The sequence below is a fragment of the Moschus berezovskii genome, chromosome 5 (genome assembly GCF_049115385.1).
Source record: "Moschus berezovskii isolate FMDL1 chromosome 5, NW_MosBer_1.0, whole genome shotgun sequence".
Classification (NCBI taxonomy): domain Eukaryota; kingdom Metazoa; phylum Chordata; class Mammalia; order Artiodactyla; family Moschidae; genus Moschus; species Moschus berezovskii.
In genome coordinates, this window is record NC_142464.1 from 68,423,694 (window position 1) to 68,712,051 (window position 288,358).

The 288,358-nt window shown below is 41.7% G+C and overlaps 1 protein-coding gene and 1 long non-coding RNA gene across 8 annotated transcripts; one reads left to right on the forward strand and one right to left on the reverse strand.

Annotated features, from left to right (window-relative positions):
* Positions 1-41,375: 41,375 nt before the first annotated feature.
* Positions 41,376-218,612, reverse strand: RBM47 (RNA binding motif protein 47). Of its 6 annotated transcripts, XM_055434457.2 has the most exons (8): positions 218,474-218,612; positions 218,165-218,321; positions 147,295-147,379; positions 77,937-78,060; positions 53,397-54,556; positions 52,326-52,532; positions 48,841-49,040; positions 41,376-44,187 (listed from the first exon to the last, which is right to left on the reverse strand). In XM_055434457.2, exons 5-8 carry the CDS (start codon positions 54,523-54,525, stop codon positions 43,948-43,950), a joined length of 1,776 nt encoding a protein of 591 aa, XP_055290432.2. In that variant the 5' UTR covers positions 54,526-54,556; positions 77,937-78,060; positions 147,295-147,379; positions 218,165-218,321; positions 218,474-218,612; the 3' UTR covers positions 41,376-43,947. The 6 variants fall into 6 exon arrangements, with proteins under 6 accessions (XP_055290432.2, XP_088692424.1, XP_055290438.2 ...); XM_088836298.1 differs by lacking the exon at positions 218,474-218,612 and having other exon boundaries at positions 218,165-218,426; XM_055434463.2 differs by lacking the exons at positions 218,165-218,321; positions 218,474-218,612 and adding an exon at positions 217,034-217,623 and having other exon boundaries at positions 52,326-52,529.
* Positions 54,863-79,376, forward strand: LOC129561750 (uncharacterized). Of its 2 annotated transcripts, XR_016037444.1 has the most exons (4): positions 54,863-55,211; positions 59,483-59,648; positions 60,446-60,557; positions 79,124-79,376. It is a non-coding gene; the product is annotated as an uncharacterized LOC129561750 (long non-coding RNA). The 2 variants fall into 2 exon arrangements; XR_008687053.2 differs by lacking the exon at positions 59,483-59,648.
* Positions 218,613-288,358: the final 69,746 nt, after the last annotated feature.

A 288,358-nucleotide genomic window follows, 5' to 3' on the forward strand; every position in this document is an offset into this window, starting at 1 on the left:
TGACCACGGGAAAAACCATTGCCTTGACTAGACGGACCTTTGTTGGCAAAGTAATGTCTCTGCTTTTTAATATACTTTCAAGATTGGTCAAAACTTTCCTTCCAAGGAGTAAGTGTCTTTTAATTTCATGGCTGCAATCAGCAACTGCAGTGATTTTGGAGCCCAAAAAATAAATAACTGTAGTAGCAATTAAATTCAGTTGCAAGGGCCTAAATGTAGGCCAGAGGAGTCCCTGTAATCCAGCAAACCTACCTATAGATAGAGATTTGTCTTGTTCTGCACCAGTCACGTTGAATTCTTAATGGTTGATACTGGGAAAAGTTATTTAAGCCTATCCGAGCCTTCATATGTAATTTAGCTGTAGAACTACGGGTAGCAATTAAGATTCTCACATCAGAAAGCTGGACCAATGTTCAGAGACTAGCTGCTAGGCAGAGAGCTGGCCGACATCCAGGTGTTCTTTGTCCCGAGGAGTGAACTCCAGGCATTCCATTCCCTGCACCTGCTGTAGGTTCAAAGCTACGGAACTCAAGATTCTCTGTTTCTTCAGGGAGACCAGTCTTACCATTGATTCAATGCTTACTAGAGAATTAGGCAGTACCTTACACTGGTTTTAAAAATGCTCTGCAAATGGAACGAGTAGTATAAAATTGTTTGCAATGAGAAATAAAAAGATGAAGAATAGGTCTCCTTACTTGTATCAGGGAGCAAAATCTTTCCCAGAAGCCCCGGCTTCTTTGTATTACATCTCATTGGCCAGAACTTGGTTACATGCATACCCCTAGGCCAATCACTGACAGAGCTTAGACCATATCTTTGCATAACTGGTTTTAAAACAATCAGATTTTTCCCCCTGGGCTGGGCAGAGGTGGAGGGGGGTGTTGGTCCACTTTCCTTCACCACATTGTTGCACTCCCAATACTGAACAACAGCAGGGTTCTGTTGCCAAGGAAGATTTTGGTTGGTACTCAACAGTGTGGACCATAACAACCTTGGGGAAAAAACAGAAAATAGGGCATCAATTAATCCAGGTACCTGCATACCATTCTTTATGTAATAAGGACAAATTAAAATTTGTCCCTATCTTGTCAACACAGACAGCAGTCTTGAATGAGAAACATAAACTCTTATCTGGGTCCTTGCATGTTGCAAGTGGCCCAACTAAACACGCTATCAACTCGGAGACCAGTCAATAGAAATACAAAGTTGGCTCCTAGAGCCAGTTAAAATTCTGAAACGTAAACCCTTTCCTAATTTTTCTCAAAATTTACCTGGCTTGATAAATTGAAAAAAAAAAAACTTTAAAAATGAAGGAAATATTATACCAACATGAAAATCAGAAAAGAAAAAGGAACTGAACATAAACATTGAATAAGACTTCAAAACTACATTCATTAAGTCATCCTTAACGACTGTGAATGGCCAAATACTACCAAGTTATCAGTGACAGAGGGCTTTCTGATGGCTAAGTGGTAAAGAATCTGCCTGCAATGCAGGAGACGTAGGAGACGCGGGTTCAATCTCTGGTTTGGGAAGATTCCCTGGAGAAGGGAATGGGCAACCCACTACAGTATTCTTGCCTGGAGGATTCCATGGACAGGAGAGCCTGGTAGGCGACAGTCCATGGGGTCACAGAGTAGGACATGACTGAAGGACTGAGCAGCATGAGTGACAGAAATAATATAAAATGAAAGACACTGCCACAGAGGTTAAAATGTTAGGTGCTATTCAATGCAGGGGATTCATTTTCTTCTTTAACATAAAGATACATGTGCCAGATATGTATAATTCTATTAATAGAAAATCTGTTTCACCCGTCTCCACTAAAATGAATGACAAATATTTACTGAACATTGCTTTGAAGAGGTGCTCAATTTTTACCCTGTCTAGAGCACCCAGTGAGGCAGTGGGTATAAAAGGGCTTTGGCATTCAGCAAGCTGGTCTTGAACACAGGTTGCTTACTTCCGCTTCTGTGAACTTGAGCAGGTCCTTAATCTTGCCATGTGTGTGTACTAAGTTGCTTCAGTCGTGTCTGACTCTGTGCGACCCTATGGACTGTTGCCCACCAGGCTCCTTTGTCCATGGGATTCTCCAGGCAAGGATACTGGAGTGGGTTGCCATTTCCTTCTTCAGGGGATCTTCCCAAACCAGGGATCTCTTATGTCTCCTGTATTGGCCGACAGGTTCTTTACCACTAGCGCCACCTGGGAAGCCTTAATTCTTGTTGACTCTCAAATCCTGAGTTGTAAAATGGGAACAACCGCTCTCAGTATTGCTGTTTTTGTCAAGTGTCTGATAAAGTCTGGCAGATACAGTCATTTTTAACTTCTTATTAGAGACAGAGAGTTCAATATGTGGTCCCTAGACCAGCAGCATAGCATATTTAGGAATGTGCTAGAAATGTAAATTCTGAGGTTCCGTCTAAGAGCTACTGAATCAGAAATTCTGAAGTGGGCCCAGCAATCTGTTTAAACAGGCTCTCCTGGAATTCCGATGTGCACTCATGTTTGAGAAGCACTAGTGAAGGAAGGGCAATGACCCATACTGCTTGTTTGATTTCTTACTGTGTGATCTTGAGCAAGTTACCCAGTTTCCCTCCACCTCAGTTTCCACATCTGCAAAATGAGGACAATGGTTATATCTGTCACATAATGCTGCTGTGAAGATTGAATGAGTTAATACATATGAAGTGCTTAAATAGCTCACAGGGTTAAACAGGTGACAGCTGGTAAAATTAATTACTAATAGTCCTATTATAGTTCTTGTCCTGTTACGAATATTCTCGGGCCAAAAGTCATTTGAGATGAGGTGATGGGCCCACTGTGATGGTGTTTTAGTATCCCTAAACCTTCATCCTGTTGTGGAACTTCTGCTCTACTCCCATCCACAGTGGTTTGAGGCAGCGGTCCCCAATCTTTTTGGCAGCAGGGACCAGTTTCAGGGACAATGATTATTCCATGGGCGGGGTTGGGGTGGTGTTCAGGTGAGCAATGGGGAACAATGGGGAACAGCAGATGAATCTTCACTCGCTCACTGGCTGCTTACCTCCTGCTAGGCAGCCCGGTTCCTAATAAGCCACAGACTGATACCTGGTTGGTCAACCCTGGGAGGGAACTTGGGAATGATAGGAGTATACAGAAAATGTGTCTTTTCCAAGAAATCAGTAAGTCTTACCCTATTTAGACATTGAGAGAACAGATTGAATCATGTTTGAACTGTTAATTGCTGTGATCACGCGGGTTCAGTCAAGTTGAACTGGTTCTTCTGAGTTCAGTCATTTTATTTTTTAATAATTTTATTTCTTTATTTTATTTTTCACTGTGCTGGGTCTTTGTTGCTGTGTGAGATTTTCTCTAGTTGCGGTGAGTGGGGGCTACTCTCTAGTTGCAGTGCATGGGCTTCTCATTTCAGTGGCTTCTCTTGTTTTGGAGCATGGGCTCTAGGGCATTCCGGCTTCAATAGTTGCAGCTCCCAGGCTCTAGAGCACAGGCTCAATAGTTGCGGCACATGGCTTTTAGTTGTTCTGTGGCATGTGGGATCTTCCCAGACCAGGGATCCAACACGTGTCTCCTGCATCGGCAGGCAGATTCTTTACCACTAAGCCACCAGGGAGGCCCCTGGTCTTTTTAAATTTACGAAGCAATTCATTATTGTACATCAATTAATTACACCTCAATGAAGTTATTAAAATATTCTGAGAAAAAAAAGAAGTAGTTCATAGAAGAACAAATGCTGTATGACTCCACTTAAATGAATACCTCTAGGTATTTTGGGGAGAACAGCATTTTGCCAAACACTGGCTATAAAATCTCCTTTCTGGTGATAAACCAAAGAAAAATTTTCTTTGCCTTGTTTGGTTTGAAGACTGTCATTGGAGCCTAATTACTTTAGATATTTACAGGCTAATAACTCCACTTTCAGGTCTCAAGTTTAGAAGGTTGATATATAAACCCCAAACAAGTGAATTGCCTCCTTTCAAGATCTAGAAGATTTGAAATAGGGCTCTTCCTGAGAACTGGGCTGGGTTGAAATGATTTCTAGGCCAAACATTTTTTTATGTCCATCATGATCTCTGCCCTGAACTTCACACCCATAGATACAGCTACCTTTTGGATGTCTAACAGGGATTTCACAATTAACATGTTCAAATGCCAAACAGAGATTCTGATATCACCCCCCCATCCCCCACCCCTCACTACAAACCTTAGTCTTTCCCCCCCATCAGTAACCAGGAACTGTTTCCCTGGTTGTTCAAGTTAAAATCCTTGAAGTTATCCTGACTCCTGTCTTTTTTCTCCTACTCAGGATTCAACCCATCCAGTCAGCTCTAGCTATCCTCAAAATGATCAGAATGCAATCCCTTTAAACTACCTCCACTACTGTTACCTGGGGACTTCCCAGGTGGCTCAGTAGTAAAGAATTTGCTTGCTGATGCAGGAGATGTGGGTTAGATCCCCGGGTCAGGAAGATCCCCTGGAGTAAGAAATGGCAATCAACTCCAGTATTCTTGCCTGGAAAATTCCATGGACAGAGGAGCCTGGCGGGCTTACAGTCCATGGGGCTGCCAAGAGTCAGACATGACTGAGCAACTGAGCATGTACGCACACATGTCCTACTATTACCTGGCCCCAGCCACTATTATCTCTTTTCTGGATTGTTGTGATAACCTTTAACCGGTCTTCTGGTTTCTGTGCTTGAATCTATTCTCAGTCCAACAATGAGAACAATGCTGTTAAAATGTAAATCAGTTGCTGGGGGCTGAATTGTGCCTCCCCAAATTTATATGTTGAAGATCTAACTCCTAGTACCTTAGAATATAACTACACTTGGAGATAGAGTCTTAAAAGAAATGATTTCACTGAAAACAATGCATCCAGGTGGTCCCTCATCCAATCTGACTGGTGTCCTTATGAGAAGAAGGAGCTTGCACACAGAGAGAGACACCCCTGCGATGGACATGCACAGAGGAAAGGCCAGGTGAGGACACAGCAAGCCTAAGGAAAAGGCTTCAGAAGAAACCTAGCCTTCCCACACCTTGATCTTGGACTACCAGCCTCCAGAAAATAACGTGAGACAATACATTTCTGTCGTGTAAGCCACTCTGTCTCTGGTGTTTTGTTATGGCAGCTGCAGCAGACTGACACATCAGTTTATACTCTCCTCTCTTCAGACCCTCCCGTGGCTTCCCACTGCATTACAAGTTAGAGCTGAAGTTCTTGCAAAGATCTACAGGGGCTTTAGCATCCAGTCTTCACGTCCTTTCTCTTACGTTATTACTCTTCCTCTCTCCTCGTTCATTCTGTTCTAGCCACTCAGCCTTTCTACTGATCCTTCAAAACAGCAGTCGCATTTTGGCCTCAGGGCCTTTTTGCTTTCTGGCATCTCTACTGAGAAACCCATGCCCCAGATACCTGCATGACTCACTTGTTCATCTCATTGAGTTTCTTACTCGTCCCTGGCCACCCTGTCAAAAGGAGCACTTGTTCTTCCCCATCTTTAAGGCCCTCCCCTCTCTGGATTTCCTTTTCTTTTTAGTACTTATCACTATCTATCATACATTTTATGTGATTTTTATTCGCCTCCCACACTAGCATGAAATCTCCTAGAGGGTGGGTTTTATGTTTACCTCGTTCACTGCTGAAGCTCCAGGGCCTGAACAGTGTCTTATATGTATTACATACTCAATATTTATTTTTTGAATGAATAAATTATTTATTAGTGTGATATAATTGACATATAACAGGATATTAGTTTCAGGCATGCAATATAATGATTTGATATTTATATATATTGCAAAATGATCATCACGATAAATCTAATTAACCTCTGTCATCTCATGTGCTATAATTTTTTTCATGTGATAAGAACATTTAAGATCTACTTTCTTAGCAACTTTTAAATATACAATAAATATGAATAAATTATTTGACAACCAAAGAATCTTTTTTAAAATATAAATTTATTTAGTTATCAGTGAGGCAGAATATTTCTTTCAAAAGTTTTTTAAGTCATTTACATTTACTTTGTCTGGTCCACTCATGTTCTCTGGCCATTTAAAAAATTATGGTCCAAAGACAATGTTTTCTCTATATTGATTTTTTTTCAATCTAAATTTTTTACTCTGTATTGGAGTATAGCTGATTAACAATGTTGGAACAGCCCAAGGGGCTTAGGCATACATATACATTTATCCATTCTCCCACAAACCCTCCCCCCATCTAAGCTGGCATATAAATATTGTGTTTTCTCCCCAAAACATTACTAACTGGTGTAAGTTATACATTAAAGAGACTAAGTTTTTTGTCTGCCATATTTTATAACATATATACTTTGATTTGTAGCTAGCCTTTTTACAATTATTTAAACAAGATAATTTATAGTTAAATCTATTGTGAGTTCTTCCTCTGAGGCAAGTTTAAAGTGGCAGGTTTTTATAATTCTGTCAGTTTCTCAGAAAAATCTCTATTTCCAGACTCATTCATCTGAAATTCACTCACCTTGGGCAGGTGACATTAAGCTGTTTTCCTTCAAGGAGTGACTGTAAAGAAGTTTTATAGTATTGACTACAAATGGTTTTGCCCTCATGACAGTGTAATTGTCAGCCAACGGTCATTCGATTATAGCATTTTTTAAAGGTGTATTTAGGGCCCAGTCTCACCAGACAGGCCTTGGGTATATGGCTGGTGGTCTCTTTGAGCACCTACGTGCAAGGTCATTTCATTTTTTTAGCTTCCTCTTACCCATCTTCAAATACCAGTCACTGCAATAAGTAGCCTTCCCTTCTCTGATCCCAAAGGGCTTTGTGGCCTCTGACAAAAAGATGAGGAAATGGAGGTACAAAAATGCTTAAGTAACATGCTACAATTTAAATACTTCCTAAGAAGGTGATAGTCAAAACGTTTAATAATCAGCATGGTGCTGATTGTTTTTGTTTAGTTGCTAAGTCACGTTGGACTCTTTGCAACCCCACTGACTATAGCCCGCCAGGCTCCTCTGTCTGTGGGATTTCCCAGGCAAGAATACTGGAGTGGGTTGCCATGACTTCCTCCAGGGGATCTTCCCGGCCCAGTAATCGAACCCGCCTCCCCTTCGTTAGAGGCAGATTCTTTACTGTGGAAGCCCCATGGTGCTGATGGTGGTGGTTTAGTCACTAAATCGTGTACGACTCTTGCTACCCCATGGGGTGTAGCCCGCCAAGCTCCTCTGTCCATGGGATTTTCCAGGCAAGAATACTGGAATGGATTGCCATTTCCTTCTCCAGGGTACTTCCTGACCCAGGAATCGAACCTGGGTCTCCTGCATTGCAGGCAGATTCTTTACCGACTGAGCTATGAGGGAAGCCCTATGGTGCAGATCCGTTCCGTTCCGTTCCGTCGCTCAGTCGTGTCCGACTCTTTGCGACCCGGTGGACTGTAGCCTACCAGGCTTCTCCATCCATGGGATTTTCCAGGCAAGAATACTGGAGTGGGTTACCATTTCCTTCTCCAGGGGATCTTCCCGACCCAGGGATCGAACCCGGGTCTCCCGCATTGGAGGCAGACGCTTTAACCTCTGAGCCACCAGGGAAGCCCATGGTGCAGATAGCAAGCATAAAATAGACTAGCAGAAGTTGACCAATCAGAATAGATAGGGCATGACTTCTAGCCAATCAGAACAGAGGTCACTGTAAACAACCAGGATGCCCCGCCCTCACCACCAGGAAAAGGCTCTTTTTCAGTAGGGCCAGGACTTGGGCTCCACAGTCTCTACTCTTGATCACACGCCACTATACTGGCTCAGCCCCAGACTTTCCAGCAGTGAAATCTGATTGCGGGTTTCAAGCCCTCCTGTTCTTTAGTAATCTCCTTCTGTTCCTCCTAAGCCTTCAGCAGAGAAGGAAATGGCAACCCACTCCAGTGTTCTTGCCTGGAGAATCCCAGGGACAGGGGAGCCTGGTGGGCTGCCGTCTATGGGGTCACACAGAGTCGGACACGACTGAAGTGACTTAGCAGCAGCAGCAGCAGCAATCTGTATCCAAGTCTGGGTATAGCAATGTCATGAAGGGAGAGGACAGAGTGAAGCTATGTGTACACTAGAACAGATATGTGTACACGAGTGTTGGGGTGTTTGGGGTGAACCGCCGCCTGAAGAAAAGTTATGTGAAGCGGGGGGACAATCCATGAAATATCCTGGAGCAGCTGTCCACAGTGAGGAGTAACAGCATTCTCCTTTCCCTGGGATCTTGAGAAATTTTTGGAAGGAAAATACATTTTCTGCAAATATAGAAGATGTGATTTCAAAATACGATGACGCTGACTGTTATTAAAGGAACTAGTGGGTGGAAACATCGGGAATGCTTGGCATGGACATGAGGAGAACCCAGGGAAAGGTTTAAGAACACATCATCTTTGGAGTCGGATAGAACTCTAGGCATGGCACTGACATTTACAGGTGAAGTGACCTAAATCAAACCTCCTTTCCTAAAGCCCCTGAATCATGTGTGTGTGTGTGTGTGTGTGTGTGTGTGTGTGTTAGTTGCTCAGTCGTGTCTTACTCTTTGCAGCAGAACTGTAGCCCTCCAGGCTCCTCTGTCTGTGGGATGTCCGAGGCAAGAATACTGGAGTGGGTTGCCAAGGGGATCTTCCCATCCAGGGATCTAACCCACCTGGGAGGCCACTCCTTAGTGTATAGAGTAGGTGTAATAACAGTGCCTAACCCCCAGGGCAGCTGTGAGGGTCAAAAGGATATGTGTTTCCAGTTGTTAAGCACGGTGACTGGAATGTTCAGGCAATGCCAGGCATCACAGCAGAAAGCAGTGACATTATCGCCTTCATCATTACCACACTCTGAAGTATTTTAAGTCCTTAAACACATACACATATCCACAGAAGAAAAACCCAAGGTAGGAATGCTTGCATATTTCCACCTAATCCCCAAATGTCAGAGGAAGAGAAAACAATGTGGCAAATCAGGAATGCAAGAGGCCACATTTGAGAGCTGTTGAGAAAGTTGCCATGGGCAGGGTAGTGGGCTCCGAGCTCAGGAGATTCCTAAGGAGTTCATGCAAGGAAATTACTTAAAAAAAAAAAAAAAAAGAAAAGAAAAGGAGACAGCTTAATTTGGCTTTAGGCAAGAAGAGAAGCCTTTGGTACAAGGGTTTGGCCACAATCCGACAAGAGAGGAAGTGGTTAATGGTGGTTATAGAAGACAAGGCAGGTAGTGAGAAGCACTTTTTTTTTTTTTTTTAACTTAAGAGGGCATCTCAATCTGTCAGACTTTATCCCTTGCCTTTTCATTGCCCCTCTGGGAATATTAAGGTGGTCAGAAAGTAATGCTAGTTAATTCTGTATTTTTACACAATGTTTTGATTCAAATATTTTCAAGGTGATTTTGGTTGGCACTGATGAGGTGAGGGCAGGTCAAGTAAGGCGAAGTGAGTTGAGGAAAGTGAGGCCAGGTGAAACCAAGTGAGGTATGTATTCTCCTACTGTGTGGGGGAGAGCGGAAATTAGCATGACCTCTCTGTAAAGCAGTGAGGCAGCGTATCTCAAAATGCCTTAAAATGGTCATTCATTTGAGCGAAAACTTTGGAGTAGTATTCTACAGAAATGATCAGAAATTTTGCCAAAGAAGGGCATTGTGTTGTTTACATGACTAGCAAAAAGCTAATACGACAAAAAATATAAAGAAACATAAAAATCTGAGCAGTTGGTTATATCTGGGTATTTTGATTATGAAAAATTATTGTTTCAGTTTACTTTTAAGATTGTCCTAAATTTTTCCAATACGTTGCTTATAAGAAAAATAAACTCATTAAACAAAAATCTACTTCCTCCTTTCAGTTCCTTCTCTGACTCCCTCCCTCTGCAAACTCAGGACCTGGTTATTCTGGTAATATCAGGCACAGAATGATACATTGTGGGTTCTGTCCTTGATCCTCTCTTCTTTTGTTGATTTTGCTGTGGACTGGGATTGTATAGCCTTCCTCCAATGTGGATGGACCCCTGCCGGATATGTTCTTAGTGTCACTGATCCACAAAAACTCTGCCACATTGCTTCTCATCAAAGCCAAACTGGGCAGGGCAACTTGCCAGTGGCATGCTCAGGTTTCATTCAGCGTATGCTGCTTAGAGTTCATCTTGTTTCAGAGGAACTGGGAAGGGCTAGGGAAGAGGGAAGGGGAGAGAATAGTTTTCCTATTCATTAATATTTCTCTTTAGGAGATTAAAAGTCATACCTGATGTCCTCGGCTGGGTATATCTTGGCTGTTGATAACCTGCTTTTTCAGTCTCCTAGATCAAGAAGAGCCTGGTAGGCTGCAGTCCGTGGGGTCGCTAAGGGTCGGACACAACTGAGCAACTTCACTTTCCACTTTCACACATTGGAGAAGGAAATGGCAACCCACTCCAGTGTTCTTGCCTGGAGAATCCCAGGGACGGGGGAGCCTGGTGGGCTGCTGTCTATGGGGTCACACAGAGTCGGACACGACTGAAGTGACTTAGCAGCAGCAGCAGCAGCAGATCAAGAAGAAGACAGCATAGTTGAGCTGACAGTTTGCAGAGGAGAGGCTCTTTCACTAATTCATTCATCTATTGGCAACTATTTGTTGAATTCCCCTTCTGGGTCAAGCATTGTTCTAGGTTCTAAGAATATAGCTGTGAACAAACCAGGAAAAAAATCTCTGCCTTGATGGAGCTTCTGTTCTAGTTGGGGTGAGAATCAGTGACAGTCAACAGTGAAATGAAGAAAAATTCAGCAGAGTAACAGAGGTAGAGCAGGATGGCGTATGTGTGTTTATGTGTGTGTGTTTCTCACCTATGTTCAGTGGCCAGCTGCTGAATAGCAAACCTGGCATCAAATTATATTTCTTCAGGGTTGGAGCTTTATGAGGAAAGAGATGGCGGGGGAGGGCAAAGGGAGCTGAAGATGTATGTATGGGAACGATGACAGTTTTCTACTGTAGAATATGATCTGGGAAAGTCGGAAGGTCAGAACAGGAGGTAAAGAGATAGGACTACTGTAGATCCTGGTGGGATCAAAGAAATGTTGGAGTGAGAGTCAAGAGAGAGTAAACTGGCAAAAATAAAAGTGGGCAGTAGTTGAGATGCTTAACATTAACACTGTAAGTAGATTGTTAGACAGGGTCTAAGGTAGGACCATGGCAGTGGTAGAGGTAGGATGAAGGACAAAATTATTGAAGGAGAGGAGGAAACATTGAAAATGAACAGAGGCCTGAATCTGGAGTCAGAAATCTTGAGTGAGTCACAGCTTAGTTACTGACTAACTGACTAGGTGTAATCTTAAAAAAGTTGTTCTACCATTCTCAGCCTTCATTTCCCTGCCTGTAAAATTCCACTTCAGTGAGCAATGGGAAGTTTTAAATGGTATTAATACATGTGACAGTATTTCAAAACCAGGAAAATGCTCTCTGTATGTTAGGGATTGTATCTACTTGCCGAACGATGCAAGATAACTTTACCATAGTTAATGAACCAAAACAAGAATCAATAGAACTCCAGACTTTCCGTTTCTGGGACACTGAATAATCTGAGTGACTACCAAAGGAAAATAATAAATCAGTCAAATGGATGACTCCTTGGGACTGTCCTGTTGACAGTCTTTCCAGTTCTTTTTCTATGATGAATAGTTCTAGATGTATGGTGTCTAATGGCTTGAAATCTTTTTGCAGGTGAGAAGCATGGCTTTGAGGGCAGGGAGTAGGCACAAGAGCTAGGAGGAGAAAGGTGGTTAAGTAATTCCACCTTTCAGTCAAAGAATAATCGCAATAAGCTGCTTTGTTCAGTTGTTTTAAAGGAATTTGATTTACCCTCCAATACAACCATTAGGATGGGCTTCCCTGGTGGCTCAGTGGTAAAGAATCTGCCTGTCATGCAGGAGCCACAGGAGACAAAGGTTTGATCCCTGGGCCAGGAAGATCCCCTGAAGGAGAGCATAGCTAACCCACTCCAGTATTCTTGCCTCAGAATCCCATGGACAGAGGAGCCTGGCAGGCTACGGTCCATAGGGTCACAAAGAGTCACAAATGAAGTGATGTAGCACACACGCACAAACATTGGGACAACAAAGATGGAAAAGACACAAACGCTGGAAGAAGGAAGTGCTTGTTTTGGAAGGCATTGCTGAGAAAAGCCATTTAGCACATCTGCTAAAGAAGGCCCTGTGATAGAGGGATGCAGAATCATCAGTATTTTAATATTTGTAAACACCATGTTCTTTCATTTTCTTTACTTCGTTTGACTTGTTGCTGTTGTTCAGTCACTAAGTTGTGTCCGACTCTTTGTAATCCCATGAACTGCAGCATGGTAAGGCTTCCCTGTCCTTTACTATCTCCCAGAATCTGCTCAAACTCATGTTCATTGATTCAGTAATGCCATCCAACTATCTCATCCTCAATTGCCCCCTTCTCCTCTTGCCCTCAATCTTTCCCAGTGTCAAAGTCTTTTCCAGTTAGTTGGCTCTTCACATCAGGTGGCCAAAGTATTGGAGCTTCAGCTTCAGCATCAGTCCTTCCAGTGAATAATCAGGGTTGATTTCCTTTAGGAATGACTGGTTTGATTTCCTTGCTGTCCAAGGACTTTGATTTAACCCCAGCTCTAATAAAGCAAACCTTGCTTGTGCCCTCTACTCCCCATTTTAAGAGTAGGTGCCTGGGACTTCCCTAGTGGCCTGGTGGTTAAGAGTCTGCCTTGCAATGGACTCAGATTCCAGAGGAACCCAAGGACCATCTGAGCCAATTCCTTAAAGTAGCCCTCCTCTAAAGAATCATTGCCAGTTCAGTTTCCCAGATCCTAGGAGAATATGAAAGACTTCCCAGGGGGCACTAGTGGTAAAGAATCTGCCTGCCAAGCAGGAGATGCAAGAGATGTGGGTTAGATCCTGGGTTTGGGAAGATCCCCTGGAGAAGTAAATGGCAACTCACTCCAGTATTCTTGCCTGGAAAATCCCATGGACAGAGGAGCCTGGTGGGCTACAGTCCGTGGGGTCACAAAAGAGTCAGGCATGACCTAGCAACTAAATAACAGCAACAAAGGAAGATAAGAAGAAATAGAATCTGAGCAGTGGGAAGAAAGCACAGGAGACTTAGCACAAGAAGCTAAGTTAATTTACATACTGAAGAGCTAGCAGAGAGAGGAAAGGTGGAAGGAGGAAGAAAAAATATAGGCTGAGTACTGGGGAAAATTTGGATTTGGGAAATTTACTAAGGCTTATGAATTGGACTTCTGTTGATATTCTTTGAGAGATATGAATAAAGATTGAATTTTAGTTTTTATTAATTTTGAGTACAGCAATATGCTTCCTTATCTGTGACTCTATGCAGAGACTTGGTCACACGGGCATATGGCTTTTATTAGGGTTATGTTGTTGTTTTTGTTTATTCGCAAAGTCATGTTTGACTCTTTGCAACCCCATGGACTGCAGCAGGCCAGGCTCCTCTGTCCTTCACTGTCTCCCAGAGCTTGCTCAAATTCATGCCCGTTGAGTCAGTGGTGCTATCTAACCATCTCATAGCATCAAGTAAGTAAAATAAAATGCTTAGCATGCTACCTGCCCACCCCACCAAGTTAGGTTTATACTTGATTGCTTTTTATGTTAGGGAAACTTGACGATTTCTTTCACACTTCTGTTTCTGATATCCAAATACTAGTGTCAGTACTGTAGACACTTTAAAATCTATCTAGGAAGTTTCAGGCAATGCTGGAAAATTCTTACATACTTGTTTTCATCCATCTAAAGAAGAATTCATTTCCTACAAATCCCCTCTTATTTGGCTCTGGAAAAGTCCTTCCTTCTGACTAAATTGATTTTTTGTTTCATTTTTAAAAAGATAGAATAAGTATTCAACTTATTGTTTAAGAACTTATTGTTCAAGTATAAACAACACCAGCTTTAATCTCTCTTTGTGTATGCATGTTGTTGTTGTTTAGGCCCTAAGTCGTGTCTGACTCTTTGTGAGCCCACGGACTAGTCTGCCAGGCTCCTCTGTCCATGAGATTTCCCAGGCAAGAAGACTGGAGTGGGTTGCCATCTCCTCCTCCAGGGGATCTTCTTGACCCAGGGATTGAACCCGAGTTTCCTGCTTGGCAGGTAGATTCTTTACAGTGAGCTACCTGGGAAACCCCGTGTATGTATGTGTCTATGTATAGTCTCAAAAAAACAAACAAACAAAAAAAACAACCACTAGCAAGGTACATCAGATATTAATGGAAATTATCTATAAGGGGAAAATTATCTGTAAGGCAAAGAAGGGATGGGAATAAGAGACAAGGATGGAAGTGAGTATTATAAAAATAAAATTTAAAAGAAGAGCACTAGATCTAAAGTCAGAGAGACTTGAGTTCAAATTCCAATCCTGCAACTAACCACTTTGAGAGTACCTTGGACTGCCAGGAGATCCAACGAGTCCATCCTAAAGGAGATCAGTCCTGGGTGTTCATTGGAAAGACTGATGCTGAAGCTGAAACTCCAATACTTTGGCAACCTCATGCGACGAGCTGACTCACTGGAAAAGACTCTGATGCTGGGAAAGGTTGGGGGCAGGAGGAGAAGGGGACGACACAGAATGAGATGGTTGGATGGCATCATTGACTCAATGGACATGGGTTTGGGTGGACTCCGGGAGTTGGTGATGGACAGGGAGGCCTGGTGTGCTGCGGTTCATGGGGTAGCAGAGTCGGACATGACTGAGTGATTGAACTGAACTGAACTGAACTAACTACTGATTTACCTTCAAAAATTATTTAATCTCTCTTGGCTTCAGTCCCATTAATAAAATGCAAGGGGTTGGTGGGAATATAAAGTAAGATAACAGCAATGGAATACTTAGTCCAGTGCCTTGTAAATAATAAATGATTGGTAAATGTTAGCTATAGTTAATAACGTCTTGGCTCAGCATGAAAGATCTAGGATTATGTGAATCTTGTAAGATTTTTAAGCTTTGTAACTATCCCTTTATTTGTTTTCGTCCCCCTGTTTGTTTGTCCTACGTTCTTAGGAGGAAAATCCTTAAGAGAACAGGTTTATATTTGTCTTTGAGGACAGCAGGAATGAGATGTTCTTACTCTGTAGCCATTTTGGTGTGGGATGAAAGAGTGACAAGAACTCTAAGGGACAGAGAGAGTGAAAGCAGCTTTAGAGAGGAAATAGAAACAGGTTAAGATTTCGGGGCTTATTGCAAAGAAAGAAGAGGGAGTCCGGAGTCTGGACTTTTATCTTATTTTAAAATTTTCTCCCTTCTTCCTGTTTTAGCATGGAAAGCTAGGAGAGAGCATGGCTATGGATCTTTCTCAGCGTGGCTTAAAAATTCTAGGGGTTGTTTTCTTTGTTCCCATCAGGAAATAGCTCTTGACTCCCTCTGTCCGGCAGTCAATGCTTCATTGTTTATGAAGCTGAGGAAGTCCTTGATGCAGATTGTATAATCCAGTCCAGACCTTTAGCATCTAATGCCTCTTTTAAAAAGAAACCAAAGCTTCTTTTCTTCCTGACATTTCAAGGTCCAGCTGAACCCAACAGCTTCCAAGAATTCTGCCCCTTGGCTACCTGTGTGATACTGGGCAAGTTTTTAAGCCTCCAGCCTGAACATGGGTCTGTCCCCAGTGGAGATGAGCTGTGGGAGGACCATTCAGCCAGATCTCTCTCCCAGCACCAGATTAGTGGTTTTAGCAAGTGTAACAGATGATTTTGTGAATGTGTTTCCACTGTGTGTGTTCCCCCGTGAACTTTTCAGATCCTATTCTCACATCTTTTCCCTTTGTAAGATTCACAACTGATCTGAGTCAAAGCCTTTTAAAACTCCATGGCTCCTCCTGCTGCAGGTGAGGCATGGGCCTGTAACAGCCAGGTATCTGTGGTTGGAGGCTTGCCGACAATGATGGAAAATGAGTTAATGAAAAGTTGCTCACAGAGTTTGTAAGAAGGTAGGAGAAACAGGCTTGGAAACCAAGGAGGCTAGGCAGCAGACACAGTGTGGCCAGAATGCCACCACCCTTACCAACCATGGCCACCATCCTTGGGCATCAATCTTAACATAAGCCTGCCTCCACCACCACCATGGATCCAATACCATTGTTCCTATGACTGCACAATTCAGAGTCCTTCGGAGAAGGCAATGGCAAGCCACTCCAGTACTCTTGCCTGGAAAATCCCATGGATGGAGGAGCCTTGGTAGGCTGCAGTCCGTGGGGTCGCTAAGGGTCGGACACGACTGAGCGACTTCACTTTCACTTTTCACTTTCACACATTGGAGAAGGAAATGGCAACCCACTCCAGTGTTCTTGCCTGGAGAATCCCAGGGACAGGGGAGCCTAGTGGGCTTCCGTCTATGGGGTCACACAGAGTTGGACACGACTGAAGTGACTTAGCAGTAGGAGCAGCAGGTGGTGGTATCCTAGACAAGAAGTGCAAGATTTTCCATCTTTTCATGTCTGTATTATGCGTATGTTGGCTAATCCTCAGAAGATACAGCGCAGCTACACTGGGTTTGTGTCCTCTGGTTAACTCTTGAGATGCTAGTGCCAGAAGAAGGCTCTGGCTTATAAGAGGGGAGGGAATTCCTCAAAATTTGGAAGGAGGATTTAGATGCTGAAGAGCAAGGGGGAAAAAAAGAATGTCCACTCATGTGCCAGAATCTTTAGTGTTATAAAGTGAGGGTTTTTTGTTTTTCAACCAACCCCTTTGCTCTGCCCTCCTCCACCTTCTGTCCTGTTGAGCTAGAGCCTGGCCAAGTCCTGTTATGCTTCAGTACCTGAGCAGGTGGATTTGCTCCCTTTCAGCACCTGGATTCCTGCCATCCATTGCTCAACTCCAACCGCTTGTTATTTTAACATTGGGCCTCCATCCCCAGGGCTTTCTTCTGGCTCAAGTCTCGGAGTCAAGTTTCCTTTCATGAGGCTGCACATTGCCATCTGATCATAGATCTTGGGACTTGGATTGTAATGACCTTTTCCTTCCTTCTTGACTCTTCCCTCTGAGGGTCTTCGCTCTAATCCCTGGATGAGGCAAGAGTGCTAGATTGAAGAGAGGCTCATATTGGCTAACCGTGGACTTGGACAAGTAATCTGACTTGATGAGCCTCAGTGTCCTTTTCTGGAAAACCCAGGGAGTGGTGACTGTGAAGATTTCTCGAGCAGCTGAATCACAGCGATAGCGGTTCTAACTTCAGTGTTTTAGTTTTCTCAACTCCACTTCCTGGCTTGCTGCCTTTCCTGGTTCTCCTGCTCTTAATTCTGGTCTGCATTCTTTCTATCCCCTTTGTTCAGTTTAACACACCAGTTATGGAGTCACAGTAGAAAGGGGAATTTTCCATTCTTCACTCAAGCCAGAGTCCTCCCACTCGGTACCGTGTATACATTGCCCCACATCACTCAGCCTGAGGACTCGGACTTCCGGGATCACGAGAGAACCGTAGAGGGGCTGGGCTCTCAGCACGTGACCCTCACCCTGCAGCATGGGGTTAAATATCCTCATTTTCTCAGTAAACACCCAGAGGATCCTGCGTACATTATGTTCCTTTTAGACAATATGGACTGCAATCGGATCTCTGCTCCTTGGTTTTACCCAGAAGGAGGAAAAAGGGCCATACAAAGAGATCTTTTGTTTATTTTATATACTAGAGGATTCTCTTGCAGGTTTTTCCACTCTTCTGTCCCTTTATTATTTCTTTCCAGGTTTCATAAAAAATAATGTCTGTCATAAAAACAGCCACCATGTGCCGACAACTTGCTTGGTAACAAACCTAGTTCTAGATGCTGGATCTACATTACCCCACGTAACCCTCTCAGTGAATGCAGGTATTTGGCACCGATACCCTCCTTCTACACTTGAGGAAACTGAGGCTTCGAGAAGCCATATGACCTTTTCCTCAGGACCCTCTCTACCAGAGAGTCACCAAACAGCCCCTCGAGTGGGCTTGGTTTGCTCTCCCCAAGGTCCTCTCAGCTTCCCCACCTCCAGGGGTGGAGGAATCTCTGCTGTCTTTCTGACTCTCTTCTTCCCAGAAGACTCCATGTCTCCTGAAGTTTGCCCAGCTTCAGCTGCCTTGCTGGGAAGGATGCCACAAACTCTGTGGGGCCAAAGACTTCTCAGTCCTACCGCGTTTCTGTTTTCACAGAGGCTGCCGTGCTGGGGGTGGGCCCTGGCCACAAGTATACATTCAGTTCAGTTCAGTTCAGTTCAGTCGCTCAGTCGTGTCCAACTCTCCGCGACGCCATGAATCACAGCACGCCAGGCCTCCCTGTCCATCACCAACTCCCGGAGTTCACTCAAACTCATGTCCACAGAGTCGGTGATGCCATCCAGCCATCTCATTCTCAGTCGTCCCCTTCTGCTCCCGCCCCAAACCTTTCCCAGCATCAGGGTCTTTTCCAGTGAGTCAACTCGTCGCATGAGGTGACCAAAGTATTGCAGTTTCAGCTTTAGCATCAGTCCTTCCAATGAACACCCAGGATCGATGCAAAGATGGGCTCAATAAAGGACAGAAATGGTAGGGACCTAATAGAAGCAGAAGATATTAAGAAGAGGTGGCAAGAATACACAGAAGAACTGTACAAAAAAGATCTTCACGACCAAGATAGTCACGATAACGTGATCACTGACCTAGAGCCAGACATCTTGGAATGTGAAGTCAAGTGGGCCTTAGAAAGCATCACTACGAACAAAGCTAGTGGTGGTGATGGAATTCCAGTTGAGCTATTTCAAATCTTGAAAGATGATGCTGTGAAAGTGCTGCACTCAATATGCCAGCAAATTTGGAAAACTCAGCAGTGGCCACAGGACTGGAAAAGGTCAGTCTTCATTCCAATCCCAAAGAAAGGCAATGACAAAGAATGCTTAAACTACCGCACAATTGCACTCATCTCACACACTAGTAAAGTCATGCTCAAAATTCTCCAAGCCAGGCTTCAGCAATATGTGAACCGTGAACTTCCAGATGTTCAAGCAGGTTTTAGAAAAGGCAGAGGCACCAGAGATCAAATAGCCAACATCCGCTGGATCATGGAGAAAGCAAGAGAGTTCCAGAAAAACATCTATTTCTGCTTCATTGACTATACCAAAGCCTTTGACTGTGTGGATCACAATAAACTGTGGAAAATTCTGAAAGAGATGGGAATACCAGACCACCTGACCTGCCTCTTGACAAGTATACATTAGACTCCAGGAAACATGGCTCCGACATCATCTCTGGGCCTTTTGGGGGTTAGAGCAGGAGTGGGATCTAGAAGTTTTTTTGCAGAGGTCATTTAGTTCATCTCTTCATCTTTACCACGCTGACCAGTTTTTAGTCCAGTTCTCAAGTTTGGTGATAGGCTCAGCTTCTCTCAAACTGTTCAAAATAGTTTCCATTTTGATTGAAACCAAACTGCCTTGTTCTACCCTATCAAGAGCAGCAATAATTAGTTATGACCTTCAAAATATTAATTTCTTCCCCTCTCTTTCTTCCTTTCCTTAAAAAATATTAAACAAGTGCTTTGGGGAGTTGCTTTTGCCTGTTAAGAAATACACGAACTATTGTTATTGGAGTTATAAGAAATCGTTTTATCCAGAGAAGTGATTAAAATGGTTCCTGAAGAAATTCAAAGGGAAAGAAAGTTAATTCTTAGTTTCTAACATAAAAAATGGGATTTCACAGCAAGACAATAACTTGAATGCTGGGTCTGGGATGAGGGAAAGGATATTTCTAAATAATTTAAACTCCCATGTGGTCTAGAGCATAGAGTTTCTCCCATAGGGCAGAGAAGATAACTCTGTTTTTGATTTAGGTTTAGCCAGGAGTCTGTAGGTTGTATCTGGGTTAGAGCCAGGAAATTATAAAGCAGAGGAAATAAATGTGTTGCCTCTTCTCATCTGGGGCATTGTGGGAAGAAGAGGCCATGAAGAGAAGCTAAGTTAGGAGGGAAAGTGGTAAGATACATGTTCTGATGAAAGGCATATTGGATAAGCTGAGAAGAGACCTCTGGTAGCAGACTCTGCTCTGGGCCAGCCGCAGGGTGGGCAGTCCAGTGTGGTATGAAAAGCAGGTTGTGTGTCAGGCAGAGAGAGAGGAGGAGCTCCACAGTCCCAAGTCTCCCTCCATTCTCACTGGAGGGCCAGCGAGCCTGCCCTGATGCCCACTGCACCCGCATGGCAGAGGGAGCCTAGGGCAGAGCTCTGAAGGGCCCACAGCTTAAGAAGGAGCTTAGATGAAGCAAGGTTCCAGGGGACATGTGGGTGGCAGGGTGGGGCTGGGGGAGTAGACCAAGAGCTATGCCAGTTGCAGACATCAGTAATGGGGCCAAACACCTACTAAGGACCTGCGTAAATTCAAGGTGCCTTCTTCCCAGCGTCATTGCCAGAACCCAAAATGGACCAATTGAATACACATTCAATTGACTAAGGTTTAAGTTGGTTTGGGCATTCAGTTGTCTTTCTCCTCTTTACCTAGCAAGTAGCAACAAATAATATGAGAATACAAATAAAACACTTTCTTTGCACATCCAAGTTGTATGGTGAAGATATTTAAGTCTTGGTTCAGTTCAGTTCAGTTCAGTCGCTCAGTCATTTCCAACTCTTTGTGACCCCATGAACTGCAGCATGCCAGGCTTCCCTGTCCATCACCAACTCCCGGAGCCTACTCAAACTCATGTCTGTTGCATCCGTGATGCCATCCAACCATCTCATCCTCTGTCATCCCCTTCTCTTGCCTTTAATCTTTCCCAGCAACAGGGTCTCTTCCAATGAGTTGGTTCTTTGCATCAGGTGGCCAAAGTATTGGAGTTTCAGCTTCAGCATCAGTCCTTCCAATGAATATTCAGAACTGATTTCCTTTAGAATGGACTGGTTGGATCTCTTTGCAGTCCAAGGGACTCTCAAGAGTCTTCTCCAACACCACAGTTCAAAAGCATCAATTCTTCGGTGCTCAGCTTTCTTTATAGTCTAACTCTCATATCCATACGTGACTACTGGAAAAACCATAGCTTTGACTAGACAGACCTTTGTTGGTAAAGTAATGTCTCTGCTTTTTTAATATGCTGTCTAGGTTGGTCATAGCTTTTCTTCCAAGGAGCAAGCGTCTTTTAATTTCATGGCTGCAGTCACCATCTGCAGTGATTGTATTTAAGTCTATTATCCAATATTTTAGTGGAAGAAAATCAGCTTTTTCTATTTCATGCCAGTGATTTCATTTTTTAATACTTTCTTGGTCCGGATGGCTAACCTCTGGAAAGTTCCTGAGTGTTTATATCCTCTGAAAGTATAGAGTATGTTCTTCTTTTCCTCCTCATCAACATCAGTGACAACAGAAAGTAGGGAAGTTTACTGTTATGAGCTGAAATGTGTCCCCACAAATACATATGTTGAGGTCCTAGCCCCTAGTTCGTTAGACTGTGACTGCATTTGGAAAGAGGGCCCTAAAGAGGTAAATAAGTTAATGTGAGGCATTAGGGAGGACTCTAAGCTGATCTGACTGGTGTCCTTACACGAAGGCAAAATTATGGCACACTAAGAAACACCAGGGATGTACATATAGAGCAGAAAGACCATGTGAGAAGGCAGCCGTCTGCAAGCCAAGGAGAGAGCCCTCAGCAGAATCCTGCCAACACAGTGATCATCAACTTCCAGCCTCCAGAACTGTGAGAAAGAAATTCTGTTGGTTTAGCCACTCAGTCGGTGGTCTTTTGTTATGGCAGCCCTAACAAATGAATATACTTACCTTTCTTTGTTTTTGCCTGGATGACAGAATTGTGCAAGTCAGTGTCCCATGGTTTAAGAGAGCCCAACCTGGAGTCCATTACTGGCACATTTTTACAGTTGCAGAGTTCTGAGGATATTGCTAAGTATATTCCCATTCTTTCGCATAAAAGTGCAGCCACGGCATGATGGATCAGTGATGGTATTAACTGAAAACATACGATCTGAGGTTCCTTGCAGCTCTCACCCTTCTGAGTGCAGGCAGGAGAGAGTGACAGAGGCACACGAGGATGGCAGTTGGGTGCTATCCTTACCCATTTGAGACATTTTTCTGTGACAGATGCTTCTTTTATACTGATGGGGAGGCATGGAATTAGTAGCACAAAACAAGAGACAGTATAAAAAACTGAAATGTAATCTTGAAAGTTGATCACAGTGCAAGATGTGTAGGGAAAAACTTCAGGAAGTTTGTCATTTAGCAGAAATCTTCCAGCTGGGAGGGGAGACAGAAACCCATTGACTTGTCATCCGAAGGCCTGGGGTCTTGTGAGTATTCTTAATGAGCAATGCTTCCAACCAGCTGGAAACCAGCTCCTTAACCAACATCTGGAAATCACTCATGAAAATCAGGGGGCCCCTCATAGAAATGAGGCTCTGAGAAAGAGGCTACAAATGAGGCTCTGAGAAAGCCATTTGTAGAAAATGCACACTGTACATAGTGATAGGCTTCTTTTTCTCTTTTCTACTTTTTGTTATGGAAATGGGGTTGACCCAAGATATTCTGGGAATAAGTCAACCTGAAGCCCTCAGCATCCTGCCCTAGGTATCCAGGGCTGAGGGAAAGAAGTCTTGCCCTCTACTGTGTCCAAGGTACTCAATTCTTGTCACACACTGAGTCTGAGCTAAGGACATTAGGATGACTTGAAATACTAGGCAGGACTAAGTGCATTAATAGGGTGCCACCTGCCTTCAATCTATCTTTCAATTCCCTCCAGTCCAGAGATATAAACTTTGACTTCATCTACCCAACTCTCTCTGATAATCATTCACAGGGTCTTATTCAAAACGAAAAGCCTTTCTCCCATTCAACTGGAGTCCAGAGGGGAATTTTTTTCTGAAAGTGGAGAACTGTCTTTCCCACTCAGCCACCATTTATTTTGTGGGTAGAATACCAGGAGATGGTCCTGAGAAAATGCTAACGTGTCTGTTTTGACTTTGGCCCAAGAGCATGTTTATTTCCTTCTCTAAGCTGGGAAAGATTGAAGGCAGGAGGAGAAGGGGACAATAGAGGACGAGATGGTTGGATGGCATCACTGATTCAATGGACTTGAGTTTGAGCAAATTCCGGGAGATGGTGAAGGACAGGGAAGCCTGGTGTGCTCTAGGCATGGGGTCACAAACAGTCAGACATGACTGAGTTACTGAACAAAAACAACCAGGCAGCATTTCAAGGACAATTGTTTTCAACACACCTGGGTCCTGCTGCCTAGCACCTTGCACCCTCTTCTGATCCTGTGGTTAGAGAAACACCCCAGTTTTCTCTTTGTCCCAGAGCCTTGGAACTCCTTTCGAGGGGATGGATGAACAAGACTTCTGGGCTGTCAAAGGTCTTTGCTATCTGAGTATTGCAACAGCAAATGGTCTGATCTCTTCCTTTGGATAAGCAGGGCCAGAGTTGAGGAAAAGAATCTTGTTCGTCAGGGAATAACAAAATGCTAGAACCAGAGATGCCTCCCAGGTCATCTGGGCCACAAGACACAAATAAAAAAACTAAGACCCAGGAAGAGGAAATAACCTTGCCAAGGTCACATGGGAAGTAGTAACAACACCAGCTGCTCCCACTTATTGAGCATCCACTACATTAGCATTTTACTCATATTAGATTTCCCTGAAACAACTTTCCAAGGTAGGTACTATTATCTCTGATTTACAGAAAGGATATAGAAGCCAAGAGAAGCCAAGTGCCTTGCCTGGGGACTCCCAGTTGAGCACAAAGCCAGGTTCCCAGTACATACTTGGCCTCTGTTCTCTGAAGTAAGACCCTGTTTTGGTGCAATTATCAGAATGCTGGATTTTCCATACCTAATATGTGCTGGAGAAGACTCTCGAGAGTCCCTTGGACTGTGAGGAGGTCCAACCAGTCCATTCTAAAGGAGATCAATCCTGGGTGTTCATTGGAAGGACTAAAGCTGAAACTCCAATACTTTGGCCACCTCATGCAACGAGTTGACTCACTGGAAAAGACTCTGATGCTGGGAGGGATTGGGGGCGGGAGGAGAAGGGGACAACAGAAAATGAGATGGCTGGATGGCATCACCGATTCAATGGACATGAGTTTGAGTGAACTCCGGGAGTTGGTGATGGACAGGGAGGCCTGGTGTGCTTTGATTCATGGGGTCGCAAAGAGTCGGACATGACTGAGCGACTGAACTGAACTGAACTGAACTGAATATGTGATGGACAGGTTGCTACTGTGGTTTAATAAGTGACCACTATATACCAGGTGCAAAAAAAAAAAAAAAAACTGGCCTTCCCAGGGTGAAAGGATTATACCTCTCAGTTCATCTTTCCTCAGGCCTCTCCAAAGAGGCTGTGAAATGTTGACAAATGAGATCAAGTGCCAGCCACTGTGCATTTACTTCCTGATGAAGTATATCCCTGGCATTTGCTGCTGAGCACACAGAAAAGCAAAGAGGAGGTTAGCTTTCTCATGAGGTGGTGTGAAATCAAAGTCTCCGTGCAGGTCTGGGAGATGGGGCAGAACTGGTTTGTGCCTCTTCTTGACCCTTCCCTCTCACCACTGAGAGGTGTCTTTCCTTCCTTCATGTCCCAACAGCCCCCTGCAAAGTCCTCCTCCAGGCCAGGAGCTTTGCCCCACAACAACATACCTGTCCCAGGTGACATCTCTCTGGGATCCTGCTTTCTGCCTGCCCTAGGCTGGCTGATCCCTGATCCCTGTGCTCAGGGCAAAGCCTCCTTCCTTTTAGGCAACACATCTGAAATTTAAACGGTAGAACAATTAAGTTTCTGAGCAGTCTGTCAGGAATATATTTGGGGAGCCAGGAAGGCTTTGTAGGGGGGACATATGATCACAATCTGATTTCCCAATTTCTAGGGTTGCCATGAGCCTGATACTCTGGTTCCCTCCTCCCAAACTCCGGGGGGCAAGATTTCCAAGGCTCTGCCCATGCCAAGTACATAGTAAGTGACACTTATTTGTATTTGTGTCCTCACACAAATGCTATACCTAGTTTGTGTGTGTGTGTGTGTGTGTATGTGTATGCTTAGTCTCTCAGTCGTGTCCAACTGTTTGCGACCACATGGACTACAGCTTTTCAGGCCTGCCTGTCCATCACCATCATCCCATTTTACTGGTGAAGAAACTGAGATTTAGTGACTTACCAAATTCTTATAAGGAGGAAGTCTGAGAGAGGTCTGCGTGACCTCATAGCATGCTCTTGTGTCTGTGCAAGGGCACAGGTCTGTCAGCTCAAAGTGCACCTGTAGCTCAGGTTAAAGTGACTTGTACTAGCCCATGAGAGCTGATCATTTGACTTTCAGGAATTTTTGTGAGCCAACTGTTAAACACAGCCATTATTAAGACAAGAGATGCTATAACTTACAAGAAAATAAATTATAGCAAAAACAAAGGTAATAAACAATCAAAACTGACCACTATTATCTATGCTGTTATTCAAGCCTGTTTTATCTGTACGGTGGAAAGGCTAAATAATGCTGGACTATTGCACTCTCTTCCTAAGTGGGTGTTTGGTGATAGCACCTTGATATCTTGAAATTAACCATGGTGGGATTATTCATACCATGGAAACTGGCAAAGGCTCAGGCTTTTTCTTTCTGGAGAGTGAGTTGTTAAACATTTACTAGCAAGCCAACGCTCTAGCTCATTACCTCCTCATCACAGACAACAAACCTTTATATCCTGGGGCTAAAAGAACACATAAATCTAATTTAGTATTCTCCAGACTTATTTTATACTGGGCAAAACTATTTTGTCAAATACCATGCAGAAACCCAGGAACTGAAATAAGGAAAAGCAAAGCTCAACTAGTTGTTATTTCAAGACTTTAAGCTTTGTGGTGGACTTTTACATATGACATAGCAATAAATGATGAAAGATCTTTGTCAAGCCTTTTCTCCAGCTTGAGAAAGAAGCTTCTCTGGTCTAAGAAGTCATTCCTATGAAGCCAGACCCCTACACGAATGACTGTTCTCCTATCTGCCCCCTAATCATTGATATTCACCGAAGAACCGTTCTTGATCCCTCCTTTGTCAGTGTGTATACTTTACCTGATCTTATTCTGTGTCCTCGGCGACCAAATTCATATGTATCAAGTGTTGGTTTCTGAAAGATCCCAATAAATAGAACTTTTTCTCCATGTTCTAAATGAACTAAGAAATTAAACAAGGAGTTAAAACAGATGCTAAAAATAAGGAACAAGGATATATCGTATTCCACAGGAAATTATAGCCATTATCTTGTAGTAACTTTTAATGGAATATAAACTGTAAAAATATCAAGTCATTATGCTGTACACTTGAAGCTAATAACTATGCTTCAATAAAAAAGACACTGAAAACATACAAAAAATCAATTATATTTCAACACATTAACAATAAAAAAGGAAATAAACCATTCTATTTACAATAGCATCAGAAAGAATGAACCACTTATAAATAAATTTAATCAAGATTTGTATACTGACAACAATGAAACATTGTTGATATATATTAAAGAAGACTTAAGTAAATGGAAGCACACTCTGTGTTCATGAATCGGGAGCCTTAATCTTGTTAATTTGCAATACTCTGCAAAGCGATCTATCCAAAGCAATTGTCCTTGCAAAAAAAAAGTATCTTTTTTTGGGGTGGAGGGCAAAAGTGAAAAAGCTGACCTGAATATTCATATGGAATTCAAGGGATCCCAAGTAGCCAAAACATTCTTGAAAAAGTAGTACAAAGCCAGAGGATTCACTCTTTGCAATTTCAAAACTTACTACAAGACTAAGGTAATTAAGACTGATGCTGACATAAGAGTAGACATAGATCAATGAAATAGAACTGAGAGTTTAGAAACAAACCCATACCTCAGTAGTGAATTGATTTTTGACAAGGGTGCCAAGACAATTCAATAGGGACGTAATAGTTTTTCCAATAAGTTGTAGTGGGACAACAAAATACAACGAATGAAGTTGGACCCCTACCTCCCACAGCAGGCATGAATTAACATGGATCAAAGATGTAACAACCAAACTAGAAAACAGGGAAACAATAGGGTGAAATCTTCATGACTTTAGATTTGGCAATGAATTCTTACATATGACACCAAAAGCACAAGCACAAAAGAAAAACACAAAAATTTGCCTTCATCAAAGTCAAAACCTTTTGTCACCAAAGGACACTATCAAGAATATGAAAAGGATGGGAGCTCCCTGGTGATCTAGTGGTTGGGATTTGGTGCTTTCACTGCCAAGGCCTGGGTTCACCCTCAGGTCAGGAAACTGAGATCCTGCAAGCCACGTGGTGTGGCCCCCAATTTTTTTGGATTATATAAAAATAGAATATGAAAAAGTAACCCATATAATGGGAGTAAATATTTTCAAATCATGTATCTGATATGGGTTTGGTATCCAGAATATATAAAGAACTTTTATAACTCAAAACCCAAAAGGCAACTCAATTAAAAATGGGTAAAAGACTTGAATAGATGTTTCTCCAAATAACATATACATGTAAGTGGTCAATAAGCACGCAAAAACATTATTAACATCGTTAGTCATCAGGGAGGGGCTTCCCAGGTGGCGGCCAGTGGTAAAGAACCCATCTGCCAATGCAGGAGATATGAGACGCAGGTTTGATTCCTGGGTCGGGAATTTCCCTGGAGGAGGGCATGGCGACCCGCTCCAGTATTCTTGCCTGGAGAATCAATCCCATGGACAGAGAGATCTGGTGGGCTACGGTCCATAGGTCTGCAGAGTCAGACACAACTGAAGCTACTTAGCAAGCACCCAGCAGTCACTGCGTGAGTGAGTGAGTGAGTGAAGGCGCTCAGTTGTGTCCGACCCTTTGCGACCCCGTGCACTGTGGCCCACCAGGCTCCTCCGTCCATGGGATTCTCCAGGCAAGCAGACTGGAGTAGCTTGCCATTGCCTTCTCCAGGGGATCTTCCCGACCCAGGGCTCAAACCTGGGTCTCCCGCATTGGAGGCAGACGCTTTCACCTCTGAGCCACCCCTGCCTTGGCAAGCACACAGCAGTCACTAGGAAAATGCAAATCAAAACCACAACATACATGCCTTCACACCCACTAGGATGGCTATAATTTAAAAAAAGAGAGAGAGAGAAAAGGGTAAAAAAGGAAAAAAATCCCTGTGTTGGCAATAATATGGAGAAATTAGACGTCACATACAGTGCTGGTGGGAATGTAAAATGTGTCATTGCGGTGCAAAACAGTTTAGCAGTTCCTTAAAAGTTAAACATAGAATAATGGAATTATCATATGACCTAGCAATTCCCCTCCTAGGTAGGTGCATACTCCAAAGAAATAAAAATAAGTGTTCAAACAAAAACTTGTACATGAATTATTCGTAATACCCAAAATACTAGAAACAACACAAGTGTTCATCAGATGCTGAACAGATAAATAAATGTGGTATGTCCAAACAATGGCATATAAAAGAAATGAAGTACTGATACACGCAATGGCGTGGGTGAATTTTGGAAATAGGCGAAAGAGAAAAAATGCCAGTCATAAACAGGCACATATTATTTGATTCTATTTATAGGAAATGAGCAGAATAGGCAATTTTGTAGAGACTGAAGGCAGATCAGAGATTGCCAGGGACTGGAGTGAGCGGGTATGGAGAGGGACTTCTTACTGGGTAAGGGTTCTTTTGCAGGGGGCGGGGGCAGTGATGAAAATGCTCTGGAATTATATAGTGATGACAGTTATCCAACATTGTGAAGGTAATAAAAGCCACTGATTGTCTACTTTAACATGTATATTATCATATGTGAAACGAAACACCAGTCCAGGTTCGACGCATGATAGAGGATGCTCAGGGCTGGTGCACGGGGATGACCCAGAGGGAGGATAGGGGGAGGAGGGAGGTAGGAGGGAGGTTCAAGAAGGGGAACACATGTACACCCAGGGTGGATTCGTGTCAATGTATGGCAAAACCAACCAATATAATATTGTAAAGTAATTAGCCTCCAAGAAAAATAAATAAATAAAAGAATTGGTGAATATTATGTTACTTTTGCCATCTGTTTTTAAAATGAGATGAAAATGTCATGTTTATTACTGGTGGAGGAGACTGGAGGACATTGGGGATCTTAGCTTAGCATAAAAGCGAAATGGGCCTACTAACTGAGCCCCCAAATTCAGCAGGTTTACCCTATCTGGTAAGCAATCCTCCCAGGCAACAATGGATCTGGGTGGATTTCGGAAAGGAAAGAACAGAGGGGAGCTTGTCTACTGTTAGGCTCCCTTTCAAGAGGAAGAGGAAACTGCACAGCCACTAAAGCCCAATCATTCCCAAAGTTATCAATCAGATGTGAAACTACTGCTCCAGAAGCGAAAAGAAAACAGAGGCAGAGAGAGGCCAGGTGTTCTGTTCACTGAACTCACTAGCCAGGAAGGGAAGCATCAGGAGAAGTGATGACACTTTCTCATTAGTAATACACATTCAGATGTAGAAAATAAATAGGGTTTCTTTGTTTTACATAATAGTTTGTAGTTTGTTTTCTTGGGGAGCCAGAATAACAGTGATACTTAGTCTTACAAATGAACTTATCTATGAAACAAATAGACTCTCAGACATAGAGAACAGACTTGTGGTTGCCAAGGGGAAGGGGAGGAAGGGCTGGATTGGGAATTTGGGATTAGCAGATGTAAACTATTATATATAACACAAGGAACTATATTCAATATCCTGTGATAAACCATAATGGAAAAGAATATGAAAAATAACATAATTGTAACTGCATCACTTTGCTGTACAGCAGAAATTAAACACAATACTGTAAATCAAATACAGTGAAATCAACTTTTAAAAAATACTTGGTCTAGCAGTTAAAGGCATCTTGGGCTCTTTTGGTTTCCAATAATCTTTTTGCGATTAAAAGTCTCTTCTAAGTAAATATTCAGTTAATTTAAAGTTCATCTCCCTGCCTGAACTCTTTTTCCCCTCTTGCTCTTTTTCCTTCAAAATGACTGGTATGTTTCAGTTCAGTTCAGTTCAGTCACTCAGTCGTGACTGACTCTTTGCAACCCATGAATCACAGCACGCCAGGCCTCCCTGTCCATCACCGGCTCCTGGAGTTCACTCAAACTCATGTCCATCGAATCGGTGATGCCATCCAGCCATCTCATTCTCTGTTGTCCCCTTCTCCTCCCACCCCCAATCCCTCCCAGGATCAGGGTCTTTTCCAGTGAGTCAACTCTTTGCATGAGGTGGCCAAAGTATTGGAGTTTCAGCTTCAGCACCAGTCCTTCCAATGCACCCAGGATCGATCTCCTTTAGAATGGACTGGTTGGATCTCCTTGCAGTCCAAGGGACTCTCAAGAGTCTTCTCTAGCACCACAGTTCAAAAGCATCCATTCTTCGGCGATCAGCTTTCTTCACAGTCCAACTCTCACATCCATACATGACCATGGGAAAAACCATAGCCTTGACTAGACGGACCTTTGTTGGCAAAGTAATGTCTCTGCTTTTTAATATGCTCTCTAGGTTGGTCATAACTTTCCTTCCAAGGAGTAAGCGTCTTTTAATTTCATGGCTGCAATCAGCATCCGCAGTGATTTTGGAGCCCCAAAAAATAAAGTCTGACACTGTTTGCACTGTTTCCCCATTTATTTCCCATGAAGTGATGGGACCAGATGCCATGATATTTGTTTTCTGAATGTTGAGCTTCAAGCCAACCTTTTCACTCTCCTCTTTCACTTTTATCAAGAGGCTTTTGAGTTCCTCTTCACTTTCTGCCATAAGGGTGGTGTCATCTGCATATCTGAGGTTATTGATATTTCTCCCAGCAATCTTGATTCCAGCTTGTGCTTCCTCCAGCCCAGCGTTCCTCATGACGTACTTTGCATATAAGTTAAATAAGCAGGGTGACGATGTACTCCTTTTCCTATTTGGAACCAGTCTGTTGTTCCATGTCCAGTTCTAACTGTTGCTTCCTGACCTACATACAGGTTTCTCAAGAGGCAGGTCAGGTGGTCTGGTATTCCCATCTCTTTCAGAATTTTCCACAGTTTATTGTGATCCACACAGTCAAAGGCTTTGGCATAGTCAATGAAGCAGAAATAGATGTTTTTCTGGAATTCTCTTGCTTTCTCCATAAGAGCTCATATAATGTTACAGCAAGAGGTAGGAAGTTCTGGATCTTCATGCTGGCCAATGTGTGCTTTCTGATGCAGTGAGGTGATTTAATCTGATCTCTGAGTGTTTGGTCCTGGTGCCAATCAATAAAGGGCCTGGTTTTCTTGGCCATGCACAGGGAATTGAGCTCTATCTAGCTCATGAGAGTATTTGATGGTGCTGGACCTGCAGACCCTTGGAGTTGCAGTCACATCCTCTGCCAAAGCCCTGCCTCAGCAATGTTTTCTGTGGGTAACCCCGGTTTCATTTCCTTCTCTGCTGGGCAAGTGGAACATGCCGGCAGTGGGGTGGTGGGAAGATGTGGGAACACATCCCAATAAGACAATGGAGAACCCAGAACTAGTAGCACTAAGGCAGGGATGTCCATCCAGTCCCTGCCTTTGACACGTCATTCTGCCTCTCCCTGCCATGTGGGATGTGATAGGGAAACAGCACTGGCTGCAGTGTTCTGTGACTCCCTCTGAACAAGTCTGGGGTCCCACTTGATTTTGCAGTACCTCTTCTTGCTCCTCTGTACAAAAATATTTTTAAAATAATTGCCTAGCTTGTTTTTAACTCTGGAGTGGGACATTTGCCACTGACCTCCTGTCCTTTCTCCTAAACCTAAGCTTCCTTTTTTTTCCTTTCCAGTTGATATGACACAGAATCCACCAAATAGAATGGATGCTGATCAGAGTGAACATTAGCTGTTACCCAGGTGCTGTCAGCTGAGCAATCTTGACAATGCTCAATGGTCTGACTTGATGGAATTGGACCTTTGAAAAGGGAGCTGCCACAGTTCAGAAATTTTGCTCATCTTTTGATACAGCCTTTCAAAACTATTGTCTCACTATGAACAGAAAAGAAACTGAGAGTCAAAGTTGAGCAATGACTTGGACACCTGCCTGGCATCCTACTCTCCCCTCCCTGAAGCATTGAATCACATTGATCCCATCAAGAGTCCCAAAATGCCTGATTAAAGGTAAATGAAAAAGACATCCATTCAAGATTTCTGAATTTAGTATTGTTATAAAGTATTATACTTTATAAACTCATAGTTTTAGCCCATTTTCATACATCCAGATACCTTCCGAACTTTGTCTGGGTTCTCTACAGGCATCTCAAGCTTGGTATGTCCCAGGTTACTAGGGGGAGCATTCTGAAAAGTGGAAGCAAAGCCTTCAGTGGTTGATCTTTCTCCCACCCTTGGCTTACCCAGCTCTATTCAGGATAAAGTGTTTAAATTAGTTCATTAGGCTATTGTGGCATGTTTTCTATTTATTCTTTTTTAAAAATTTTTATTGGAGTATAGTTGATTTACAATATTGTGTTAGTTTGATGTGTATAGCAAAGTGAATCAGTTATACATATACATATATACATGTATACATATGCATCCCCTCTTTTTCAGAGGGGATATATCCCATTCTATTCTCATGTAAGCCATTATAGAGTATGGAGTAAGTAGAGCCTTCCCCTGTGCTATACAGTATGTTCTTATTAATTTGTGCCATGTTTTTATAAAACTTTAGATTTCAAGGACTTTATTTCTAGTTCCATTTGAATGGATATTTTTAACATTTGAGTGAAAAGGCTATTCTGTAAGAGATGCACAGAAATGTCTGTTTAAACCTAAGAGGCAGGACTTATGTTGAGCCAACTAAGCCATTGTACAGCCTCCCACAGAACCAAAGAGCTCTTATCCTATTGTTCACAGCGGAGTCAAAACTCTCATGAGTTCTATTTAGGGCCCAGATGGGCCAGTGACTTCATCAGCAGTTGAATCTACAAGGTAATACTTAAGCTCTCATTTCTGGAGTCAGACCAACAAGGATCCAAATGCTGGCTCTTCTACCTACACAGCTGTGAGACCTCAGGCAGTCATGTAAACTCTCTGACCTTCAGTTACTTCATTTGTAAAATGGGAGGTAAAATAACTGCCTCACAGAGTTGTAAGGATTTAATGAGACACTGCATTTAAAGTCTTTAGTGCAGGGTAAATACTTGCACCACATTATTTAGAGTATTGATATGATCTTGGGCAAGTCATTTATCCTCTTTAAGCCTCAATTTCTTCCTTGAAAAAATGGAGATAATGCTCATCATTGTGCTTTTAGGTTCTACCACAAAGTCTGGCACAGTAGATGCTCAAAACATTTCTTAATAAAAAAATGGATGAATGAAGGGGAGGAGAGAAAGAAGAATGTCATCTGTAACTATCTTACAGATTCTCATGAGGCTTAGGTGACACGTGGGTGAAGAAAGTCTTCTGTGGACAGTGAATGCTATTCAAAAATAAGCTAAAATTATGAGCAGTGGTTTAGGGTAAAGGAAGTTCCTTGACTAGAGTGACTTTCTGGAATTTTATTCAGTTCCTCTCATATCTGAGACACTGCTGTTAGCCTTGTTCAATGGATTCTCCAGGAGTCTAATTATTTGGTCCCTGCTGTTGTTCAGTCACTAAGTCATGTCCCACTCTTTGCGATCCCGTGAACTGCAGCACGCCAGGCTTCCCTGTCCTTTACTGTCTTCCAGAGTTTGCTCAAACTCATGTCCATGAGTCAGTGATGCCATCCAACCACCTCATCCTCTGTCACCCTCTTTTCCTCCTGCCCTCAATCTTTCCCAGAAACAGGATCTTTTCCAATGAGTCAGCTCTTTGCATCAGGTGACCAAAGTATTGGAGCTTCAGCTTCAGCATCAGTCCTTCCAATGTATATTCAGGGTTGATTTCCTTTTGGATTAACTGCTTTGATCTCCTTGCTGTCCAAGGGACTCTCAGGAGTCTTCCTCAGCACCACAGTTCTTTGGTGCTCTACCCTCTTTGATTCAACTCTCATATCCATACATGATTACTGGAAAATTCATAGCTTTGACTATTCAGATCTTTGTTGGCAAAGTGATGTCTTTGCTTTTTAATATGCTGTCTAGGTTTGTCATAGATTTTCTTCCAAGGAGCAAGCATCTTTTAATTTTGTGGCTGCAGTCACTGTCTGGAGTGATTGGAGTCTAAGAATATAAAATCTGCCACTTCTACTTTTTCCCCATCTACTTGCCGTGAAGTGATGGGACTGAATGCCATCATCTTAGTTTTTTGAATGTTGAGTTTTATGCCAGTTTTTTCAATCTCCTCTTTTACCCTCATCAGGAGGTTCTTTAGTTCCTCATTTTCTGCCATTAGAGTGGTATCATCTGTACATCTGAGGTTGTTGACATTTCTCTTGGCAATCTTGATTTCAGTTTGTGATTCATTCATACAGTACTTATATGTACTCTGCATATAAGCTAAATAAAGAGGGTGACAATATATAGCCTTGTCTTACTCCTTTCCCAATTTTGAATCAGTCCGTTCTTCCATGTAAGGGTCTAACTGTTCCTTCTTGACCCACATGTAGGTTTCTCAGGAGACAGGTAAGATGGTTTGGTATTTCCATCCTTTTAAGAATTTTCCATATTTTGTGACCCACACAGTCAAAGGCTTTTGAGTAGTCAATGAAGAAGAAGTAGACAATTTCTGGAATTCCCTTGCTTTCTCTTGATCCAACAAATGTTGACAGTTTGACCTCTGGTTCCTCTGCCTTTTCTAAACCCAGCTTGTATATTTGGAAGTTCTCAGGTCACATACTGCTGAAGTCTAGCTTGAAGGATTTTAAGCATTATCTTACTAGCATGTGACATGTGTGCAGTTGTCCAGTAGTTGAACATTCTTTGGCACCTTTGACCCCTAACAACTCAGAATTCCTAGCCAAAGCTCCCTAGATTGGGCTGCCTTCGTGGTGACAGGCCTGCTACCATGTCATGAGCAGGCGGAGGACCTCTTGACCCTTGAAATTAATATCTTTATTTAACTGGGTAAGGCCTTACATTCCAAAATTAGAACTTTGTTCTTAAGTTTATTGAACAAGGGATCTGTCCTTGGTGAAAATGCATTACTCAGCCCAGTGTGAATTAGTTCATTACTTCCCTTACTGAGAGGGACGTTTGATAATGGGAATGTCCACGGGCAAGAGATTTGGAAGCCACCAGGGGAAAATGGACTTGGGAAGGTAATCCTTCAGGGCCTGGAAACTCCAGGTTTTGTACTCCATGTTCTGCCATATGGGCTGATTTTTTCATCTTTTTTCCAATGACTTTCATGGTCAAGTGACTCTGTGAGGAGAACAGTATAACTTCTAGAAGAAACAAATGACTTTAGGTCCTCACAAAATGAGTGAATTATAATTATACTTCCCCACCCTATCCCCAGGTCAGAGTTAGACAATCTATATTCAAATTCCAACTCTTTTAGTTACCAGCTATGTGGCTTCCCTGGTGGCTCAGAGGTTAAAGCGTATGCCTGCAATGCGGGGGACCTGGGTTCAATCCCTGGGTTGGGAAGATCCCCTGGAGAAGGAAATGGCAGCCCACTCCAGTATTCTTGCCTGGAGAATCCCATGGACGGAGGAGCGAGTTGGACACGACTGAGCTTTTCATGTGGTCTTTCAGGGTTGGGCTTTCCAGGTTGCTTAGTGGTAAAGAATTTACCTGCCATGCAGGAGCTGCTGGAGATGTGGGTTCAGTCCCTGGGTCGGGAAGATGCCCTGGAGTAGGAAATGGCAACCCACTCCAGTATTATTTCCAGGATAAACCCATGGACAGAGGAGCCTGGTGTGCTACAGTCCATGGGGTCACAAAGAGTTGGACACAACTGAACAACTGAGCACTCATACATGCAATCTTGGTGAAGTTATCGAACCTCTCTTTGCCTCCTTGGTATTTATCTGTAAAATGGGGGTAATACTAGTAGCTATCTCAAGTATGGAAAAATAACCCATGCAAAACTAATCTATACTGTGAGAAGTCAAAGGAGTGACTTCTTTATGAGGAGGGAGTGTGACTGGAAAGGGCCATAGGGAAGCTTCTGGCATGCTGGTGATATTTTTCATCTGGATGCTGGTTACATGGATGTGCTCAGTTTGTGAGAATTCATCATGCTGTATATGCTATTTGCATAATTCTGCATCTGTATTATTTTTAATAAAAAGTTTTTTAAAATCCATGTTAACTACTTGACATATCATAAGTTACTATCAGCCATTACTGTGATCTCCTGCTCAGTGATCACTGTCTAAGCTTTAACATTATTCCCAAACACAAGGAAGGGCTTCCCCAGTGGCTGAGCAGTAAAGAAAGTGAAAGTGTTAGTCACTCAGTTGTGTCTGACTGTGACCTCATGGACTGTAGTCGCCAGCTCCTCTGTCCATGGGATTCTTCAGGCAAGAATACTGGAGTGGGTCACCATTTCCTTCTCCAGGGGATCTTACAGACCCTGGGTTTGAACCTGAGTCTCCTGCATTGCAGGCAGTTTCTTTACCATCTGAGCGACTAGGGAAGTCCCCAGTGGTAAAGAATCTGTCCTCAATGCAGGGGACACAGGTAATGAGGGTTCGATCCCTGGGTCTGGAAGATCCCCTGTAGTAGGAAATGGAAACCCACTCCAGTATTCTTGCCTGGAGAATCCCATGGACAGCAGAGCCTGGAAGGCTACAGTCCACATGGTCACAAAGAGTTGGACTCAACTGAAGTGACTGAGCAGGCATGCACACAAACACGAGGAAAATGACAAACAAGAAAAACAAGTACAGAGGGCAGGTCTTGACTGGGCACTCAATGGTTTAATTAGATATTTGTACTTAGGGGTTGGGAAATTATGCAAAATAGGTTATTTTTGCTATTGTCTCATGCTCAGAATGCTTCCTTCTATAGATGTTAGAGCACATTTAGAAATAGTTACATTTCCAGAATTTCTCCTCTTATGAGAGCATCTTATTTGGAAAGAGGAGAGAAGGTACCTTTTGGGAAGCTGAGTTTGCATATCATTTTGTATGATTGAGAAAATATCAAATGGACATATTTGAATTGGGGTGGGGGTGAAGCTGGTGAAGCTGATAGAAATACTGTTCTCTGGTGCCACCAGTTCTTCGAATACAAATTCTAAAAAAGGAGAGGAAGAGTCCCAGCAGAGGGAACTGGCAAGGCCCAATGCTGTCATGACACCATGAGCTCAAAATGTCTTGACCCAGCGCCCCCAGCAAGGTCATCTCAGAAACAGCTGGGCTTCAGCAACTTGTCTTAGCTGCCTCAGAATGACTAAGGCCTAATTAAGCCTCATGGTTGGTTAATCATTAATGAAGATTTTTGACAAACAAAGTAGAACAAGCCAAGAAAGAAGGGTGGCTAAAAATTAGCTCAGAAAAGGTCATATTTCTTGCAAATGAAAGGTTTGGAGGTGTTTTGATTGTGAGTATAGTTGTGTGGAATGGAGTCACAAGGATATATAACCCTGCTGAGGAAGCCAGTGTGTCTTCAGGAGATTTTACTCAGGACTTTCCTCCATGTTCACATTGATTTGCAGGACTATGGGCCTCCATCACCTTTCCCAAGAAGGCTGCATTCCTGTAGGGCTTCCCCAGAGTGGGAGGTTTAGCCAATCCTTGCAGCTGCTATGTGACTCCAGACAGGAAGGATGGAAGGTCCCAGAGGGTGGAACCTGCCTTTAAAGAAAGAAGGGGTGAGGACTCTCAGAGCCTCGGCTGGCCCTACAAACTCCCATGGAAAAAATCAGCATTGGTGGGCATTACCTGGTGCCAGGAAGGCCGGAGAGGCAGTTAGCCACCAGGAGGTGCGCTCAGATGCATCATGCTATTGATTGCTAGACAATCCCTCAGCCCTTCAGTTTAGATAAAGGCAGTTGCCACCATTTTCTAAAAGAAACTCAAAGTCCTAAATTGGAATGATTTAGGATTCTTCCTACTTCCTCATTATCCGGGCCAAGTCTCTTCCTTTCAGAGTTAACACGGGCCTATCAACCATGTTCAGTGTTGGTGGGGACAAAGGTTGTCCCCACACCTTCTCCTCTTTTTTGAGGCTGCCACACTGAACGTCTTTCTTTTCTTCTGGGCCTGGGCATTTCCTGTTTCCTCTTCTTCCTGCTCATCTGCCCTCCCTCTTCCCCCCTCAACTCATCCTGTTGTTCTTTGCTTAGATGCCACTTCCTCTCCAAAGTCTTCTTAACCTCTTGCCCAGGCCGGGGTGGGTGCCCCTTCCCATTTCGTAGCCTTTTCATCACTTGTCTTATCATGCCTGGGAGCTTCTGGAGGGCAGAGGGGGCTTGATTTTGTTGATCATCGCTTCTCCAATGCATCATCCAGTTCTGGTAGACAGCTGGCACTCAGCGAGTGCTTACTGAATAAATAAGTGAACAAAAGCACAGAAAGGCATAAAATGGAAAGGCTTAATGCAGTCAAGACAGTGGAATGCATTCACACGACAGTTTATAAAAAGGAAGAGAAAGGAAATAACTTTCTTGTCTATGATGTACCCAGCTTATTTCAAAATTTACTTATCCAGGCTTTTTAAAGATTCATTAACTTATCTGATTTTCACAGTAACCTCATGAGGTTATCATCTCTTTTACCAACTAAGAAACTGGTGCTCAGAGAGACAAGGTGTCTTTTCCAAGGTCACACAGCTGGTGAATAGCAAAGCTGGGGGTTCACCCCCTAGGCATCCAGACTGCAAGCCCAGCCTGTTTCACCAGGCCACAGTGCTTGCCAAGGGTTTGGGCAATCACTGAGGAACGCTGGGCACCTAGAGAGGGAAGACTAATGAGGGAAAGAGAAGGAAGGCCATGTCTAACCCGATAGCTTAGAACTTGGAACTGAAGCAAAACATGTCTCCTGAGTTTCATTCTGTGTTTATGCCTAATCATGCCCTTGACCTTGAATGGTCAGAGAGGAGGAGTGTGTCAAGGAAGTAGCAGGACAAGGATGAGTACATCTGTGTTATCTTACTACTAATTTATTTTTTAAAGCTGAAGATGCTTTTTTTTCTCTTTAGGGTCGTTGTGTCAAATGTGAGTTTTTTTCAAAACAGCCATGCTGAAATGTCACATTTCATGTTTTTATTTTTAAAACTCAACTCTCCCCAGAACACTTTATAATAAAGATAACATGTAATATACTATATACATATCTTTAAAATAGTCAAGTACCCAAATGCCCTTAAAACAGGGTCTGGTAAGCCAGTAAGGTCAATTATAGTTGACAAAATACACTCAGCATGGGGCATGCCATGTCACAGCACCCAGTAAAACGTTGGGACTGTTCATTCACAGGATTATCCTTCATTAGGAAAGAAAAATTAGAACTTTTGTGTTCTAGCTGTTTTTACTTCCACCTAAATAAGTCTATCTTGACAGATATTTTTGGAATTTAAAAATTGGGGATCTAGTCTAGTGAAGAATCAGAAGGGTACATTTGACTTCCTACAGTAGTCTTTTAGTCCCGTCCACAATCCTTGATACAGCACCGAATTCCTTCCATCTGCCAGACAATCTTCGCAGCTCACCTAGTGCTATGCCTTCCGAGCTGAACGTAGGCATTTCGGCCATTCTACTTTCAGTTCCTATCCCCAGGGAAAGAGGCTGCATGTGAAAACATGGTAAAAGCCAACAGAAACTGCTTTTGGAGAAAAGCTTTTCTTTTTGTAGGCTGTGAAGCAGGCTGTTGGTACTACTAAATCTATTTCCAGGGTCACTGAGCTGAGACTTGGAGTCTGAATTTCTGCCCTGGTTCGTACCAGCTGTGGGACCCTGGCCAGTCACATATCTGTTCTGCCTACTTCACTAAGTGCTTGTGAAGTCCCGAGGTAATGGAAACCAAACAGCCTTAGAGCCTAGTGAATCACACAATCATAGCATTTATCCCCACCCGACACACTGTTTACCTGCTTACTGGGTCTGTGTTCTGCCACTTTAATGTAAGCTTTATGTGTACAGAGTTTTGTTGGTTTTGTTCATGTTATACTCACCACAGCACCTAGAACAAAGTGGGGCATTTAATAGAGGTGTAAGAAATGTTCTATAAGATTAATTCTTTTGTTTTCTGACAAGAGCAATCAAACTCTGATTCTGCAACTTAAAGGGCACCTGTGCTCATCTCTTAGAACTAGATGGTATCGGCAAATCTCATTGATTTCTCACTTTGGGAAGTTCCCTGGTCTTTCCTGTCTGTGAAAAAGACTTTATCCTTTTAAGAGGAAGCAGGAAGTTAGAATTCCAAGAACTGTGGGTTGGGAAGGCCCATAACCCAGGCTGCTGCTGCTGCTGCTACTGCTAAGTCGCTTCAGTCGTGTCCGACTCTGTGCGACCCCATAGACGGCAGGCCACTAGGCTCCCCCGTCCCTTGGATTCTCCAGGCAAGAACACTGGAGTGGGTTGCCATTTCCTTCTCCAGTGTATGCAAGGGAAAAGTGAAAGGGAAGTCGCTCAGCTGTGTCCGACTCTTAGTGACCCCACAGACTGCAGCCTACCAGGCTCCTCCGTCCATGGGATTTTCCAGGAAAGAGTACTGGAGTGGGGTGCCATTGCCTTCTCCATAACCCAGGCTGCTGCTGCTAAGTCACTTCAGTCGTGTCCGACTCTGTGTGACCCCACAGACGGAAGCCCACCAGGCTCCCCCGTCCCTGGGATTCTCCAGGCAAGAACACTGGAGTGGGTTGCCATTTCCTTCTCCAATGTGTGAAAAGTGAAAGTGAAGTCGCTCAGTCAAGTCCGACCCTTAGCGACCCCACGGACTGCAGCCTACCAGGCTCCTCTGTCCATGGGATTTTCTAGGCAAGAGTACTGGAGTGGCTTGCCATTGCCTTCTCCGATAACCCAGGCTACTCAAGACTAACTAGGTAAAATTCTTAATCAATGGCAAAGCTGCATGGGGTAGTTTTTGGAGGTAATTCCACTGACAAGGTACCACTTTCCCTTGAATTCTTAATTGGCTTTGCTGATGGATCCCACCTGAAGCTAGTGATGATCTATTGAGAAAAAGATTAGTCTTGCTAATCTTGCTGCGTGCTGTAAAAAAAGGTGAAACGGAAGACTTTGGTTTCCAATGCGGTGACTGACATACAGGTCACACCAGTACTTTCATGAGACCGTCGAACAACTCAATGTCACATCAACTGAGTCCATGTAGATATCTAAGTGTAAAGCTCTTGGGATCATAAACAAACTCCAGCACTGAGAACAGTGACAGGCTTTGCCACATCCTACTCTAATCCAGACGCTAACTAGTAGTTGAGTGCTCAACTTTCTACCAACCGGATCCAAGGCTGAGAACACTGATAATTCACAATTTTTACCATGTACCTCATCTTCATTAATAATTCCACATCAAAGATATGATTTTCTCCAGCCAGAAACAGTCAATTCCTTCTATGCTATAAGGGTTTTTTTCTAATTTTGTTAGGGTAAAAAAAAAAGTGTATGAAGAAAACACAATTTAAAATAAGGTATTGAAATTGCTTTAAAGAAAGTTTTATTTACTGCATACATCCTAAGAATGTATTGTAAATGAAGCAAGATCTAAATAAACTTAAAAGCTTTTCAAATACAAAGCAACTAAAGATAACAACTAAACTGCCAGCATGTTTGAAAACAAAGAACTCGAAAGCTTTTTTTTTTAAAACATTTTTATAGTTTGTTCTTAACCCTAAAAAAAAGTTCACATTTCAAGTTACAAACTTACCTCAGTAGTGTACATATGTGAAATGGTTTTGAAACAACAGGAACAGGCAGACCATAGGTAGGTAGGAGGCTCACTGATACTTAACTGGCTATGTCACCAACATTTATTTTTAAGGTAGTTTGGTAGTTGCCATGTTAAGACACCATTTTTTTCCTTTTTTTTTTTTTTCTTTTTTGCAAATAATTTACAGGCACATGTAAAATACAGTAAGATCCCTGGGTCAGTCTCATCCAGTGAACCTCTGTGCTAATTAACCCTTCACTGGAAGGAGAGTAAGAGAGCACTTCTTTCATACAAAGTCAAGGGATGGGGACTGAACGCAAACTGAATTTTGTTGGACTACTCATTACAACGGATTTGAGTTTGGATGCAGCTCGCTGGGTACATCATCAGAAACATTGCACAATTACTTTCTGTCATTTAACAATGATGGAAAGGAAGGCTAGGAATGTTTAAAGGCCTTTGCAGGCACTCAATAATCTTATAGAATAGTTAAATAAATATTGCTTATATATAAAAAATTCATCCCACCCTAAGATGAGGGAAAAGAGAGCATCTGGGAATCTCTTAATTTAAAATGTAAAACAGAACTAAAACATCTGCTAAGGGCATGATCCTATTATTAATCCACAATAAGAATTCGGCCATCAGCAAAATTCAGTGAGTGGAAACATTTGATGGAGTCTCTAACATGACGTAAAAACACAACTATGTCCTTGCCATCTATTGCACACCTCACTTCCTTGTTAGAACCTTAAAAAAAAATCCCAAGTTGATGTATTTCATAAAGTAGATGACAATTTTAACATTTTACTGTATTTTACATTCACTCTGCTAAACAAAAGCCTTTAACAGGCACAAAACACTGCAACAATACATTTACTTCCTAATAAAACAGAACTGTTTAATAACATTGAAATAAAATGGTTTCCTTTTGCATTCAACTATATACCATGAATTTCTGCAACATAAAACAACTAAAAATGAGCACTAGGAGATATTTACAAACCATCTTTTACTCCTACAGGTCTCTCCTCCTCCTCCTGGCTGTGCACGCCCCAATTCAGTTCACTTGCCATATGCATAGCAACAATGGAGGGAGGCCCTGTTCAATAAACATATTTCCAACACCCCTGACGACCACAGACATTGTGCATGAAACATGATAAGGCAACTAGAAGCATAACCGTCTGCTAACAAGAGCCTTTGGGGTCTTGTCTATAATAATATTCTCTGTCTCTACAAACTTAGACTTCAAAACAAATATATAATAAAAGCATTAAGAAAGGAGTGAAGGTTTCATACTGGACAATTAAATAGCTATGCAAAGATGCCTTATGCAAACTATTAAAATCTTGTGCTTACACATACTCTGCTATTGAAAATAGCTCCCCAACCAAACCACAACCCCCCCAAAACAAAAACCCATACAAAACAAAAAACCCTAACAAAAAGAAGTATAAAAGCCATCAATGTTCTCTGTCAGAGTAATTAATTTGTCCTTGACTTGCCAAATACGAAGGTGGGTCTGGGGAAGGTGGGGGTGGGGGTTGGGGGAGGGTGAGTAGGGGGGAAGGGTGAGTGTAGGGTAGCGGCGGGGTGGGGGAGGGGACATATCTGAGAGCAAAGGCACATGGACAATGAGTAGGGGCCCAGGACGATGGCAGCCGGTGACAGCGCCTTCCAGTGTTTGGACTCAGAAGTGTGACAAGTCTTTTCAATATTGGCTTAAGGAGAGGTCGAGCGTTTAAAGAACAGAACCATCATGAATAACACATGGTTAACACCCGTCAACCCTTAATTCCAGCAGAAATAGAGGTTTCACTCATTTTATAATTGCACTTTCCAGTATAACTTTTAAAATAATGTTTTCTGTAGTATTTTTAAAGCACTATTGTTTGTATCTTTAAATATTGAATATATTTTTCAAAATAGTTCCCTAGCTGCTCAAGTGTGCTTTTTTAATATATACTTGATATATTATTGAAGGTACTACAAAATAGAAATCTCTGGAGTGCAGAAGTTAAGAAAATAACCTTCATAACTGAAAATATATCCTTAAAAATACAAAAACAAAAACCTCTATACAAAGGTACTACCGCGTACAAATTTTTAAGAGATGGTGTTTAAGGCACAAACCATTGCAAGTCTCTTAGAAATGTATGAACACAGGTCTGCTAAATTGAAAACAGTCTTAAAAAACTAGTGAAAACTTCATGTAATATAAAATATTCCAGTATGGTATTTGATAACATTCTTCGCGTTCAGGTTTTGTGTGTGCTAACCCAACACGCTCTTTCTTCATAAATAGTAAAGTGTTCCTTCAGTGGTGGCGGCGGCGGGTCTCAGTAGGTCTGGTACACGTCGTGGATGGGCACCTGGATAGCAGCGGCGGGGAAGGCCTGAGGTATGTAGCCTGCGTATCCGCCGTACACGGCAGCGGCGGCCGCTGCATTCTTCTGTAGTGTGGCGATCGTGGCTGTGGCTGGAGCAGCAAATGGCACGTAACTGGCTCCGTAGATCCCGGCAGTGGGAATTCTCTGAACATTTGGAGCCACCGTGTACACTGGAGTTATTGGGCGACCCTGAGGGGAGAGAGAGCAAATTATTGATCACCTGTAGGTATCTAACCAGATAGGCGGAGGACACCACCCTAATGGCAGAAAGCAAAGAGGAACTGAAGAGCTTCTTGATGAAGGTGAAAGAGGAGGGTAAAAAACTGGCTTAAAACTCAACATTCAGAAAACTGAGATCATGGCATCCGGTCCCATCACTTCACGGCAAGTAGATGGAGAAACAGTGCAAACAGTAACAGACTTTATTTTCTTGAGCTCCAAAATTACTGCAGATGGTGACTGAAGCCAAGAAGTTAAAAGATGCTTGCTCCTTGGAAGAAAAGCTATCACAAACCTAAACAGCATATTAAAAAGCAGAGACATCACTTTGCCAACAAAAGTCTGTATAGTCGCAGCTTTGGTTTTTCCAGTAGTCATGTACGGATGTGAGAGCTGGACTATAAAGAAGGCTGAGCATTGAAGAATTGATGCTTTCAAACTGTGGTGCTGGAGAAAACTCTTTAGAGTCCCTTGGATAACGAGGAGATCAAACCAGCCAATCCTGAAGGAAATCAGCCTTGAATATTCACTGGAAGGACTGATGCTGAAGTGGAAGCTCCAATACTTATGGCCACCTGATGCGAAGAGCCAACTCACTGGAAAAGACCCTGATGCTGGGAATGATTGAGGGCAGGAGGAGAAGGGGGCGACAGAGGATGAGATAGTTGAATGGCATCACTGACTCAATGGATATGAGTTTTAGCAAATTCAGGGAGATGGTAAAGGATAGGGAAGCTTGGTGTGCTGCAGCCCATGGGGTTGCAAAGAGTTAGACATTACTGAGCGACTGAACAACAACAACCTATCCATTCATTCAACAACCCCATTCATTCATTCAACTCACAGGGGTGAGGGAATGACAGAGAAACAAAAGTTTCCATTCTCAGAGCAGTCAGACAGACAAGCAATAATCATAAGGGACTGAGACAGAAGCCATTGAAGTGGAGCTGCATCCTCAAGGCACATTCACATTCAACTGGTGACCAGGACAGAACTGGAATGTTCAGGGAAAGTTCAAATACTCTGGAATCTTCTGCCGACCATTCTACTCAATCAGCCTATGTACCAGAGCGAGCTAGAGATGGGAGTTGAGGTCTACCCTTTACTCAGATCTCAATGTAATTATGAATAAATATTTTTCCTAGAATACAAGCCAGCTGCCTCAACTCATACCTAACTGAAGGAAAATGAATGGAGAGGAGCACAGTCTCTGACTTTATGGGACAAAGTACACAGCTCTCCCAAGGGCCAGTGTCTTAAGCTGTGGCCTAAAAAGATTGTGATCATACAGGATCTTCAACAAATGTGCTCGCTTCAGCCATTGCTCACCTAAGATATGACACCACTAAATATACAGTTGCTGTGGAAGCTTAGAGAAGAAGCCAACTAACTTGAGGGGCAAGAGAAAGCGTCTCTGAAGTGGAAAAATTTGAGCTGGGTTTTGAAGGATAAGTGGGGCTTCCCTGGTCACTCAGATGGTAAACAATCTGCCTGCAATGCCAGAGACCTGGGTTGGATCCCTGGGTCAGTTAGATCCCTTGGAGAACAGAATGGCTACCCAATCCAGTGTTCTTGCCTGGAGAATTCTGTGGACAGAGGAGCCTGGTGGGCTACAGTCCATGGGGTCACAAAGAGTCGGACACGGCTGAGCAGCTAACATTTTCACTTTCACTTGGATAAGGTGGGATTTCCACATGAGGAGGAAGTGGGGAAAGAGGCGCTATCTGAAGCTGCCTTACTGTAGATGCCACGCTGGCTCTGAAAATCCAGGATGCTTCCTTCCCTCCGCTTGAGAGTGAAACATACTACATTTTCAGAACAAGTAGACAAGGCAGATTGTGGTTCAGTATCTTCCAAAGTGTTTGCTATGGAGTTCATTCTGTGGTCTGCTTTAGGGAAAAGGAGATTTTTGGTAAAATAAAACATACATTTATTTAACAAAACATCTTGTGTACCTTATGTTTCATAGAATGCCCTGTGGTACAAATAGTTCAGGATATGTAAAAGGGAGAATTAGATTTTAAAAAATTATTTCTTCCTGGGCTTTATAAAGGAATTACTTATCATTCCTTTACAAAAATCGACAAATCAGAGTCACAAAATTATGTTCAAAGGAACTTCAGAATTGAAGAGTCATTTTTTTCCAACTGTAATCCAAATAATAATAGTAACAGAGATTACCGTCTGCTAGGCACTATTCTAAGGGCCTTATTTAAGTGACACTATCGAAACATCATCACAACCACCAATGAAGCTGGTGGTTTATATGTGGATTATATGGAGAAGCTTAGATGTTTTATATGACTTGCACAAGGTGACACAGCTTTTAAGCAACGGAATGTGTGAGTCTGGCACCTGTGCATTTAGCCTTGCATTATCCTGCCTGCTACAATGCAGCCACAATGAATGTTAGTAACACTTTATAAGCAAGGAGAGAAACTGTGGAACTGGGAAGACTGTGGTTCATAGCAGGACACAAGCTATCTTCTCCAAATCTGTGGATATCTCTTCAGTGACAAAAATGCACAAAGAAAAGGATCACCAGGAAGGTGACATCTGAGAGAAACCACTCAATATACAACAGTGCAGCCCAACACCTGAGCTCAGGGGAGTGTGATGAGGTTGAGTTGAGTGTGGGGAGTTGGGGAGGAGGAAGGAAAAAGGCCTCAATTTCCCCTCCTCTCAAAAAAGGAATGGTTCTTGCTCTACTTATACCACTGACTTGTTGTGAAGGTTGAGACACTTTGAGAAATAAACGTGAAGAAAGGACTGTCTACATATGCAAGTTTTTTTTTTTAACTGCCTGAGAAGGCTATATGAAATTTTGGATTTAAATGGCTACAAAGGAACATCTCTGAGCTCCCGCAAAACAGAGGAGGAAGATCGAAGGTATTCCCCAGGAAGGTCGCTGGGAACCGATATGTGGTTTCACTTTGAAAAGTGTTCTTTTTACCAGTCCGTGGAGCTTAAAATGCTCTTTCCTCTGCTGCAGTTTGGCAGAGAACACAGAGGAGGCGGAGGAGGCGGAGGACGGAACGTATCAGAGAACCCAGGTCAAAGAACTCAAGGCAGGACAGACAGTACTCAGCTTTGAGGGAGAGCAATGGGGCCACACACTCAAAGAAGCCATTCCCACGTTACAGAGGCAGTAGCTCCAGGCATTCGGCAGAACATACTGGAGAAGGGAACAATTGCCACAGGAATCTACTGATGATGACGGCACACTGAACAAATCCCAAACCACAAGACCCCGACGGCAGCATCCAGTGCAGACTGATGTAAGACAGAAACAGCCTGCAATCCAGAATGTGATCGTGAAGCCTGAAATTTGGGCCCAACCACAACTGTGACCACACAGCAAAGACCAAAGTTCACACATTTCCTAGTAAAGAGGAATTAGAATTAGCAGAATTCTACTAGGTAATGCTTGTAGGTTACTGTATGTATTTATAGTCAGGACACACTAATAACTACTTTGTGAGTCATTTCCAAACCAAGACTACTGCTGGGGTTCACAAGCCTAGCTGTTTCAGCATTACTGAGGAGGTGGGACAAAACATGGATTCTAGAACCCCAGCCCAGTTCTCCTGAACTGGAATCTTCTGGGGTTTGAATCTAAGAATCTCTGTTTTATAAACATGTCTCCTCGGTAATTCTTATCCAGTTAGATTCAAGACATCCTTGGCCTGAGTTTTAATGCTTATGGATTGATGAGGTGTTTGATATTCACTGTTTCACAAATATAGCTTCGACAAGATTATTTTTCTATCCAGGAAAATGATATATCGTATAGGTATTCCCTGTGTGCTACATATTGCAGAAGCAAAGAAATATATATAAGAGGTGGCTCTTGGTCTGGAAATACTTTAACTGGGGAGACAGAACATAGAACTTGACTGGTATCCAATACTGAGAAGTACAGGACAGATGGTTTCCAAGGTGAGGTAGATGGAAAAGGTTCTAGAGAAAAAACCAGAGAGAGGAGAATACTGTGCGTAAAGGTGGGGAAGGAGGATAGAACGGTACAACTGGATTGGGAGAAGAAATGGGAATAGTTGGATATGGTTGGGAGAGATGATTAAAGGCAGATTTTGTAAAGTTTCATAAATCTTTATAGACATTTCTGTCTCTATACAGGCACTCACATATATATATGCATACATATATACCTATGGATATACTCAGAGAGAGAGATGGAGGGGAGGAGGAGGGGCAGAACTTTGAAAAACCTTTACTGAACTATAATCTGGAATGCAAGAACTACAATCTGGCATGAACTATCCCCTGGGACTCCGTGTGTCACCTCTGTAACAATAAGCACATGAGTTAAAAATTATCCTATATCATGAAAAAAAAAACCAGGATGTATAATGACACTGTGAGAAATTACATATGTCATTTTTTCATATTGCTTCATATCTTTAATACAGTGGCAATTTTAGGATAGTACAATTATTATCTAACATTTTCCTGTCCTGTCATGATTTATCTTACAAAAATATTTCTATCACTCAGACCCATAGTTCCAGCAGAAAGCCAGGCATAGTGATGGTGCTCCTGTGGAGTATTAAGTGAATCTGTGATACATGAGACCTCACACAAACACCGCAGCAAGAAGCCTACCTGGAAAGGCGGCGGCGTGGACACGGCAGGGATGACGGCAGCGGCGGCCGCGGCGGCCGCAGCAGCGCTGGCTGGGTCGGGCTGCACAGCGATGGGGCTGATCATGTGCTCCATTGTGTGGATTTTACCATCTTCAATCATTTTAGGGGCCGGAGCTGCCTGAAACATGGAATATTGGGTGCCGATGGCAGGGATGGCCACTGCAAGAGAAGGAAAAGGGAAGCACAGGTCAGTCACTTCCAGTCACAGAGGGAAGGGCCATCACTTCCTCAATATTTTTAAAAACAAGTTTAGCAGCCAGGGGATCTGCCTGCACATGAATGCTCTCTCACTACAGGCGCTATCCAAGAGGAAGAGAGGGGAGGTGGAGGTACCCTATATCCTGCTGGGCTTTCAAAAGGAACCATGTGGGCAATGGGTGGGATCTCCCAACGGATCCTCAGGGTAGGCGAGCCTACAGCTAAGTTTCTGGGCCAACATTTTCTACTGCTGCTAACAGAATTTAGAACACAATAGCATTTAGACTTGTATTCTTGAGGTCCTACAGAGCAAGAAAGGGCCTTGCAATTTTGAGAAAACAGGTTCAGAATAAGAAGTGAGAGCAGAGGCTTGAGGCCCAAGAGTGTGAGAAGAGCCTGCCAGTTCCTTATCGCCTATCTTACTCAGTACCAGCCCCACTGCCCTTTTTCACTTTCACCACGTTTTAAAGAGCAGGTGCTATCGAGAGTTTCATTCTGAGAACTCAGAGGTCAGTGTATATCCTCCCCGATCTGCCAATGCAAAGACATGATTCTGTGAATAAAGTTTAAAGGACTCATTTCAACCAGAGGATCAGACAGATCACAGTTTTCGAATGGCAGTGTATGATGCTGCTGCTGCTAAGTTGCTTCAGTCATATCTGGCTCTTTGCGACCCTATGGACTGTACAGCCTGCCAGGCTCCTCTGTCCATGGCATTCTCCAGGCAAGAATACTGGAGTGGGTTGCAATGCCCTTCTCCAATGTATGATGCTGCTGCTGCTGCTGCTGCTAAGTCACTTCAGTCGTGTCCGACTCTGTGTGACCCCATAGACGGCAGCCCACCAGGCTCCCCCGTCCCCTGGGATTCTCCAGGCAAGAACACTGGAGTGGGTTGCCATTTCCTTCTCCAATGTGTGAAAGTGAAAAGTGAAAGTGAAGTCGCTCAGTCATGTCTGACTCGTAGCTACCCCATGGACTGCAGCCTACCAGGATCCTCCATCCATGGGATTTTCTAGGCAAGAGTACTGGAGTGGCTTGCCATTGCCTTCTCCGCCAATGTATGAAAAGGAGAGGTAAAAAGACCAAAAAAAAAAAAAAAATTAACCCTGATTTGGGGGAGTTTGTGTGAGTGTGTGTTGTATGTTTTGAGGAATGTGAGAATATTGAAATGCATACAACAAAGTATACTTTCACTTGTTTTTATTCTCCAACTGTAGGTAATTTCTTTGAATAAAAGTCAATTTGATGTAAGGTAAAGAGAAATGCTTGCATGCTGTGTGCTCAGTCACTTCATTCGTGTCTAACTCTTTGTGACTCTATGGACTGTAACCCACCTAGCTTCTTTGTCCATGAGATGCTCCAGGCAAGAATACTAGAGTCGGTTGCCCTCCTCCAGGGGATCTTCCTGACTCAGGGATCAAATCCATGTCTCCTGCTTTGCAGGTAGATTCTTTACCAATGAGCCACTGGGGAAGCCCAAAGAGAAATGACTGTAGGCTAAACAATGGTACAGTCATTCAATAAAATATGTCTAAAATCTAAACCAGATCTTTTACCTGCCTTTCCATCTATATGATCTTGTGCCTAGGTATTTCACTATTGCCTGCTGTTCCTCCTAAAATGCAGAGTTCTAGTTTTCTGAATGAATCAGAAATAGAGGTCAAGGGGACAGGACCCAAAAAGGGCTGTAAGTTTGAGCTACATCTGAGTTGTACTAAGCAACTCTGGATTGTTCTGGCTACCAGCCACAGGAATTTCCACCCCATGCCTCAGAACACAATTAAATGCTTAAAGATCTTTGAGTTCTTTTCTCTGGGCTTCCCTGGTGGCTCAGCTGGTAAAGAATTTGCCTGCAATGCAGGAAACCTGGGTTGGGAAGATTCCCTGGAGAAGGGAAAGGTTACCCACTCCAGTATTCTGGCCTGGAGAATTCCATGGACAGTCCATGGGTTTGCAAAGAGTTGGACATGACTAAGCGACTTTTCTTTTCTCTAGTTAAATCTTAAACTACTGCCAACAGGAATACCTTTCCCAACAAGTTAAAGTGACTCCTGTATCCAGGCTCTGCTTTATGGAATTAGAGAGAAACAGGGTCAGTTTTATATTGCTTGACGCATCAATGACATTTGCAAGGAAATCCAGTCTAAGGAGTCACTTAACTGCAGAAGTGGCAGAATTTTTTTCACAGGCATTAAAAAAAAAAAAAAAAATCACTGGATTACTTCAAAAGGAAGCTCTACTGAGAAAATGCCTTGCAAGCCCCTATGTGGCCAATGCCAACCTACACCCCTTATACACAGCTCCCTTGAAACTGTTTCAGCCAGGGGAAGGATACAGTCCTCAGCCAACACAAAGTCAGAGGAGCTGAGCTTCGAAGTGAGGATTCTCTCAAAGAGCTCTTCAATCTACCCTCCGTGAGACTGGAAGGTCTGGAGGAGTATCATGATGGAATTTCCCATGTGTTTGGGTGCTCGTGTGGTGTGTGCACATAGGGAGTTTGTGCCGTGCTCACACTGTGCAGTTAAATAAAGCTCCTTGCAGCTTAGGATCAGAAAGAAGACCTGTCTCAGATGACTGATGAGCATTAACAACGTTGGAAAACTGGTTTGTGGGGCCTGGAGGGTGGAAGCAAAGTTCAAGGTCCTTGGCTTCAATTACTTGAGTGCCCCTACCCTCAATCTACTGATCCAGCAAGAGGCGGAAATGACAGCTGGGAATTAGCTGCAGAAAGTTTCTCTGCTGCCTTACTCCCAGGTGTTCTGGTTGGTTAAGACCACGACAAGGGACAGCAGCTTTATCTGCTCCTGAAGGGGAATTTCCCAACAACTCTCAGAACTGGCAGAGTTGCACCTTCTGGCTTCTGATGACTGGGGTCAAGATAGGCTTCAGTAAGGAATAGAAAGCTTTTAGCTGGTAGAAGATACAGAAGAGCCTCATATTTTTCTACCCCTGCACCCCTCGTCCCAACCTCCCTAACTGAGAATCTGCCTAATAGAGAAAAAGTCTAACAACTGGTGACAGCCATTTGGGAAACCCGCTATAAGAAAGTTTGACTTGAACATGGTCAAAATTAGACCATCCCCCAAGTTCTAGATAAGAAGGCCCAGGAGACCACAATCCTTGCCTAATCTCCGCCTGCCTTTGAGAAGAGGAACCCATGTGCAGATGAAAGTGCCGAGTCACCTCAAAGAGAGAGAGTTGGGATTCAGGCTGAATAAATGCATTCTCACTCTGGTTTATACTGACCTGTACCAGGCTTAATGGCAACTGGATTGACGGCAGAGATTTCCAAATTCGGTACAAGTTCATATCCTTTTTCTTGCTGTTTTCCTTTTCCTTCATGATATCGGCTATATATACCACGGCCAGCAGAATATCCCCCAAGGTAGGAACCCCTGGGGCCCGGGGCTCTGTTGCCAGCTGCACCTCGACCCCGGCCTCTTATGCTGCCTGCTTGTAATAACAACACAAAAAATGATGAGCTACCAGCAGCGACAGTACAGGAGGTGGATCTTAACCCAAGGTTCCTGGCACTTTGGTATCTGTCCCGGCTCTAAGCTGCAGGTGGCTACACTTCTGCTCTTCAGTGAGCTCGGAAGATGCTTCAGACTTTCTGGCTCCAGCCTAGATGCATCCTAAGATGTCTGCTTAGTACACAAGATGAACTTGAAGGGTGAGTTCCTAGGATTGTAACTGCCACTCCAATAAATAAAAGTTTTCTAAGACAGTCACAAAACTAGATGTAGAAGAGGAACTGCTAGTTCATCTTCCTCATTTTAGGCGTGAGAAAACAGGCTTCGGGAGCTTAAAGGGGCTGACTAAAGTCACAAAGCCAGTTAATCAGCCGGCAGGACCCAGAACCCAAGTATTTTGCTTTCCAGTGTAATGCCTGCTTTCAGTACAGGCTAGTCAGCGACTAAGAACAAAACAACACAAACAAATCCAACAATACTGTGCCCACTACTCCCCAACATTCTAAAGGTTTATTTCACAAGCAGGCTTTAACCTAAGAACCCAGAGGCTTGCCGTCTAGCCCCACGTTGGATAAAGGCCCCAGAAGGGCAGAACGCAAGAAAAGCTTTCATGCTGCACATGATGGGTAACGTTACCTCACGCTCTATGTACGAACCATCTACATTTTCCTCGATGCTGTAGCAGTGAATGCCGTATGTGGAACCAATACCCCAACGAGGCTTAGTAGGAGGCGTTGCCGTCCACCAGCTCAGTAAATGACAGCCACCACCTCCCCAGTGGCATCCATCTGGCAGACGCGTCTCCCCCCACTCCCGCCCACGCAGGCAAGGAACCGCCACTAACCTTTCACGAAGTAGTCCCTGTTGGGCCCGATGAGCGCGTTGTAGGGGTAGCCATAGTAGGCTAGCGTGTAGGGGTCGCAGGAATACACGTAGCTGGGCTGCTGCACCACCGCTGCCTCGGCTGCGCCGCCACCCTTGGCTGCCTTCTGGTAGCGGGAGTACTGCTCCTTGTCCACGGGCTTGGCCAGCGTCACCTCGAGGCACGAGCCCTCCAGCTCGGTGCCGTTGAGGTTGTTCATGGCGTGCACGGCGTCCTCGCGGCTGGCAAAGTGCACGAAGGCGTAGTCGCGGATCTTCTTGACGCGCTCCACACAGCCCGGGTTGAACTGGCCGAAGCTCCTCTTGATGGTGTCCTCGGTGGTCTCGATCATGAGGTTGCGCACGTAGAGGATCTTCACGGTCTCCATCACATCCTCGTCCACGTCGATCTCGGGCTCGGCCCAGTCCACAGCGATCTGGTGGCCCCACAGCTGGATGCGGCCGGGCATGAGCTTGCGGCGTGCCATGGCGGCGGCGCGGTGGCTCTCGTACTCCACGAAGGCGAAGCCGCGGTTCTTCATCTTGTCGGCCGCGCTGGCGTAGACGATCACGTCGAGCACACCCTCCGTGACCTTGGCGATCTCCTCCAGGATCTCTTCGCGCTTCTTCATCTTGGGGATGCCCCCGATGAAGAGGCGGCAGTTGTCGACGCTGCAGCACACGCCCAGCAGGCGTCCGGGGCGGATCTCGTAGTTGTTGAGCTCGCGCACAGCGCGCTTGGCCTCGTTCTTGTGGCAGTACATGACGAAGGCGTAGCCGCGGTTCTTGCCGTCGAAGTCCATCATGAGGCGCAGCTCGTAGATGCGGCCCACCGCCTCGAACACTGGCACCAGCTCGTCCTCGTACACATCGCGGGGGATCTTGCCCACGAAGACCTCGCAGCCGCGCTGCGGGTGCGGGCCCTCCCAGCCGGGCGGCGGGCCGCCGTACTTGCGCTGCCCATTCTCCTGCACCATGCTGTAGCCCGTGCGCTCCATCAGCGCCAGCAGCGCCGCCTCGTTGGGCGCGCCCGCCACGCCCTCGGGCACCTTGGCAGAGGATCCGGTGGCGGAGTCGCTGCTCATGGCTGCGGTGGAATCCTCTGCGGTCATAATGTCAAAGGCATCCACGGCCGGTGGAGACCTGGGGAAGGCAGGAGGGAGAGGGTGAGCCTAGACTCTACACCAAGTTGAGCCACAACTTGACTACAGTTTTTTTTTTCCCTCTTCTTTTTCTCCTCTTTTTTTTTCTTAAAGCCATCCAAGACTCACGCTTAACTATCGGGTGGTTAAATGAGAAATAAGATGGGGACTTCTCTGGATGAGCGGCAGCTCTAAAATAGTCTAAATTAGGCAAGTTGTTTTGCAGGAAAAACCAGAAGTGACTCAGGAAAAAAAAAATCAGAAGGAGCAGGTACTTCCGCCTAATCAGTACCCCCAACAGCTTTGAAGCATAGAGAACCTGCTGTCAATGTGGGTGCAAATCTCACGTTCTTGAGGCAGTTGGCAACATCTTTTGCTTAATTCCTGCACTGTCAACTCAGATTGATTTCCTTTTAGTTATAGCATTTTACCCCCTTTATTTCTTTGGCAAACAAAGCCTGCTTTCTTTGCTTTCTTTTTAAAGAGGCTTTTTCATTTAGGAAAGGAAAAAGGGCAGTGTGTTTATATTGTTAAGGAAAAAACTGAGGAGGTGTTATTATAGAAGATACAGAACTGTGTGCTGAAGCTTTTTACAGGGAAGAAATGGAATAGCCACAATAACGAAGGACTTGGGCGAAGAACTGTGCGAAGAGCTGGTAAGTTTGATTTTTTCGGTGTCACTCCCTGTCAGCAATTATGAACCATTCATGGATTTGGAATTAGTGCACAAAGAGTTAGATTAGGTTCAGGATGGGGATTTTTGAAACAACAACTATCTGGTAAACTACAGGATAGTTTTCAGAGAACTGTCACATGCATTATCTTATTTGATCTTAATCTCCTTTCATGGTAAGTGATAGTATCATTAGTCCCAATTTGTCTATGCGGAAATAGACTCAGAGAGGTTGAATAAATTACTCATTTCACACAGCAGGTATCAGCTCCTATTGGGACTTGATTTCAAGCCATCTGGTGTTCTTTCTTCTAAACCAGTGCTGGGCAATAGAACTCTCTGTGATGATGAAAAAGCTGTCAGTAGCCACTTGTGGCTACTGAATACTTGAAATGGGACAATTGCAGAGTTTTTCATTTTTTTCTAAAATTAAATAGCCACATAAGTGCAAATCTAAACCATGCCACCTTCACTCCTTCAGAACAGGGCCCTTAGAAATGATTTAAAATTATACAGTGAGATTATCACTAGGAGCTTCTTATTGTGCCTTTGTAAAGAATAGCTCTGATTAGCTTTTTTTTTTTTAATGACGTTTATTTCATTTTTTTGGACTATGAAAGTATTTGAGTAAATTTTATGGAAATTAAGAAAAGTAGGAAAAGAAGTTATTCCTAGGTCGGACACGACTGAGTGACTTCACTTTCACTTTTCACTTTCCACTTTCACACATTGGAGAAGGAAATGGCAACCCGCTCCAGTGTTCTTGCCTGGAGAATCCCAGGGACGGGGGAGCCTGGTGGGCTTCCGTCTATGGGGTCACACAGAGTCGGACACGACTGAAGTGACTTAGCAGCAGCAGTAGCAGTGATAGCCACATAAACTTTCCCATCTTTCTTTTGATAGTTTCTTTGGGGGGAATGGGAGAGGTGGAGCTAGGCTTCCAACAAATTTACATCTGCTGCTTTACTTCATTTTATAAGCATTCCTCCACATTCTTAAAACTGTAAAAATATGATTTATAATAGGAATATGGTTTCATCATTCAACTAAATTTTTTTTTCATTTTTTAAAATTTACTACTGGGAATTCTACACAAGGATATTAAGGGAAATTTCAAGGTTAATTAAGGTACATTTGCTCATCTAAAGAAAAAAAAAAGGAATGATAGGGACACAACAGAATGTATGTTTTTGCCTGCTGGCCAACCAGTACTACTTTGGTTCACCTGCTGAAACATCAAGCAGCGATACAGTTTCATGGGTTAGTGAGTGGCCACTGGACTGATGTTGAAGCTGAAATTCCAATGCTTTGGCCACCTGATGCAAAGAGCTGACTCATTTGAAAAGACCCTGATGCTGGGAAAGATTGAGGTCAGGAGGAGAAGGAGACGACAGAGGATGAAATGGTTGGATGGCATCACCAACTCACTGGAGATGAGTTTGAGTAGACTCCGGGAGTTGGTGATGGACAGGGAGGCCTGGCGTGCTGCGGTTCACGGGGTTGCAAAGAGTCGGACACGACTGAGCGACTGAACCAAACTGAACGGGAACCAGAGTGCATGACTGTGTGTGAATCCTAGCTTGAACACTTCCTAGTTGTATGACCTGAAGCAAGGATATTCAGCTCCTTCATGCCTCAGACTCCCTATCTATAAAATGGGAACGATGATAACAGTATTAATTTTGTTAAGTTTACAAAAGAGAGTTAATACATACAAGCGTTTGAACTGTGCCTGGGAAACTGTAAATGCTCAACAAATGTCAGTTATTGTACTTCATCCAAACTTCTGGGTAAAACTTCAGACCAATTTAGTTTTAGAGTAATTTTGACACTTTCTCAGTTCTTTAAAAACATTTGTTTGATATGGCTGCTATTCTTATTTTTAATTTTCTTTGCTCTTCAGTTCCTTGAAAGCTGTTTTGGCAACATATCCAGTTATTATGAAGCGTTTTTTTCTGGTTTAAATTAGAAAATAATACAGTTCCTGGAGTTTTGTGTTGAAGCAGAAATTTCAGTATCAAATTTGAACATGAAGATCTTTCCCTCCTTCCAAAAGGAAGATGATAAGAAGATTCTTTGTACAAACACATATGCGTTTATAATCTGTGACCTGGGAAGGAAATGCCAGGGATATGTATATATATATATAAACACGTATGAGGGGATTCAAGATCTTAACATGGTTTAACTACATAAAATAGTGACTAAAGTCCAGAGGAATAGTCCTTCTATCTCTTCTGAGAGATGTAGAGTTGACTTTTTCTTAATACTTTCATAATTGTACTTTGAAACTACACTTTAACGTGCACAAAAAGCTGTATAATGCCAGGCTAAGGGAGTCATTTTCAATTCCAGCCCTATTAATTTCACCAGAAAATCTGTTGCTTTCAGTAAGTAGTTATAGCTTATTCTCTTGCACCTGTAAGCTAAGAAAAGCCTTTTTTCCCCTGAGCTTTCATCATCTGGGATAAATGAATCATGTTACCGGCCCCCTTTCCCTTTTTACTTTGGCCCTTAGGAGGTTTGGAATTGAATCTGTCACTTTAGTTTTATAATTGTGTAAGACATTACAGCACACTCTCAGGTTCATCTGATCTTGGCTATAGTTTGATTTTTTTAGTCTCCTATATCCCCAGTGCCATGAATTTAGCTATGTATATTATTCATCTTACTGTTTTCATGTCCTTGGAAGTCATCTCATATAATTTTGTAGTTAGGAGAGGAATAAATGCATATACCCATGAAAAAATATATATATAATTTGCATGCATGAAATATAAATTAGTGTAGTATTTAAATGAACTATTTTTACACTACAGGTACATAAAAGGAACTGAGAACCACAATGAGATACCACTCTGCATCCATTAGCATGCTCTTGTGTGTGTGTGTGCACGCACATGTGCGCGCTCAGTCATATCTGACTCTGTGACCCCACTGACTGTAGCCTGCCAGGCTCTTCTGTCCATGGGATTCTCCAGGCAAGAATACTAGAGTGGGTTTCCATTTCTTCCTCCAAGGGACGTTCCTGACCCAGGTATTGAACCTGGGTCTCCTGCACTGCAGATTCTTCAAGACTGAGCCACTTGGGAAGTCCTAGCATGCTATTATAACCAACCAAACATACAAACTAATGAAGTAAAATAAGTGTTGACAAGAATGTAGAAAAACTGCAATCTTTGCTCATTGCTGGTGGGACTGTAAAATGGTGCGGCTACTGTGGAGAACTGTATAACGGTTCCTCAAGAACATAACAGCTATCATATGATCCACCAATTCCATACTGGGCATATACTCAAAAGAACTGAAAATTGGGACTCAAAACAGATATTTGCACACCATTGATCATAACAGTATTATCCACAGTAGCCAAAATATAGAAACAACCCCGAAGTCCATTGACATGTGAATGGGCAAACAAAGTGTGGCATGTGTACTCAATGGAATATTATTCAGCCCTAAAGAAGGAAAATTCTCACACATGCTGCAGCCTGGATGAACCATGAAGATACCCTAAGTGGAATAAGCCAGGAACAAAGGGACAAATGTTGTATGATTCCACTTTTATGAAGTACCTAAAGAGTCAAATTCATAGAAAGCAGAATGGTGGTTGCCAAGAACTGTGGGGAGGGAGAATGGGGAACTATGGTTTATGGCGTTCCAGTGAGAGATAAGAAAGATCTGGAGAGGGGTGGTGGTGATGGTTGCACATCAGTGTGATGTACTAAATGCCACTGAACATGTAAAAACAGTTAAAATGGTTCTTTGTTATGTAAAGGTTAACACACATAGTGAGAAGGCTCAGAGATGCAAAAAGGATAAAAATAAGATTCTGTAAAGTTTAGGATTTCATTAGAGGCCATTACCAATGGTATATTGTGTTAGTTTAACACATTCAAGAAAATCTTATGGTCTACAAACTCCATTCTTCTTATCTTTATGTCTAAGATGCCATAGTTAAATAAATTACCATGCTGTTTAATGAGTTTTCAAGGTCAAAGGCTTAGATATGTAAAAGATATATGGCTTATTTAATGACTTAAAAGCAGGGGAACTATATAGCATTAGCTGTATGACCCTTCTTTCAGAGATGAAACAGAAACCTTATTACAACTAGACATGCTTTAGACCAGGGCTTGGCAAATTACACCGTGGCCCAAATATAGCCTGCCATTTGTTTTTTTAAATAAAGTTTTATTGGAACAGTCATCCTCCTTTTTCTTTTTTTAAAAGATGGCTCTTTTTCCATTTCAGACAGACTTGACTAGTTCAAGTGGCAGACATGGCTAGTTCAGACAGAGATTGCATGGGCCATAAAGGCTGAAATATTTACTCTCTGGCCAGGTATAGAAGAAGTTTGCCAACCTTTGTTCATGGAGAACATCAATGAGACTAAATAACAAAGATTCTTCTTGCTAAGGTATTACAATCACTTTTCCCTCTGTTTCCTATGCTGAGCAATTACTTAATTTCAGGACCAGTTTTAAAGAGTCTTCTCAAACTGCTTGCCCCCCCACCCCTGCAATTCTAAGCTGTCTTCCATTTAACTACACAGTCAAATTTATGAGACCAGAAGAAAAGACATCTGCTGAAGAATGCTGGGTCAGCTCCTGACACTTATATGTGAACAAAATTTCTTAAGATTTTAAATTCACTCATTCTGCACATATTAATTGAGCACCTGCTGCTGCTGCTGCTAAGTCGCTTCAGTCGTGTCCGACTCTGTGCGACCCCATAGACGGCAGCCCACCAGGCTCCCCCGTCCCTGGGATTCTCCAGGCAAGAATACTGGAGTGGGTTGCCATTTCCTTCTCCAAGGCACGAAAGTGAAAAGTGAAAGTGAAGTTGCTCAGTTGTGTCTGACTCTTAGTGACCCCATGGACTGCAGCCTACGCAGGCTCCTCCGTCCATGGGATTCTCCAGGCAAGAATACTGGAGAGGGTTGCCATTGCCTTTTCCAAATTAAGCACCCACTATGTGCCAAATACCAGTGGCCCTCGTCCTCCTGGAGCTTACCTTGAACCCTGACAGTGTGTCTTAAGAGTCTGTACCACAGCTGCTCTGAGTGACTCCTACCATTGAACTGAAATGATCCATGCAAAGCTCCCAGTGCAGAACTTTGGGCCAAGTGCTCAAGAAATGTTAGCATAAGAAATTTGAACTTAAAAATCGTACCCAGTCTTAAGACTGAGTTAAGAATCTTCCTTGTGTTTACAGAGAAACAAGAGGCTACCCCAGCCAACCTTAAACCAGTCAGAATGAGAAGCCTAGCCTGTGAATTCTGGTGTAGACTGGCATATCGGAGCCTCCCAGATTCCGTTCATAACAGGTAAGTTGTCTGACAGTGTGATTCTCCACTGGTGACATGGCTCAGCCATCCGAGTGTAAGCCTGTTTCTCACCTAACCTTTGGCTATAGCAGTTTGCAAGAGGCTTTTCCAGAAAGAACCTGCAGAGACTTGCGGCACTGGGCTCAAATGGTACTACAGCCCACATGGGTGCCAGATCCCTGGCAGCAGGACCTTCCCCACACAGAGCCATGCTCTCACACACTGAAAACACACTAGTCGTTACTGAAGGCTGCTCTCATTAAACAAACATGGCATTGCATTCAAAACTACTCATTTATTCACAGTTTGGCATGTAAAACAGGAGAATATACTATCGAATCAAGCTATTATTATTTTGAACTATTAGCTAGAATTTTTGTTGTCTTTGTTTTAGGTTGAGTTTGGGCTTGTTAGCGTAAAATAACATCTTGGGGTTAACTCAGGCTTAAAGCAGAAATCATCAAGGATTTGAATTCCCTTAATACTGGTTTAGAGTACCATTCAGTAGGATTTTAAGTTTGAAGTGGGACATTTTTCTTTTGGCCCTGATTCATGGCTTGTGGGATCTTAGTTCCCTGGCTGGGTATTGAACCTAGGGCCCCCAGCAGCGGAAGCATGGAATCCTAACCACTGGACTACTAGGGAATTCTCTGAAGTGGGACATTTTAGAGAGCAAGGGATACACTGTACTTGGAAATATTTCCAGTGTTTACCAACCAGTCTTTACCTGGGATCAAAAGCAGGCATGAGTTTACACTCATGGTAACGGAAACTACCAGTTAACTTTGGGTCACTGCCATGTGTGTGTCTGTGTGTGTGTGTGTGATCAATATGCAATTTGGAATTGGAATTCTTGGGGGAGTTTTATTTGCTCACTAATAGACACACTGCAACTTGAAGATAATATTCAGTGGTGAGCAGTGTCTTCCAGCACTAGCTGGAATTTAATCCAGTAGAAGGTTTTAGAATTTATTCAAGAGGTAATTCTGGCTCTGTTTGCAGTCAGAGTTCTATTTTTATGTCCCCTTATTTATAACATAAAATGTGTCTTTACTGATAGTCACTTCTTAGGCATGACTCAGCATATACAATGTATAGATATAATAAAATACATACCGTACTGGTGACAGCAAGGACTTTGGAGCTGAAGAAACATGAGTTCAGGTCATGACTGTGCCACTTACCCGCCATGTCATAGGAGGTTCCATGTCTACATCTCTAAGATGGTTCTAGTAATAGCACCCATCCCAGGAGGATTGGTTCCAAGATTAAATGATATTTAATATCACACATGAGGGGGAAAAGAATTGAAGACCAACTTCTACAAAAAGTTTCCAAGATTTGGCCTCACCCTGAGTGGTTATCTTACTGCTCTGTGCCAAGTTACCACCACCCATTAGAGTAAACAGCAGAGCAGACACTCCCACCACCGGGCAGGCCTCTGGGCATGAGGACAGGTGGGCAGGCCTCTGGGGATAGGGACATTTCTGTTACCCCAGAGCTTGAACGTATAAGAGCAGTTCTGCGCAAAATGGAGGCAGGATACTTGGAAATTACCTGGGGACCCAAACAAAAAGCTGAAGCACAGCAACCTTTTCTACCTCGGCCAGCAACCTTGTGCTATTTGAAGGCATGGCCCTTGGGACACACAAAAATCCTCCCATGATTCTCTTTTATTTAGGGAAAATCCTGGAAGGATAAAGAGGCCCTAAAATAGTGGCACTCTGGGCCATACCTTCTGTCAGCTCCTGGCTTATTCTGAGAAGAGTTAATTCATAATGGGTCTTCAACTGCACTGATGCTGGTACAGATTTTGTTACGGTAAAGCACATCATTTGGTGAATGACTGATAAACAGGTGAAAGCTGAGAGGTTCACTTTTCCCAGGCATTTCTATCAACATATCCCTGAAATGAGGCACTTACTTGGCTGTGGGTTCCCAGGGACATTGGCTGTGTACCAGAAGAAGGGTAGAACCACCTGCCCCAGAGGGGTGGCGTGGGGGAACTTTCTGAGAGATTTTGGCAGCATATAAATACCCATTAAGTATCTGCTATCTGTACTCAGCCATTAAAAAGAATGAAACAATGCCATCTGCAGCAACATGGATGGACCTGGAAATTTTCTTACTGAGTAAAGTGGGTCAGGCAGAGAAGGAGAAATATCATTTGACATCCCTTATACCTGGAATCTAAAAAAAAAAAAAAAAATTGATACAAATGAACTTAACAGAACAGAAAGAGACTCACAGAGGTAGAGAACTAACTTATGGCTGCCTGGGGGCAGGGGAAGGGATAGTTAAGGAGTTTGGGACAGACATGTCTACACCGCTATAGGTAAAATGGATAACCAACAAGGACCTACTGTATAGCACATGGAACTGTCTGTGCTTGATGTTATGCGGCAGCCTGTATGCGAGGGGAGTTTGGGGAGAAAGGGCACATGTATATATAGGGCTGAGTCCCTTCATGCTCTGCTGTTCACTTGAAACTGTCACACTGTTAATTGGCTATACCCCAATACAAAACAAAAAGTTAAAAAGAATATGCTATCTGGTTAGATAAGCATTACACACGTATACTTCTTTCTTAACAGGTCGATGGGTAATGTTGAAAAAAAAAATGAAACCTGCAAATTTGGACACATCTGCTTCCTGAATTAATGTTCTCCCAAGCTGTGAACAAGCAGTAGAAGGGAATTCTAGTTTCACCTCCTATCTTGGCTCTTCTGACCTACATATTTGAGGGATCTGGCTCAGAACAGAAAGGTTGACAGGCCCACAAATACTGGAGAAGACAAGGAAAAGCAGTGATGGCTTGTATCATAATAGTAGCTTGAATGTATATAGTGTTTGGCCATTTAGAAAATTATTTGATGTATGTAATTTAATTTCCTAAAATCCAGAATTTAAGCTGCAAAGGAACCCTGGGTGTCATTTAACCCAGAGTTTCTGAACTGGATTCCCTACTGCCATTGTGGGTGTGATAATTCTCGGTTTGGGTGGAGGAGCTCTCCTATAGACTGTAGCATGTTTCATAGGATTTCTGCTCTCTGCATTCCCAACCCCCTCTACATGTGACAACCAGAAACGTCTCCTGAGAGGCAAAACTGTTCCTTGTTGAGAATTACTGATCGAGTCTACCTTGGAGTCATAAACAGATTATACACTTACACATGTGTTTTGCTTTAGTTGTGTCCGACTCTTTGTGACCCTAAGGACCGTAGCCCACCAGGCTCCTCTGTCCATGGTTTCTCCAGGCAAGAACACTGGAGTGGGTTGCCATGCCCTCCTCCGGGGGATCTTCTGAACCCAGGGATCGAACCCAAGGCTCCCGCACTGCAGGTGGTTTCTTTACCACGGAGCCACCAGGGAAGCCCATATACTTACACGTGAGAGGTACCAATGAAATAGTATCTCCACACTCAGCCTGGGCTTGGTGTCTTGACCTGGCTCTTCCTGTCAAGGCTATCAAAACTGAGACATGTGCAAGAGATTTCAAAGGTCCAAAGCAATGTCTCTTTGATTCAAAACTACTCAAATTAATTTGGTTGGAAACCGATCAATTTAATTTTTCAAAGCAAAGAACTACCACCATAAAGCCCTGTCACACTGATTCTGTTGTTAGACTGACTTGCCATCCAGCAAACTGACAGGCCTAGATCACACAAATACCACTTTTGCAATCAGGCTAAGGATCTGCCAAGCTATAGAAATGCCTTATTAAATTCAGACCCCTTGGCTTCATGGACATGTGAAAACTGCTGACAGTCTGGTTTTTAAGACTTTTTTCTGGTGTCACTGCTGGTTTCTAATTATGTCAAAAGCTTCACTTAAGATTCAGAATTCTGTTTTTTGACATGCTATAAACAACCATTGCCCCTGGAACACAAGTCAATTCACTGATACTAGAATCAGCCTCTGTACCCCTTAGGCAGAAGGCAATGATCTGATAAAATAGATGCTCGAACAATGTTTGTGCATGCATTCATTCAGTCACTCACATATTCATTCATTCGAACACTTGCTGATTGCCAGGCTGTGCTAGGTGCTTGGTGATGCGGTCGTGAACGCTGCACAGTCCTTGGGGTTCCCAGCCTAGCAAGAGTGGACGAAGAAGGAAGGAGTGAAGAGAGGGCAGAGCAAACACCATGAGCAAAGATGGGCAGCCACATAAGGTTATTTAACCCCAGGACTTCCCACGTGGTGCAGTTGATAAAGAATTCGCCTGCCAATGCAGGAGACGCAAGAGATGCCGGTTTGACCTCTGGCTTGGGAAGATCCCCTGGAGGAGGAAATGGCAACCCACTCCAGAAGTCTTGCCTGGAAAATTCCATGGACAGAGGAGCCTTGCGGGTTACAGTCCATGGGGTTGCAAAGTTGGACATGACTGAGTGCGTACACACACACATAGGAGATCACGTATGTTCTTTCAACAAACATTGAGTGCCAAAGGTATGATCATAGCTTTGTAAAGTTTACAAGCAACAATGGATTGTGGGTCAAAACAGAACCCAAAGAGTGATCCAGCTTTAACAGGTGGGTGAGGACTGAAAATCTGCATATCTGGCTAATTATATTTAGAGACAGATGGAAATTCTGCAAGGGTAATTCACCTTATCCACCTACACCTAAAATTACATTATCATATATTGAATGCATGACTGCAAATATAATACCCAATGATGCTGTAATAGAATGAATTAATTAAAATCATGAAGATCAAAATCAATTTTATCAAGCATCTTTATAAGCCAGACACTTGGCTCACTGCTATTTTACCGCAGTGGGATGATTTCAGAGGAGGACTGTATTCCACAGCATCTCCGGCATTCCTGGGAAAGTGGTTGGAGAGTGTTATTTCCCTCATATGCTAAGAAGAGAGTGGCATAAAAGAGAATAGATGACTTACATGCAACTTAAATGCAATAGATGACATAAATTCCCTGGAGGGAAGGAGATGGACTAGAAATAATCTCGTACAAAATTTCTGTAATTTATGGTTTAAAAACTCTTGAGCACTACTGTATGCATAAGATACCTTAAGGAAGTTATCTGATTTTTTGAGATGTCCCGGTGAGATGAAGTTTAAAATGTGGGCTTTAGATCAGGGAATCTGCAAACAGGCAGAGGGCCAGATTCAATGCTGTGGCTATTCTTATAGAGACTTGTTGGACTCAATTTGTTTACATATTGTCTATAGCTGCTGCTCTGCTATAACAGTGAAGTTGAATTGCTGCAGCAGAGACAGTATGGCCCACAAAACCTAAAATATTGACTGTCTGGCCCTTTCTAGCAAAAGGCCTGCTCTCTTGGGTCAGATTTCCTGGGTCTGAGCCCCAGCTCTTTAACTGTGAAGCCGTGTGACAGTGATGTAGTTATTTATTTCAAGCCTCTGTTCCTCACCACCCTCATCTGCAGAATGAGACTGGACTGGTGGTAACAGTCACCATCTCAAGGCATCAGTGTGAGGAATAAATTAGATAATAATACCAAGTCCTCAGGACAAAGCCAAGGATACAGTAAGAATTTGATAAACGTTAGCTATTATTGCCTCCTTTTTAAAGATTAGGAACTCGAGGCTCAGAGTGATCGAATAACTTACCCAAGACCGCTCAGAATTGAAATTTAGCTGATGACAAAGCCCAGGGTCCCTTCTGCCATGGTAACTCTCTTTGCTATGTTCTTAGTAAAAGCAGACTTAACTGCAGCCAGTGTTTACAGAGTACAGCTACTATCAGTGAGAGACGGACCTTGGTTGCCAGAGTTGAAGGAAACTCAAGCACAGATGTACAGTAAAACTGTCGGAAAACCATTCCTTTCTCTAACACCAAATGCCTCATTGCACCACCGCCCCACTTCCCCCACCCTTTAGAGAGTGCTGCAAACTTCCATAGCCTATTTCTCGCCCTTTATAAAATAGTTAATAGGTTCAAATTCGACTTTTTAGACTTAAAAAAGAACTATTAAATGCTTAAATGGAAATGTTTAAGGACTAGAATTCACATAATCCAAAATGTTCAAGTGAGAATATGGGACTATGATATAGCAGTGGAAATGGGGGCTACTCGCCCAGGCTCTGGAATCAGACCTAGCTTCATACCCTGGCTCCACCACTTGAGAAGCAAGTGTTGTCACACCAGCCATTTAATCTCCCTAAGCCTCAGTTTCACCATCTATAAAATGGTGATAATTCACCTCACAGTGTTGTGAAGATTATGTGAGACAATGCATAAAAAATACTTAGAAAAGTACTTGGTTATATTAAGTGCTCAAATTTATTATTTTGTATTTTATATGCTATATGATTTTTAAATAATCATTTCAGTTGAGCAAAATAGATATTTTTCAAGGATGTACTCTTGGGAGTACAGCCCTGTGTCTAAGTCACACCTAAGAATCACAAATTTTCTGCTTGACAATATAATTTTGAAACTAAATAATCTGAAGGAATTTACTCCCAGATTTTTGTGGACAAACGGAAAGGGAACTTCTATAGCAATTACCTTCTATATTGATATAGGAAACGCATCATTATAACCACACATCTCACATGTGGTTAAAACGATGCCTTTTTCAAAGCTAATGATTATGCAAAAGAGCAAGTACTGTATTCTTTTTGATATTTGTTCACTTGTGTATTACATTTTTACACTAATGCTTTGTGTCTACCCACTGAATGTAGTTGTAAATACTGTTTATTAACTATGATATATTCAAATTACCACTGCAAGTTTAAGAAAGTTACATGGGAGTAATATTCACAGAAAAGTTTCATGTGCCAGCATTGGAATATATGTACTGGTGGTTTGATGGATGGTAATTTTTATCATAAAAATATTCTTTAATTTGCAAAGGGATTTATCACAGAGTTCCTTTAGCTAGGAAGTCCTCTGTGTCATCTAGAATATGATTCAAGTTATTGAAAAATTCATCTCTCTATATATATGTCTTTCCTGAATATACCTTCCCTATATCGATACAGACCTATAACACTATGTCAAAATATCGGTCCCATTTTTTTGATGGAGAAACTGGATAATCATGCTCTTAAACTCAAAATCACAATTACACAGTGATAAAATGGGAATCACAATTTAATAAAGGAGCTTCATCTTTGGGAGTACAGTCTCTAGTTTAAATTCTGTTTGATAAATGGTCCATTTATCTTCAAGACAAATCTGGACAGTCCAGATATAGAAGATATATATATATATATATACACACATATTTTAGAGTATACACATATACATTTTTTAGAATATATATATTATGTATATATATTCTAAAATTTGTGTATAAAGAGTATTTTTCGTTTGTTTCGTTTCTTGAATTTATACCAAAATAGATTTCCCAAACATAAGCGTATGTAGCTTTATGATGGTGTGTAAATGCTCTTCCTTTCCCCCAGTTTCAAAGTATATTAGCAAGTGGTAGTTATATAGTAATAGTATGGCTATTATTATTGTGCCATATTATACATGAGTACATGCTCTATGGGTTATGTTCTTTTGTTACCTTCTGGTGGTATGTCAAACCGTAGTATATAAGAATGTCATAGGTCTCCTTGTAAGAAAAATGACAAATTGCCTGTTCTGAAACAAAGGCTCTAAGATGGAGTGACATAGACAAACATTAGTTTCAGTTTTAGGTGTGACCTTCTGATTTTGTTTGGTTAACATTAGTCATCTCAGTTCTGACTAGGGAACAGTATCTGCCAGCACAGAAAAAAATCAGATCCTGTTTAATGTTGATGTTCTTGTATTTCATTGACAAGTATCCCAAGGTACTGCTGCTGCTGGCTGCTGCTAGGCACTAGTCACAGTGAAATAGAAGTTGGCCAGAAATACTCTCAACATTGATTAAGCCATGGGTTACTTTCTTCTACAAATATTTAAGTTGAATGTGGGGTATTTTTGAAGTTAAAAATATTTTCAAATACCACAGCAATATGACTATAATAGGCTCTTTATGAGAAAACATATAAAAGGAAGTAAACCTTCTAGTGGGAGGCAGAGACAATATGCATTAAAATGCAGCTTTAAACTAACCCACAAATTACATTTTCTTTTTATCCACTGAACATTTAAATGTTATTCTCCCTTAACTAACTTTCTAGCTTTGTTCTTCCTCTGGTGATACTTGGTTTATTATTATTTTTGCATATAGTGAAAAACAAAAATGATAGTTTAAAAAACACGTGCTTCTAGCAAAAGTATGCCTAAAGTTAAACCCTAGTATTCAGTAGCTTAATTCTTGTTATAAAAAGCTGGACTCTATTAGAAATGGGGCCATTTGAGAGAGGGCCCTTTGTAACAGAAAAAGTAAAATTAACTTCCTACTGTGAAGTGATTGTAGACAGTTTAGCCTATTTCCACTTTATTCTACACTGTTTGAAATGTATTAGAAAAAATAAAGAAACATAGTTTATTTCATTATCTATCATTGAAGCTTTTCAAAGGCAGAGACCTTAATTGGTATCCCCAGTGCCTAGCACAAAATGAAGAAATGTTTCAGTAAAGGAAAAGAATTAATGAAAGAACCAACAAATGAGCACTGTCTTTTATAAGAAATGTAGTAAATTAAAGCTTGAAAAAGAATTGTAACATTTTATATAACTACCAGTAAATTGCTTTGGATATCCTATTTATATTTAACTTTTGTGTTTACCTGCATTAGGAACTATGTACAAATAGCCATACAGAGTATTGTCCAGGGAATAGATAGGGGAAATTCCCTGGCAGTCAATGGCTAGGACTCCACACTCTCACTACTGAGGGTCTGGGGTCAACCTCTGGTTGAGGAATTAAGATTCCACATACCACAAGCCACCAAAAAAAAAAAAAATGAATGGCATTGTTGTTTCTGTTATTTAGTTGCTAAGTCGTGTCCGACTCTTTTGAGACCCGCATGGACTGTAGCCTGCCAGGCTCCTCTGTCCATGGGATTTCCCAGGCAAGAATATTAGATTGGGTTGCCATTTCCTTCTCCAATGGATCTTTCCAACCCAGGGATTGAACCAACATCTCCTGCATTGGCAGGTGAATTCTCTAACACTGAGCCACTAGGGAAACCCCAGCTTTGGCACCGGAGCTGGCATTTCTAATACATAGCTCAGGCATCAGCAGGGTCAAGGGGAAAAGCCCCACCAATCACTGATTGATGGACTATAGCCAAGGCTCCCAAGAGTCTTCTTAGAAAGCAGGCACTAGTCAGGCAGTTGGAGAACTTCTGTGATTTTTTTTTTTTTTTGCCTGAGCTGATATGCTTAGCTTCTACTATATTGTCTCAGAGATTTGGTAGAGATTTTATGCTGCCACAAGGAAGTAGACACAAAACTACCTGACCATGAGGGCAGTTTCCAAACGCTCTTTTATGTGCGGGTATCCTGAAAGGTTGGGTGTTACAGTGCTTGAGCTCACATACTGTTGTAGGGTCCTTTTCCCCCTGGCATTTCTCTGCTCCTGGGCAGTTCTCTCCCATGCAGTAGTGAGTCCTGATGACTTGGAAGAGAAATCACAAACTAATCTGATACTGGATATAATACAGAAGTTCATAAACGTCCGCACAGGAAATCTCCACGATCCAGTAGTGTCACTTATCTTGCCGCAAAGGCAAGCCCAGCCTCTTGTTCAGGGGGTAAGAAATGGGGAAGCAGCACTGGATCTCTGGTCTTTGGGGAGGGGAAAAAAAAAGTACTACTGCCATTTTTCCTATTCATATTTCTTTCATCTTTTCTTTTTCTTAATTATTTTTTTCTCTTTCTCATCTTAAATTGTCACTTTATATTCCTGGTTTTCAAATGTAAATACATGGTTAATAAGTACTCCAGATGATCATATAGGACTAGAGTGATGCTACTGTCTGATTAGTAGCTGTTTGCTTTAATTCTTGTTTAAATAACACACACCTTTTTACCGAGAATTCACCATTTGAACAAAATGTGGTAACATATGGTTTTAAACTAGGGAAAGGAGAAGAGTTTGTCATTTATGAATTATTTAAATGCTAAATGTCTAATTTTTTTTCCAAGGTAGAATTTTCAGGTTTGGGGGAGGAGAGGGAAGTTGTTCTATTCTGAGGAAAGATATATTTTAGAAGGAGGGAAAGTGGGGGGGCGGATGGAGGAGAACCAGTTTTCCCAGTTTCTATAATTTAACTAGGCAGTTAAAGTTAGTTGGAAATTTACATAAAAGTTACAAAGACTATAAATGCTACACAGAAATCAAACTATATTAGTTAAACCTATGAAATACAGACTGAAATTTAAGAAAGGAAATGTGCAGAAGCTTATATCCAGAGTTTCCCTGAACTTAGGGTGTTTAGAATGAAAGGGTCAAGTGTGAGGAAGTTTATGATTTTTCAGATATAATAAACTCTGGGACTGTTGTTTAAGACATAATTGCTGTTCATGCCTCACACGGTCTGTACTTTTCTTGTGTGCACTCGGAGTTAATATTTCAACTGAAAAACTAGCATACCAGCAAAAACGTCTCTGATTTGAGCTAGTCGTTTATTCCCAGTCTCACAGGAAAAGACTGGATATTCTCTGAGTTAATAAAGTGTGAAATGACTTTATTGCTTCAGGGGAAATACACTATATCAGTCTTGCAAACTGTTTTTAGAAAGCGCGGCTTAGTCAAACCAGAAAATTTAATAGGCTTAGTTATTTCTTTTTTCTCCAAATTGCCTTTTATGGCACAGAGAAGATGAAGACCTACAGCAGCAGTTTATCTCTGTAAACCAGTCGCCCTGAAAAACAAGAGGGGACAGACTGGGTCAGTGTGTTTCTCATAGGTCCTGAAGTCCGTCTTAGTAGATTTATCACTAATTTACTTGAGATTTGGAGGCCTAATTGCCAATCCTGGGTTCTGATGTAGAGTTTCTAATTCACGTGTGTGTGCATGTGTGCTCAGTCACTTCAGTTGCGTCTGACTCTTTGCAACCCTATGGACTGTAGTCCACCAGGTTCCCCTGTCCATGGGATTCTCCCAGCAAGAATACTGGAGTGGGTTTCCATGCCCTTCTCCATGGAATCTTCCTGACCGGGAATTGAACCCTCATCTCCTGCGTTGCAGGCAGATTCTGGGAAGCCCAATTCATCTGTAGAATCCTGCAACTATGAGTTATGTGAGTGGGGTGCTGTTATCTCCAAGCCCATCAGAGCAGCCCGCCCAGGGAGGACCTTTGGTCCTGGTGATACTGGGTGAGGCAGCTTACATGGCCTGGTAGTTTCTTCTTACTTCTCAAGATTCTGCAAGTAAAGGCTAAGCAGACCTTCACATTTTACACTGTAAGCACTTTTAGGTTCTGTCCACTGCAAAATAGAACTAGGATGATTGTTTGGAAAACACAGTTTGCCCACATAACTGTGGTTAATCTAGTCTGATTTTTCTAAAGCAGCACAGAGAGAAATTTATTTTTGTATGAACGTAAATAAAAATTTGCTGTAGCCTACACTTCACAGCCACATCTAGTATCCAGTGTGGAGTGACCTCACTGTTTCCCTCTGCTGCCATATATGTGTATATATATAACACACACATAACACACGCTCCCTTTTTCCTTCTTACCCTAAAACACTATCTGCTTCTGCTATTCTGTTGTTGGGGATTTCAGCAAGCATGTTTACATCAAAATGCTTGCTGATCCTGGCCATTGCCTCATTGCTCTCACTGCTGTATCCTAGTTACGGGAGGTAAGCCAGCTGAGCTGTTAGTTTTCCAACCACTTCAGCTTTCTCTCACTTGTCTATTGGGAAACCACCGAAGCCTAAACTGGAAGGCAAAGTGAGTGAGGATGAGTATATGCAGGAATATGTGTGTCAGTACCTTAAATGACACATGTCATCAGTAAAACATGGTGGGATTGAAAAGTACCTGTTTACAAGAAGAACCCTGACGAACCCTGACTCTTATCATACACTATATATAATAACTGACTCACAATGGATCAAAGATATAAATGTGAAAAGCTAAAATGATAAAACTCTTACAAGAAAATATGGAGAAAAAGATTTATCACACTGGATTTGGCATTGATTTCTCAGACATGACACTAAAAGCACAGGCAAAAAAAGAAAAAAAGTGGGTAGACTGGGATATAGCAAAATGAAAACTTTTGTGAACCAAAGGATACTATCAGCAGAGTGAAAAGGCAATCCATGGAATAGGAGAAAATAATTTCTGAAAATATTAAGGAATTAATAGCCAGTGTATATAAAGAACTCCTAAAATGCAACAATAACAAAGCAAACCAACCAACTTAAAAATAGGCAAAGGAATAAACAGGCAATTCACCAAAGATGATACACAAATAGCTAACAAGCATAAGATGCTCAACATCACTAACCATTCAGTTCAGTTCAGTTCAGTTCAGTCACTCAGTCGTGTCCAACTCTTCGCGACCCCATGAATCACAGTATGCCAGGCCTCCCTGTCCATCACCAACTCCTGGAGTTCACTCAAACTCATTTCCATCGAATTGGTGATGCCATCTATCCACCTCATTCTCCGTCATCCCCGTCTCCTCCCGCCCCCAATCCCTCCCAGCATCAGAGTCTTTTCCAGTGAGTCAACTCGTCGCATTAGGAGCATGCAAATCAAAACCACAGTAACATATAGCCACAATAACATACCACTTCATACTTATAAAGATGTCTATTACTTAAGACAAAACAAAACAGAAATAAGAGTTGACAGTAATGTGGAGAAATTAGAACTCTCGTGCATTGCTGGTAAGAATACAAAATGGTGCAGCTGCTATGGAAAAGTTCCTCAAAAACTTTATCACATGATCTACTAGTTCCACCACTGAGCTGGTGGGACTAGTTCCAAAAGAATTGAAAGTAGGGATTCAAACACATATTAGCACACCCATGATCATAGCAGTTTTAGTCACATAGCCCAAAGGTGGAATTATATGTTCATCAGTGCATGAATGGATAAACAAAATGTGGCACCTATACAAAATAAGAGTATTATTTAGCCTTTTTTAAAGGGAAGGAAATTCTGAAACATACTACAATGTGGATGAACCATAAAAACTTAACACTAAGTGAAACATACTAGACCCAAAGGATAAATGTTGTACAATTCCTCTTACATGAGACTAGCTGGAGTAGTCAAATTTATGGAGACAGCAGATAGAATGGTGGTTGCCAGGAGCTGGGGAGAGGAAGTAATGGAGTGTCATTGTTCAACAGGTACAAAGTTTTAGGACAGGAAAATGAGATAGCTCTAGAGATAGATGATGATGTTGTGATATTTGCACAACAGTGGAAATGCATTTAATGTCCCTGAACTGTACACCTAAAAATGATTACAGTGGTAAATTTTATGTCATGGATATTTGACCATGAAAAAAAGAAACAAATAAAAAAGAGTCATGGAAAACCAGCAGAATTAGTAAATGGAATAAAAAGGAGGAAGGGATGCAGGGTTTTAAGAGAAGATGGAAAAATTATTAGAAAAAATGATGTTCTAGATTATGCAGCGTTTTCTTCATGCTTATGATTCAAATGGTAAAGAGAGAAAACTGATCAATGTACTGGCTTATCAACTGAGACTTTTCAAGTGTGTGAAATCTAGTCTAAAAGTGTCCTTGTTCTAAGATTAAGATTAGAGTTAGTCTGAGGTACTACTACAATTCCTTCATGCTTTTAGATATTGTGAGCTGTTCCAACATATGTGTAATTTTTTTTCTAAGTACAGGACAAACCGATACTACAAGGTGACACAAAATCCTAGTAGAAAGGAAGCCAGCAAATATTTCTATCTACTGTGTGTTAAAATGGAAGGGACAGTCTACTCCAAAGAGAGGGCTCAATGGCCAATGGCATACTTTCTTCCAAAGTTTGGTCCAGTCTTCCTGACATTGCTCAGTAGTTGAGTCAAACCATTTTAACATTTCTGGTAGGTGTAAGTGGTAATGGTGAAGCATAACTAAATATTCATGAGCTTATTTACTCCTTAAACCTGTTAGATGTCTTCCAATGTTTGAGAATCTGATTAAATTTATGAACAGTATTAGTATAGACTTTCAGTGTGTCTTTGCTGAGGTGGGTGGCAATTGGTAAGAATGCTGATTAGACAGAACTAGTCTGTAGAAACTATCACTTTAAAATTCTAGTCGTGTGAATGTATGCTAAGTTGCTTCAGTCATGCCCAACTCTTTTGTGACCCTATGGACTGTAGCCCTCCAGGTTCCTCTGTCCATGGGATTCTCCAGGCAAGAATACTGGAGTGGGTTGCCATGCCCTCCTCGAGGGGATCTTCCCGACCCAGGAACTGAACTCAGGTCTCTTATGTCTTCTGTATTCCATTCCGTCGCTCAGTCGTGTCCGACTCTTTGCGACCCTGTGGACTGTAGCCTACCAGGCTTCTTCGTCCATGGGATTCTCCAGACAAGAACACTGGAGTGGGTTACCGTTTCCTTCTCCAGGGGATCTTCCCGACCCAGGGATCGAACCCGGGTCTCCCACATTGGAGGCAGACGCTTTAACCTCTGAGCCACCAGGGTCTTCTGTATTGGCAGGTGGGTTTTTCACGACTAGCTCCACCTCTACAAATCTCTGTGAAGCCCACTGACCATTCTTTTGAGATATATCTATGATTTTAAATCCTAATGTGAAAGAATCCAATCTGTCCATATATGTGGTGGTATGAACATTGTCTTATGTAATGTTTGAGTATGGGGAAGGCGAAGGTCCTCGGCCTTTGCTATAATATCTATTACTTATGACTTAAAGATGTTAGAGTTAAAAGAAACCTTAGAGGCTATCTTGAAGGATTTTCCTATTACTTTTACATTTAAAAATAAGATTAACTTGCAACTCCCCTGGCAGTTCAGTGATTAAGACTCCACACTTCCAATGCAAGGGGTGAAGGTTTGATTTCTGGTGGGGAAACTAAGATCCCACATGCCACGTGATATGGCTAAAGAAGTAACAATAATAAAAATAAGTAAATAAAAATATGATTAACTTGAAATTTTTTCCTAATACTTGATGCAAGCAAACTTTTTTTCTCTTACAGAACTGCTGCATTGCCAGAAAATGGAAGTTAAACACATCATGTTGTTCACAGTTTAGATATCTTTATTGCTGTTTTCACTACCTGTGTACTAATACATTTTTACTAAAAACTACCTCATTCTTTGTATGTGTGTGTACTCAGTCGTGTCCCACTCTTTGCGACCCCATGGACTGTAGCCCGCCAGGCTCCTCTATCCATGGGATTTCCCAGGCAAGAGTACTGGAGTGGGTTGCCATTTTGTTCTCCAGGGGATCTTCCCCCACACAGGGATCAAACCCAAGCAGACACTCTTTAGATATAGACAAATTGAACCTCTCACTTTAAAAAAGAAGAAACAGGTCTTGATAAGTTGTGACCCATCCAAGTTTAAGTATTTTTGTTTGTTGTTTGTCTGGACTCACCAACTGAATGTCTGTTCTTGTAGACAATGAAAAGACCTTTTGTTCCCTGGAAGCAGGTGGAACAGAGATGAACACAAGTGGTGGCATAAATGCCAAGTGAGTGACTGCAAGCCTCACAGGTGCATTCCCCCATGAACAGGTCAGAGGCATCGAGGTGGACACAGCATCAACTGGATGATATTGTCTACTTCAGAGGCCTGGTGTTAGTTAGGGCTGGGCTGGGCCAAGGGAGGGAACAGGCTTATATTTCCTGACCTTCTTAGATCCATTTATGATTTTAAATCTCAGTGTGAAAGAATGCAATCTGTACATGTGTACAGTGGTATGAACATTGTCATATGTCATGTGTGGGGATGGGGATGGCAAGTATACTTTAGTACATTTCTGGAGGATAGTTTGACAACCTCAATTACAGTAGTCATTAAATTAACAGTTCATCCTCCAAAAAAAGTTCATTCTCATTAATTCCATTTATAGAAATTTAACCCAAGAAAATAATCAGAGACATGGGTAAAATTTATAGTCAGGTATGTTCACTACTGTGATATTCAAAGGACAATGTAATGAACATGGATTTATATTTAGTATGTATTTATATGTGATGTAACAAACCTTCAAAAATATGAAAATGGCTATAACAATTACAGCCTAGTTGTAGGCTAGAATATTTATTTCATGTTCTCAACTATGTTAATTTTGTTAAATTATATTTTAGAATATATATGAAAATTTTTAAAAGGGCTTCCCAAGTAGCTAGGTGGTAAAGAATCCTCCTGCCAACACAGGAGATGTGTGTTCCATCCCTGAGTCAGGAAGATCCCCTGGAGAAGGAAATGGCAACCCATTCCAGTATTCTTGCCTGGTAAATCCCATGGACAGAGGAGCCCAGCAGACTACAGTCCACGGGGTCTCAAAAGACTCAGACATGACTTAGTGACTAAACAACAACAATTTTTAAAAACTAAAAAGGAATATACTACAGTGTTAATTGTGGTTCTCTTTGGATTTTCGGATTGTAAGTAATTTTATATTATTCTTTAATTTCCAAGTTTCCTTTAATGAATATGCTCTGATAAAAAGAAAAAATATTTAATTAAAAACAAGTTTAGCTCTCTGTGTCCCTGAAATTAGTGGGCATGTTCAGAACCCAGCCTAGAGGATATGAAAACGGACGTGGTGAGGCAGGTGGGCTGGGGGTAGGAGGGGGGAAGGAGATAGTTGGGCAACCAGTGTCACCAGGAGTTCCTCCCTAACACAACCGTGCTGTCTCTACCTCTCAGAGCTAAGTGAGGGCTGTGGTTATGGCTGGGAGGGCTGGCCGTCCAAGATTCGGGGTGAAGCTGATGCAAGTAACCTCTTTCTTCTATGCCCCCTACCCCTGCCATAGCATACCTAGGATTATCACCCACAGAATAATACCTTCTGTCTGTGGAGAATTATACAGTTGTCAAAGTACATTTATATATATTGTAGTTCACAGGATTACCATGACTTGGAGAGTCTAACATAGTTATTTTTACCTTATATGACAGGTAAGGAAACAGAAATTAGAGGAGGCATACAGATTGATCAAGGACATACCAGTAGCTCTCTAACTTTTACAAAGGACCTTCCTTGAGACAACTCTGAGTGAAATCGCTTGAACTCATTTGGGGGAGGTTGGGGAGCGTGAGGGAGACAGATATAGAAGCAGTAAACAATTTCCCTTAATTCCTAAGATGCTCACATAGCAGCAGCAGTAGCTTCTCATCTTGGGCCTCAAAGATGTAAACTGAGCAAAGAAATAAGGATTTATACTGTTGGTTCAAAATGACTTACCAAATGACTTATCACGTCGTATGTTCTAATGTTGTCAATAAACATACATCTGGTACACACTCTCTATACAGCAGATGTACTGGTTGATAAGAATGAAGACGTATCAAACTTCAGTAAGGTATACTTACCAAAAACCACCAATTCTATTTGTCTGATCCTCTAGACGATGTAGAATAAGAATACACAGGAAGATTCAGGCAGCTTTCTTGGGATTTCTCAGTTCAGTTTTTGGAGTGTCCCGTGAGACAAATCCTAAGGGGTTAAAAAAAAAAAAAAACAACCTGCTAGGAATGTTTTCTATTTCAATAAAATTGTCCATACATGCATTATGAATTTGGGGCCATTTTCTTCAAAAAACTAAACCACTATTACTCTGATTATCATATTCTCTTCAGATCAAGAAACGCAACCTTTTATTCCTCCTCCTATCCTTGAAGAAACAAGGAACAGCCATAAGAAAATGACCAATTGCTTCCATTTGTTGTATTTTCCCCTGTCTTATTTAGAACTGTGCTTCCCCACCCCTGATTCCAAGAGGAACAACACAGCATTTAGCAATGAATACAGATGTAGCTCATATTTTATGCTTATAAATCCACAAGAAGAAGAGGTGGTACCCCTTTAAAGAGATGATACTATCTAGCTCATGGACTCCTCCCATCCCCATTTGGGGGCTTATGTCACACATCACTATGGATCATCACATTCTTTCCTGCTATATCCAGAGGGTCTCAAAAACCAGTGAAACAAGCACTTGAGCCAACCACCAACTGATCAGAGCTGGTATAAAAGAAACTTGTTATTCTGCCCTAAAATGTGTAAGACTCTTTGGAGGATGTTGTTTGCATGGAGTACTACAAAAAATAGGATTTAGAGTCCTAGGATAATCTTGAAAGTCATAATATAGAAAGCATTCAAAAGAAACTTAAGTTCAAGAGAAAGGTATTTTAAAAGGGGATGTGAAAAAATATATATCCTGACCACAAAACTTTTACCTTTATTTCACACCTGGAAATATTAATATAATCTGCCAAACTTCAGGAATTCTCACCTAACTACAGAGGGCCCTCATGAAGCCATCTGAAAACCAGGATGACGGCCCCAATCCAATATGGTTCAGTGGACTTGGAGTACCTAGAAGACTGGGATTTTAATTCTAGCTCTGACATGCTTTGTTCTATGTTCTTAGGCAAATCATTTTACCTGGCTGAGCTCAAGTTTGCTCCCCTGAAGAAAAAGAAAAGAGTTGGATTACTGGTAGTTTTCAAACTGTTTTTTTAATATTTGTTTTGCTTCTTTTTTTTTTTTTTTTTAGGTGTAGCATCCTTTCTTCCACCAAAAATTTACCTCGATACAGAAACAAACTGATAAAACAGCTGGCTAAAGCTGAAGTAAGGGATGATATGGGGAAACATCTCCACCCATTCTGCTCCATCGTCCATCCAGGCTGTGTGGGAACACCATAGGGTCTTTAGAACCACAGAGCACAATTTAGAACCTGCCAATGAAACAGCCTTTTAAGTCAGTTACAGGCTTCCCAGGTGGCAAAGGACCCGCCTGCCAATGCAGGAGACATAAGAGACATGGGTTCAATCCCTAGGTTGGGAAGATCCCCTGGAGGAGGGCATGGCAACCCACTCCAGTATTCTTGCCTGGAGAATCCATGGGTAGAGGAGCCTGGCGTGCTGCAGTCCATGGGGTCACAAAGATTTGTACACGACTGAAGTGACTTAACATGCACGTACATAGTCAGTTACAGCTCCAAAATTATTCCACCATAACTATCTTTTTATTGCAGTGACTGGCAAGGCACTCAATGGGATCCATAACATTATAGGAACACAAGCAGTAAAACTAAGCCATGAACTGGCTTTAATCCTAATTATTAATGATCTACTAAAAATAAAGCCACACCCTCAAATAAATCATAGAATAATTGCTGTTAAACTCTGTACATCTCAAAGCATATAACCCTCACCTTTCTTAAACGCTGCATCCTAGGTAATACCTAATGATCACCATCACAGTGTATGATAAAGAACAATAAATGTGGAAATTACAAGGTGTGTCCTGAAATTAATTCTGCCCTGTCAAGACAACAGGAGTTTATACTCCTGCACTATTCATTTACTATTTAAGTGAATCCTGACAAACTTACTCAACTTTTCTGGGCCTCAGTCTCCATATCCATAAAGTGGAGCTAATTCCTTGTGGGACTGTATGGCGAACAGAGAAAATACTTAAAAAACACTATTCCTGGCACATAATATTGGTGCAAAATTGTAAGCTTTCTCTCTATAATGGCAAATATTTCCCTTTGAAAAATAATATCATGGTAATGGATATGCAAACTCTATGAAGTGGAAGCAAATTATTAATATATAAATGAAATTGTAGATTTTACATAGTTTGGTGCTAAATCTTAATGATGGAAAGGATCACTGAAATGCCTCTCATGGCAATTCAAGTAACAGAAAATTTCCCAGGGGGGGAAAAATACTTAGGACTATTTATTTACTGAAAAACCTGATTTTCCAGAATGACTCCAAATATGTCATTTCATAAATATTTTAATATTCGGTTCAGTTCAGTCGCTCAGTCGTGTCCGACTCTTTGCGTTATTTTATCATGAAAATCTTCAAGCAAAACCCTCATGCCACTTTTTTCCTGTCACTCTACACTCATCCTGACACAATATTGGGTCTCCTGGGGCACCCCATTTAAGAAGTCCATCTCTAGTATAAATCCTCCACTTTACTATGGAGTAAACTGTCTTACTGACGGTCACATAAGATTTGTGGGGAAGTTCCTAGAGAAACAAAATAGTTTCAGGATAGAAACTGGGTTAATGCATTCACTCCAACCCTTCACTCCTTGTTCTGTGAAAAAGCTACAGATAGTGTCCATTATAGGTTTCCTGGGTGGCACTGGTGGTAAATAACCCACCTGTCGATGCAGGAGACTAAGAGATGCAGGTTCATTCCCTGGGTCGGGAAGACCCCCTGGAGGAGAGCATGGCAACCCACTCCACTGTTCTTGCCTGGAGAATGCCATGGACAGAGGAGCCTGGAAGGCTATACGGTCGCAAAGAGTTGGACACAACTAAAGTGGCTTAGCACGCATGCAGAGCATTGTCCATTATATCATGGAGACTTTAGGAATACCAAATGGAGAAATTTTCTTAGATTCCAGTAGAAGAAAAAGCTATTCTGATCAGAACATTGGGTTGTTTGTCGGTCATGTAAACCTCATGAGTCCTTCTCGACAAATGGTAGGATCCGAGGGCAATCTTCTGTTGGGCTTACCGACACCTATGGCATCATCTTCATTTGCCTGCCCTGATTTCCTCCCCTCTATTTTGTCTACCATATGTATTTTTGAAAGCTGTTCAAACCTTTTGGAATGAGGCAAGGTATAAACAAACATGTGAAGTTAATAACTGTCTTTTTTCCAAAAGAAGGCTCCAGTATAATATCAAGTTCTATGTCACACTCTACTTACTTCTTTCAACTCTCAAGCATAAACTGAGGCTAAAAATAACTTTCTTGACCCAAGTCCTCCACCAAGGAATGAGAATTCTGTTTCTTAAAAACAAACCAGTTCTAAACATAAACCAACTGTCCACACCCCAAGACAATAGTATAAGAGTCTGAAGGGAACAGCTACCCACTCCAGTATTCTGGCCTAGAGAATTCCACGGATTGTACAGTCCATGGGGTTGCAAACAGTCAGACATGATTGAGTGACTTTCACTTTCACCTTTCACTAAAGCTACCAGGAGTCTACCAGAGCAAGAGTCTGGTAACAGAGTACTGGTTCGAGCTCTGCCAGCAGCAGCCTGAGACCCTGTACAGGCACGCCACTTAGCTTTCTGGCCTTAATATCCTCACCAGCATACTGAAGCTGACATTAATGCCACAGGTAAGAGTCATTACAAGGATAACACGAGACACTACACTTTGAAAGCATCTTGTAAACTGCCAACCATCGGCTCCTGCCTGGACAGCTGCACAGCCTCCCAGTTGACTTCATCCCATTCACTCTTGCCTGCTGCAATCAATCTGGCTCTCAAGACAGGCAAAGTGACCTTTTAAAAACACACAACTTGGACTTCCCTGGTGGTCCAGTGGTAAGAATCCAACTGCCAGTGAGGGAGACATGGGTTTAATCCCTGGTCTGGGAAGACCCCACACGCTTGGGGCAACTGAGCCCGAGCACCGCAGCTAACTGAAGCCCTTGCACCTAGAGCCCATGCTCTGCAAGAGAAGCCACTGCAACGAGAAGCCCGCGCACTGCAACTGGAGAAGAGCCCCTGCTCTCTGCAACTAGGAAAAAAGCCTGTGCGCAGCAACGAAGATCCAGACCAGCAAAAAATTAATTATTAATTAAAACCCACACAATTTGATCATGTCACCTCTCTTGCTTAAATCTCTACCCTCTCTTTCGCTACCCTTAGAATAAAGTCATGTCCTTAGTAAGAGACATAAGGAAGACTTTGGCTCCTTCCTCAGCCTCATCTCGTGTCACTTTTCCCCAACACTTGCTACTCCCAGAGCTTTAAATCTTCACCAATGCCCTGCCTAGCCAGCTTGTTCTCATCCTTACACTTCACTCCTCAGAGGCCATCTCTGGAGCCCCTCTCATAACACTGGCTTGAATCAATGAAATTGCCCCTTGAGGGGACAAAAACAGTAGAATACTGGCAATTTTACTTGGTTTAATCCTTTAGTGGTTGTTATAATGGCAGTCTTTTCCGGGCAATTACAGACTTGACCAGGGCAGGACCCAGATCTGATCACAGCCATAATCCCAGTGTCCCACACACAATCCTAGCACACAGTAGGTGCTTCATTGTTTAATTAGTGAGAGGGATTGTTACTACCTTTTCAATACTAAGCACATAATTGATATATTGTCATTGGTAATATCATGTTTTTGTTCAAATGCTACTGTTCCATAGGAATAAAATATAGCCAAAAAAAAAAAAAAGATCACCTTTTAAGACTTTCCTTTCTGACATTTCTGGAAACCATGACTTTTAGTAAGTATAACACATATCATCAGGAATAGAATTTAGCCCACTGATAAGGTATCATTTATGGATTTTTTTCTTTTTCAACTCAAATGTTTCTTACCAAAGGGCAGAATGAAAACAACTCTCAAAGGAAACCAGATGATTTGGATTTATCTTTTTTTTTTTAAGCTTTTGCCATATGACAGCAAAGCAGTTGGGGGAAAACTAGCATACAAAAGAATGCTAGATTTGAAACTGAGGAATTAAAAAACACACTTCCTCATGATATTAAAAAAGAATACACCTAAAACATCCCCAGATCACCTTGCCAAGTATACCTTATCTTATGTCTCTCCTGAAATGAACAGAGCAAAGACCAAGTCCCAACAAGCTGGGATGGACTTCCCTGGTGGTCCAGTGATTAAGACTCGGAGCTCGCAATGTAGGGGGCCTGGGTTCAATCTCTGGTCCGGGAACTAGGTACCACATGCCGAAACTAAGACCTGGTGCAGCCAAATAAATAAATAAATACTGAAAAAAGAATAATAAACAAATTGGGATGATTTGCAGGGTAGAGGAGGCTAGTCCCAATAGTACTAATTACAACAAATATTCACAGAGTGCTTATTAGGTGCCAGGCATTGGGCTAAGCATTTCATGTACACTTATTTAATTGTTACTACAACTCCACGAAGCAAATTCTATGTTTATACTCCTCCTGGACATGAGGGAACTAAACAGAGGGAGACTGCTCATTTGTTCAGGTTCCTTAATTGGAAGTGATGAGGCTGGGATTGAAACCCAAGAGGTCTGAGACCAGAGTCTGTGCTCTTAATTATTGTGCTCTATGGAAGAATCCAATTGCTTCTATACCCCAGTTTGGGAGTAGAAAATGAAAACTTGTTTTACAACAGAAATGACAAATCACTCTCTGTGTATTTATATGGCAGTTTCAGAGTCATTTATGAGAAGTCAAAACTGTGAACGGCAAACCCATGGATTGTCAAGGCCCACCATCTAAGGGTTTTCTGAAGAATCTCAATATCCACCTTCAAACAGTAAAAGATATTCTTGGCTTGGGTTAGAAATAAAGCTAGGAGTGCAACTTTTTAGATGAAGAGTAGAAAATGTGAGATACTCATAAATATTATGGGCTTAGAAATACCTGGTTGCCCAACTTGTTTCCTGGATTCTTGAAAAACTGGCATGCTTGGGGAAGTTTTTGAGAAACCCTATGAAAGGCATAATCAGAGCCTGCAATTTCACTGTCTATGGCTGTCAATAATCTCTAATCAGATCGTTCTTTCTCGCTAACATTTAACAAAATTATCTATGTCTTTTCGTCTTTTCATAGCAAAGAAAATAAACACAGTAACATTAACATCACAGAAATTATTTTAAAAATGAACGCAAATTACCAATTCTTTATGTATGATTCATAAACAGTGGTTACTGCAATCTTACTACCCACTCCCTCCATTTCTTGTGTGTGACATTTGACCCTTTTTATAATGTGCACCTTGTACCAGTGAAACCTAAGGCACCAGCTAGTTACTCATTAAACCTGGGTGCCAAGGGCTGACTTGTACAAATTATGCTGTTAACTGCCCGACCTGGCCTGTGTGCAGAAGTGGAAAAAGCAATCATCATAGCTGTGAAATTCTGTCATATCGGCAGAATTGAACTACAAATTGCAGCAATTCGTGCCTGACCTCTGATCTGTGAAGTTAAGTCTAAACCTTTGAACCTCAGCTTGGAGTTGAGAAATAGTATTTACTTGTACCCAAGAAGATGGCTGCTGTGAATAGTTAACCCCGTGTGCCTGGTACTCCATCTGTCTCCACCTGCCCTGAAGAGTCAAGAGGGAGATCTGGAGGGTAAACTTCTCATAAAGTGGCATTACGAAAAAAAGCTAATAAAAGTAGAAAATTTCAGGATGTAACTTTTTTAAAGGAGCATACAAAAATAATTTTTAAAAAGGAGAGAATCTGAGATAACTGAAATTATTGGACATTTAGACCCAGTGAGAATGTGCTAAAATTTTTCTTTCTAAATTAGGTAAAAATAGAGTTTTGACTATACATTAGAACTTTAAAAAATTTTAATCAAATGATACGATCTCTCATATGTTATATTTTTAAACAATTATCTAATTTCTGTATAAAATACAAACTCATATTAAGTCAGCTCTATGAAAAAGCAATCTTGGGAAACCAGTTTTACTTTTCTTTGAACCTAAGCTTACCTTCTGATACTAAACAGATGTAGGCTAAGGAATAAGTATAATATCAGTAATAAATGTTTTTATGTATACCTCTTGTTATAACATTGATTCATCATATTTTATTCATAATGACCAGGGCTTTTCTTTTTAGGATTAGCTTCAAATGCTATCCAGATCACTCCATTTCCAGGTAGAAAAAAGCAAATAAAAGATTCTTTAACTCTGGCTTCTTTAACATTAGGACAAATCTAAACAGCACATAAAATATAACTAAACTAAATTATTCCTTCTAATTAAAGTGAAACTAATTTATATAGTGCTTAAAGTATATAAACCTACACTTAACTAATTCCATTTTATAAACTTTACTGTTGGCTTGAAAAAAGCAGTATGACTGATATAAGAGAGTCTTTTTACACCTGAACTTTTCTCAGTCATTATTAGTAACCTTTATGTAGTAACTCTCAGGAGCTAATTCTATTAATTTCATATTTTTCCTTATCTCATTTAAATAATCACACAAAATTCTTCTAACGACTGAATCTGAAATGACTTTGGAAAACAAATGTGGATATTACTGATAAATTCCTGCTTTTAATCCCAGAATGAAAATAGCAGCAATCTATGAAAACATGACTTTTTTTTCCACCTAGTTTTTTCAAGTGTGATAAAGTGAAGAGATGCTAGACAAACTGTTTTTTTTTTTAATGTTCTTAAGAAGTTTGGTTTTGCTGCTGGTAAGGCAAACTGTGCAGCATTTGAAATTCTCACAAACTTCTAAAAAATTTTTTGCCCTCAATTAAAAACAAACAAAATGGATCACTTGTTTATTCAACCTGATCTAAATTACTTTAACTAAACAAAACCATCTCCTCCTCTCTTCCAATTACAGCAAATAAGGTGTCCCCTACCTTTCCAGTCTTGAAATCTGGATGCGACAGGCTAATGGTAACAAAAGCTTTGCTTAAGCAAACTTTGCTCCTGATCCAGGAACTGCGTAACTCTATTATACATGACACAGTTCTCCTCATTGGTCAACGAGCTTTGGCCACTTAAATGCCTTGGGAGTCATTTGCTAAGGGCACCTGGAATGAACTTGAGTGGGTGGTACAGAAAGAAGGGAGGTGTTTAAATCACCAGATACAAAATGCTCCACAGCAGCCTGACAATTTAATAGCAAACTTACGGTAGCAAATGGATCTGGGGAAGACCCAAGAAGACAAAAGTTCTGACATTTCATAGAGAAGGAAATGTACCTGAAGTATTTTATTCTAACACCAATACTGACTAAAAGGAAACAAATGTTTTTTTTTTAATTCACCTTCCTAGAAATAAGGTGGGTGCTGATTACATTGTTCTGCTTGCTACAAAAAAAAAACACAGCAATTCTTACTTCACCTGAGTTGTTGAGTTTTAAGCACTTCATGAAGTGCTTAGAAAATTTCCAAAATAGAAAGTACTCAAAAAATGTTACCATGATTTCCTAGAAATGTTCTGTTTTTTAGTATTTTATATATATATATATATATATTTTTTTTTCCTTCTCATTGTATCTGGGGTAGGTAACTGGGAGTGAGTACCCCTTATCTTTTCTCCTAATCACTACCAGTAATAGGGTTTAGATAAGCCTGGTAGAAAAAAGAGAGAGGCAAAAATTAGACAAGAACTAAACCCTCATTTATTTTACTTTATCCATTTGGAGCTGGCAATGGATTTACTGGTAAGAGGCAGGGGAAAACAGAAGGGGTAGAAAGAAAAAGGAGCAGTAAAACATGAATCATGGATAATAAAAACAGTTCGTACATAACAACGAGTTGGGAGGACCAGAAGCACTTAAGCAGAGTAAATATATCCCTCTTTAAGCAGTGAAGAGATGGAACTGCTCTGGGGGTTGAGATTGTCACTTCAGGCAGCCGGAAGATCAGGGGAGAAGGGACCAGAAGATGGACTACAGGACGGTTCCCGAAAGCTAACCAGTGACACCTGGGACCACCTGGGCCAGAATTAACATGAGCTCTACAGCTCAGGGGTAAGGAATCTACCTGCTAATGCAGGAGACAAGGGTTTGATTCCTGGGTTGGGAAGATCCCCTGGAGAAGGAAATGGCAACCCACTTCTTGCCTGGGGAATCCCATGGACAGAGGAGCCTGGCAGGGATCACAAAAGTTGGACAGGACTTAACATACAAAGAAAGCACCCCACAGAGTACAAAGAAAGGAACAAATCTATAACTCTTCCTGAAACAAACATTTCAAACTTATGGTCTTGAATTTTCCCTTAGTTGTTATTTTGTAAATCCCATAAACTTTAGCAATTTGAAGTAGCCAGGATGGGAAGTAAAAAGGCCACAGTGACAAGTTTTAAATCTATTTATCTACTTATATTTTTAAAGAGAGACAGTTTTATTACTCCCAAATGAAATAATCTAAAGCTATCAATAGTGACAAGAAAATTATCAACAGGTTACTTAGTAAAGGGTCAAAATCCAGAACAAGTCGAAGATTATAATCACGTTAAATATTATATAAAACTAAATTGCTAAGTTCTGATTAAAGAAAAATGGAAGCAATCTTGCAGTGATACTAAGGAAGTGTTTCCAAAAAAACTACTAAATTTACATTGAATTTCTTTTGACTACAAAAGGAACCCAGAAAATCTGCCTTTTTATATAAGTGTAATTGAGTATATTATGTAAGAATATTATATAAGAATTTAATAAATTCTGGATGTGTGACATGCTTGAAGCATTAGGAAGAATATTTTTGGCTTAAAGGTTTATGAATGCCTGTTGGTCAAGTGTGTGAACATACATGAGAGAAAAAGAGAAAGTGTGTGTGTGTGTGAATTCTTACACAAACATTACCAAGAATACAAAAACATAGGAAACGAACCATCTCAAGATGATGAATTTCTAGAGTAAGGACAGGGCAGCTTTTCACTGAATATCTAAAGGCATAATTACAATTACAGCCTACCCTAAATAAAAATGAGCAACGTCTCCCTGCTTCTGCTTTGAACAGAGTTAATTTTAAAAGATACACATGGCATACCAATATCTATGGTCTTGGCAAAAACAAGGCACACCAGTTATCATAAATGCACACGATATAGACAAGTACACAAGAAAAGTAAAAGTTAGCCCTTCTACTGGTAGGGACACCGATTCCTATTACATAAGCCTTGGTGGAGGCAGATGTATAAAAGCTGTATGTTGAGGGCATCATGGTAGACACATGCTACATTCACTGCCTAACTTCTGACAGCTCTGGCCTGCTTAAGTCATCCATGGAGAAGCATCCTTTGTCTTAACAAGGCAACTTTGTTTTTAGAGTGGACTGACAACAAGCAAATATGAGATCTGAGACTGTGGCAAAAAAAACCCTAAGGTGCAAAAGAGAAGCTCGAGACCAGATGAGTGCTAAGATCTGGAAAAAGGAATAAGAAATAAGATTCAGACAGGTCATGGAAAAGAGATGTTGTAGCATGGATGTGGACCTGGTAATGAGCCAGGAAATTGTCATGTGGGCTATTTTAAATATAGGCAGTATCTACCAGAGCTTCCCTGGTTTCTCAGCAGTAAAGGATCTATCTGCCTGCCAATGCAGGAGACTCAGGGTTTGATCTCTGGGTTGGGAAGATCCCCTGGAGAATGACATGGCAACCCACTTCAGTATTCGTGCTTGAAGATCCCCAAGGACAGAGGAGCCTGGCGGGCTGCAGTCTATGCGGTCACAAAGAGTTGGACATGATTCTGTGACTGACCAACAACATTTATTAAAGTCCCTTTTACATCCTATTAGGAGAACATTATTTTTTATTTTATCTTGCCTAAAGACTTAAAGATATAGCCAGTGTGAAGATCAAGTGAATGTGTGTTGCTCTGTATTTAATAGTAGAGAAGTAAACTTTACACTAAGTATTTAGAATTTCAAAACTTTTGCTGAAATCGGTTACTATATTAATGCATGACTAAAGCAGAAGAGGAAGAAATGGTACACACACACACACCAAGGTACTAGCCTTCACATGAAAAAGTGTCAATTATCGGCACTGAAGCCATATTACCTGTATGGGTGGTGTCTGCAACAATAGTTGGTCATGACCAGTAACTAATCAACATTGGTAAGGTGAGTTCAAAGAGTTGAAGGCATGCAGGCATGAGAGTCCTCCTAAAGAAGGATAAACACGGAACCCACCAAAAGAATGACAACATTATAAAAGGATCAACACCTCCAAACATCTTTTGGTTTCCACATACACCCAACATACACACACCTTGGCTTCAGCTGCATGCACTGTTAACACCCCTTTACCTACAGTAATCTTCACTAATTCTTAGAAACCTGCTAGGTTTGATAGTGATCACTTTCTGCTCCTCTACCACAGCAAACTGTAGTACCTCGTAATTACCAGTCTTTACCTTACATATCCTGTGGTAGTTTTAACACACTTTTTATTTTTTAAGAGAGGAAGTTGAGAAGAATTACTGAATGCAGGTGGAGAGGACATATCTATTACAAAGTCATAAATAATGTGTAAAATCCAAGCCCTGTGTTCCACTTTTAACACAAAAGTCATACTGTAAAAAGGAGAACCCCCTCCCCACAATGAGCAATCAGGTTAACAAGAGCTCAGGAAGTGTGTGATTTTGCAAAGTAATATGTAGGTTTTACTCTTTAATAGTTAAATGGTGCTTTAATTTCCTCTAAATTACCACAGAAATCCCCTACCATTCTGGATTTACCAAGCACTGTGCTTTTCTGTCCAGATGTGTTTATTTTCAATAATGCTCTGGGATATATTCAAGCACAGAGGGAAAAAGCAGTCAAAGACCTGGACCCTGATGTGGGCTCTATGAACTGGGAGCTAATAACTAGTAATCTTTTTAGAGACAATTAAATATCAAACATCTAAAACACATAAAATACAGGGCGAACCGCAGCACCACGTGCTATGCAGACACTAAGCACTGCAGAGTCAGGTAGGAGCCTTATCAAGTTGACCAGAGTCCATGGGGAAAGCTGCCATCCGGGGGTGCCAGCAGGCTGCCTTCTTCTATAGTCATTTTAGGTTACTTACACGACAATCACAAACCTCACAACTTGAAAACATGCACTTCTTGGGGCTTCCCTGGTGGCTCAGTGGTAAAAAAATCCACCTGCCAAAGTAGGAGACACAGGTTTGATCCCTGATCTGGAAGGATCCCACATACCTCAGAACTAAACCCATGCAATACAATTGACCCTGTGCTCTGCAGCCGGAGAGCCGAATCTACTGAGCCCATGAGCCGAAACTACTAAAGCCTGAGTACCCTGGAGCCCGTACTCTGCAACAAGAGAAGCCACCGTGATGAGAAGTCCGTGCACAGCAACAAAGACCCAGGACAGCTAAAAATAAAAATTTAAAAATAAAATAAAAATACACTTCTCTGTTTACTTTGTGATTTAAAAAAACCAAAACCTCTTCGCTGAAGAATTTTTTATATTATACCTAATTTATTCCAAGAATTAGAAATAAATAATATTGGCATTAATCTTAAACATAATGTATTTCATAAGTATAATACCTTAATCAACCAAGAAATTGAATCTTACTGGGGCTTGAATGGCTGGCAAGGTACTTAAATAAGTCATGTTGTCTTTAAAAGACTGTGAACATTTTTTTTCTTTAAAACTCTTGGGTTTAGTTCTTGTTTAAGCTTAATTATCTGATTAATATACTTTTGCCATTTTCTAAAAGAAGCTCTTTTTGAGAACATAGAAGCAGATATTCTAAAGAAAAAAATTAATATGGAAACAATAGAAATCATGTAAAAAAGAATCTAGCAGATTAAAACTTTAACTGCTGTGCATCTATAAACATCAGTTAAGTCATTAATTAGAAACATGAGGACACCTTTAATAGATCAATTGCAAGTCTGGTCAATTTAGATAATGCTAAAATTAGCAAGCAGTGTATGTTCAAGAAAAAGAACAACATAAAATAGTACTGAAGCAAATAGTTCAGACATAATGAACCTAAGTTTCTATGATCACATGTAACTTCTCGAGATACTCAATTTAAATTGATTAGATGAGTCATTCAGTCATTCAACAAATGGTTACTGTCATTGACTGTCTTTGTTCTAGACCTTGAAGATAAAGTGGTGACTAAGACAGACATGGTCCTTCCTGTTATGCTGGAGAAACATAATCAAAAAGAAAATACATACGTTTTGGGGAGGGAGCATAATGACAAATACTATGAGGAAGAATAAAGAAGAGTTAGGAGGGAAAAGGGGGAGCTATTTTGAGTAGGGTGGTCAGGGAAGTCCTTTTTCTCTCAAGGAAAGATTGCAGTGGGGTATCTGAAGAGAGAGATGGTGAAGCTGAAATAGAGTGAGCAGAGGAGGCAGGGGTCAAATGTGGGGCTGACAGGCAAGGATTTTGGTGCTACTGGGCTTAATGGAGGATTTTTAGCAGAGAAGTGATGAGATCTGATTTTCTTAAGATCACTCTGGGGTGAAAACAAGATCCCAGGCATGCAGATGAAGAAGCAGAGAGATGGGCTGGAGGCTGTTCAGGCCTGGTAACCCTGGGGTCATGAGAAGAGAAGCTGACTTTGAATTACGTTGCAAGGGCAGAATGGGCAGAGCTGACTAATGGATGACCTGTAGGATGGCAGTGTCCAGGATCCCTCACACTGCAGCCTGAGCAGCTGGGGTCAGGGTGGTTCCATAACACCGTGTCAGTAATATAGGGTAAAACATTTTGCATGGCATGGCATTCAGTCATAAGCAGTAAAAGTGCAAATGTATACCAGTGATGTTAACCATCAGGCAGCATCTCGGAATATTATTTTTAAAATCTAGGTTTAAGCAAATCAACTCAGTCCTTAACTTCACTGCTATATGTATTGTGCATAAACTCTGCAGTCCTCTCCATTTCTAGTTTTCTTTGGTACTTTTACGGTTCTTTAATTCAAAAAAATGTGCACGCTATGGAAAGCTGACTTCAGGGCCAAGAAACAATAAAAACACAAAATACAGTCTCATCGACCTTCTTTGTTAAAAGAGACACACTGAGTGGATGGGAGAGGGGATTTACAAAAGACCCATATTATTGAAAACTTCCAGATTTGAGCGAAACACAGACATGTATAAACAAGAGCCTCCCTGGAAAAGCTGGGAAGCTCCCAAGGCCTCCTGGAGGTGAAGGTGGAGGACTGTAGTAAGTGGGTGCCTCCCTCAGTCACTGTCGGGCCTTCATCTCCACTGGGCCCTTGGAGTTTGCTGCTCTTTGTCTATTCCATACTCTTTCCATTTTGGACTTCATGACCCATCCTACTTAATTCCCCTCATGACTAGGATCCGCTTTGGAAGACCTTTATTACTGACTCCCCTTCTGTCCCCCAACACTGACTCCAGTCTAGGATCTTCCTCCCTCATCCTCTATGTCCACTCTTCAGTCACATCACTTGGCCTTTACTTTCTATTCTTCCACTTGACAGAATAGTCTACAATTTCTTTAGATGTCCTGTTAGCTAATGATATGAAATATACCAGCTAATATACTTATCATATATGCATGGCATATGTATTTTAATCTCTCACTTCAAGAATTACAAATGACTCAAACTTGACAAGATGTTCAGCCTCATTGGTAAGCAAATAAATGTAAATTCAGGCAAGATTCATGCTTAGAATATCACTTTTAACCAATAAAATTAGCAAATATTTTTAATGAATAGTGCTAAAATGTCACTCTTTAGTAAGACAAATATAAATTGATCAAAACCATTCCTTTAAAAAAATTGTAATATACATGAAAAGCATTGAAAATATTTATTCTCTTCACTTGGCAATTAAATCATTAAGATCAATCTAAAGAAATAATTAAAATGAAGTTTACATACAAAGATGCTTATCTCAGCGATATTTATAATACATTTAGAAACTATCCAAACACTTCACCTTGAGGGAATGGTTAAATAAATGATGGTACACTAAAAATTATATTAGTTCTTCAGCCACTAAAAATTACATTTACATAGAATGTTAATGTTATGAATAAAAGTTTATGATATGTGAGATTAAGAAAATAGTACAGAAATCTGTATGTATAGCATGATCTCAACTGATACTATAGATGTAAAAACTAGAAAAGTATAATAAAATATTGATAGTGGTTGTCTTTGGATAGTAAGAATATTAAATATGATTTAAGTTTTTCCTCTTTGTACTCTATATTTTAACATTACATTTGGTTATCAGAAAAATTTAAATGATTTGATAAAATAATTTCTTGTTTTAGCCCCTTTCTCTCCTTCCACCTCATCATTTTAAGTTCTTAACGCCAATTATTTTCCTTTCTCTTATCAATTTAGCTAACACTAACCACATACATGCGACGAGTTGACTCACTGCAAAAAAGTCTGACGCTGGGAGGGATTGGGGGCAGGAGGAGAAGGGGATGACAGAGAATGAGATGGCTGGATGGCATCACCGACTCGATGGACGTGAGTTTGAGTGAACTCTGGGAGTTGGTGATAGACATGGAGGCCTGGCGTGCTGTGATTCATGGGGTCGCAAAGAGTCAGACACGACTGAGCAACTGAACTGAACCACATACAACCTCTTTCCTTCCCATTTGATAGCCACTTTTCCTGCTACCCATCCAGAAAGCAGTAAGAACTATCTACCTTAAGTGTGGCTGGGATCATATTACTCCGATGAAAAGGAATTTGATGTGATCCTGATCATCCATAACATTACAAGCTTTTTGATCATGAACTGCAAATCTTAACTTCTGACTACAAGCCACTGCATAATTTCCCTTTGTTCCTCTCAACCTCGACAGACACACACCCACATACAAAATCCCCGACTCTCTTTCTACTTTCTATGTCTGAACAGATCTGTGTTTTCTTTCATAACTCTTCTCTGGAGTCATCTTCTCAGAAAGGCTTCTTATGCAGGTATCTGCCTTTTTCCACATGGCTTTCTTGCCACACTGCTTCAGCATTTCTGCTTATATATGTACACCCCCCCCACATATATATACACATACATATATATGTGTGTGTATGTGTGACTATTTGACAACCGTGTGTCATTTGCAAAATGGTTTGGAATTTCTGTTATCACAGCATTGCATCAACTATAATTCCACATTTGAAAATTAAAACTTATACACAAAGTTTAAGACTTTCTCTTGATTTTTTTTTTTTTGGTTGTTGTTGATTTTCATGGTTGCCATTCATTTCATGACAACCTGATAGTATTAATACCTTACAAAATACATCATATATACAAGCCATCTGCTTTCAACATGTCTCCCTGCCAAGGGCATACACACAGAAACTCACTAACCTGGGTGCTCAATGCTCTTGATAAAATTCCAAACTACTGGTAAAATATTTTGACTTACCATATGGAGCCATAAATCATAGTTATAAAATTCAGCTTAGGAAGAATCCTTGTGAAACAAAGACCTCAAAGCTAAATCTCTTTAGCACTTTGGTGAACAACTATGAAAACAGTTAGGAAGAAGGAAAGTCACAGTAACAGATGCTACCTCTGTGTAGTAAGAGCATGCATGTGTGTGCCTCTTCTGTTCTCCTACCATATTTGTTTCAGGCTTCCAATCTGAAATCCATATGTGTCCCTGACACTGCAGTGCATTGAGAAGCACCTCACTTCTCTGGCATTGTTTTATAGAAAAGGAAACAAAACAAAAGGGCAATGGAGCAACTTATTAACACATGTGTTTTTAAAAACACCAACGCTGAAATTATCAGCCCCAGAGTTAGTTCCAAGTGAAACTATGAAAGGATACATATATGAAAATCACTTTGATCTGATGTTAATGAAAATAATAGTGTCAGTCATGACTCCTTATAATTACTCAAGTGGACAACTTTTTTTTAATTGGAAAAACACAGTACTGTGAAAGTGTACTTTTATAAAGAGGAAGTAGACACAGCCCTCAAACTTACAAGCATGTGATTAACAAAAACTGCTTATTAGATTTCTTTTGAGTGGCTGTCTCTAACACATTTATTGGAAGTAAAACTACAAAACAATAATAATAATAATTAATTGAAGCAACAGAATACCATTTATAATACTTAGTTCTCTTTCAAAAATGAAAGGAAAATTATGATAAGAAATCTCCATTTTAGATTCAGTTAATAATTAAACTTAGGATGGAGACATATCAGTTAATAACTGAACTTAGGTTGGAGAATTAAATAACTAAATGCAGTAGTTAAGATTGAAACTAATTTTCAAATCAAACTAAAAACTGGTCCCAATCATTAGTTTTTCTTTCAACCAAGAATTAAATGGAAATTTAGAAATATTTATTAAGGGAAAGGCTACCCACTCCAGTATTCTGGCCTGGAGAATTTCACGAACTGTGTATAGTCCATGGGGTAACAAAGAGTCGGACACGACTGAGCGACTTTCACTTTCATAGCATTAAAACAAAGTCAAAGACAAACTACAAATGGGATGGGCTACAAGACATATAATGAAAAGTCAGTTTCCTTACTGTGCAAGAGCGCTTACAAACCAATAAAGCAAATGTAACTCAATAAATGTGAGCAAAAATATGAACAGGCAATGTGCAGAAAAATTCAATGGTCAATACACAAAAAAATATGTTCCACTTTATTCATGTTGAATTTTGTTCCATTAAATAACTGTAAATCTAAATTTTAAAAGTCCTATCAAATCAGCAAGAATTTGGAAATTTAGAACACCCACTGGTGGTGAAAGGTGGGAAAAGCAGGGATTGACATATACTCTAGTGGGAATATAAACGGGTTTAAGGACGTGATCAAGCATTCTAAGATGCCTAAGGACACGGAGTAAATTCTCTTTTTCTTTTTAAAGATTTTTTTGGATTTTTTTTGGTGTGGACCATTTTTTTTTTTTTTAAAGTCTTTATTGAATTTGTTACAATACTGCTTCTGTTTTATGTTTCTGGTTTTTTTCTTTTGTTGGTCTGAGGTATGTGGGGTCTCAGCTCCCGGACCAGGGATGTTCCCAGAGTAAATTCTTTCATGTGCATATTCTTTGTGCTGCCTGACCTACTGGCTTACTCATACACTGCTGCTGCTGCTGCTGCTGCTAAGTCACTTCAGTCGTGTATGATTCATACACTATAGACCCTCAATTCAAAACCTGTTAAATAACAAAAATACATTAATTCTTTCACTTGCATAACAACCTCTCTCCTGTCCTATCAAAATGAAGAAGAAATGTTTATATATTCAGTAGTAAAGATAATTACTAATTTGTATAGTAGTAAGTCAAGGCTATGGTTTTTCCAGTGGTCATGTATGGATGTGAGAGTTGGACTGTGAAGAAAGCTGAGCGCCGAAGAATTGATGCTTTTGAACTGTGGTGCTGGAGAAGACTCTTGAGAGTCCCTTGGACTGCAAGGAAATCCAACCAGTCCATCCTAAAGGAGATCAGTCCTGGGTGTTCATTGGAAGGACTGATGCTAAAGCTGAAACTCCAATACTTTGGCCACCTCAAGCGACAAGTTGACTCTGGAAAAGACTGATGCTGGGAAGGATTGGGGGCGGGAGGAGGCGGGGACGACAGAGAATGAGATGGCTGGATGGCATCACCAACTCGATGGACATGAGTTTCAGTGAACTCTGGGAGCTGGTGATGGACAGGGAGGCCTGGCGTGCTGTGATTCATGGGGTTGCAAAGAGTCAGACACGACTGAGCGACTGAACTGAACTGAAGTAGTAGTAAAGTCGCTCAGTCGTGTCTGACTCTTTGCGACCCCGTGGACGGTAGCCTACCAGGCTTCTCCGTCCATGGGATTCTCCAGGCAAGAATACTGGAGTGGGTTACCATTTCCTTCTTCAGGGGATCTTCCCAACCCAGGGATCGAACCCGGGTCTCCCGCATTGGAGGCAGACGCTTTAACCTCTGAGCCACCAGGGAAGGCCAATTTGTATAGTATTGAATAACATATAGAATTTGTTCTTATCCATACCTAATCTCAGATTGCGGTGGCGTAATTAAAGTTCTCATTAACTTTTAGAAATGGACTATATATAAGGAATATTTATGATAATGTTACACCCCGGGATGGGCAACAGACTTAAATGGGGGGCAATGGCAAGCCACTCCAGTACTCTTGCCTAGAAAATCCCATGGATGGAGGAGCCTGGTAGGCTGCAGTCCGTGGGGTCGCTAAGGGTCGGACACGACTGAGCGACTTCACTTTCACTTTCACACATTGGAGAAGGAAATGGCAACCCACTCCAGTGTTCTTGCCTGGAGAATCCCAGGGACGGGGGAGCCAGGTGGGCTTCCGTCTATGGGGTCACACAGAGTTGGACACGACTGAAGTGACTTAGCAGCAGTAAAATCTTCAGAGGAAAGGTGTGTCGGAGGGTGGTGAAATGAGTGCTGGGTAGAAGAGAAACGGGTTGAGAAACACTGGCTTGTGAATTTAGAAGCTCTGGTAGGTCCAATTCCCCATATGACTATGATTCAACAGAGCACACATGTGCCCTGTTTAACTGTAAAGGCACTCACCTAGCACTTATGTGGCTAGCCTCTGGATAATTTAGATAATTAAACATAAAGTCTAATCAACTGTTATCTGTTGGGTGATCCCTGATTGTTACTGTTTTCTGTAAGTCACCCCTAGTCTACTCACAAGGATTCACATTTACTTTGGATCCCAAAGTCAATGACAGTACTTAGGGTGGTCCCTGGTGGTCCAGTGGTTGGGGATCTGCCTGTCATTGCAAGGACATGGGTTTGAGCCCTGGTTGGAAAGATCCCGTGTGCCGCATGACAACTAAGCTTATATGCCATGACGACTGAGCTTGCTAGCTGCAGCTCAAGAAATCTTGGGTCCAGCAACAAAGATCCAACTAAGCCAAACATAAAAATAAGTAATAAAATTAAAATAAGTACTGGCATTTAAATATATATATATAAGTGTCTTAAGTGTCTTAAGAGTTCAGTAATCACCAAAAATTACTCCTTGTGCTCCCCCAGGAGGGAGCAACCAAAGGATAGCCAAAGTTTATTAGCTCTTTTACACCAGAAATTTCTTTTAGAAAGCTTTATTGAGGATTGGCAGATAGAATTCAATGTGACAAAGAAAAAAACAGAATGGGTCTGCGTCTCAGGAACTGACATGGTCCCTGTGGTCCCTATTATCTGATGATGTTAGTCATTTCACCTGTACATCATGCATTTCTTTCCTGTTAAAAACTAGTATCTAGATATAATGTATAATAAATACACACACACACCTTAACAGCTGCTTCAGGGTGTGTGGCTTAACTTGATGTCTTGGCACTCTTTGAAATGATCATCTCGAGGGTTAGTGGTCTCTTATTCTGGCTGGGCTAAAGTTTTTGGAAAATAGGAGACAGCCAATAACACTTACAGGTTGGTAATACAGAGCTACAAAATATATTGAACCTAAAGCTTTTAATAATATATTCTGCACATATCATAGAAAATTCTATTGGATATTTAAGTGTTTAAGGATTTCAGGCCTGGAGAGGTAGGTATCTGTGGCGCTGACCCCAGGCCACTCTAACTGCCTAGTTTAGAACTCATGACCCATTACTCACGGCCCTCAGCACATCTTCTGCCCCATCTTTCACACCCTGCTATGTGTGATCATGCTACACAAAGAGCAAGAGTGGCCTGACCCCACGTATAAAGAGACAAACAAAATTTAATTATTACTAATATAACTGCATCTTTGACTAATTCACACTAAGTTCAGTCTTCCAAAAAATAAATCTACTTTTTACCCGTCCTTGGATAAAATTCATCTAATTTTAGATATCACAAAGAAATTCTTTGTATCTACGAGGCCAGAGGAAAAAAAGGGGGATAGCCACATCCTTTCTAATACTTAGTGATGCTTCTAATAAAAAATTTTAATGAGAAAAAAAAAGAAAGGGGATGGAGAAAGACTAACTGAGTGAGTACTGGTTGTACTTCCTCTACTAACTAGAAAATACTGGGGGAAAATGTCTTAAAAATACTTTATTCTTCTCACGGGTAAAATGGTAATAATTATTTCCCTATTACAACCCAAGAGATGTTGTGAGGGAGGAAAATATACGATATGCATGAAAATGTTCTGAGTGTTCAGGAAGAGAAGCAATGTATTATTATTAAAATAATGCTCACCTACTGTTTTAATAGTAAATACTTATATTCAAATAGTAAAAACATAAAACTTGGTATCTAGTTATAGTCAATAAAATATTTTTATTAAAATATTACTTTGCTTGAAGGTTTTAGGATTATCTTAACTATTATCATTCACAAATAACTAGAGATTGGCTATATTTTCATTTTAAAGGAAGCTAACTCAAGGTTTCCTGATGAGGGTTGATCTATATCTTTTTTTTCTTTCTCTTAAAGTAACAGCCATCCTTTGGCTGAAGGATGGGAATAACCTGTATGTGTTTTTTAAAAATTTCATTTAGGCACATAAATAGCAGCCCATGTCTTGAATCTGCAATGGGAGAACGTGCTACCCTCATTGAGGCTAAGGCACCAGAATCTTAATGTTAGCTCCTCTGTCGAGTTCAGAGAGGGCATTTCTATCCCCTACTTTAAGAGGAGAACTTGATGTACTATAAAACTTAAATTAGAATTTTTTAGTGACACGATTTTCATAATTTATGGTACCCCCATTCTGACCTTGTCTCAAATTTGTTTAGGAAAATACATTTCTTGGGACTTTCATGGTGGTGCAGTGGATAGGAGTCTGCCGATCTTTGATCCCTGGTCTGGTAAGATTCCACATGACTCCGAGCAACTAAACCCCTGCACCACCACTACTGAGCCCATGCCTGACAGCTTGGAGCTGCAACTACTGAGCCCCTGCACTGCAACTCCTGAAGCCTGTGCACCATAGAGCCAGCAAGTCACAACTACTGAGCCTGAATGCTGCAACTACTGAAGCCCGTGTGCCGAGAGCCTGCACTCTGCGGCAAGAGAAGCCAGCTCAATGAGAAAGCCCCACACCACAACTGGAGAAAGCCTGAGTGCAGCGACGAAGACCCAACATGGCCAAAAGTAAATAAATGTTAAAGAGGAATGAAATTTCTTGCAATTGTTCTCATAGTATCATTACAATATAGATAGATGGATGATCAAATAAGTTAAATCTGCAATCTTTTGGAGAAAAGAAGATCTGTTTGGAATTAACAGCCAAGGTGGCCGACACTTCAGTAGGAAATGTGTCTTGATAGTAAATGCAGGTGAGGTTCATCCTGGTAGCACATTCGGGTGAGGTCATGGATGGTTGGCAAAGCACAGACTAATGGAAACACAACTCCAAGTTCTGTAGTTACTTTACATGGAAGTAGCTCAACACAGACCCATTTGACCTGACAACAACAGCAGCAACAGAATAGTTAAGCCTGATTGAGCATTTGCTATGTGCCGACTCTGGGCTTCCTTGGTGGCTCAGACATTAAACAATCTGCCTGTGATGCGGGAGACCTGGGTTTGATCCCTGGGTTGGGAAGATATCCTGGAGGAGGACATGGCAACCCACTCCAGTATTCTTGCATGGAGAATCCCCATGGACAGAGGAGCCTGGCAGAGTCAGGCATGACTGGGCGACTAAGCACAGCAACTCTGGCCAAGACTTCACGTGTTAGCGCATTTAATCCTTACAACAACACTATGAGGTAGTAACTATCTTTATGCATATTTTACGATGTGGAAACTGACACTTAGAGAACTTATGTAAGTTGCCCAAAGTCTCACGGCTACTGAGAGAGAGAACTCACACCGGGGCAGCCAGACTCCAGAGTCTATGCTTCAACCCCAGAACCACAATGCCACACAGACTCCATGACAGTGAGAAGCCAGTATTTCATCAGTTGGTCTCTGTGTACCTGCCTCATGAATCCCGCTGCCTTGTGATTCTGTCTCCAGAGGAGGGTCTGAACGCACTGGCTCAGATCTGGCATTGCTCACCCACACTCGCAAACTGTCTTGTGAGATAGAAAATGAAGACACCAATTAAAATGCAGTAAGCAATCTACCCTTCCACTTTAAAAAACTAGAAAAAGAAGAGCAAACTAAACCTGAAACAACACAAAGAAGGAATAGAAATAAAAAAGAATAAAGGTTCAAATGGAAATAAAGGAAACGGAGACTAGAAAAACAATAAAGAAAATCAATAAAACTGAAAGCTGGTTCTTTAAAAGAAAAAAATAGGCAAACCTTTAGTTAGAATGACCAAGAAATAAGAGAGTAGACTCAGCTTACTAAACTCAGGAATAAAAAAGGGATGTCACTACTGACCTTTCAGAAATAAAAAATTTTAAAGGAATACTATGAACAACTGCATGGCAGCAAATCTACAGCCTAAATGTAATGGACAAATTCCTAGAAAGATATTTCTATCAAAACAGATTCAAGAAGAAATAGAAAATCTGAAGAGACTTATAATAAATCTATTACAAGTACAACAACAACAAAGTAAAAAACTTGAATTAGTAATAATTTTTTTCCCATGAAGAGCCCAGGAACTTTGCTCGTGAATTCTGCCAAATGTTTAAAGTATGATAATCACCAATCCTCCACAAACTCTTCTAAAAAAATAGAAAAGGACAGAACACTTCTCAATTCAATGTGGCCAGTGTTACCCTACTACAGAATCCTGACAAAGATATCACAAGAAAACTACAAATCAACATCTCTTATGAATACAGATGCAAAAATCCTCAACAAAACCCAGATTGAACACAACAACATATAAGGGATTATATACCATGACCAAGTATGATATATCCCAGGAATGCAAGATTTTAACATAAGAAAATCAATCAATGAAATACACTGTTGTTTAGTCACTAAGTTGTGTCTGACTCTTCTGTGACTCTGTGGACTATGGCCTGCCAGGCTCCTCTGTCCATGGAATTTCCCAGGCAAGAATACCAGAGTGGGTTGCTCTTTTGTTTTCCTGACACAGAGATTGAACCCTTGTCTCCTGCATTGGCAGGTGGACTCTTTACCACTGAACAACCAAGGAAGCCCTAATGCAATACATTATACCTTATCAAAAAAGGACAAAAACCATACAATCATTTTAACAGACACACATAAAAAAATCTGACATTATGCAACAACCTTTAATGATTAAAACACTTAACATACTAGGAACCGAGGGAATTTCAATCTAGTTTTAAAAGAAAAAAAGAAGCATCTACAAAGGCCTACAACTAACATCATACATCTTGGTAAAAGACTGAATGCTTTCTCCCTAAAATCTGTGACAAGATAAATATGCCCATTCTTTGTCACATTTACTAAAAATTGTGCTAGAGATTTTAGCCAGGGCAATTAGGTAAGAGAAAGAAATAAAGGGGATTCCTATTGTAAAAAAAAAAAAAAGAAATAAAACTATATATATTCAGGAATTGGAGAAGTAAATGGCACTCCACTCCAGCATTCTTGCCTGGAAAATTCTATGGTCAGAGAAACCTGGCGGGCTACAGTTCATGGAGTTGCAAAGAGTCTGACACGACTGAGCAACTGAGCATGTTCAGGAATTCCCTGGCAGTCAGGTGGTTAAGAATTGGCACTTTCACTGCTGTGGCCTGGGTTCAATCCCTGGTTGGAGAACTAAGATCCCGCAAGCTACACAACTCAGCCAAAACCAACAACAACAACAACAAAAAACTACATACATTCACAGATGACATGATCTTACATGTAGATTATCCTAAAGAATCCACTAAAATACTAGTAGAACTACTAAATATTCAATAAGTTTAACAAGGTTGCAGGATACAAAACCAATATACAAAAGTAATACAACTGAGTTTAAATTAAATTACAATTTAAAATACAATTGTGTTTCTATAAACTATCAATGAATGGTCCAAAAAATTAAATTAATAAAAAAATTCACTTAAAATAGCTTCAAAAATATCATAGTAACATGAAAGCTTCAAAACGCTATTGAAAGAAGTAAGATCTACATAAATAGAAAAACATCCATGTTCATGCATCAAAGGTGTAATGTTGTTAAGATGGCAGTCCTCCTCAAACTGATCTATGTAACCAACACAATCTTTATCAATATTCCAGCTAACTTCTTTGAAGAAATTGATAAGCTGGTCTTAAAATTTGTATGAGAATTAAAGGGGCCCAGAAGGGAAAATGATCTTGAAAAAGAACAGCAAAGTTGGAGGACTCACATTTCCCAACTTCAAAACTTAGTATAAAGTTATGGGCTTCCTAAGTGGCACCGCTGCTGCTGCTGCTAAGTTGCTTCAGTTGTGTCCGACTTTGTGCAACCCCATAGACAAAGCCCACCAGGCTCCCCCGTCCCTGGGATTCTCCAGGCAAGAACACTGGAATGGGTTGCCATCACTGCCTTCTCTGCCAAGTGGCACTAGACTAGTGGTAAAGACTCTGCCTGCCAATGTGGGAGCTACGGGAGATGCCGGTTTGATCTCTGGGTTGGGAAGATCCCCTGGAGAAGGAAACGGCAACCTGCTCCAGTATTCTTGCCTGGGAAGTCTGAAGGACAGAGGAGCCTGAAGGGCTACAGTCTGTGGGGTTGCAGAGAGTTGGACATGACTGAGTGACCAAGCACTTGATGGTAATTAAGACAGCATAGTACTAGCATAAGGATAGACGTACTGATCAGTGGAATAGAACTGAGAGACCAGAAGACAGACTAAAACACTGAAACCATACATATGCAGTCAACTGACTTGTGACAAGGGAATGAAGTTCACTTAATGGGAAAAGAATAGTCTTTTTAAGAAATGATACTAGAACAACTATCCAAATGCAAGAGAATGAAGTTGGACCCGTAACTCATACCATATATAAAAACTGAATAATATGAGTCACCCAACTATAAGAGCTAAAACTATAAAACTCTTAGAAGAAGAGATAGATGTAAATCTTCATGACCTTAGATCAGGCAATGGCATTTTTGATATAACATCAAAAGTATAAACAACAGAAGAAAAAAATCATTAAATTAGACTTGGCCAAATGAAACATTTTTGTGCCTCACAGCTCATCATTACTAAAGTAAAAAGATAACCCACAAAATGGGAGAAAATATTTGCAAATTATATGTCTAATAAGAGACTTGTATCTAAAGTATATAAAGAACTCCTACAACTTAATAATAAAAAGACAACCCAATTGAAAAGCAGGCAAGTGATCTGAATGGACTTACTTCAAAGAAGATATACAAATGGCCAAAAAGCACATGGAAAATGCTCAACGTAATTAGCCACCAGCGAAATATAAATTAAAACTGCAATGAAATATCAGTTTTACACAACCACCAGGATGACTGTAACCAAAAAAGCTGATCAAAACAAGTGTTGGAAGGATGTGTAGACATTGCAACCCTCATACTGGTAATGGGAATGTAAAATGGTGCAGTCACTTTGGATGGAAAGCTGTCTAGCAGGTCCTTAAAAGGTGGAGCACAGCGTTACCATAACCCAGCAATTCCACTCCATAGTATATATCCAAGAGAAATGAATACTCTCTTCATCATCCCCTTGTACTTCCCCTCCTCAATCAGCTTTATCACTCCAGCCAACCTTCCTAACAACCCAGAGTGGTTTAGCAGAAAGAAAACAAGCCTTCGAGTCTGGTATGTGTGTGCATGCTCAGTCGTGTCCAACTCTTTATGACCCCATGAACTGTGGCCTGTCAGACTCCTCTGTCCATGGGATTTCCCAGGCAAGAACACTGGAGTGGGTTGCCATTTCCTCCTCCAGGGAATCTTCCTGACCCAGGGATCAAACCCATATCTCTGCATCTCCTACACTGGCAGGCAGATTTTCTCAAAAACTAACCTTAATCGCTTTCTACTTAGTAACCTTGGATGTTAATTTGTAAAATAAAGATTACACAATACCCAAATTGTTAAAAAATATTTCCAGAGTTCCCACTGTGAGCTGGGTACTGAGAATATATACCTGAATAAGACGGACTCTGCAGCTGAAAAACTCATAGTTTAGTAGGAGATAAAGAAAAGAAGCAAATATTGCAATACAGTGTGATAAACGCCATGATAGGTGACATCATGAAGAAGGGAGTTGAGAAACAGGAAGGCTTTATGGTATGACTGTGGGATTTCAATTAGACAATGTGTCCACAGAACACTTGGTACATAGCAAGTGCTCAAAATGTGTGAAGTTCTTTCTCCACAAAGGGTGCTAGGAACGTACAAGAAAAAATTTTTAAGTTTTGTTAAGAGAGATAAGAAACTGGCAAGGGCTGTTCACTGTTCCAGCCTGTTATTGTTCTTGTTTTAGTCACTAAGTCATGTCTGACTCTTTTGCGACCCCTGGACTATAGGCTGCCAGGCTCCTCTGTCCATGAGACTTCCCAGGCAAGAGTACTGGAGTGGGTTGCTATTTCCTTTTCCAGGGGCTTAATTTAACTGAAGAAAGGTGGGCACCGATGATTTATTTCTTCTTGCTTATAAATATAACTAGAAAGATATTATTATAATAAATCAAAGTTATAACAAATAAATGTGGGTGTTTTGGGGTAATATTATGAATTTTAACCTAATTCAGTTCCGTTCAGTTCAGTCGCTCAGTCGTGTCAGACTTTTTGCGACCCCATGAATTGCAGCATGCCAGGCCTCCCTGTCCATCACCAACTCCTGGAGTCTACTCAAACTCATGTCCATCGAGTCGGTGATGCCATCCAGCCATTCAGGAAAATCATTCAAAAATTCCAGACTCTTCAATGATTCAATACATATTTTTTGATTCCCTACTATGTGGTGCCAGGAAAGAAAGATATGAAATTGAAACTACCACAAACTTACACATGACTCAAAGAGAAAACAAATCCTTAATAATTGCAATGTTGAAAGAATAGCATGTTGTATCTATTCCCTGACAAGGATTATTCAGGAGGTTTTCTTGCTCTTGAAACAAAGCAGAGAGATAATGTTCCCTCCCAATCAGATCTGTACTCTTATACAAATTTCTAGAACTAGACATTTGCGAAAGGGCTTTCACTTGGTGGGGGAAAAAATAAAGAAATGATAAAAATTTCTCAATATGGACAAGTCAAGTACTCAATGTTCTCAGAGTAAATCTTGCTGAAGTGATAAAACCTCCAGCAATTATCAAGAGTCTCAGCTACATAGATAAACAACCCTAATAATCAGTAAATCCATGCTAGAGCAAGGAAGGTGGTGTAATTCAACTCTGGAGTCGGAGGCATAGGATGTGGGAATCAGCGAGGCACCAGCACAGAGGAAAGGGAGCCCACAAGTACAATAGACACCTACTTTCTCCCGCCCATCTGCCCTCCCACGTCTCCTGGTAACGGACCCCTCCGTGTCCCAGAACTCAGGGACAGATCCAGGTGTGTCACTGTGCTGGTGAATTGGAGTCCTTTTGGATATGAGAAAGCTGAAACTAAAACACCAACACACAGGACAACAGACAGAGAGTGAGGGAGAAAATCAACCCTGATGACCTCTTTTGATTCCTTTGATCCAGTCGTGTTCTACCTCCTTAGAATTTCCAGCTAAGTAAATATATATGTATAGATGTAATTTTATGTGATTTTAATTTGGTATATTCGTTGATTGATCCCTTAAACTTATTTGGGCTTGGATTTCTCTCACTTGCAACCAAATGAATCCTTAAATGGCAAAGGGTCTCACTGCAGCTCTCCTCCTTAGTACGTATTATTATGGGATGGCGTAACCAAGGTCACATAGTAGTCTCACCTAACCCCAATTCACTCTCCTCACTCATTTTTACAATTCAACAAATGTACTCTCCAGGTCTTGTAAAAAGCTTTAATTTTTTCCTTTCTCAATTCCTTTAGTAAAATTTTACTCTATGCCTTTTTGCCCTTATTGAAAAGGGCATTTCATTTGTTTTGTATAACAGAAGAGTGGTGCTAATGTACCTTTGAAGAGAAATGCTGACATTCAAACAGAAAATTAACCAAGGATAGGATTTCATTCCAATCCCAAAGAAAGGCAATGCCAAAGAATGCTCAAAGTACTGCACAACTGCACTCATCTCACACGCTAGTAAAGTAATACTCAAAATTCTCCAAGCCAGGCTTCAGCAATATGTGAACCGTGAACTTCCAGATGTTCATGCTGGATTTAGAAAAGGAAGGCAGAGGAACCAGAGATCAAATTGCCAACATTCGCTGGATCATCGAAAAAGCAAGAGAGTTCCAGAAAAACATTTATTTCTGCTGTATTAACTATGCCAAAGCCTTTGCCTGTGTGGATCACAATAAATTGTGGAAAATTCTGAAAGAGATGGGAATACCAGACCACCTGACCTGGCTCTTGAGAAGCCTGTATGCAGGTCAGGAAGCAACAGTTAGAATTGGACATGGAACAACAGAATGGTTCCAATCTAGAAAGGAGTACGTCAAGGCTGTATATTGTCACCCTGCTTATTTAACTTGTATGCAGAGTACATCATGAGAAACACTGGGCTGGAGGAAGCACAAGCTGGAGTCAAGATTGCTAGGAGAAATATCAATAACCTCAGATATGCAGATGACACCACCCTTATGGCAGAAAGTGAAGAAGAACTAAAGAGCCTCTTGATGAAAGTGAAAGAGGAGAGTGCAAAAGTTGGCTTAAAGCTCAACATTCAGAAAACTAAGATCATGGCATCTGGTCCCATTGCTTCATGGGAAATAGATGGGGAAACAGTGGAAACAGAGGTTGACTTTATTTTTTTTTTTGGCTCCAAAATCACTGAAGATGGTGATTGCAGCCATGAAATTAAAAGACGCTTACACCTTGGAAGGAAAGTTATGATCAACCTAGACAGCATATTAAAAAGCAGAGACATAACTTTGTCAACTAAGGTCTGTCTAGTCAAGGCTATGGTTTTTCCAGTGGTCATGTATGGATATGAGAGCTGGACTATAAAGAAAGCTGAGTGCCAAAGAATTGATGCTTTTGAACTATAGTGTTGGAGAAGACTCTTGTGAGCCCCTTGGACTGCAAGGAGATCCAACCAGTCCATCCTAAAGGAGATCAGTCCTGGGTGTTCATTGGAAGGACTGATGTTGAAGCTGAAACTCCAATACTTTGTCCACCTGATGCGAAGAGCGGACTCATTTGAAAAGACCCTGATGCTGGGAAAGATTGAGGGCAGGAGGAGAAGCGGACGACAGAGGATGAGATGGTTGGATGGCATCACCGACTCAATGGACATGAGTTTGGGTAAACTGAGAACTGGTGATAGACAGGCTGGCCTGGCGTGCTGTGGTTCATTGGTTCGCAGAGTTGGACATGATTGATCGACTGAACTGAACTGAACTGAATTCCAATAAAGAAGGCGCCTTCTGGAATTTCCTTTGCGAAAAGTGGTCAGGTTTCTGGGCTTTTCTTTCTCTCCTAATAGAAAATTCTCATATTCCTGGAGAGAATTCTTTTCTAGTTATTACACTCAAATGCTACTGATGTGTAGTCCCTTAAAGGCTCTGTTCCCTGTCGGCTCCAGTTCTGTGCCTGCTGTCCTGAGCAGTGTTAACTGGAATTGCTCAAAGGAACAGAAACAGGCCTCTCACCTTCCAAGATGGCCCACATTGTGAAGTGTGTATCTCCCTCAACAAATCGACTTTTTATCTATCAAAAAAAAAAAAAGAAAGGAACAGAAACAATCATCCTCATTTTCTACTTCCTTTTATTTTATCTTCCGTCTCCTGCTTCCCTCTTAGAAAAAAAACTCAGAGAGGACAGAGAAGAATAAAGAACAAAGCCTAGTGGGAAGTAACTTACAGCAAACTATGGAGAATCCATAAGAGAATTTTCAACAAGGGTTGAACCAGATCAGTCCACTTGAGTGGACTAAACAGTGGCTCACTCATACATCTGTTTATCTATAGTGCAAAGTAGGGCTATCAGCAGAAACTATGGCTTCTAAACTATCATTTGGTCTAAACTATTATACATCAACCTTGGAAGAACACCCTTGCTAGAGATCTTAAAAAAAAACAACAACAACTAGAATTTCTGGAGGGTCCTAGCCCTTGGTCATTTTTAAAAGCTCTTCTTGGTGATTTTAATATGTAGTCAAAGTCAAAACCAATCATCTCTACAGACATCCAAACAAACTCTTTATCCAACAGTTGCGATTATGCTGGGCAGCTTGGGCTATAACCAAAATGACCAGTAACAGTGCTTCTGCACAAGCAGATAATTAAAGCTATCAGTTCTAGCGTCTTTACTGCATATCAGTTTGTACTCAGCACATTACAGACGTCATCTCTAACATTTGCAACCACCTTGGAAAGTACACAGTACATTCCCAATTTCAGCACAAGAAATGGAGGAATATAGTGGTAAAGGAATTTACTCCACAGCAAATAAGTAGCACAGAGACCCCAATCCAAGCTCGCCCTCTCTCCACTATAAAGATAGCCCCTTGTCTTCATGTCTTTAATCCAAAATTGGTATTCTTCTAATATTCTACCACATGTGCAAACATGACTATTTAAAAACTGGTGAAAACTCAGAGAAATATATATTTGAAATATATATATATTCAAAACAAGTTTCCTTCATTTTATAAACTGTTAATGCTTATTATTTTAAAAAAATTTCTCTAATTCTTGGGACTTCCCTGGTGATCCAGTGGTTAAGAATACACCTGCCAATGCATGGAGTCCAGGTTGAATCCCTGGTCAGGGAACTAAGATCCCACATGCCTTAACTAAAGATCTTGGGTGCCACAACTAAGATCTGGCACATCCAAATAAACAGATAGATAATAGATAGATAGGGACATCTCCGGTCCAGTGGTTAATAATCCACATGCCAGTGCAGGGGACACGGATCTGATCCCTGGTCTGGGAAATAAGATCGCACATGCTGAGGGCAACTAAGCCCCTGTGCAGCTGCTACTGAAGTCCATATGCTCTAGAGCCCGTGCTCAGCAATAAGAAAGGCCACTGCAATGAGAAGCCAGCTCACCGAAACTAGAGAGTAGCTCCTTTTGGCCACAACTAGAGAAAGCCCCACGTGCCGCAACAAAGTTCCTGTGCACTGCAATGAAGACCCAGTGCAGCCATAAAAAAAAAAATTTAAAAAGAAAAAAATTCTCTAATTCTAGAAAGAGACAAATGTCAAGATCTGTTACTAGCATACCTTCTAAACTCTAATGTTCATTTGCAATTGAACCAACTTTGTTGAGCAAGCTGGTTTTGCTTAGTTTGATTTGGGCCATATATCACTAGCAAACCTTCTAGCAATACATATACCTAAAATCAGTAACCTAAAATTGATGCTTCTTTAAATTCCTCTTCCTGAAAAATACTTAAATTACTGGTAAACCTGGAAATTCCCCTTACGGGTCCCTGGAAAGCAAACTATAGCATAGTATTCTATTAAAACTTGATATAATAGTTTCTAATTGCTAGAAAACATAAGGCGGACACACACACAGAGGTTTTCATTTCTAACACAACATATAAATGTGACTGCAACTTGGTACCTTTACAAACTGGAGCAGATCTTAACAGTCAGCTTCAGATAAGTGCTGTTCAGTTACCTCTCTATGGCATGACTACCTCATATCTCATGTTAATAATAGGTACTTTTTTCCAGTGGTCATGTATGGATGTGAGAGTTGGACTGTGAAGAAAGCTGATTGTCGAAGAATTGATGCTTTTGAACTGTGGTGTTGGAGAAGACTCTTGAGAGTCCCTTGGACTGCAAGGAGATCCAACCAGTCCATTCTAAAGGAGATCAATCCTGGGTGTTCATTGGAAGGACTGATGCTAAAGCTAAAACTCCAATACTTTGGCCACCTCATGTGACGAGTTGACTCACTGGAAAAGACTCTGATGCTGGGAAGGATTAGGGGCTGGAGGAGAAGGGGATGACAGAGGATGAGATGGCTGGATGGCATCATCAACTCGATGGACATGAGTTTGAGTGAACTCCGGTAGTTGGTGATGGACAGGGAGGCCTGGCGTGCTGTGATTCATGGGGTCGCAAAGAGTCAGACACAACTGAGCGACTGAACTGAACTGAATAAATACTTGTTTTGAATGAATACATAAATGGGGAGGGGAGAAAATTCAGGGAGAAAGGCTAATTCAAACAGAAAAACAAAACCCCACACATTCATTCAAAAATAAATCAAAAAGGGTGAAATTGAAGATCCATAGTTGTGCTGTGCCGTGCTTAGTTGCTCAGTTGTATCCGACTCTTTGCGACCCCATGAACTGTAGCCCGCCAGGCTCCTCTTTCCATGGGGGTTTCTCCAGGCAAGAATACTGGAGTAGGTTGCCACGCTCTCCTCCAGGGGATCTTCCCAATCCAGGGATCAAACCCAGGTTGCCCACATTGCAGGCAGATTCTTTACCATCTGAGCCACCAGGGAATGCCAAGATCCACAGCATATGGATCTTATACACTACCAAGAGGGCTTTTAGATTCCAAATGTATCATTTATTTACATTTTCAGGTACATGGAAATAGACGGAGAAGTTTTTCCTAAAACAGAAATGTGACTCTGCTGTCTAGACTCTCTTCTTCCTAAAGACTCTATGATGGGGACTTCCCTGGTGGTCCAATGGTTAAGAATTCACCTTGCAGTTCAGGGGATGCAGGTTCCATCCCTGGTTGGGGAACTAAGATCCCATGTGTCAAGGGACAACTAAGCTGTGTGCCACAACCACTGAGCCCGAGCACTTTGGAGCCTGCAGGCCCAATGTAACCAAATGAATAAATAAATATTGGAAAAAAAAAAAAGACTATGAGAAAGCAGTTACTACTTCAGAATCACATCTTATTAGTCATTCCTCCACTGTTCCCCAAGAACACTGAGTCTTTATTATAGCAGATAGCATATTCTGCTTTATATTACAGTTGGTGGTAGACACAGAGATAACCACAGCAATTTTAGCAATACTAAAATGTTCTTAAGGTTGGGGGTTTTGCTTCTATTCATTCATTCATCCATTGACTATATTGTGCTTTGTCCAAGAGGAGGTATATAATTAATCAGTGATACCACAGACACTTTCCATCTAGAGAACACCATCTAGTGCTCATACATTGTGAACAGCTTGAAGTCCAAAAGACATGTCTTATTCCTAACAGTGCCCTCAAAGCTTAGCATGTATTTGAGAAATGTTGAATGACTTGAACCACACCTTACAGAACATCTAGCTCAACCCTTCATTTCCTCTTGGTGACCGAATTATTTCTCAAAGTGACAAAGTGACTACTAGTTAGTGGTAAGCCTAGGACTAAAGGTCAGATTTCCTTTCTCCTAACCCAAAGTTCAAACTCCAATACTTTGGCCACCTCATGCAACGAGTTGACTCACTGGAAAAGAGTCTGATGCTGGGAAGGATTGGGGGCGGGAGGAGAAGGGGACGATAGGGAATGAGATGGTTGGATGGCATCACCGACTTGATGGGGGTGAGTATGAGTGAACTCCAGGAGGTGGTGATGGACAGGGAGGCCTGGCGTGCTGTGATTCATGGGGTTGCAAAGAGTCGGACACGACTGAGTGACTGAACTGAACTGAACTGAACCCAAAATTCATGTAAAATCAACTCACAACTCAAGTGGCACTTTGATACTTATTTCCCTTTAGCTCAAAAGCTCGCTAGTGTCCTTACAACTACATCCTTTCAAAGCTCGAATTTACTGGCAAAACACTGTTTTCATAGGAATGCTCTTCACAATTGAACATTCTGAGTTTTTCTACTTAGGTGAAGTCCTGAACATTATAATAATGAAATTAATAATAAATTGTGCTATATGTTAATATCCTGTTACAAATTTTATTATTACTACTATTTAGTATTATTCGGTACTCCAAGGTCTTTATCCAAGAGAAATAACAACGTATGTCCACAAAGTCTTGTACAAGAATGCTTATAGCAGTGTCATTTAAAATAGCCTAAAACGTCTATTATTTATCAGTAAGAGAATAGATAAACTGTGATACAGTCATACAATGGAATACTGCTCAGTTACATCAGATACATGCAACAACATGGCTCACTAGCTCATAAGCATAGATTATTAGCATAAAACATGCTGTTTAAAAAGAACTTACATAGAAGAATACATGCCAAGTAAATTCTATTTATCTGAAACTCTAAAATAGGCAAAACTAATATATGGTAAGAAAAAAATCACATCAGTGGTTGACTCTGGGTGGTAGGGGTAGGGCCAGCAACTTGGTTGGGGCATGAAGAGAACTTTCTGGGGTGATGGTATGTCTTTATCATGATAGGGGTTTGGGTTATACAAGGGTATGCTTTTGTAAAAGCTCAGTAAATATACACCTAAGATTGCTGTATTTCATTATATGCAAGTTTTACCTTAAAAAAACTGAAAACAAGTATTGAATTTTAGTTAATGAAGTGACTCAGGTTAAGTATTCTGATGTTTAGCACTTTAGTTTTGAAGACCATCAAAAACTACAAAGAATATATGGATGGAGGAATGGATTGAGGGGTAGATAATGACAAAACAAGCACAGTAAAAGGAAATGGCAGAATTTAAGTTTTGGGTATGCAGGTGTTCACTGTAAGATTCAAATGTGCCGTATGTTTGAAATTATAAAAATAAAATAATAAAATGCTGGCTTTAAAAAAGAGACATAAAACAAGCATTCTCTGAAGGCCCTGTTCAAAGCCTTAATGAAGAAATCAACTGTAAAAAGAAATTATCAAGACAACTAGTGCACATAGTTTTTTGAATTATTTGAGTTTATTTACTTTAGAGTATTAGCAAGAGAGTTCCAGAAAAACATCTATTTCTGCTGTATTGACTATGCCAAAGCCTTTGCCTGTGTGGATCACAATAAACTGTGGAAAATTCTGAAAGAGATGGGAATCCCAGACCACCTGACCTGCCCCTTGAGAAACCTGTATGCAGGTCAGAAAGCAACAGTTAGAATTGGACATGGAACAACAGAATGGTTCCAATCTAGAAAGGAGTATGTCAAGGCTGTATATTGTCACCCTGCTTATTTAACTTGTATGCAGAGTACATCATGAGAAACGCTGGGCTGGAGGAAGCACAAGATGGAATCAAGACTTCTGGGGGAAATATCAATAACCTCAGCTATGCAGATGACACCACCCTTATGGCAGAAAGTGAAGAAGAACTAAAGAGCCTCTTGATGAAAGTGAAAGAGGAGAGTGAAAAAGTTGGCTTAAAGCTCAACATTCAGAAAACTAAGATCATGGCATCTGGTCCCATCACTTCATGGGAAATAGATAGGGAAACAGTGGGAACAGTGGCTGACTTTATTTTTTGGGCTCCAAAATCACTGCGGATGCTGATTGCACCCATGAAATTAAAAGACGCTTACTCCTTGGAAGGAAAGTTATGACCAACCTAGACAGCATATTAAAAAGCAGAGACATTACTTTGTCAACTAAGGTCCGTCTAGTCAAGGCTATGGTTTTTCCAGTAGTCGTGTATGGATGTGAGAGTTGGACTATAAAGAAAGCTGAGTGCCAAAGAATTGATGCTTTCGAACTGCAGTGTTAGAGAAGGCTCTTGAGAGTCCCTTGGATTGCAAGGGGATCCAACCAGTCCATCTTAAAGGAGATCAGTCCTGGGTGTTCATTGGAAGGGCTGATGTTGAAGCTGAAACTCCAATATTTTGGCTACCTGATGCGAAGAGTTGACTCATTTGAAAAGACCCTGATGCTGGGAAAGATTGAGGGCAGGAGGAAAAGAGGACGAAAGAAGATGAGATGGCTGGATGGCATCACCGACTCAATGGATATGGGTTTGGGTGAACTCCATGAGTTGGTGATGGACAGGGAGGCCTGGCGTGCTACGATTCATGGGGTTGCAAAGAGTCGGACACGACTGAGCGACTGAACTGAACTTTGAGTATTACAAAAAAGGGAAATTGACAAAAGATAGTAGTATTTGTTTATCTCTAATCTCTACTTTTAGACTTAAAAAAGAAAAACATGAGCACTCTTGGGGAAGGACTTCTAATTCACCTCTTCAATGGTGAGACCATGCCCAGAGCCCTCTCTGGGGCCTGGGGGCCAAAGCAACCAGCCCTGTGGCCATGTACTCCCTGGTTCAGGGGTACAGTACACACCATCCACTGTTGATGGGGTTACACAGCTGCCCCAGTGATATCACTGATGTACAGAATCTACAAAAATGATACAAATGAACTTCTTTACAAAACAGGAAGACTCACAGAAAACACAGGTTTGATCCCTGATCTGGGAAAATCTCACATACTGCGGAGCAACTAAGCCCGGCCCTAGAGCCCACACACTGCAACTACTAAAGCCCCAGTGCCCTAGAGCCCGTTCTCTGAGACCAAAGAAGCCACGGCAATAAGAAGCCCGCTAATCGCAACTAGAGAGTAGACCACACTCGCCGCAATGAGAGAAGAGCCCTCACAGCAACGAAGACCTAGCACAGTCAAAAATAATATAAATAAAATTTGAAAATAGCAGTCATATAAAACAAGAGGTCTAGGTGACTAAAGGTTTAATTTGGAGTCCAAATGTGCATAGGAGATCAGATGATGGTTTCATTTATGATGACGAGTAAAATAAAAACAGGGAAACACTCCTAGTCTTAATTTGAGCATAATCTACACTTTCGTTTGGGTGGGTCTGTCAAGTTGGACAAATTGCCTGGTGTATTGTAAGCATGTTGACGTTATTTTCCACAGGTTAGATTGGTCCTTGTTATTTTGTTCAGAAAAGAGTACAGCACTTCATTTGATGAATGAGACTGGTCTGAATTGAGGAGAAGTCAAGTATGAATGAGGAAGTGGATTTGGATGCTCCAAGTGTTGTTGAGAAATGAAATGAATGACCTGGTTAAGCCCAAGTTTCTTCCATCTCTCCGATGGGGAGGCAGGGAAGAAAAGGCGGGAGCGAGGTTAATGACCGTGTGTGAACCAGTCACTGTTCAATGATATAGAACTTGAAAACAGTTGAATTCGGTAAGCCTGAACAGACCTAGGGCAGTGTTGCATCACAAAACTGGTGACTAAAGTCCATGCTTCATATCTTCCCTGGTTTTTTTCACTCTTTGTCTTTGAAATAAGAACTACAAAGCCTTGAAATCAGAGCCTAAATCTCAGAGGGAAGAACAAATGCAATGGAAGTACGAGGAGTCTGCACTGGGCAGGGAAGGAGGAGGCTACAGAGAGGTGAGATCTGCAGAGGTGTTTGGTGGCTGCTGGTAGCCAGCAGTGGGTGACAGGAATTGGAAGGAGAAGGCTTCCTCCAGATCAGGGAGGCAGATCATTCATGAAAAGTGAACTGCAGGCTGGACTTTAGGGGAGGAAGTAGTGGAGGAGAGCTGTGGGCATAGACTCAGAGGGTTCAAGAGTTGGAAAGTCTTACCAGCAGTGTATAACTGGAAGGTCAAAACCTTCTTCCCATGGTCACTGCTTTCTGCTCCCTTCACCTTGGCCCGTGTTTCCTATCTTTGACCTGTGGCTCTGATAGCAGGAGACTTTGAATTTCAGTGATTTTTAGAAACAATATTTTCAAATGCTACTTCTGATTACACAAAAAAATCAGTGTTCACCATGGAAAACACAGAAACCCCCCCACCCACACACATACTCACAGTCTGGGATGGATGATTTCTTATTAAAAGCCATAGGGAAGAGGGTATGAGTTGGAAATATGGATAATGAAATGTAAAGTTGTAAATCCATCATGAATGGGAATTTGGATTCTTCAGTGTTATTATTCTCTATTCCTCTACATTATTTTTTTTCAAACAGAGTACCATCCATGGAATTAGATTAAGCATTTCTAGATTAAGATTAAGCATAACTAGATTAAGCATTTAATCTAGTTATGCCAAACTGTTTTCCTATGAGGTCATACCAAATATGTGTCTTTGTGTGGCCACCAGACGTGCCTAAGTAAGCTGGATTCTTTCATGGAAGGAAAATGGTACATCACTGTTTTAATCTGCAGGTTATTTGTGATACTGACTTTCTTCCTTATGGTATATACCAGTACTGCTCTATTGTTCCTTTTTTCTGTTGCTTGACTCCTCAGATTCCATGATAAGGCCTTGTGAATAGAATAACGAATTAATAAAATTATACTAAATTACTTCTCTGTGTTGAAAATCCTTCCCCACCCAAAATTATCATTAACTTAGTTTGTTCACATTCCACTCACATTTCTTATTTTGGTCACCACTTTTATGTGACCCAGAAATAGCCCACTTGTGAAATACCTGTAAATGGCAGGCTCTTTACCAAAGAGCTTAGGAAAGGCAAAGAACTGTTAACTTCTGAAGGCAAATTACAAGAATGAAAAAGGTCATTTGTTGTCTTTTATTTTTCAGAATAAGAAGAATCCTTAATTTTTATTATGGCAAAGATGAAGAAGAGCTGGACTAAACTTCATAAACAGGATCCTCTGATATTTTTCTACAGAATAACAGTATAATATATCCAAATCAGTGCTATTTCCTAGAATTAAAAGCAAAACAAAGCTTTTCACTGCACACAAACAGCAGAATGCTCCTGGAAAGCATACAGTGTGTGATAGCACCACAGATGAGATAGCAGGAGCATGGAGAAGTTTCTCAAAGTCACAGACTAAACGGAAGAAGGCCCAGGAATAAATCAATTCCGTGATTCTGGGTCAGTGTTCTTTCCATACCACCCCATTCCCCCAGAACCTGACATTTTCTACAAAATATACCATTTTAAAATTCCAATGAAAACATCTATTCTTCTGTGTAGCAAATAAAGCCTTTATCATATTATGCTCTCCATGCTCAGATGTTCAGTCGTGTCCAACTCTTTGTGACCCCATGGACTGTAGCCCACCAGGCTCCTCTGTCCATGGGATTTTCCAGGCAAGAATACCGTAATACAAGAATACGGTTTCCATTTCCTTCTCCAGGAGATTTTTCCCACCCAGGGATCATATTAGGAATGGGATTATATTCAATCATTTTCAATGTGTGCAGATGCCCATGTGTTATTAACACCTTCATTATATGATCTTACTTTCCCTGACACATCTATTCAAACAACAGCAGGCTCTGTGCCTATGAACTACTCTAATATTCTTTATTAAAAAATGAAACAGTGGGCACATCTCACAGCTTTCTTATAAGAAGCCATTTAATTAGAGTAGAATAAAAAGCCTTTGTTTCATTTCTACTCAAACTTTGCATTTGTGATTGACACAGAGATCAAGCTTACTTCAACAATGGCAAATTTAAATGGGGAGGTTTCACAATCCTTAAAGGGGGAAAAATGTCACACGTGACAATGTTCAACCCATTGAATTCACTATTAAGTAAGAGTCCAGTTCCATTCATGTGTGCCAACTTCCTTCCAGGGAATCCTGTTTGAGAGGAAGGCAAACTAAGATCCCCCGTGATGTGCCAGATACTTTTATAGACTTCATGTTATCTCAGTTAATCCTAACAGTAACTGCTGCTGCTGCTAAGTCACTTCAGTCGTGTCCGACTCTGTGCAACCCCATAGACGGAAGCCCACCAGGCTCCCCCGTCCCTGGGATTCTCCAGGCAAGAACACTGGAGTGGGTTGCCATTTCCTTCTCCAATGTGTGAAAGTGAAAAGTGAAAGTGAAGTCTCTCAGTCGTGTCCGACTCTTAGCGACCCCACAGACCGCAGCCCACCAGGCTCCTCCATCAATGGGGTTTTCTAGGCAATAGTACTGGAGTGGCTTGCCATTGCCTTCTCCAACAGTAACTACTAGAGGTTGGTAAATTTGCTGAAAAAGTAAAAATGCCGCACAGAGAAAGCCAGTGCACTGGGAAAAGCAGAGCACTCGGCTACTGGCTGTGCTTAGTCCCTCAGTTGTTTCTGACTCTTTGAGACCCCACAGACTGTAGCCAGTCAGCCCTCTATCCATGGGGATTCTCCAGGCAAGAATACTGGAGTGGGTTGCCATGTCCTCCTCTAGGGGCTCTTCCCAACTCAGGGATCGAACCCAAGACTCCCTCACTGCAGATGGATTCTTTACCATCTGAGCCACTAGGGAAGCTGGCTGGCTCTTATTTGATCACGAAGGATAACATCAGCAGGAGGTTAACTTCAGGACGGTGTTTTTTTGTACCCAACTGGCACCTGAGGTATCTTTCTGGCTGACTCATTGTCTTTGAGACCACTCTACCTGCAGCTACATTATAGCTGTCTTGGGTGCTGGAAACCACATGCTTCTATTGCAAGACTTGGTTCTTTGGTGAAGGTAAACAATAACTTTGATGGAGAGAAATAAGCTGTGACTTTGAACACTTCTTTCCAATTTTCCATCATGCAATTGTTGTTTAGAACACAATAATATTGAGAATTAGCGAGATCTTGAGAATCACATGGACCAATCTCCATTCCAAAGAACTAACGTTTCTTCCAGCTTCCCCATCAGGGATCTCCCAATCTCACTGATGAAGCGAGGATACTCTGCACACAAAACTTGATTGCATGGCAACCTAATCTAGTTTTCTTACAGCTCCAAGAGTTAAAAAAAAAACCAAAAACAAAACAACCTTTTCAAAAATTGAATCCAACCCAGTACCTGTCTTCGTTTAGTTCTAAAGAAAATGCCCACTCGTCAGGAAGGTATACGGAGATGAGTTAAGACTTGTCAACAGTTTTAGGGCTCCTGCACTTGCCTCACTTGTAATTGAGAAGATGAAAGATATTTTTTTTCTGATGAGAGTCAGGATGGCATGAGGAAACTGAACGGACTTTGGGATCAAACTAATCCGAGTGTGAAGGCAGATTTCAGCATTTACTAAAAATGTGGCTTTATTCAAGGTTCTTGAGCTCAGTGACTCAGTTTCCCTATTTGCAAAAGGGGTTAATGATTCCTAGCTTGCAATTTCAAGAATTGGGGATGATAGACATATAGCAGCCAGAGCAATGCCTGGTGCATAGTACGTGTATGATCAAATAGTATGACTTGAGCAGTCATCACAGAATGTCTTGAAAGAGAGCAGATTTTAATGGCTTACGCAGTTCACCAAACACTGCCTGGGTGGCTACCTGGGCAGTGGGAAGAGCTGGCACCATGGAAGCAGAAAATCTGAATGTCTCCTCTTTCACTAACTAGGTGTGTGACAGATTCTCTATTTCAGCTTCCTCATATACAAAACGTGTAGATGTTACATCTCAGAATTTTTTTTTTTTAAGTAAGTATAAAATTATTTGGGAAAGTATTTTCTTAAGTGTAAAACACAAGATATTGGTCCTGTGATTGTTTATAAAATTAAAAAGAATCAAATCAAATCTTTGATGTTCAAGCATCCCATATGGAAGGGGCTTTCTACTGTGAAAATAAAGATGCCTTTGAAGCAAAGAATCTGGGCATCTCTTGCTTTTTCTAGAAGTGACTCAAAATGTTTGACTGTGATACTCAGGGTATTCTCCTATCTGTCACTGGGCATACAGGACTGCTTACCTGTTGCCTCACTGAAATGGTGACCTGATCACACTGATATACCTTCTAATATTAATGCAAAATTTAAAACATAACCTCTTTCATTCCCAACTTGAAAAAAATTTAAAAGGTATATTCTCCCTATTGTTTTTCTGTTTGAAGGGCATTCTGAGCAAGTTTCTGGTAACTTTTGAAGAATGGGATTGTGAATGCTTATACTGGTATGGTGAAAATCAAGAAAGGTACTAAGGAAGAGGAAATTTAGAAATTTTGTTCATTTCCAACATGATCAATTGAGTCAGAGACTTTGACATATAGACCCTTCTGGGAGTTAGAATTTAAAGCACTTCAAACCCCACAATGAAAGATGTGACTTTTGCCTCCCAGGAAATTTCTTGGCAATTCTGACTTGAAATTCATCTACCTTTCTTACAGTGATTGAACATTTCTTTATGCACAGATATTGAAACCTGATCTTATGGAATTCCCTGGTGGTCCAGTGGTCAATGGGCATGAGTTTGAGTAAACTCTGGAAGTTGGTGATGGACAGGGAAGCCTGGCATGTTGCAGTCCATGGGGTCACAAAGAGTTGGACATGACTGAGCGACTGAACTGAACTAATGGTTAGGATTCAGTGCTTTCACTACTGTGGCCTGGGTGTGGCATGGCCAAAATTTAGAAAAAAAGAAAGAAAATAACTGATCTTTATTAAAAAAGAAAAAAAAAAACCTCAATAGTTTGCCGAATAGATTTTAGATTCAGATATGCATCTGAAAAAAATCATAAGCCACAAAAATGTATTCATAAACAAAAGTCAGAATGAAAAATATATAAGGGAGACTTCTTTTCAAGACAAGAAAAGCTTTGAAGGGAAAGATAGAGAAATTGAATTAAGAAAAGTCAGGTCAATTGCCAGCTTTCTGACCAGAAGTAGGTCTGTGCTACTGTATAAATGCTGAGTCTTCATTAATGAGGTAGCACAGCCTCAAAAGCCACCTGGCATGGTCACTGCCAGGGCAGCACTGCTCGCTGCTATAACCAACTTGGGTGTTCAGATCGATTGCGCAGTTAGGAAACTTTTCTCAGGCTCAGTTTCCTCATCTGCAAACGATGGCTGTCACCTCCTAGGGTAATGGCTTCAGTTAAATGAACAGCCCGTGCAGAGTACGTAATAAATCCACTCCCAGAAGGACTCCTCCTCTTTTTCCGCCTTTTCAGGTGATAACATTTCCAACCCACCTTTTATGAGCTCATGCAACTTTAAAGGGCTGGCACACATGGAATAATTTTTAGCTCATAGAGTCATGTTTTTAATCTCCCCATGCCCAATTTATTAAACTGTGGTGTATTCTTACAAAGAATCAGTGAAGGACTACATTACAGCTACACAAATCAATGTTGAGTGAAAGAAGCCAGACACAGAAGAGCACAGATACATGATTCCACTTTTATGAAGTTCAAGAACAGCTAATGTAGGGGCTTCCCTGGTGGCTCAGTGGTAAAGAATCTGCCTGCCAATGAAGGAGACATGGGTTTGATCCCTCATCCCAGAAGATCCCACATGTCGGGAGTAACTAAGCCCATGTGCCACAACTATTGAGGCTGTGCTCCACGAGAAGCCACAGCAGTGAGAAGCCTGCGCTCCACAACTAGAGAGGGGCTCCACACTCGCCCTGACTCGAAAAAAGCCCTCGCAGCAACAAAGACCCAGGACAGCCATAAACAGATAAATAAAAGTTATCTAACAAACAGATAATGTGTGGTGATGGAAGTCAGAATAATGGTTATCTGGAGCAGGGTGGGTGGGTGACAGGGAGAAGCACAGGGAGCTTTCTAAGACACTAAAAATGTCCCATACTTTGAACTAAGTGGTTACACAGGTATATGTCAAAACTCAAGCTGTATACTTAAGCGTTGTTCATTTGACTGCCTTTATGTTATACTTCAATAAATAATATTTAAAATAATATTTTTCAAAGCACTTATTTGACTTAATCTCATCACATTGAAGTTTCTCCCTTATCGCATTGTTCTAGGCTCTTTTTCCATTTTGTATAAGTGCTCAATTTTTTCATTGGTAGGAAACAATTGTAGGAATAAAGAGTTACTCATATATTAAAATTTCCAAATAATTGAATATATCCACTAAAGCTGAAACTCCAATACTTTGGCCACCTCATGCAACGAGCTGACTCACTGGAAAAGAGTCTGATGCTGGAAAGGACTGGGGGCAGGAGAAGGGGACGACAGAGAATGAGATGGCTGGATGGCATCACCGACTTGATGGACATGAGTTTGAGTGAACTCCGGGATTTGGTGATGGACAGGGAGGCCTGGTGTGCTGTGATTCATGGGGTCGCAAAGAGACGGACACGACTGAGCAACTGAACTGAACTGAACTGAAGTTAGAAAACTATTACTTTCTTGGAAGCAAATCTTTATAAAATGATTTGTGGTCCTCAGTGTCATCTTAAACAAATGTTACTGAGCACATTTTTCTTGGTGAACCAAGGCTATCCTTAGACGTTTACATGGTTGAGCTGGGCCGAAATGAAAGGACGGCTTCAGGGGGCATTGCTTCCAAACTGGGTAACAGTAATTTTTGCCCTTTCCCTGTTAGCAGGGGCAATTTTTCATTGTTCTGTGCCTGCCTCTAACCATCCTGGTCCTTATCCTCTGCTTTCATTCATTCATTTATTTGGTACCTGTTTTTAGAAGGCCTAATATGTGCTAAGCACTGAACATAGAGTGGTGAATAAGAGTCACAATTCATTATGTAAGGGGGACTTATTCTTTGGCAGAGGATGCAAGTATAAAACTAGAGTGATGACTATCTTAAAGGAATAGGAGATTAGGACCAAATTTAGGGGGTTTAGGAATGTTACCTCGAGGAAGTGACATTTAAGAACTGAGAGGTAAGAACCTAGCCTAGAACGAGATCTTAGTAAGCATTTGTTGAATGAATGGATGATTGATCATTAGCTAACAAAAAAGAGTTCTGATTCATTGTGCATTAAGAAAACAGGAATTCTAAACCAAAAGCGAGTAGGCACAGAGTGAGGCCCTGATGGACTTAATAGCTTGAATTTTTTGAATGCTGTGAGGGCTGCTTTTTGCCTTACTTAACACAGTGTTACTAGACAAGGATTTTTTTTTTTTCTGCTTCTTTTTTTTGGACCCCACTGGGGGCACATGGGATCTTAGTTCTGCGATCAGGGATCAAACCTGCGTCCCGTTCAGCAGAAGTCTTAACCACTGAACTGCCAAGGAAGTCCCAAGTGAAGGATTTTTAATCATTGCTCGACTGCTGCTGCTACTGCTGCTGCTAAGTCACTTCAGTCGTGTCCGACTCTGTGTGACCCCATAGACCGAAGCCCACCAGGCTCCCCTGTCCCTGGGATTCTCCAGGCAAGAACACTGGAGTGGGTTGCCATTTCCTTCTCCAATGTGTGAAAGTGAAAAGTGAAAGTGAAGTCGCTCAGTCATGTCCGACCCTTAGCGACCCCACGGACTGCAGCCTACCAGACTCCTCTGTCCATGGGATTTTCTAGGCAATAGTACTGGAGTGGCTTGCCATTGCCTTCTCCACATTGCTCGACTAACCTATACAAATTCAGTTTTTACCCAAACAAAACCAGCCTCAAATAGCCCATGTCTTTATGATGATTCCCCTAGTCTGCCTGATAGTTCTGATCCCAAGTTCCCGTGACTGTGACTTTCCTGGCATGGTCACCCAAAAACCTTGAAAGGTGGGCGTTACTCACCCACACCTTTTCGTGACAGCTCTCTCCAAGCAAGCCAAAACAACGCTGACTCCTTGGGCATTCCTGCATGTTGCAAACCGCCACCTAATTTGGGGGCCAATTACTGTCCCTAGAGATTTCACCTTCATGACATATTACAAACCAAGAGCTTGCTCTCTAAAGGAGAGAAGGAGCAGATGACAAAATCTTTGTGGAGAGACTTTACCCAAATATATGCCTGATAAGGATTTCCCTGTAGCTCAAATGGTAAGGAATCTGCCTGCAATGCAGGAGACCAGGGTTCAATCCCTGGGTCAGGAAGATCCTCTGGTGAAGGGAATGACAATCCACTCCAGTATTCTTGCCTGGAGAATCCCATGGACAGAGGAGCCTGGCAGGCTACATTCTGTGGGTTTGCAGTCAGACACAACTGAGTGACTAACACACACACATGCCTGATAAAGCCAGCCTGGCATTATTAACATAACACATGGAATAGTAGCAAAGTTTTAAATGCCAGAGATAGGGGCCAATGTATCCAATTTGACATCTGAGTGGATCCACTAACAAACTGCCCAATAACTGCAAGAACTAAAGAGAGATGGAAATGTAGACTTTGTTGATCTTAGTTTCTTACAATTCCATACAGACCTTTGGGACTTCTGATTTTAAATAAGCAAACAAAGGAACTGCATTGGGTAGGATTTTCCCAATGAAATAATGGGAAACAGGGAATGGCAAATATCTGGAAATGATTTATTTTTAGACTTCTTTCCAGTCTTCCTGTTCCTCTGATGAAATTTCAGACATAAAACTCTATCCATCTACCTGAGAGACAGTGGAATTAATGCATGAGTTTCTTCACTGGTCAGGATCTATTTTGGATTTCTGCAGTATTAATAACATTGAAGGTCAAAAGTGTGACAGACTCTTAAGCAATCAAGGTGCGACTATGGGACAGAGAAGTAAACAGCAAGCATTCCTACCTCTGTTTCAAAATTTTAAAAGAGAGGTAAGAAAAAGGTAATACACTTGTGGCAAGTTACATATACTTACAGTGGTTGGGGTAGTGAAATGACTCAACGTAAAATTCAGTTTTCTGATATGCATATAAAAACAATCAAATCTGTGATCCCTCGGGTGAACTGATGTCTTCGGCCCTTCAAAATTGTAGATTTAGCCCTATTTGCCTAAATACACAAAGCCACAGTGAACTTTTTCCCATGAAGGAAGTTTCCTCTAATTTTGAAACCATCACTTATTTCAACCATTTTGCAATGACTGGGAACTTGTCAGAAGAAAGACTCTCAGCTTCTGACTGCTAGCGTCACCAGTGAAAAGAGTACGCTAATAATGTTCCTTCATAATCAGTGCTACAGTCCACGGGGTCACAAAGAGTTGGACATGACTGAGCAACTGAAAAACAACATGCTTGCAGTTTAATCTTAACTTCAGTACTGTCTTTATGATTAGGTTTCCTGCCATAAAATAAAAACAGACTAAAGATTCCACATGCTTGTTACATTGCAAATATCATCCGGCAACTTCTTTTCCCAGGAACCGGCCATTACAGTCACCTTCTGGAGTTACCCTTTTTCTAGATTTTCCTACCTACTGTTTGAGTTTTAACCACTAATAACACAGTTCCAAGTATCTGTGTCCAGGATATCATTATTACACTTGATCAAATGTAAACATTTGATTATGGCTCTAGTTTTATCATAGATGCTCATGTTTTGTACAAAAGGAAAAAAAAAAAAGGTAGAATACTTAGCATTCCCAAGAAGCGTTGAGTCATTTGTTTCTCCAAAACTGTGTATGACCAGGATATAAAGTTATTCCTAGCAACTGTGTTCTAAAAACAAAAATTTGAGGATAGGAAGAGTCTTTCAAGCTGACCTTTAATCGGGGCAAGGAGTGGGTAAGAGAGAAAGTTTAAGACTATTTTCACAAAACCCGAGCCACCATTTAGCAAAAGCTTTTCAGGGAGTGAGTCACGGGGTATAATGAAACGCAAATCACAAGGTTACACGTTGCCTCCTAGGAACCACTGCATCTGGTTCCGAATTCTTTGCTAAAGCAAACGCTAAGTTCTGATTCAGGCCATAGGGAAACCTCAAGCGCAGGTAGATTTTACCTCCCTCTCTGTGACATACACGTCCCTGGACTAAAACCGAAAACAACATTCAACCGAAACTGAAGATTACAATTATTCAGGGACTCCGATCCACAGAAAAATACAGTTCGTAAAGCAATTCTTTGGCCCCCTTCCTCACCATTCCTGCCCCTTCAGCAGAAGGAACACGTATGTAATCTAACATTTTAAACATGTATAAAAACTAAAGTATGAAACGAGTACCTGCCAAACACCTGGAGCTCCCTTTCCCCTGCTGGCTCTCTCCTCCTACACTCTGGCAACGGAATGCCCTTCAAAACCGTGGCTCAGTGCTTTTGGTAAATGTTTTACGAGACACTAAACAGCCTTGTGTCCCACCCTCAGAGCAAACACCATTGAGAGAACACAATATAATGGTCGAAAAGATATCGTGTGATGTGATGTGCAGTAATGCAAATGAACAGGCGGGCTCTATTTACACACTTCCCCTTAAGGGGGAAAAGAAAATCCCAAACTTCCAAGGGGTGGGGGTGGGCTACCAGGAAGGGTTCGCAGATACAAACTTGGAGTTTTGTGTGGGTTTTTTTTTTTTAAGCCTCATTATGATAAGCTCATTGTTCTAATCCCCAAGCAAGTCTTGGCTTGTTAAAACGAAAAAGTGTCAAAGGCAAGAGGAGTTAAAGGGTAGAGGTCACGAGTGAATCTGTAGAGACTGCCACATCTAAACATGTACCATGTATTTCTATTTTTCAGAGCAAAGCAGACACCAAAAAAGCTTTACAGAAACCATCTTCCACAAAAAATAAAACGTACTTCCCATTTTCCATACCCTTCAAGTAATTCACAGTTAAAAACCAACTCTGCTCCAAACCAGAAGTTTTGCATTCCATTCAAGTTAACAATTACAACTGGAGGATAACAGAAACTGGCTGGCACTGAATTATTAGCATACCCAAAAGTCAGGTGCCTCTTGGTACCACCAGGGTTAACAAGATAAAGAGAGAGCACCCAGGGATCATCTACAGCACACATGAACGTCGATGAAGTTCGGAGCTCCTGTGGGCAGCTCGCACCTACCTGCTCTTGGAGCTGAGAAATGAGAAAACAGAACTATCCCATGACCGTCAAGCCGACTCCATAAAAAGAGACCAAGGCCGTAGAGAGAAGGAATTGACTTTGGCTTTGGAATCTCACACCCAGCCAGGTTAGGCAAACAAGAAAACCCATTCCCTAGTCCCCACCCCCACTGGAGTCCCCAGGAATACCTAGAATTCTTCATTTCATACCTTTAGGATATCCAGTGGGGTAGGTAGAAAGAAAACTGAACAGGGATTGTGATCAAGGCTTTTGGGCACACCAGTTGTGTGACCTTGAGCAAATCACTTAACCTCTCTGAGCCTGTTTTCCTCATCTATAAAATAAAAATGTCTAAAACCAGGGAAGATTTATCCAAAGAACTGCCAGCGCTCTTAATCTGAGAGCATAGAAAATGGCATATACACATTTTCAAAGCATTTTCAAGGTAGCTGTCCATTTTTTCTCCCCCACCCCTTACCTCCATAGGTCCTATCTTGTTTCCAGTTTCCTCAGTATTACAGATGCCTCAGGTTAGTGCTGTGACTAATCCACCTTGGGTGGGTATCCTAAAGGCCGGTTATCTGCCTCCCAGAGGCGTGGTGAGCCGACCTCCCCAGCCTCCAGCCCAGGCTGCCAGTGCCTGTGCTTTCACAATATTTCTCCTCTTGAATTCATCTTGCCCTCTAACACAGATACCTGCATGCTTGCCTCCCTTCCCCTTTCCTTCTCTCTCTTACTTTTTTTCTCATTTTCTCTTTTCTATCCCCCTTTCCATCCTTCCTTTTTTGCCCGACTCCTTGACAGAGAGATGATGTGTATGTAGACATCAATTACTTCTTTCACTCTCTTTCTTCTTTTATTTTATGTGATAAACAAGCTGGTGAGGGAGTGAAACAGATGTGTTATCATCCAGATTCTACTGAAGAGAGATCCAGAAAGTCTCAACAGCTGGCTCTAGGTCACAAGGCTGAAGCTGGACTTTCCTGACAGGCCAAGGTTTCTTTCCCTCCTTCATGGCCAGGACCACCCAATTCCCCACCCTCAGATATGCCTCTTCTCAGAGCCTCAAATTCTCCATATGGCATGACTGAGTCTCTCTGCTAATTCCGGCATATTCTCATCTTCCTCCCTCTGGGCTCATCAAATTCTTATCCTATTTGGGGGGCAGGGGGGTCTATCTCACTTGACCTCCCCCAGCCCACCTCCCCTTCTTTAAGCAAACCAAAGAGGAACAAATCTGCAAAGTGACAAACCCACACAAGTGGGGAATAATTATTCACTTCATAGGAGTCTTCTTTCCCTTGGGTACCCAAACCACGTTGTACCACATATCCACATACAAGTCAACCACTTTCTAGACCATAAGAATAGCCTCCTCTGCATCCTTAGCATGCTGTCCAGTGCTTATGGTTAAGGAACGTATTTGAATTCTGAAGAAAAAAAAGTGTGAAGACAATATCAGAATCCAAAGTAGTGCCTAATGGAGTAAACTCCAGGTATGACTCCAGGTATGACTTGAGAGTTTAGGGTTTTGATGTAGTAGCTGTGTTTTGTTCTGTATTCAAAGAGGATGAGAAACGTGGATTATAAAGACAAGGTGGCAAATAAATTAACCATCAAATCATGCCATGAAACAAGAACCAATGATTAAATGCCGGACAGGGAAGCCTGGCATGCTGCAGTCCACGGGGTCTCAAAGAATTGGACACAGATTAGCGACTGAATGACAATTACCGGTTACCTGAGAAACAATCCTGGTGATGGACAGAGAAGCCTGGCGTGCTGCATTCCATGGGGTGGCCAAGGGTTGGACATGACTGAGTGACTGAACTGAGGAGATAGGTTCAGAGAACCTGCCCCAGGGCATGCTCTTTGCTGATAAGGGCAGAGCTGAGAATCAGAGCAGATCCAATCCAGTCACTGCTCTTCATCTTAGCCACTCTCTCCTGCCACAAAGACCCTGGCTCCAGGGAGGATCTGTTGCTCAAATCCAGAGTCACCTGTGCATGCTTTCTAGGCTCTACAAGAACACATTTGGCCCTGTTCTTCTACTCCTTTTCCCTGGGTTCCCCAATCCTTCTTTTCACCTTTTCACCCCAAGACAATCTGTCCTGATCACTTTGAAATCTATTGACAGATTCTACTATTGAGGATCTCAGTTGACCACAAAATCTGAGATATGGATAGTATGGATTTCCCCACTTCAAGTAAGCCTTTATGTTCATTTTTTTCCTATGGCCACAAATTTGATATTTGACTTTAAACACTGTGGGCTGTGTTAAAATTCCCTGCATCAAATACAGTCCTTGGTGTTCTACTGAATTCAAATATTTCATCTCCTGCTGCTCAGAGGATAAATTCTTTGTCCCTGAGAAAGAACTGTGCCTTCCAGGCAATATAAATGTTTGATAATAGCATTTTCCCATCTCTAGCCATGCAATTCTAAGTTGGGTTTTGTGCTATTGTTTTGGGTATGCCAGCATGTGGGTGTCCCCCTGGTACTTATAACTGCCTAGTTCTTTTAGGGCAGAAAAATCAAATTTCTCTGCTCTTTCACCAGAGCGTCTGTTGTTCCAGAGACCCACCTCTAGCTTAGATATATCTGAATCTAGCATGTATATGCCTGCAAGATGGTTCCAGATTCTGAAAGGGGTTTTGCGTTCTCTCAGACACCAGTAATAAGAAGGAGGAAGCAGCAAGAGAAGGTTTTACTTGGAGCGAGGCGAGTAAGTCTCACAGAATCCTGCAGGGGTCTTTACTCCTCTGACTCATTTAAGCCCCTTTAGTTTTCTGGAGAGGGCATCCAAGAGCATCCTGAAGGCAGCCTCAGAAACTTCTGGTCACCCAGCCCAGCCTAAATCAAACCCTAAGAAAGGTCCCAACAGTCCCTGGTGTTTTTTGCTTAAGGAAGGAGATATTGGAACAGATGAGGGGAACACATGATGAATCGACACACAGTCCATCATTGTCTTTTACTGGGACAGTAACAGTTTCACTGGAACCAGACGGTTCTCAAAGTGAGGTCCCTGGATCCCCTGGGAGATCCTTTCAGAGGTCTGCAAAGTCAAAACAATTTTCATAATAATACTAATATTTCTGTATTTTACTGTGTTGACATTTGCACCAATGATGAAAAGGCAGCAGAGGGTAAAACTGCTGGTACCTCAACACAAAAGAAGACAGTGGCATCAATTTGTGCTAGTAATCACAGCATTTTTCTATTAGCAAGCACTAGAAGTTGTCTTTATTATTTTTTTGAATGTACTTGAAGCAGGAAAATATTAATTCCATTATTTAATACATCTTGAGCATGTATCTTTTTAAATATTCTGTGTGATGAAATGGGAAGCATGCAGAAAACACTCTTGCTGCATACTTAATCATGACCATAGACTCAAGAAAAGTCATGTGTGTGACAGTTACAGGGTGAACTACAGCTGCTTCTGTCACAGAACACTATTTTTACTTGAAAGAATGACTGACAGCTAAACTATGGTTATCCAGATACTGGGTATTTGTAGATACTTTCTGGAAAAAAAAATGAAATGTGCCCATCACGTCAAATAATACAACTAATAGTATTTGTCTCCAATGATAAAATTGGAGCTTTCAAGCAAAAGTTAAATTTTTGAAGAACTTACATTCACCACCATGAGTTTAATAGCTTGCCATATTAAATGCTTTTCTGATGAAATTAGTTGTGATATTAGTAAATGTGATTTTTAAAAATATTATATAATGAAATGTGTCAATATTTCAATGATTTCACAATTCAGTTAACCAGTATTTTCCAAATGACCAATTCATAATGTTACAGAATCACACATAGTGAAAGATCCATTTATAGTACAAGTAAACTAGCGGATTTTAACATGAGTATAAAAATTTCACTGATACGGTTTCAGATTCCATACTACAAACTAATTTTTAAGAAACTATCTCTTATAGAGTTTGGCTTTAATAGCAAAGAAGAGCGTTCTCAACTATCTGAAAGGTATATCAAAATATCCTTCTCTTTTTCAACTACATATCTCTGTGAAGCTGAGTATTCTTTATTTACTTCAATAAAAATAACATTTCACCAGATTGAAGGCAGAAGCAGATATAAGGATATAGTTGACTTCTATCAAGCCGGTCATTAAAGAGATTTGCAAAAATATAATGTGCTTTCTATCATCTATTTTTTTTGAAATACAGTTTTTCATAAAATGTTATTTATGCTAACATAAGAAATTCCAATTATTTTTGAAGTACTTAATAAATATTTTTAATTTCTTAGTTTGAATTTCTAATGTGGTAAATAGTTACAGATATAATCCACATAAACAAGAGCACTCTGGGTTCCTCTTACTTTCCTTAAGAATGTAAAGACAGGGTTGCCAGATTCAGCAAATAAAAATGCAGATCCCAGTTAATTTCTGTTAATTTTAATTTTATATTGAAGTATAGTTGATTAACACTGTTGTGTTAGTTAAATTTGAATTTCAGATAAACAACAAATAATATTTTAGTTTAAATATCCATGCAACTTTGGGGACATATTTATACTAAAAAAAAATTATTGTTTATCTGAAGTTTATAACTGAGTGTCCTTTATTTGCCTGTTAAGATGTGCTGAGCCCAGAAAGTTTGAGAAAGGCTGCAGCAGACCATGACCCGCACACATGTGCTAACACACTAATGTGTATTTAACACCAACTGTGTTCCAGACCCAGCACTAAATCCTTGACAAATACTACCTCTTCAATCATCTCCAAAATCTTATGTGGCAAGTATTACTGAGATCCCTAGTTAAGTAAAACTAGTTACTGGTGGAAGGCAAGACTGGAACTCACTCACACAGACACCAAAATCTCAACTGGTAACCATTAGGCTTACACTGAAATCTAATGGATAATCCCAAAGATGATGGGTTTTTCTGCAGATTTGCGTCTCCAAATTTTAGCAAATCAATTTCTTCTTTTCTCTGTCTCACAGCTGTGTATATGTTCTTCTATCAGTAATGATGGAAGTCAAGGCTGTGTGTCAGGAAATTCTATCCAGAACTGGCTGTTAGTATTTGACTCAGAGCAAACTATCCTAATGGATGCTTCCCTGGGCATGACAACTTCCTTTTTCAGGGCTGGGAATTCCAGAATGGAGCAGTGGTTAACGGGCACTGCTCGTTACTACTAATTGGAAGCTGCTGGGAGCTTGGGGCTAGACTGGAATCATCCCTGAGAATTGGTAATTTCTCCAAATGAATCTGTACCAACTGAAGCAAATGCAACTATTGTTTTAAGTGAGCCAAGGTCCTATTTTTCATATAATCATGACCCAGGCCACTGGATATATTTAAGGAGATAAGGTTTGACAGTAAACAAACTAGGGAAAGTGAATTTTTTTAATGATACAGCATGGCAGCAAGGGTATATACTCACTGCACCTCAAGATCTGCAAACACAAAAATGAATTTGCTTGCAGGCAACTCGGACCTTCCCCCCGCCAATCACAGAGGTGGTGCCATGATAAAGAACCTCCTGCCTATGTAAGAGATGTGGGTTCAATCCCTGGGTCGGGAAGAACCCCTGGAGTAGGGCATGGCAACCCACTCCAGTATTCTTGCGTGGAGAATCCCCATGGACAGAGAAGCCTGGCAGGCTGTAGTCCATGGGGTCGAAAAAGAGTCAGACACGACATAGTGATTTAGCATGCATGCCCCAGTCACCTTTCTTCTCCTCCAGTTTCAAGAGTATGTCCCCACCCCCGTCAGCTAGACACGGAGGAGGGGCTACACAAGTCTAGACTGCATGGCAAGAGGAAGGCCCCCAAGGCACCGAAAAGAACCAAGCTTGATCCTTGTGTTTGTATTTACTTTATCTGGGCTGCCTGTACGATGAGGACAGCAATATTCAGTCCATAGCGTCCCAAAGAGTCGGACACCACTGAGTAACTAACTACTACTACTACTACTATGCATAATGAAGTGTAGAAAGTGAGAAACATGCAAGGGAGGCAGAGACAGAGAAACTAGCCTTTCAGACAGGAAAATTTATTTAACAAAGAGAAGATTTACCTTTCAGATCTTTTGTTTTGTAAATTTGGATATTTGTTAGATGTGAGACACACCAGATTATATTAAAGGCGGTTGTGTATACAGAAGGGTGATAGAACTTTGAAAATTAGTCTGGAAGAGAGAATGGGACAAAAGGAGAAGAAAAAAGTGTAGATCTGAAAGATTTTCCAGGCAAGAATACTGGAGTGGTTGCCATTTCCTTCTCCAGGGGATCTTCCCCTCCCAGGGTCTCTCGCACTGCAGGCAAACTCTTTACTGACTGAGCAACCAGGGAAGTTGGCCACAGGACTTCACCCCAATCCCAAAGAAAGGCAATGCCAAAGAATGCTCAAACTACCGCACTCATCTCATACGCTAGTAAAGTCATGCTCAAAATTCTCCAAGCCAGGCTTCAGTAATACGTGAACCGTGAACTTCCAGATGTTCAAGCTGGATTTCAAAAAGGCAGAGGAACCAGAGATCAAATTGCCAACATCTGCTGGATCATCGAAAAAGCAAGAGAGTCCCAGTAAAACATCTATTTCTGTTTTATTGACTATGCCAAAGCCTTTGGCTATGTGGATCACCACAAACTGTGGAAAATTCTTCAGGAGATGGGAATACCAGACCACCTGACCTGCCTCTTGAGAAACCTGTATGCAGGTCAGGAAGCAACAGTTAGAACTGGACATGGAACAACAGACTGGTTCAAAATAGGAAAAGGAGTATATCAAGGCTGTATATTGTCACCCTGCTTATTTAACTTATATGCAGAGTACATCATGAGAAACGCTGGGCTGGAGGAAGCATAAGCTGGAATCAAGATTGCCAGGAGAAATATCAGTAACCTCAGATATGCAGATGACACCACCCTTATGGCAGAAAGTGAAGAAGAACTAAAGAGCCTCTCGATGAAAGTGAAAAAGGAGAGTGAAAAAGTTGGCTTAAAGCTCAACATTCAGAAAACGAAGATCATGGCATCCAGTCCCATCACTTCATGGCAAATAGATGGGGAAACAGTGGAAACAGTGGCTGACTTTATTTTTTTGGACTCCAAAATCACTGCAGATGGTGACTGCAACGATGAAATTAAAAGATGCTTACTCCTTGGAAGGAAAATTATGACCAATCTAGACAGCACATTAAAAAGCAGAGGCATTACTTTGCCAACAAAGGTCCGTCTAGTCAAAGCTATGGTTTTTCCAGTGGTCATGTATGGATATGAGAGTTGGACTGTGAAGAAAGCTGATCGCCGAAGAATTGATGCTTTTGAACTGTGGTGTTGGAGAAGACTCTTGAGAGTCCCTTGGACTGCAAGGAGATCCAACCAGTCCATCCTAAAGGAAATCAGTCCTGAATATTCATTGGAAGGACCGAGGCTGAAGCTGAAACTCCAGTACTTTGGCCACCTGATGCGAAGAGCTGACTCATTTGAAAAGACCCTGATGCTGGGAAAGATTGAGGGCAGGAGGAGAAGGGGACGACAGAGGATGAGATGGTTGGATGGCATCACCAACTCAATGGACATGAGTTTGGGTAAACTCCGGGAGTTGGTGATGGACAGGGAGGCCTGGCGTGCTGCAGTCCATTGGGTGACAAAGAATCAGAGAGAACTGAGTGACTGAACTGAACTGAACTGACCAGGGAAGTTAGATAATTAAGAAGTACATTTTAGGAACCAAATCTTGGTGAGAACCTAGAGAGCAGGCCTAGGTAGAGAGAGGGTTTGGAGAAATCCAAGGGCCTTTTCCATGGGGTATCTGAAGGGAACGTAAAAGAGTAATTAAAAAAAAAAATTTAAAACAGTCAACTTCACCCAGTGTCTCAGGCCCACATGGCAGGGCTGCTGTCTGTGCTCAGATACCAGCCCAGCCCTACTTGGTGGCCCCTGTGTCTCCTGGGCAGTCTCTCTATCTGCATATGCAATCCAGATCCCTCAAGCACTGAAAGGAGTGTCTGGGATGAGAGGGAAAAGAAAAAGAATAACAAACTGAGATACAAGCCCGGCTCTTGCCTCAGATAAGCTCGGATGACCATGGAGTGTGCAGATTTTCCCTTCAAGGGGCCTTCAGAATTTATTCTCCTGAATGCTGAATGTCAAGGAAGACACAGCCAGAAACTGTGACTCATCAAATTTCCAACGTCAAGACCAGAGAGCACAGACTGGATCCAAGGACTAGCTTTGCACTCAGAGTCAAGGCCCCTGCCTGCTTCCAACAGAAAGCGGGTGGAGCTGTGGCCCAGCCTTCGCCCCCAGCCCGCTGCCTTTCCCTGACTTCGGCACATGGAGAAGAGGGAGTTTTATCCACTGTGCTTGAGCCACAGGCCATCAGGACATTTCAGAAAGCGATCTGCCTTGAAAAGTGGTGGGATGTGTACATGAAGGTTACTCACTGGCCATTTGTGTAGAGCCACATAGTACATATTTTCAGCTCTGCAGGTCAAATGGTTATATATGTTTCTTTTTCTGTTTTTTGAGAAAGCCTTAAAAATGTTACAACCATTCTGAGTTACACACAAAAACTGGCAGCCGAGTGGGCCTTAGTTTGCTGGTCTCTTACTTAGAGCAACAGCTAAGGGTGGGCAGCATAAACTAGGGGTTTCTGCCTGCAGTTTGGTTGTTAAAACCATGAGGCAGGGAGTTGCAGCTACTGAAGCCAGAGCCCCTAGAGCCTGTGAGAAGTCACTGCAATGAGAAGCCCATGTACACAACTAGGGAGTAGCTCTCGCCCGCTGCAATTAGAGAAAGGCCCGCACAGCAAGAAAGACCCAGCATGGCCAAAAGAAATAAATTAATTAAAACAAAACAAACCATGAGGCAGCTGTCACATTGCCTTGTTGCTGACAAAGACCACTAATTATCCATTGCACTTGCCTGGTCTAACATTCTCTGTTTGTGGAGTCATCTTCCCTTTGCTATGGTCCTCTTCAAAGAAGAATTTAGCTATAGATCTGGTGAAATCAAACCTTAAAATGATAGTCTTATATAGTCAGAAAATTAGATAAATGGGATGGAATTTTAAATAAGTTAGAATATTTGTAACAGGCTAGTTTTCACTTTTTTTCAGGTGTATCTATGTGTGTGTGTGTACATGAGTGCATTTCTGCTTAAAAGTGAACACTCCATACTTCGGCAGTCGTCATAATTGTGTGTGTGCTCAGTTGTGTCTGACTTATTGTGACCCCATGGACTTTAGCCCACTGATTTCCTCTGTCCATGGGATTTTCCAGGCAAGAATACTGGAATATTCTTACTGGGTTGCCATTTCCTACTGCAGGGGATCTTCCCAACCCAGGGATCGAACCTGAATCACTTGCGTCTCTTGCATTGGCAGGCTGATTTTTTACCAATTGCACCACCTGGGAAGCGTGCCTATGTATCACGAAATTCCAAAGATGGAAAAGTCCTCCGACAGAGCCTGGCCTATAACTGTTTACATTTGGGGAAACTATAACCTGCTTCAGTTAAATGAGATAGTCCAAGTTACACAATGACTGGCAGAAGAGCTAGGGCCAGAAACTTGGTTTCCTAATTTCCAAAGTAGTTCTCTTTCTACTAGTCTACTTCATTGCACATTGCCAAGTTGGTAGTAAAAATTCAACAAATACTTACAGTATTTCCATATATGCCCAGCACTGGCTTGTGCTCTGGGATACAAAAGAAGTGTAAGAGAAGAGTCCCGCCCAAGAAGAGCTTTTGAGCTCACTGAGAAAGCAAGGCACACACACACACACAAGAAACAAATATATTGTTTTACATTATTATGTAATTGCAGGGCAAAAACAGAACTGATAAAGCTTCCTATGATGATGGAAGATTTCTCTGTTTTTGCTGTTCAACACAGTGGCCAGTAGCCATGTGTGGCTGCTGAGTACTTAAAATGTGGGTAGTGGGGCTTCCCTGGTGGCTCTGCTGGTTGACGCAGGAAGACACGGGTTCAATCCCTGATCTGGTAAGATCCCACATGTTGCAGAGCAACTAAGCCCGTGCGCCACAACCATTGAGCCCGTTCGCCCCAACTACCGAAGCCTTTGCTCTAGGGCGCCTATGCTCCACAAGAGAAGCCACCGCAGTGAGAAGCCGGCACACCAAAACTGCAGAGTAGCCCCTGCTCACTGAAACTCGAGAAAAGCCCGTGCAGCAACGAACACCCAGCACAGCCAAAAAGAAAATTAATTTTTTAAAAATGTGGGTAGTTCTTGGACTCTTTAATCAATAAAAATTAATAAGAGGTGAGAAGAGGAATTCAGGCAAAGTTTTATTAAGACTCCTGCTGTAGCACAAGAGAGTGAGGCGGGGTGAGCTGGTCCCTTAAATGGGTTGAGGGTAGGCACGGAGCAGTGGGATGGGCCAGAGCGGTGGCTTAGGTGGTTAGCCCATCCTCTTGATGGTGCTGCGTGCAGGGATCATGTGTAGTACCCTGCTCTGGCTCCCAGCACCTCAGAAGCAGCAGTTAGCCTTTTTGGTTTTGGCCTTTTAGTGTTTGGTTCATAATTTGCCTCAACTGAGGATGTGCAGTTATTTTTAGTTCCTCATAGTTTCTTTGTGTTTTGTTGCTGGAGGAGACATTTGTCCAGGAGCAAGCAGTGCAATAAAAGGTCCCAGGACCTAAGACCCAGACTGTTTCATGACTAAGGAAGTGAACTTTTAATGGTTTTTAATTCCCTGGTAGCTCAGTGGGTAAAGTCTGCCTGCAGTGCAGGAGACCCGAGTTTGATCCCTGGGAGAAGGAAATGGCAACCCACTCCAGTATTCTTGCCTGGAAAATCCCCATGGACAGAGAAGCCTGGTGGGCTACAGTCCATGGAATCCCAAGGGTCAGACAGGACTTAGCCACTAACCCACCACCAGAATTTTAATCAGTTTAAATAACCACATGTGGCTAGTGGTTACTGTATTGGGCATCACAGGTATAAAAAAGCAGTTAAAGATATGGATGAAAGATATGTAACATGAAATCCTGCCACTTCTCCCTCTTGCACCTTTGGCAGAAACCACTGTGGCTCACAGAACCCATTCCCTCTGAGCAGGGATGAGCTCTCAGAATTCTCCATATTTTCAATTGCTAGGATCTGGCATTTATAATGAAACCTATTTGCCATCCTTGAGACAAATAGAAGGTGACAAATGTAGCAGAAGAAGGAAGTACTCGGGCCAAGCTTAGAAAGGCAGCCTTTAGACAGATACAGAGAAAGGGGCAGATTGTGTGGGGCTCTCCATGGGAGGAACAGCATGAGCAAAGCAACTGATAGAGTTCTCCTGGTTCCAGGACAAGGGGGATGCTGAGCTAGCCAGAAAGGGGGGGTATGGTGGAGATAAGGGGTCATGCAGAGGGTGGGACTAGATGAAGGAGACCTTTGGATTCCAGAAGGTTAGACTTTTTCTCAAGAGCAATGGGAGCCCCTGAAGGTTTAAGCAGGATAATGACAGGAGAAAAACATGTTTTAAGAATTCGAGCTGATAGTGAACCACAGATAGGATTGTATAATGGACACTTACATTCAGAGACCAGAATTGATGTGGTGCTAAAGAAGACTCTTTAGGACCCCTTGGACAGCAAGGAGATCAAACTAGTCAAGCTGAAGGAAATCAACCCTGAATATTCATTGGAAAGACTCATGCTGAAGCTGAAGCTCCAATACTTTGGCCACCTGATTCGAAGAGCTGACTCACTGGAAAAGACTGGGAAAGATTGAGGGCAGGAGAAGAAGGGGGTGACAGAGAATGAGATCATTGGATGGCATTACCGAATCAATGTACATGAGTTTCAGCAAACTCTGAGAGACAGTGAAGGGCAGGGAAATGTGGTGTGTTGCAGTCCATGGGGTCGCAAAAAGCTCGGCACGAATTAGCAACTGAACAACAACAAAGAAGGCTATTTTGCTAAAGGTTCTTGGTTTTTCTTTAGTTCTTGGTAACACTTGCTTATTAAGGAAAATGAGTAAATCACTGAAAGCATATATAAAAATTAAAACTAGACCTCTACCTTTCACACTCAACCATAGTTGGCATTTTGATGTAGCTTCTTCTAGGCTGCTTTTTTTTTCCCCTCTACCATTGCTATTGGAATAAATCAGGAATAAAGTTAGGACTAGAACTAGGAAGATGGTAGTGTGAACAAAGAGGGAAAGCTACAAAAGCAATTTTTAAATGAGACAGCAGAGTGATGAGTAAAAATAATCTCTTCTTATTGGTGTCTAATTAAAGGACAGATGACATTTTCGAGACCTTCTCTAGACCTAAAATGGAACTAAACCGTTTATATGCATGTCTCCGTGCATTTCGGAGGAGGCAATGGCAAGCCACTCCAGTACTCTTGCCTGGAAAATCCCATGGATGGAGGAGCCTGGTAGGCTGCAGTCGATGGGGTTGCTAAGAGACAGTCACGACTGAGCGATTTCACTTTCACTTTTCACTTTCATGCATTGGAGAAAGAAATGGCAACCCACTCCAGTGTTCTTGCCTGGAGAATTCCAGGGATGGGGGGAGCCTGGTGGGCTGCTGTCTATGGGGTCACACAGAGTCAGACACGACTAATGTGACTTAGCAGCAGCAGCTCTGTGCATTTTAGTGAACACACATAGCGGGAGTTATCAAGACAATAAAGTTTCCTTGATCATTACACTGTCAATAGCATAGACTCCATTGTAATCTGTAAGATTTTAGGTGTAAAGTGATTAAAGTGTATATTCTCAGCAGTGTCGTAGGGAGGATGTGTAGATGTGGGTCCCAGGACATGTCATTGGGTGGTGTAAACAGGGGATCTAGTCTCAGACAGCACGCCACCAAGTAGTGAAAGCATCTTCCTAAGACCCAAAGGCTTTTAAGGCCCAAACCATTTTCACAGACCACAGGAAAAAAACAAACAAAAAAAAACCCAGCTGCTAGAGAACACAAATTATGCTTTCCAGAAAAGTCCTTCACCAGGTTAATAAGCAAAAACATAAACCAGTGGTTCTCCACGTGGGACCTATATGAGACTCAATCTTGGAGTTTTCAAAAAATACTGATGGTTGGGTTCCTCCTCAGATATCAGGGTCTCAGTAAGCAGGGCCTATGCAATTTTCTTTTTTTTTTTAAGTTCTCAAGATGATTAACGCCTAAAGCACCAACAGATATCCCAGGGCTAGAACAGTTCAAAGGGTCTGGGGGCAGTGAGTGATCCAGACCTGAATGACTGTGTTCTTAGCCATGCTGGTGAAAAGCTGTAACCAGTTCCTTAGTGAAGGGGAACTAGAGGCCAAAAGAGAACCCACCACGAAACTTTTAAATTTGCATATTAAACTATACATAGCTTCCATTTTCAGAGTATACGATCCGTCATTTTCAATACACCCTTTCATCATTTTCACTGAACCAAGTGTGAATGAACTCCTGAGGACTATGGCTAGTCAATGAACTCTGGCCAATGAAGCTTGCCTTTCTCTGAGGATCCCTTGCCTTCTGAGGGGCTACTAGTTAAACAGTGTGGACGCTGGCCTCAGATGGACCTCAGTGAGCGTGCCAGCTTTGCTGTGCACTCACGAAAACTCTGTGATCTTGTGCAAGTTACACATTCTGTTTCATACCTCAGTTTCCTTAGCTGCCAAATAGGATCTTAATGCTTTTTGGGATTAGTGTAGAAATTAAATGAGGCCATACAGGTAAAAGGCTTCCCTGGTAGCTCAGATGGTAAAGAATCTGCTTGCAATGCAGCAGACCCGGGTTCAATCCCTGGGGTCAGGAAGATCCCCTGGAGAAGGGAATGGCAGCCCACCCCAGTATTCTTGCCTGGAAAATTCCACGGACAGAGGAGCCTAGCAGGATATAGTCCATGGGGTCACAAAGAGTCGGACACAACTGAGTGACTAACATTTTCATACAGGTAAAAGAGATAATACCATTAAAAGACTTCTTTGGTGCCTGGCATAGAGTAAGCACTCAAAAAATATTATCATTATTGCCATTATTTATCATTTATTTTCGTCATCACTTCTGGGTTCCTTCTAACGCCAATATTTTACGATTCTAAGAATCGCTGGTGACTGATTGCACAGTAGGAGATTGCCAAAAATTAGCAGCTCCTAACAAGTTAAGATTTAAATAAAGGCCCAGACTGGATTCAGCTCCCTTCATCCCAGCCTGACTCTTCAATAACTACTTCATTCTTTGCTTAAGCTATCCCTTATATGTTGCAGATGCTGGTTTTAATTTCACAATGATGTCACTTATTTTGCAGGCACAGAACGTGGGTCATTCTTGATGAAAGCAATGTAGTTCTTCTGTTACTGTTATTTCTGAGCAGCACAGACACCTGTGAACCTGACTGAAGTGAACGTCAGATCTTCTGCCTCCATCTGTCCCTGCTGCACCAACTGCTAACACTTAGGGGCAAGCTGCCTGAACGTCGGCCCCTCCAACTCAGCATAATTCTGATGCTTGTCTAATGACTGGCATGAAGACGTTGTACTTGGAAACTTTGGGGTTGACATTTGAGTGTTGCCCATGAAATTTGCCTAAAGGCCTAATGCTGACATTAGCCACAGATGTCAGCCTCATAACCGTGAAGTGTTCTCTTTGCTTTCCACCACACCAATACCCTCCTACAGCACATAATGCCATCATCGATCGTCATTCTGCCAAAAGACACACATACTGTTGATGCCCATAGTTCTTTTTCTTTGTCCATGATGGGAACAAACCTCTTCCTTTTAGGAAGACAGTCCTCCTTTTGTAGGCAAACATCCGCCATGATGTTATTGGTTGAGTCATGGCCTACATCTACCTCGCCACCTTTTCATTTTTGAAAATGGGTTACCTTGTTTTGCAAATAGCAAGTCATCAAGCAGGTTGCCAAAGGAACTACTGGCTCTGTGAAACTTTTGTTCAGGTGATGAAATAATTTTAATAAGAGAAATTATCAGTTTGGGATTAGCCACAAACTCCCTGTGAAACCCAGTTTTTCCTAACATATGTTGATTTGGATCCAGAAAACACACCTCAGGATCATCTTAGTTACAGGAATGACATGTCATGAAGTCACTGGTTGATTATATCCACAACAAGCTAAGTGTGAGTTGGGTGTAACTACTTCGATACCAAGTCTTGGAAATTTCTTTGGCATATATCACCATTGGTCTTTATAAATAGCAAAGGACTTTGGCTACACAAAAAGTTACTTTTGCATAAGTTCTCAACACCAGCCAGCTCCATACCTGAATTAGCACTTTTACTAAACTGGATCAGATATCAGACAAAACAAAAGGAGACAAGAGGTCTAGACAAGAAAGTGGCAGATTTATTCTCTGGTAAATCTGGATATAGATGAGAAAAGAGACTCATTAACTTCTACTGCATTTTCAAAAATACATTAAATATATGAGTTATGACGTTGCTTGTTACTTGATTCATTCCTGCTTTATTAACATTTTCTCATAACTAAATGGTCTTCCCAGGTAGCTCAGCTGGTAAAGAATCTGCCTGCAATGCAGGAGACCCCGGTTTGATTCCTTGGTTGGGAAGATCTCTTGAAGAAGGGATAGGTTACCCACTCCAATATTCTTGGGCTTTCCTGGTGACTCAGATGGTAAAGAATCTGTCTGCATTGTGTGAGACCTGGGTTCAATCCCTGGGTTGGGAAGATCCCCTGGAGGAGGGCATGGCAACCCACTCCACTATTCCTGCCTGGAGAATCCCTATTGACTGAGGAGCCTGGCGGACTACAGTCCCTGGAGTTGCAAAGAGTAGGATGTGACTGCGCAACTAAGCACAGCACAGGGCAGCACAGCATAGCATAACTAAATGGCTTCGCTTTCATCCAGAAACTCTTCTGGGGCAAGGATAATGTCTGAACCATCTTTGTATTCCTCACACTCCTGCCCCAGCATCTTTCATTATGGAGTATCTTTATTAACCTGAATCAAATTAAATTATGGGCCTTTTTCCCCCTCTCTGCAGTAATAAGTTATATGGTACAAAGTAAATACTAAGTAGTGACATGTGATGGAAAAAAACATCTATTTTCAGAAGAAGCATAAAAGTCACAATTAGAACCTGCCTTTGGAGATTGACTTGAGCAGCCTGAGGTCATTCTGTGAAGGTCCCCATTTGTAGTTGAGCAAATGAAACAGAATTTGTTTCAACTCACTTGCTTGATCTTTTGTGTACCTGTTCTTTAGCAAGTTTCCTTCATATGGACCATATGAGTTAGGTGACTGTAAGGAGCCTAAGTCCTACTTGAGTTATAGCATCCCTTCTTAAAACAAAATGATGGCAAGATCATTTTCCAGAAGGTAGCCCTTCTGGTAATTTTCAGGGATTTGAGGAAAACTGCTTCTAAGAAATTTGTGTACAGTAAAGGAACATGAAGAGTCATTTTAGCAAAGAAAACAGTATATTAAGCTGTTCACCTTTTCCTCCTTTTCAAAAGTAACTTGCATCTTCAGCTTATAGGTTAAACAATATCCACTCCAGAATTTATTAACTTACTTGGAATGGAAATCTAGGCTATGATGACTAGGAAAGGTCAGCACTCAAAATGTTTCCCTATTTTATTTAAAGGCCACCAGAAATTCTGTGATTTTCCCCCTTTGCCCTTCCTACGAATGTCCACCACCTGATATCCTATCTTGATGGAGGTGCACAGACTTCCTGTGACTTGGGAAAAATCAGATAATGACTGAGATGCTAACTTTTTAAGAGGACTGGCCAAAGAGGTCACCAAATAAAGTTCAAATTTCTATATATCAATCATGGCCAGTGATTCCCTTTCCTTCTGAATGGGGAAAACAGATCAATCTTATCTCAAACTGAGGTAGAAAAATCTTGAAAAATAAAATTAGAAGTTCTGCTAAAAAGATATATCTAGCCCTGGTCAGCCCCTATACTCAACAGATCTCTCAAAAATGACATCAAATTCATTCATGACTAAGAAACCAGCAAGTTTGGTCAATTCAATGGAACTGGGGTTCCATGTTGTCTGTGGTACCTGCACATGTCTAAATGCACAGGTGTGAATTTCTGAATCTGTCAATTAAGCTATTCAGTTGCTCAACAGTATTCTGGATAGAAAATGTCAACATAGAGCATGAAGATTTGATATCTGAGAATCTCATAATGGTCCAAAATGGAAGTAGGGTCAGTAGCTGACCTCTGTCTATTCTAGTTAAACCATATATATATATATATATATATATATACATACATATTTTTTTTTTGGCCATATCACACGACATGTGGGATCCCAACCCAGGATCAAACCTGTCCCCCTGCTGCAGTGGCAGCATAGAGTCTTAACCACTGGACCACCAGGGAAGTCCTCCATATTTTTTTTTCCCTTAAATTTGGATGGAGGAATTATATATTCCATTACCAGTAATCACCCCTCCCTGTATACTTCATGAGAAGAGTTGACTCACTGGAAAAGACTCTGATGCTGGGAAGGATTGGGGGCGGGAGGAGAAGGGGATGACAGAGAGTGAGATGGCTGGATGGCATCACCAACTTGATGGACATGAGTTTGAGTGAACTCCGGGAGTTGGTGATGGACAGGGAGGCTTGGTGTGCTGTGATTCATGGGGTCGCAAAGAGTCAGTCACGATTGAGCGACTGAACTGAACTGATGCCATTAAATAAACAGAGAAAAAGAAAAGTGGACACATTTGTTCATGAAAACAATCCCTCACTAGAAGCTGATCACCCTCTGAGAGGGGTGGATGAGGGAAATTAAGAACACAGATTTGAGAAGAATTCAAAAGATTGGTAGGAAAATAGAACCTGGAATCCAGCTCTAGGAAATGATGCTAATAGGAAAGGAAGAATATATGTTGAACCACAAAACCAAAAAAGTCTCTTAAAGGTCTTTTAAAGACATTCTTACAGACATTTGACTAAGTCAAAAGATTCTTCCAGAATTTGACATTTGTTCATCTGAAGCCACTTTACTTTACCTCGTTCCCCATTAGGTTCACGCTTATTCCTGGAACCTGATGCTCACTGACCCCTTTTGAAACCCTCCAGATACTCTTCATTTGACAAGTGGCTACTGCCTGCCCCAAGTCTCCCATGCCTAGTAAACCATTCCTTCTTCTTTGGGTCTCAGTTAAAACAGCACTGACATTCCAAGAAACCTTCCCTGATGGTCACTCCTTTCACTAACATTCAAAATAGGTCCTCTCTTAATTCCTTATAATTCTTCTTTAGCCCATTCACAACTCTTTCATTATTTAATGTCTGCTTTGACTACCCCTGGTGGCTCAGACAATAAGGAATCTGCCTGCAATGTGGGAGACCTGGGTTCGATCCCCAGGTTGGGAAGATCCCCTGGAGAAGGGAATGGCAACCCACTCCAGTATTCTGGCCTGGAGAATCAGACATGACTTTCACTTTCTTTTGGACTACTAGACCAGGTTCCTGGGGGCAGAAAACCAATCTTTTCTGTCTTAATTACCCAGCATCTAGCACAGAGCCTGGCACTGTGCTAGGGAAAACCTTGGTTAACTGATTCACCTACTGACTTTAGGGTTAATGTACTATCACATGTGGTTCCCTATAATAGAGGTTCTGAAAATAGTAAAGCCTATATAAATCAGTTCCATGGGATTTGGAGAATCCAGTCCATACTGTGGCATTATACTCTACAAAGATGCTATTTACCCATGCATTTAACATGAATGTGAATTTGGACTCATTCACACATAAATCTGTAGAAGGAAATGGCAACCCACTCCAGTATTCTTGCCTGGAGAATCCCTATGGACAGAGGAGCCTGGCGGGCTACAGTCCATAGGGTTGCAAAGAGTTGCACACAACTGAAGTGACTTAGCACAAGCACTCATGCACACATAAATCATCCTGACAAATCATTCTGGGGTGAAATATTCTAAAATAGAGCATCTTACTTGTAAACGCCACAATGCCAAGCACTGGAGAGGAAGCAGGTGTTGGATAAGACAGTATCTAGTTTTAGGATCTGCTGTCTAATCGACTGCTCCATGAGGTCACATGGGCTGTTCTGAATGCCAGCACCACTGCTAAGGAGGTCCACGGGCTACTCGTCTCATCATATGGAGTAACAAAGATACTAGTTTCTAAAGGCATTTGCACTTTGTGAAAAATAGGACAAAGAATACTTAATGCTAGTCATTTGGGGGTTATTAGAAGAATGCTGGATTTCACCAAACCAGAATCTCCATAACATGCACCCCCACTTTAGACATGCTAGATTATGAGGGGAAATATATTTTTAGAGTTATGAAATGCAGTGAACTACAGGAAAAACTCTGTATTAAAAGACTTCAAGCAAAGTCATTCACATATAGCCTCAGTCATTTTTTCACTGTTGGAGTCCTCTGGGGCCAACGGTACTTACAAACATATAGGACACTCTGGCCTAGTAAATTAAGCAAATGTCCAGAAGCAAAAACAACATGTGTTGGTTAAAAAATGAGAGAGAAGGGCTTCCCTGGTGACTCAGTGGTAAAGAATCCACCTGTCAATGCGGGAGATGTGGATTAAATCCCTGATCCAGGAAGATCCCACGTGCCACAGGGCAACTAAGCCCGTGCACAACTACTGAGCCTGTGCTCTAGAGCCCAGGTGCTGCAACTGCTGAGCCCGCTCGCCCTAGAGCTCATGATCCGCAACAAGAGAAGCGACTGCGATGAGAAACCCACACACCCCAACTAGAGAGTAGCCCTGGCTCACCACGCAGCAACGAAGACCCAGAGCAGCCAAAAATGAATTAAATAATTTTTAGAATAAATAAATAATGATAGAGAGGATTAACATTTGGTGTCACTGTGTAATGTTCACCTACTTCTCGCCAACCCTCGATGATGTTTGTTTGAAGGGAAGACAGAGTCAGATGACTTACCAAACCTCTTCAGTGAGCCCAGGAGAGGCTGCTCACTGCTAGGGGACCCGACACAAGGTATCCTGATGCCTCTGTTACCCGAACTCTGAAATGGAAAAGACAACACTATTAACCCAGAGATGGCTAACGAGGAGCGTGTGGTTAATGACAGCTAAGCGGACGGAGGGAGGTGGGAAAAAGAAGAAATACGGCGCTTTGATTACGGCTTGTGTGTGCATTGATTACGGGGAAAGCTACATAACCAGTCAGTATAAGAGATCTGCACTGGCTCACATACATGGACAAAATAGGTCATGTCCTTTTGCCATTTCCACAAGGCTATTCAGGCTGATATTAACTAAAGTATATTCAGGGCTTCCAAAGTGGCGCAGTGGTAAGGAACCTGCCTGCCAATACAGGAGATGCAAGACATGTAGGTTCAATCCCTGGGTTGGGAAGATCCTCTGGAGGAGGGTAGGGCAACCCACTTCAGTATTCTTGCCTGGAGAATCCCATGGACAGAGGAGCCTGGCAGGTTACTGTCTATGGGGTTGCAAACAGGCGGACATGACTGAAGTGACACATATGCCTGCACAAAGGATATTCAAGTGAAAAAAATCTCAACTCTGACAAGGAGAGAAGAGGAAAACATATAAAGAGGCGGTGTAACTGGAAGGGGGAGCTCATGGATTTCCCTAGGTGTTCAAGCTCTGCTCTACTGCTTGCTAGCTCAGTGGCTTTGGACATTTTACTCAACCTCTCTGATCCTTCTTTTTCTCATCTAATATGAGCCTGATATCCACCTGTTAGGGACACTGTGACAACAAACAAGACAACAGGGCTATGAAGGGCTATGAAGACTGTAGGGCCCCATGAGAGAAACCAATCAATGGAGGGCAGCTATGATTATTATAGTCCTTTAAATTTCTTTCTGCAGGGGCACATTAAGTTGTGGTCTTTTAGGGTAAATCACCAAACACTCAAAATGGTTTGAAGTCTGTGAGCTGTTAGCGTTTTAAAATATTTCTTTACCTTTGGAAGCCCTTTGCAGCTGGCTTTTCTGCCTATATATGAACAATATTCCTTAAGTATTCACCTTCATCTTTACGTAAACACATTTGATTAACTAGGCTCCGTACAGCAGACTTCATCAGGCTACTAGTCTACCAAGAATTAATAAAACTGCACAGGACTCTCCCTCCCTTTCCAAGAAAGACCGTAAGTCTGCAGCCTACCTCTGGGAAACATAATACTGAGTTCTGCTAACTCCTCTAGTTGAAATAGGTAATCATTTGTTCCAAAGTTCTTCCCAACTCAATGGCCTCATTAACCAAGGCTGAGCTTTTGATTAACATACAATGCTTGAAGGAACTTTGACCCAGAAAGCTGGCATCTGACTTGCTTCTGAGCCCAACTTGTGTCACAAGTGCAGGTTTCAAGGGTAATAAAGGACCTGGCTGTTTGCTTACAGCAAACGGAGGTGGTGCCATGTCATTACAGAGCTTTTCCCAACTGTCCACCCAACCCTTGGCAAAGACAGTTTGCAGCCTGCATGTCGGCTTTTGGAGTGAACAGAATGAAAAGGTGTGTATTACCAAACTGAAAAGCACCTAAGTTCTACCTGGCATGTTACCTAAGTCAGTTGTTTAAGAAACATGAATATGATCCCCAGATGACAGTGATCAGAGCAGAGATTAGGTGTTAGGGCAGGTGCATGCTCTGTCTATCCAGATTCTGCCTGAGTGAGCAAACTGCTCTCTCTGAAGGCTCCGGAGTTCTACAACACTCATCAGCCACAAGGCAGAGAACACAGCACCTGAACGTTCACGTTCTTGCCTATTTTAAGATGAATAGTGTCCTTCCCAAATTCATATGTTGAAGTGTGGACATCATCCCCGCCTCAGCACCTCAGAATGTGACAGTATTTGGAGAAGCATTTTGAGAAGGTAATTAAGGTTAAAAGAGGTCATATGGGTGGGCCCTAAAGTTGCTCAATGGCTCAGTGGCTAAAGAATCTGCCGACAGTGCAAGAGACAAAGGAGATGTGGGTTCGATCCCTGAGTCAGGAAGATACCCTGGAGTAGGAAGTGGCAACCCACTCCAGTATTCTTGCCTGAAAAATCCCATGGACAGAGGAGCCCAGCAGGCTACAGTTTATGGTGTCGCAAAGAGCAGACTGAGCCCTGCTATAGTATTGTAGTTATAGTATAGTGCCTAGAATCATTCTTAGCTTCTATAGAAATGGTAAAGAACCTGCATGCCAATGCAGGAGACACAAGAGACATAGGGTGTGATCCCTGGGTCGGATAGATCCCCTAGAGGAGGGCATGGCAACCCACTCCAGTATTTTTGCCTGGAGAATCCCATGGACAGAGGAGCCTGGAGGGCTACAGTCCATGGGGTCACACAGAGTCAGACACGACTGAGCCACTAACACACACACACCCAGTATGACTGGTGTCCTTACAAGAGATTAGGACACATTCACATTCAGACCAAGGGAAGACCATGAGAGGACACAATGAGAAGTTGGTCATCTGCAAGCCAAGGACACAAGCCTCAACAGAAACCAAACCTGCCAACTTGATCCAGCTTCCAGAACCGTGAGAAAATAAATTCCTCTTGTTTAAGCCCAGTCTATGGTATTTTTTTATTGTAGCCCTAGTGATCTGAACTAGTACCCACAACCTCTCTGTACCCCCAACTATATGTCCCAGGACCAGGCAGAGAACAAAGGAGGAAGTTGACCAAGAGCAAAATAACAGGAGAGGTGTCAAATTTTAAAACTTTTAAAAATACGGGGTGGCCACACAAAATATGTCCATGGATTGATTACGTCACGGGCCTTTCAGTGGCAACCCCTGGGTTATGTCATGCAATCAGACACTTAAAAGTGCCCACTATTCATCTTGCAACAAATACTAATTGTACACCTACTACAGGATAGATCTTATACCAGACACTGGGCATAACAGTGGTGACTAATATAAGGTGTCTTCTTTGTCTGCATGGTATGTGGTGGTCTGGGACAGGAAGCCCAGGTACTGAGCTAGGCAAGAAATGCCAAATTGAAAAGACAAAGTTGCTGCCTTCCAGGGCGCCGCAGATTAACAAACCACAGACACGGAACAAGACAGTCATGAAATGATAGGACGTCGGCTGCACGACACAAGGGGCAATGGAAAGTGAAAAGATGACTGCCAACGTCTGTCAAAGTTGACCCAGGAAGACATGAGCCAGGTTCTGGACGATGAATAACAGTCTGCTTGTCAGACAGGCTGACTACTAAAGCAAAATGGCTGTCTGAGGAGGCCTTACAAATAGCTGTGAAAAGAAGAGAAGCTAAATGCAAAGGAGAAAAGGAAAGATATACCCATCTGAATGCAGAGTTCTAAAGAATAGCAAGGAGACATAAGAAAGCCTTCCTCAGTGATCAGTGCAAAGAAATAGAGGAAAACAATAGAATGGAAAAGACTAGAGATCTCTTCAAGAAAATGAGAGATACCAAGGGAACATTTCATGCAAAGATGGGCTCAATAAAGGACAGAAATGGTATGGACCTAACAGAAGCAAAGATATTAAGAAGAGGTAGCAAGAATACACAGAAGAACTGTACAAAAAAGATCTTCACGACGAAGATAATCACAATGGTGTGATCACTCACCTAGAGCCAGACAGCCAGACAGCCTGGAATGTGAAGTTAACTGGGCCTTAGGAAGCATCACTACGAACAAAGCTAGTGTAGCTGATGGAATTCCAGTTGAGTTATCTCAAATCCTAAAAGATGATGCTGTGAAAGTGCTGCACTTAAAATGCCAACAAATTTGAAAAACTCATCAGTGGCAACAGGACTGGAAAAGGTCAGTTTTCATTTCAATCCCAAAGAAAGGCAATGCCAAAGAATGTTCAAACTACCGCACAATTGCACTCATCTCGTATGCTAGTAAAGTAATGCTCAAAATTCTCCAAGCCAGGCTTCAACAGTTCATGAACTGTGAACTTACAGATGTTCAAGTTGGATTTAGAAAAGGCAGAGGAACCACAGATCAAATTGCCAACATCTGTTGGATCATTGAAGAAGCAAGAGTGTTCCAGGAAAATATCTATTTCCACTTTGTTGACTATGCCAAAGACTTTGACTGTGTGGATCACAATAAACTGTGGAAAATTCTGAAAGAGATGGGAATACCAGATCACCTGATCTGCCTCCTGAGAAATCTGTATGCAGGTCAAGAAGCAACAGAACTGGACATGGAACAACAGACTGGTTCCAAATTGGGAAAGGAGTACATCAAGGCTCTAAACTGTCATTGTGCTTATTGAACTTATATGCAGAGTATATCATGAGAAACGCTGGGCTGGATGAAGCACAAGCTGGAATCAAGATTGCCGGGAGAAATATCAATAACCTCAGATATGCAGATGACCCCATTCTTATGGCAGAAAGTGAAGAAGAACAAAGAGCTTCTTCATGAAAGTGAAAGAGGAGAGTGAAAAAGTTGGTTTAAAGCTCAACATTCAGAAAAATATCATGGTATCTGGTTCCATCACTTCATGGCAAATAGATGGGGAAACAGTGAAAACAGTGGCTGACTTTATTTTCTTGGGCTCCAAAATCACTGCAGATGGTGATTGCAGCCATGAAATTAAAAGACAGTTACTCCTTGGAAGGAAAGTTATGACCAACCTAGACAGCATATTAAAAAGCAGAGACATTACTTTGCCAACCAAGGTCCGTCTAGTCAGTTCAGTTCAATCGCTCAGTTGTGTCCGATTCTTTGCAACCCCATGGACCACAGCATGCCAGGCCTCCCTGTTCATCACCAACTCCTGGAGTCTACTCAAACTCATGTCCATTGAGTCAGTGATGCCATCCAACCATCTCATCCTCTGTCGTCCCCTTCTCCTCCTGCCTTCGATGTTTCCCAGCATCAGAGTCTTTTCAAATGAGTCAGCTCTTCACATCAGGTTGCCAAAGTATTGGAGTTTCAGCTTCAACAGCAGTCCTTCCAATGAACACTCAGGACTGATCTCCTTTAGAATGGACTGGTTGGATCTCCTTGCAAGGGACTCTCAAGAGTCTTCTCCAACACCACAGTTCAAAAGCATCAATTCTTTGGCACTCAGTTTTCTTTATAGTCTAACTCTCACATCCATCCATGACTACTGGAAAAACCATAGCCTTGATGAGACAGACCTTTGTTGGCAAAATAATGTCTCTGCTTTTTAATATGCTGTCTAGGTTGGTCATAACTTTCCTTCCAAGGAGTAAACGTCTTTTAATTTTATGGCTGCAATCACCATCTGCAGCGATTTTGGAGCCCAGAAAAATAAAGTCAGCCACTGTTTTCACTTTTTCCCCATCTATTTGCCATGAAGTGATGGGACCGGATGCCATGATCTTAGTTTTCTGAATGTTGAGCTTTAAGCCAACTTTTTCACTCTCCTCTTTCACTTTCATAAAGAGGCTCTTTGTTCTTCTTCACTTTCTGCCATAAGGGGGTGGAGTCATCTGCATATCTGAGGTTATTGATATTTCTCCCGGCAATCTTGATTCCAGCTTGTGCTTCATCCGGTCCAGCATTTCTCAAGATGTACTCTGCATATAAGTTAAATAAGCAGGGTGACACTATACAGCCTTGATGGACTCCTTTTCCTATTTGGAACCAGTCTGTTGTCCCATGTCCAGTTCTAACTGTTGCTTCCTGACCTGCATACAGATTTCTCAAGAGGCAGGTCAGGTGGTCTGGTATTCCCATCTCTTTCAGAATTTTCCACAGGCTATGGTTTTTCCAATAGTCATGGATGGATGTGAGAGTTGGACTATAAAGAAAGCTCAGTGCTGAAGAATTGATGCTTTTGAACTGTGGTGTTGGAGAAGATTCTTGAGAGTCCCTTGGACTGCAAGGAAATCCAACCAGTCCATCCTAAAGGAGATCAGTCCTAGGTGTTCATCGGAAGGACTGATGCTGAAGCTGAAACTCCAACACTTTCGCCACCTGATGCGAAGAACTGACTCATTGGAAAAGACCCTGATGCTGGGAAGGATTGAAGGCGGGAGGAGAAGGGGACGACAGAGGATGAGATGGTTGGATGGCATCACCGACTCAATGGACATGAGTCTGAGTAAACTCTGGGAGCTGGTGATGGACAGGGAGGCTGGCGTGCTGCAGTTCATGGGGTCGCAGAGAGTCGGACACGACTGAGCGACTGAACTGAACGGAACTGAACTGACAGACAGGACGACAGATGAAGGGAGCACATTTTCCAGACAGAAGGAATAGTCAGCTCCTGTGCTGCAGGACATGAGAAAGCACAGGCTCTTTGGAGAATGAAGACTAGCTGGACTGAGCGGGGGCAGTGGAGGGCGCAGCAGGATTCGCGGCTGAACAAGGCGAGGAGCTCCCATTTTATTGCACAGTGAGCCACTGGAGAATTTTAATCAGGATGGTGGCATGACCAGGACTGCTTGTTGGAAAGATCACCCTGACCACAGTGCAGGGGACTAAAGGCAGGGTGACCAAAAGGAGAAGATGAAGGCAGGAACCAGGCAAACAGACATAGGGATGCTGGGCGGTCAAGGTCAGGGATGCGGAAGTGAAACTGTCATGGCGCTCAACCGTGGCCACACTGTCCAAGAACATTACGTGCATCAAGAGAAGCACTAACTTTTAAAGGGTACTACTTTTATTGATGAGAACACACATTTCCTAGGAAGCTTTTAATTTCATTTATCTTACATTTCACACCAAGAAACTAACTGTACTCCTTTTTATGCGTCAAGGTCACATGTGACCCTACCTCAGTGTCCTCATCTAAATATGGATAATAATGGTGCCTCCTTCAGATTCCTTGAGCTCATTAATACAAGTAAAGTGCCAGAAACGCATTATTATTAAATCAACTATTATGAGAGCAGAAATAAACTTTAAAGGACAAATGGATAATTATTGACTGTGCAGTTAAGGATAATCCTCCCACTCAGTGAGTGCGAAGCAGATTAAAACCACCACCTACAACCACAAGGAGTAAAAACTTATATAATTGCCTTGAAAAGGAGCTGCCTCTGATTCCCTTAATCTCTCCAGAGCTCTCACACAGCCTTTCAGAAAGGAACCTAGAGTGTACGATCATTACCTTCAATTTACAAAATGCTTTGTCTCAGGTATATATATGATTAATGATCCAAGGGGATGACCTGCAAAGGGAGACCCACTGCACAGAGGCACTAGAGAACTTTCTAGAGAGATGAAAGTTCCTATATCTTGATTGGGGCAGTGTCCACACCTGCATGCGTTCCACATGGCACTAAAACCTGTGTGAATGTTATTATACGCAAACTATAGTTCAATAAAGACTGCATAAGGATAAAAGGGCTGGAAGGTGGGGGAAATGGGGACTCAAGGGGAAATGGATACTCATATTTCAAAGAAAAGGGAAAATAGATATGAGTGAAAGAACTTGCCTTAAAACATTTAATTTCCAAAAACATTGTCTCTTAGAATGGATGAAGCTGGCTAAGAATGTAAAACGTCTTCCTTATTCAAGAAACACTTTGAGAAATTCAGCACTTTATTCTCTGCTTAAAGAAACAGCACTTCTTACCACTGGATTCACTGGACAAGCTGCCCTCTTGTGGCTCTGATAAATATTTTCCAAGCACAAAAGTGGGCAGTTACTAAGTTATTTGGGTAGCAAGCTCAGCCTGGCTGTGTAAATAAATACTCCTCAATGACTGGGAGTGGGTATGCTGGCTGCTTGCATACAAGAGGTACACGGGCCATCCTAGGCTGGTGTCACAGCTTACCTTTAAATAACTAAGAAAATAAGGTTGCCACAAAATACATATTTTTGAGGCTAACAAATTCAAGAGAGATTTTAACTGAATTTAAATTTCATTTTCGTAATACAGTTATCAGCATATCAGAAGCAAACATCTGTCTCAAGGTGAGTGCAAAGAAAACACAACTGAAAGTTTCATTGCCACCATCTGTGAACACTTTTCAATATTCCCAAGATAATGTTTGCACGAAGAGAGAAAATAACAAGCCAGCAAATACCACCCAAACAGTGGTCTTTATTAACACTGGTGTGCATCCCAGGTGGTGCTAGTGGTAAAGAACCTGCCTGCCAATGCAAGAGACATAAGAGACGCTGGTATGATCCCTGAGTCGGGAAGATTCCCTTGGGGGAGGGCATGGCGACCCACTCCAATATTCTTGTCTGGAGAATCCCAGGAGAGAGGAGCCTGGCGGACTAGTCGATAGGGTCACAAAGAGTTGGATGAGACTGAAGCAACTTAGCAGGCAGGCAGGAAGGGAATCTAAGTGTCTTAAGAAACATTAAATGTTTATAAAAATAAGCAAGAGAGGGAGGAGCAAGTAGCATAGTTTTTCAAAAGTTACACTAAAAAAAGAAAAGACTGCATAAGCATTAATTCAAAAGATAGCATTTTCTCTTTAGAAAGCAACACATCTTAATATAAGACCTTTTGTCAAAGAAATGCATAAAGAAAAGAAAAAGATGTAGATAGACACAGATGCTGTATTTCAACTGTTGAGATGTTAAAAATGCACCTAGTCCAGATCCAGTAATATCAGGCTGGACTAAGTTAACCTACATCAGGGTTACAGTCACTCCTGAAGAATGACTGCTAAATCCATATTCTAGTACAGCAAGCTTTGTTGAGCCTTCTTGACTCTCTACTTCCTTCACTGCCTCTCTACCACTTCCTCACTCCAATGTGCTAGCTTTCTCAGTTCCCTGCCTCAGACACCACCTGGAATTTCCTTTCCCAGCCTTCCTTGTCTGGCTCTCCCCGCAATTGGACTCACCTCCTCCAAGCAGTCTTCCCAGATCACTCTGTGAAGATACCCCTCCAATCACCAGCCCTGTACTTTCTCTCTTCTTTCCAAGATACAAGAATTTCCATCTCTCTAGGAAGTTCTTTATTTTTCTTTGATGCACTTTTTATTATCTGGAATTGCATTGTATATTCATTTTTATCACTTTTTGTTATCTCTCTGCCCCAATGAAATGTGAGCTCCCTGAGAGAAGGGGCTTTCTCTCCTGAAACAGAGCCTGACACTTGTCAGTCCGAGATAATAAACCCTAATGTGCTATGTTTCAACACTCTATCACCAACAAGTTCTTCCTCAGACCTATCTCAAGTCTCTCTTATTGCAACAAAAGCAAATAATCTGGACTTCCCTAGTGGTCCAGTGGTTAAGACTCTACACTCCCAGTGCAGGGACCCAGGGTTCAATCCTTGGTCAGGGAACTAGATCCCACTTGCTGCAAGGAAAATATCCCACATGCCACAACAAAGATCAAAGACCCCGAGCACTGCAACTAAGAAAGTCAAATAAATAAATACACTATCAATTCAGTTCAGTTCAGTCGCTCAGTCGTTTCCAACTCTTTGCGACCCCATGAATCGCAGCACGTCAGGCCTCCCTGTCCATCACCAACTCCCGAGTTCACTCAAACTCATGTCCATCGAGTTGGTGATGCCATCCAGCTATCTCATTCTCTGTCGTCCCCTTCTCCTCCTGCCCACAATCCCTCCCAGCATCAGAGTCTTTTCCAGTGAGTCAACTCATTGCACGAGGTGGCCAAAGTACTGGAGTTTCAGCTTTAGCATCAGTCCTTCCAATGAACACCCAGGATTGATCTCCTTTAGGATGGACTGGTTGGATCTCCTTGCAGTCCAAGGGACTCTCGAGAGTCTTCTCCAGCATATTTAAAAGCCCCCACTATCCTTTACTTGAACCCTAGAGTGATGGACAGGGGTTGACCAGCAAGCTGTTAAATAATTCTTTAGGACCACAGGCTTTTGAAAGTGAAATGAAGCCTTTAGTTACAAATGACTCCAGTTTTGAAGATAAGGACACAGGCTCAGAGAGGCTGACTGGTTTCTCTAGGCTCACACAGAAACAGTGAATATCAGCAAACACCACATCACGTCAAGGGCGCAGAGTGCTCACCTTATTCATTCCTATAGTCCCAGCAGCCAACACAATGCCTGCCACCAAGAAGTGTGCCCAAGGAACAGTGTCCTCACTTCTACTCTTAAGTGCTCATTCAACTGAACTGACTTCCTTCCTCTCATCACTGTCCCACCTATTACTTCCCATCTGAGAACCGTTTCCAGTCACTTGTGTCATGTGCCATCATTTCCTGTCCTCTGTATATATGTATGACAACATACCAGACACCACAATTGTCTATCTGGGGGCTGATTTGATTCTAATAGAATTAAAATTGTCTAGCATGGAAAATACCTAGGGAAAGTGGAATAGGCAAAGGGAAAAAAAGAAAAAAAAAAAAAGGAGGTTGGTGGGCAGGGGGCAGGGAATCAAAAAGCTAGCGGTGTCTCCGACCATGGGTGCTGTGGCAGTAATGCAAGGCAGGAGCCCTGAATGGCCCATATTTGTTTTCCTTAGCTCCTAGCAGTGTGCCTGGCACATAATCAGAACTTATTTGTTGCGAGGAAGAAGACAAGGAAATAACACTGCAGATTCAGCTTACTCTCTGTGTATGTGGGTGCTCAGTCATGTCTGACTGTCTGCGACCCCCTGGACTCCAGCCCACCAGGCTCTTCTGTCCATGGGGATTCTCCAGGCAAGAATACTGGAGTGGGTTGTCATTTCCTCCTCCAGGGGATCTTTCTGACCCAGGGATTGAACCCACATGTCCTGAGTCTCCTGTATTGGCAGATTGGTAGATTCTCTCTGTACTGGCGGATTACCACTGAGCCACCTGGGAAGCCCGACGTGGCTCTGTAATAACAAATACTTTAAACAAACAGCTCACACTTGCATGGTGTCTTCTGTCTTTAGCACTTGCATATATCTTCTCATTGATCTAAGACATCCATCTCACCTGTAAGGGAGACACTAAACTCTGAAAAACCAAGTATTTTTAGGTCATTTAGCAGTCAAATCTAGACTCTCTAGTCTCTAACAAGACTCTGCAGATTTCCTTTCTTCTAGTATATGAGCATTCACATGCTCTGCTGAAGAAACAGTGATGTGTTTGATTATGGGATGTTGCCCCAGACCCAGTTAGCTAGTGATGTTAAGCAATGTAGACTATGTGCAAGAGACTATCAATATCTAAAATCTGAAATAGTCTGGATTCCCAAATGCATCTGACCCAGTTGGTTTCCGGTGGGGATGTCTCAGCTTGACGTTAACACGGAGGAGAAACCTGCCCACAGTCACACAGGGAGGCTGAGATTCCAATCCGGACAGTCTAATTCTGCAGGCTGTGCTTGTGGTCGCCACGTTATCCTGCCTCTCTAATTGATGATGTCAGTATGCTCTGAAAAGCAATTACTGCCTCCAGTATTTTTCTGGTGGCTCCAGGAAATAGGATTCGGAAAGGTGAACGGTGGGGGAAGGTTTATGTCATTATCCATGAAGACTGATTGGGACCAGTGAGATGCCAGCTAAATGACGGCTTAGGGACAGTAACCCAAGCACAGTGGACCTTCTGGGAAGTCATGGCCACAATTGGGAAGAGGGTGCATGCGTGCATGCTAAGTCGCTTCAGTCATGTCCAACTCTTTACAACCCCATGGACTATATTGCCCGTCAGGCTCTTCTGTCCATGGGATTCTCCAGGCAAGAACACTAGAGTGGACTGTCATGCCCTCCTCCAGGGGATCTTCCCGATCCAGAGATCAAACCCGTTGTCTCTAACATCTCTTGCACTGGCAGGCGGATTCTTTACCACTAGCGCCACCTGGGAAGACGGTACACAAAGCTTCTGGCAATCAAAATTTCACCTCCCTGAAGGCATCCACAAGAGCTTCTGGGAAACATTGAGACAGATCTGCTAGGAATCTGGAATGATCTTTTCCACATTCGTTTGCAAAATTACTCTACCACGCTGGGTAGGAGAGCTGTCAGTGGGGTGCGAGCAGGACGATGTGTAAGAAAAAAGGGTGTGAGTGTGTGTGCACGTGCATGGAAGCATACGCTCACTGAAAAAACTTCAACAATTATAAACTGTGTTCTGCCTTTTTGTTCGTGGTAAAGAATCTGCCTGCCAATGCAGGAGACACAAGAGACGTGGGTTTGGCCCCTGGAGTAGGAAATGGCACTCCACTCCAGTATTCTTGCCTGGAAAATTCCACGGGCAGAGGAGCCTGGTGGGTTACTGTCCATGGGGTCGCAAAGAGTCGGACACGACTGAGCGGCTAAGGAAAGCACTATCCTCTAAACTAATTCTTTGTGGAAATAAAAGATGCTACTTAATTGGGTCCAGCAGTGCTCTTACTTCACGAAGTACTCGGGGTAAACTCTTTTCTTCAGATCTCAGTTCAAATGTTACTTCTTTAGCATAGCTTTCCCCTTCAGCAGCCCTAGATTGTTTCCCCCGTTTCTCATCTTGGTCTAAGCTTTCCCTTGTAGCACTCATCATGATGTGTGATGAACTACTATTTGCTCACTGCCTGGTTGTCCACCCCAAACTGTAATCTCCATGAGGGCAGGACCCTTTTCAGTTTACTCATGTCTGTATGCCCAGTGTCAGCACCTGACACAAATACATATTTGCTGAATGAATGAAGGAGTCCTGAATATCACAACAGACATGCAGGAGGTGGCCAGCACTTCACCAGCAGACACACACAAGCTCTGCTCCCACCTCTGAACTGCAAAAGCCTTATTGCCTGTGCAATTCTATTTGGCAATTCATCACCCAATGACGTGTTATCTCTACAGTTTTAGGTTATCTCTTCACTTTATTACTCTTATTTAACTTTTAGCCTGTTTAGATCTTATCTTCACAACTAGATTTAGAAGCACATCAAGTGTAAGCTATACTGCCTTGAAGTCCTCAAAGCTCCCTCACTGGCACTCTTTCTAAATGGTTGCTTTATTTGGTGCTCAAAACAGGTAGTTTTGCAGGTAATACTACTGACTATTGAAGCCCCCAATTTCAGAAGAGTGTCTTAAAAAATGTTTTTAAATGAATCAAGAGAGCCCAGGAAGACTTGAGTGTTGTTTAAATACAAAATATGGTTCTAACTTTGCTTATGTGAGGGACTCGCACAAGGGCAGAGAACATCTTAATTCAGCAGAATTCTTTTTGGTTTCATGAAATATCCCTTCCACCATCCTTAAGGTCCCACCCAGCTCAGGAAAACTCTCAGTGGTGCAAAAGCAGGATTTTTTGTTATTTTGCTAAGTCAGGCCCTTTTTTATAGGGTAGAAAGAACACTTGTTCCTTATTTCTCAATTCCTCATTTCTGCTGGCAGCACAAAATATGTCCTAGCCCTGACTCTCAAGCACAACAAACCACAAATGAAATAGATAACTCCGTGTGTCTTCAAATCTATATTTCAAGCAGCTTTAAATGGTTTTTTTTTTAGTCTAATTACTTATGATAGATGTTAGATGGATTAACAAACAGGCCTCTGAATCACTCATCTCTAGCCAAACACTCAATTTCGAGCATTACCCTGTTCTCATTTTCTGCTCCGACCCTCACAGAAGCAAAACAGTGAAAAACCAAACTCATCAGCTAAAATGCGGTTGTCAAAACACAGCCAAACCACTCAGAATTTTCACAATTTGGGGGCGTTTCCCAACATGGCTTGGGTCACTGACAGTTAATGGTTTCACCAACATCACCTGCAGAATCTGAATCCACTTCGTGAAAATTGCAGAAAATCCCCCAAATGCTTTAAGTACTCACTAAGGTCAGCCTTTAAAATATAAAGGCATACATTTCTGAGTTATGGTTATCTCTACTTTCCCGAGGCGCAGGTGCTTTAGAACTGAGATTCTGCATGGCCCAGCATTTCCTTCCCACCCTCAGATGACCCACAGAACTCAAAGCATTCTTGTCAGGTTCCATTGTAAAAAATCTAATTAGAGCTCACAATATAACCAGTTCCCTGAGGGGGATGACAGATGACCTGGCTCACCCTGTTCCTCCCAGGGCGGCCCATGTGTCACTTAAAGGCTGAGCAGCCAGAAGGGGGCCCTGCCTGCCCCTTCCCTGCATCCTCCTACATTTCAATTTTCAACATATTCTCTATATCGTGTTGATCTATGTCCTTTCTGACAGCTGACCACCATAGCAAGTCAAAAGTTGATGCTGTTGGGACTTCCCTGGTAATCCTGTGGCTGAGACTCCGAGCTCCCAGTGCAGCGTGCCTGGGTTTGATCACTGGGCAGGGAACTAGATCCGACATGCCACATCTAAGGGTTCACACACCACAGCTAAAGATCCCGCGTGCTGCAACAAAGATCGAAGATCCTGAGTGCCACGACTAAGTCCCAGCGCTGCCAAATTAATTACTGATTTTTTAAAGTTGATGCTATTCTCTTTTCTTTCCTTCTTTTTTTTTGGTGGGGGGGCATGTTTTTAACACTGGCTATGTGCCAAAATCACTGTGGATGCTGATTGCAGCCATGAAATTAAAAGACGCTTACTCCTTGGAAGGAAAGTTATGACCAACCTAGATAGTATACTAAAAAGCAGAGACATTACTTTGCCAACAAAGGTCCGTCTAGTCAAGGCTATGGTTTTTCCAGTGGTCATGTATGGATGTGAGAGTTGGACTGTGAAGAAAGCTGATCGCCGAAGAATTGATGCTTTTGAACTGTGGTGTTGGAGAAGACTCTTGAGAGTCCCTTGGACTGCAAGGAGATCCAACCAGTCCATTCTAAAGGAGATCAGTCCTGGGTGTTCATTGAAAGGACTGATGCTGAAGCTGAAAACTCCAATACTTTGGCCACCTCATGCGACGAGTTGACTCACTGGAAAAGACTCTGATGCTGGGAGGGATTGGGGGCGGGAGGAGAAGGGGATGACAGAGAATGAGATGGCTGGATGGTATCACCGACTCGATGGACATGAGTTTGAGTGAACTCCAGGAGTTGGTGATGGACAGGGAGGCCTGGCGTGCTGTGATTCATGGGGTCGCAAAGAGTCGGACACAACTAAGCGACTGAACTGAACTGAACTGAATGTGCCAGAAACTGCATTAAAACAGACCATGTGTCTGGTTTTAATTCTCCAACAACCAAGCCAGGTGGGAACTGGTAAGCCTCCTTTCAGTGAAGGAAACTGAGGCTTGGAGAGTGTCTCATTTAAAAAAAAGAAAAGGCTTCTATGAAGTAGGCTGGGGGGAAGAAAAAAAAAGAAGTAGGCTGAGGCTTAAACTTTGGTCTTTCTGGTATTAATATTATTCCTTATCCTAAAATAATAGATTCTTCCGCTAGGAAATCAGAAATCTCTGTCAGTAACAGTCATCAGAGGTCCACCGTGCATGGTCTGCTCAGTAACCAGAAACAATACACCAAGTTTTACATTTTAACATCTCCCAGGTAACCAATCTGTATCTTTAAGCTATCACTTAAATCAATTACATGTTTTACAATCTGCACAGTCAGATTACAAATCAGGGAACAAGCCCCTTAAGAGAGAATCTTGCAGATCCACTAGTTAAAGATATGCAAAAACAACAGAAACAGACTATTGGTCTACTGGTCTCCAAGACTATAATATAAAAATGAATAAAGAAAAAAATGTATTAATAACTATCAAAAGAAGAGGTGGGCCCCACTGGGAAGCCCAGGAAAAGCTGGAAAGGAAAAAATTGACGGTGCCCACTGGAACTTCCAAAGTCCCTGAACTTCAGAAGGTTTTCAGCTGAATGCCAAGACAACAAGCTCACCTTAATGTGAAACAGGCCGGGGTTGTACCAGGCCAAGGAACAGGGTGCAGTGAGATTTTAGGGCCCTCTTCTCAGCTCTAGTTCCATACTCACCCAGTAGTCTTCCAAAATAATTTGCTTCTTCCTATCCACTCAAGGTTGAGACAGAATGTGTTCATTTACTCAAAGTAACCTTATTTCCAATAGTCAACAAATATTTATGGGACGCATGCTGCAAGCCATCACTGTGCTAGGTGTCCCTCTAGATCTTCTGCCCTGCCTTGGAGCAGGAGCATTCTCATCCCCATGGTGCCCCTCAGAGCAACTGTCTTCTGAAAGGTGGAGGACCACTGCTCTGGAGCAGTTTCTCAAGCTGATCCAATTACCTGGAGAGCTTGTTAAAAATCAGACTCCTGACTTTACCTTGGACTTTCTGCATCAGCAACACCAAAGCAAAGGTCTGGAAATCTCTCATCTTAAACAGCCCCAGAATTACTGTCCCAGTAATTCTATTCATTACGGAACTTTTTCAACTACAGTCCTTTGGTGATTCATTTAACCTATTGTGGGTGTAGACTCAGAGGCAGTATATTTAATGCAATGTGATACACTGGGGATGGACTTCCCTGTAGTCCAATGGTTAAGGCTTCGCCTTCCAATCCTGGGGTTTCAGGCTCCATTCCTGGTTGGAGACCTAAGATCCCACCTGTCTCTTGGCCAAAAAACCAAAACAAAAGACAGAAGCAATATTCAATAAAGACTTTTAAAAATAGTCCACATTAAAAAAAAAAAAGACTGAGGAGTCAGAGTATTTAAAAACTGCTTTGAGAAATATAAGCTTTCCTGATAGTTCAGTTGTTAAGGAATCCACCTACAATTCAGGAGATCCCGGTTCGATTCCTGGGTTGGGAAGATCTGCTGGAGAAGGGATAGGCTACCCACTCCAGTATTCTTGGGCTTCCCTTGTGGCTCAGCTGGTAAAGAATCCGCCTGTAATGTGGGAGACCTGGGTTTGATCCCTGGGTTGGGAAGATTCCCTGGAGAAGGGAAAGGCTACCCACTCCAGTATTCTGGCCTGGAGAATTTCATGACTGTATAGTACATGGGGTCGCAAATAGTCAGACATGACTGAGCAACTTTCACTTCTTTGAGAAATAATAGTAAAACGGCTTCTATGATCAAACCAAGGCTCTTTTCTTCTCATTCCTTTGCCCCAAGTTCTACCAAACGAAGTCCCAGAAACTTAGATCCTATCTCATTGAGCTCTCAGACAACATAATATTCAAAAGACCAGCAAATGTTAGGTAGCTCACACTGATGGTGATATTGTGAATTAACACAGCCCTTACCCAATGCTTTGAGCTAGTGAGCACTCAATGCTTTGTCAACAGCCTGCCAAAGCCTATGGAGGAATTTATGTGCACAGTGCACTGCTCCTTGCAATGGGTAACATAATTTGTCCACAGGATGCTTCCTTTCTATCTATGACTACTCCCTAGAAAGAAAAACTTGTTTCACTGATAATATATTTTTTCCATACTTAGTAGTGTTGGTTCAATACACAAGGATGCTCAGAAGAAATATTATGCTTAGAAGAGACATCAATGAGGAATTCACTCCAAGGGTTGAGAGTCATGTTGGTGGGTGTGAAGTTCCAAATGAAATATCCCAAAGAGGGTCAAATCCAGTGATAAATTGGCAGTTTAAAATCAAAGTGAATAAATCCATGTGCTACATTATATTGGCATTTTAAAGTACATTTTAGTATGATCTTGGACCTCTAAACTGTTCACCACTCACCTAAGACTGCCTCCAAATAAATCCTTTTTGCTTCATAAACAGCATTTAAACAATGAACACTTTGATGATCTGTAGTTCTTTTTTTAATTTTTCTTTTTTTTTTTCTTCTCATGATTAAGTGGCTTTAAAAGCTGTAGAATGTTCTCTGAACTTTGTGGCTATGTTGTGATTACCCTACGGGATCCCCAGAAGTCAAATTCTTCTGAACCATGCCATCTTAAAACATTTAAATACCTTAGATATTTACTGGTTGATTTAGATAAGAAAACTGAGATTCAGAAAGGTAACTTGCCCGAGGTTACATGGCCACCCAGAACTGGGAACTCTCCCACGGCATGCGGGATGGTCCTCAGAGATGGTAATGTCCAGTAGGCAGGACCTGGGTGGACTCTTCCTGGTATATTTGAAAGTTACAAAAAATACAAAGTATAGAGGTCATTCCTTTCTATAGATCAGAGTAAGAACACAGTTCCCACATTGCAGTGGGGTGTGACTATTTGACTTAGCTCTGGCCAATGGACAGAAAGGAAATGATGTGTGCCATGATGATGTAATGTGGACCTGGCCCTAAAAATCTATTCCCTTGGGTTTTTTTCCTTGTCTGGATGACTGGGATAGCAATGCCTAAGCAACTCTGGACATCACGTGCTGGGAAAGACAAAGCTATTCTCAGTCTTATTCAAGGACTTCCTTGATAGCTCAGTTGGTAAAGAATCTGCCTGCAATGCACGAGACCCTGGTTCAATTCCTGAGGCGGGAAGATCCGCTAGAGACCGGATAGGCTACACACTCCAGTATTCTTAAGCTTCCCTGATGGCTTAGATGGCAAAGAATCCACCTGCAGGAAACCTGGGTTCAGTCCCTGGGTTGGGAAGATTCCCCTGGAGGAAGCCATGGCAACCTGTATTCTTGCGTGGAGAATCCCCATGGCCAGAGGAGCCTGGTGGGCGACAGACCATAGGGTGGCAAAGAGTCAGACACGACTGAGCAACTAAGCACAGCACATTTTCAGTCCAAATCTCCTAATGAGTTCATGGAGGTGATACTCTGCAAGCCTGCACACACCAGGACTTCAAGAACTATATTTCTATCAGGCAACCTGCTGACATCTTGGGGTCTCTACATTATTGCCACTTAGCTTATCCTGACAAATACACAAGGAATCGCTAAAGACTGGGCAAAGCACAGCTTTAAAGTAGGAAAAATAAACAGCCCAGGTAACAGATCTGTCGGTTTATCATCAACCACAAAACAACAGGAAGGACTCAGTGCGATTTGGGGAAGAGTAAAACATACCCCTGGTGGCTCAGAGGTTAAAGCTTCTGCCTCCAATGCTGGAGACCCGGGTTCGATCCCTGGGTCGGGAAGATCCCCTGGAGAAGGAAATGGTAACCCACTCCAGTATTCTTGCCTGGAGAATCCCATGGATGGAGAAGCCTGGTAGGCTACAGTCCACGGGGTCGCATAGAGTCGGACATGACTGAGCGACGGAACGGAACAGAATGGAAAACATACCAGACTAACTTAGTTTCTTTCCAGAATACAAGAAAAATTCCTATCTTTTTTCAAAAATTTTTTATTTATCTATTTGGTTGCGCTGGGTCTTAGCTGCACACATGGGATCTCTGATCTTCATTGCAGCATGTAGGATCTTTAGTTGCGGATATGGGATCTAGTTCAGGGATCAAACCTGGGCACCCTGCATTGGGAGCATAAAGTCTCAGCCACTGGACCACCAGGGAAGTCTTGAAAAAACCCTATCTCGATTTTAGAAACGTTCATTTGTAAGTAGCTTTTTGAAACACAAAATGCATTCTTTTCAAAGAAAGAATGTTAGAAATTATGTTCAGAGCCCCAGGCCCCACAAAAATCTTTTTTCGCCCAAGTGCAATAGAAATGATTCTAAAGGTAATACCAGTCTTGTGGGCCTCTGAGGGCTGAAAATCCTCAGTGGGTGAAAGGGGAGTGAAAAGGGGCAGAAGAGCTTCTAAGCAAAGGCCCCAGGGGCTGAGGTGTAGAAGGAGGGCTCTAGCATAGGTGGCTTGGCCAGGCTGGATAGTGAGAGTGAAGATTGGGTAGGGGCTGAGAAACACTTGCTCTTTAGCAACCTTAGTCTCGGTGAGAACGCAAAATCCATTTGTTCAGATGCGACATTCCTCATCTTGTACTTCATCAAGGGAAGCAATGAATCCTTAAGCTTCCACAGTGTTTCTGATTTGATCCCAAATGGCAGTTTCATTAATGAGCTGTGAAGTTATTTTCTCATTCATCCTGAGCTACCCTAGTGATGTTAAGCACTCAGCATGATACTTGATACTACACAGCATTGTGATAAAGAGGACTGCAAAGACACTGACACACATCTGCCAGCCAGCCTCGGTGCTGGAGCAAGGTCTTTGATGCCCCTGCTGGACTGGATGTCAACTTTTACTTGTTGGCTTATGGGAAGGTCTAGATGTTCTGGGGAGGGGGCTGGGCAGGCCAGGCGGGTGGTGGTAGAGACACAAGGGAGACTTGGAATGGCAGCTATCCATCAAGAGGTTCAGAGAGATTGCACTATTTTAACAACCAGCATGGCCGGATCAAGTGCATACAGCTGTTTACCAGCCCTGGTGAAAAGTACAAGCTTTGGAAATATACCTAGGCTCCAATCTCAGTTTTGTTGCCATCCAACTGAGTGAATGTGGGTAACTTATTACTTATATTCTCTGAGCCTTAGTTTGCTCAACTGCAAAATGAAGGTGAAAACATAGATACGAAAGCAACTAATACAGTGTGTGATTTTAGTAGGTGCTTGGAGAATCTCAGGGACAGGGAGCCTGGTGGGCTGCCGTCTATGGGGCCGCACAGAGTCGGACATGACTGAAGTGACTTAGCAGCAGCAGCAGCAGTAGTAAAAGCTAGTTTCCTTAAAACCTCCTCCTTAAGTTATACCATCTTCAGAGCAAGCTCAAGGCACAAGGATAAATGATAGAAGATAAATGATAAGGATACATAATGAAAAGGATAAGAGGACAGAGTGAGAGATGGGAGGTGTGAAAAAAAGGCAGCAAAGAGGAACCTGGAGGGAGTTGGTACCCATTGTTGAGAAGAACTGCTGCCAGTGGTAGGGACTCCTAGACCAATTAGACCTTTGTGTTAAGAGTTCGATTGTCTGGATTCAAATCCTACTCTGTCATTATTAGCTGTGTGTACCTGATTTAATGTCTCCATATCTCAGTTTCTCCATTTGTACAATGGAGATAATTTTAGCATCTACCTTCTGGTTAATAAGCATAAACTGAGCTACAGGTAAAGTGCAAAGGACAGTGCCGACCAGATAGCCTAAAGGAAACAGTTAGTTGCTCAGTCGTGTCCGACTCTGTGATCCCAGGTACTATATCCCGCCAGGCTCCTCTGTCCATGGAATTCTCCAGGCAAGAATACTGGAGAAGGTGACCAATTCCTTCTCCAGGGGATCTTCCTGACAGAGGGATTGAACCCAGGTCTCCTGCATTGCAGACAGATTCTTTACCGTTTGAGCCAGCAGGGAAGCCCTACCTGATAGCTATTTTGATAGCCTACCTGATAGCTAGTCTTTATTCATATGATTCATTGGTGGCACTGTGAAAAACAAGAGCACTGGACTCAGAGACGAAAAGCTCTGCCACTTCCTCAAATCCTAGGCAATGGCACCCCACTCCAGTATTCTTGCCTGGAAAATCCCATGGACGGAGGAGCTGGGTAGGCTGTAGTCCATGGGGTCGCTAAGAGTCGGACACGACTGAGCGACTTCACCTTTCACTTTTTACTTTCATGCATTGGAGAAGGAAATGGCAACCCACTCCAGTGTTCTTGCCTGGAGAATCCCAGGGACGGGGGGAGCCTGGTGGGCTTCCGTCTATGGGGTCGCACAGAGTCAGACACGACTGAAGCGACTTAGCAGCAGCAGCAGCATGTGAATGATGGAACCTGAGCACAAGCATCTATAAAATGAGGGAAGCACATTATAGCTAACATTTATCCACCACTTAATATGTGGTTCTCCCATTTAATGTTCGCAATACTTTAATGAAGATCCCCTTATTACGTCCATTTTCCAGAGGAGAAAACTTTATCTTCAAAAAGGTGAACTATCTAACCAAAGTCACAAAGCTGGAAGAAGTCCAGCCACCACTTCAAAGCCAGTCTGCTGAGACACCAGATCCTGCTCTCTGAAGCATTGTGCTCTGTTGTCTCTGACCCTGAGATTCTGTGAAAGCAGTGCAAGCATGCTTGCGGGGTATCATGAACAATGCCATAGCACAGCAAATGTGTCTGAAGAAAGGATTGCAATCCAGTGTCCCTAAAATTCTATTAGGGCTAGCCTAATGGAATCAAGATAAAAGAGCTTTCAATTGTCTGACATGACTCAGGGTGGGGGAGGACTCAGGAGAGACAGAGGTATACAAATAAAAGCTAATGTTGGAGAATCAAGAGGCCATGAGTCTAATATCATAATAGCCTTGATAAAGTCATCATGCTTTATAAAGAAGACAATCTAAAATGACTATTTATATATTAAACCATACCCTGACATCTATTATGACCTCAGTGAATGTTTCTAAAGTCCCAAAATGAATAAAACACCTGAGAATCCCAACAACATTCCTTTTTTGAAAATGTTGTCTCTACCATATTTTTGGGGCTTCCCTGGTGGCTCAGAGGTTAAAGCATCTGCCTCCAATGCGGGAGACCTGGGTTCGATCCCTGGGTCGGGAAGATCCCCTGGAGAAGGAAACGGTAACCCACTCCAGTATTCTTGCCTGAAGAATCCCATGGACGGAGAAGCCTGGTAGGCTACAGTCCATGGGATCACAAAGAGTAGGACACGACTGAGTGACGGAACGGAACGGAACCATATTTTTGAATGGAAAAACTCAACATCAGATGCCATTTTGCATTAATGTATAAATTTAACATGTCCACCTCCAAAAAAATAACAATGGAATTTTTTTAAAGGGAGGGGTGGTTTTGAACTAGTTAAACGAATTCAAAAATTCATAACCAGGAGAATCCTGATAGAAGGGCCACTAGCACTATCAAACACCAAAACACAGTAGAAAGTTTTAATAAAGAAACAGTTTGACCCAGGAAGAACATAAGTTAATGCTAAACCGCAAATAATTTCTACAAAAACTTTTTCAAATACAGGATCCAGCATCCAGTCAAAGTGAACCAGGTAAAGCACAATATGTGTGAGAATCAGCAGAAATGCAGGAAGTAAAACTAAATTCATGCAACTCTAGAAATAATTATTTTGAAATGTGACTCTAGAATGAACAATTTTGAAATTATTAGACAGACTATAAACAATTATGATTATCATGCAAAATGCAGTTATTATCATCAAAAGGCTTAATTGTTAGACAACTGCCTTCTCGGCACCAACAATGGAAGCCAGAAAACAGTAGGATAATATCTTCAATGTGCTGCAAATCAGCCTTATGATTCTATTCTTACCGGAAATACCTTTCAAAAATGAAGCTCAAAATAATGACATATTCTGTAAAATGAATAGTGAGTTTGTCACAAGTAGACTGCCACGAAAGGATGCTCTAGAAGCAGAAGGAAAATGGTCCAAGATGGAAAGTCAGAGAATACAGGATATAATGAGGAACAATAAAAATGTTAAATTTAAATAAACACTGACTACATAAAACAATCATGATCATGTCTTATTAAGTTTTAATATAAACAAATATTTCATAAATTAAAAATACCATAAAAAGAATTAAAACACATGACAAGAGTAGCACATAAGTCAGTAGGTGGGTAAGTGAATTTAAAAGCTGTCTAGTGGTTTCCTTGGTGTCTCAGGGGTAAAGAATTTACCTGCCAATGTAGGAGGCACGGGTTCAGTCTCTGGGCAGGGAAGATCCCACATGCCACAGAGCCACTAAGCCCCTGTGCCACAACTATTGAGCCTGTGCTCCACAACTACTGAAGCCCGTGTGCCCTGGAAACCACACTCCACAACTAGAGTCGTTCCAGCTCGCCACAACTAGAAAAAAGCCCGTGAAGCCACCAAGACTCAGCACAGCCATAAAATAATAAATAAAAATGTCTAGTAATATACAGAGTGAACACTAAATATATATATAAACATATATATAAAAACATAATTCCGAAGTAATAGAGGGGAAAATGGAATGATAAAATATAGACACCTATACACAAAAATCAAATTCTGGCACATAAGCAGTCACAGCAATGACTGAAACAGAAGAGAAAATCCAGAAATATAGCCAAGTGTATATGGAAATTTATTAGACAACAAAAGGCACATCTCACACCAACAAAGAGAGGGACTATTCAACAAATAGTCTAGGTGTTGTGACATCTAGAATTTCATCTATAAAAGTTGGATTTATTCCTTATATCTCATATCAGGATAAATTCCAAATGGATCAACTATAGTTCTGCAAGAAAACATGGGAGAATTCTTTTAACACCTTGAAATGAGAAAGACCTTTCTACTGTGACTCATAAGCCAAAAGCCATAATAAAAGACTGATAAATTCAACTAGATACAAAATTTATTTAAACCATAAAACAAAAGATGAATAATCAATGGAAAAATATTCACAGTTCGTATCACCAAGATCTCATTTCTGTAATACCTAAAATGCTTATACAAAGCAATGAGGAAATGATCAATAAACCAATAGAAAAATGGGCACAGAAGAGAGACAGTGCTGACCAAGTACAGATGACTTTAACCTTTATGAAAATAAGCAAATTGAAAATACACTGAGATATCATTGCTCATGTATCAGATTGGCAAAATCCCAAAAATATGTTACATATTTACTGTAACATATTAACATATTATGTTGGCAAGACTATGAGGAAACTGGATGTCTCATACATTTCTCATGGGAGTATATACTGTTACCCCTGTGAAGGACACTTACCTATCATATTATATATCTATTATAATTATTATTGCATATACTTTTTAACCTAGCAATTGTACTTTGGAGAATTTATCCTACAAAAGATATATCTTACACTTGCAAAGTGATGCGTACAGACAATTTCTTTCAGCATTGTTTTTAAGAGCAAAAGACTAGAAACCAGTCAAATAGGATTCTAGTTAAATAAATCATGGTACATCCATACAATGAAATACTATATCTCTGTTTTTTTTTAAAGTCAATATGAGGGACTTCTCTGGTGATCCAGTGGCTAAGACTTGGGCTCCCAGTGCAGGGGGCCTGGGTTTGATCCCTGGTCAGGGAACTAAATCCCACATGCAGCAATAAAGATGGAAGATGCCACAACAAACAGCTGGTGAAAGCAAAATAATAAAAATAAATATAATATTCAATGTGAAAAATCTCAATGTACTGAAATTAAGAACTCCAAAAGGTATTGCTAAGTAAAGAAGAACAAGTTACAAAACAACTCACCTAATAGTCTGCCTTTTGAAGAAATTCCCAAAGGATAGATAAGAAATTAAGACAACTGATATCTGCATCTAGTTTACTTGAACAAAACTATTAACTTAATAATGAAAAAAGTACTGTGCCTCATCACTATGCATTCTGTCAATTTAATCTTCCTGTGAAACACTTTATTCATTTAAAAGCAGAGGACAGGGTAGCCAGGCATGTGGCTATCCGTGGGGTTGAAAAGAATCAGACATAACTTAGTCACTGAACAACAAAAGGTACAATATATTAAAATTCGCCACAAACTGTGAAAGTGAGAACGGAACAGGAGAAGACTTAATCTCATACTGCTAAGTCACTTCAGTCGTGTCCAACTCTGTGTGACCCCATAGACGGAAGCCCACCAGGCTCCCCCGTCCCTGGGATTCTCCAGGCAAGAACACTGGAGTGGGTTGCCATTTCCTTCTCATAAGCATATATCATATACATCTTTAAAAGATGTCTAACTTCAAAAACATTATCTGCATTATCTCTGGGTGTGGGCTTAAGATGATTTTTATTTTCTCCTCTGTGTTGTCAGCTTCTTTATTGGCCTGCATTATTTTTATAATTGGATTAAAATTTATTCTAATAAAGTAAATATGATAAATGCTGTCTTCAGTATTTAAGAAAAGGAAGAAATGTTGATTTAGAGGGTAATTAAAAACTGGAACAGATTAATAAAGATAATTGGAATTTCTATGTCTGCAAAACTTTATAAAAATAGTATTAGACATCTTTGATTTAAATATTCATTTGTTAAATGCTAAAAGGTGGATCAGACGATCTTTTGTCACAAAGCTGTCATAGTAACTGAAAAGTGGTGCTTAGGATACTTTTTCAGTTAAATTAGAAAGAATGAGGCTCACTGAATAGGTAGGAAAATCTAGATTGCACAAATAGTTTTCAGTTCTGAAGCCTCTCTGTAGGTGTTACAGATTATTTCAAATCTTCTCCAAGAAACTAAGTTCCTCCAAAAGTTTTTACAGAGAATACAGTTTTATTGTTTCAGAGGTGGCCTAGACAAAACTAACACTATGAGAAGAAACAAGCTTCCTAGTAAGATCAAAATTAATTATGGTTTTTCTAAAAAAACTTAGAAGACTTTTATATACTCAATTCCAGTAAACCTCAGAGGACACCCTACTGAAACAAAAGAAGTTAAGACAAGAAAGAATTTCCACAGATTCGAGAAAACTCAATGACCCTTTCAGTCTGTTAGGCAAACTTGTGTTCTGTAGGTATGTTTTAGAATTTTGTTAGTAACCATGTGATCATAGACGATAGGAGAAGGAAAGAAGAAGAGGAGCAAAATTGTAGAGAATGAACAAAAAAATTAAGAGAAACTCATATAGATTACAAAGATGACCAGGAGGTCAATTTTCTAAAATGTGGGCACTGTTATCGACCTCAGAGCAATGGTCCTCAACTGTGGCCCTTTTGCCCCCCCAACCCAAAAGTTACTAGGCAAAGGCCAAAGACCTGGGAGCTCAGACAATAAAGAATCCGCCTGCAATGCGGGAGACCTGGGTTCGATCACTGAGTTGGGAAGGTCCTCTGGAGGAGGGCATGACAACCCACTCCGGTATTCTTGCCTGGAGAATCCGCATGGACAGAAGAGCCCGGCGGGCTCTTCTACAGTCTGTAGAGTTGCAAAGAGTCAGACATGACTGAGCAACTAAGCACAGCATAGCACAGCACATAAGATATTTTTGGTGGTGGGTGCAAGCAGCATCTAGTGGGTGGGGGCTACTGATGTTGTTAAACATTCTACAATACACCGATAATATCCCACAACAATCCAAAACATCAATTTTGCCAGGCAGGGTTAAGACATCCTGACCTCGGTGGAGGGGGTGAGCGAGTGAGGGGCAGGGTGTGATCTGGCCACACAGAAATACTCAACCAATATCACAGTTCACAAATGGAGTATTATTACCATAGCTACCTATAAGGAAGTAGCTATCTAAAAAAAACATCATCAAGGTGTCTGGCCCTGAAATTTGAGTAACAGCTTTGTCTTCAGCCTCACTTTAGGCCACTTTGATCAGGGCCTGCTGTGTGCCAGGGTAACCAACTCCCGTGGGTTTGCCCAGTACTTCCCCAATGGTTCAGCCGTTAAGAATTTGCCTGCAATGCAGGAGCCGCAGGAGACAAGGGTTTGATTCCTGGGTCAGGAAGATCCCCTGGAGTAGGAAATGGCAACCCACTCCAGTATTCTTGCCAGGAAAACCCCATGGACAGAGGAGCCTGGCTGGCAACAGCCCCATGGACAGGAGACTGGCAGGCTACAGTCCATAGTGTTGCAAAGAGTCAGATACAACTGAGCCCAGCACAGCAGCAGCAGTCCTGGTTTTAGTACTGAGAGAGGTAAAGCCACTCTGTTGACCCAGAGTACAGTGCCATTTGGTCCCAAGAGAAAAATCTGGTTCCTTCATGGATTTCTCTGATCCTTTTCTCATATGTAACAAGCTCCTAAGATCTGGCTCCAGGAGGGAAAGACAGGGTTTGATCCTTCAGATGCTCTCTGTATCTGAAGACTATCTTGGCATCAGTCCTAGTGGGAAGGATGGAGCTTCTTTCTTGAGTCTCTGGCTTGTCAAGAGTTAATTGTTCTACCCCCACCCAGGCCAGGGTCCAGAATCTTCTTTGGATAGGAGCCCTGGAAACACTGCTGCCCTGAAGGACCACATACCTTGCTAAGAGGGAGGGTATGCAATCAGCATTGGTTTACCTTTCTTAAACTCCCCCTGGGGAAGCACTCCAGGCAATGGAATGCATTTCTTAAGAGTAGAAACCTTTCCCCTTATCTTTCCTACATTATAGTGAAAGTGAAGTCGCTCAGTCGTGTCCGATTCTTTGCGGCCCCATGGACTGTAGCCTACCAGGCTCCTCCATCCATGGGATTTTCCAGTCAAGAGTACTGGAGTGGATTGCCATTTCCTTCTCCAGGGGATCTTCCCAACCCAGGGATCGAACCCGGGTCTCCTGCATTGCAGGCAGATGCTTTACCCTCTAAGCCACCAGGGAAGTCCTACGTTATACTCTCTCTTATTTCTTGTAAATGTGAAACATTCTAACTACTATCTGTCCTCTGATCAAACGACATCATGAAATGTCTTAGGAAAGCAATTCACAAATTGGAAAATAGAAAATAAACATAACATACTAATCTCTCAATGAGAAATCATTTGTCTGAGGTTAGCAATGGACAGTTATTTCTCTTTCTTGCTAAACATTTACAATTAGCACATGGTAGGCACTGTTAGGGGGCTTCCCTAGGTGGCTCAGATTGTAAAGAACCTGCCTGCAATGTGGAAAACCTGGGTTTGAACCCTGGGTTGGGAAGATCCCCTGGAAAAGGGAATGGCAACCCACTCCAGTATTCTTGCCTGGAGAATTCCAAGGACAGAGGAACATGGCAAGTTATAGTTCATGGGGTCGCAGAGCCAGACATGACTGAGCAACTAACACACACACACACACACAGGCACTGTTATAAGCACTGTGCGTGTGTTATCTCATATAATATTAACAAAAATCCTATCAAGTATTACTATGATGATGCCCATTTTACAGATGAAAACACTGAGGTAGAATAATATTAAATAACTTTGCCAGGGTCGCAGAGCTGGTGGTAATGGGAGATTAGATTCAGGCAGGCTTGCTCTGAAGTTCATGCTGGATGCTACTACCTATCACTCAAGCCATTTCAGGAGAAAGAAAAGTGGGTTAGAGAAAATGCCCTCCCACCCTAATGCATCATAAACTTTGAGCCCACACCATGCAGTTGGTTGCTTGAGGGCCACGTGCTGGAGCAGACACCCTGAGTGCGTCACTCATAAACACATGACTGTGCTCTTAGTTCCTTGTGGGTCTGCTTCCTGAAACAGCCTTTTTCAAGTGCTGAGCCAACAAACGGATGGGGACCAGTTTCAGTTCTGGGAAGAGGCTAAACCCCATCTAGCCAATAACTGCCTCCACACTCCCACTCTTTGTGAGCTGGTGACCCCAGTGCAACACAGGCCACGGGAACTTCCTCAAACGTGGAAATGCCTGCTCACAAGGGTCCTTGACTAACACCCTATTAGCAGACTAGACACCTTGCAGGAGGCCTCAGAAAGACCAGGGAGTTAACAGCTGCATGAAGACAGTTCTGGAAACAGTTTACCTGTCTGACAATCCAGACAAGTGCAGATAGTATAATAGATACCTGTCAGATTTTATTAAAAAAGATGTTCCTCTCTGCCATTTATTCTCACCTCCTCTGTCCCGATGTTTAAAAAATCCTGTGTTCCCTTCCCTGATCCTCTCTTTGGGTGTTTCATGCTTTTAAAAAAAAATGTCCGGAATAACTTTATAGTTACAGAGAGACAGGAACACAGCCAAATCAGAAACCAAAAGCCCCAGATCTCTGCCTTATCAACAAGCACTTTCAGACTCTGGGGTTTTCTCCTACTTCAGCACAAATCTTGAGATTAGATAGATATAGTACCATTGTGTTATTCCCTGGTCAAGAAACCAACAAATGCACAAGTATGATCTTTTTTCCTCCCTAGCACTTACTTGTTGATTAAATGATCTCCCTCTGACTCCATTTTCTACTTTCATTCATTTTTAGTTTTCTTAACTTTATATATACATACATATAAGTATATATATATATATATTTTTTTTTTTCTTTCACCTTAAACTCTTAAGTGACTGTATTACTTGGGATATGGAGAGGACCATGTCCCAAAACTTTAGGACGGACAAAGATAACGTTCATAAAATGCCTGGTGCACAGTAGGGCTCAAAACCTAATAGCTATAGTCAATGAACAAAAGCCCTAAATTAAACAGAGTCTACTAGTTCTGACTGTCTATGTAGGTAAAATGCCATTGATAACATTTTAGAGTAATTACAAAAAATAAGATCTGACTTCAGGAAGAATTAGATAATGCACTGGGCCCACTTTATGGAGGTCGCTCAAATCAGATCAACTCTGCCACATGCATGGGTAAATCCACATGAACAAGAAGCTCTGGGGAAATTTTCCGAAGCATTTTCCTCTGTGGATCTTTCTCTCCAAAGATTTTGGAGTTCCTATGTTGAGAAAATGGATGTGAGGGTAGTTACTGATCAGCAGAAATAAAAAGCATTTTCTCCCAAACTGATCATTATGATAGAGAAAATTTTAAGCAACATCTAATAATTTTTTGAACCCAAAAAATGTTTTTTAGAGTGCTCCTAAATTCTAGTTCTGTCTAAACTCCAGCGTGCCAAATACCATGGGTTTCTCTCCACTAGGAAATCTTTTTCCAACTAAACTTTGCTTAGTTCAGTTCAGTTCAGTTGCTCAGTCGTGTCTGACTCTCCGCGACCCCATGAATCACAGCACGCCAGGCCTCCCTGTCCATCACCAACTCCCGGAGTTCACTCAAACTCATGTCCACACAGTCGGTGATGCCATCCAGCCATCTCATTCTCGGTTGTCTCCTTCTCCTCCCGCCCCCAACCTTTCCCAGCATCAGAGTCTTTTCCAGTGAGTCAACTCGTCGCAAGAGGTGGCCAAAGTATTGCAGTTTCAGCTTTAGCATCAGTCCTTCCAATGAACACCCAGGATTGATCTCTTTTAGAATGGACTGCTTAGATCTCCTTGCAGTACAAGGTACTCCACCTCATGGACATTTTCTAAATTTGTTTACATCTACTTTAAAAACACACACACACACACCTAGAATCCAAGTGACTTACCTGTCTGCTTAATTCCTTTCCTCTTCCTCATTCTCGTCCTCCAACTTTATAGTGCCTTCTCTCAGTTGTGAAAGATAATCAAACTGCACAACAAATGAGTTTGGGTTCCTCATTTGAAACCTAAAACTCTAGATCCTCTTCTTGGTTTCAGGACTCCAAGAATTCCTCAGAACATCACAGGAGGGCCTTGTGGACAAGCAATGCGGAACCTCCCACATGTGGCAGAGGCTCCGTGACCAGAGCACAGTGACAGTTGATCTACACGTTGAAGGGAGAACAGCCTTGAGATTATGGTTGACAGCATCTGCCAGTGAGTCAAGCAGCTGGTTCACGGGCATTCACCAATGGCGTCAGTCACCTGTCCCCTGGTCCTGGCCGCACCCCATTCTTCTCTGCAGTGCTGACCTCCTACGGCGTGGCAGAGCCACAGTGAGTCACACACGTCCTCGGTCCTGTCCTCCTAGTTGACCAGCTCACAGTCCCACCCTTACCCCACTGTAGGTTTCCAATATGGACTCTAGTAGTCCTGTTTAAGGGCATCTATACATGTGGCAAGAACCTGGCCCTCATTTTCAGACAGATGTGATTTTGAATCCTGAATCACCCTTTCTTGCTGATAACTTTAAGACCATCTCATATATAAAACTGTGACAATAATAACAAATCCATGAGCTTGTTAGATGTCATGTCAAGGACTCCAGGGCCTGGTATACAGTAGAGGCACAAAAGAGTCAGCTATTATTTTTGTTACACTGGGACTCATGGTCTACCTCAAGAGCTTTCAACAAACAGTAAAAAAATAGCTTATGTTAGAACAACTTTTATTTTACCATCAAATTTAATCACTTTTTTCTTCTCCTAAAATACATTACTTGACAGGACAATGCTGCATCACTAACCCTCTAATAATATTATCAACCTCAGACTGGAGTCAGCCCAGATACAGAAAGTCCTCTGGAAGATTTATCAAGCGTTCACTTCCCTACAGAGAATATTTTCTAACTTAGGAAGCAAATGGGAGTTTTCTGACTGTGGCTATAATTATACACTAAAACAAGCAACCTGACAACACAAAAATAACCAAATATCATCCTTGTGTGTCAAGCATTGGGGTGCTGTTGAAATGCTGTTATGGAGGGTTACACTGAGAGGCTGGCAGTAGAGAAAGGTCAGGGCATTTATTCTTGAGGTTACCTCCCTTCTGGGTGACAGAAGCATGGCTGCGGCCCTTTACCAAAGACTCCTGGCAGGGTCTCTGTTTTCTCTGGGTTCTTGGCAGTACTTCACAATCCTTGCTGGCTTCCCTAAACCCTGATAATCCCTTTATTAATCTCTCCCCAATTACCCTGGTGAGTGTATATCTGTTTCCTATGGGGAATCTGACTGATGTAGCTGCTCCTAACCCACTCCAAAAGATAGAGTCACTCCAGGAGCTAGTTTGTTTCAAAACAATTTAGCAGAAGGGGCGAGCGGCGAAACACCTTAATCTGAGGATGTTTCACCAAGACTTCAAGCTCCTAGAACCAAAGTCTAATGACTGCCTGCTATGGTGTCAGCACCGTGCTAGGTGCTGGAAATGGGGGGAACCTTGAGCTTACCCGTAGCAGGGAGGACCAGGTATACAGATTGAAAAACTTCAGGCAACAGTAGGCTCAGCCCAGCAGTAAAAGCTGGGCAATGGGATGGAGACTCACAGGGATCAGAGAAGGCTCTGAGACACTCGTGCTGAGAACTGGAAGAAGTGGAGGGGCACTAGTGGAGATCTGACGAAAGGAAAATCTAGTGCAGACAAGTACAAATGTCCTGTGCAAATGTCTGCCAGGAAGAAGCTAGTTTGCTTGCTCGTGTTGCTTTCAATTCAGGAACAGAAATCTGGTGATGGAGGCAGAGGCGAAAGAGCTGAGGTTGGGGAAGTGGCCAGCGGTCCCCGGTGAGGAGTTCAAGTCTTATTCTAAATACAAGACGATGTCACTGAAGAGTGCTGAGCTTTGCAGGGCACCATTTGGGAAGAGAGAGGACTTGAAAGCATCCCACAGAGATGGTCTGTTTGCTATCCTAGTGGAAGATTTCTTCCTGGTACAACCTGTTTCTGAAAGGATGAGAAGGGGTGGGGTGGGGAGTGGGGCTGAATTAGCACTTCTTCAGAAGAAAGCTCATAACCCACTGACAGAAAACGCTTTGAAAGATAACTTAGAGAGCATTCAAAGTATGTGACTGGTTGAAGAGGGTTGGTGGTTGTGATGGTGGAGGTGATGGTGGTAGTGGTGGTGATGGTGGTGGTGGGAGAGCTTAAAAAAGACAATTAAATGTCCCTAAGTTGGAGGAGAGTTCAGTGTGGGCAGGGGCAGTAATGAGAAAATGGATTCTACCAGGGTGGTGATTAGACCAACTTCTTAGAGGAAGTGGCAGTCGAATTGTTTTGATAAATGAACAGGTATTGACAGTAGGACTTAAAATTGGAGAAGAAACACTTAGGGGGTCTGGTGTAGACACATGATACAGCCTGGAGCCAGAACAATGTGTTCAGGAAATGTCAATAGTTTGTAAGGAATAATTGGGTCATAATACAGAAAGGTGGCGTTGGGAGGAGACATCGGACAGAGAGGGGACCGGGAACCCACCCCAGAGGACTTGGTATGCTTTGCTAACTAACTGGTATTGAGTGACATAATCAGACATAACTCTCCCCCTGGACTAACTGGTTAGTGAGCACCTTGAAGGCAGAAGCGTTGTTATAATATTCACCTTTGTATACCGAGCACCTATCCGAGAGCCTGGCACATAGGAAGTGCTCAATACATACTCCTAAATGAAACATTAGGAGAGTTATGGAGTGTGCCAAGTACAGAACAAGAGAAGAGAAACTTTAGGATCAAAGGCTAATTGCAGAATGGGGCAAAGAACAGGAGGGAGAAAAGGAGAAGAAAGAAAAGTCAAGAATAAGACACAAAGAGAACAAGTAATTTTAACATTAAACACAACTTGCAAATGAATGAAGCTCTGACCAAGCCTTGCAGATAACTACAGCAACGTGGCAGATTGGGTCCCTAAAGACAATGTTGGATACTTTATAAGGCCCTTAATAATAACAACAACAATAATAACCTCATAATCAATAACTATGAACAAACTGAGTGCTTCTCATAAGCCAGGCACTTTACATGGGCTACATGTTTTAATCTTTACAACAATGCTATCAGGTAGGGACTATTATTGTCCCATTTTATGAATGAGGAAATCAAGGCTGAACAAGTTTAAAATACTAGTCTGCGGTCACACAACTAGAAAATGGCAGATCAGTAATTCAAGTCCAGGTCTGTCTGACTCCAAAATTTGAGTTTTAAGCCACAATTTCATTTTTTGTGTGTGTGGTATTTTTTCCTTTTCTTTTCTTTTTGGCCACACTGCAAGGCCTGTGAAACTTTCCCGACCAGGGATGGCTTCTGTGCGCCCTGCAGTGGAAGTGCAGAGTCTTAACCACTGGACCACCAGGGAAGTCCTAATCACAATTTCTATGGTGATTATAAGATAAAATATTATTTAAGTGCTTTATAAAGTTATCTATAATTAGATTCATTAAACCATACTGTTGATTGGCTCTTTTAACCAATTAAAAGTTATTCAAAGTTCCAAATTAGATTGAGATTCTCCTAAAATAAATGGGATTAAATATGTGATAGTTTTGGAATCAAAAATATCCAAGATCACCTGGGTTTGACAAGCTTAAAAAATAAAAAAACAGAATTATTAAATATATGTTATGATTTGCTATGACACAGTATTCCCTGTTCGTGTTTTAACTGAGCTCATTATGATATTCTCACAAAGTAAACTGGTGAGAACCCTGTGGACCATGACATGGAACCTTTCATTCCAATCCAACAGAAGAGTGCTGTTCTATATTAATTCATGCGAGACATTTATGTGATTTTAAGTTTTATGGCGGTCACTTTTTAAAAGTACAAAGTCAGGTGACGTTCATTTTAATATATTTTCTTTAACCCAATATATCCAAGACATCATTTCAACATGTAATCAATATAAAAATTAGTAACTACTAAATGAAATATTTTACATTTTTTTAATGAAATCTTCAAAATCTAGTGTGCATTTTACACTGATAGCACATTGCAATTTGGATGCTACATTCTCATTGGAAATAATCGGTATTGCATAAAATTTACAGTTGAAAACGTAGACTCACACGTCCAGGTTGCTCCAAACATAAGCTTCCCAATAAAGTTGTGTTTAACAAACAAAATACACTGCTTCCATTTTTACATTTAATTAAAATTTTTAAATTCAGCTCAGTCACACTAGCCACACACATTTCACTGGCCACAAGTAGCTGGTGGCCATTATATTAGAAAGCATGGCCATAGATTACGGCTTTTTTTCCCACATGTTCAGAATGGAAAGGTCAAAAAGCTGAAAGTAATGCTGGCTAATAATGTGAAACGCAAGTATTCTCAATTTACAGGGTGAATTAACTTTGCGTTCACTACTTCCATTAACGTTGCACATCCTGTGATTGAAAAATAAGGCAGAGAAAATGACTGTGAGGAATATTATTAATTCATTACTTTGCTTTTCCAACAGGTTGTGCTTGGGGCCATTAAATGAATACCTAGTTCATGTGACTGCACTGCTTAAAGATTTTATCCCAACAAATCCTTGTTTGCAAAATCAAAAAAACTAAGAGGATTAGATGTTTCCATGTTAGTTAAACTAGGAAAACAGTTGCTGCTGTTTATTTTAAAACTTTACTATGCACAGGGGAAAAAACTGGTATGAGATGGAACTCATGTGCCAAATAAAAAATGAAAAGGGGAAAATGAATCAAGTTCCTTTAAGCCTCATTCTTAGAAACTTTTTCATCTCAGAGTATCAGAACTAGTTTATAGTCATCCAAAACTGTGACATTTATTGTAGAAGTAAGGAAGCAACTAAATCACCCCATATATATCCCTAACTGTTTCATTAGGCTCTAATAAACTGACCTTTAAAGGTCTCGTGTAAAGAAAAGCACATTCATTGCATAACCACCTATTATTTTCTGGCCTCACACTGGCCATGCTGGTTAAGTGGAGTAACCACATTGCTGGGGTTTCTCAGGGCAAAACTCACCTTAGCATCCATGCTTCACAACAAATCAAAGTAAACCCAGGCATCTCCAGAAGATGAAGGTGTCTCAGCGCATGATGGAGCATGGTTTATTAACCAGGCTCCTTTGGCTACTAATGAGGTCACAATGGGTCATCCATCAAGCGCCATACAGAGAACACAGCTCTTTAGGGCAGGCACAGAGGCTATTTTTTTATTCATTTTGATGCCCAGCACCAAACATAATTCTTGGCAGGTGGCAGGCACTCTAGAAATATTTGTTGAATGAATTAATGAATATATTCAGGAACAAAAGTGGACTGGGCATTCTTTGGCAGTCTGGAAGGTGGTGAGCAGAGTGGTATTCTTCTCTTCCCACACCACCCTCTCTCTTTCCCCTACCCTAAGCTTCCTCCCTAAAGTATACTCGATGGGTCAGATCCACTCAGTTCAACCAAGATTCACTAAATGCTCAGCACCCACAGCTATAAGACTTAGGACAGGAATCCATAAGAGAACAGAGGGTATTCATCAGAGAATCAACGTGTCAGGGAGATGCCATAAAGACCAGCTCCCCACCTCCCACTTCTCCGCAGAACGTGTTGAATGTGAAGATAATTGTGTTGTGATCTGATTGGTTCACCCTGTTGAAGTTTGCAGTTAAAAAAAAAAAAAAAAAACAACTCTTGTTGAGCAGTGGTGGTGCTGGGCAGCTTCCCTAAAGATTGTTTTCCCTAATGTTAGACACACTGAAAAGAAGAGGCACCTCACATCAGGAAGAGAACCTGGAAGATTAGCCTTAGACCATCAGGAACAGAAACTCCTAAGGTTTGGGGTTTTCTCTTGGATGTGGAGTCACACTTCCAGAGGGTGTTCATGGCAACCTCCGTTTCACGTAAATGTGAAGGAGGGAGACTAAAAGCAAAGGTCCAACTAGATAAGCAAAAGCCTTATGTTGTTAGAGGATCTAGTCGGACATAACTTTCTGTGCTATTCCACTCCCTCAAGTATCCTATATCCAGCTTGGACTCAAGATGTAGGGAGAACAGCTCCTGAGAACAGCTAGGTAGGGAAGGGGGTGGTAGTGGTAACTGGTGACAGCTGTCCAAGGAGGAAGTGGTCCTGTGAAGCAAGTTTTAGCTAGAAGGACCAGGCACCCCTCCCCAAGGGTGACCCTTTCCACGTCCAATCTGGAAGACCTGGGTTCCTTTTTAAGGGTGTTTTCTGGGTTTTCCTTACTGTAGACACTGCATATATACACACAGCAGGTAAATGCAAGATGGCACCACGATGGGGTGAACGGGGCTTGGGGAGGGATTCAGAACAGCTGTGCACAAGCAGTGAAACAAATTTTAGATAGCAGTGTGGCCTTGGGCATATCACATGACTTCCTAGGTCTTCGGTGTCCTCATCCATAAAATGAGGGGTTTGGACCAAATATTACCAAAGGGAACTTCCTGCTCTGCTGTGAGCTAAAATGTGTGATACACACTAACTACTCGAAGAGTCAAGAATGGAGAATTCTAGTGTGCTGGGGTAGCTGGAAAGGTCCTGGTGGAGGAGGCAGGACATGCAATGGGATGGAGGATAAAGAGGATTTAGCTATCTAGGAGCAGAGGGAAAGGGACACATGGAAGAACAGTTCAAATAGACTCAGAGCCTTAGACTGGGGAATCCCTGTGGATTGGAAATACTAACGGGTTGGGACCAGATGCAGGGATCTTAAGCAGGGCTGAATGAAGAGCTGGCGGGAAGTCATACTAAGGAAGAGACCGGAGGCCCCGACTCCTCAAACTTCCCTGTGGTTCCAAACATTTGAGTGAGTTTAGTCGCTAAATCGTGTCCGACTCTTTTGGAACCCCATCGGCTGTAGCCTGCCAGGCTCCTCTGTCCATGGGATTTCCCAGGCAAGAATATTGGCGTGGGTTGCCATTTCCTTCTGCAGAGAATCTTCCTGACCCAGGGATCCAACCTGTGTCTCCTGCATCACATAAGGATTCTTTACCACTGAGCTACCCGAGAGGCCCTCCAAACATTTACCCATGTGGTAAACTTATATTAAAACTGTGTGCCAGGCACCAGATGCTGGGGGCAGGGAGAACATGGACGCTAAGAATGAAAACAATAAGTGGACTGCTTTTTCTTTCCACTCTTATGAATTCTTCCCCCTTTCGGGCATGTTTTGGGGTTTAATTTCATTTGATTTCACTAAATAAAATCTTGGAGAGAGTTGAGCGCCTTTCTTTCCTTAACCCTTCAGAGGTTTGTCTACATAAGGGGTATAATGACACTCTTCAAAGATAATTGTAAGAATTAAATGAGCTGCCCAGGGCAGGGAGGGGAATGCCACACTAATTAGGGTTGCTAATTACACTAGACAAGTAAATGGTAGTGCCCTAAACAAATGCTGGTTACTGGCATTTCTACTGTTTTCATTTCAAGGAAGTAAAAAGATGAAAATGCAGTTCCAAGGCATTATAGTGTCTTGCCTCCGGTCAAGGTGATGAAGCCAGGACCAAAATTTGGGCTGCTGCCAGACAGCACCATGACTGGCATCTATTTTTTTTAAATCACTCTTTTGCCAGGCCAGTTCAAGGCATCTGGCCACGTCAACTGGATAAGGGGACCCTAGCCTAGTTCCTGCCCTACTGAATTTGCACTTCTTTGAGAAGTATGAAGAGCCCTCCCAGACCCTGCAACTCAAAGGACCAGTGATACAGAGCAGACGTGGAACCATGAGATATATTGGTCTGTGGACCAAGAAGGCTGCCAGATAAAACGGAACATCCAGTGATATTTGAATTTCAGATAAACAACCAGTAATCTTCACTTGCTAAACAAGGCAACCTGAAGCCAACAGGAACAGAAGACAGCCTGCAAGGTGAGTCTGGCAGGTTTTGAGGGGGAACATTCCAGGATCCCTGAGGCTTCCTCATTTAAAATTCAATGGTTCTCCCATAAGGTAATTATTTCCGGGGTGGTTTCTCTTTCAGGATTCAAAATGTCACAATTGAACCCTCAGTGAGAGTAATGACAACACATGGAAGGTCTTTACATGTCTACCTCCAACTGAACTTTTCCTCACTAGATGACCAACCATGTCTTTTTGTTTTCTAAATTGAAGTATAGTTAATGTACAATATTATCAGTTACAGGCGTTCAACACAGTGATTCACAATTTTGAAAGGTTATACTCCACTCATAGTTATTATAAAGCAATTGGCTATATTCCCCGTATTGTATAATATTCCAATATATCCTGGTAGCTTACTTCATACCTCAGTTTGTACCTCTTAATCCCTACCCCTGTATTTCCCCTATCCTTTTCTCTCTCCCCTCTGGTAACCGTTAGTTTGTTCTCTACATCAATAGGTCTTTTTTTGTTATATTCAATAGCTGCTGTATTTTTTAGATTCCACATAAAAGTAATAACATGTAAGTATTTGTCTTTTTCTGTCTGACTTATTTCATTTATCATAAGACCATCCACGTCCATCCCTGCTATTGTAAATGGCAAAATTTCATTCTTTTCTTTGGCTGAGTAGTGTTACATTGGGGCTTCCCTGGTGGCTCAGATGATAAAGAATCTGCCTACAATAGGGGAAACCTGGGTTCAATCCCTGGGTCAAGAAGAGCCACTGGAGAAGAGAATGGCAACCCACTCCAGTAGTCTTGCCTGGAGAATTCCATGGACAGAGGAGCCTGGGGGGTTACCGTCCGTCGGGTCACAGAAGTTGGACAGGACAAAGCATACAAAGAAAGCACCCCACAGCACACATACGAAGGAACAAATCTATAACTCTTCCTGAAACAAATGGTTTCGTTTCTGAAATTCAATGGAAATTCACTGGCTGGGATGAGAACCTAAAAGCTTCCCAGGTGTGGTGGTAGCTATACGTTGATCAAGGAGATTTATTTTAGCTTCCATCATCTCCATCCTCACCCCTTCTAAGTGAGGCCAAAGTACTACAGTGATGGAACTGCTTGAAAATGAAAGTGTTAGTCGCTCAGCAGTGACCGATTCTTTGCAACCCCATGGACCACAGGAAAGTCCCTAACATTGCTTCCCTTTCAACCCCTTCTGCAGTGCCATTAAAAATTCTGATATTTACGAATTCCCTAGTGGTCCAGCGGTTAGGACTCCACACTTTCATTGTTGAGGGCATGGGTTTGTGATCCCATAAGCTTCAAGGTACAGCCCCACCCCCACCCCATACCAAAAAAAAAGTTCTGATATTTGATGGGAGATTGCTCAGCTCTGAAGAGAGAGTAAGGGGGATAGAGGTGATAACTAAAGGTTTCTTTTCAAGGTGATGTAAATGTTCTAAACTGACTGTGGTGATGGCTGCAGTGAGTATATTAATATCCACTGAACTGTACACTTTAAATGGCTGAACTGTACAAAGCATGAATCATATCTCAATAAAATCTCTTTTTTTCCCTCTTATTTCTAGTATTTAGCAAAGCGATAAACACTAAAACAGAGGACAGAATCCTCAGTGCCTGTGGGGGCATGCAAGGTCTCGAAGGAAGCAGCGAGTTTCATTTCTTTTTTCTACTTTTGATAGAGGCATGAGCCCATCTTTCACTTTCCTCTAATTCCATTAACTGGAAAAAACAGCAACTCAGATGGTCTAATCTCTGGCCTTACTAAGGACGGGTGAGGGCTGTGACTACCTGGAAAGGGTAGTGGGCAGAAGGTGGAAGCCCACACCCAACTCTAGCTGGCAGTTGCTAGGTGGTACGCGGTGGTAGTTGCTAGGCCAGATACTGATGAAGCTTTGTTTTGTATTGTTTTTGTAACAAGACAGAAACCCAGGTGCATTGAGTGGGGAGGAAGGGATAGAGCCAGAGAGAAAAAATTCTCTTCAAGTTTAAATGTGTGCAACTGATTCAACATGTAAAGACGGGGCAGGACAACAGTACATGGAAGAATAAACAGAAACACAACACACCTTGCGAGCTTCATTTTCCTGTGAACTGCCCATCTGCCACCTCTTGTGTAGGGTGACTATTTGGTCCTGGGAGAGGCCCCTCCTCCTGGAGCAAGGGCCCCTGTGTCCAAGCTGAGGACACACTGCCTCACACTTGATGCACACCACTTGGCTGCGGCTATCTTAAAAAGCAACATCCAAGGGTGGAAACGACTCAAATGTCCATCAACAGACGAGCAAACAAACAGTATTCTGGCCATACACTAAAATACTATCTAAACCTGAAAAAGAAGGATGTCTTCATTATATGTCAAAACATAGATGGACCTCAAATACATGATGTTAAGTGAAAAAAGCCAGACACAAAAGGCCACATATTGCATGAGTCCATTAATATGAAATATCCAGAATAAATCAATCCATAGAGACAGAGCAGATAGGTAGGGGCCTCCCTAGTAGCTCAGATGGTAAAGCATCTGCCTGCAGTGCAGGAGACCCAGGTTCTATCCCTTGTTCGGGAAGACCCCCTGATAGAGCGACTAACACACACACAAGGGGTAGGGGAAGGTGAGGTGGACAGTGATTTCTTAAATGGATATAGTGTCTCCTTTGGAGGTGATGAAAATGTGTTTTGGAAGTAAATAGAAATGATGGTTACATTACATTGTCACTGTTAAAAATAGCATGGTGGTTCCTCAGAAAATCAAACAGAATTATTACATGAGCCAGCAATTCTACTCCGAGGTATAGTCTCAAAGGAACTAAAAGCAAGGACTCAGAGAGGTACTTGCACATCAGTATTCATAGCAGCATTATTCACAACAGCCAAAAGAGTGATAAAAAGATTCATCAAGATGAGTGGATAAACAAAATGCGGGACTACACATATTATTAAATATTATTCAGTCTTAAAAAGGAATGAAATTCTGACACGTTACAAATGAACCTTGAGGACACTACACTAGGTGAAATAACGCCAGTCACAAAAAGGTCACATGTGATTCTACTTTTGAGTTATATAACCAGTCAAATTCATAGTAAAGTGAAATTGTGGTTGCTAGGGGCTGGGGAAGGGAAACTGGGAAAATTATTGTTTAATAAGTTTCAGTTTGGGGAGATGAAAAATTTCCAGAGTGGATGGTTAAAATTATAAATTTTATATTATTATACTTTACCGTAATAAAAACATTTTTAAAACTCTTTCATTTCAGGTATATATCAAAATGCAGATTCCCAGGCTTTGGGCCCAGAGTGAGACTGACCCAGGACTCAAGCTGTACACACCTGAGAATCGTTGCCCCTTCCTCTCCTCACTGAAATGACATTTTGAACCTTAATTCAGTTTACTAACCTCCCCATCCCTTTTAGTATCAATGGAAACTATTTAGGATACACATTATTATAAAAACACTATTTAATCTTTGTATTCAATAAACCACCTTCATAGATGGAACCCTTGAATTATACCTGACTACTATACTAAAAGAGAGACCCGTGGAAGACCACTTCAGAGGTATCTGTAACCCTCATAAATGTATGTCCCTACCGATCCAAGGGAAGAGTTCAGAAAAGTCTCATATTTTTCTCTCCTCCCCGCTTCCACCCACTTTAAACATGAAAATTTCCACTCTGGCCTCTTTTCTGACCAGAACTGTGGAAAAGTGAGGAACACAAAGGACAGCAAATTCCACTACAGTCAGGGTTATTTCTCCTGATTTGAAATGATAATGGAGCGATGGGGGCCCTTACGCAATCTGCTCAGATTGGCTCTTTTGGAGGCATTCTGTGAAACAGCACTTTCCAGTGTCTTTAACATCTTCCGTACAAGAGAGCAAAACTGCATGGAGTGACAATGGACCAAGACAGGAGAAGTCAAGGCCTTGCGGTACAGCAGTCTTCTAGAACAGAAGCCAGAGCTCAGACTCTAATCATTCTACAGGCACTCCTATTTCAAACAGGAGTAGATAAACTGTCATGGCTACCAAACTCCTCTGCCTGGCATTCAAGACCTTGCCTCACCAGACACACTCCCTCATTTCCCTTCTCATCTCTCGATTTCCCTTCATAGAAGGTCAGACTGACCTGTTACCTATTTGCCACCTAATATCTCTGCCTCAGTGCCTTTCTTCATGCTGTCCCCATGGCCTAGAAAATTCTTGCTCTAAATTCCATTGATCCAAACCCTTGTTTTCCCCTGCCACCTCCTTTAGGAAGTCCTTCCGATTGTCCCCAGAAGGAAATCATCCCTCCATCCCTTCCAATCCAGTAACTTTTCTGTACCTCTCTTACAGTCTTTATCATATTTTACTTTGTATTTACCCTGTAGTATTTATCATTTTCTATTGTTCAGTTTTTATTTCACTTACTTAAAAGCTCCTTCAGACTGTATCATTGCTCTCTGTATTCTAACTTTTGTGGCAGACACCCCAGATTGCTATTCCTCTCTTCTATCCTAAGGGAACTCCAGAGTCTCCCCAATAACAGGCTACCTGGCTTCAAAGTCCATGAAACTTGCCATGGGCACCCCTGGAGTGCACAGCACCATCTATTATTCACCTATTATTAGAAGAGGAAATCATCAAGCTGGAACAAATATATGTTTAATTCTGGCTTAGGAAAGGAAAAGATCCATTGTTAAAAATCAAGGAAGAGGTATCATTATTTTTGCAAAAGGAACTGAAATTCCTCATCAACTTTTTATAAATTCATGTTTAAAAGGGCATTTGTTCAATTACTCTTTGCTTACCTCTGCCTGTCTCTGCAGCTGGTGTGGACATAATCTCTTAGGGTACAATAAGCCAGAACTCTAGGAGAAAGAAGACAAGGCAAGTCCAAGGGAACTCAATGTGGCAATTGAGACAGTTAGCACACTGCTAAGCCGAGAACTTTCTGGAGGGAGGAGGTGACTATCCTTGGAGCTGTTCTTTCTGTCACAGGACAAACAGAAATTGTTGGTTTTGTAGGCATGGGGGTGGGGAAAGCAAGCATAAGAGGAAAAGAAGCTTAGAGCAGAGGAACAAAATGTAATCATCCAGAGAAGGGGGGAGGGGAGGGGAATGGTCAATCACTGCTCTGGTCAAGAAACCAGAGAGGGAATTCCCTGGTGATCCAGGGGCTAAGAGGGTGCCCTAGTCAGGGAACTGGATTCCACAAGCTGCAACTAAAACCCGGTGCAGCCAAATAAATTTTTTTTTAAAAAAAAAAAAGCTTTTTGTCCACTTCAGCCTGCTTTCATCAATCTTTCTCTAGCCAAATTATATACTCTGTGTTTATGTGTGTGTGTGCTGGACAAGGGGTCAGCAAATATTTTTTTGCAAGGATCAAATAGTAAATATTTTAGGCATTGCAGGCCATACAGTTTCCGTTCCAGCTACTCAGAGCTGCCAAGTCACACAAACACAACCAGGGACAGTATGTTTTTATACTGTATGCCAATAAAACTTTATTTATGGAACTGAAATTTGAACTTCATATGATTTTCAGGTGTCACAAAAGATTATTCTTCTTTTGATTTTTTTCCCCAACCATTAAGTAAGCCAACAGGTTATATATGGGTTTATACCATATGTATAACAGTAAAGGCAAGAAGCCATGCCAGGGAGTGATAATCCCTACATTTTGGGTGGGACCCCTCCTGTGAAGGGAAGAAGGGGATTGGGATTGGGTGCAGTTTGCAAGGGGCTTCAGTTTTCTCATCTTTTGTTCCTTATGTTGGCCCGTGGACACAGGGGTATTTGGAAAAGTACCATTCCTTGTACTTTTCAGTAGGTCGGAAATATTTCAATAGAAGTTAAAGCGAAGGCACATAAACTGAGTATGCTCCAGTTCATTTCTATTTGCACTAATGACTATATCAGTAACAAACAAACAAACATTTACCCATGAAAAACTTTTCAATTTTTGAACTGCTATATGAGATTTTCCTCAGGATCTCAAACACAAAGAACTAGATATCTGGCAACAATGAATTCACATCTCTTATCTAAAACATCTTGATTTTACTTCTGCCTAAGGCACTTTATGTTTTCTAAAACAGCACCTTGTGGTCAATTTAGTATACAAATTGCTAATACAACTCCACAAAATGGCACATTTTTAAGGCAGGGAGCTATGCTAGGTCCCCAACAGTTGCTTCCTGAAAATTCTTTTGTGTATTATTGCATAGCTGAGTAGTGTGACAGGGATCAAAAGATTAGAAATAATTTCAATTAACTCCTTCCACTAATATAAGTAGCAGAATAACCATTGAATTTTGCCTCAATTTATACTGGAAAACAGGTAGCATTGACCAAAATTACAGAACTTGTTAAAATGCTGTTTTAAAGAATCAAAACATCACAAAATGCTCTGCAGGAATGAAAAGCTGAAAATGATGTAATAGGATAGGCAATAAACTATTTATAAAAACCTTTTGATTTGGGGTTTCTAGACTCTTTTTCTACCCACTCTCCAGCATCCTTCTGTTCTCCACTCATATACACTTTACCTGCAAATGTATCATATCATCATGTCTTCTGTCTGTCAGTCAGAAGGAGAATCTATCCTCACAGGACTCTGATACCAATGAGCTCATCATCTTTCACTTCAGCAAATAATTAGAACTGACAAAGATTGTGCTCTATTAACTAAAATAATTATTAGAAAAAGATATTCCTTAAGTTCAGATACCCCCAAAAAGAGAAAGCAGGAGGACTTTAGAACCCAAACAGGAAGTACCACCTCCAACGCAGGGAAATGGGGATTAAGTTCGGCTGATCCTTAGTACAGAAGATTAAAAATTACCACAGAGCCTTTGTCACACCCCTCCCACTGAATGGTGGAGTGTTTTCCTCCACTTGAACTTGGGTGGGCTCTATGCCTGCCTTGACCTGAAAGTGACCCTGTGCCAGCTTCCAGGCCCAGGTCTGCAGAGACTGGCAGCTCTAATGTCCTCTCTGGGCACACTCACCCTTGGAGTGCCTGGCTGACATGAAGAAGTTCAACTACCCCGTAGGAGAGACCTTATGAAGAGGTTTGAGATGATCCCTGCCAAGGTGCCAGATATGTGAGAGAAGCCTTCTTGGATTCTTGGACCAGACAAGCCACAAACTGATCATCACCAACAGGTCCCTTTTGATGTATATATCCACATGAAGAATCTCCCTGCTGAGCAAGGCCTGAATCACAAGAGATGACAGGTATTCATTGGTGGTTGCTTGACCTACTAGGAAATCATAGTAGTTTAATGTACCAAGAGATAATTGAACCTACGGCTGATCCACGTTGATTATGGCAGAAACCAACACAATATTATAATTATCCTTCAATAATTTTTTTAATTAAAAAAGAAGAGATAATTGAAACCCTTGCATCATTCTGAAAACTACAGACTAATGTAACCCCTCACTTAAAATTTCTGGAGAGCAAATTCTCTGGTGGTCCAGGGGTTAGGACTCTGCACTTTCACTGCCTAGGGCTCAGGTTTGATCACTGGTCAGGGAACCAAGATTCCACAAGCTGCACAGTGTGGTAAAAGTTAATTAATTGATTAACTTAAAAAAAAAAATTCTGGAGAGGTGACTTTCACCCAAAACAAGGAATCTTAAGCAGTATTACTCTTGAGAGCAAAACTAGGCCCTATATAGATGGAAGTTTTTATAAACAGGCTATAAATCAAAGGGTTTTTTATAATTAGGCTAATTTATTCTCTTATCCTATTACGTCATTTTCAGTTTTCCATTCCTGCACAGAGAAGGAAGATTCTAGCTAAATATAAGGGCTTCCTAGTAGGGCTCTCCGTTCCTAGCCTGAAGTATCTCATGGATGAGGTATCATGATGATGCACCCACCACTGTAAGAATTCAAGGCCAGGACAGAATCAGAAAGCACGGCGACAAAACCCTGCAAGTTTGGAGTCAGAAAGACCTGTGTCTGGATCTGTTTGGCTATAATTACCTCTGTGTTCTAGAGAAAACTGCTTAACCTCTCGCAGTCTACTTGCTTATCGGTAAAATAGGAATATTAACAACAGCAACTCTGGCAGCTGTAATAAGCACCTGGTCCCTCGTATGTTCTCAGTGCACATGTTATCAGAGCATGATTATCACTAATGCTGCAAAAGCATTCCTACATTGGATGGAATGTCAAACCAGAAAGCCCCTGTGGTCCTGTCCAGCTGAAAAATGCTAGATGTCCACCCATGGACAATTTTGCTTGCTGAAAGCTAACTGGAAGCAGCCAAAAACATTTTCAATTACAACTCAATCAAGTCAATGGCATTCTCTTTCTATTAGCTTGAGGTCATTTAATTTGTACGTAAGCCCTTAATTATTTCGGCAGAAAAGAACAATTAATTTAACTCACGTGTCAAAAAAGTTTTGCTTTACTTGTTGGTTGACTTGACACACAGAGTTACAAAGCTCCATTGTGGATTTATCTTGTAGATGGCACACCGTTCTCCCTCCCTTAGTGCCAGCTTCCTCTGTTCCTCTCTATTCCTGGAGACTCAAAGTTCAAGTACAACTGCCATTCCCAGATGGCCCTGAGTCATGGACAGGACTTAGAGGAATAGTTTCAGTTCAGGCACTTACTAGTCCAGTGACTTGGGGCACATTAAGAAATCTCTTTGGGCCTCAGCTTCCTCATCTGGAGAATGGGGATAATAATGAATCCTCATAGAGATGTTCTAAAGATGAAATAGAATAATGACTCCATATGGTTCATATGCTGTAAAACAAAATGCCTTTTTCTTAGTAGTTATTACTTCTACAGCAAAATCATGGCAGGTAATAAATTCCAAGACAATGAAGCCAAATGAAAACTGAGAGAAGCAGCTCAGGATCTTAGATTCACCATTAGTTTCTCTTCTTAATTTTCATAGTTTGGTGTTTATTTCTTTCTGGAACAAGACGTTTTAATTAAAAAAATTCTTTTTAGGGGTTTCCTTGGTGGCTCAGAGATAAAGAATCAGCCTGCCAATGCAGGAGACACAAGTTCGATCCCTGGTCTGGGAAGATCCCACATGCCTCAGAGCAACTAAGCCTGTGCGCCACAACTACTGAACCTGTGTTCTAGAGCCCAGGAACCACAACTAGTGAGCCCACACACCACAGCTACCAAAGCCCACGTGGTAGAGCCTGTGCTCTGCAACAAGAGAAGCTACTGCAATAAGCCCGCACACTGCAATGAAGAGTAGTCCCCACTCTTTGCAACTACAGAAAAGCCCGTGCATCAATGAAAACCCAACACAGCAGAAAATAAATAAAATTATTTTTAAAATTAAAACTCCTTTTTGTTAATTGCTTTTATTTTCTTTGTATGTTTTAAAATATAAATTTCATTGAAGCATTTCATATGTACAGAAAATACACAGATTAAAAGAGTATTTCTCAATGAATTTCACAAACCGGACACGTGTCACCAGCACCCTGGAGGTCCCTCTTACATCCCTTTCTAGTCATCATTCAGCCAATTTGACAGCTATCCTGACTTCTAATTCCATAGATATGTCTCTTTTTGAACTTTAGGTAAAAGGGAATCATATATTTTATTAAGCCAGGGTTCTTTCACCAAAAATTAGGTTTGTGAACTGTGAACTCATTTTTACATGCAGTAATAGTCGCTCATTCTCACTGTATAAAGTATTCTATTGAATGAATATACCATAGTTTTTAAATTCATTCCACTACTGATGGATATCTCGGTTGCTTCCAGTTTGGGGATATATTTAAGGATGCTTCTAAGGGCATTGTGAAACTTATCTTTTGGTGAACATATGTAACAGATTTCTGTTGGGAACACACCTGGGAGTGAAACTGCTGACTCATAAAGTATGTCTACTTTCAGGTTTAGTGGGTCCTCTTTTAGGCACCTGGCGTTTTAATCAGTGCTTATTTTATATCTCCTCTCCCTGCTTCCAGGATCTTACTCTTTCATTTGATCTCATACAACAAACCCCACTTCGTTTGGTTAAAAACAGAATCGATCATGTTTGTTTCAAAACATTCTGTGATTTGGAAATGTCATTCATAACACTGTCACAATCAAGGTCTTTCCTCTTTGGCCTTCATCAATCATTTACTCATTTAACAAGTAAAGTTCCCAGCCTTGAAGCACCTCAAGGGACACACTAAAAAAGTAACAGCAAAGTAAGACATCTTAGAGCCAAGTTCTGGAGAACCCAGAGGATATGAGAAGACTTAAGAAGGGAGGAATTTTATGAGCTGGTGATAAGAAAGACTGGAGAGAGAAGAGGAAAGACAGTCAAAAGAACAACAAATTGTAATAAAAACGCATGAGTCCCAGGAGAAGGGAAGCATGTTTGATGTGGCAACTCCATGGGGTACTGCTGTGACAAGCCACATATGGGGCTGGAGCACAGACTGGAGCAGGGTTTTGAAGCGCCCATACAGTGTCCAAACCTTACCCTGCAAGCCTCAATTTCTCAATAAATATGACACATCCTACTGATGAGCAAGCTGCTTTTAGGTGGTAATAAGTGAAGGCACTTCAATCTAAAGGTTTGGCGAATTTAAACGTGCATTAGAAAAATATTAGTTTTCCAGTTAATGTAGGGAGATTAAGTTTCACTTTAAATAAATGTGCCTAAGCAAAACAAAAGTGAGATAATTTAAGGAAAAAATTAAACACTTATATAGGTAAAACACAGGGGAAAAATTATAAAGGCGGTAAGAAATGACTGGCATTGGGAAACTAACATAGAACTAGGGGAAGTTTTAAAATAGGGGAATGACGCAGTCAGATGTGTCTTTCACAAAGACAGTTGTTGAGTACAGGGTACTCAATCTCTGGCCTCATTTATCTCACTCTCCTGCATCCCTCTTGCTACAGATAGTTCTTCAGAACAGGCTTGTCTTGTCCCACGACCCTGGCTTCACAGCATATGTACGTGGTTGAGCAGTGAACTCCGAAGCCTGGCTGCCTGGATTTGGTCTCCAGCTCTCCACCTGGTAACCTGGCTGGTAGCAGGCTGGTAACCTGGGCAAACTGTCTTTCTGCTTTATTTGCCACCTCACTGGGTTGTAATGAGGACATGAAATGTGCCTGGCATTCAACAGGTACTATAGTACAAACATATGTGTTCATTTATATGATGGGTTTTATCTGCCATAAAATACACCCTCCTTTTTATGTCTTGCAAACCCTTGCCCATTTATTCAAACTCCAGCTGAAACCAAATGTCCATCAACTGATGAATGGATAAACAAAATATGGTATATCCAGACAATGGAATATTTTCAGTTATAAAAAGGAATGAAACATTGATATATGCTACAACATAGATGAGCCTTGAAAACATACAGGCTAAGTGAAACAAGCCAGACACAAAGGTAACGTATTATATTATTCTGTTTATATGAACTCCAGAACAGGCAAATACATGGAAACAGAAAGTAGATTAGTGGTTGACAGTGTGGGGGGGGAAGGGAAATGAGGAGTGACTACTTGAGAGGCACAGGGTTTCTTTTTTGGATAATGAGAATGTTCTGGAATTAGATGGTGGGATTAGATTGCACAACTTTGTGAAATACAAAAAACCACTGAATCTAACACTTTAAAAATGGTGACATTTAGGGACTTCCCTGGCAATCCGTGGTAGAGACTTTGCCTTCCAGTACACCCCTGTATAGGTTTGATCCTGGGCAAGGAGCTAAGAGTTTACATGCTTCATGGCCAAAAAACCAAAATATATATTAAAAAACACAATGTTGTGACAAATTCAATAGACTTTTAAAATGGTCAGCGTTAAAAAAAAACTTTTTAAAAAAATGGTGACATTTATGGTATGTGAATCACATCTCCAAAAACAACTACAAAATTCAGCTAAGGTATCTGCCTGGTGGTCCAGTGGCTAAGATTCCCAATGGGGCCTGGGTTCCATCCATGATCAGCAAACTAGATCCCATATGCCACAATTGGGAGTTTGCATGCCACAACTAAAGATCCCGCCTGCTACAGCTAAGACCCAGTGCAGGCAAATAAATAAATAAAAAGAAAATATTTTTTTAAAAATCCAGGTAAAAGACCCTATTCCTTCCTGAGCACCCCCTCCTCTGGAACTCTTGTCCAGACTGTGTGGCCTGTTATATCATAGTGAGTTGGGAGAGGTCTTGGAAAAGACCCTGATGCTGGGAAAGACTGAAGGCAGGAGGAGAAGGGGACCACAGAGGATGAGACGGTTGGATGGCACCACCAACTCAATGGACATGAGTTTGAGCAAGCTCTGGGAGTTGGTGATGGACAGGGAGGCCTGGCATGCTGCAATCCATGGGGTTGCAAAGAGTCGGACACAACTGAGTGACTGAACTGAACTGGGAGACATCAGCTATCCCCACCGGAGTGTAAGCAGCCTAAAAGGCAGGGAGGGTAGGTGATTCATCTACAACTCTGAATTTATCAGAATGACCAGTACCCACTAGTTGCTCCAGTCTATGCCTGCTGATGGAGTAAGTAGAACCTTACTATTTGTGGGAAGAGCAGACTCGGAGAATACTTAATGTCCCCAAGTGCCCAGGCTCTAAAGTACCAACCCAGTGACCAACCAATGCGGGGGCCCAACCCCTGTTGAGTATTAAGACTGTGTACAAAACAGCATAAAAAGCCCTTTCTTTTGCCATCGAGACTGAAACAAGCTTAGACTTGGATTTCTTTTTCTCTCCTGTCAACTAGGCTTGTTTGTGCCCAGCAAACATGCAAATCCTGAACTTAGAGATTGTTGGAGCAATGACAATCTCTATTCTGACAATCACTGACCTGCCAAAGCCATTGTTAGTAAAGCAGGTACAATTCTAAGATCCTGGCAAGGAAGCCACACTCTGGGTGAATGCATGTTATGAAGTAAACACAAGTAGCAGACATGCTGCAAGCAGGACACTGGTGAATGAAGTAGAGTGTCTTACATGAACATTCCTTAGAGTTAGTCTGCTAATCCTGCTGTCATCGCTGATTTGGAAAAACAAGATGACATGAAACATGTGAACTATCTGCAGTGGTTGGATACATTTCCATGCCTCTTCGTATACCCACCTTTGTTTCAGAAGGTAGGTGTGAAATAGAAAAAAAAATTCAGAACATCAATTTAGAAGGCCTGAGTTAGACTGTGAGTTCCATGTGAACTGTTCCACGTGAGCCTCAGTGTCCACCTCTGTAAAATGGAGACCCCGAATATTTCAGGGGCAGTGCAAGGATTAAGTGAGCTAACTTGAAGGAAAGTAACACAGACTTTCATTTACGGTTCAAGGACAACTATGCGAAAAAGCACAAGCATGTTATTCAAAGGTACAAAAAACTTAACAAGTAGGAACCCAGGTGATTTTTCCTTTTTTTTCAGTTTCCATTTGTATTTACTTTCTATAAACTACATGTTTTGCCTATGCGATAAAGTTCTATTCCCAAAGTTTCTTCCTACCTCATCTCTTTCTGGGGTTAGGGGTTCCCCCTCTAACTGGCAACTACCTGTTTTTCATATCTCTGAGCCTCTTTCAAGACTCAAGAATCATATCCACCTAGAGGGGTGGGATGGGGTGGGAAGTGGGAGGAAGGTTCAGAGGGAGGGGACATATGTATACCTGTGGCTACTTCATGTTGAAGTATGGCATATACCAACACAATATTGTAAAGCAATTATTCTTCAATTAAAAATAAATAAACTAAAACAAAACAAAGGAATCACAGCTAATTCCAGAGCCAAACTGCATGGCTTTGAAATCTGGTTCTGCCCTTACCAAGCAATGTAACCGTAGCCATGTTACTGGATCTCTCTGAAGCTCGGTCTTCCAGTCTGTAAAATGGAGATAATAATTGTATGTACCTCCTAGTGTTTTTATGTGAATTAAATGAGTTCATCTTTGTAAAGTGCTTAGGACAGGACCAAGCACTTAACACATGCTATGTAAATGTTAAGTATATTAAAGGTCTCATCTTTATGAGGAGTTTCCTAAGGTTCACTCTTCTCCACATACGCCTCCTCAGGTTAAACTGATGCTACTGATCCCTAACAGCATCTAGAAGATTTCACAGCACTCATTTTTAATGTTGTCAGTCTGTCTGTACTAGCCTACAAGCTCCTTTAAATCATACCTGTTTTTATTTCTAGAAGATAAATGCATTAGACACAAATGTAATAGACACAATAAATGTAGACGAAACAAATGGTTTTCAGTGAATCAATGAATGAATAAATAAATACCTCTGTCACAAAAGTGGGGGAACCAGATTTGATCCCTGGTCAGGGAACTAGATCCCACATGCTGCAGCTAAAAGATCCTGAACACCACAATGAAGACTGAACGATCCCAAATGCAACAACTAAGATCCAGCACAAACAAATAAGTAAGAACTGAGAGTATTGAGAGTATTTCTTATCCAGTTTGTATCTCTAATGCCTGATACAGAACCGTTTACTCCATGAGTAAATGGCTTAAGTTATTACTACTAGACAGGCCAACAAATCACACAGAATTATGAAGAAGAGTTTTGGAAGCAAACTTGAAAGTGCTATTTGATTCTTGGGCAAAACCACAGATCATCTTAGGTTAACTGGGACAACTTTCCATCATAACAAAAATATCATAGATGTACATATCTACATCTCCAGTGCCACAAGAGGAACAATGAAAATAATCAAGCATTCAGAAAACTAAGATCATGGCATCCGGTCACATCACTTCATGGCATATAGATGGCAAAACAATGGAAACAGTGAGATACTTTATTTTGGGGGGCTCCAAAATCACTGCAGATTGTGACTGCAGCTATGAAATTAAAAGATGCTTGTTCCTTGGAAGAAAAGTTATGACCAACCTAGACAGTGTATTAAAAAGATTTACTTTACCAACTAAGGTCTGTCTAGTCAAAGTTATGGTTTTCCCAGTAGTCATGTATGGATGTGAGAGACAGACTATAAAGAAAGCTGAGCGCTGAAGAATTGATGCTTTTGAACTGTGGTGTTGGAGAAGACTCTTGAGAGTCCCTTGGACTGCAAGGAGATCCAACCAGTCCAACCTAAAGGAAATCAGTCCTAAATATTCATTAGAAGGACTGATGCTGAAGCTGAAATTCCAATACTTGGCCGCCTGATGTGAAGAACTGACTCATTTGGAAGGACCCTGATGCTGGGAAAGATCGAAGGTGAGAGGAGAAGGGGATGACAGAGGATGAGACGGTTGGATGGCATCACCGACTCAATGGACATGAGTTTGAGTAAACATGAGTTTGATGGACAGGGAGGCCTGGCGTGCAAGAGTCGGACATGACTGAGACATTGAACTGAACTGAACTGATAGGACACAAGCCTCTTCAGAACAGAAAGATGAAGACTGAAAAAGAAAAGGACTCATATCAAAAGCATGAAGGGTCAAGAGAGCCACGTGCAGGTAAATCCACTACCTTGAGAAGCCTGAAAGTTAGCTTTAGAGGGAAGAAAAGTAAGCACTTCTTTAACACAACATAGTAAATTGTAGGGGCTTACCTGGTGGCCCAGATGGTAAAGAATCTGCCTGCAATGAGACCTGGGTTTGATCCGTGGGTCAGGAAGATCCCCTGGAGAAGGCAATGTTTGAGCCAGTTGATCTTAGGGGTAAAAGGAGGGAAATGGAGACAAGGTCCCTGGAATTTGAGAGAAATCACTGATCATGAATCCATAATGTGTGAAGTGTTGGATAATGGTGTCTGGGGTTTGAATCTGACATTCAAAGAGTGTAACTAGAAATTCACGGGTTACACTATATAAAATATATCCTATGAAGTCTGCTAGAGGCAGGAACAAAGGCCCTGATCTAACAGGGTACTTGTAGAGCTTTTGGGACCTTAAATGACCTGACCGAGCATAACCCAAAAAAGTGTTCATTGATTGTAATTAACTCCTTATGGAAACTAGTTAAAAACTAAGCTTCCTTCGGCCAGGAACAACTATAAACCTAAATGCATTTATCCTTTTCCCCTAAATCTATAGGACATCACATACTGACCAAAAAGTTTCTTCAGAGGAAAATGTCAGCAAAATACATGAAGGAACTTCCCTGGTGGTCCAATGGTAAAGAATCTGCCTGCCAATACAGGGGACACAGGTTTGATCCCTGGTCTGAGAGAATCCCACAGGCCTCGGGGCGACTCATGCACCACAACTCCTGGCACCAAGCTCTAGAGCCTGAGAGCCACAACCACTGAAGCCTGGGAGCCTAGAGCCCGTGCTCTGCAGCAGGAGAAGCCACTGCATGGAGAACCCAGCACACTGCACCAGAGGAGCCCTCACCAGCCGTAACTAGGGAAAGCCCTTGCACAGCAACATAGACCCAGCATAGCCATAAAAATAAATACATAAAAATTAAAAAAAAAATAATAAAGGCAAGAACACTATTGGTTGTACAGACTGTAGTGGTTGTGGAGAGCAAAGACTCACCTAGAACAGGGTTTCCAAATCTTGGCACTACTGACTTTTGGGTCAGATAATTCTTTATTGTAAGGGGCTCTCCTGTGTGCTTCAGGATGTTTAGAAGCATCCTTGGCCTCTTCCAGAGATACCAGTAGTGTTCCACCCCTCCCAGACTGTGACAACCAATAATGTCTCCAGACATTTGCCAAATGTCCCCTGGACAACAATCTCCTGCAGTGGAAAACCACTGGTTCAGAACCACCTTGCACACTTGGTTGCTCAGCTGTGTCCGACTCTTTGTGACCCTATGGACTGTAGACTGCCAGGCTCCTCTGTCCATGGGGATTCTCCAGGCAAGAATACTGTAGTGGGTTGCCATGCCCTCCTCCAGAGGATCTTCCCAAACCAGGGACTGAACCCAGGTCTCCCTCATTACAAGCGGATTCTTTACCGTCTGAGCCACCAGGAGCCCAAGAATACTGGAGTAGGTAGCCTATTCCTTCTCCAGAGGATCTTCCTGACCTAGGAATCGAACTGGAGTCACCTGCATTGCAGGTGGATTCTTTACCAGTTGAGCTACCAGGGAAATATATCAGTAATATTCAATCCCTCAAATGAGATTCAGAAATGGAGAATCAAGCCTGTAAGAACTTTGTAAGATTTGTGGTATAGGCCATATAACCTAGCTGTTTTCTTTCTGTGACTTAATGTCAGGGTGACTGCCCTTCTAAACAATCCCTACCCCCCAATCCTCATTTACTCCCACCTTCTTGATCTTCTCTTTAGAAATCCTATGAATAGCAACCTTTTATAGATTTGAACCATGAAAGTAAAAAAGCTTAGAGAAATTTGGCACTGTGCAAAACATGTCTCAAATCTCCCCTGCCTTCTATCCAATTTTAAAGGCAAGGAAGTTGAAAGCCAATAAAATAAAATGCCAAGTCCAAAGTCCCTAATCTATTAACCAAGGGCTGATCTTGGTAAGAAGACTGGTCCTGGTCCAGGGATTTTTCCCAAACCCAACTTCCTTCAGGAAGCCTTAAGAGAATCTAATTCCTAACCACTACTTACTTTGAGCACACTGCTTGATCTGTTAGTCCTTCATTTCCATATTTGCTAGATGAGGATAATGTATGTGTGCTTAGTCACGCAGTCATATCCAACTCTTTGTGACCCCGTGGACTGTAGCTTACCAGGCTCCTCTATCCATGGGATTCTCCAGCCAAGATTATTGGAGTGGGTTGCCATGTCCTCCTCTAGGGAATCTTCCCAACCCAGGGACTGAACCCAGATTTCCTGCACTGCAGGTAGATTCTATACCATCTGAGCCACCAGGGAAGCCCAGATGAGGATAATAGTAGGACCTAATTCTTACAGTTGATTCTGCTGATTAAATAAAGTCAAGCCTGGCATTACAGTAGGCGTTCCTTAATGTCAGCTATTAGTGTTAGCCATTATTATTTTGTTTTTAACTTTCAACTTCAAATATTTAGTTACAGATAGCTGTTAAGCAATTACTCAAGCATAAGACTCTCCTTTTCTAACACTGATTACTGTAGGTACACACATATATAATTTGTCATCAAAGTATTTTCCTTATTAAAAACAAAACTGAAGTAAATGTGAAATCTTCAGATACTACATATCCTTTTGAGCAGTGACCCATCTTATGCAAAACCAAAAACCACACCGTTTGGCCCAATTAAGCAACAATAAATTTTATTACACCTCATGGGCACCACTGGTGTTGACAAACCAGAATGAAAAGCTGCAGCTGTGGACAGTTTCTATAGCTGTGATTGCAAAACATTAACCATTGTAACCTCCTCTCCTACCTCCACCCAAATGTAATGGTTTATGACTTTCTAAAACATTACTTTTTTGGACTAGAGTTTTCTATTGCCTCAGACAACATAGTGTTTTATTTCTACAAATTTGGAAATATAAGCTCAATCTTCTTATTTTTAGAATAACCACTGGTAGGGGAGGAGTGCTTGCAGTGGTGGTACAGATAGCTTCCAGCCCTCCAAGCTCCAAAGCCTCATGTCTTATTTGTCATCGATCCCAAGCGCTTGCTCTAGAAGCTCAAAAAATGGATTTGCTATATATACAAATCAGCCTTTCACACTGTAGTTTCAAGTGTGTCCGTGTTGGCTTCCAGTTTCCACTCACTTACTAGGCAGAAGTGCTACCGACCCTTTGTCAAGTTAGGTAAGGAAGAGACAAGAAATATATTTGCATGTCCTAAATGGATCCATTTGTATGTGCCAATATTTACAGCATGAATTTGCATGCCTCTAAAAGCGGTTGTACCTCACAAGGAAATCCACTGTACTTCATGTTGTAATATTTTCATCTTTTATAATATGGAATGAGTCTTTGTTCATGCATGATCTACACTTACTTTTCAATGTTAAATATGCTATTTAATATAAATTCAATATATATTAAATATATCTTATACACTAAATATATTAAATACAATATTTAATTCTTAGCATATTCATATTTACAATATAGTAGCATATCAATTCGGAGAAGGCAATGGCACCCCACTCCAGTACTCTTGCCTGGAAAATCCCATGGACGGAGGGGCCTGGTAGGCTGCAGTCCATGGGGTCGCTAAGAGTCAGACATGACTGAGCGCCTTCACTTTCACTTTTCACTTTCATACATTGGAGAAGGAAATGGCAAGCCACTCCAGTGTTCTTGCCTGGAGAATCCCAGGGATGGGGGAGCCTGGTGGGCTGCCGTCTATGGGGTCTCACAGAGTTGGACACGACTGAAGCGACTTAGCAGCAGCAGCAGCATATCAATTGGAGGAGGAAATGGCAACCCACTCCAGTATTCTTGCCTAGAGAATTCTCGTCCCGTGGACAGAGGAGCCTGGTAGGCTGCTGTCCATAGGGTCGCATAGAGTCGGACACGACTGAGGTGACTTAGCAGTAGCAGCAGCAGCATATCAATATGTTAAATATATAATACAAATATCAAACATATAATACTGAAATATTAAATATATATAGGATTAACTTGAATTAGACAATTCTTAATGGCTGAAACTATACTCAAAATTTTTCAACATTAACCCACCCTAACCCATGCCCACATTACAGTGTCTTATACACTGTGGATGGCTCATTTATTGTTAGAATACTGTTTAGTCATGTGTGATATAGAGGTTACACACTTTATCTATATTTGCTAATTTGGACACAGTGATAAAAAGAAATAATGAAATCCAAAATAGTTGCCTGAAATAAATGCCTCTCACTCTTGCTAGAAGTGCTGGATACAAAAGGGAAACATCTCCCTGGGGTGTTTAACAGGCATCTCAGTAAACATTCCCCAAACTGAGCTCCTGGTTTCCCCAGTTCCCCTTGAACCTGTTCTCCTTCAGTCCCTCATATGGAACCCAGTAACTTTAGCTAGAATCCTCATTCTTTCCCTCACCCCTACATCTAGGCCATCACTAAGTCTTGCTATTTCTTCAAGTCACTGGTGAAACCCCTACCCCAGCTGAACTGAGGCTATAAAAAAAGGCAGGAGAGCACACAGAAGAAATGGCACCCAGTTGACCAGCATGACTCCACTTTCACTGCCACCTTCAAAAAAGGAATCTTATTTGTCTGCCATGACATCCTCCCTCCAATTCAGTCTTTACCTAAGAGTTATTATTTAACAAGCAAATCCTTTTTTCATGGCTTTCCATTGAAACAGGGTAACAAACTATTCTGTGGTTGAAGGGCCTACATGATCCAGGACTCAGTTAGTCCCACAGCCTTACCTTGTGCCTCCCTGCTCCTTGTTCCCAGCACTGGGGCAACATTGGCCTCCTTTAAGTCCTTCAGCATGCCCAGTTTCTTCCAGTCTTAGGAACTGCATAAATGCTATACCTTCAGCACCACACCACATCCCAGGGGGAGCCTTCTCAGGCCACTCTGGCTAAGTGTTCTATTGTCCAGTACCTCTCAGTTTTTTCAGAGTACTGAATCCCATCTCCACCCCTAAAGAAAGCGCCATGAGAACAGAAAACTGTTGTTCTCTGCTGCATACCTAGTACCCGGCATCTGGCACATAGCAGCTACTCAATAAATAACAGCTGAGTCTGTGTCTACATAAGGAAAAGAGGTTTTTTCAAAGTCTGCTTTAAACCCATTTAATCCACATTCAGCTTCCCTGATGGCTCAGTGGTAAAGAATCTGCCTGCCAAGTATTTCATGTTCATCTTTTTTTTTCAAGTATACCTATTAACTAGGTCTATATTTTGATAAAATTTTCTAATTCATAAAGAATTACCACCAGCTCTACCTACATAGTATATTGTTTTTTAAAAAGAAAAAGTTGCTCAGTCGTGTCCAACTCTTTGTGACCACACGGACTGTAACCAGCTAGGCTCCTCTGTCCATGAATTTCTCCAGGCAAGAATACTGAAGAGAGCAGCCATTCCCTTCTCCAGGGGATCTTCCCAACCCAGGGATCAAACCCAGGTCTCCTGCATTGCAGGCAGAATCTTTACCATCTGAGCCACCAGGGAGGCCTAGTATATTCTTAAACACAGATCTAACTGAACATTTACATGCTACTCATTCTTAATGTCCCATTCGGTACATATGATAAGCAATAAAATGATTTGCAGAAAGTACTAGAAATATTAGATGATTATTAGGTATATTCAGGGTTTTTAAAAATTTCTTGAATTGTCCATATTACTATCAATTATGGTGACAGTTTCCAAATCAACTTAGAAATGAAAAATATCCGGATAATTGTAAATCAGCCACAAGCCATGATCAACAACAGTCAAAAATAACTAAATCCACGATCTTCAAGTACCTTCAGCAGAATTTATATACTACTTTTTGTTTGTTTGTTTTTGGTTGTGCCACGCAGCTTGTGGGACCTTAGTTCCCTGATTAGGGATGGAACCCAGGCCCCCTGCAGTAGAAGCACCAGGCCCCTAACCACTAGACCACCAAGGAATGCCTGTTTTTTAACTGCAAAGAACCTTCCTGGAGTGTACACTCACCTTCAAGACCACTTCTAGGGACTTAAGCTGGTGATCCAGCAGATAAGACTCTGAGCTTCCAGTTCAAGGGACATGGGTTCAGTCCCTGATCAAGAAACTAAGCTCCCACATGCCGCGTGGCACAACAACAACAACAACAAAAAACCCTTCTAGGGTCCCTAAACCCAGTAGCCACAGGATCCCCACCAGCCACTGGGGAAGTTCTTTACAGAGTTATAGATCTAAAACTAACAGGAGGACACACAGAGGAAGCTGCACCTCCAAGCACCAAGAAATGCAGTTTTATTTAACCAAGGAAAATCGTGCCGAGGGAGGGAAAAAGGCAGGGACTAGCAAACCAGTATGGCAGATGGGAGAGTGTTGTGCCACTCAGTAAATGCAAGACCAGAGTTTTGTAAAAGGTTCTGGAGAGATATTAACAACTCAGACAATGACACTAGCACTCACTTCATGCCAGGTCAAGGGGAAATAGTTAACTGAGCTCTGCAATTGAGAAAAGAATTGAGATGGAATCCTGGAGCCACAGTTGACATTGGGCAAAATCTCAAAGGTCTGAATTGACAGCTAAAAAAAAAAAGTGCAAGTTGTCTTGACAGTTACTTTCAGAGTAATCATTAATTATAATTAAATGACAATAGAGAAAGTGATAAACAATATAGTAACATGAGTTAGTTAAGTGTAATTATCTGCAGGGCACGCAATTCACAAGACTGGTTCAAAACAGAACTGTATGATTTAGATGGAAATCACAAAAAGATTGCCAAAGACTAAGCTTTGATTTGGAAACCAAAGTGCTGAAATGATTGCGCCATTCCCACACTTCGCTCTGCCTTGCTTGTTACTTAGTCACTGGCCTCCATCAAGGGCTCGTGGTGGCACAGAAAATAATGAAACCAGAGAAACCAGAGAAGATATAGTAGCTTAATAGGAGAGGTCTGAGGAAAAAAATCATGCTTATTCAGAAAGATGTGCTTCTAGTTATATTTTGAGTAGAACACACAAGTAAGTACTACACTTTCAGTTGTACCTGTGCTGTGTAAGAGTCTGTGTTTTATTCACTAATTTGATAAATATTTATGGATTACCTACTCTGCATCAGGGGCTTCCCAGGTGGCTCAGTGGCAAAGAATCCACCTACCAATGCAGGAGATGCAGGAGACAAGGGTTCAATCCCTGGGTCAGGAAGATCTCCTGAGGAGGAAATGGCAACCCACTCTAGTATTCTCGCCTGGATACTCCCATGGCCAGAGGAACCTGACGGGCTTCAGTCCATGGGGTTGCAAAGAGTCAGGTGCAACTGAGCACGCACACACTCTGTGGCAGACTCTGCTCTAAGATGCTTGACAAACATCAACAAATGACACAGATGTTCTAGTAGGGAACAGACAGACAATAAGACACACAATCATAAAATACGCTAAAAAGTATAGTATTAAAAATAGCGCAGGATAGGGAGAGAGAGTGCCCCACAGGAAGGAGGAATTGATGCCCTTCCACAAAGGGGGGAAGAATAAAGACTTGGAGGAGGTGGAAAAGTGGAGCTTGGATGTATTTGGGGAAGACAGTTCGGGGAGAGAGAGTAGTGAGTGCAAAGGCCATGGAAGCATGAAGCTGTGGCTAAAGGAAAGCGATAATGGGGTGACTGATAGATGAGATTTAAGAGATAATGCAGACTTTCCTGACATTCCAGTGGTTAAGACTCCATGCTTCCAATGCAAGGGGCACGGGTTCAGTCCCTGGTCAGGGAAAGAAGATCCCACATGCTCTGCGATGTGGCCAAAAGAAAAAGAGGTAACAGGACTAGAAATACAGTGCCTCATTGGCTTTTGAGGGAGATGGAGAAGCTCTGGAAAGTTTTCAGCAGGGAAATAACATGATCTGACTGTTTTATGAGTCACTCTGGATACTGTGTCAAATACCAAGCGTATGGGATCAGGGCAAAGGTGGAAGCAGGGAGAAGAGAAAAGCAGATTCTGCCATTCCACTGACAATTTCATCGATTAACTTTAGCCGATGGGAAAAGGACAAGACCCTTCACACCTTAGTAGGATGTGTGAGAACATGGGTGTCACCATTTGATTCAGGGTATGTATGGCTCATACACTTCCCACTGGGGGAGTGACTCCTAGGTCCCACTCTGGGAAGTGTGCTGGGCGAATATTCAAAGATTCCTGCCTTCCCAGGGTTGGTCTCAGCCACTGGGAGTGACTGTGACTATGGAGCCACTGCAGATACAAGGCACAAATTCCAGGGCTCCTTAGTAGTTTCTGCTTACTCACTGACAAATCCACAAATAACTTGAGGTGGATCCTGGAACCCACAATATAGGGCAAAGAGTAAAGGAGGTACCTGGGACAAACTATTGTTTGCACCAGCTAGCTTGCTATTGGATTCCCTTTGCCCTGCAAGTAGGATTTCACTGGAGGCAATTCTCTGAACACAACTCTTCACCACTTACCCTCTTTCCTCTTAGCTGAGAGTACACCAACAGCCGAACCAGAAACACCAACCACCCGGGCTCACAGATCTGTGCACTCCCTTGATAGTGTTCCTCCTCGGTGGATCTCTGTTCACTCTCCCTAATTTTGAGAAAATGCACTTTTCCCTGATAATTATCTAATAAATTCCTTCTAATTTGAGAAAATACATTTTCCCCTTCTCATTGTTACCTGGTAACAAGTCTGAGCCTTCTAAAGGCTGTTAAAGAGCAGAAAAAAAGAGGTATAAACATTTAAATGTTTGCCAATGTGATGGGCACCTAAGCAGTGCCACAGTTCAGCCCCTCCCTTCCCCATCCAGACATGCTTTCAGAAGCTTGGCTGTAGATAAAGCTTCCATTCCGGTTGCTTTCTGAGTTCACTACTTCTCCATCATATTTTCTCTATCCAACAATTTTTGCTAAAATGCTTGTGGAAAAATAGAGGTCATCCAAATAAATGTGATGCATAGATACATGCCCATGAAATGAAAAAGAAAAAAGCTGTCATTTTAGATGGTAATAAATTTGGGCAAAGTCTTATTTATTGAGCACTTAACTGAGTGAACTCCGGGAGTTGGTGATGGACAGGGAGGCCTGGCGTGCTGTGATTCATGGGGTCGCGGAGAGTCGGACACAACTGAGCGACTGAAATGAACTATAAACTAGGGACATTGAGGGATGCAAATATTATTTAGACACAAATCCTGCCTCCAAGGAACTTAATGTCTGTTTGGCAGGGGAAAACAGTATATGTACAAAAAGTATCAAATGATATAAAATGCCATGAGAGGTGCACAGATAGGACACTGGCAGTTCTGAGAAAGTCTCATACTCTGATTTTGAATATGACCAGTTAACACTAACCAGCAGAAGTCACAATAGGAACTACTTAAGTTTGTTGTATTAAGGTCTTTTACATGGAGTATTTCTACTTTGTATTAGCCATTTCCAGATCTATACTGTTTTCAGCAGAACATCTGGCAGTCTCTCACTTAACAGATATGATAGCATCATTCTTTTTGCTTCTAATAAAACATCATACAGTTGATGATCATATATAGAGAGGAAAGAAAAAGGTATGTTAATGATTCTAAGTTAGTTTCTTTCTACAACTAAGTTACAAAGACCAAAAGAAACTTGCAAAAAATAGTGCCTGCCTATAATGGCAATGGCATTTGGTCAAAAGGAGTGATCTTAAGAAGAGAATCCTAGATTACCATCACCACAATAAGTCACAAAAGGAGTAGGGTAGTGAGATGAGAAGAATTCAAACACAGAAAGGCATCCTAAAATGATATATAACAAGTGAACAACGTATCATATCAAACTGACTGCATGCCACCTACTGTTTTGAGCCCTCTTTATACAATAGATTGATTAATTTAATCCTCATAACAACTCTGTGAGACAGGCATTTTACAGCTGAGGAAACTGAGTTATGGAGAAATCAGGTAGTCCGTAAGTGGCCAAGCTAGGATTTGAACCAAGTTAGACTGTATTCTCGGAGAAGGCAATGGCAAGCCACTCTAGTACTATGCCTAGAAAATCCAATGGATGCAGGAGCCTGGTAGACTGCAGTCCGTGGGGTTGCTAAGGGTCGGACACGACTGAGCGACTTCACTTTGACTTTTCACTTTCACACATTGGAGAAGGAAATGGGAACCCACTCCAGTGTTCTTGCCTGGAGAATCCCAGGGACGGGGGAGCCTGGTGGGCTTCCGTCTATGGGGTCACACAGAGTCGGACACGACTGAAGTGACTCAGCAGCAGCAGCAGCAGACTGTATTCTTGCTCACTCCAGTGTTCTTGCCTGGAGAATCCCAGGGACGGCAGAGCCTGGTGGGCTGCTGTCTATGGGGTCGCACAGAGTCGGACAGGACTGAAACGACTCAGCAGCAGCAGACTATATTCTTAGCCACTTCTCCATGGAGTTTGAATTTAATGTGAATGGTCATCCTTTCCCCACAGACTGTCATTTTCATGCAGGCTAACCACTCCTTCTTTCTCTCCATATGTGACGAAATTTGGTTCAGACGGTAAAGAATCTGCCTGCAATGAGGGAGACCTGAGTTGGATCCCTAGATTGGGAAGATCCCCTGGAGGAGGGCGTGGCAACCCACTCCAGTATTCTTGCCTGGAGTATCCCATGGACAAAGGATCCTGGTGGGCTATGGTCCATAGGGTCGCAAAGAGTCGGACACGACTGAAGCAACTGAGCACACACCCTAAGAACAAACTAGCCCACGGAGCTGAGATCTCTGCATCATCATGCTGCAGCTTTTGCCTTTTATAATCTAACTAAATTCCAAGGTAAATTCTCAACCACTGCATTCTTCCCTGGGAAAACAGTAAGATCATCTGCACATAGAAATATATCATGATTATTAGCTGGAAGAATAAAAACAACAACAATAACAACAAAAAAACCCATCAGGCCATTGAACCTTCTGTTAATAATAAGCTGCAGTGCCCCACTGAGTTTTCTGTGTCACCAAATTCTCCCAGTTGTAGTTACACAAAGGCAACTTTGTCTTGAGACAGCTACTAAGAAGATGGGCCTAATCTTGGCAAGGGCTTGGTGTACCGAGAACCATGTTATTATTTTTGAAAATAAATGACAGCAAACAAAGAGAAATATTATTTAAGCCGTCTTTTCAAAAGGCACAGTGTTATCATCATCATGGACATGGAACCCCACTTTCGGACATATGAATATTTTACCTGACCTCAAAAGGCCCAAATACACATTTTCAGAATGGCAATCAAACTGATCTAAGAAAATTAACACCTGAAAAAAATCTTCCTCACTTTACTAAGTACTTCTTTTGTTTTCTTTTGGCATGATATGTAATGCTTTACAAAAATGATTGAGTGAAGACTCAATGCTCTGAAAGGTAAATACTTTTCATTATAATTTTTATAGGTTGGCATTTCCTTGGTCAGGTAGAGGTGTCTTGTTTCTGTTTCAGCTACACAATGCCCCACATTCATTGTACATCCACCCATTGCCCATCGGTATGTATAATTAACCCTTGCTCATCCACGTGTGGATTATCCATTGCTTCTACAATCCAGTTGGTTTTTTCCCCCAGTATGGAAACTCAAGGAATATGACCAAAACTGACTATTAGCCAAAGCAAAGCACAATCAGGAAGCAAATACTGTCAGCAAATCCCCTTTCATCAACATACACCCACCAACTATGGTCTTGGCACTGGGACGTTATGTTCTCAAGAGCTACAAACATAATATTCCCAAAGACAAATATCATGATTTGAGGCCAGCGATTGTTTTCTTGACTAATGTAAATGGCTGTAATATATAAGCAACATTTTGCACTGCCAGGAATCAGATGAGACCAAAGGACTGATATTTCCTCAAAATCACAAAGCATTTTCAGGGTTATACCAGCATTTTGTCTTCTGGTGTCATCTCTCTTAGGCAGCCTTCAGAAAGGTAGAGATTGTTCTTTTGATTTCTAAAATGATCCCACTCTTTAAAACCTGGTAGGGTTTACCAAAAAGAGAAACTATAAACTACAATCAAGCATTTATATTAAAGTCTCAGTTTTGTTGTTTTGTATTTTACAGATGTATAAACTGTTTATATCTAAACACTCCCACAAATCACTTCTGCATAAATTAACTGCCTAAGATGACAAAATCTCCATATTCACAGTGAAAAAGAATGCTCATATTATATACCTAAGTTACATAAACTAATCTGTGGGTTTTTGTTTTTTCTTTTCAGGTGTCCTTTAAACCACTGCAGAAGGTAGATGAAAGCCAGAATGGAGTGTGGTTGAAGGGGCCTGTGCCTTTTGTAATCAGTTTACTTTGGGCTGTACCTAGAGACAACATCTTGAACTCATTCAAATGAGCCATCTATTGCAGTGCACTAGGGGCATTTGAATTACAAAAGTGGGGGTGGGGGGTGAGCCTCAGATTCCTGAAGTTGCCGGTTCACCTGCAATAGTTCAGTTCAGTTCAGTTCAGTCGCTCAGTCGTGTCCGACTCTCCGCGACCCCATGAATCACAGCACGCCAGGCCCCCCTGTCCATCACCAACTCCCAGAGTACACTCAAACTCCTGCAATAGTTGGAGGGCATTAAATCCCACATTATTTTAGGGGTTTGGAGTTCACTTGTTTCTTTGCCATTTATTCCTCCAGACACTGTACCCTTCTACTTCCGCTGGAAAATTCCTTCCTCACCCACTTCTCAGGGTAAAAAGAGAGGTTTTGGAAAGAGGGGGGTACACTGATTTGAAGGGAAAAATATCCTTTCCCTCTGAGTCCTCTCCCCATACAGATGCTGACAGAGCATAAGGAGATGCAACTATAAAGAGGCAGAAACCATCAGAACGCAAGCTCAGACCACTTCAGGAATCTTTTACTGACAAGATGATTCAGGACCACACACAACAAGTGGCAGGGTGCCATTTCCCCCTAAATCCCAGTATGAGGTTTCTAACAACTTGAGGTGGCAGTTGAACAATCGCATATTATCATTGCTATGCTATTCTTCTCGGGAGTTTCTAAAAGCCTTCTATCTCATAACCCAAGTCATCCCTGCACTGCCATTATTGACAAACCTTTTCTAGTTGTTCTTTGAAGCAATGACCCTGAGCAGGTGGCTGTTTGGACTAACACACACGTCTCACAATATTAAATCAGAAAATCAACATCATCACAAGACACAGAGTCTGCTCCCAAGAGGAAAAACACATCTTTTAATCGGGCCAATAGCTGAAACGTTCCAATATAACCTTTAACTTGAAATCATTCTGACAAACATTTTTTTAAACTGTATTTATGTATTAAATGTAACTTCACAAACGTTTGGCACACAAACCCTAGGTTCTTACAAAATCTATCCTTTAGCTAAGTCGTATGAATCCCACACTTAAGCCCTCTTCAGAGCAAGTTTTTTTCTAGGATTATGCATCCTCTGGGAAAACCAAATCAGAGTTTCACTTGAACCTCAGGCCAACTTTGAGGAGATCTCCCTCCCCCAACTTGCACTCCTGTATCCAGTGCTGAAAAATCAGAAGGGACTTGAAATGTAGAGGTGGAAACCTGTCTGAAATAGGCAAATACTTCCCTCTAGCAGTCCAAGTTCAATCATTTGGGACGTGATAGGTTTTAATCATCAGATCAAGAGTAGAATTTGGAAAGCAAGTTCATTTTGTAAGAAAATTATTTATTGGCTTCAATCTTCTAATCTTTGTTTAAATTACTGGGAACAGGTTCTGTTACTAGTAAATCAGAGAACAGTCTAATCTGAATGCTTTTATCATGTGAGGGGAAAAAAAAATGAAAGTCATCCTAAACACTAGTCAGAGCAAGTATGAGGACACATGTCCCGAAGCACATAGTTTCCTTGCTTTCTATCTTGAGTTCATCCTCAGTGTCACCAGTTGTTTCGGGCAAAATTTAGTCTACAGCAGCACAGGTAGGAATCAAAAATACGCTGACAATTAAAACTATAGAGATTGGAGTAAAGTGATGATGCCAAATTTTCAATCTTACAAGCTTCTGAAAACTCAATAACCAAAGGAAAGATAAAGAATCTTCAAAACTTCATTCATTTTTGGCATCTGTTCTACAAAACACTCTTGAGCAGATGAATTTAAGTGTAGCCTTGTCAGGTAAAGAAGCATGACAGAGTCAGACTAGGAGCTTGGTTTTTGTCCGTTTATTTCTTTCTTTAACAAATATTGAAATAATAACACTGGTCAGATTTCTCGTTCTCCCTCTGTGCAATAATTAAGTCAAAGAGGCCAAAACGGTTTATCAGAACAAGGTGAAGGGCAAGGTAAACAAGGAAGGATATGAAAACCCAGATTCTTTTCTTTTCTTCCTCCTGTTTCCATTTTGGACTGGGTTAGTTTTGTTTCCCTCCAAAATTTCAGATCATCAGTCTGACAAGGATTATTGTTTAATAGTCCACCAGGCTCCTCTGACCATTGAATTCTCCAGGCAAGAATACTGGAGTGGGTAGTCATTCTCTTCTCCAGGGGGTCTTTCTGACTCAGGAATCGAACCTGGGTCTCCTGCATTGCAGACAGACTCTACCATCTGAGCCATGCCGAACAGCAATACAAAATCCTGCAAAATGCTATCTCATCGCCTTGATTGGGTACTTGGCTTTGTCTAGAGATTGTGTTTTAGGTTGTTGAAAATCTTTTACCTTTTAGAATCAGCACCTACAACTCTCAAATGCACTTGGTCTAAATTGCAACTGTGCTTAAATCTGTGGCAACCTCTTCACATTTAAGCTTTTCTCTGCCCTGAAAAATTCTTGTGACTCTAGCATTACAAGTTTTAAAGAACACATTTCTAATCTATATCCATGCTAAAGAACACTGGGTGAGCCATTAGAATGTGCTACATCAGTAACAGTACAAATCAGTATGGCAAAAATCAGCATGGCCTATGAGTAAAGTACCTTGAGGAAACGATCTTAGATAAGCCTCAAGCAAGAAGACACATCCCCAAATGCTTTGGGACAGTACCCAAGAGTAGATGAACTTTTACCTTAATAAAAAATGAATCACTATTTGAAAAATTCCACTTCATTTATTTTATCTGATTTCTTAAATATCCAGTGGCGGATCTGTCAGCTGTCATAGTTCATCAGCCCTAGACTTTTATGCAGATTGAATTTTTAACTTTAAATAACTAAGTCTGTGCTCGGTGTTACCTTGGGAGGTAAATGACTCCAAGAAGATATTCCCCTCATATCCTCCCCCAACACACATCCCCCAGTAACCCTCCCCTCCTTACCACTCACTGTGAGATGCCTGTCATAAAAGTTTTCTCAATCTCACTTTAATAATCTGGGTCTAAAAAGTCACCTGTGCCTCTGGATAGCCCAATCATACGCTTTCAAGAGCGCGGGGCGGGGGGGATTGTTTATTGTACGGAAAAGGTTTCATCACCAGAGGAAACGATGGGGCTGACTGTATATGATTTTCTGCTTTTCCAGAAGCTGACGCTTTTGAAATCTTATTATAAACTATTTCTTTCCCATTAAATACGCCAGAGTCGGAAGGGGGAAGGTAGAATAAGGGGAGATAAGGTCTAAAGAGAGAGGAAAACAAAATTTCAAAATCTGGACCCACAGGTAAGATTAAGGGACAGTAGTTAGAAAGACTGCCAAAAACGACCTTACCTTTGTGAGGTATTTGCAGTCGCCCACTTCTGAAATTAACACCATTCAGAGCGCAGTGGCGATTGACACAGCTAGGAAGTAACCTACAACATCTTCTCGGCCTCCCCCTTTTTAATGTAAAACCAAAATAAGGAGTGTCCAGCGACTCCCTACCGCGCCGCTTAAAGCCACAGACCGTTTCGGGCTTCACTCCCAGGCGCTGGGAATTCCAGTTTGTCAGAATCTCTTAACCTTGGAAAGCCGCAGGAGAGAAACTCTCTCCGAGGACAACTCCCCGAGCCCCAACTTCTCACTGTCCCGAACTGCACATTCCGAAGTGAGAAGCCTGCGCGATAACCAGAAGGCAGTTCTCTCGGGGCTAAATTCCTGGCGGGAGCGAGAACGCGAAAGCGCGGCGAATTCCCCTGGCAGAGCGGCGCCGGACCCGCGCCCGGGGGAGAGCGGCGGCCCCGGGAGCCCTGCGTGCGTCGGGCGCTGCGCGCGGGGAGCGCTCGAGCCTCGGCTCCGGCTCTTCCCGGTTCCCTCCTCCCGCTCCTGCCCTCCCCCATCCGGGGCCGTTCGCCTCACAGTAGCGAGGTTGTCTCTCGTCTACTCCCTTCCCTTAAACTCACCAAACCAGATTTTTACTCCCAACACCGGCAACTTCCCGTAAATCTGCTCTGAAATTTTATCCTGCTCGCTGAGCCTCCGCTGGCTGAAGGCCAGTGCAACATTCCTGTTGTTTTAGGAGCGCAGATACCTTTGCTGAAGGTTGGGGGAAAAAACAAAACCAATCTGCCTTGATGGGGAAGAGACGCGGGAACTTCACCACACAGACTTGTCGCTCCCCGCTCAAAAAGTCACATCCATTTTAGAAAGCCAAGAAATAGCCCCAGCAGTGGCACCTGCTCCACCTGAGGACATCTGCCCGAAATCAGACGTCTGGCCCCCCGCTTTGGGCGGCTGAGGGAACCCAAGCAGAACCACGTTTGAGGAATAAGGAACCAGCTGTTGAATCACGAGCCGGTCGGCACACACCACCCCCGTCCTCCCCCCCAACCCCCCAGTAAAGAAGCCGTGTAGCCAGGTAGGATCAGCGCGAGCTCGGCGGCGGGCCTGCAGGAAGGGGGGAACCCCCGAGAGTGTCCTTACCTGAGGCAGAGCAGCTCGGACGGGCACGGGAGGGAGCGTCACGCGGACCAAGCCCTGACCTTTGCCGGGGCCTTCACAGCAGGGCCTGGGGCCTGGGCGCTGCTGGTTCAGAAGTGGCTCATTTTAATACGCTCTGACCTAAAGTTACAGCTGGTTTCTAGAAAGGGTACAGAAAAAAACACTGCATTTTAAAACAGCAGCCAAGGCCTCCCTTAACCTCGGCCCGATCCTCCGGGGAGCCGGTTCTAACCCCCATCCCAGCCCCATCCTCCAGAAATCCGCAATCTGTGCCCCACCCCTTCGCATTACCTGTTTATACAAGAGTTAAGGAGCCTCACGCATTTCAATAGAGCGCTAAGCCTGTTTGTAGGCGCGTAATCGGCCAACAGGAATCAAATTCTGTGACTAAACAAACCAGAAGAGGAAGCAGGCACCACCAGGAACCTAAAACGGAGTTGTGATTTCGGGTTGCAGTGTCATTCAATAGAGGGGAGGAAAGAAAAAGTGCTGCTTCTCATTAGACTGCTTTAGTGAAGGAATAGTTAAAATTTTTTTTTTTTTTTTTGCGGGTTAAATGAACTAATACATACAAAAAGGTTAGAACAGTGCTTGGCACACTGTGTTAGTTGCCACTAATGCCATTATTTTTTTTAGTTATTATTATTTGTACTATAGCTTTTTTTCTGAAGAGGTGGGGTCTGTGATCAGAGAATTGGGCTCTTGAGCCAACACTGTCACTCTAATTGTAAAGCCATGAGCCAGTTTCTTTCTTTTTTTTTTAAACCTCTCCCAGCCTTCCTATCCGAAAGATTCTAACGGTGAAATTTCTGCAATTTACATTCATTGAATATAATGAAAAATAAAGGTCCTGTAAAAATAGTGTTTAATAGAGTGATCTCCATCTCACTTAAATGTTGCAAGATGGACAAGATACATGAAAATAAATTGACCTATATACTCTATGAAGTTCTCTGACAGCGAGGAAACTCAGGATCTAGCCATCTACCACGAATGTGTGCTTCATTCGAATTCGGATTTAGGCACCTAATTTGCTGTCTGACACCGGGAGAGTTACTTATCCTATCCAATGCTGGACAAATAATGGTCATTGCTACTTGAATATCAGTGTGAAACGGGGGGAAATAATTTTAAAGCTCTTCATAAATATTTGAAAGTAATTATCAACGGCTAAGATGTGCAGTGCTGACACCCTTTTTTTCTCCACTTAACTTCACTCTTGAAGAAATCATAGCCCCTTTACCTGAATGAGGCCTTTAGTACTTTGCGGTGCACTTTAATCCACCTCATTTTACCCTACAGTTCTATCCTATGGAGTACTTCATTCCTGTTTTGCAGATTGAAGGCACTGAGGTCAGCTAGAGCACGTTTTCCCTGAGTGGTGAGGCCGAGAGAGTTCTCAGCTCCAGTTAAATCTAAAAGCAGCGTTTGCCACCTTTTGGAAAAATGATTCCTTCAAACCAGCCAAGAATTCTGAAACATTTTAAATCTCTTTGATTTTTTATCTTCCCTATGGTGCAGGACTTAACAGATCAATTAAATGTTTTCTGAGTTTTAGATTCATTCCTTGTTACTATATAAGCCATGAAGATCCGGCACTGTGACCCCTTCAAGGTTCTCTCACCATGTCTAAGATGCCAGTTTACAGACACGCGTTCCACAGCCTCAAGACAACTTAGAAACTCTGACTCTACATAGCTCAGATTTGTCTTTGCTTTTCCGTATCAGGATTGTTACCTTGAGAGCCTCACCGTGTCAAGGACCTTCTGAGTTAAAGAATTCAAGAGGGGACATTCTCAGGCTCACAGATTTTCCCACCTCTTTTTCCAGGCTTTTCCGTAGGAAGCAATGGGCCAAACCAGGGGAATAATGGCTAGGAATAATCAAATAAGTTTGAAAGCGTGGAGGTCAGTGACTGCAGGAGAACTGGAGCTGGAATCAGGGAAGATGGCCCTTGAGGAAGCCCAGCTCCCTGGAAGCAAGTCCTTACGACAGTCCTCAGTGGTTCACTTTCTCTCAAATGATGCCTGGCATTGCTCCTTCTTTCTCAGTTTTGTACACTGCCACCGATTAAGTGGATATTATTCTTATTCCTAACTACTTCCCACTGCTTCCCTAGGAACATAGAGACAATAAAACATTGTTTAACATTTTAACAAATATGAATGTTTGTTAGTACTTCTTTGTGATTGACCTTGATGTCTGTTCCTCGTCTTTACTATTGTTATCATTATCATCATCATCATTTTAATTCTCAGGCAAATCCCATGATCCTGGGGCATTTGAGTTCTGCAGACCGTCACCTCTTGCTTTCTGTTTTCTTCTTTCCCTAAAAGGCAGAGGGCTAGAATGAATGCCAATAGCATGGAAATTGTTTCCCCATAGTTCTAAGTTTGAATATCAATTTTACCTCTTAGTTATGTGCTGCTGGCTAAATTGCTTAGTTGCTCTTGAGCTTCAGTTTGTGGTGATTGTTTAGTCACTAAGTCATGTCTGACTCTTTGCAACCCCATGGAAAGCTTCAGTTACTTCATTTATAAAATAATAACACCTCCCTCTCTGGATTTGTATAAGAGTTAAATGAAAGATGAAGTCTCATTATGATTACTGGCACATAGTAGGTACTCCAGAAGTGGTATTGCCTTTGGTACCTGGAAAAAACCTATTCCAGGGCTCACAAAGAATTGTCTTTCATATGTTTAAGATCAAATAACACTATTCCCAAGACACCCTCATTGATAGAAGCAATCCTCCGACATTTGTAAAGAACCACAGTATAGGACTTCTCTGGTGGTACAGTGGATAGGAATCCACCTGCCAATGCAGGGGACACAGTTTCCATCTGTGGTCCAGGAAGATTCCATTTGCCTCGGAGCAACTACACCTGCGAGCTGCAACCACTGAAGCCCATATGCCTAGAGCTTTTGCTCTGCAATGAGGGCCACTGCAATGAGAAGCCTGAGTAGCCTCACCTTCTCACAACAAAGAGTAGCCCCTGCTAGCTGCAATTCAAGAAAGCCCAAACAGCAAGGAAGACCCAGCACAACTACAAATAAATAAATTAAAAAAAAAAAAATCACAGTATAATAGTAACAACGCATCTAACGTAGACTTTCCAACAGTGATGTCATCTTTGGTCATCAAAACTGTATAAGGTATGTATGAGTAAAGCACAAACCATTTGCCTCACTCCATTGCTCAGATTAGGAAACTGAGGTTATCAAGAATTTCTCCAGGTGCTAGTAAGTAGCAGAGTCAAGGGATTTTGCTTTGGGTTTCTTTTTAAAACTTCTTTTCACTTTTTCCTATAGCTAGAACTGTGATTACTCTATTTCTATACCCAGTTAAGGAACAAGATCAAGGAGTTCAAACAATTATTTTCTCTCCCACTTGTGGGCAGAAATCCAGGAAATTCTAGCCAGAGTTTCGGGACACTTCTCACCTTGGAGGCATGGAAACCCACAAAGAACCCCATCAAAGACCCCTATGAGAGTGAGGCACGCTGAGTCTACACAGTACGCTTCCAATTCTATGACAGATAGAAGAGCAGCAAGATAAAGAGCTCGGGTTTGATGTCAATAAGACCAAACTTTGCATCTTGGCAATTGTGGGGAGCAAGTTACCTAACTCTCTGAGCCTCAGTTTATGGTTGATGGCAACATCTAACTGTGGAGTCATCATGAGGATTAAAAGAGGCAATACACATAAAAACACAGTGCTCGGGACTTCCCTAGTAGTCCAGGGATATAACTCTGAAATTCCACTGAAGAGGGTGCAGGCTCGATTCCTGGTCAGGGAACTAAGATCCCACATGCCATCAAGTGTGTCCAAAAATTAAAAAAAAAAAAGCATAGTGCTGGACACAGTCTAAGTTTTCAACACAGTAGTTGTTTTTTTTAAAGACCAAAGACCATGCACTAAAATGGTACATGTTAGGCCTAAATTAGGCATGTAATAAATGCGAAGAGATTAGAACGATGCCCAGAAGATTATAGCTCAGTAATTGCTATATAACTGTTTGCTGTTATTACTGTTATAATTATTTTCCTATATAACAACTCCTTGTAACAATGGTTATATGATTAGCAGTTGACTACATATATATTTTTTGTTTGTTTGTTTCCTGTTGCACCAGGTCTTAGTTGAGGCATGTGGAATCTAGTTCCCCAACCAGAGATTGGAGTCTCAGTCGCTGGACCACCAGAGAAGTCCTCAAGCAGTTGACTTTTATGGGGAGGGAACCTCTAATGTTTATTTCTTATGGGAGCTGAGATCATAAAGTGAAAAAGGCAAATATCTTCTCAACAGATTTACTTTCTACCAGTTTCCCTCGTTCCACCTAATTTTACCTGAAACAGAAAGTTTATTAGTAGATGGGATAAAATCACCAGTCAAGCTTACTGTTGAGGCTATGGATATTTTGCCCAAAAGAAATTATTTAAAAAAGTAACCCTCTGATGTGGCTTCCCTCACAGATCAGTTGGTAAAGAATCCACCTGCAATGCAGGAGGGTTTTAAATTATCAATCCTCTGGTAACGTAGAACATGCAACTAAACCCAGAGAGACCTCTCATCCCCAGTTTCTCATTTCCTCATATGGTGGCCACTAGCTACTCAGTTGTGTCCAACTGTTCGCGACCCCTGGGATTGCAGCCTGCCAGGCTTCTCCATCCATGGGGATTCTCAAGGCAAGAATACTGGAGTTGGTTGCCATGCCCTTCTCCAGGGGATTTTTCCAACCCAGGGATCAAACCCAGGTCTCTTGCATTACAGGCAGATTCTTTACCGTCTGAGCCACCAGGGAAGCCCTAGCTACTCATAGAAGCCTTTTTTAATGAATCTTTTATTTTTAAATGTTTATATTAAATCCCCACTGGACCTAATATGTGCAAATTTAAGACATGTTATTTCTGGGCACACTTTAACCCAAAGAATTCAGCGCAGTGATTAATCCTAGAATGCAATCAGCAGTCCATTGGGTCAAGGGATGAGGGAGGGCAGTGTGAACTCTGTCAGAAGGGCGTCTGGGTTTGTGGTTTCCATGCCACACCATAGGAGGGCCCCTAACTGAATTTTAAAAATGTACTGAGTTCACAGAAAAGGGAATTAAGTATAGCAGGGGTTCACTTCGAACATTAATCTCGGAAGCCAAATCCTTCATTTCGAGAAAGGCCTTCAATACAAGGAGTCCCTTGACCTCCGTACTTCCTGCACAAATAGCTCTGCCAAAGCCCGCCTGCTTAGACTGCAGGCTTTCCCCAACTCACCCGCCTGCTGGGATGGAAGGAGCCCTGATGGAAATTACAGTCCCTTAAAGGCCCACTCGAGACCAAAACATGGTTTTGTTAGAACAACAAATCCTTTATATCCCTTTAAGGCTTATTTCCCACCAGAGAAGGTCTCCAGATTTATTTTTATTTTATAGTGGAAAACAGCCTCACATAAGAAGCTCAATTGTTCAGCAATAACTAATTAAAAATGATTGTCAACATAAAATTACTAACATTTATTAAGTGCATCCCAGAGTTTTTGCTAGATGCTGTGTTAAGCACGTCACACATTTTAACTATTTAATCCTCACAACAACCCCAAGAGATAGGATAGAATGTTGTTAGACCCATTTTATAGTTGAAGAGACCAATGCTATGGCAAAACCAACCAATATAATATTGTAAAATAATTTGCCTCCAATAAAAAATAAATTAATTACAAAAAAAAAAAAAAAAGAGACCAATGCACTGGACAGGTGACAATGCTGAGGTCCCACAACTAGAAACCATCAGAAATGATTTTTAACCCTGGCTCCTGAGCCTGTGATGCTAACCACTATAATCTACAACCTCAAAAAAGATTTTGTATTGTCTGCTGCTGCTAGTAGCAGTAGTGCCAGTGTAAAGACAGGGCCTGGCACACAGTAGGCACTCAGAAAGTGTTTGTTAAATGAATAAGTGAATGTGGCTATATATTTGAATATTGTGATATCAGTTTGTCAGAAGTGGGGGTCAAGAAAGATAGGGTTTAGCTCAGCTAGGATCAGAGCTTAGAGTCACACTGGAGATTGAACACAAATTAAGGTTTTTAATTTAATTCAGTATCACAGTAATTCAGGTCTATGCCCTGACCAGTAATGCTGAAGAAGCTGAAGTTGAACGGTTCTATGAAGACCTACAAGACCTTCTAGAACTAACACCCAAAAAAGACGTCCTCTTCATTACAGGGGACGGCAATGCAAAAGTAGAAAGTCAAGAGCTACCTGGAGTAACAGGCAAATTTGGCCTTGGAGTACAAAATGAAGCAAGTCAAAAGCTAACAGAGTTTTGCCAAGAGACTGCACTGGTCATAGCAAACACCCTTTTCCAACAAGAGACAACTCTACACGTGGACATCACCAGATGGTCAACACCGAAATCAGACTGATTATATTCTTTGCAGTCAAAGATGGAGAAGCTCTATACAGTTAGCAAAAACAAGACTGGGAGTTGACTGTGGCTCAGATCATGAACTCCTTATTGCCAAATTCAGACTTAAATTGAAGAAAGTAGGGAAAACCACTAGACCATTCAGGTATGATCTAAATCAAATCCCTTATGATTATACAGTGAAAGTGAGAAATAGATTCAAGGGATTAGATCTGATAGAATGCCTGAAGAACTATGGACAGAGGTTCGTGACATTGTACAGGAGGCAGTGATCAAGACCATCCTTAATAAAAAGAAATGCAAAAAGGCAAAATGGTTGTTTGAGGAGGCCTCACAAACAGCTGAGAAAAGAAGAGAAGCTAAAGGCAAAAGAGAAAAGATATACTCATTTGAATGCAGAGTTCCAAAGAATAGCAAGGGCAGATAAGAAAGCGTTCCTCCATGATCAGTGCAAAGAAATAGAGGAAAACAACAGAATGGGAAACACTAGAGATTTCTTCAAGAAAAGTAGAGATACCAAGGGAACATTTCATGCAAAGATGGGCTCAATAAAGGACAGAAATGGTACGGACCTAACAGAAGCAAAGATATTAAGAAGAGGTGGCAAGAATACACAGAAGTGTATAAAAAAGATCTTCATGATCCAGATAACCACAATGGTGTGATCACTCACCTAGAGCCAGACATCCTGAAATGCGAAGTCAGGTGGGCCTTAGGAAGAATCACTATGAACAAAGTAGGTGGAGGTGATGGAATTCCAGTTGAGCTATTTCAAATCCTAAAAGATGATGCTGTGAAAGTGCTGCACTCAATATGACAGCAAATCTGGAAAACTCAGCAGCGGCCACAGGACTGGAAAAGGTCAGTTTTCATTCGAATCCCAAAGAAAGGCAATGTCAAAGAATGCTCAAACTACCACACAATTGCACTCATCTCATACACTAGTAAAATAATGCTCAAAATTCTCCAAGCCAGGCTTCCAGATGTTCAAGTTGGATTTAGAAAAGGCAGAGGAACCAGAGATCAAATTGCCAACATCTGCTGGATCATTGAAAAAGCAAGAGAGTTCCAGAAAAACATCTACTTTTGCTTTATTGACTATGCCAAAGCCTTTGACTGTGTGGATCACAGCAGTTGGAAAATTCTGAAAGAGATGGGAATACCAGACCACCTGACCTGCCTCTTGAGAAATCTGTATGCAGGTCAGGAAGCAATAGTTAGAACTGGGCATGGAACAACAGACTGGTTCCAAATAGGAAAAGGAGTACGTCAAGGCTGTATATTGTCACCCTGCTTATCTAACTTATATGCAGAGTACATCATGCGAAATGCTGGACTGGATGAAGCACAAGCTGGAATCAAGATTGCTGGGAGAAATATCAATAACCTCAGATATGCAGATGACACCACCCTTATGGCAGAAAGCAAAGAAGAACCAAAGAGCCTCTTAATGAAAGTGAAAGAGGAGAATGAAAAAGTTGGCTTCACATTCAACATTCAGAAAACTAAGATCATGGCATCCTGTCCCATCACTGTATGGGACATCACTTTTCCCCAGTAGATGGGGAAACAGTGGCTGACTTTATTTTTGGGGGCTCTAAAATCACTGCAGATGGTGACTGCAGTCATTAAATTAAAAGACACTTGCTCCTTGGAAGATACGTTGTGACCAACCTCAGTTCGGTTCAGTTCAGTTCAGTCGCTCTGTCGTGACCAACTTTGCGACCCCATGAATCACAGCATTATGGGCCTCCCTGTCCATCACCAACTCCCGGAGTTCACTTAAACTCATGTCCATCGAGTTGGTGATGGCATCCAGCCATCTCATTCTCTGTCGTCCCCTTCTCCTCCCGCCCCCAATCCTTCCCAGCATCAGAGTCTTTTCCAGTGAGTCAACTCATCGCATGAGGTGGCCAGAGTATTGGAGTTTCAGCTTTAGCATCAGTCTTTCCAACGAACACCCAGGACTGATCCCCTTTAGAATGGACTGGTTGGATCTCCTTGCAGTCCAAGGGACTCTCAAGAGTCTTCTCCAGCACCGCAGTTCAAAAGCATCAATTCTTCGGCGATCAGCTTTCTTCACAGTCCAACTCTCACATCCATACATGACCACTGGAAAAACCATGGCCTTGACTAGATGGACCTAGACAGTATATTAAAAAGCAGAGACATTAGTTTACCAACAAAGGTTCATCTAGTCAAAGCTATGGTTTTTCCAGTGGTCATGTATGGATGTGAGAGTTGGACTGTGAAGAAAGCTGATCGCCAAAGAATTGATGCTTTTGAACTGCGGTGCTGGAGAAGACTCTTGAGAGTCCCTTGGACTGCAAGGAGATCCAACCAGTCCATCCTAAAGATATCAGTCCTGAATATTCATTGGAAGGACTGATGCTGAAGCTGAAGCTCCAGTACTTTGTCCACCTGATCCAAAGAACTGACTCATTTGAAAAGACCCTGATGCTGGGAAAGACTGAAGATGGGAGGAGAAGGGGTCAACAGGATGGGATGTTTGGATGGCATCAAAGACTCAGTAGACATGAGTTTGAGTAAACTCCGGGAGTTGTTGATGGACAGGGAGGCCCGGTGTGCTGCAATCCATGGGGTCACAAAGAGTCGGACACAGCTGAGCAACTGAACTGAACTGAACCAATATTTATCGAGCATCTACCATGTGTCAGGTTCTGTACATCATGCTGAATATAGAAAAATAAATGATACAGTCCCTATTTTCAAGGAATTTGGGTTCTATGGCAACAGGTAAAAGAAATCCAATGGCCTTACAGGGTATGAGCCCAAGAAGTTCATGGCAGTTTAACTTTAGCTTAAGGAGTCCACCTAGGAGAGATGATGTCAGAACTGAGAAGTCTGAAGTTTGCTTAGGAGCTGGCCAGGTAAAGAAGGTGGAGAGGTGTATTTCTGTTTCACCAGAACAAGAGAGATGGTGGATTCAGGGGTGTGGGACAAGGAGCTCTCTGCAGCTAGAGGGTTAGATGGCAGTAGTGTAAGATGAGATTGAGAGCCAGACCAGTTCATGGGAATCATCTGATATGCTAAGGAGTTTCAGAAGGGTTTTGAACAGGGGTCCAGAGATCAAATTGGCAAACCAGTGAGAGGCTAAAGTAGAGGCAAAGCAGATGGAAAAGAGGGGATTAAATATATATTTAGAAGGTAAGAGTCATGGGGCTTAGTGACTGATCAGAGATTAGGGGTGAAATAGGAGACACAAAAAGGTTTGGAGTAGAGAAAATCACTCATTCCATAAACGCTTGTGGAACACCTACCATGTGCCAAACACTATTCTAGAAATTGGGAAAACAGCAGTGAACAAAACAGGCACAACCAAATAGTGTCCTCATGGAGTTTACATTCTGACTGGGAGAGACAGACAAAAATAAATATGCAAATAAATAAAAGTATACAGCAGGTTTAATGATGGGAAGTACTACAAGGAAAAATAAAGTAGGAAAGGAATAGAAGAGTAAAGCAGGAAAGGAATATAAAGCTGAGGTAGGTTGCAATATTCCAAAGGTGGTCAGAGAAGGCCTCTCTGAAAAGGTGACATTGAGAGGGATGAAGATGGTGAGGGACAGAGCAACTCAAATGCCCAGAGGCAGTGTACTCCAGGCAGAGCAAGAGCCAGTGGTGGTTTAGTCACTCAGTCACCTCCAACTCTGTGACTCCGTGGACTCTAGCCTTCCAGGCTCCTCTGACCATGGGATTTTCCAGATAAGAATACTGAGTGGGTTGCCGTTTCCTTCTCCAGGGGATCTTCCTACCCGAGGATCAAACCTGGGTCTCCAGCATTGCGGACGGATTCTTTACCAACTGAGCCAGAATCTGGATCAATTTGAGCACGTCTGGAGGGCTGGTATAGCTGGAATGGAGAGATGGAAGGAAAAAATGATAGGAAATGAGTTAGAAGTATAATGGGGCCATGAGACCTCCCAGAGTGTTGGGAGGACAAGAAGAGGTCAAGAGACAGGATCTTGGGCCCAACCGAGGGAGAAGAGCCCATGGAGAAGGCTAAGGAGAAAGTGTTTGCCCAGGAAAGAATGAGATTCAAGACAGAAGGCATGTTCTTGAAGTCAAGTGAGGCAAGGGTTAAATGAAATAATGATGGAAAACTATCATTTTGTTTAGCAACCAGGAGATAACTGGCGACCTTGACAAGGGTGCTTTCGGTGGAGTGGTAAAGCGGGGTGGGGAAGGAGTGGAGATAGCAGGTGTGGATAACCCTCTCAGATAACTGGTCTTGAAATGAAGAACAGTGATAGGATAATAGCCAGAGGATCAAAGGAAAAGTTGCTTTTTGAGGGGAGAAAGGCCTCGGAATGTCTATAAGCGGAAGAAAAAAACTAGTCAGATGGGACTGGGTATCCTAGACACACAGGACAAGCCATTCACTCATTCATTTGTTCAACAAATATTTATTGAGTACCAAGAACTTGTTGTTCAGTTTCTCAGTCGTGCCCGACTCATTGCGACCCCATGGACTGCAGCACACCAGGAGTTAAGCACTGGATATACACAGATGAATGGAACACGCTGTCCATCTCCTCACTGGCAAGACAGACACATATATAACTGTATACAGTACAAGTGAGGAAGGCAATGGAGAGAGACACAAAATGCCAGGAAAAACCCATTCATTCTGCCCGTGTGGAAAGAGGGGGAAAGTGAAGGAAACTTCTCAGAGGTGGAATAAAAAATTAAAAAATGAAGGGTAGTAGGCATTCTAGTCAGGAGAAGGTCACAAACAATAGCAAGATGGGGGAGAGGTGGTGAAAGCATTTAACCCCCCGTGTGACCAAAGCCTAGCGGGTGGTGAAGTAGCAAGATCTGCAGATGGTAAGGTGAGTTGGAGCCAGATGGTTCAGAGACTTGAATGGAAAAATGGTCCTTATGCTTATGGGTGACAAGATATTGAGCAAGAAAATGACATGATGACAGGTGTGTTTTAAGCACAACACAGAGGATGGATTGCAGAGGGAAGAACTTGGGAGCAGAGAAACTAGGTGTGAAGATATTGCAATGGTTCAGGTAAGAGATGACAAGGTCCGTAGGGCAGTGGCAGTTTGAGATGATGCATGTGGTAAATACTGTGAATTATCTCATTCCACTCTCCTTCCAGTGTACCTCCTTGAAAGGCTGAAAAGCTAAAACCCCCATTTCCCAGACCCCCTGCCGTTAAAGTTCCAAATGCAATGTGAGTTCTGACAAACATCCATTTTGTGCAAGATTTGTTAAAATTGAGGAAGGGGGCAGGTGTCTGGCTGCTTCTGCTGTTTCTTCCAGCCAGCACAGTCATAATAAACACAATGATCCTGTGGCATCACCCCATGGGCTGCTAGCCTTGTGGGTAGAGCACAGAGCACAGGGCACAGGCACTCTTTTTTGCTGGTGTGGATCTGGCAGACATAACATGCCTTTGTTGCAAACATGGCGGTAGTAGCTTTCTGATCCCAGAAAGTGGTGTGTCCCAGAACTCAATAGTTCCAGTGGTGGTTTTCTGACTCCTCACCTCCCCTGACAGGATGGTTCTGTCAAGTGTTACCGTGGAAGGCTGACCTCCAGGTCCAGTGGAATGCCTGCTTTTCCAATCACTGTATAAGGACTTGATTGCATATATTAAAGGGCTTCCCTGGTGGCCTAGACAGTAAAAATCTGCCTGCAACGCAGGAGACCCAGGTTCCATCTCTGGGTCAGGAAGATACCCTGGAGAAGGGAATGGCTACCAGCAAGAATGATTTCTATTTACTGCAGTTGAACACTTCCTGATCTGTTGAGTAAATAGAACCGAGAGAATTTGATGTCAACTGAATGCAGCAAGGAAGAAGGACAGGGGTGGCAGTGAGAAAAAGAGGGGAGGCAACAGCTTCCAAGGTTTCTAGCTTCTTGTGGCCATCCATCAAAATAGGGATTCACAGAGAGAACTGGAGACTTGTGGATAGGAGAGTGGGGCATCTCATGAGTTGTCAGGAACAAGTTCTCTGCAGCATCTAGCTGTGGGGTAGGAAACTGAAGCTAGGTCATTACTGACTAATAGGGGAGCAGAAGGAGATTTGGTTCCAGAAAGTAAGTTTTTATTGTGATGCATCATTGACTTACACTTTCCAGTTCAATTATTGAATGAAGAGTCAAATGAAATAACAATGGCAGCAGCTGCTGCTGCTGCTGAGTCGCTTCAGTTGTGTCCGACTCTGTGCAACCCCAGAGACGGCAGCCCACCAGGCTCCCCCATCCCTGGGACTCTCCAGGCAAGAACACTGGAGTGGGTTGCCATTTCCTTCTCCAGTGCATGAAAGTGAAAAGTGAAAGTGAAGTCGCTCAGTCGTGTCCGACTCTTAGCGACTCCATGGACTACAGCCTACCAGGCTCCTCTGTCCATGGGATTTTCCAGGCAAGAGTACTGGAATGGGGTGCCATTGCCTTCTCCAAACAATGGCAGAGTTAGTGAAATTTATACACACTTACCTGTCTGTTCCCAGGGACATTTTCCCCCTCATATCTTACTGTTCAGAAAGCTATCATTCTGGTAGTATTTCCTTTCTTAACTTTGGTAACAATAGTTGTTTTTTTTCTTTTTAGAATAAGATGCTAGTCCAGCAGCATGTTTCTTTCAGGTCCTAAGTGACACAGTGTTGGTCAAATAAGATGACATTTTAACTTCAGCCTATTGCTTTTACAACCTGTCCATGGGCTAGTGACTCGTATGACTCCTCCTCTCAAAAACAGTGTTTCACGAAACGGATGACCAACAAGGACTTACTGTATAGCACATGGACCTCTCCTCAATGTTATATACCAGCCTGGATTAGATAGGGGTTTAGGAAGAGAATGCATATATATGTATGTATGGCTGAGTCCCTTTGCTAGTCACCTGAGACCACCACAACGTTGTTAATTGGTTATATCCCAATACAAAATAAAAAGTTTAAAGTATGAAAAAAAATGAAAAAAATATATTGTGTTTCATTGTGGAGGTTATAGTAAACCTGGACAAGTTATAAGAGTTCCTTTTTCTTTATTCTTATTTATTTTAGCATCTGGTTCCGTTCATTATCAGCACAGTGACCATGTTCCTAAGGTTGTAGGCAGTTGGAAGGTAAACAAACCTCAGTTCAGCTTCCTTAACTCTTTGGACAAACAATAATCTGACGCTGCAACTTGAGATGGGCGCATGTGCTTTCTGATTTTATAATAAAATTCTGGTATTTACGAAATTGTCATTAAGTGTGCACCTAATGAAATGTGTACATTTGTTAATGGACATGAGGATTGGAGGAGGAGGTAGAAGTAGAAACGTTTGCAATCTGTTGTAAATATTAGCACCTATTTTTTTTAAAACAAAAATGACTCGGTAAGATTTCAAGACACATTTGAATATGCCTTCATTGTAGCGTTGGTGACATTTGGTTCTAGTTAATTAAATGCAAATATCTCTGCTCAGCTGGCTCATGAGCCCCTCCTGCAAGTGCAGAAACTATCTTGTTGAGCTGTGTTTTCCCCCATTCCAACTAGAGGTCCACATGGTGGGCACTAAAGGAATGCTTGACGAGTGATAGAAGGAAGTTTCTAAACAGGAGGTCAAGGGACAGTGTTTTAATACTGGCTTGAACTGAAGCTTGGCTTCAGTTTCCTCAGCTACGAAATGAGTTTCCAGGTCATAAGTTCTGTTATTTCCTTGAAGGGCTTCCTAACCATAAAACTTCTTGATCTCTAATGGAAAAGGATAAAGAATCTCCTTCCCCAAATATTTGAAGTATCACTGTCTAATGGGTTCAGTTTGGTTGTGCCCTCGGCAGAGCCATGGATTGCATAACCTCTAGAGGTTCTCTTTGGATTCTGGGTGGTGGGATCCTATTAACTCTCCTCTCCTTTGAGATCTGGGTCAGAATTACTGGGTGTGGAGCCCCTTCCAGAAACAATTTAGCTACTGAATTGTTTCTATTTTCCTCTTGTTTACCATCAGAATATTTCCCCTTTCCATGGGGATTTTCTAAAAAGGTCACACAGCCACCTCAGAAAACCATCCTCTTGTTGAATGACAATGATAGCCTCTTTCTCTGGTTGGCAACCAGAAGCAACTGCTGTCTGATTTAGGCAGAAAGAAAGGGTTAGGACACTTAGTTGGCCAAGGCCAGAGGGAAAGTCCAGCCTCTGGTGATAACATAGAGACTGTGGCAAATGTCTCCATGCAAGTGATGATTAATCAAGTTCCACCAAGGCCTTGCTAGAGCATCCCAGGGGGAGGGGGCATCTTCTGTGACCTTCTCTGGGCTTTTAAAGGAGACCCCAAATACTTCAGTGTCCTGCCAGCACCACCTTTGCAGTCCAGTTTCAATATGCATACACAAAATAATCTAGTGCCCTTTGGAATCAAGGATAATCCTGCTGTAAGTGCAGTTAATAGCTCTGGGTAGAGCTATGAGTATAAACCAACCTACCCTCCATCCATCAAACACTTTCTGAGTACCTGCTATGTGCTGGACCCTGCACTAGGTACCGGCCTCAGCATGGTGCATGAAATCAGAGACCAGAGACAGATGGTCTGGTTAAGTAAGCATGCACAATTATTATAATAGCACAAGGGCTCTGCTTTGTCTTAGTTCAGAAGAAGGAACAAGAACAATGAATTCGACCCTGTAAGTGCTGCAGACTTGTCCATGTGGTCTGATGGCAGGTCCAGGATCTGGGTGCTGCTTTGCCTTCCCATCTCACAACCTCTCCTGCTTCTGTGGCACTTGGCTCATCTGACCCAGATCCCTCAGTGACTCCCATCCCTTGCTGAGTAAAGATCCAACCCCTTAGCAAGGCATTCTCTTTCTTCTTTCTTTCTTTTTGATTGCTCTTGGTCTCCACTGTGGTGCATAGGCTCTTCGACACTGCATGGGCTTTTCTCTAGTTACAGTGACCGGGGGCTACACTCCAATTGTAGTACAGGGGCTTCCCATTGCAGTGGCTACTCTTGTTGTGGAGCGTGGGCCCTAGGGCGCACAGGCAGATTCTTAACCACTGGACCACCAAGGAAGTCAGGCAGATTCTTAACCACTGGACCACCAAGGAAGTCCTGACTCCCACTTTCTTTTTCAACTCTGCCTCTTGCCCCTTCACTAATGGTCCATAATTCACGGACCACTGAGACTTTTCATGTCTCAATGCCTTTCATGTCTCAGGGTACATGTACCTGTCCACACTGGAAATTGCTGCAAACACCTGTACCTCTAGTTCTGTGGCTCTTCTTTGGCTGTGGGAGCACCCTAGGCAGGGCAAGCCAGAAGTAGAAGTGTCCCTGGAAGCAGCTCCTCCTACTCCAGCTTCTTTGCTCTTAAGTTGAGATAATTCTGAGCCACACGTTATGTTACACTGACTCCCAGGGCTGCCCAAAGGAGTTGAGCTCCAATTACCCACACAATGGTAACTGTCTCGATAACACACCCTCCTTCCATTCCGGCTGCATTCCCCATTCTCCTACAGCTGTTTCCTGGGGTCATCTCCCAAACTATTGCATTCAAGTCACTGTCTCTGAACCTACTTCTGCAGGGACCCAAACCAAACAATTGCTCCTTTCTTCTCCACTTTGGCCCTTATGGCACACGTCTCCAGTTGGTTGAGCTCCTCATTCTTGAAGTTCCGTCAGACAGTCACCTCTGTGATGCCCTTTCCGCCTACCACACTCCACCAGCCAGCGTGAGGGCCTCCCTCCCCTGAGATCCTTGGCCCTGTATACACACTTCTCTTACAATGTGCAACAACATGGCAGTAACTGCGTTTAGGTGTATCTGCCTTTGCCCATTAGGGATTATGACTTACTCATCTTGTCAACTCAGGCCCTAGCAGAGTGCCCGGTATGGAGTAGATGCCCAATACACATTTAATGGAAGAATACGTGAGCCTTCCGCTATGGTTTCCTGGCTATAATTCCCGGGTACACAGGAAGAAGCTGGCAGCCATGTTCCTGACCCTACACTTCTGGACCAAGAGGAATTCTTCCACATCTTGAGAGGTGGTTAGGAACCCTTTCCTTGCCCTTCTTGTGGGACTGACTCTGACTGTGATCTTATTGCAAAAATAATAATAATAATACTAGAGTTTTTCACTTCAGGGCAAGTCGTCAAGCAGACTTACCCAGTCATTAGGAATCCAAGGAATAAATTCCAAAAGTGTGAAGAACCAGTGAGCCGAGGCCCGAGGGCTGGTGGAATGGCTATAGGAAAATGGCTGCAGATAAGCTTGAGGCAACTCAAAGATGCCATCCATCTTTAAGAAAGCGGGCTATCTTTGTAGTTTTTACCACAGGGTGAAAACCAGCTTTGTAGTAAGCTGTGGGCTGAGCAAATAGCCCAGAAGAAGATGTAATCTTGCAGAGGAATCCAAGACTTTTGATTGAGCAGGCAGCTGGTTTTCAGGGAAGGCTTGGTTTCAGCTGAATTTCAGCAATGCTTGGCCTGCGGTGTTATTTTAAAATCTCACTGCCAAGGAAGACCTATCCCTCTAGACTAGCAGGGATTAGATCGAAGGTGCGGGCTGATACCCCACAGTGTTCAACTTCAAACAAACAAAGAGGAACACAAACTCCAGATCTATGAGAGGAAAGTTGGTCTTCCCTGCTGAGTAGAAATGGAAATGAACTAAGCAGCTTGCAGTGTACGAAATGGGAGTTGGCACAGGAAAATGACCCCAAGTTCTACCATGTTGCTGGTGGAAATCAGGAGAGAACCAAGGAGGATTTGAAGAGGGGCAGCAGAGGCACGGAGGCAGCAAGGGAAGAAAGAATATGAGCATTATTTAAGGGCCATTATGTGCCAGGCAAGTTTTGTTTGCTTTTCAGTAGTTCAGTCGTGTCCGACTCTTTGTGGCCCCATCGACTGTAACCTGCCAGGCTCCTCTGTCTATGGGATTTCCCAGGCAAGAATACTGGAGTGAGTTGCCATTTCCTTCTCCAGGGGCTCTTTCCAACCCAGGGATCAAACTCGAGTCTCCCACTTTGCAGGTGGATTCCTTACTGCTGAGCAACCAGGGAAGCCAGACAAGTAGCACTTATTTATTTCTTCTACTGGCCCTTAGAGCTATTATCATAGCCATGAACCGATGGAAAAAAATAGAATCCCAGAGAGGTCAAATGATTCTCCCAAGGGGTAAGGGATGAAATTTAGGTTCAAGTGACAAGATGAGTTTGAAAAGAACTCAAACCAAGTTCAAAACACAAGACGACCATCACTGTTTGATTTGGGTGATATACTCAGGACTCAAAATTCGAAACTGGGCACATGCTTTTTTCCTCCTCTGTGCATTTATTCATTCACTGCCTTTGGGTGCCCTGAGAGGTAGGCACTGTGACTGTGGGAGAAGCAGGGAGGAAAGGACCTTTTAGAGGAACAAGTTTAAAGAGGCCTCACTCCTGGAACATCTCCAAATTTGGGTTTAGCAATATATTTGGCTTGGGTAGGAAGGAAGGGAGAAAGGAGGGAAGGGAGGGAGGGAGGGAGAAAGAGAGAGAGAGGCTGCAAGCATAGAATTTAAATTTTCATACTTCCTAATGTTGGTTATGACCATAGGGAGACACTGAAATACCACGGGATTGGCAAGTACTGCCCTACTTTCAATTCTGCCCAAAGCAGGAAGGCTTAGGTAAGTCACGAGAAAGCCTCTTGTTACCACCCTAAGACCAGAACAAAAGCGCTGGGAGGAGACTCCCGTCCTGACAGCATGATTTCCAAAGAAGCTGTGCTGATCTTATGACTGTGATGTCTCAAGTGTCACAATTGTGTAACCAGCTGCTATTTTAAATGATCATCAAACCAAGTACATAGGATTATGAAGATAATGTACATTAGTTTTAGTAAAAGAGTAGAGGAGAGAGAATACTCATTGAAGAGCAAAGAGAAGAAGAAAGAAACCTGGACTGGGATCCTGGACCTGTGGGTTCTAGCTCTGGCTCCTTCGCTAGTTTGAACTTCCTGTGCTAACTGGCTTTTCTCTGATTTCATCAAGGATTTGTGCTAGATGACATGGAAGAAAGCGTCTAGCTCCAAAGATCTAAGGGAACATTTGGAGATGTTGAAAGATGGTAGGCATCTGAGTGTAATGTGGCGCTATTTGGCTGTGAGTCAGAAACAAATCCAGGGACTGTTTTTATTGCTCTTTACTTCAAATTCCCTAATTTGGGTTCTATTAAATGAGAGAGAGAGAGAAGGAGGGAGGGAGAGACAGAGAAATAGAGGGGAGAGAGAAGGGAAAGAGAACTATGAAAGGGTAAAGGGAGGAGTTCCTAGCAACCCAGTGTTTAGGACTTTGTGTTTTAACTGCTGAGGGCAAGGGTTCAATCCCTGGTTGGGGAACTAAGATCCCAGAAGCCCCGTGGCCAAAAACAAGGAAAAAAAAAAGCGGTAAAGAGGAAAAAAGTAAAATAACAAATAAAAAACAACCAGGACATTTTTAATGAGTTGAATAATGAAGCTAGGCACTTTTAGTAGACTAACGCAGTTCTTTGAGTGGCAATGTCACACTGTGGAAAGAACACAGACAAGTTTTGAATCCAAAGCCCTACATTTGAATCATAGCTTTATCACTTATGGCTTAAACAACCCTGAGTAAATCTCTATTTCTTTGAGCCTCAATTTCCTCATATAGAAAAGGAGAATAATGATAACAATAGTAGTAATAGCCACTAGTTATTGAATGCTTTATGTACTAAGCACTGAACTAAGCCCTTTGTATTATGTCTCCAAATCCACCCACAACTGTATAAATTGGGTATTATTATGGCAATTTTATAGATAAGGACATTGAGACTAACCCAATCTAAGGGCAGAGCTGGGATTCTGACCCAATTTGGTAAAACTCTGAAGCTTATTCTCTTATCTACAGTCCTACACTTCCCCGAAGGACAATAACATATATCAAATAAATCACTATTTTAAAAGATATTTTGTGAATGGCAATGTGGAAGTATTCTTGTTGTTGTTCAGTCACTCAGTCCTGTCCAACTCCATGCCAGGCTTCCCTGTCTTTAACTCTCTCTCAGAGTTTGCTCAAACTTATTTCCATTGAGTCAATGATGCCATCCAACCATCTCATCCTCTGTCACCCTCTTTTCCTCTGGCCCTCAATCTTTCCCAGCACCAGTATCTTTTCCAATGAGTCAGTGGTGTAGAAGTATTCTACACAATATTCATTATCAATACAACAATGATAATGCAGTAGTAACAACAATAATATCAGTGAATTTTTAAATGTTCATAATAAAAGTGAGTATCCAATAGGAATACGCATGATTTTATTTGAATGTCTAATCAAACAGCAACTAGATGATGTCTCCAAGTTAATCAGACTGTAAGAGCTTCCCTCATCAGGCTTCATCACTGAATGCCTAAGCTTCTGGGTTCAGAAAAGAAGTCTGCAGAGTAGACATGTTTGAGAAATGGTGCAGAGAAGATACAGAGCAAAGTGAAACCTCTTTGCGTTGTGCAGTTTTATCACTGAAAGTGCCATCTGGCCAAGCAGATCAGAAAATAACCAGAGATCACCAGCTGGTAAATTTTACCTTTAAAAAAAAACAAGCAAAAGATTCAGTAATCTATCAGTGCTGTAATCCCGGACTGTCATCAGTAAAATAGGTGGCAAACTGTCCGTATGAGTCATCAAGGCCAACAAAGGATCTCTCTGGCCTTTTAGAACTGGACCATGTGAGCTTGAAATTGAACCTTAGTGCAGAGGAACAGTGCGTAGCTCCTTTAAAAGAGGATGTGGGAAACCAGATGACTCAAGCAGGTGGCACAGTTGACCTAAGAGTCTCGTTTCCATTCAAGTGTCAATGTCTGTCTGAGGAACCCTCCTCCCTACCTCCTAATTTGATTTCTTCAGTTCCCTTTAAAAGTCCTGGCACCTTTCAAACCTGTTAAAGACAGATATAGAATGTTAAATGTGAAGCAGACCTTAGATTTCATCTGGTCAAATGTTCTCATTTCACAGGTGAGGAAACAAAGGCTCAGAGAGGTAACGCCTGAAGGCCCCAAAGCATGGCAGCAACACCGGAAGATCACCAATCTTCAGCTTTCCATACGGTGTTTTCCCAGTATCTGCTGCTGCCTCACCCATCCCTCATCCTTCAGTGCTTCCACACTGCCTGCGACACGTACACACTCAAATATCACTCATGTATGCACTAAGATCTCCAGGAAGACAATAATCCCAGAGTGCTATTCACAGGAATTGGATAGTACTTCCTTTATGCACTTTATACGTATGAATGCATTAATCCTTACAATAACCCTGAAGGTAGGTACTACTATTATCCATACAGGGACATGAGTTTGAGCAAGCTCTAGGAGTTGGTGATGGACAGGGAGGCCTGGCATGCTGCAGTCCATGGGATCGCAAAAGTCACATACGACTGAGCTACTGAACTGAACTGAATGGCTGCACAGTATTGTAAATGGGCTTCCCCGGTAGGTCAGTAGATAAAGAATCCACACGCAACGCAGGAGGCCAGGGTTCGATCCCTGGGCTGGGAAGATCCCCTGGAGAAGGAAATGGCAACCCACTCCAGTATTCTTGCCTAGAAAATTCCATGAACAAAGGAGCTTGGCAGGCTACAGTCCATGTAGTCATACGAGTCGAACATGACTGAGTGACTAAACTAAAACCCAACCTGATGCCACTGATTTGTACATTTTATAATGGTTAAAATGGTACATTTTATAATATGTATATTTTACCCCCAAAAAAGGTTCTAAAGGCCTTTTGGCAATGACAGAGAATACTGGGGCAGTGTTTTCCAAGACTACAAGAAGCATATTTGGGTCTGGAACCTAAGCATTTTATTATAACTCAGTAAACATTTATTGTCACCTATTATATCTAAGGTTCTATGCAAGTTATGTCAGGGTATATAAAAATAATAAAGCCATAGTTTTCATTCTCAAAGAATAACTGGGAGGCAGCTTGGTTAATGAAAGTCAAGAGAAGGAGCTGGGAATTCCCTAGAGATCCAGTGGTTAAGACTCTGTGTTCTCATGCCAAGGGCCCAGGTTCAATCCCTGGTTGGGGAACTAAGATACCACAAACCGCACAGCAAGGACGGAAAAAAAAAGGAGGAGCTGCTTTTTGTTGAACCATGACACACTTAACACAGCCACAGCAGCTGGCCTATAGTAGGAGTTTAATCAATGTCAGCTATTAGTATTACTATTATTTGACTCTTCTGAGACTTATTTTCCTCTTTGGTAAAACTGTTCTTCAGTTGCTAAGTTGTTTCTGACTCTTCTGTGACCCCACGGACTGTAGCCCACCAGGTTCCTCTGTCCATGGGATTTCCCAGGCACCATTTCCTTTTCCAGGGGATCTTCCCAGTCCAGGGATTGAACCTTCATGTCTTACATTGCAGGCAGATTCTTTACCACTGAGTCACCTGGGAAGCCAGGTAAACCAGAGGCAGACTATAACAGGTATAGGGATGGTCTTCTCTCTGTTTTGCAGGCGAGTAAAGCAAGGCAAGACATTTTAGAATGACAGAATTTCTCACAGAATGAGAAAATAGAAGTCTGGGTGATAATGTGTGGGCTTCGTTCTGAAATAACAGGCTTATGAGTTCTTCTGTGCCTGGGGACACATGATCAGCGGTGCTGGAGTTGCCTTGTCCTGGCTCTCACAGCTGCTGATGAGCCAGTTGTTAAACTTTCAAGGTCTTCCCTGGTGGCTCAGTGGTAAAGAATCTGCCAGGATATATGGAAGGAGCCATGAGTTCGATCCCTGAGTCAGGAAGAGCCCTGGAGAAGGAAATGGCAACCCACTCCAGTATTCTTGCCTGGGAAATCCTGTGAACAGAGGAGACTGGTGGGCTACTATCCATGAGGTTGCAAAGAGTTGGACACAACTTAGTGACTAAACAACAACAACAAGTTGTTTAACGGTCACTATTAAAATTACTTGACAGCTATGTGTGTTATGACAGTCACTCAGTCATGTCTGACTCTTTGTGACCCCATGGACTGTAGCCTGCCAGGCTTCTCTGTCCATGGAATTCTCCAGGCAAGAAGACTGGAGTGGGTGGCTATTTTCCCCTCTGAGGGATCTTCCTGACCCAGGGATTGAACCTGGGTCTCCGGCAATGCAGGCGGATTCTTTCCCATTTGAGCCACCAGGGAAATTGCATGACGTGAACGTAAATTCAATAAACTCCATTTAAAGTGAAGTAACAAATACTCAACACATCATTTCCTAATGATTTCTTTACTTTGGCCATTATCTCTGTTTTTTAAGTTATTTACATCAACTGCATTTGAATGGTGGAAAGGGTAAATAACAGGTGTGCTACTGTGCATTCATCTTTCCCCAACTCCTCGTTCAGTGATGTCAGGTGAGTAGCCTGAAATCTGTCAAGGTAGGAGTATTTAACACTGTACATATCTGCAAACACAACAGATCAGTCTTCAACCTCTCCCAAGGCTGGTTGTTAAGCATTTACCAGTGCACCCCTGGCTTGAACCAGCATATGCATTTGGACTCTCTTGAAAGGACCCAACTATTGCTCTGAGACAGAAGAGCATAGTTATCATCTGACTGCATGTAACTCAGGGAGACATGAAGAAACAGGCTATTAGATGTGGCCCTCTTCTCTGTCTCCTTAAGCAAAATAAAATAAATAATTCTGAATGTTTGGCCCACAGCCAAGGAGCTCTCGTGTTCGATTCTTCATCCCTTGCTTGCAAGAGCTAATTACGGTGAGGGGTGTGCAAAGCAACAGTGCTTTGTGTTCCAAGTGAAATAATGGCTTAGTCACCCCTGAGAGTATGAAGGCTCTGTACTTCTCCTCAGTGCAGTGAACACAAATCCCAATCTGACGGCATGTGACTTTTTCTTTTCCTAAATGAATCGGACTTTGTGAATAGAAATGCAGCCTTCCTCCACCCACTCTGGCGCAGCCATGCCAGTTAGCATATTTTCTGTTTTTCTAGTTGAATTGACTCACCAATAGTTGTAGGAGCCTGTTGGTTCGCATGTTCAGTTCTGATACTGTCACGGAGAAATGAAATCCTTACTTTGCAAACTCACTGATTACATAGCATAAATTTGATTTTGGTTCACAAAAACCAGAGAAAATAAAACCCACTCCCAAGAGAGAGAGACTGAGACCTGGGCTCAGAAAGGGAATCTTTTCTCTCCAGATTTCTAGGGCAAAATTAGATCAATGAGTCAACCTGTTGGAGGTTTCAGTGCCTTTTCTGTGGACCCAGGACATTGCAGGGTGGGTTTGAGTTGCATACCAGGCCATGCCTGGACGTATTTTAGGGCCTAAAACATATAGGTGTCAAGACCCTAAACGTTGACCAACACTGGTGCTCCCTAAACTGTAGCTGATTCAAAATAAGTGTTCTAATAACAGTGGAGGGCAATGTAGAATTTTGGATAAGCACATATCCATGACTAGAGCCAGACTGCTTGGGTCTGAATTCCAGCTTTCCCATTTATCAGTTTTGTGACTTTGGGCCAGTCACTTAAAATCTATGTCTCAGTTTCATCATCTGTAAAAAAGGAATAATTAATAATAACTACCCTCACAGGGTTAGTATGAAGATTAAATACCCTAAAATTTGTAACATGCTTAGAGAGGGGCTTAGTACATAGTAGGTGCCATATAAATGCTAGTTATAACTAGAACACTGACATGCTAATTGTTTTTGGAGTGAAAATTTGTTAATAGGTTAATTGAAGGCAAATTTTTCCTTATTCTTTTTCTTATTTACTTCCAGGTACCTTAAACACATGATTTCACTCTGAGACGCTAGGCAGGTATCTTGCAGTGCAGTTCCAGAAGCAAATCATCAACCAGTCCTTATATAGCCTGGGCCTAGAATTCAAAGTACATTCTGGTGGTTAGGAGTCAGGGCTTTAACGTCAGACACAGAGAACTCTTTTGGCTTTTTGTTTACTTCTTATTTTAAAATAATTGTGGACTTACAGAAAAGTTGCAAAAATATAGGATTCACAAGTACCCTTTATCCAGCTTACCGTGATGTTAACATCTTTCATAACTATAGTACAATTATTAAAGCCAGTAAACAAATGTAGAAACGACTGTTAACTAAATTATAAATCTTTTTTCTACTTTAAATTATGAAAGTATGATAACACATTTACAAGAGACTCGAAAAATACAGAACAAAGTTACATATAGTTCCACTATATATCATAGTTACTTTTAAAAGTAGATGAATTAAGATTTTTTAGCTGGAGTTTGAATATCAAGCTCTCAAATATTAATAGAATGGACAGAAAATAGAAGGATAGTATATCTGAAAAGCACTGTGAACCAATTGAACATAATAAGTAAATCTTTTTGTGGGGGGACACAGAGAAAACCTAGTTTCACGGTTAAGGATTGAACCCATGCCCCCTGTAGTGGAAGTGTGGAGTCTTAACCACTGAACTGCCAGGGAAGTCTCTAAACTATAAATCTTATTCAAATTTCAGCAGTTTTCCATCAAAGCCCAGGATCCAACACAAGATTTAACATTACATTTAATTGTTGTGTCTTCTTAGTATTCTCCAGTCCACGGCAGTTGCTCAGGCTTTGCATTTCTATGCTGACCTTGACACTATAGATGAGTATCGGCTAATTATTTTATAGGTGTCTCAGACTTTGGGTTCATTGGATATTTACTCGTGATTAGATTGAAGCTTGTCCTTTTGGTGGGAGGCCCACAGAAATGATGTGTCCTTGTTGTATCAGGCTTTCCTAGATAGCTCAGTGGTAAAGAATCTGCCTGTAATGCAGGAAACCCTGGTTTGATTCCTGGGTCAGGAAGATCCACTAGAGAAAGGATAGGCTGCCCACTCCAATGTTCTTGGGCTTCCCTTGCGGCTCAGCTGGTAAAGAAGCCGCCTATAATGTGGGAGACCTGGGTTTGATCCCTGGGTTGGGAAGATCCCCTGAAGGAGGGAATGGTTACCCACTCCAGCATTCTGGCCTGGAGAATTCCATGGAGTGTATATATAGTCCACGGGGTCGCAAAAAGTCAGACATGACTGAGCAACTTTCACTTTCACTGCTGTATCATCTGGGGGGAAGAGGAGGTTAATATGTCTTTATTAATGGTGATATTAACTCTGATTACTTGGTTAAGGTTTCTTCACTGCAAAGTTATACACTGTTTTCTAGACTAGAAGACATTGTTAGCAACCTTAGAATAAAGAGAAAAAAAATTTTTTTGGCATGCCAGAGCTTCTGTAACAAACTTTACATTTGCATCCTGCTGTATGAAAGATTTTATACATATTACCCAACATCTCAATGTGCTTTATTATTTGAAGTAAAAGAGACAGAACTACCTTATAATTTGAGTAACAGCTCAAACGAAAAATCATTTTGGTTACTTCTATGCAATGCAACCCACTCCAGTGTTCTTGCCTGGAGAATCCCAGGGATGGGGAAGCCTGGTGGGCTTCCGTCTATGGGGTCACACAGAGTCGGACACGACTGAAGTGACTTAGCAGCAGCAGCATGCAATGCTCATTTGAACTGGGTCTAAAAGCTTTATCATGGAATAACAGACCAATGGAACAATATTGTAAACTTAACATGTATAAGGGAAATTTTGCCCTGTAATGAACATGCGAGACAAAGGGAAAAAACAAACAGTGAGGCCTATGTATTAGGTATGTGCCATGTAAATAAGTCTTTGGGTGGAAAAAAATTAAGCCAGTGAAAGAGGCTGGAAATCTATATGGAGGAAGGGTAATACTGTCAATGAAAACTTTCAGAGCTTGATATTCTGGGCATATGCGGCAATATATAACATAATATACATAATCAAGCCCATACTATCTTCACACACAGTATAGTTCATTTTCAGAATTCAAGAGCTAGTCCTCTGAGAAGACAGCCGGAGGCTAACATGACATTGCATTAGAAAGTGAAAATGTTAGTCACTCAGTCGTGTCCAATCCTATGAGACCCCATGAACTGTAGCCTGCCAGGACTCTGAAGAATCTTCTCCACATCACAGTTCAAAAGCATCAATTCTTCGGCATTCAGCTTTCTTTATGGTCCAACTCTCACATCCATACATGACTACTGGAAAAACCACAGTTTTGACTAAATGGACCTTTGTTGGCAAAGTGATGTCTCTTTTTTTTAATATGCTAAGTTGGTCATAGCTAGTTATATATTTAAAATATACTGTATATAAAATTTTAATATACTACAAATCGAATAATATATATATATTCTGTCTCTTCAATATGCGACAAATCAGTATTTCTGCCATTTGCATTTTTTTCCTTTTTACTTCTTTCAACACCACTGCATCTCTATACACTCTAAACCACAGAAATGAGTACTCCACCATATATCCAGGCCTGGATTGTTTTCTAACTGGCTTATGAGTTGGGAAGTTCTATGGAGACAAGGATCAAGTCCTAGATGCACAGCCCATTCCTCAGTGGACACTAGGACAGAATTAATCTTAAGAGTTAATGTTTATGGATCACCTCATTTGTGTCTGACAATAGTCTAAGTTTTTCATAGTCATACTCTCATTCCTCAGAACTGCCTCTGAGGCACATGTCATTATTTTACCTCATTTCACATGTGGGGAAACTAAAGTTAAGGGACTATCCCTAGTCAGCCAGCTAGTGAAGGGCAAATCCAAGATTTCAACCAAAGCCATGTCCAACCCCAAAACTGCTGACTCCACTGTTAGGATATGCTACATGCTGGCTGGTGCTAAATACATGGCAGATACTCAGTAAATGCTTGTTGACTGATTCATTGATTAATGCTTCATTTGTTTATTCTTTTTTTTTTTTGACTGTGCTGGGTCTTGATTGCTGCTCTGGCTTTTCTCTAGTTGTGGAGAGTACAGGCTACTTTAGTTGCAGTGCTCAGGCTTCTCATTGTGATGGCTTCACTTGTTGCAGAGCACGGGCTCTAGGGTGTGCAAGCTTCAACAGTTGCAGCACGTTGGCTCAGCTGCAGCGCTGTAGCTCTTGGGCTCCAGAGCACAGGCTCCATGTTTGTGGCACATGGGCTTAGTTGCTCCGCAGCATGTGGGATCTTCTCAGACCAGGGATCAAACCTGTGTCTCCTGCTTTGGCAGGTGGACTCTACCACTGAGCCACCAGGGAAACCCTGGTGGCTTTCTGATGAAGGAGTGAAGATAAAAAAAATCAGGAAGATGGGGAAAGAGACAGTTAATAACTTGGAAGTGGCCAGAAAAATAACTGAGTTGACAGTTAGTGACCAAGTAGAGATGAACGCTGGGAGTGCAGGGGAGAGGCAGAAAAGACAATGATTGCCTTGGCTGATGTCTTGGTTGGAAGTCACACTGGCCTCATGCAGAGATTATGTTACTACATCTATCTGGTGTGACTGGAGACCAGAGATTACAGTTTCCATCCTGTCTCCCTAAACTCCAACAAACTTAGATTTTGTTTAATCTTGGATTTCAGTTTCATTCACTATGATAGGATAAACTATTCTCTGGGCCTTAGGAAGATAGAAGTGAAGAAAATAGGTAAAAATTTCTATCCTCATGAAGCTTATGTTTTAGTTGGAGGGATACAGACAATAAACATAATAAATAATTATATAATAGCATCAAGGTGCCCAAAGTTGTAGAGCAGTGTAAGGGAGACTAGGAGGGGTTGGAGCTGGAGGGGATGTGGTCAGAATAGATTTTACCTATAGGGTGGCATTTGAGCAATTATTTAAAGGAGATGAGGTTAAAAGAAAGAAAATAATAAGAATAGTAAGACCCATATTACCAGAATAGAGAAGTTAAGAGTGAATGTTTTACAAGGAAATTACTGCTGAGTAGTTGAGTACTTTTATAGAGGAAAAGTAACTTGTAGCTTTGCCATTCTTCCCTGGGAGGCCTGGGAGATGACAAAGCATCTGTAACTCAATTTTCATTTCAATTGCTTAAAAATACAATTTCCACCCCAAAGTGGTGGTAGCACACTTTTGAACCTTCAGTCAGTTTTGTTTGTTCATGCGTATACTGTTTGTGAGTCGGTGCCTGAAGTGGGTTGTTCTTATGACCACATAACTGTAAACCACAAAATGACAATGAGAATTACCACAGAACAGCAAAGACTGTCTTTCTGCACATTAATCAAATGAAGCATAAAATTGGTAGATACGTTTTCAAGTATAATCTAAACATTTATCTTTATTATAATATACAAAAAATACTGCTAAAGCAGTTTCTTAGACAAGGAATATATTAACTTGAGTGTGTTTCTCAATTTTAACTATTACATCCTACCATGGCAGATATCAAGCAAATGGAAAATTTTCTTTAGTTTTTTCACTCATTTCAACAACGATTGAGGCCTCTCTTGTGCCAGGCTTCATTCTAGACACAACAGGGAACAAAACAGAAAATCCCTCATCTTATGGAAATGGATATATAACAGACCATGTGGTAATAAACGCTATAGCAAAATCAAACTAGGCTAAAGTGGGTAGAGAATGCTGTTGAGTGGGGGTGGGGGGCTGCTAATTTATTATAGGGTGATCAGAGAAGCTCTCTGTAATAGGATGACAGTTGGTTTTCTGGGGAAAAAAAGTGTTTCTAGGCAGGGCATACAGCAGAAATAAGAACATGTCTAGTATTTGACTCTATAAGTATTATTTCATAGGAACCTGAAGGCTCCAGTATATTATTATTACATATGTGTCCATATCACATCAGTAGCAAAGGGCAAAGCCAAAAGACAACTCCAGGTCTATTAACCTCAAAATCCATGCCCTATTCTTTCAAAATACCATTTGATTTACTCATCCTACCCCCAAAGACTTGCTCTTTTAAAAGACTGGCAGAGCATAAGACTACCAGGAATTAATTGGTGCTGCTGTTATTTCTTTAATTTACTCTAGCCTTAGGCACATTACTGACACTTGCTCTTCTCCAGAGCCTGTAAAATGGGGTTCGGGTAATTAACAACCCAGAACAACTGTTATGAGAACTAATTAGTTTCTGCTTACAAAATACTTTGAACATTAACAATAAGAGTGTCTTCACTCCAAGTATCACATTTTCCTCCCAATGGAACTCTAGATACCTCCATTCCCCTCCTACCCCAAATTCTACCACTAGTCCTTCTCAGATTTCCCTCTGTTGAAAAAAAAATTACCTAGTTATTAAAATCAGAAGTCCAAGAGTTAAAGTCATTTTAAACTCCTTTCCCTTCACTAACATACATTCCTGAGTCCTATTCATTCTACCTCCAAAATGTATCTTATATCCATCCACATCTCTCCATCTTCAACGCCACCAATCTACTTCAACCCACTATCCTCTCTTGCATGGAACACTGCAATAATTGGCTAGTTGGCCTCCTCTTTTTCCATCTTTTGCTCCTTTCCAATGCATTTGCCACACAAAAGCCAAGAGTGACCTTTGAAAAACAGAGATCAAAACATATCATTTCCCTACTTAAAACCGTTCAGTGACTGCCTATTGCAGACAGGATAAAGTACAACCCTCTACCATGGTAAGGGTGACCAACTCGTCCCTTGTCTTACCCAGGACTTTCCTGATCTAAGCACTGAAAGTCTCACATTCTCAAAAACTCCCCAGTTCTGGACAATCAGGGTGACTGATCACATTAGGCACATGGAGTGGCTCCTCCCTGTCTCATGGCCTCATCTCATGAACCGTCCCCTCAGACTCTATACCCTGTGCACACTGGCCTTTGTCAGGCCCTAGAATGTCTCTTTCCATTTTCAAGGCCTAAATAATTAGGCCCTCCTTCCCCTTGGTCTGGAATGCTCTTCCTGTAGCTGGATTTTTCTCATCCTTGAAAGCTCCAGAAAGGCCTTCTCTGATTCAGGTTACCTCAACAGGTCCTATCTGCTATTGTCTATTATAGCATTCTTTTCTTCCCTCCTAGAATTTATTTTTCTTGATTCATTTATCATTTTACCTATTTATCATCCATTTCCTACAATTAGAATGTAAGAGGGCAGGAACCTTGTTGGCAGTGTTCCCTGTGTTATCCTCCAGCACAGCATATGGCAAGTGCTCAAAAAATATTTATTGAACCAGCATTTTAGTCTTGAGCCTCACCCCAACCAAACAACTTGTGGACCCGTGCCCTGTAGAGACAGAGATCAAGGTCTTACAAACAGCAGAAGATCTGGCTGACCTAGTTCCCCACTGTTCCCACCCCTACTGGTGGCAACGACCTGACCTCATAGGAACCTCAAAAAGAAGTGTTGGTTTCTCTAAAGGCCTAGAGAAGTTAAAGGACTTGCCTGGGGTTACATACTCAGTTTGTATTTAACATTGGGAAAGGTAAAACCGATATTTCCTGCCTGTAGCCCTCCAGGCTTCTTTGTCTGTGGGACTTCCCAGGCAAGAATACTGGAGTGGATTACCATTTCCTTCTCCAGGGGATCTTCCCAAAGTCTCCTGCATTGGCAGGCGGATTCTTTACTACCGAGCCACCAGGGAAGCTTTTAAACAGATGCAATGCTTTTGTTCCTGATTTATTAATTCATTCAACAATTATCTGAGTCTCTGTTATTTGCCATGAATTGTTCTGCATACTGGATATATAGTAAAGAATAAAACAAAGAAATCCTCTCTGCTTACATTCTTGTGTGGGTGACAGAAGATAACAAAGTGATCAAAGTGCTATCAAGAAAAATAAAGCAGAGTAAGGAGAGAGTGACAGACGAGGAGCACAGCTGCTTCAAATAAGACAGTCAGGGAAAGACACTTCAGCAAGATGCCACTTGAGCAGTGATCTGAGTGAATTCAGGGCAGACACTAGAGGAAGAACGTCCCAGGCCAAGGGGAACAGAAGCACAAGGGCCCTGAGGCAGCATAGGGCTTGGCATGTTCTGGGGAATGCCCAGGGGCCCTGTGGTTGGAGTGGAGGAAGCCGGAAGGAGGAAGAAAGGTCACACAGGGACACAGGACCAGATCCTGGTGGCAACTGCTCTTCCTTTTTAAACTGACACATCTTTATAAAGCAAATATTTGCAAAGCTAGGCCTTGGAGAGGGGGATTTTATTGAATGTGTTTCAATATGTTAACAAATGCCACAAGATTCACTTTTCTTCCATTTCTTGTTGTTAGAATGTTAATCTGTTTAAATCCTTTCAGCTCCACTTGTTTGGAAATCAGTCATCTAGCACTTGGAGCTAAAAAAGGAGACCAATACATCTCCACTGAGCAGATAGGGCCATCCCCACAGCCCAAGGTCTCAGTAGAAAACGTAGCTATTGTTCAGCCGATAGTTTCATGTTGGTTTCTAAAAATAAGAACCTGAGTCATCCTTTCAGTCAGAGAGAGAACTTTATTCCTTTTACCCCCTTAGCTCCTGGTTGATTAAGGTTACTCAGCAGTGGGTGGACAGGTCTGTCTGCTCCCTCACTGTGGGTGGTGTGGCAGTGAGGGAGAAAGGTGAACTGACTGGGAAGTCAGGCCTAAGCCAAATCCTGTTCTCACCACAGTCACTAGATATTTTTATTTTTTGGTCGCACAACTTGTAGGATCTTAATTCCCCAACCAGGGTTCTGAATTAATTTCAGGATACTGGGATTGACTGTGTTAAACATGATCAAGGCCATAGTTTCCACATTCATGAGATCATGCAGTTTTCATGTCATGACATCATGATACACCACATAGCATCCATAAGAACATAAACTCTAGACTCGCTGGTGGGGTTCAAGTCTTGTCCCTGCCACTTTCTTTCAATGTGGTCTTGGGCAAGTAGTTATTTAACCTCTCTGTGCTTAGTTTTCTCATTTGTAGAGCATCTGCTTCATAGGGTTGTGAGGATTGAATCAAATATTTATAAAATGTTTATAATAGGGCCTGGCATTGAGAAGTACTATACAAGTGCTTGTTAAATATATTTCCTCCATCAACTTTCAGCAGAGCTGCTAAGAAGTAGCAAAAGTGAGTCACTTAAGGCTTCTCTCCTTCCCCAGCCCAGTCTACCCTCTTATTAGACAGTGGCATGAATTTTTCCAAAACTTAACATCCTACAACGTTTAAAAGGGAACAAAAAGATGAACAATAAAAACTAAGTTTTTCTCCCACCCAAGGCATCCACACACTGGGCTCCCAGAATTAATACTAGATACTAGTCTCTTGTACATCTTCCTAAGACCAACTGTACATAGACAATAGTACGGATATTGCTATGATAATATATCAGGTAAGCCATTTTCACAGGTATGTTTTTAACACAGATGAGGCCGTGGTATTCTGTTCTCTACCTTGCTGTTTATTGGAGATCCTTTAGCATTAGCACATGGAGGACTGCCTCATTCTTTTTGATGGCAATGGAGTATTCCACTGAATGTGTATATCATATTTATTACTGATGGATATTTAGTTGTCAAGTTTTTCTATTACAATCAATAATATGATTACCCTTGAACATGTATTCTTTTCCATGTCTGTGAGTATATCTGCAGGATAAATTTCTAGAAGTGAAACTGCTCAGTCAAAAAATACGTATAGTGCTGACATCTATTACTAAGTCATTGTCTTCCAAGGAGGTTGTATCAATTTACATTCTCTCTGCCATATAAGAGTGCCTATTTTCCCACCCCTTCACCAAAATTGTTGATTATTTCAAAGTTTTTCTCTTTGCTGTAGACTCCAAGTCTGACTTCGACCCTCTGATGTCAATATGGTCATTCATACTTACTAGCAAGAGTGACAGTGGAAATAAATAGGAATGATCTTAGTCATGATTGTGCAGACAAACTGACCTCTGAAAATCAAGATCCTTTCAGGCATGGTTAGCTAAATGTGGCTTCTGTCTCATTCTCTGTAGGAAAGCTGTCAATGCAAGACTGTGAAGATTCACATATAAATAAGAAAGACCTACTGTACATAGCACAGGGAACTATATTCAATATTTTGTAATAACCTATAATGGAAAAAGAATCTAAAAGAGAAGATAAATAGGGACTTCCCTAGTGGTTCAGTGTCTAAGATACTGTGCTCTTAATGCTGGGGGCCCAAGTTTGATCCCTGGTCAGGGAACTCCTTTCAGTGAACCAAATGCTGTAGCTAACAGTCTGCATGCCGCAACTAAAGATCCTGCATCCCGCATGCCACAACAAAGATTGAAGATTCCCTGTGCTGCAACTAAGATTCAGTGCAGCCAAATAAACATTTTTTAAAGAGAAGATAAATGTATCTTCAGATATATTATATATTCATATATATCTGAATCACTTTGGTGTACAACATTGTAAATTGACTATATCTCAATAAAACTTTTTAAAATAAAAAAAAAGAGACTGCAAAGACTTGATGAGGACAGAGATTCCTCTAAAACCAAAACAATCTTCCATAAGCAAATAAGATATCTTCCACTTTGTCTGTTTAATGTAGATCCCTTAAGGTTTATATGGCATGCTGCTGCTGCTGCTAAGTCGCTTCAGTCGTGTCCGACTCTGTGTGACCCCATAGATGGCAGCCCACCAGGCTCCCCCGTCCCTGGGATTCTCCAGGCAAGAACACTGGAGTGGGTTGCCATTTCATTCTCCAATGTGAAAGTGAAAAGTGAAAGTGAAGTCGGTCAGTCATCTGACTTGTAGCGACCCCATGGACTGCAGCCTACCAGGCTCCTCCGTCCATGGGATTTTCTAGGCAAGAGTACTGGAGTGGATTGCCATTGCCTTCTCCCTTATATGGCATGGGGACATATAAATGGCACTGTTGCTGCTGCTGCTAAGTCGCTTCAGTCGTGTCCAACTCTGTGAGACCCCATAGACGGCAGCCCACCAGGCTCCCCCATCCCTGGGATTCTCCAGGCAAGAACACTGTAGTGGGTTGCCATTTCCTTCCCCAATGCATAAAAGTGAAAAGTGAAAGTGAAGTCGCTCAGTAGTGTCCGACTCATGACCCCATGGACTGTATAGCCCACCAGGCTCCTCCGTCCATGGGATTTTCCAGGCAAGAGTACTGGAGTGGGGTGCCATTAGCACTTGCTGATTTGGAACATGGACTTTGGGCTGTTTTATTCTGAAAATGGGCTCTCAATAGGTACTACAGAGCTCTTTGAATTCAGAAACCAGTACAGCAAAAACATTAAATTGCAAGCCAATCAACAAGGAAGAATCAATCAGGAAAATGCTGGAGTCGATGATTATTTCATTTGTATTTGTCAATATGGCATATCTGGGACTATTTCTTGCTGAGAAGAAGCAGTCCCTGTGCCTGGGAGGGGCCAGTGTGTGCCAAGGTATTTAGCGAGTGAAAGAAGTTTCCTTCCTTGAGCTAATACTTAAAACTACTCATTTCTGGTAATATTACACTTTATGACATTATTCATATGATAATTAACAGCAGGTAATACCCTAAAAATGATTTTATGTACCAAAATGTGAAAAACTTCATTTATTTTTGTGCCTAGCGGGGACAGAAGCTGTAAGACCAGATAAAAATCCATGCTTTTCTAAAGCAGTAAGGTTTGAATTAAAGATACTACATATTGGAATTACATATAGCTATAGTTTAGATTTTCTTGTACCTTAGCCTCGTTTGGTAAAGCCTTTTCAGTTTTGAATATTTGTCTTTGATTTGGGAGTTCATGTATAGCAGACCCTTGAACAACACAGTTGTGAACTGTGCAGTCCACTTACAGCAGACTTTTTTTCAATAGTAAATATGATGGTAATACACTCATACACAACTATGAGGTTGACTGAATCTTCAGATGCCAGATCACACATGTGGAGGAATGACATAAAGGGAGAAACCAGGAACCAGGGATCCGGAGGGCCAACTATAAATTACACACAGATTTTTCACCTGAACAGAAGTTTGACACTCCTAATCCATGAGTTATTTAAGTTGGTTGGAAGTTTGGTAAAATTCTAAGTCTCAATGATTTTTCTTTCTATTCTAGATAAGATTTTGTTCAGTTTTCACTAAATAACATATAACTCTTCCCTACCTCCCTCATCTTTTCCCCATGACAGTGGCATCCAAACCTATGAGTACTGATATTATGTCATTTAAAGAAAGAATTTGGTTGAAACCAGCCATACATGCAGTGTTCCCTTGCTTTTCCCTAATTTGTAAGTCAAAAAACAGATGAATGAACTATCTCAATTTGGTCTTGAATATATTTTATATGTTATTGATGCCAGTTGATGCTTTTAAATTGTGGTTCTGGAGAAGACTCTTGAGAGTCCCTTGGACAGCATGGAGATCAAACTAGTCAATCCTAAAGGGAATCAGTTCTGAATATTCATTGGAAGTACTGATGCTGAAGCTTCAATACTTTGGCTACCTGATGAGAAGAGCTGACTTATTGGAAAAGACCCTGATACTGGGAAAGATTGAGGGCAAAGGAGAAGGGAGCGACAGAGAAGAAGATGGTTGGATGACATCACTGACTCAATGGACATGAGTTTGAGCAAATTCTGGGAAATAATGAAGGACAGGGAAGCCTAGTGTACTGCAATTTATGGGGTTGCAAAAAGTAGGCCATGACTTAACAACTGGACAACATATAAGAATTCACAGATACTAAAAAAAATTTTCCATACAGACATCTTGAAACTCATGGGATTCCTTGCTGACTGGGACTTCAAAATGAGCAGCTAGTGAAGTAGTAATACTTAAATCTGCCAGGAGATGTTCCTCTAAAGTGTGACATCCCAGGGTCAATGCTTACTTGGCGTTCAATTCTAAGTTATCAAAATTATGTAATTGTACCTACTTTAGAAGGTGCCCAGCTTGGTGGGATTCTTATGCTTTCGGCCAATAGCAGTTTATAAAGTCTACAGAGAAAAAGACAGATACGATATCTATTACAGACTAAATTGTGTCCCTTCAAGGTTCGTATGTTGGAGCCTTACTCCCTAATGTGACAGTATTTGGAGACTAGACCTTTAAAGAATTAATTAAGGTTAAATGTGAATACAAGGGTGACCCCAATCCAACATGGCTACTGTTCTTATGAAAAGAGGGAGAGACACCAGGGATATGCACACAGAGAGAATGCCATGTGGAGACCCAGTGAGAAGGTGACAATCTGCCAGCCAGGGCAACCAATCCTGCTGGCACCTTGATCCTCGATTTTCATCCTCCAGAATTCTGTTAAGCAACCCAGATTGTGTAATTTTGTTATGGCAGCCCTAGCCAACTAATTCTGTCTGATTTTCAGGGAAAAAAAATAAAACTAAAGAATTTGAGTGAGCTTTTGAAGATGTTTCCCACGTGGAAGGATGTGACTCTTTGGAATGAGCTGACTCTTGCTGTCAACTAGACAAATAGAATGAAGCCATGAACTGCCACTGACCATGACCCTTCCCAAGGCTTGGTGTGCATCTCTTCCTTGGAGCCTTTTAATCTATTCTGGCTAGAGTTTGTTTCTGTTATTTGCAACCAAAAGAGCCTTAAGTAAAATGGGTCTTCAAGTCACGTCTGAAGATTGACTATGTTTCATATATAACTATTATTTTTTAAAAATACCTATAGAAGTTGATTAACAAGCTAATCTCAATCTCAGGTTGATAGTAACTGTTCTTTTGCAGTTATGGAGTTTTCTCACTCAATAAAAGTCCAGATAAAATAGCAATGTGGTGATTCTAATAAGGATATTCTGATAAAGAAGCAGGTTGGAAACCACTGATCTAGAGTTTTCTGGCCTCTTTTGTGCAGCAATGGCAATGGAAGCTAAAAGGTTGATGGGCATGCATTTAGGGCAGGAAGTCATGATACCCACCCAAAGACTAGTGATCTAACCAGACCGACTGCCCAGCTCAGTGGAAGTTCTGGATGAAGACGCCTGGAAGCACACTTGTACCACTTTACAGCCTCAATCTGACCCTGTCCTTCAGAGAGAGCTCTGAGGGAGCAATCAGACAAGTCCTTGTGGGGTTAGGCAATGTACTTGAAAGGGTCTGTGCTCCAGCTGAACATGTTTTATGAGGCACTGTGTATTCTGGAAGCTTGCTCCTAGTATACTCTTCCTTTTGAACACAGCTACAGTGTGTGGTGGGTAGAGGCAGCTGGTACTTTGAAAGCAGATAGACTTCACCCTCCTGTGGAAAAGGACCACTGGGACATTGGCTACATCCCTTTCACCCTTAACAAAGACAGGTACTTTGAAGAAAGGGCAGAAATCCTTGCAGAGTAAAACTTGAGAGTCACTAGTGGTTACATAGAAAGATATTGACTTTATTGTTGCTCTGGAGACTATAGCTTAAATGATTTAAGTATTGTGAATCATGGCCAATCTATTTAAAAGGTCTACCATGAATTCTTTGCAAAAAGGAATCTAATGAGGGGGCCCTCAGAGGTCCTCATGCAACATGTGGTACATCTAACCAACATATTTATTTAATCAATATAAATATCACATCTCCTGCTTTAAGATTACTTGAAATGTTAGGATAAATTATGCATAATCATTAAAATTATATAAAATCAATAATAATTTTGGAGTATGGTATTACCAACTACATGCCATCACCCCTTCCCCCACCTTACTCCTACACCGCACTCTTGTTGACCCACATGAGTCAGAGAAGCAAATACCCTCTGAGTTTAGGGGCATTACAAACAATCATCGTTCACAGCTGTTAATCCTCAATCTCACCAATTTGCTGACTTCTTACATCGGCATGCTCTTAAGGCTTTTCAAGTGTATTTTGAAAACAGACTTCCTTAATCTCTGGTCTTCCTTGCAAAAAAAATTTTCAACTTGGCCTAATTCTCTGTCACAGTAAATTCCTGAATCCCAAGCTAATCCAGTGGCTCCAGCTTTGGTGTTTCAGACATTCTTTTCACTTGGGGAAATATATGTCTTGATCAGAGTAATATTTGAGTTGCCTTCCAAGCTACCACAGAGCCAACAGATGCCCTACACAGGGAGTAGACATGTCCCTATCCTTGGAACTCTGATTTAATACCAGCAAATAATTTCACAGAACCCATCACTTCTACTTTTATTCATTGATTTTTATCTGAAATAACAAAAAATGATCAGATTCCCTACTGAACTATACCTGAAGCAAGTTTAGGAAATAGAAGTCCAAAACCTACAGTATCATAATCTGGACTGATCAATGTTGGGAACTCCTGGCTAATTACATTTAATTTTGCTTTGTGATCTGATGTGACCTCTCTCTAAAACACATTTCATTAGTAACAATAAACAATTCATATGTTCAAAGTGTTTCAGAGCCAATCCAAGAAAGAACTGACTTCATAACTACGTTCCTTTCATTGTTCCTTGTATCTAGGCAGTTAGTTTTTTTACAAAAATAAAAATAGATATTTCTATTCAGTGACCATTAAATGTTTAATTTGCCAGTTCCTCTGTACTGTGTGACTAGTCATATTCTGTTAAAGATGTTATACACTTGAAAGAGGTGGCTACTTGGATACATGGTGCCACACATGAAAAATAGCCTATACCCCAGCCTTGTTTTCAATCAAGAACATGTTTTCTCCCAGACACAATATGCTAAATGCTGGATGGGTCCCCTTGATAATTCCACAGATTATCAGAACCTAAAATGTCAGTGCAGTCACATGACATAACACGTTTCTCCACCAATGCTGACATGGCTGTGCCATTTCTCTACCTCTTTCTTTTCATGGAATTTACATTTCCCTTTTGAAATCACTGACTACGGCTGAAGTCATTTTTGTCTTTGTCAGGTCAAAACACCTCTGTCCTTGGTGTATGAGAAGAGATGAGTATTTTTGGAGGTGTCTTTTATCTCACCCCAGAACTGTGCTTCTGCTCTTCTCTTTCCTCCTCTCTGCTAAGCGCAGTTACCCCAGCTTCCAAGTCTAAAGACAAGCCCATATGGATGGCACCATGATTTTTTCTCAGAAGTGTTAAAGTTGAGTCATGCCTTTTCTTAACTGGGGGCTATACTTATCTCATCATTAACCATGTTTTTTTTTCTCTGAAGATCTAACCTGCAAAGGCAATTTCCTATATGAATATCTTCTCCAAGTCACCCTGGGTCCCTGTACTGTACCACACACTGGTTGATTTTGTTGCTGCTGTTGTTCAGTTGCTCAGTAATGTCCGACTCTTTTCGACCCCACGGACTACAGCACACCAGGCTTTCCTGTCCTTCACTAGCTCCCAGACTTTGCTCAAACTCATGTCCATTGAGTCAGTGATGCCAACCAACCATCGCATCCTCTGTCGCCCCCTTCTCCTCCTGCCTTCAATCTTTCCCAGCATCAGGGTCTTTTGCCATTTAAGTCCGCTGCTTAATTTGTTGAGATTGCTCCTTGTCCAGGAGTCCCCACCCTCTCAGTGCTGACCCAGCCCTCTCTCCTGGCCATCCCTGTTCCTCTACAGAGATTCAGTTCAGTTCAGTTCAGTCGCTCAGTCGTGTCCGACTCTCTGCGACCCCATGAATCACAGCACGCCAGGCCTCCCTGTCCATCACCAACTCCCGGAGTACACTCAAACTCATGTCCACAGAGTCGGTGATGCCATCCAGCCATCTCATTCTCCGTCGTCCCCTTCTCCTCCCGCCCCCAACCTTTCCCAGCATCAGAGTCTTTTCCAGTGAGTCAACTCGTCGCATGAGGTGGCCAAAGTATTGCAGTTTCAGCTTTAGCATCAGTCCCTCCAATGAACATTCAGGATTGATCTCCTTTAGAATGGACTGGTTGGATCTCCTTGCAGTATAAAGGACTCTCAAGAGTCTTCTCCAACACCACAGTTCAAAAGCATCAATTCTTCGGCGATCAGCCTTCTTCACAGTCCAACTCTCACATCCATACATGACCACGGGAAAAACCATTGCCTTGACTAGACGGACCTTGGTTGGCAAAGTAATGTCTCTGCTTTTTAATATACTATCAAGGTTGGTCATTACTTTCCTTCCAAGGAGCAAGCGTCTACAGAGATTACCTGTCATAATTTCTTCTTTTTTTTTTTAAATGATTTTATTTTTTGGCTGTACCATGCGGTACGTGGGATCTTAGTTTCCCGACCAGGTATTAAACCTGTGTCCCCTGCATTGGAAGCTCGAAGTCTTAACCACTGGGTCACCAGGGAAGTCCCACACATAGGTTGATTTATACTCAGGTTTCAAGATTCCTTTTCTTACTGATTATCACATGCCCTCCTCACCTCAACTTCTGCTCCATCTGATCTTTATAAATCTTTGAGATATATTTCTTAGGTTTTTAGAGTTCTCTTATGTAAGAATTGCTATTGGTCTACCTCAGTCTTGCAAAACCAAGATAGTTTGATAGTAATGGGCAATATAGAAAGCGAAACTGTTAGTCACTCAGTTGTGCCCAACTCTTTGTGACGCCATGGACTGCAGCCCAGCAGGCTCTCCTGTCCATGGGATTTTCCAGACAAGGATACCGGAGTGGTTTGCCATTTCCTTCTCCAGGGCATCTTCCCAACCCAGGGATTGAATCTGGGTCTCCTGCACTTCGGGCAGATTCTTTACTGACTGAGTTTCCAGGAAAGCAATATAAGCATTCTGGAGCTTATTATGGTCCATAGAAATCAAGTCATGGACTCAATGTACAGAAAATTTTGTTGGAAAAATCTCAGATAATACCTTTTGTAATGGTTATGAATTTTATGTTGAAAGTGGAGGTAAAAAGTTCTGAAAACTCAGGGTTTCCCTGGTGGCTCAGTGGTAAAGTAGCTGCCTGCCAATGCAGGAGACATGGGTTCAATTCCTAGGCTGAGAAGATCTCTTATGCCTCAGAGCAACTAAGCCCGTGTGCCACAACTCCTGAGCCTGTGCTCTGGGACTCAGGAGCCACAACTACTGAGCCCACATGTTGCAACAACTGAAGCTGGAGCTCCTAGAGCCTGTGCTCCACAAGAGAAGCCACCATAGAGACAAACCTGAGCACTGCAATTTGAGAGTAGACTCCATCAGATTCAACTAGAGAAAAAAACTGAGCAGCAATGAAGACTCAGCACAGCCATAAGTTAACAAATTATTTTTTAAAAGTTCTGAAAACTTGAAAGAAAAAGGCTACCATTCTTAACAAGAGAGACAAGAAAGAACTCTCAAGGAAGTTGCAGATTAAAGCAAAGTAAACATCTGCTATTGAAAGGGTAGCAATCCTACCAGAAAAGTGACTGCAGATGTTCAAGGCTATTAAAACCACAATTTGAAAAAGAAAATGCACCCATTGAATACTAATTAGACACATATTCCTGAGATGCTTTATCTATTGATGGTTTGTTTTTTCATTATATCAAAAATATTGTCATATAAAGTATCTCAGGTAGTCAAAAATGTCAAAAAATAAGCATTACATAAAACAGTTATCACTTCTACCTATTACATTACCCTGACACTTAAGTGACAACCATGGTACTGAATTTGGAGATCAGTACTGGACTCTTCAGAATAAAAAAAATATGTAATTACAAATTACCTTAGTTTGCTTTGCTCTTATTTTGAAAATATTTTCTATTTTTAGGTTCTGTCATGTCTAAGAAGAAAAGTTGGGAACTTTGGCCATGGTGGTATGCCCTAATTAATGACTTGTATTAGAAACAGTATTTCAATAAATATTCATTTACTCACTGTTTCAATTTAGGGCTTCCCTTGTGGCTCAGTGGTAAAGAACTTGCCTGCCAATGTGGGAGATGTGGGTTAGATCCCTGAGTTGGGAAGATCCCCTGGAGAAGGAAATGGCAACCCACCCCAGTGTTCTTGCCTGGGAAATCTCATGGACAGAGAAGTCTGGCAGGCTACAGTCTATGGGGTCACAGAGTCAGATACAACTGAGCAACTAACACACAAGCACATATTTGGCTCATGGAAGGCACAGTACTAGGCACTGGGGGTACAAAAATGAAGTGGGCAAAATCTTTGCCATTGAGGGCCACAGTATAATGAAAACAGACAAGCAAACAATTAGGGCATAACAGAGGACTATAGCTAACTCCTACCAAGTATCAGAGAAAATACATAGAGGAGGTGATCCTTGAGCTGTCTCGAAGAATGATAAGTGGTTTGCCTTGTGGGCAAGTTCCCCTGGAATGAAGGAAGAGCATTCCAGGCAGAAGGAACAGCATTTGCAATGATATGAATATAAGAAGAGCATAACAAGAACTGGCTGCCCGATGTGGCTGATCCCAGGGGAACGTTGAGGGGTAGGTGCAAAATGAGACTGGAGAGGTAGGCAGAGTTCAGGCCATGGAAGGTCTTGATCCCTACAAGGGAATTTAAGGTTTATCGAAGTCAGGAGAAAACTGAAGATTTCAATTTCATCTGAAGGAAGTAAATGACTAGTTTAGCATTTTAGGAAGATGTCTCTGGAGACAATGGAGTGGATGGAGAAAATTGGACAGGGTCAGACATCAGTGGTTAGGAGGTCAGGACAAGAGTTTAAGCAAGAATGGTAATTACTAACATACACTAAGTGCTAATCATGTGCCAAGCCTTTGACAAAAGTTATCTCATTTAATCCTCACAATTATTCTTTAAGCTACTATACTAGTCAGGACAGGTTAGGTTATGCTGTAACAAGAAATAACCCCAAAATCTCAGTGGCATAAAACAACCAAAATAATTCTTTGCTCCTACCATACGTCACATGCAGGTTGGCCAGGGAGCAATTCTTTTCATAGTCACATAGAATCCTGGAATAATGGAGACTTCATCTCAATATATACCTCACAGGAGGGAGGCGGGGGGTGGGTGTCACCACCCCAGTAGTAGGCCGGGAGTGTGGTTCATTGTTTCTAGACTCTCAAAGCTTCTGCCCCAGTTTCACACGGCCACAACCAACTCCAGGAAGGCAGGGAAGTACAACCCTACCATGAGCCCAAAAAGAGAACCAGAAATACTTAGACACCATCACTAATTACTACCACATCCTGTTTGGAGCATAGCATAAAACTACTTTCTGACCTGCTTCTGAAATTGGATGTGGCTGGCTGTGTGACCCAATTCAGTCAAAGAAATAGAGGAAACTTTGAGAACTAGGAACCTTTAAGAACTAAGAACTAGAACAAACTTTGTTTGGCTCTTGCTTTCTCTCTGCCATGGCATCTGGCAATATTCCATAGTGGCTTCTTCTTTAGCCCCGGTTCCAGAGTGAGAACAACTGATAGCTGAGCTCCAATTGATTTCCAGCAGGCATGTGGAGTTAGCCACAGTTGTAAGTCACTGAGATTTGAAGAATATTTGTAGCTGCAGCATAACCCAGTTCACCTGGATTGTTATGGAGGAGACAGAAAATTTCTGGGCAATCTTAAAATCTCCACAGATAGGTTTATGATGATGGTGATGATGATGATGTATTCCCTTGATAGATCTGAAAACCAAGACTCAGAAAAGTCAAAGAATATGCCCAAAGTTACACCTAATAAGGCAAAATTCAAATGCAGGCAATCTGACTTCTGAAGATTATTAGGTAGGAAGAGCCTGACCTAAAGCAATGGAAATTGGGATGAACAGGTAGGACTAGTTTAGTGACATTTTAAAAGTAGGATCAAAAGATCTGCTGGGCAATTATATAAGGATAGAGGACAAACAGGTATCTAGAATGATTCCCAGTTTTCTGACTTGGAAAGTCAAATGAACAGTGACCAGGAATTCAAATAGAGATTTGAGAATGATGAGCAAATCGAGGGGTGGGGAAGGCAATGAACTTGGTGAAGGACTCTTTCAGCACTTTGAAATTGTCATTCATTGTCTTCTGTTTTCTCAATTTCTGACAAGAAGTTGGTTATCTCCATGTGGTTGTTGTTCTATATGTAATGCATTATTCTTCTCTGGCAGCTTTCAAACTTTTATTTTTGTGTTTTTTTGCAATCTGACAATGATGTATCTAGGTATAGTTTTTCTTTCTAATTATATTGCCTGGAGTTTGCCAAGCTATGGGGGTTTAAGTTGACCGTTTCAACAACTTCGGGAAAATTTTTCTTTCGATTATATTTCTGTCCCATTTTCACTGTCTCTTTTCAAGACACCAATTATACATATGTCTGATATTTCCCAAAGGTCTCAGAGGAGCTATTCATTTTTCTCCATTTTTTTTTCTGTTCTTCAAATCAGATAATTTTTATTGGTTAATCTTGAGGTTTACTGACTCATCTTCATCTGTTGTTAAGTCACTAATGAACATCACCGACTTGATGGACGTGGGTTTGGGTGGACTCTGGGAGTTGGTGATGGACAGGGAGGCCTGGCATGATGCGGTTCATGGGGTTGCAAAGAGTCGGACACAACTGAGGGACTGAACTGAACTGAACTGAACTGTGTACTTATTTTACTTTAAAAAAGTTCTAGAGCTTACATTGCTTCTTTTTCATAGTTTCCATCATCAAGATTCCCTGTCTATTTCCTACTTACTTACTCATCCAGATCATATTTTTCTTTATTTTGAACATTTTTGCCTTTAATTCTTTGAATATTTTTATAATAGCCATCTTAATGTCTTTGTCTACTAAGTAAAGTATCTGAGTAATCTTAAGGTCAATTTCTATTTTCTACTTTGTTTTCCTGTCTGTGTAGTAATTTTTTATTGTCATACTTAAGGCTACAGATGATGCACTGTAGAAATTGTGGATTCTGTAGTCTGTTATTTTTCTCTGAAAAGTTTTGATTTTTGTTCTAGTAGGTAGTTCAATTATTCACTTTGAATTTGTGTAGGCGTTTGTTTAGTTTTTTATTTTGGAGGTTTTTTTCTTTTTTTTTTTTAGGGTAGATCTTTGGAAAGTCCAATCTGTCTTCCCAAGCCCTCTGAGAGTGTGCTCAGCCTTCACACAATTTCCCCTGTGATCTCATCAAACCTGTTTTTGGTGCTGCTGCTACTAAGTCACTTCAGTCGTATCTGACTCTGTGCGACCCCATAGATGGCAGCCCACCAGGCTCCCCCATCCCTGGGATTCTCCAGGCAAGAACACTGGAGTGGGCTGCCATTTCCTTCTCTAATGCATGAAAGTGAAAAGTGAAAGCGAAGTCGCTCAGTCATGTCCCACTCTTAGCGACCCCATGAACTGCAGCCTACCAGGCTCCTCTGTCCATGGGATTTTCCAGGCAAGAGTACTGGAGTGGGGTGCCATAGACTTCTCCAAGCCTGTTGTTACGGCAGTTCTAGTCAGAGGCATACCTTTAGGGCAGTTGTTCTCGAACTTTCGCATGTGTCAGAATCATCTGAAGAGTTTGTTAAAAACACAGATTTCTAGGCTTTTTCCCTTGAGTCTGATTGAGTAGATCTGAGGTGGGACTCTAGAATTAGTATTTCCAACTGTACGTCTAACAAATTTCCAGGTGATGCTAATGCTTCAAGCCTATGAACTTAATGCTAATGCTTCAAGTTGGGAATGACCGACTGAGAAATACTGCTTTAGAACATGATCCTTATTTTTTTTTTTTAATCAGAGAACAGGCTCTAGGCCTTGTGGGCTTCAGTAGTTGCGGTTTTCAGGCTCTAGAGCACAGGGTCAACAGTTGTGGAGCACGGGCTAAGTTGCTCCATGGCATGTGGGATCTTCCGAGATCAGGGATTGAACCTATGTCTCCTGCACTGCAGGCAGATTCTTTACCACTGAACCACAAGGGGAGCTCCCATGAGCCTTACTTTTAAAATGTGTTCTGTCTGGCATCGCAGCTGGATGCCTGAGGTGTTACTAATAAAGTGTTAATCTGGTCTCATCACTTCATGGGAAATAGATGGGAAAACAGTGGAAATAGTGTCAGACTTTATTTTGGGGGGCTCCAAAATCACTGGAGATGTTGATTGCAGCCATGAAATGAAAAGATGCTTACTCCTTGTAAGGAAAGTTATGACCAACCTAGACAGCATATTAAAAAGCAGAGACATTACTTTGCCAACAAAGGTCCGTCTAGTCAAGGCTATGGTTTTTCCCGTGGTCATGTATGGATGTGAGAGTTGGACTGTGAAGAAAGTTGAGCACCGAAGAATTGATGCTTTTGAACTGTGGTGTTGGAGAAGACTCTTGAGAGTCCCTTGGACTGCAAGGAGATCCAACCAGTCCATCCTAAAGGAGACCAGTCCTGGGTGATCATTAGAGGGACTGATGCTGAGGCTGAAACTCCAATACTTTGGCCACCTCATGTGAAGAGTTGACTCATTGGAAAAGACCCTGATGCTGGGAAGGATTGGGGGCAGGAGGAGAAGGGGACGACAGAGGATGAGATGGTGGGACGGCATCACCGACTCGATGCACATGAGTTTGGGTGAACTCCGGGAGTTGGTGATGGACAGGGAGGCCTGGCGTGCTGTGATTCATGGGGTCGCAAAGAGTCAGACACAACTGAGCAACTGAACTGAACTGAACTGAATGTGGTTCTCCACTTAGGCTGCACCCAAACTTCTATGACCCTATCACTGCTTGAATTCTAATAACCCTGCTCGGCTTTCAACCCCACAGAAGCTGGTATCTGGTAATCCTAGGATAGTCTCACCTTACACATGTCAAACCAGCTTTTAGTTAAGCACCAACAGGGGATTCACACAGGATTTTTAGAGATCTCCCTCTGCAAAGCTCCCTTCTCTCAATGCCCCACCTTGCAAATTTTAACTGCTTAGTAGTCCCAAACTCCAATCTCTGCCTGCTTAGCTCAGCCAGTTCCTCAGTTCACTGTTTCTTAGTTGGGATATATTCCCCAGATAAAAAGCCAGAGTGATTCTGGGCCTCACGTCTTCAGTTTCTCTTAGGGACCACAGACTTGTACTGTCTGAAACAGTTGACTCAAATATTTTGCTCAGTTTAGTGACTTTTTTTTTTTTAAGTGATGGGATGGCTCATCTGGTACTAGTTTCTACTTCATCATAGTCAGGGGTAGGTATCCTAATTTTAGACCTTTTGAATTTAAGGAACTTTGGACTATCCAGGTAGAGATATTCTACAATGGAAAGGTAGCCTAGAGACAAAGGTTTGCAAAACATCTGTGTATAGATAGAGACCGCGAACACAAATCATATAGGAGGTAACACAAAATGAGAAGAGTAGAGGATCTGAGGCAGAACCTTGGGGGAACTGCTGATTTTTCATGGATAGGTGAAAGAAAAGGGTTGACAAAAGAGGTACAGAAGGCGTAGTCTAACAGGCAGAATAGCCACTGTCCCAAAAGTCAGTGGAGAAGAGTTTAAAAATATTTTGAATTCTTACTATGTCTCCCCATTGTGCTAAGAAAAAAAAATTATTTTTTAAATATTTCAAGCAACCCAATAATTTAGCACTATTATCAAATCTGTTTTATAGATGAAGATGAAACTCACCAGCCAGGTAACTTGCAGCAGGTCATAAGCCAGGATTCTAATCCAGGCATTCTGGCTCCAATACTTGCAAAAACCACAATGTCCTACCTCACTCCAAAACAGGAGAGGGTTACAAATGTGACAGGGCCCTCTAGGAAGCTGAGGATTGAAAAGTGTCAATTGGATTAGGAGTGAGGGCCACTGTTGAGCTTGGCAAGAACTCGCTGGAATAAACAGTAGGTGTTAATTAAGTGCTCACATTATCACTTCCTGAGTTTAGCTCTTCGTGTGAACCAGCAGGCTGCCATGCACATGGCATCTCTCAGGCCCTGCCTGCATTGTCCTCCTCCTCAGCTTTCTGCTCAGAAAAAGGAGATTCACTCCCTAACTGTGTGCAGACAAGACCCACTGCTCCAGTTCCTAAGGGGTGAAGAGAAGTGTGAGGTGCCCATTAATACACATGTGCCGAATACAGGTTTATGCACCTTTGGACATATCATCAACTCAATTACCTGTGTTCAGATTACCCTCAGTAAATCTTTAAGCACTCACAGCTGTCTTCAGGTGTTCAGGGGATTATTATGAGGAGATGTTCATCAGTTGTTTTCCTGTGGGCAGAACAAAAGGGAAGAGGCTTAAATGTCAGCAGGGGAGTTAGATTTAAGTGAGAACTCTGTGAGGCAGGGAGGTCCTGTGTACTTAAGTAAGTTTCCAGACTTCTGCCTTAGTTCGCCCTAAATATTCCCTTTCCCACCGTATCACCCTTATTTGTTTTACAACAAAAAAGGACAACAGTAACAACAATAGCAAATGCTCATATAGTTCTTCCTTTGTACCAGGCACTGTTATTATTTTCTACTCAGATTCATTCCTTCAGTACTCAGAACAGCACAATGCGATAAATACTATTGCCATCTCCAGTTTACAGATAAAAAACAAAAAATTCCTGAGACCCAGAGATGGTGAATAACTTGTGAAAAAGGTCACACAACCAACAAAGGGCAGAGTCAACATTTGAAGGCTCCTGCAAAAGTCTGTTCTCTTACCTACAACCCTACCTTGCTCATCTGTAGAAACTGCACTAGAAGAGAATTCAAGATAAGCAGAGCAGGGAAGAGATGCTACCAAAGTGGCGTGGAGGTTGCGGTACATTTTTAGAAAATGGCTCTCCACAAATCATGCCTCCCCAGATTCATGCCATGTGCAGTCCTCTTCTATACTGAATCTGTGCCAGCATAATAGCTTGCTTGGCCGACAGCATACGATGGAAGCAACTTTCTGGGACTTCAAGCCCATGAGAGATCTGATATGTGCACACTAAGTCACTTCAGTTGTGTCCGACTCTTTGTGACCCCATGGGCTGTAGCCTAGCAGGCCCCTCTGTCCATGGGATTCTCCAGGCAAGAATACTGGAGTGCATTCCCATGCCCTCCTTCAGGGGGACCTTTCTGACCCAAGGATCAAACCTGTGTCTCTTAGGTTTCCTGCATTGGCAGGTGGGTTCTTTACCACTAGCGCCACCTGGGAAGCCCTGAGAGATCCGGAGCTTCTGCTTTCTCTCAGAACCCAATTGCCTTGTAAAGAAGTCCAGGATATCCAGCTATAGAGAGAGGCCACAGGTAATGAGAAGCTTTGGAGGTTGAGAGCCACATGGAAAACAGAAGTACCTCACCTAAGGGCCAGCCTCATATGGTCAGTGAAGCCATCTGAACTGTCCACTGAGACATCACAAAGGGCAAAGATGACCCACACCTGCTGAGCACTGCCCCTAATCCTGACTCTAAAAAGGTAGTGGTTTTAAGTCATTAAGTGTTTCTTTTCTATTATGAAACATACACAACAAAATTTACCATTTTAACCATTTTCTAAGTGTATAGAGCTCTGTGGCATTCACATTGTCCAGCCATCACCATGGTACATCTCCAGAACTTTTTTTATCATCTCAAACTGAAACTCTATCCCCTTTAAATACTAACTCCTCACCCTTCTTTCTTTCCAGCCCCTGGTAACTGCTTTTTACTTTCTTTCTCTATGAATTTAAATCATTAAGTTTTAAGGCAGTTTGTTAGGCAGCAACTTATAACTTTATATAGACACTGATAGATTTAATAATCTGCTTTTAGAATATATTAATGTATTGTGAATTTACTAAATACGAGAGAATTGCAGAAGCATTAGGAACCCTCTCAGAGCTTCAGTTCTCTTTGTCATTGTACATTTAATGTGCCATGCCCTCCAGTGTTATAGGTAAAATTATAATTATATGTAACATTTACTTTAAAGTTGAGAAGGCAGTTTCTCATTTAACTTTTTTTTTTTTTTTTTGCCTCTCACAACAGCTTTGTGAGGTGGAATGAGAGTTTTCATTTTATAGATCAGGGGACTGAGGATCAAAGAGTTTAAATGACTTGCTCAAGGTCACAACATAGAGTAGAATGGGTTTGTCTGCAACCATTTATTGATTACTCCTATTTGGTAAAGAAGATGGAGAGGAGACCCAAAAGACAGTTCAGCAGCTTGAAAGAGGAGCTACAAGCCCTGTCCTCAAAGAGCATCTGCTCTCCTAGGACACACCCATGCCCACGGGAAAGCCCTTTGATCATGCTGAGTACCAACCAAGATGGCTCCCAATGAAATGTTTTATAGGGTATGGCTGGATTCACATTAAGAAATCAATATGCTTGGCTGTATTTGGGACAGGAATAGTATGATGAGGAAAGCCAGATACATCCCCACTGAGTAAAGCCCCAGGCTGATATTCCTTTCATTCAGTTCAGTTCAGTTCAGTCGCTCAGTCCTGTCCGACTCTTTGCGACCCCATGAACTGCAGCACATTAAAGGGACATAAAATCAATTCAGTGGGTCACAAACTACGTGTGTTTGTGTGTGTGTGTATAAAATAGAGCTAAATTCATTGAAATAATAAAGATGAGTGTTTTTCTATGGGATTTATTTGAGTTATATTGTATACATATACTTGCATCTTCATAATCAAATTACCTGGGATTTGGATCACAATATAAAATGTATTTCTTAATATGGCTAAACAACTTGAAAACCATTGCCCTACCCCACCTCTCTCCTGGCCACAGCCTTCCTCAAACTGCAGAGATATTCTGCAGCCTTAGGGGGAGTGTGGCCTATCTACACGTACTGGCCTTGTGCAAAGAGATGTTATTTTAGCACAAGGACAACATTCCAGAGGCCTGAATGGAGTAGCTGAAAACGTGGTATCTAAAATGTTGCCCATGTTCCCAAGGTGGTTTAATGACCCAGAGACACGGTGACACAATGCTGAAAGTACTATTAGACATAGGGAGTCTGAGGTCTCAGCGCAGTTCTTTACCAGACACCTATAATTCCTTGAAACTTTCTGGGCTTTCCTTCTTCATCTGTTGGATAGAGGTATCAGACTAAATTATCTTTAAGGAAAGTCTCCCACCAAGAGAAGGAATGCTGATAAGATTTATGTCACTGCCTCCTCTTTTCCGCAAGAAGAAGCAATGGGATAAGGAAGGTAGAGGAAAAGTCAGTCTCTCTTCTTTAAAAATGTGTCCAGCTTTTTGTTTGTTTATATTTTACATTTTTGAGGTCAAGACAAACAAACATCATCTTTGAAAGACAGCTAATGTCCATTTCTGGTTTGAGGCAAGGGACTTACCCCGAGTACCCCACCCAGGTCCATATGTCTATAATCAGGAAAACGTACATAGTTTTATTCTCACGAATTAAACAGTAAACTATAATCGTCTAGGTTCAAAGTATGATGGTGAAGTCATGGCACCTCAATCACATATAAAATTCATCCCTATAATTAAGCCATGTATATAAGACAGTAGTTGGAATTCACGGAGTTAAAGCACGGATCATGGTGATTCTCTACCCTGAGCCAAGGAAACATGAACTTCTTGATGGCAGGACTTCAATCCTGGAGTCTAGGCAGAAGAGAAGGAGCTTGCATATTGCCAGCAGCCTTGTTGTTTCTTTAAGAGCTGTAGAATATAATGTATATTTTAGAAAACTTATGAATTTTTGCCCTACTAAAAAATTTATGACATTTTGATTCCACTTATTTGACTTAGTATGAATAGAATGCTAGATTTCTAATTTAAAAAAAATAGGTATGCAACAAGCAACAAAGGTTTACTGTATAGCACAGGGAACTGTAGTCAATATCTTGTAATAACCTATAATGGAAAATAATTTAAAAAATAACATGTGTGTATTATGTATAACTGAATCACAAAAAGAAAATAATTCTACTTTTTGAAATTTAGTAATGTTTATCTTTTTGCCAGTTTTTAAAATTATCCTATGGAAATCTAATAACAACATTATGAGATACAAAATTTTAAATATATTTTGTAGGATATGAGAAGGACATGGCAACCCGCTCCAGTATTCTTGCCTAGAGAATCCCACAAACAGAGGAGATTGGAGGGATATGGTCCACTGGGTTGCAAAGAGTTGGACACGACTGAGCATGTATAGGATATAAGATTAATATGTGTAAATCTATTATATTTAAATTATTAATGAAATCATTTAAGATGCTCCTATTCTTATTTTTTCTACACTTGATAAAATGTTCTCAGAGATATGTTAATCTGTCTCACTATGGTTATATATTTTTTTCTTTTCCTGTATATTTCTTTTGATTTTTGCTTTATGTGTCTTTGTTTCTTTGTTGTTAGGTGTCTTTTTGTGAATTGTACCTTTAATTATTAAAAATATTCATCTTTCTTTCATTTAAAAATAAATAATAAAAAAAAAAAAGAGTTGTAGCACCTCAGCAATAATGGCTCTGCTTCTGTCAATGTCAGCAGGGAGACAGGTGCAGAGAGCTCTGAAGAGCTCTTTCAGCCATAGATGAGGCCCAAGGAATGTCCCAGAAGCCTGTGCTTCTTGCTATCCTGGGCTGAATCTGGAGCATTTCCAGGAATACTCAAATGGGTCCAGGAGTAACATGGGAACTTGGCAGATTTGTTTGAAACTTAAGAGCAGAAATTGGTTTTCATCAAACAGAAAACATCCTCATCTACTTGATTTTCAGACAAAGTAATGCTGTTTGGGACTGATAAAAGTAAATTCATTTTCATTGGGAAACCCCACATATTTATTCAATTTAGGGAGAATGTAGGGGAATGGTTCAAACTGCTTCATTTATATTTACTCATGGTATAGAGAAATGTGTGTGATTTGATGACTAATTTTTAATCATGATAATTTTTTAGACATATTCAAACAAGATGACTTTTAATTGACTTGAATACTGCCTAACTCTCTGCACATGATAAAAATCATTGAAAGGCACTAATTGAAGGGGAAAGCAAGAGAAGATTTATTAAAGGGCAATAAATTATATTAATATTATTAGACCAGTGATCCCTTCCCTCCCCCTAAACTAACCCCAAGCCCTGTTTATCTAAGTAAACCAAAGGAAATTTAATCTTAGCCTCTACTATATATTTAGTACATTCTGGCTGATATTTTGAACCCTGTTAGAAATCTGGTTGGCTTCCAGGCACATACAATACTAGAATGGAGAAACAGTATAGATAAGTATCTCATTTCTTCTTTCTCTCTGAAACACTGACAATGATTCTTTGTAAAATGTCTCAGGACACTGAAGGAAGTTACCGACATAGATTTTGTAGAAATCTGTCAAACCATCAGATACACACCAATCCCCTCCCAACCAGAGCAAACATTACCCAGCAAAATGGGGGAAACCTACAGTGCATCTCATCGCTCAGAAGCCTTGCAAATGTGCCAGTTTCAGGAGATGAGAGACACGTTTAAGTTCCACAGACGCTTGAAATTCACAGATAAACTCAAGCCCTTCTCTCGGCAGTTTAGTGTTACTCTTCTTGTCACCACAGCACAGCTGTGACCAAGGTCTATACCACAGGCAGGAGTCCACCCTCTTCCCAATCCTCATCCTGCAGAGAAATTACTGAGTCAGAAAATGCCTGTGGACAGATACTGGGACCATGACTCAGTCCCTTATGGGGTGATGACCCTTGGGAAACTGAACATTGGGACCTCATGTTAGGCTTACACAGAACAGGCTTGCCTCATTCTCAGAATCAACCACCCAAGGCAATTTTAGATTTTTCTCTTCGATAAGTCTCAAGTCTTCTCTGGTGTGTGGTAAGAGACATATAGATCACTTAGTTCTACTTGCTGTAGAGTTTTCATTTGTGATTTCACCTGTGCCCACCTACTCTTTTTCCCAGAAACAGTAGACCAGTCTGGCCACTTCTCTAGATTTACACAGTAACCTCACGCTGGCAAATGACAGGTAAATACTATGTTAAGGCCGCTTTCATGCTCTTAACAAAGATGATGACATTTTCTTTCATAACATTGTACTTTGCCTGTCAATCTTAATTAAACTACTGTGCTTAGGTTAAAATTATGTGGAGTATATTTTAAAAGCACTTCTGCATGCAGACTTATTTAAACTAAGCATACACACACACACACACATACAGTCAAAGCAACTATTTTTAAAGAAGTAAATTCCTTCAGAGAGCCATAATTTTAACTAGTCACCATGACTCTGCAAAACCATCTTTTTTTGCTTAAGAGAACTTAAATAACTAAAGGTAGTCCATTTGTCTATGCCATAAAGACACATGTACAATTTATTATCTCTCTACAGACAATAGGTGGTGTGCTGATAGTTAAATGGAAATGCAAAGGCAAAATGCATCAGGATTCCTTCTGGGGAATCTTTCTGCTCATTACTGGATGAAGAGCTATCATTCTCTTTATTGGGCAATTGAGCGAGGCTACCATTATATTTCTGTTCATGAAAATCTCTGTGTATGAAGAATATTGTACAGTTCACCTAATGTGCACCCAATTATAGTCTCACGATCCCCACAACATCCCTGAGAGGTTGGGTAGAGCAGGAATAGTTATTCCTATTGACAGATGGGAAACTGCAGCCAGGAGAGGTTGAGTTATAGGATCGTAGAGAACAGTATCATATCTCAGATGGTAAAGAAGCTGTCTTCAGTGCAGGAGACCCTAGTTCGATCCTCGGGTTAGGACGATGCCCTGGAGAAGGGAATGGCAACCCACTTCACTATTCTCACCTGGAGAATTCCATGGATAGAGGAGCCTGGAGGGCTACAGTCTGTGGGATCACAAAGAGCTGGACACAACTAAGCAACTATCATATATCACCCAAGGCTGCAGCACAAACCAAGACACAAGTTGGGATTCAAACCCAGGTCTTCTGAAGCTTCATCCACCTTGTTTTCTCTACTTTATGCTTCTGTAAAATAAAAATTAGTGGTGCTTTTGAGACAGACTAAAAATCCCATTTGTTTGGTTCCTCCTGTAAAATCTAAAGACAATAAAGAACTCACCAGGTAAGTTCAACACATGTGGAACATCTGTGCCACAACCAACATGGAGTCACTCCTCCACAGGACTGGCAGTCTGGGTATTGTACCGCCAGGAAGGGTTCTATGTGGTGCATGGGAAACAAATTTATAGTCTAGCAGCAGCTGCTCTGTGTGTGTCCTTGGAGGCATTCCAAAGCTCTGCAATTGGGCTGTGCCACCAAATGTCCCCCCGAGTTCAGCCATTCTGAACTGCTCCGTCATCCTCTGGTAAAGCACAGGAGTCAGGGAGATGGTAGTTGGCACTGGAAAGAGTTGGTACTGGGTGAAGGGTTGGCACAGCTCCTTGTAGATAACTGAGCTGGGGAAAGAAGTAGAAGATGGGAGAGACTGGCCACAATTTTTAGAACTTCCCCCAAAGGGTAGGGGGTGGTGGCAGGAAGTTTCCCCACAAAGGAGCAGAATGTGATATGTTGGTCATGGCTCTCTAAGCTATGGCCAGTGAGCTGGGGAAGAATTGGAAAGTTCATCAGGTCCATCCCTCATTCATTTAACAAATGATTATTGAACACCTACAGTGCTGGGGCTTTCCCGATAGCTCAAGTGGTAAAGAATCTGCCTGCAATGCAGAAGTCACAGGAAATGTGAGTTCAGTCCCTGGGTCAGGAAGAGATCCCTCGGAGGAGAAAATGGCAACCCACTCCAGTATTCTTGCTTGGAGAATCCCAGGGACACAGAAGCCTGGCGGGCTACAGTCCATGGGGTGGCAAAGAGTCAGACAAAACCAAGCACCCATGCACCCACAATGCCAAGGATATGGCAGGAAACAAAGTCCCTGCCCTCATGGAGCTTACATTTTAGCTGGGGAGAAACAGCAAACAAATAAACAATTAGCACATCTGCTAGTTATAAGTGCTGTGCATGTGTGCTCAGCCATTCAGTCATGCCTGACTCTTTGTGACCCCATGGACTGTAGCCCACCAGGCTCTTCTGTCCATTGAATTTTCCAGGCAAGAAATACTGGAGGGGGTTGCCATTTCTTCCCTACACTTCTCTTGTGTCTCCTGCTTGGAAGGCAGATTCGTTACCACTATGTCCCCCAGGAAGCCCCAATAAGTGCCGTGGAGAACAGGATAAGAGGAACAGGGATTCTTGGGAGGTGCGAGGCACTATCTTATGTATGTTGTTTAGGGCCGATAAGGTATTGGCCACTGATAATGACAATTAAACAGAGACTCAAGAAAACGAGAAGTCATGGGGATATCTGGGGAAGACAATTCCAGGCAGAAGGGACAGCAAGTACAAAGACTGTGCTATGGAGAGAGCTTGGCATGGTTAAGGAATAGCTAGGAGATGCCAACAGTGGTGTTGGTGTGGCATGAGGCTGGAGAGACTGTGGGGCAGAGATCACACAGGGCCTTATAGGCCAGTGTTAGGCTTGAGTGAGATGGGGGCCCATTCGAGGGTTTTGAGCAGGGAAGTGACAGGATCTGACTTTTTAAAGTATCTGTGTGGCTCCGGTGTTGGAAAACATTTTGGGGTTGTGTCATGAAATGCAATAAAAATCTACTTTATTCTTGAAAGATTTTGTGTATGTGCCCTCATATTTCCCAGACTGGTTCCTAGGCTTCTTCCTAGACAGGTTTCCATCCATTTGTTTTATTTCCAATCTCCAGATTTTTAGAAATAGTCTGATCTTGTCATCAACCCTTTTCAACCCCCAACTTAAAAATTTTCAAATGATTTTCACTCGCTCTTAGGTGAAAGTTCAAATTCCATTCTCTGGCCAAAAAGGTTCTGTAAGATTTAGCCCTCGTCCACGTTTCTCTTTTTCTACTCCCCTCCATCTGTATCTTTCCTCCAGCCACGTTGCTTTTATTTCAGCTCATTGTAGTACAAGGCCATCTCCCAGGTTATTTCTACTTCCTGACATGTCTGTTTGGTTCTTCCTCGCATACCTTGAGTCCAAGGGCTCCAGGGATTTGTTGAATTAGATAATTTATCAGTTGAATGTGGTACATAAAATGAAGTCATCAGTGAATTGACTATTTGGAGTTATTTCTGTTTTGGAAGAAAGCTCAGATTTCACCAACCTGAAACTCCATTCAGTATTATTTAAAATTCTGTGAATATTTTGGGACTTCCCAGGTGGTGCAGTGATAGGGGAATCCGCCTGCTAAGCAGAAGACACGAGAGACGCGAGTCAATCCCTGGGTCGGGAAGATCCTCTGGAGTAGGAAATACAAACTGCTCCAGTATTCTTGTATGAAAAAAAAAGTCCCATGGACAGAGGAGCCTGAAGGGCTATAGTCCTTGGAGTTACAAAGAGTCAGACATGACTGAGCACAGCACACAATGTATTTTGGAATAAATATATGTGACATTAATAAATTATTGTGATTACCTTTTGGAATGCCTTTCCTAGATGTTATAATTAAAATTCACCTTCCCTCATCATTGCAGCATGATCAATTACATGAAAAATCTTGTTAAATAAAGGTTGTTTATCACAAATATGATGTGGCTCTTTATCTATTAAGGATTATTCCATTTTTGGATCTTAATAGGAATTCAGTCTCCTTTGTTACCAATGCTATGTTATCTTGTCTGAGCCATTGTTGATATATTTAACAATTCTGGAGTTATGCTGTTTAATTTGACTTTAAATTTTAAGTTATTTAAAATTAAAAAAAAAAAAATCAATTCCCGGGTTCACATGTGGTTAGTGGCTACGACATTGGATAGCCCAGATACTATAATGGACATTTTTTATCATTACAGAAAGTTCTACTGGACAACATTGTTCTAGAGCCTACCTTTCCCATCTCCATTTTTTTTTTTTTCTGCTGCACTGTGGGTCTTGTAGGGTCTTAGTTCCCTGACCAGAGATTGAATCTGGGCTCAAAGCAGTGAAAGACAGAATCCTAACCACTGGATGGCCAGGGAATTTGCTCCATAGTGTTTTGATATAGCTTCTCTTTCTAAGAAGTACCTACAGCAGAGTGGCAACAATTATTAATATATCAATTACTTTACTTTCAGTGCCTATTTTGTCCCAAGCAGTGTGGTAGTAGAGTGGTGTATGTGTATGTGTGTGTGTATATACATATATATATGTATGTGTGTGTATATTTTATATGTATGTGTATATATAATCTTATTTATTCCTTATTCTTTGACATTCACCATGAGCCAGCTCAAGGAGGTTATTTTATAATATCACTGTAATAAATTGGAAAGTTGATGCCCACTAACTCAGGTTTCCATATTTAAATCCTTGTTGTTGTCATTGCTGCTGTTCAGTCGCTAAGTTGTGTCTGACTCTTTGTGACCCCATGTACTGCAGCACGTTGGGCTTCCTTGTCCTTCACTACCTCTCTGAGTTTGCGCAAACTCACATCCATTGAGTCATTAAAGCCATCCACTTATCTCGTCTTCTATTACTCTCTTCTCCTCCTGCCCTCAATCTTTCCCAGCATTAGGGTCTTTTCCAATGAATCGGCTCTTCGCACCATGTGGCCAAAGTATTGGAGCTTCAGCTCCAGCACCAGTCCTTCCAATGAATATTCAGGGTTTATTTCCTTTAGGATTGACTGCTTTGATCTCCTTGCTGTCCAAGGGACTTTCAAGAGTTTTCTCCAGCACCACAATTCAAAAGCACCTATTCTTTGGTGCTCAGCCTTCTTTATGGTCCACCTCTCCAGCCATCCCTGACTGGAAAAACTTCAGCTTCGACTATATGAACCTTTGTTGGCAAAGCGATGTCTCTGCTTTTTAATATCCAGTCTAGGTTTGTCATAGCTTTCCTTCCAAGAGTAAGCATCTTTTAATTTCATGGCTGCAGTCACTGTCTACAGTGATTCTGGAGCCCAAGAAAATAAAATCTGTCACTGTTTCCACTTTTTCCCCATCTATTTGCCATGAAGATATATGGGACTAAATGCCATGATCTTAGTTTTAAGCCAGTTTTTTCACTCTCCTCTTTCACCCTCATCAAGACTCTTTAGTTCCTCTTTGCTTTCTGCCATCAGGGTAGTATCATCTGCATATCTGAGGTCACTAATATTTCTCCTGGCAATCTTGATTCCAGTTTGTGACTCATCCAGCCCAGCATTTCACATGATGTATGCTGCATATAAGTTAAATAAGCAAGGTGACAATATACAGCCTTGATATACTCCTTTCCCAATTTTGAACCAGTCCATTGTTACATGTCTGGTTCTAACTGTTGCTTCTTGACCTGTATATAGGTTTCTCAGGAGGCAAGTAAGGTGGTCTGGTATTCCCATCTCTGTAAGAATTTTCCACAGTTTGTTGTGATCCACACATTCAAAGGCTTAGCATTGTCTATTAAGCAGAAGTAGGTGTTTTTTGGGAATTCCCTTGCTTTTTTTCTGATCCAATGAATGTTGGCAATTTGATCTCTGGTTTCTCTGCCTTTTCTAAATCCAGTTTGTACATCTGGAACTTCTCAATTCACATACTATTAAAGCCTACTTTGAAGGATTTTGAGCATTACTTTGCTAGCATGTGAGATGAGTGCAATTGTGCAGTAGTTTGAACATTCTTTGACATTAGCTTTCTTTGGGATTGGAATGAAAACTGACCTTTCCAGTCCTGTGGCCATTGCTAAGTTTTCCAAATTTGCTGGCATATTCACTTTAAGAGAATCATTTTTTAGGATTGAAATAGCTCAGCTGGAATTCCATCATCTCCACTAGTTTTGTTCATAGTTATGCTTCCTAAGGCCCACTTGACTTCACACTCTAGGATGTATGGCTCTAGGTGAGTGACCACACCACTGTGGTTATCCATGTCATTAAGACCCTTTTTGTACAGTTCTTCTGTGTGTTCTTGCCACCTCTTCTTAATCTCTTCTGCTTCTGTTAGGGCCTTGCTGTTTCTGTCCTTTACTGTGCCCATCTTTACATGAAATGCTTCCTTGGTATCTCCAATTTTCTTGAAGAGATCTCTGGTCTTTCTCATTCTATTGTTTTCATATATTTCTTTGCATTGTTAACGTAGGAAGACTTTTTCAATCTCTGGCTATTCTCTGGAACTCTGCATTCAGTTGTGTGTGTCTTTCCTTTTATCTTTTGCCTTTCACTTATCTTCTTTTCTCACTATTTGTAAGGCCTTCTCAGACAAGCACTTTGACTTCTTGCATTTATTTTTCTTTGGGATGGTTTTGGTCACCACCACCTGTACAATGTCATGAACTTCCATCCCATAGCTTCAAATCCTTAATCAATAAGTAAATGTAAATTGGTTCCTTACTGAGAAAGATCAATTTGTCCTTTACCATCTAAGTTATAAAACTTTTAATATGTTCCTCAAGAAATGGTCTGCTTTAAAAAATTATATACACAATTCACATGTGTGACTACATAGATACACAAATGGAGACAAGATGGGGGACATTTTGCAAGACAGAAAAAAAGACTTTTAAAATGTATTCTGAATGATACTCAATAAATATACCCACATAAATTAGCTTAATACCTGGTGGCTGAGAGTAATAGACATAGTTGTCAGTGACAAAACACCTGCAAAGCGAAATGTGATTGCAAATAGGTTAGTGTATGAAATCCCTTATTTTGAACATAAAAAAATAGGGCAACTTATTATTGTCAATAGAAAATCAATTTCTCTTTACTCCCACTAACGATTAGTAAATAAGTAAAGAAGATGGTTTGAAGCAAAGGCACTGCACTAAATTAATATCTGTGGTGCCCTCATGCCTGGTCTGGCCTTAGAGGTAAATGTGGTTACTGTCACTTACCAGATGGGAAAACTGAGATGGGAAGATGTTAAATACAGTATTTCCTGGGTAACAGGAGGTAGAACCAAAACTGAAACCTGATCTTATCAATTCAAGAATTCCATCAGGCGGAATTGACTGACTCAACTTTCCTTGATTTTGGGGTTAAAGCTCTAAGAAAACTAGAATACTAGAACATATCAGAGCATCAGTTTAAACAAACCGAAAGAAAGAAAATAAATACATACATAAATAAACTGAAAGTACCTGAAGGAAGCAGCCAGGACATTTTTGATGCAAAATCAGGCTTAGCTTTTCATTCAGAATATTCTTTTATCTTAACCAAATTCATTTTAAAGATTATCCCTCAATCCATGGGAAACATCTAAAACTGTTTTTAATTTACTTAAAAGCCTGCATATATTTTAATTTCATATAGTTTAATCAAGTTCTTTCATCCATTAAACAGCCTAAAGAGAAGTTAGCAAACCTATTCTGTGAAGGGCCAGTTACTACATGTTGTAGATTTTGAGAGCTCTGTCACAGCTACTCAATTCTGCCATTGTTGGTGTGAAAACAGCTAGAGAAAATACATAAACAAATTAGCCTGGCTATGTGCCAGTAACACTGCATTTATGGACTCTGAAATGCAATTTTAAAAATTTTGTATACCATGAAATCTTCTTCTTTTGATTTTTTTCCAACCATTTGTAAATATAAAAACTATTCAACATCACTCATTATCATAGAAATGCAAATCAAAATTACAACAAGGTACCATCTCATGCAGGTCAGAATGGCTGCCATCAAAAAGTTTACAAACAATAAATGCTGGAGAGGGTGTGGAGAGAAGGGAACCCTCTTACACTGTTGGTGGGAATGCAAACTAGTACAACCACTATGGAGAACAGTGTGGAGATTCCTTAAAAAACTGGAAATAGAATGCCATACGACCCAGCAATCCCACTCCTGGGCATACACACCAAGGAAACCAGAATTGAAAGAGACACGTGTACCCCAGTGTTCATCCCAGCACTGTTTACAATAGCTAGGACATGGAAGCAATTTAGATGCCATCAGCAGATGAATGGATAAGAAAGTTGTGGTACATATACACAATAGAATATTACTCAGCTATTAAAAAGAACACATTTGAGTCAGTTCTAATGAGGTCGATGAAACTGGAGCCTATTATATAGAATGAAGTAAGTCAGAAAGAAAAACACCAGTACAGTATACGAACACATATGTATGGAATTTAGAAAAATGGTAATGATGACCCTATGTGCGAGACAGCAAAAGAGACACAGATGTAAAGAACAGACTTTTGGACTCTGTGGGAGAAGGCGAGGGTGGGATGATTTGAGAGAATAGCATTGAAACATGTATATTGCCACATGTGAAACAGAGGATCAGTCCAAGTTCGATACATGGAACAGGGCACTCAAAGCTGGTGCACTGGGACAACCCAGAGGGATGGGATGGGGAGGGGTGTGGGTGGGGGGTTCAGGACAGGGGGACACATGTACATCCATGAACACATGTACATGATTCATGTCAATGTATGGCAAAAACCACCACAATATTGTAAAGTAATTAACCTCCAATTAAAATAAATTAATTAATTTTTAAAAAGAATATAAAAAAACTACTCTTAGCTCATGGGCTGTATAAAAATAAGGTGATAATTTTAAATGGATAACCAACAGGACCTACTGTATAGCACATGGAACTCTGCTCAGTGTAATGTGGCAGCCTGGATGGGAGGGGGGTTTGAGGGAGAATGGGTATGTGTATACATACGACTGAGTCCCTTGGCTGTTCACCTGAAACTATCACAGCATTGTTAATCGGCCATACCCCAATACAAAATTAAAAGTTCAAAAGAAAAAAAAAATAGTGTTAGGTAAGCCTTAAAAAAAAAATAAGGTGATATGTTCAATTTGGCTGGTGATCCATAGTTTGCCAACCCCTACTCTAGAGCCTAAAATCAAAACCTGCAGAAATGAAGAAACTTAAGTTTAAGAATATGCAAGAAAAAAAAGGAAGACAAAAAAAAAAAAAAAAGAATATGGAAGAACCAGGACTGTGTTCTATTTTTTCCTGCTTATTCAACTTCATGGGTTGTACCCTAACATAAAGAAATGAAAATAATGAAAGCTACAAGGAGGTAATTTAATTATATGTGGGAAAGGGGCATTTTAAAGCCAAGAGCCATGGCTGCTATGAAACATTCTTAATTAAAGCCAAGTCAGAATGCCTGCCATTATTACTCCACATGCCTTATCTATAATACAATACACTCTTTCTATTAGTAATGTTCTCTTCCCTCTGCCACAAAATTGTATACTATTACTAACTGCAAACTCAGCAAATATTAAGCTAAAGGGTCGTAGGGGAGGAATTGTTGTTGTTCAGTCGCTAAGTCATGCCCGACCCTTTGCAACCCCATGGACTGCAGCATGCCAGGCTTCCCTTTCCCTATCTCCCGGAGTTTGCCCAATTCGTGGCCATTGGGAGAGGAAAGCACTAGGTTAAATTTTTACATTACAGTATTTGTTATCCCATCCTGGAATTAGTGGATTTAAAAGATAAATTTGCTCTAATCTTCTCCATTAATGAAAATTTATGTATAATTTATATCTAATTAATATAGCGTTACTTTGAAGAGGTGATGATTGGGCTTTTATATCCGTTCCGTCGCTCAGTCGTGTCCGACTCTATGCGACCCCGTGAACCCTACCGGGCTTCTCCGTCCATGGGATTCTCCAGGCAAGAATACTGAAGTGGGTTACCGTTTCCTTCTCCAGGGGATTTTCCCGACCCAGGGATCGAACCCCGGTCTCCCGCATTGGAGGCAGACGCTTTAACCTCTGAGCCACCAGGGCTTTTATATCATTTAACATTTATTGGAGGTAGCCCATGTGCCAGAAAATATTCTAGGCTCTGAGTGCATGTCCGTGCATGTGTGCTAAGTCACTTCAGTCGTGTCTGACTCTTTGCTATTTTATGGACCATAGCCCGCCAGGCTCCTCTGTCCATGGGATTCTTCAGGCAAGAATACTGGAGTGGATTGCCATGCTCTGCTCCAGGGGATCTTCCCAACCCAGGGACTGAACCTGTGTCTCTCATGTTTCCTGCATTGGCAGGCAGGATTTTTACCACTAGTGCCACCTGGGAAGCCCAACTACAGTGAACAAATCCTCTTACACCTCTTTCAGCGGAATGTACAATATAAAGTTCTTCACATTGACAAACTTGAGCTACCATTTTGCTTTTTATATGGCAATCAACAACAACAACAAAAACCCATTAGTAACAGTTATTTGATTAGTTCATTATTTATTACAAAGTACTTTCAAGCATAAGGAACGATACCAACTCCAAATGAATTCAAATCAATAAACATTCACTTGCTATTTGCAAGGCAAACTATAACTAGTAGAAATTATATGTCTGTTTAACTTTTCAGTAAATGCAAAAGAACTTCACACCAATTTTCTCTCTCTCCCACTTCCTTCATTCCTCTCACAATCTCTGTCAATAGTTCTAGGAAATTCAAGCACAGCAAAATACAAGGACTTGTATAACATAAGTCGCAACATAAGTGGTGCAAGTATCAGGGTTAGAACCCAGAGTTTCTAAGACTCTTCCTTTACCCATTATATACTATACTAAAAATATAAGTAAAATATTAATCAGAAAGGCAGCTCCAGCTGTACAGTAAATTCTGTTTGTCACACACAGTTTAAGCTGAGTGAAAACAAGGAACTATTTTCCTTTTCACTCTCATTCTACCAACATAAAAAACTAGAAATACCAGATGGACCTGGAGGTAATTAACACATAGTAAGAATTGATGCTTTTGAACTGTGGTGTTGGAGAAGACTCTTGAGAGTCCCTTGGACTACAAGGAGATCCAACCAGTCCATTCTAAAGGAGATCAATCCTGGATGTTCATTGGAAGGACTGATGCTAAAGCTGAAACTGCAATACTTTGGCCACCTCATGCGACGAGTTGACTCACTGGAAAAGACTCTGATGCTGGGAAATGTTGGGGGAAGGAGGAGAAGGGGATGACAGAGAATGAGATGGCTGGATGGCATCACCGACTCTGTGGACATGAGCTTGAGTGAACTCCGGGAGTTGGTGGTGGACAGGGAGGCCTGGCGTGCTGTGATTCATAGGGTCGCGGAGAGTCGGACACGACTGAGCGACTGAACTGAACTGAACTGACTGAAGTTTAACCTTTTGCCTGCAAGATCACTTTAAATGAGCAACAAACAGCTATAACTGAAATGTGACAGTTAACTAAACCATTCTATTAGATGGCTGACTTTCCCTTGAGCAAATTATCTTTTTGTCTTGCTAGTACTCCTGGTCCAACCACTGAAATGACATGGCTTGTAAAACTAATGGCTTCATCAGTATTGTTCTTCTGCTTAGGGTTTGGGATGGCTACTATCTGATACTTTCCAAGGTATTTAATGGAAAATTAAGGCATAAATGTAGTGATGGCACTGGTGATGGGCAAACTCCATTCAGTATGTGCTAACCCATCTCACAATACCAGAGCTTGGTTCAAGGATGAAAATCTGAAATCAAGATGATCCAAGGCTGCATTTCCCTGGCAGTACAATGGATAAGAGTCTGTCTGCCAAAGCAGGGGATACTGTTTTGATCCCTTGTCCAGGTGATCCCACTTGCCACAGACCAACTAGAGTCCACATGCCACAACTACTGAGCCTGTATTCTGCAACTATGAAGCTTGGGCTCCTAGAGCCTGTGCTCTGCAACAAGAGAAGCAACTGCAACGAGAAGTCTGTGCGCTGAAGAGGAGTAATCCCCACTCACTGAAACTAGAGAAAGCCTGAATGCAGCAAAGAAGACCCAGTGCAGCCAAAAAAAACAAATAATTAAAAAAAAAAAGAAGATCCAGGGCTGGCTTAGTGTCACTCTTAGTTTGAATCTAATTTTGGCAGATCCAGAGAAGAGTTTCAAGTAAGTTTTCAAGTTGGTCACAGGTCAGCACAAGGAATTCTCCTGTCATCTCAGCTCTGGACTGGGGCTACCCAGGACCTGGTGTTCTGCTGGATATGGAAACTGGCATGCTGCTGCTGCTAAGTTGCTTCATTCGTGTCCGACTCTGTGCGACCCCATAGATGGAAGCCCACCAGGCTCCGCCATCCCTGGGATTCTCCAAGCAAGAACACTGGAGTGGGTTGCCATTTCCTTCTCCAATGCATGAAAGTGAAAAGTGAAAGTGAAGTCACTTAGTCGTGTCCGACTCTTCGCAACCCCATGGACTGCAGCCTACCAGGCTCCTCCATCATGGGATTTTCAAGGCAAGAGTACTGGAGTGGGGTGCCATTGCCTTCTCTGGAAACTGGCATTCAGTTCAGTTCAGTTCAGTTCAATAGTCCCATTCAAAAACAGGGAGTGAACAGGTGGGGCATGTTCAGTGACCACACAAAAGTAGCCCTCTTCCCCAGCACACATTGCAAGTTCCACTGTACCTAAGCCTGTATTTGCTGAGTTCTTAATCTTTTTTTGCACCATAGATTTCTTTACTTGTTCTAAGAGAAATGTTTTAAAATGAATAACATATATATGATTAAAAATATAGTGAAATACTGTTATGATTTTTTATACAATAATGTATGTGCTTCCTTATTAACACATTAGATAAGATCTGGGTTCTAATGTAAATCAAAACTACAAAGAGTATTACCTCACGTCAGTCAAATGGCCACAATTAAAAAGTCTACAAATAATAAGTGCTGGAGAAGGTATGGAGAAAAGGGAACCTTCTTACATTGTTGGTGGGAATATAAATTAGTGCAGTGCAGCCACTGTTCAAACAACATGGAGTGTCCTCAAAAAACTAAATATAGGACTTCCCTAGTGGCACAGTGCATAAAAATCTGCCTGCCAATGCAGTGGACACAGATTTGACCCCTAGTCCAGGAAGATTTCACATAGTGAGGAGGAACTAAGTTCGTGTGCCATGACTATTGAGCCTGTGTGCCATAACTACCGAAGCCCGTGTGCCCTAGAGCCACACAGCACACACCACGACTACCGAGCATGTGTGCTGCAACTACTAAAGCCCTTGAGCCTAGAGACCATGCTCCATGACAAGAGAAGCCACTGCAATGACAAGCCTGCCCACTGCAATGAACAGTAGACCCTGCTCATCACAACTAAGAGAAAGCCTGCTTGCAGCAACAAAGACCCAGTGCAATAAAAACAACTGAAAATAGAGTTGCCATGGTGGTAGTGGTTTAGCCACTAAGTCATGTTCGACTGTTTGCAATCTTATGGACTGTAGCTCACCAGGCTCCTCTGTCTATGGGATTTTTCAGACAAGAATACTGGAGTGGGTTGCCATTTCCTTCTCCAATATGATCCAGCAATCCCATTCTTAGATATATATCCAGAGAAAATTCTAATTTGAAATAATAAATGCACTCCAATGGGCTTCCCTGGTGGCTCAGAGGTTAAAGCATCTGCCCCCAATGCGGGAGAACCGGGTTTGATCCCTGGGTCGGGAAGATCCCCTGGAGAAGGAAATGGTAACCCACTCCAGTATTCTTGCCTGGAGAATCCCATGGACGGAGAAGCCTGATAGGCTACAGTCCACGGGGTCACAAAGAGTCGGACACGACTAAGCGACAGAATGGAACGGAATGTTCATAGCAGCACTATTTACAATAACCAAGATATGGAAGCAACCTAAATTTCCTTCTATAGATGAATGGATAAAGAAGATGTGGTATATATACACAATGTAATATTATAGAGCCAAAAAAAGAATGAAATAACGCCACTTGCAGCAACATGGATGACCCTAGAGATTATCATACTAAGTGAAATAAATTAGAAAAAAACAAATAACAATGATATCACTTATAACCTAAAATATACAAATGAACGTATTTACAAAACAGAAACAGATTCACAGACACAGAAAACAAACTCATGGTTAGCAAAAGGGATAGTGGGGTAGAGGGGAGGAGAGATAAATTAGGAATTTGGGATTAGCAAATTATTATATATAAAGTAGATAAACAACAATGTCCTACTATACAGCGGAGGGAACTATATTCAATATCCTGTAATTGACCATACCAGAAAAGAAAAAATTTGGGTTCTCATAACCACCGTAAATTGAAGTAGCTTAAACAATATTTCCACGATACCGGTAATAACTGGCATATGATATGAAAATATCTGTGATTTCTTTTAATGTAAAGTCACAGCTACTGCTAATATTAGTGTCATATGTTGCCTACATTCACTATTGAAGGAAATGCCAACTTTTGTTTAGGGGTTAGTGAAAACAAAATTTAATTTTTCAGCTAAGATCACCTTGAATCCTATCAATGGATTGTTCGCTAACAATCCTCAATTGTTTGAAAGCAAATAAAAACCCAACTAAGTGAGTTACAGGCCCAGTCACTCTGATGAAAAAATTTTCAGGCTGGAGGTGTTCCTTCTCTTTACCTTCATTTTTACTGAAGTATAAATGACCCATGATATTCTATGTTTCAGGTGTACAACATATTGATTTGATATTTTTACACTATAAAATGATCACCACCACAAGTCTAGTTACCATCTGTCATCATATAAAGTTATTACAATATTATTGACTATATTTCCAATGCTATTCATCACATCCCCAGGACTTATTTCGTAACTGGAAGCTTGTACATCTTAATCCCCTTCACCTATGTCACTCGCCCCCCGACTCCCCTCCCCTCTGACAATCACCAATTTGTTTTCTGCATCTATGAGTCTGTTTCTGTTTTGTCAGGTTTGCTCTTTTTGTTGTCCACATTCCACATGTAAGTCATACCATGCGGTATTTGTTTTTCTCTGACTTGTTGCAAATGGCAAGATTTCATTCTTTTTCTTAAGGTTGAATGATATTCCATTACACATATATATATTTCATCTTCTTTACTCGTTCATCCAGTGGTGGACACTTAGGCTGCTTGGGGATAGTCTTTCTTTTCCAACCATTTTACTTGCAAATCTCAGTTCTAGTTACCTAGTGAAAAATTATTCCTACCTACTCTGTCTTCCAATTATCCGCTGCTGTGGGTTTCAAGTATGCACTGGTGTTTCTAAGCATTAGAAAGCACCCTCAGAATATATCTTTTTCTAAGAGACATGCCACACAAAGACGACGATTCAGGTAATTTACTGCAAAATGTCCTTGAAAACTTAGGAAATGTAGGACACTTACCTTACTGATCTGACACCACCAATATTTTGCTTTCAGCTCTTTAACTGTGGAAAAGAGCCATTTGTACCCCAGCCAAATACTTTTTTGATGAACCTACAATTAAAGGTCAACAGACAGTATTCTAGAAAAGCCTAACTTTGGGGGATTAAGATTTGGCCATGGTAAAAGTCCTGAGGATTACAATCTTGGAGTCATTTTTAATATTAATTTTTAATATATTTTATTAGCAGAAATGAAACAGAGTGACAACTGTTATTAAAGACAGTTATTATTGATAATAGGGAACAGGTAAAGACAGAAAGCTTTGACAGAATTGATGCTTTTGAACTGTGGTGTTGGAGAAGACTCTTGAGAGTCCCTTGGACTGCAAGGAGATCCAACCAGTCCATTCTAAAGGAGATAGATCCTGGGTGTTCATTGGAAGGACTGATGCTAAAGCTGAAACTCCAATACTTTGGCCACCTCATGTGACGAGTTGACTCACTGGAAAAGACTGATGCTAGGAAAGGTTGAGGGCGGGAGGAGACGGGGACAACAGAGAATGAGACGGCTGGATGGCATCACCGACTGTGTGGACATGAGTTTGAGTGAACTCCGGGAGTTGGTGATGGACAGGGAGGCCTGGCGTGCTGTGATTCATGGGGTTGCGGAGAGTCAGACATGACTGAGCGACTGAACTGAACTGAACTGAAAGAGCAGTTGAAACAGTTGAAAGACAACTGTTGAAACAGTTGAAAGACAACTGTTTTTAATGCCAGATGTAATAGCAGTATTAACAACATCAGTTAAGCCACTATCTTCAAACAGCGAAAATATTAGCAAGAAGAGCGTCTAAGTCCTAAACGTAGACAGTGATTCTTTTGTCAAATAAGTTTAAAACTATCCTTTAATAAGTTAAGAAACATGATTTCATTCATATTCCTGATTTTAAAAGAGGTGCTACAATATGCTGGTCAAAAGAAATAGTAATATGAAACTATAATGTATAACAACTTTAATAAATGATCAGTCTAGTTAGTACTACTAGCAAAGTGACATTTATATATGAGTATGTTATAATGCCGCAAAAAACATGTAAATGATTTTAAAAGCTTTCAAGAACACAATAGCTTAGGGAGACAAAAACTGCTTTATTCTGAAGCAAAGTATAAATACAGAAAGTGTGCTCATATCAAAAAAAGTTTTC

Bases quoted from the DNA above. Each gene is read 5' to 3' on its own strand.
- RBM47 (XM_055434457.2), bottom strand. From the start codon at position 54,525: ATGACCGCAGAGGATTCCACCGCAGCCATGAGCAGCGACTCCGCCACC. The intron at 52,533-53,396 runs GTTAGTGGCGGT...TGTTATTACAAG, and splicing joins CAGGGACTACTTCGTGAAAG to CAGGCAGCATAAGAGGCCGG. The intron at 49,041-52,325 runs GTCAGTATAAAC...CTTCTCTTGCAG, and splicing joins TGCCATTAAGCCTGGTACAG to TGGCCATCCCTGCCATCGGC.